Source organism: Pelodiscus sinensis, chromosome 13 (genome assembly GCF_049634645.1).
Source record: "Pelodiscus sinensis isolate JC-2024 chromosome 13, ASM4963464v1, whole genome shotgun sequence".
Lineage (NCBI taxonomy): Eukaryota > Metazoa > Chordata > Testudines > Trionychidae > Pelodiscus > Pelodiscus sinensis.
The window spans coordinates 21,660,388-21,931,301 of NC_134723.1; the positions used below are offsets into that span (position 1 = coordinate 21,660,388).

The 270,914-nt window shown below is 45.0% G+C and overlaps 1 protein-coding gene and 1 long non-coding RNA gene across 4 annotated transcripts; one reads left to right on the forward strand and one right to left on the reverse strand.

The window, feature by feature from the left end:
- Positions 1 to 10,858: 10,858 nt before the first annotated feature.
- On the reverse strand, positions 10,859 to 148,222 carry AR (androgen receptor). Its single transcript, XM_006125241.4, has 8 exons — positions 146,536 to 148,222; positions 77,065 to 77,216; positions 55,303 to 55,419; positions 33,981 to 34,268; positions 22,307 to 22,451; positions 19,427 to 19,557; positions 18,895 to 19,052; positions 10,859 to 17,899 (listed from the first exon to the last, which is right to left on the reverse strand). The coding sequence occupies exons 1-8, from the start codon at positions 147,750 to 147,752 to the stop codon at positions 17,744 to 17,746; spliced, it is 2,364 nt and encodes a 787-aa protein (XP_006125303.2). The 5' UTR covers positions 147,753 to 148,222; the 3' UTR covers positions 10,859 to 17,743.
- Positions 148,223 to 148,744: 522 nt separating this feature from the next.
- On the forward strand, positions 148,745 to 169,484 carry LOC106732167 (uncharacterized). 3 transcript variants are annotated; one of them, XR_012906879.1, is made up of 5 exons: positions 148,745 to 148,885; positions 152,169 to 152,324; positions 153,424 to 153,577; positions 164,079 to 164,212; positions 169,105 to 169,484. It is a non-coding gene; the product is annotated as an uncharacterized LOC106732167 (long non-coding RNA). The 3 variants fall into 3 exon arrangements; XR_012906880.1 differs by having other exon boundaries at positions 164,104 to 164,212; XR_003089780.2 differs by lacking the exon at positions 153,424 to 153,577 and having other exon boundaries at positions 169,105 to 169,480.
- The last annotated feature ends 101,430 nt before the right edge of the window (positions 169,485 to 270,914 follow it).

Sequence of the window (270,914 nt, forward strand, 5' to 3'; positions counted from 1 at the left end):
CCAAGTGCCACAGCGGGAGGCAACAGCGCCACTCAGAGGGAACAGCCAGCATTTCAGCGTTACAGAGTCACAGACATTGGGCTACTGTATATATGGTGGGAGAGCGAGAGCGCTGAGCACATGAGGGCTCTCCCCTGTGGTGTGGCCCGGTTGCTGCTGGCAAGTTTCAGGGGTGGATGGAACATGGGTGCCCTGGGATGGGCAGTGGGGAGCAGGGAGGACTGACCTGCTCCACCTGGGGTGCGGCTCTCTCTGGCGTGGAATCCCCACTCTGGTCTCCGACCTGTTTGGACTTGGGGACTTGAACTTGCCCATCTTCTTAGGCCTTTTGACCAGGAATGCAAATGAGGCACAGTGCTGGCTAGCTGACAGCACTGGGGGAGCTCCTTGCACTGAAGCTCTGGTACTTGGTGCCGAGTCCAAGCATTTGTCTTGTGGGGCTGACTCCATAAGTAAAGCCTTGAGGTGAATAACTGTCCTTTTCAATCTGGGCGTGGAAAGATCTACAAATCTAGCGCTACTCACTAATGTGAGACTATCTTAAGCACTGAAGGCAGTTGTCGAGTGGCTCAATGACTGGCATAGGCCTCCGGCAGCTAGCACACTCTTTAAAGCCTTGCTAAAGGCTAGATATACCACATCCACCACTTCTCCCTTATCCACCAGACTCGTTATCCTATCAAAGAAAGCTATCAGATTGGTTTGACATGATTTGTTCTTTGCAAATCCATACAAGTGTGAGTTGAAGTCTCTGGTTTCATAGATCTCACCCATAATTTTTGCTGGATGGAACTGGGTCACAATAAAAGGAATTTTAAAAAATAAGTAAAGGGGGAATTAACTAAGGCAAAGTGGGGTAGATAAAAAGGTAGAAGAGTCTTATATACATGTTAGTCAGAAGAAGTCTCAGAGGTGCTGTATTCCAACCTAAGCCTAAGGCAGTAGAGGAAGAACTGATGGAGAGTTGACGGCTCACAGTGGTTAACCACTCTGGGTATGTCTACACTACCCCGCTAGTTCGAACTAGGGGGGTAATGTAGGCATACCGCACTTGCAAATGAAGCCCGGGATTTGAATTTCCCGGGCTTCATTTGCATAAGCGGGGCGCCGCCATTTTTAAAACCCCGCTGGTTCGAACCCCGTTCCACGAGGAGTAACGGTAGTTCGAACTAGGAAGCCTAGTTCGAACTACCTAGTTCGTGCCCCGTGTAGCCGCGCTGCACGGGGTTCGAACCAGTGGGGTTTTAAAAATGGCGGCGCCCCGCTTATGCAAATGAAGCCCGGGAAATTCAAATCCTGGGCTTCATTTGCAAGTGCAGTATGCCTACATTACCCTCCTAGTTCGAACTAGCGGGGTAGTGTAGACATACCCTCTGAGATAGACACTGTGCATGCACCACCATCCAGTCTACAAATCTCTGCAGGGTGCTGACACACCTCATGGGGAACCCTCATTGGGATGCTCCTTGAAGAAGGATTTAGTTGGGGTTTGCCCTGCTTTGAGCACCAGGCTAGACTAGATCTCCTGAGGTCTCTTCCAACCCTAAGCTTCTATGATTTTATGATTCTGTGTCTGAGCATGTGAGAGTGCAATACACTATCTAGAAACCACTGCTGAACTTTCCCTATCAGGGGCTACTTAACCAAAGCAACCTGTACTACCTGTCAGACAAGGGGCAACTAGAATCCATTTATTCCTCAAAACAGAAACATCCATTGCAGCTGTGCCTGTAACTGTCCCATTTTAGAAACATTTGTTAACCAGAGAAGCTAGTGCTTATTTTGTGTCTGTCTTATTGGGAGCAAGGGAGGAATTCCCCAGGGCTGCAGATCTCCCTGAAACCATGCTGGTGTCAGATGGGAAAGGGATCCCTTCGTTTTCTTCATATATCTGGGGATACTTCAGTAGTGGATGCCCAGGAATGATCCCTGATCAGGCTCTGTTGGAGCAGCCTGAATAGACTGCAGTTGCGCATGGCTCTAGTCCAGCAGTATATTGGATGAATCTACAGACAGTGCAAGGGAGTGTGAGCTATTACTTACCTGGGGTATTTCTGCTGCCATCTGATTGGGCATAACACTTTGAAGGGATTGTTACAGCCTGTAGCCAGACATGAAGCCCCATTTTAACATCCATCTTTGTCTGCTTAAAACCATGCAGGGCACATAAGAGCAGGAAAACAGCATATTCTTTGAAAACCTTGGAGCAGGAGGTTTAGATATGCTGGCTCAGTGACCGTGACCAACTGTAAGCAGAGATAGGAGGGTGGTCAAACTAATTGTTGACCAAGAGGTTGTACATCGCGCCCTTGACTTAACCCATATTGATACGAACACATACCCATCCACGGGGGAAGGAATCTCCCGCCCAACAAGAACATCCGGCAGTCCTAATTTAGTTATCTTCCTCTCTTACAAGTGTAAATTAACTTGTAACCTGCTTGTAAGAACTGGCACCACAAAATGGACCAGTAAAATTTGGCCTCTTAAGATAAGAAAGAGAATACGGGCCCCCAGGGGTATAAAGATAGGTCCAGCAGCGCATTTTCTCTGAGTGTCAATCTACCATCTATCTGCTGGTCGGGTTTGGTGTTTGACCTCCCGAGGTTCCAGAGGGGACGCCCACCTCGTATTCGTCTTTCCAAGGAATTGAGAGACCGGCCCTGGCCTGACACGCTGGAGTCGAGAGGCACAGAAGGGGGTAAAAATTGTACCTGGATGTGGTCCTTTGTTTAAGTATATATACATAGTGTTAGAGCTCTTTAAAGATTAAGCTGTCATTTGGTACCATTATTTCTATTTTTCTATCTTTACCTTTTTCCTGTAACCATTTTAAGATCTATATTCTGCTAATAATTAAGAAATAGAGCAATAGCCATTGTAACCATATGATTTATAAGTTCCTTTAATAAACCTGTAACTGTTTAAGTTTTAACCTGACTCCTTCAGTTGCTGTAATAGAACCAAGCACAATTTAAAAGAACTTCAGCCGGTCATAAAGGGACAGACATAGGGAGAGCTTGGGCGTTTGGATCTGTGTCACTCCCAGGTGACAAGATCCGTTGGGGCACCTTTCCAGCCTTTCCCAGGCTGCCCGCTGCGAAGGAACTTTGTGTTCTAGCAGTTAAAATCTAAGGTGTAATAAGCTCTTCCTACACACTGGGGCGTCTGTTAGCCTGTTTGGCTACCCTCTGCGACGGGACCTTGGTCCTAGCAGTAAAGTCACGGACGTTAAACACTCGGGGCTCCTTTCAGCCTTCTGGGCTGCCCGCTGCGACGAGACTTCGTGTCTTAGCAGTTAAAGACTTAGGAGACATACCCACACACACTGCCCTGACCGTCGGCTGACAGCCCACAATCTGGATCAAGCCGGAATTGGCACTCAGCAGGTTTCTGTGAATGTGTGGAGCACTTGGAAGTGCTGTAGGAGGAAAAGTACTAGTGAAGTGTACATTAGATTTAGTCATAATTTTATGTGGTGCTAAGATTTCCTGGTTTATGATCCCTGGGCAGGCTGAACTGAAGATAAATATTGGCAAGTGACTGAGAAGCTCTGAGCCAACTTGGGGCTGACTCAGCTGGTATCTGGAGTTCCCAGAGAAGGCTCAAGCCTGATTCTTCTTTTATAGTCCCCATTATATTAGCAACACCTATTCCTTGCCTTGTGCTTTCAGATGACAACTGTGCTGCCAAAGGGGCTAGAACCGACTGCTGCTCAACCACGGTCTGTGGTTCTTAAGGCTTACGGAGGAGTGCAGGGCTCAGCTGCTGGAGTGGCCTCATTAGCCCATCCTAATATTTTGTATAAAAAGGCTGGTCAGCTGCTCCAGTGGAGAGAAACCTTTATAAAGTGCTATCAACCTTCAGACTTCAGGCTCCCTAAGAGGTTCGGAAGTAGCCTCCGCCATGGCCAGCCTAGGGCACGATCCGAAGCTGCTGAGCTCATAGGATCTCAGTCCATTGATGGCTTTGGTCTGGGCCATCTAGATCCACAAAGGGGCCTGGGTGCCTAACTGCCATGTAAGGTGGGTTAGTGTAACCACTGAGGTCCTCAGATGCCCGCCCCACACCTGACCCTACATATCCACCATTAGACATACACAAAATTGCTGAGTCCCAACATTGCTGAGCTGCTCCATTGCCCTAGGTCGTGTGGCTAAGCCCCTGAAGAATTCTAGGTATTCTCCACCAATCCCTCAGGCAGGGCCTGGTGTAGGGATGCTCAGAGCACATCCATCAGACTAGGCCTTACACACCAGCCAGGAATGAGCTCACTGGAAGCCACTGGGGCTGGCTGGCAGGTAGGTGTTATACCCGTGAGTCTGGAGAGCTCCCCTGGAATTGGGAGAACCCATCTGTGAATCCCTGCTCTGTCTAGTTTGCAGCTGGTACTTGGCCCCAGCTCCACCACACTCCAGGAAAGTGCCCTAGCAGCCGGCCATTGGCTACGAAGGGTGGGCAGATCTCTGGTTTGTTGTGAAAAAGGCTGACCTGCCATAGGCTGCAAACTCTAGGAGAGGCTCAGCCCTGAGAATGCTCAGGAGAGGAAGGTGCCTGCTTGCTTAAGGGATGGGGCTCATGCAATCGGATCTGCTCAGCATTTTCTACTGGCTAGTCAAGCCACTCCCCACTTAGCTTGCTGATTTCTGCAGCACACTTTGTACATAATTGTCTCGCATGGATACTGCATTCAAGAACAGATCAGTCATGGGGTCTCATCTGCCAAGGTGGCTCATCCCGTGTCTGCATTGCTCTGCATGGAGTTATGGAGCTGAATTGGCTACCTAATACTCAGCTGAAGGGCTTAGAAAATTATACACATTGGTGATGTGCAACTGCCCTTGCTCAAACAATTTTTGCCTATTTCAAGCTGCTTGAGGAAAGACACGAATTCACAGAAGGATCAAAGAGGAAGGGAATGTGCAGGCCTACCACATGTTGCTGTGCAGACTTGTGTTCTCTAATAATGAGCAGATATGAGGAAACACTGCCTGGAAACTGCGTATAGGATGCTCATATTTGGGCCCAGTTGACTAGAAACTCTCTCCCACAGAACATTACTTTTTGGTGCTGCAGCCATCTCTGTTTCTGTGTAGTTCACAATGGCCTCTGAGGAGATTTCTCAGAATTTGTTTTGGCTCTCCCGAACCCTAGGGAGTGTGACAGCTGATTGTTTCCACCTTGCATGGACAGCAGGACCACAGCAGTCACGACAGAGACTTCAAACAAAACTAAACCGTTGTTCCCGGAGGACCAAGAATAATAGAGATAATGCACATTTGATACATTTGTTCTTTGATTCTCTTGTTGTGCTGACATGGAACATCTTGGAGTTGGCTAAAAACGACACCTTGAAGTCTTGGGAGAGCTAGAAGAAAGGCAGAGATTTCACTAACCCTTTGTCAAGATAGGACAGAACTGCAAGCGCCAGGAGGTTGCTGGCCTTAAAACAAGGCCCAGGCTGAATACTGTGGTTTGAGGGAGTCTAACCTCCTGCTCCTGAGTCCGTGGTTGATTGTTTTCAATGTTGATTTTGGCTCCTTGCATTAGGTTTAAAACACAGCCTGTGTGGCTTGTAAATGGGAATTGGGAACTGCATCTTATACTGAACTTTAGATTGCATAAAACAGACAAGCTGTCTTCTGAAACGACTTTGCTACCCTTCCAAGTTTTTATGTTTTTAAAAGGAGTCTGTGTCACAATATTTCTTTTATATTTATTTTTTACAGTAACCGCTGCGAAGGATAAAACTTAACATTGCTTCAGAGGCACTTTAAACAGGCGTACTGGTTTGTGATCGAAGGGATGCTTGTGAGCCCTTGGACTGTAGCCACTGCTTGGTTAGTATGCTGCATGAACTGTTCTGTTCTATTTATTCAAATTCTTATACCATATTCACATCCCCCTACCACCTGAGCACTCACCGAGTTGCAGTAAGTGATGTGGATGACATATATCACATGATAAACCTTCTCCGTTTCTCTCTTGACAGGGAAAATGTTTGTGTAGATTTAACAAACAAAGCCTGTAAATATCAAGCTACACATTGGTCTGCCAATGTAGGTTTGATTAAGAGTGAGCCACTTGGTTTTGATTTAAAAATACCAAAGCAGAAAAGAGCAGCCTATAAACAATTGCATAGACTTTCCAAACGTACACAGGAAAAATAGAAGGTAGGCCAAATTTGGGACCTACAGCCTTGATCCAGAATCCCTGTAAGAACAGGGAGTTGGACAATCTTGCAATGATTAATATGGGACATTCTGCCTGCCAAATATGCAGTAATTGCATCTCGACAGTTCTGCTGCTGTTTGTTTTGGGGGGGAATTATTTCTGAATTTCATTATTTGGTGTAATCATTTTCTTTTTTAAAACCTCTCAATAGCAAATGGGACAATGTTTGGGGACATCTGCCCCTGACTCAAAAAAAAAAAAAAATCCAGGATCTTATAAGGCAGTAGTTCTGGAACCACACAGGAATCATATATATAGTAGCCCAATGTCTGTGAGGGTATGTCTACACTACCCCGCTAGTTCGAACTAGCGGGGTAATGTATGCATACCGAACGTGCAAATGAAGCCCGGGATTTGAATTTCCCGGGCTTCATTTGCATAAGCGGGGAGCCGCCATTTTTAAATCCCCGCTGGTTCGAACCCCGTGTAGCGCGGCTACACGGGGCTCGAACTAGGTAGTTCGGACTAGGATTCCTATTCCGAACTACCGGTACACCTCGTTCCACTACCAGGTGTACCGGTAGTTCGGAGTAGGAACCTAGTCCGAACTACCTAGTTCGAGCCCCGTGTAGCCGCGCTGCACGGGGTTCGAACCAGCGGGGATTTAAAAATGGCGGCGCCTCGCTTATGCAAATGAAGCCCGGGAAATTCAAATCCCGGGCTTCAGTTGCACGTTCAGTATGCATACATTACCCCGCTAGTTCGAACTAGCGGGGTAGTGTAGACATACCCTGATTCTGTAACACTGTAGCATTTGGTGTTGCCCCTGGGGGGGGGCGTTGTTGCCTCCCGCTGTGGCACTCGGCTGACTTCTGCGCTGCTCAGCCAGGCCACCGCACGGGAGCAAGCGGCACAACTGGCCGTTTGGGGTCCGTGCTCCCCATGCAGCACCCCCGTGCTGAATGGGGAGAGCGGGGCTCAAACGGCCACTTGCACTGCTTGCTCTTGCATGGCGGCCCGGCTGAGCAGCGCAGAAGTCAGCCGAGTGCCACAGCGGGAGGCGAAGGGGGGCGGGGCAGTGACATTCACAGCCAGAGGGCGGTGCCTGGAGCCGCTGTCACGCTGCACGTTACTGCCTCTTCCCCATTCACCTCCCACCATGACGCCTGGCTGACTTCTGCGCCACTCAGCTGGGCTTCCACAGGGGAGCCCAAACGGCCGCTTGCTCCCCCGTGGTGGCCCGGCTGAGTGGCGCAGAAGTCAGCTGAGCGCCATGGCGGGAAGCGAAGGGGGGCAGGGTGGTGATGTGCGGCATGACAGCGGCTCCAGGCCCTACCCCTGGCCGTGAACAGACCCTGGCTGGGGGCAGGGTGCAGGCACGAGGGGAAGGGGAGGTGGAGGACAACTGGGAGACTGCAGTACTGGGGTGAAGGGAAACAGTGCAGGGAGGCAGCTGGAGCTCATAGGCAGCCACTCAGCTGGGCTGCTGCGCGGGAGCAATTGGCACAAAAAGCTGTTTGGGTACTGTGCTCTCCATGCAGGAGGAGGGGACGAAGAGAAAGGGAGATGGAGAGAGAGGCAGGAGACGGAGGAGAGCTGAGAGAGAGAGAGGGGAAGGCAGTAGAAGGAGGGGAGAGAGAGAGAGAGAGAGATGGAGCAAGAGACCGGAGGCTCAGGAGAGAAGACCGAGATAGAAAGAGAATAGGACGTGGAGGAGAGATCTGAAAGTCCCATTTTATGACGGGCTAATTGGCTAGTCTTTTTATAAAGAATAAATCCTTGCCTTAATGTAACCCTGCCTGAATAGAGGTAGGAGCATGTGGCTGTCTTAGGACACCTCAAAAGAGAGAGTGTCTTGTTCCTGGCAGGTAGGTGGTAAGGAATATTGCATGGACGCATTTGCAATTCAAGTATGATTTCTGTGTAATTTTTCTTTAGTTAAGGCAAAACTAAATTTTCCTTTAGTTAAGGAAAGAGTGGTGGGGCGGAAGCAACAATAGAGCACAGTATTAATGGTGAGGTGAGCCTAAAAACAAACTAGTTCAAATAAAATAAGACCAGACCTACACATTTATTCAAACCCAAACCTTTGCAAATGTTCAAGAAAGCTCATCTGCATTTTGTACCATTTGTTATGCTTTTGCAGCTGGTGTGAACCTTGATTCTGCAACCAGGATGGGATAGGCCAAAAACCTGATGAGAGAGGCTGTTCTTGAAGTATTTCCAACTGGACTGGAGTCAGGAGCGTATGGAAATTGTTCTTACACCCTCAATACCCATTGCTTGTGAAATTTCCAACCCACATTTGTAAATCCAACTGGTTCAGATAGTTTGGACATGAAGGTGGCTAGCCATATGGAAGCTCAGAACCTGTGAGTCTGGCACTCTCCTAGGTGAGATGTGCAGGGCTGATGTTAACTGCAGCAGCAAAAGGAGAGCCTCCGTCCCCCAATGCACAGTATCCTGGGATGTGTTGTTGATAAGTGTGATTTTCCCCCCCCTTAATCTCTGTGGCTGCAGTGCGGATAGATGCTGCACGAAGGCTAATAAATTAGGTTCTGTCACTTAGGGATTTCCTTGGAAAGGTTACGTTGTAACTGAAAATGTGTAACTTTTGATTAATATGGTTGCTTTTCCCACATGGGCTGTTAAAAGCAAATGTGTGTTGCTGAGTAGGGAGGGATGACCACAGAAAAAGAAATAAAATAACACGAGGGTGAGAAATGTAGTTCTAGAGGCTCCCAGCAGGCTTGTCTTAGGCTTCACAGGCCCAGTAGGGCCTCAGAGCCCCATTAAGCCTTAGGCCCTTTTGGGGAATACGCTGAATGGCCTACTGGTTGAGCTCATAGCAAGACTGGGTTGGCTGTTGGGAGTGGGATGCCCTGTTATGCACCTGCTGTTTTTTGGAAAAGGTTGACATGGCAGTGGCTGAGGGCATGAATTTCACTATGGCACTAGTTACAGTAGTGGTGTTATATAGACAAGCAAGATGAAAGCTTCTGTAAACGCTTTCAGTGTGTTGCATGTCCAACTAGTCAAGCAGTCCCCTCCCAGCTCTGACAACAACCCTCATCCTCCGCCCCTCTGGGTGCCCTGAAAGATTGGTCGATTGGTCAATTAACTTCAAGCTTGATCTGCCACCCTGCCATGACCTGCCCTGCTGCTGTTCACGGCTCCCCGCAGTGCACTTCAATGCTAAGTGCAGCTTCTACTGCACTTTTCTAGGGTTGCCAGATGGTTTCAGCAAAAATACCGGACACATTTGACATTACATCACAATCAACATTACATCTTATTTAGAAAATACCCGACATTTATATTGTCTCAATTTGGATCCTGAACAGAAAGCTCAAATACTGGACTGTCCAGTTGAAAAACCGAACACCTGGCAACCCTACTTCCCTTCCCCACGTGGCTCTACCAACACACAATCCTGCCACTCTTGGGCTGCGTCTAGACTGGCATGATTTTGCGGAAATGCTTTTAACAGAAAAGTTTTCTGTTAAAAGCATGTGCGGAAAAGAGCATCTAAATTGGCACGGACGCTTTTCTGCAAAAGCACTTTTTGTGGAAAAGCGTCCATGCCAATCTAGATGTGCTTTTGCGCAAAAAAGCCCCGATCGCCATTTTTGCGATCGGGGCTTTTTTTCGGAAAATAAATCTGAGCCGTCTACACTGGCCCTTTTGCGCAAAAGCTTTGCACAAAAGGACTTTTGCCCAAATGGGAGCAGCATAGTATTTCCGCAAGAAGCACTGATTTCAGACAGTAGGAAGTCAGTGTTCTTGCGGAAATTCAAGCGGCCAGTATAGACAGCTGGCAAGTTTTTCCGCAAAAGCAGCTGCTTTTGCGGAAAAACTTGCCAGTCTAGACGCAGCCCTGGGATCTTGGCTTTACTACTTAGTGACAGCATAGGCTGCTAAGTCAGTATGGAAGTTGGAGTTAAAAGTTGAACCTAACAAACTCATTTGCAGCTGTGACTCAAGTGAAAGTTTAGAGTGCGACACTCAAGATGACTAAATCAATGCAATCCCATTGCTCCATGTTCACAGCCTTTTATTATTATTTTTTGCATTGTAAAAAGCCGTGAGTACACTTTGGTTTCCATTTTCAGGGCATCAGTACATATGTAATTACCATGTCGTTACAAATTAAACGTGTGGTTACTTGTTTAAAAATGGGTGGTTTTGTTCTTGAGCACTTTAGTCTGGCCAGTTTAAGACTAAACCATAGCAAAATGGCTGTCTGCTCTGTGAATGGAAAAATGGGCTGATAAACAGACTGTTTTGTATTACTTGGCAATCACAGGTCGAGTTGTCAATTTTATAATGAAGTCAGAGCAGACTGGCTTTACAGTTCCTGGTAAATAAACCACGACAGAACCAGAAAATAAGGACACTGACTTCAATAAATATATTAATAAAATAAAAGCCAATTTTAAAACATCCAGAGGCTGAGCTGAAAAGATTAGTTCATGTATAAATGAATTAATAATCAAGATAAGGGACTATTTGGCAATTTTCCAGTCAGCTTTTGTTATGAATAACCTAAGCATACAACTTTGACACTGGAAAACGGGGCAATTATTCATTTATTTGTTTTATTTTGGCAAGCCTAATAACAAATATTTTTAACACTGGATGACATTTTCCAAACTCATGTCTGAAATAAACAAATGACAAACACTAATTTTCCAACAAACAAGGTTTTGACTTTTATTAAATTCAGAGCAACAATAGATTCCAAGGTTACAAAAAAAGAGCTGAATGCTACTGCATGAAGTTTGTCCTGCTCTAGTATCGGCTGGGTGCCCCACACTGAACTTGAGAATGGACTAAAGAAGTCATAAGCAAAATTAATGTTTCTGTTTTTATTTTCCCTTGTACTAGGGTCAGTTGGTTGTTTTTTCCCTTAGTAGCAAAAATGCTTCTTTCTGGTTCGTTGCAAGCAAAAATAAATGAAGTCCACACTAGCATGGTAATTTCTTACTCAACAGCCCCTGTTGGGGAGGCATTTTCAGCCATATTTTGGTGGAATGAAGTATCGGGGTGTCAGTAAATATTAAGCTGCAATGAAAATTAATATTGCATGTCTTAGTTTTCCTTAATAATGCATTTAGGGCCCAATCCTGGCTCAGCTTAAACACAAAATTCCCACTTGGTTTCCACATGAACAGAAGTTGGGTCTTAGCAGCTATCAGTTTGGGGCACTATACCATTTTTTTATAAAGTTGACTGTCTGAGAGAAAGCCACAATTCTGCATATGTAATTAAAGACAATTATACATTTTACATAATCACAAACCTTGCAAGGACAATAAAGAGTTAACAAAAGCAGTATATGGGCCATGCTGTGACTGGGCTAAGAGCTGCATGGATTATTTGCCTCAGATGCCCAAAACCTAGCTATCACCTTTGAATCACAGAATGTAAAAACAAATCTAGTGAACCGGCCTCATTATTCTACCTGAAGTACCTGTCTGCAGATGGAGTGTCAAGGTTGCTGCTTCCTGGGCAAAAGCATTTGGTCAACCCTAACACAGTTCCTACATAAACTCAATTACCAATTTGCTTCCCCCATGCAATATCAGTTCTTAAGTGGAACCAAAATGTGACGGTGCAGAGGTATGAACAGATCTAGGCATAAATTTCTCTTGCTCTAGAGATCTACCTTGAAACATGGTGATGAAACACATACCAGTTTCCAGCATGCTACAGTTCTTTGCCTCAGATTGAAGAAAAGTGTTTTGCTGTCAAAAGGAGAGCAACCTGGTTTCTCTCTGCTGTCCTTCCAGTGCAAATATCTCTGAAATATACAGCTTCTCAGACCAATACTGGCACTGGAATACAGCATATATTCCATTTGAACAACACAAGGATGGACCTTTCAAAAACCTGGTCACTAGTACCAGAAAAAAAAATTAAAAGAAAGCTTCTACTAACACAAATAGACACTTAGGCTATGACTACACTACAGGATTTTTGCACAAAAACGGCGATTTTGCACAAAACCCATGGAGCATCCACACCTCAAGTGTGTTTTTGTGCAAGAAAATTTACAGTAGATTGGCAGAACAGAGGGCTTTTTGCGGTGAAGGTATACCTCTTTCTGTGAGGAATAACTCCTCTTTGCCCAAGAGTTCTTGCACAAAAAGGTGTGTGTGGATGCTCAACAGAGATTTTTTGCGCAAAAAGAACCTAGCAGAAAAAGCACAGGTGCTCTGATGGCCATTCTATTAATGGCCATCAGAGCTTTCTTGTGCAAGAGCATCCATGCATTATTTTGCGATGCGCATTTTGTAGTGTGGATGCGCTTTTGCAATGTGCTTTTGTAGTGTGGACGCACTTTTGCACAAGAAGTTTTTGCGGAAGATCTCTTCCGCCAAAAGCTTCTTGTGCAAAAAGCCTGCAGTGTAGACGTAGCCTTAAGGAGCCATTTTCTGAAGGAGATTTAATCTGTCTCAGCGTGAACCTCACAAAAATTGTTGTTTAAATCATTACTATATATAGACATCTTTGGTAATATAAAAGGATATATCACTTGTTCTTTTTAGTTTTGAACATGAAGGGAGAAATCAAAGTTTTCCGTTAAAAGCATTTGCGGAAAAGAGCGTCTGGATTGGCACGAACGCTTTTCCGCAAAAGCATTTTTTGTGGAAAAGCGTCCGTGCCAATCTAGACGCTCTTTTCTGCAAAAGAGCCCTGATCACCATTTTCGCGATCGGGGCTTTTTTGCGGAAAACAAATCTGAGCTGTCTACTCTGGCCCTTTTGCAAAAAAGGACTTTTGCCTGAACGGGAGCAGCATAGTATTTCCGCAAGAAGCACTGATTTCAGACAGTAGGAAGTCAGTGTTCTTGCGGAAATTCAAGTGGCCAGTGTAGACAGCTGGCAAGTTTTTCCGCAAAAGCAGCTTCTTTTGCGGAAAAACTTGCCAGTCTAGACACAGCCAGCGGGTGGAGTTTTCAAATGCACTTCAGCACTGGCCTAACTCTTGTTCCTTTTGAAGTCAGTAGTAAAACTTAGGCCAATATTGAACACTGATCACCCCACTATTTTTTTTCTTACCAACCATACTGCAGATTACATGGGTTTTACTCTCACTCCATGTAGCTCTTTAGAAATATGCAGAAGGGTGTAGTTCTGGCTCCTTGCCACATTACGAATTCTTCCTCCTTATGCCCATGACTCCAGGAGAAAATGCATTCTTGTATATGAGAGAAGAATAATCCTGTATAATTGGAGGGGTACTTGCAAGCTATTTACACTTGTATTCTGGAAAGCATTGCCAAACGGCTTAATGAGCCCTGAAGCAACATAAACACATAAGCTGAGCAAACTGTAGTATTATTAAAGACAATATCTACATTATCATATGGGTTGTGGGGTTCTCTTTGTTTTATTTAAGCACAAGTAGAAATAAAAATGCAAAATAAAATAAAAAGTACAGAGGAACATGTCAAATCAGCGCTTTGGCATTTCTCAAGCCTTTTTCCATTTTGCAGTAGCCACTGGAAGTAAACTGAAGAAGAAAGTATTTAAACCCCACAGTGAATACACATGCCAACAGATGTGTCACTGATCCTAGTTATTGTGAATGGATCCTTCAGTTATTCCTCTAACAATGCTGAACAAAGCCAGATTTTGAATTAAACAAAAAGTGATATTGAATAGCTTCCAAGCAAAAAATCTAACTTCCCATTACAGCTGATACCGCACAGAAAATACTGGGGAAGGTCAGTAAAGGTAACTTAGTTGTAATGTACAATATTGGCTGGGTGGATCATACTTCCAGTGAGTCACATGCCCCTTTCCTAAAGGATTTACACTTTGTATCATCTACAAAAATGTTTGCAACTTGTGCATATAGTGCCTGGCACAGACAGCATCCTCACTCTCTCACCCCCCCCCTTGTTCAGTATGTGGTTCTGTCCATCAAACGGGGGTGTGGGTAGGCAAGCAGTACATTTACTGTAGATCTCTGACCAGTCTTTCATTGACATTCTAGAAGGGTACCAAATAACCCAGCTCCATGAGTATACAAAGGTGAAATCTTGCATGTACTTGAACAAATGTGAAATACATGCATTCCTGCATACTCAAGATAGCCTCCCCTTTCATTGTGGAGTGAGCTGTGCTGTGCCAAACCAGCCTGTCATTGTATTCATCCGCTAACTAACTGGAAAACCACAGTGCAAAGAAGCAGGCTTTGGTATAAGCTGATCTTTTATCTGGTATATTTTCAAAGTCAGTGGAGCCTTACACCAGCTGGTTATAATCACACCAAAATGTCAATATTTTATAAGCCTTCAAAGAGGAAAAAAAAGATATTCATAATACCAGAATAACAACTGGCTGATATTAAAAGAGCTTATTCTAGTCCTCACAAGGAGGAACATAGGAACGCTGTGATCAGAGCCATGTCCTGCAGGGGAAGAAAACTCACTCACAACTGCTGAAAAGGTATTTTTCTGAAAAAATGCAACCCCTTAGGGAAATTGTGTGATCACTTTCTGCACTGAGAAGCACTCTGCACAGAAGCCCGAGTATGTCATCACAAAGCTTGGGAAGCTACTTCTGTTTCACTCTAAGGCTGATGGTGGTCCCCAACTCATGAAAGGCCCCCAATAGCAGCAGAAATGCCACACTTCTTTTGCCTGAGGGAGGAAGAGTTGGGGGGAGATTAAGGGTGTTAGGCTGGAAAAGCCTCACATACTTGAGGAGAGTAAACTGGTAAGGATCCACAGGCTGAAACCTCTGATTCTCGATGGCTGTGTCTACATTGGCCCCTATTCCGTAATAGGGATGCAAATGTAGCACTTTGGAATAGGCAAATCCGCGGGGGATTCCTTGAAAGTAGGAATAAGAGATCCACCGGAAAAGAGCTTATTTTCCGGAGGATCGCGTCCAGGCTGGCGCTTTTCTCCGGCTTATCTACAAGCCGGAAAAAAGCGGCAGCCATGTTAATGCAAATGCCGCGGGGGATATTTAAATCCCCCGCGGATTTGCCTATTCCAAAGCGCTACATTTGCATCCCTATTACGGAATAGGGGCCAATGTAGACACAGCCCTAGTGTATAAAGGAGGCATATGGCAAATTTAATCTTCTGGGGGATAGTGGGATGCCCTATTATGCAAGATACTCATATCTTCCGCTTCAAAACCTGGTTCACCAGCCAGTCCTGTCAACATGGCTCTTGTTGCTCTGTTGAGCTCACGATATGAGGGGAAGGTCTCAGGAGTGAGCACAGAACCACCAGGAGACACAGGGTCAGATTTCTGCATGTATAGTACCCACCCCTTCCCCAAATCTGAATAAAATTCCTAGGTGGGCCAATGTGTCCTTAGGAACTCCAGGGGGATGATTCAAGCCAACTTTAACCTGATTTGAAGAAACACACATTCCTCTTGGAAATACAGTAATTCCTCATTTAACACTATAGATGCGTTTCTGAACATGTTTGTGCTAAGCGAAAATGTGCTATGCGGGGGTCAATTTTCCTATTAAAAATAATGGAAAAGGTGGGGGTTGCATTTCGGGTGGTGGTGGCAAAGTCAATTTTTTGTTGGTACTGGGTCGTCAACATTAGATATCGAGCAACACGAGATATCTAGCAACTCAAGTCACTGCAGTTTGTCAGAACACAAAGATAAACACGTGAGTGAGCGGAGGAGCGCTGTGACCACGTGTATTCATCCGCTCATGTGTATTACCACTGTTTTCACCAACTTATGCTGCTGCATGAAGTAGTCTCCCACTTGATTATTTTCATGTTATTTCAGGGACAGTCATGTTATTTGAAAAACGTTCCCTAAAAAAAAATCATGCTTTTGCGAAAACGTGTTAAGCAGGCACGTGTTAAGTGAGTAATTACTGTACTCCTGACCCTGAAAGCTGCCAGTAAGTGAAAATGACAAACCTCTGATTGTTCTTGTTTTGAATGACAGTGTGTGTGCATGTTAGGCAGTGTTCTCCAGCTGGCATCTCAGTAGTCAGGCTGCAGTCTGATGACACACTGTCATCTCCATGGGGCTTGGGTCTGGGCTTTGCTTGGGTGCTGATTTTACAATATAGGGATTTTAGTGACATTGAGAGGGCTTGTTTTTTTTCCTTGGTGGACATCAATTACTAACATTAAGGGAAGCTATGGGCACCCCCAAGTAAGACAGCATGCTCATTCCCTGGGAACAGTCAAGCAACAAATCAGGAGACGGGGGGCACATGACCTTGCATGCTCCCCCACATACATCGCCTCTGATCTCAGGTCATGTACAACTGTTTCCAAAAGAATGCAAAAGATGCAGAATAATCCCAAAGTCACTATGCCTCATAGAGTCCGAAGAGCCAAAGTTCCCTCTGCTTTGCTTCTGGGATTCTTTTCAGTGTTGGCTTCTGAAAGACTGCAAAATTGCTGGATAAAGGGCAAATGAAAACACCACTGGAAAATCTAGACCTGCAGGCACCCATGGTGAGCTGAACAGATGATGGGATGAGACAAGTGGAGACTTCAGCTATCCAAAGGGTGCAGGCTAGAGGCAGAGATGAGAGGAGACTTCAGGCACTCATACTGCACAAGTGGTTTCCAGAGGGTAATTTCTTTGCTGGTGTGGAGGAAAAAAAATGTTCGAAATTGGAATGTGATCACTAGAGGTCTGGCCAGTCTTTGGACAGACTTAGATCCAATTTGACTCACAGTCCACAGGAAAAATAGCCTAGATGGAAGTTAGCCCTCTGTAGTCTTCATCTTCCAGAAGTCATAATCTTCATCAATGCTTTTTACTGACATGACAACACGCCAAAGATTATTGTGAACTGGGTATTTCTTTGGTGAGTAAATACGTAATGCTGCTTTTAGATGCTGAAAGGACGAGAGTGTATGGGCCTGGGTGCATGCTCAATGCAGTCTGGCATAAGGGTCAGCATGGTATGATATATGGGTCTACATGTATGAGCAAACTGGTGTGGTATAGGGGTCTACGTACATGACCAGAGTAGATGATAACAAGGATTTTCTCCACAAATGTACTGTCTGATTTTGAAGTGGTCTGTTTCTCTGTCCCTTTCCTGTCTCACCATTTTTAATTCACATGCCTCTTGAAGACATGATGCAAATAAAAAGGAAAATACCTCAGGTTAGTCAGAAAAATAACCCACATTCCCAACTTGCATGTTTAACCTACTTCTTGTTTTGTTTTAAAGAGCAAACAAATGGCGGAATTTCTCCCAAGCTGAAACTTCCTGTGGCACTGGGCTACCAAAAGTCACTGTGGAAAATACACAAGCAAAAGGGTATAAACAAGACCCACAAAGTCACCATGCCACAATGTTTATAGAAGTGCAGAGCCATCCAGACATAGGCAGAAGCCGTGGCGGGTAGTTCAGTTCAGAAGTACCCCAGAAAAATTGGAAATCAAAGAAGTCCCAGCAGGTTGCAGTTTGGCACTGTGCATCGTCACAGTATACCGCATCTTTAGAGGAGACGCCCCAAGGCACTGCAGTACAGTAGTGCAGAGAAAACAGGCAGGAGATGGCTGGAAGGGAGTGGAGGGGAAAGGAGATTGCCTCTGCGACATCACTGCATGTGGAAGTAGATGGGTTTGACTTTCCCAGACAAGATCTTGGGAACCTGGACGGAGATGATCTCAGCCATCATTTCGGGGAAGTCCACGCTGACCATGTGTGATTTAATTAAAAGGTCAAACGTAAATTGGTGCAGCTCCCTGGCAATCTAAGAAACAGAGAGAAAGTAGGAAGGTTAAACGAATGATATTGTTTATCCTGCTAACATTGCGGTGACTATACAGGAAATATCAGCAAGTACTATGTTACAGGATTGGCAGCTGTGCAATAAGACTCAATAGTTTCTGTTGCTCGGAAGCTACAAACTCTTCTGCATGTGGGAACAGCCAATACCTGCCAATTATTGATCCTGAGAAAGAGCAAGTGAGCAATCCAGTGCTATGGGACTCCTGTTCTTAGTTCAGCAGGCACCAGACTGTGGTTCTGCTCTGTTTAAGTGACTGTAAAAATGGCAGCTTACTCAAACTGAGACCAGCGCCTTGTGTATGTGCAAAGTCATGTCTGCTGGCTTTGTTGAGTAAAATCTAGTTTCTCTTATCATTTCCCTACAGAGATACAGCTGTGTGGAAGTGGATGGATTCTATACTTCCTTGTCTATCACCAACAGAACTGTTAACCAAGTGCTGACTGCAGAATAAATACATACACTTATTTTAGTCTTTCTACAGTATTCCATTGTATTTCCCTTTACTTACTGCCAGAAATACCTTCAAGACTGAAACTACTGAGGCTAGATAACTGCTAATCTGGTTTAATTATCTCAGACAACTGACAGGTTTGTGGGTACTGGTGTCTTAGATCATATTGTTTCCTGAAAGTTTTTCTCCCTTTTTCTTTATTATCAGTGACACTGGCATGGGAGCAGGATCTGTGTCAAGAGTTTGTCTGCCTCTGAGCTCTCACCTACAGAAATGCCAGTAAAAGAGAGAAGAATTAAAGAAATAACACCAGGTCAAAATCCTCCTTTTTGACATTTCAGCCACAACTTATGAAGCTGAGTCCTTATACTCCTTACATTTCTTGTTTGGATCTGCAAGATTCCTGTCCCACCACCTAAAAATCTCAGAATCCTAACTGAGACTGCTAGACCTCAGCTCAAGTTATTATTGTTTTCAGATTTCTGACCATTCAATCCCCTCTTACAGGCTGCACAGTGTCCAAGAGCTTGGTGAGCTGGTAGAAGCGCCGAGAGCAGGATGTGGGATTCTTTCTCTTGCAAGAGATGATACGATCAAGTTCCTTTATGTAATTCATTCGAAGTTCATCAAAGAACTTCTGATTCTTCAGGCCATCCACCGGAACTGGCATAGGAACAGGGAGAAGAAACAATCATAATGTGGAGAGAAAAGAAAACAAAAGGAACAGGAAGACTGAACCTCCCCTTGCCTCCCTCACACATCCCCAGACATTCCTCTCATCTTCACTTCCCCTGTGAATGATTGAGACTCGATGTCTAGGGTTGAGAAGTGAGGAAGGGGGATTGCACCTCAACAAATGCAGCCTTTGTTTGGGGCTGTGATTATTACAACACAAAGGTAGTTCCACCAAGGCATCTCATTTTATTCCTAAAGTCAACTCTCTGCCTCTCAGCACAATGGGGGGAGGAAACTACATACAGGGTCACACAAGACATATCAGCAATTAGTCTGCTCAGAGAAGGATGGCTGCCACTCACTAATACTGAAGAGGAGTAGAGCCTTCATGCAGAGAAACTCCTGGGGAGTGATCTGAAGCCACCCGAACTCTTGGGAAAGATGTCGCATCCTCACACACTGGCTGTACATTCTGGATTTGTGCATTCGGTACCTGGCAAGATGCATTGGTGAGAAGATTAAAGCATTGCTGGTCTGAAATGCAGGCTGACTGAAAAATTACCCAAAGACGCAACACCTTTGCATTTACCCGAAGCATATTCTATCAAGTCTCTATCTTTTGTGGGATCTCAACAGCAGCATGACTTAATTTAGGAAAGTTTTCCAAAACACCCTGTTGCATCTGCTTGATGGGGAATGGAGGATCATGTGGGATAATAAGGATCACCTGAGCTTCTCACTTGCAGAAAAATTAGGGCAACAATGTACCGTATTGAACAAACCACAAGGGGCATGTGTCCTTGTGTGAGTGCATGGAGGAAGAATCAGGATTTGTGTGGAGCACAGTGCTCAGTCTTTATGTCTGTGGTCTCAGGGATGACAATAGGGGAACGTCAAAATCCTCATAATTATTTTTTTTACGTAATTTAGCGGAGGAGCAATCAGACAGTAACATGGCAGGAATTTCCGATAGTCCGTTGCCATCATTCCATGCTGGTAAAGTAACAAAGCAATAGTTCTTAACAGGAAGCAGATTTTCTTGTCAAGTCTCTAATTCCCTCCTAATCCTCCCCCCCCCCCATACTACCCTATACTCTTTTGACCATTGTCTACATTTTCCATGGATTTCTTCACTGTATAAACACAGAGGTGAATCAGCTGCAAATGATCTATGACACAGAGAGGCCTGAGCTTCTAATACAGCAGTTTGAACCTGAAAATCAGGGGCTTCTGGAACATACATCAATGCACGAGCAGCTGAAGAGATCAGCAGCAGCTGAAGAAGCAAGTGAGGAGGGATCCAGAACACCAGCTGAAGTTAAGAGACTGCTATCAACCCTACAACACCCCCAAGACTCAGTAGTCAGGTGCTGGAGACAGCACCAGTGTATTGTGGAGATGGGGGAGCAGTCAGGCATATCATTCAAGCATGCCTAATGGTTACTGTTATTAGTCATGAGAGCAAGGGCTGCAAAAATGAGAAAGGAAGGTAAGAGGGAGAAAAAAAGGGAGACAAAATAATAAAGTATCAGAAGGAAGAAGGGAAGGAATTGTCTGGAGATTAAGACTGAGCCCTGCCTAATTCGGCATCAATACTGAGATATTTCCAGCCTCCTCAGGTTGCAATAAAACAAGGGCAATGAGCCAGGTCACCAACCCTCCTCTTTTTGGGGACTTGATAAAGAGGGACCAGATGCTGGGACTGGGGTCCCTGACATCACAGGACATTGGAGCCTCACTTGGCTGGAGTGCTGGATTTGGTGTTCAGGGGTTTCCAAACAACATGAAAGGGAATAGGGTAGTTCTGTGTGGAAAAGGTCACAGATGCCTCATGTTATAAAAATACTTGCAGTTGTCCCATTTCACGCCCCAGAACATGTATACAGCTGATTTATGACTTGGCATACTAATCCCTAGTATGTTACCAGGACAAGTCATTACTCATCTAGGCCATTTGCCACAATAATCTGTTCACTGTCAGCTATGCAAAGCTCCCCTTTATTGAAGTATCTTGCACTTTGTAGGGTGCTTTGTGCAAGTACTTCTGTTGCTATTGACTCTGCAGGGATTATCATACTGTCAGTAAAGCCAGTTAACAAGTTCATTATATCTTCATTTATAAAACTGTGCTGTGGGTCTGAGAAGGCAACAGGCCTGAAGGAGAAACCCATCGAACTCTTGATTTAATAGAGACCCCTTTTCAAGGAAGGCAAATCAGCTGAAGGCAAGTGTTTTGACTATGTATTGAATGAGGCGCTTGGACACACTGGCAGAGAGGGTAGTGTAAGAACTCAGACAAAGAAGACGACATTCAGACAGGCAAAGGAGAGAGTAGGTGGTTTCAGAATGAACCTTGTGGTACAGCGCTCTCTGAACCACCCTTTGAAAAGCCTCGTAAGAATAGTACGGTCTGGCTGATGGGCAAAACAGAAAGGTGTCATAAAAAAGCTGCTATTTTTAGTCTGGTTCATTAATTTATAGCAGTAGTGAGAATGTCTGCGAAAGAGCAACTGGAGTCTGAACACTGCCAGAGCATCTCCTGCCTCTCTCTGCATTTTAAGTCATGCTATATCTCTGATCATGCCATAGCAATGTCTCCTGACCCGCCCAGCAGCAAAAGTCGAGCCACACTGGCTCTCTGAAGCACAACAGGATCTCAGGGATCGATCTCTTAGGCTACGTCTAGACTGCAAGCCTCTTTCGAAAAAGAGCGTTTAGACTACAACCAGTACTTTCGAAAAAGCTAGCTAGGCAGTCTGGATGCTCTCTTTCAAAAAAGCACACTTTGTATTACATAGCGCCTTTTTTCAAAAGAGCACTTTTGAAAAAAGGCATTATTCCTCATAAAACGAGGCTTTCCGCCGTTGAAAAAACTGATGTACTTTCGAAAGAACGCAGCAGCAGTCTAGACGCAGGGGAAGTTTTTTCGAAAAAACCCTGTAGTCTAGACACACCCTAGAGGCAGCACCACCTTTTTCTGAATGAGGAAGCTATCTGAATGCAAACTCCAGGCCTGGTGATGAAGGACAGAAGAGGCTCTGGAGCCCCCCTTCAGCCTTTGGCAGACTAACACACAGAAAACCAGCAACATTCTTGAACTTTGAAATGTTGTGAGCCATGCTCGGAGTGAGGTTATCTGACCTATGCTTGTAGACAGCACATTAGATATTTGTCCTTCTTTTATTCTCTATTACAACATTTTCAACATGAACAATATCAAATTATTGCTATTTAACACTTACTCATTAAAGACCAAGTCGGGAGCAAAGTAAAGCATTCTGGAGTTAACATTGGTGAAAGATCTCCATCCCATGGCAAAAATCATTAGACCCATCCAGGAATACTGAATTAGTGCCATTTGGTCATCCACGTGCAGGTTACGGAATCCTACAAAAGGCCATAAACAGATTACAAGGTCAGTCTGGATTCAAACAATTCACCAAAACTTCTTTTTTTAATATAGTACTTTAATTCCCAATCTGTGCTCCTGGACTTCAGAAAGTTAAGAAACAGCAGTCCTCTCCATAAGTCCCAGGTTACCAATGTATTCAGCCACGAACCAGCACATATGGGATGTCTGCATACACAAAATAACTCATTCTCTTCTTCCAGGATTGTTGTAAGCATGACACAAGAAGTAGTTCTGCTCTATTCTGCACTGATTAGGCCTCAACTGGAGTACTGTGTCCTGTTCTGGGTGCCACATTTCAGGAAAGATGTGAACAAACTGGAGAAAGTCCAGAGAAGTACAACAAAACTGATTAAAGATCTCAAAAACATGACCTATGAGGGAAGATTGAAAATATAAACGGAGTTTGTTTTGTATAGAAAAGCGAAGCGTGAGAGGGGACAGGAGAACCATTTTCAAGTACATAAAAGGTTGTTAAAGGGAGGAGGGAGAAGAATTGTTCTTCTTAACCTCTAAGTATAGTACAAGAAGCAATTGGTTTAAATTGCAGAAAGGGAGGTTTAGGTTGGGCATTACACTAGGGAGCTATTTCAACCTAACCCCCCTTATTTCAAAACAAGTGGAGTGTCCATATCACTAAGATCATTATTTTGAAATAATGGGCTGGTTATTTAGAAATCTGTACTCCTGCTTTCCTTAGGGAATAATGCTTATTTTACTATTGTTCATTTGAAATAATGGTAGTGTGGATGCTCCACTGCTGCTATTTCGAAATAACTACTCCCCAGACTAAACTGAAGTAATTAGTCCCCAGTGCTTCCTGGGGCTATAAGTTGACGTAGCTCATCCACAATAACGGAGCCTGCCTCAGATGAATTTCAAGGCTTCCCCATAGTTGGGACACACTATTTTTATTTTGTTATATTGGGAGTTATTAAATCTATATTAGTTATTTTGAAATAGTTTCCTAGTGTAGACATGGCCAGGGTGGTTAAGCACTGGAATAAATTGCCTAGGGAGGCTGTGGAATCTCCATCACTGGAGGTTTTTAAGAAGAGGTTTGGCAAACATCTGTCAGGAATGGTCTACTCTAGACAATACGTAGTCCTGCTGGGAATGCTGGAGACTAGACTAAATTACCTCTTGAGGTCCCTTCTGGTCCTATAATTCTATCAGATGACAAAATTGCAACCTTGATGTATTTCAATGTGGGAGTCATGGCACTAGTATAATGTTAGTAAACTGGACCCCTCCAAGTGAGAAACTGCAATTGTGAGTTAGGTCGTGTCTAAACTACACCCCTCTGTTGGCAGAGGGATGTAAATTAGACATATCAAAAGTGCAAATGAAGCCAGGATTTAAATATCCTGCGCTTCATTTGCATAATGGCCACCACCGCTTTTTTTCCAAGCGAGGCTTTTCAGAAAAACCCTGGGGCTACGTCTACACTGGCATGATTTTCCGGAAATGCTTAAAACAGAACAGTTTTCCATTATAAGTATTTCCGGAAAAAGTGCGTCTACATTGGTAGGATGCTTTTCCGGAAAAGCACATTTTCCGGAAAAGCGTCCGTGCCAATGTAGATGCGCTTTTCCACAAAAAAGCCACGATCGTCATTTTCGCGATCGGGGCTTTTTTGCGGAAAAGAAATCTGTGCTGTCTACACTGGCCCTTTTCCGGAACAGTTTTCCGGAAAAGGACTTTTGCCCGAATGGGAGCAGCATAGTTTTTCCGGAAAAGCACTGGTTACAGTAGGAAGTCAGTGCTTTTCCGGAAATTCAAGGGGCCAGTGTAGACAGCTGGCAAGTTATTCCGGAAAAGCGGCTGATTTTCCGGAATAAGTGGCCAGTGTAGACACAGCCTAGCAGTTTAGATGGTGCATTTTTGACAGAAATGCCTTGTTTAGAAAGATCCCGTACTCCTCATTTTTTTAAGAGTACAGGATCTTTCAAAACAGGGCATTTCTGTTGAAAATTCCCTGTCTAAACTGCCGTGTTTTTTTGAAAAGCCCCATTTTGGAAAAAAGTGGTGGCTGCCATTATGTAAATGAAGAGCAGGATATTTAAATCCCGGCTTCATTTGCACTTTCGATACGTCTAATTTATATCCCTCTGCCAACAGAGGGGTATAGTTAGACATACCCTCAGTGAAGAAAGAAGAGAAAGAGATGTGAAAACATAAACACCTTGGGGGTGCTAAAAAAGGACACATGTTGACCTTACTGTGTATCTACATTGGACTGTTATTTCGAGATATCTGGTGTTATTTCAAAATAACAATGCGAGCGTCTACACAGCCATTCTGTTATTTAGAAATAATTTCAAAATAACAGACTGCTTATTCCGAAATCTGTAAACCGCATTCTATGAGGAATAACACCTATTTCAAAATAGCTATTTTGAAATAAGGTGTGTGTAGATGTTCCACTGCTGCTATTTTGAAATAGCCCCTCACCAGGGACATTTTAAGTTATTCCTCCCCAGTGCCTCCTGGAACTCTAAAATGAGATACCACGTCCACAACAGGAAAGCCTGCCTCGGACTTATTTTGAGGCTTTCCTGCAGTGTAGACGTGTTATTTTGAAACAAGCTATTTCATAATAACTATTCCGGAATAGCTTATTTCAAAATAGCTGTGCAGAACAGATTTATCCTTATATAGTATCATTCTCCAAGAGTCCCAAAGAACTTTCTAAATAATATTTAAGTCCCAAAAGTAGTTAATGAGATGGGTAAAGTGCCACTTAACTCTCTCTCTCTCTCTCTCAGCTTTACTCTGCTAAATGACAATTCCAAGGCCACACAACAACTCAGTGATAGAGAAGAGATCACAGAGCTCCTAGCTCCTAACCTTAGAGTCAATCTAGTCTGATTTACTCTATATATCTAGGCTGTGTCTACATTGGCACCCTTTTCCGGAAAAGGGATGCTAATGAGACAAAGATCCTTTACAAGAAATATTTCTTGATATCTTTTAGCCCAAAAGATTGATTTACTCTGTTTCAATTAAGATAGTGGCCTATATTTTGAAAAGTAGCTAATGATTGTGGTACCCAACAAGACAGCTGCAAGAGGCCTGGTTTTTCTGAAAATGAAGCTCCTTTAAATTGTCTCAAAATCTGGTGTTCCAAATTACCAGTCTTTTTGAAAATCTAGGCCTGTACATATTGTTAAATGTTTAAATAATGTTCAAGATATTGCCCCTTACTTTTAAAAGCATCAGATTTCCTCCTACATTTTAAAGCATATTTACACTAATACAATATGAGTGATACTTTGAGAATTTCTTTCTTCTGTTAAGATTAAGCTAGATTTATTCCCCAAATAGAGAACGTGAAGGACATATTGGCTACGTCTACACTGGCCCCTTTTCCAAAAGGGGCATGGTAATTTCAGAGATCGTAATAGGGAAATCCGCGGGGGATTTAAATATCCCCCGCGGCATTTAAATAAAAATGTCCGCCGCTTTTTTCCGGCTTTTAGAAAAGCCGGAAAAGAGCGTCTACACTGGCTCCGATCCTCCGGAAAAAGCGCCCTTTTCCGGAGGATCTTATTCCTACTTCAAAGGAGGGTTACTTCAAAGTAGGAATAAGATCCTCCGGAAAAGGGCGCTTTTTCCGGAGGATCGGGGCCAGTATAGACGCTCTTTTCCGGCTTTTCTAAAAGCTGGAAAAAAGCGGCGGACATTTTTATTTAAATCCCCCGCGGATTTCCCTATTACGATCTCTGAAATTACCATGCCCCTTTCGGAAAAGGGGCCAGTGTAGACGAGCCCATTTAGTATGATTTGGATTTAATTAAAAAAAAACCATTCTATTTATTTAAATTCTTGGCTCCTATTGATGTGCCACTTTTCCAAGAAGCTGCTTGAGAGAAAAGGGGAATCACTGCTCCTACATCTGAAATGGATGCTGTAACCAGCTTCCCCACAAAGCTGTTTTTTGCAAGCTCTCTGATAGGGGCAGATCCACTGGGCAATGTCTGAGCAGGCAGGCAAGTTTCATGGAGAAATGCCTTTATTCCTTCAGTCATGCATCACTCTGGGGCTTAGGATTCCAGATGCCTGATGTGGGGCAGCAGTGCTTACGCTCAGAGGCAGAGACTTAAGCATCTAGGGAACTTTTACTGAAAAAATGTAGGCACAAAATGAGTTTAGGTACATACCAGTTTTGTGGGCAGCTGAGCAGGAGTTTTGTGAATCCCAATGGGCCCTGAGTCTGAGATTCAGGGTTCTGAAATGACACTTCTGTACCTAAATCTTATTGTGATTCCAGCCCAACACCCCAAAAGTTAAATCTTAATAAGATTCAAGTCATTATTCATTTTAATTTTACAGAGTTAAAAGCCCAGATAGTTTCTTGCGATTAATATTAACATAATACATTTTTATGGAGGGATGCTTTTAGCTTCTCTTAATAAACATTTTTATTTGTCATCTAGACATTTTTATTTTTACAAGATTGGCAGCTTATGAGTTTGCTTAACAAAAAAAATTGGAAATATTAGTTCCTTCTAATCAAAATCAGTTATTTTAATTGATTAAATTTACTGTTTACATTCCATCACTGATTACTCACATGTTAGATTAAATTGAGGTTTCTAATATAACTGAATATCCGCTTTGTGTTCTGGAAGCTGTATTGTCTAGACAGTGGAAAACACTGTCTACTCAAAGTGGAAAACAAGGTTTATCTGGGCAATGGTAAACATTGCAGATGTTAGCTCTCTGTACAGTAAATGAATGACCTTGTATAAATACATGGTTAGATAAAAGATACCTAACAAATTCCAAAATAAACAAAAAACACTGGAGTAGCCATAGAACCTTAACTCAAAGGGCAAATGTACGGACATCTTGTACCACTTTAACATCTAAATATCTGTCTTTGAAACCATCAGTTGGACAGGTGTTTCTGATGTGGCTAGATGAACACTGAAGGTGGCATGCTCAAGCAATTCCCACCCTTGTACAAACAACAAGAAGTGCCTGAACCTGTCCCCTGTGCTGACACACAGGCAAAAGGTTTCAGGTTGGTTCTCTGACACAGCACATAATTCAATATTGTAGGGGGCTTTTTAGAGCAAATTTCCAAATAATTTACAGTATTTCCTGTGAAGGAATTAAGTGAAGCATTTTTTAATCATTGCCACTTATTGTAAACAAATCTGTTTGAAACAAAAACATTAAGCATTGTTTCAGTTCAACTGCAATTTCCTGGCTGAATTTATATATATGGTAATGGAGGAAAATGTACTTTCCCTTTCTCCTCAACTTCCTTGAAATGGGAAGAATTCCTGAGTTCAAAGGTCTCCTCTGACTGATTTTTGTGCTGAACCTTGAGCCCTGTCAGCTTGTGATTACTTAACCCTTCCTTTCCAGCTAGACTGCTGTTTAGATTTCTACAGCTTCATGTCCCAGGCACCCCTTTGACCTACGCAGTTTTCTTAGGACCGTTATATTGGTCTTTCTCTTGCAGAGGACCATTCAAATTAGTTCTGGCTCACACTGAGAACAGGCATATATCAGAATTGTTTTTCTCTGAGGCCTTTTTTTCTCTATTTACAGCGTCTAGCTACAGCCTTCTTGCGAAAAGAAGTGTAGCAATACCTTTTTCCATAGTAGTTAGCCTTTGTATTTATGGGGGGTTAAACATAAAGTGCAATGTAAATATTAACCTATTACCTTAGCATCATTCTAACTCTGGTTCTTTCACCCTGCACAAAGTGGCAGCTTCTTTGTTCTAGCAGATTAATTGATATTAACCCTTTCAGGCAAGGGTTTCTTGAAATCAGTTCCTTAAGACTATTTCCTTAGCCAAGTGTCATGCTCATGTGATTCACTTATACCCAATTAACCAAAGTTTGCCTACGATGTGCCTCATTAATGTCAAATCTGAGAGGTCTTAAATCTGCAATAGGGAGGACCCTGTGGGCTTTGTCTGACTGTCAAGATTTGACCCTGTGGAGGGCCACATACCTATTCCAGTAAGCTGTATTGGGAGGTTGGGTTTCTGGGCAGAGATGGGATGTCTGCTTCAGATGCCTGTAACAGGAAGAGCTAATGTGATTTGTCCTAAGTTTTAGAGGGTGACCGAACCTTTCCTGCATTTTGAGACTGGAAGGGACTAGAATTGCTACTCTGCCTTCTGATTTTTTTTCTCTGGGCTTGATGTACACAGTAACCTGAAGGAACAAGGTGAGCTAATAACTACTTCTGTAGTAATGAGTCAGGTCATGTGTACATGGGATGTTAAAACCTATGAAGTAATATATCAGACTGCATGCAGTAGGTCAAATCTTATTACAAGGGTCTAACATATAGCGGAAAACTCATTTTGCCCCAGCTGCTAAGGTTGATAATTTCATCCTGTCACACATGGTGGTCTCAATCTGTGGGTCCTGCTTCAGCATAGGACCTGGGTGTGGACTGTGGGCCCACCATCATGTTGCTTCATTTCTCGGGGCTGATGGAGGCTAATTTGGCTCCCACTGAAATTTAAAGCAGCCACAGGCTCATTTGTCTTTTCATTTAGAAGGCTGGCAATTCAAGCAATTTGCAGCGTTCAATTTGAATTCAGAACTCAAACTGGGGACTGCAGTATACACACAGCTCCAAGTGACTGCATTAAGTGTTCTGTGAATACAGAGGACAGTAACCTCAGGGATGTGCTAGCTTATGACATTTGGTAATGGTCCCCAATGCAAAGTTTTATTACCCTTATAAACTATACTAGATTTTTTTGAAGATTTTATATAAAAAAAATACAATCAGTTCTTTGTACAGCAATATACATTATTTAACTGTCACCTGCAAAGGAAAATAAATTGGGCTTTTGCATATTTCTTTTACTATTTTAAAATGTATAAATTTGAAAACCATAAAAGTCACTAGAAAGGTTTTCTAAAAAAAACATTTTTTTCCTACAGGAATTGAGGACCCTGAAAAACTCTCATGACTGAAGGACTTGCATATTTTAAAACAGCAATTTATGCCTTGTATTCATTCTGCCCAGGAGGATAAAACGGCTGTTTAAATCTTCAACTGCTATTTCAGAGCCCATTTATTTGAATTCTGAGGTGGTCTTACTTTCAGCAATTTGTACTGTTAATCAAGAGTTCTTATAATACATTTTAGTTGAGTTTGCCATGGAGAATTTCTGTTCACACTGGCTTTTCAACACATTAATTTGATGTTTTACCAGCTCTGAATATATCATAAAAACCTTTGCTCATTATCTGTCAAGTATGTTCATTAGTCATTTCTTATTTAAAATAAAAATACATTATTCTGAAACATTTGGTTATAGTTCCCTAGGAATAGAAATTCTTCTTACTGGCAACTTTCAGTAGCTCTGTGCTCAGAATGTTTTAAATACTTTCATAGCTTCATATAAGTTGCTCAAACCCAATCACTGCTTTTTCACATATAGTTTGATTTACTCAGAAAAAGCTTTTTGATTTCTTTTTATTAGTAATTTATGTATCATATCTAATAAACTTTCAGTTTTTCTAATATTAAAATGTCAGTGTTCTATTTATCATTTCCTAGGGGGGGAAACTAAGGGAAACTGCTCCTTCACAAATGTAGCAGGGATTTGTAGTTGATAGGGTACTTGTTTCTGAGCCTGAAAAGCATACCCTCTGTGAAACAGAGGTAACATTTTCCAGGTACTGTATCAGGGACTCAGGTCTACAGTCATAAACATAACAAGCCTATTATTTACCAATAATTCTTAATTCTCTTTTCCCATGTTATAGCAAGGAATAATGGACATTATAACTTAATCTACTACAAAGCAGGGAGGCAAAGCAATTCTGAGAGATATCTTGTGGGCCTCGGTCCCCTGCCCTCTCTATTAGATACTTCTGAAGCAGAAGAATAAAAAGAATATATAGAAAGGATGGAAAAAGCCATGCTCTTCCTCAAGGGGAATATGATGAGAGAACATAGGACTATGAGAAAAGGAATTTCTTGCAAGTAATACACCCCTCTTCTCCATCCTTCAGAGGGATAATAAGTAAAGCCCTGCAGGAATACAAAATGTATATCTGCAACTGCTCCACAAACGAATACTGTATTTGCAGATTTGCAGGGCTTTAATAATAAGCCAGTTGGCAAATGCAGCTAGCAGTGCCCACAGAGGAAGCTTACAGCTTCCACACCTACTGACCATACATACCAAAAGTGCACTTATAAATGTAGAGGTGCCTTACATACCTAAGTACTAGATACTACTGTCCAAGAAAAACAGGGATGGGGGGAGAGGGGGTTAACCATTGTGGAGATCCACAGAAAAAAAAGAAAATCAATGGAACATAGGAAACCCATAGGAACATAGGCAATCAGAGAGACTGTGGAGAGAATGAGAAGAGAATGAGGACAGGACAGGGTGAGAGGATATTGCCAGGTTTCTGCACAGAACTACTGCTTTAGACTAACAGCCTGCTGGCTTGTTTCCAAATGAGGAAATGGAACCTTCAAACCCTTTATCCCAGAGAACTGGCTTGGTGGTGAGTCATTGGTGGTGCTGTTCTAGAAATTCAAATTGAAGCAAAAGGACCTTTTCAGGCTCTAAGGGTGAAAGGATGACCCCAGGGGTCAGGCATCTTGAAGAAAATCTGTGGAGTAATGAAAGGTGGTCTAATTCCTTCACACACTGTTGAAGATAGTGACCTTAAACAGGTGATCTGCTGAGAACAAAAGAGAGGCCACACTGACTTCAGTATGGCTGTGTGATGATATGTGGGTGTTTAGAAGAGCAGAGAGATTTCTATCTGCAGGCTCAAACTCCGCCATAAAAGAAATGCAGCCTTTAAAACCCAGGATTACTTAGTGTGCAGACGGACAGTTAAAGGGATGACAAAAGGTTGGCTTTTTTTAAGGGGACACTTATGATTCTGGGACATGATGTGTTTGGTATTTGTGATGGTAAGGTACGGGCAAAGGGGTGAAGAAGTGCAGGGTATGTATGGTTACGAGGCCTAACTTTTGATTCCCTGGCTGTTGGTTTATGTTAGGCATGTTCTGTGTGTAGCAATCCTAACTGAAACACTCTCTGTTGTGAGATAAAATCTGACACCAAACTATAGCTCCTGAGAGAGAAGGTTTTATGGGCACCCAGGTCATATCCCGGTAAACAGGCCTTTCCAAAGCCAGTCAAGCACATTTGTGTCCACAGCATAAATCTTCAGTTATAATGTGAATTATCCAACATAAAAACCAAACAACTGTTTTACTGAAGCAGTTTTGTACAGATTCACCTCTCTATCCAGTGTGTGTACACAGATTTTTTTTTAAACAGACATGGGTCAATGATGAGAAGTAGGATTGTCGAGGCAAAATTCTACCTGAACCCAAATTCAAAGGATGCTTATTTAACGTCTATGAAAAGAAACAAAACAAAAACAACATAGAACATTCAAAGGGCAGAAAACCTACCCTGTGTGAAACTGGGACACATTGACTGGATACTTAGGAATGACAAAATAGGAATGATTGCCTCATTCTAAGCCCATTTTAGAATTCAACCCTAATTACAAAGTTACTCCACAATAAATACCACATCACATAGGTTTCACCACCAGTCAAGTCCTCTGCTCTGGGCACACAGGAATACCATCATTAACCATGAGGCTGCCAGCAGCAGTTGTGAACTTTAATCAAATGAATGAAACAGGTCAACTTTGGAAGCCAGCAGGGTAATGAAGTCAGAGAACATTTTTAAAAGGTAGGGATGCTTGCCACAGGATAACCATTTCAAATGCTCTCCTCTAGCTCTCTCCTGCTATAAACTGTGAAAGTGATAATTTGCTAATAACTTGTGCTAAATATTCCAAACTCCGGCCAATTATTGGCATACTTATATTTTTCTGGACAGATTTGTCCTTAGTTTTATGTGACAGAGAGACTATTACATTTAAAACTTTTTGACCAATTATATATTAAGATGAATTCCAGCACTTGGAGGAGGAGATAGAGAGTGAAACAGGCTGGAAGGACAAAGATTCTTTCATGCCAATGTGCTCTTTTCCCAGCTATTTTCAGACTAGTTTCCACCATTTTCCACCTCCTACATAAGGGCTACACGGCCCACAGCCTGTCTGTTTGCAGCCCACAGTTATATTCCTGGACTATTGTGAAGCCAAAACAAAAAAGGAGTCAATATAGTGGTCTTCTGTTTATATGCATTTTAGTAGTTAAATTCCTGGCCTGTCACTGCCCATTAAAAGTGCTGTCATATGGGTGGAAATTAGATAAATATTGCATTTTATTAATCTCAGCAGAACTAATTTAAATGGAGCCTGCGTGTTGTGTCATCTTGCCTTAATTTTTGTGTTCTTGCCCATCAGTGTGAAATAAACTATTTGCATATATATTTGCATGTATATGCAACCACACTTAAGTTGTGGCCCTTGGCATGTGCTGTATCATTGTGGCCTTCCAGGGCTTCCAAAGTTGAGTAGCCCTATCCTACATCATCAAACAGCAGAAGTGTGTCATGGTTTTGGTCCTTTGTTTTATGAAGGATGCTGCAGCTCCAGCTTAACCCTCACGTCTCCCTAAAGCAGACAGAGAACATTGCACAGAGAAAAACAGAGAAGCTTCTTTTCTTAAGCAACTTATCCCTGCAGTTCTAGAAAATATTTAGGGATTATATTTAGGGAAATATTTAGTTTTCTAAATATTTAGCCTTCTAATATTTTAGGCTTCTTTTGGAAGAAGCTTTTTTCAGAAGAGATCTTCTGAAAAAACTTCTTCCGAAAGAGAGTGTCCACACTGCAAAAGTGCATCGAAAAAACAATCTGCTTTTTCGAAAGAGAGCATCCAGACTGAATGGATGTAATGCTGTGGTTGCTATGGATGGAATGGTTACCAGGGCACCTGAGCTTTTTCCTCTTTCCTCTTCTTCCAAAAGAACTCCCTCTTCCCCGTCCACACATGCCTTTTTGCAAAAGAGCTCTTTACCAATGCCAGAAAAACGCTTCTGTTCTTTTGATTTTCTTGCAGAAGAATGCAATTGCAGGGTGGACGTTCCTTAAGTTTTGTTGGAAAAACGACCGTTTTTCTGACAAAACTGTGTAGTGTAGACATACCCTCAGATAAATGAAGAGCATAGTGCTCCAATTTGCAGAAGCTGTTCAATAACGGCCAAAACCATACCTGTGGTCCAACCATCGGCCAAGAGACAAAACCCAAGAGTTCTCAGCTAAAAGCACAAGCCTCTTTTGCTTGAGCTAGAGTAAATGTCTGCAGCTGTAGCAGACTCATTCATCTCTCATGGACCAGCCAGTAGGACAGCACAAAACTCACGGTATAGCAATATGAGTTGTACTCAGATTTCATAGATGTAATTTGTGTTCACAGAAGAAAACATTCTGCAAATATTGTGGATTTGGGGGCCCAAATTGTTTGGTTTTCTTATTGAAATGTGTCCCTGCTTCAATTTGAGTGTGAAGGGTTTTAGGGAGATGGGGAAATATGCTAGAATTTGCCATTTTCCTCCTCACCTGGTAAGGCCTTTGCCCACTTCACCACATGCACCAGCTGTCTCTCCCCAAGCTCATTCAGGCTGGTCAGTAGGGCAGCAAAGGAGTCGGGTTGATTGTTGTCATGGCCTGCACACACCACAATAGGCTCAATGGCTTCCAGAACGTTGAGGAAAATGGGCTGACACTCAAACCCGTCTATGCACGTCATCACCATCTTGGGGGTTTGCTCCTCTGTTGGGCTGGATGAGTTGGCTCCCTCACCATCCTCTTGCATCTTCAGGTTGCCCAGTTTCTTCAGCTTGCGGGCTGTGGAGAATGACACAACTTGGCTTGACATTAATACATAAACCAACCTTAAGGCTTCTTATACTTCCAGTCCCACCAACTACTATGAGAATGAAGCTGAAAGAGAATTGTGCCTTCACATTAAGTCTAGGCCCAGCTACAGCAACCAGGGTGATGTGAAAGAACAAGGATGGAGGTCTATTCTACAGAGAAATCCTTCAATTTATTAATTCATACACAGCAGGAGGTTACTTTCTGATAATTTATTTTGGAAGGATTGTCTGTGTATTTTGTGGAAAGAGTGTGGGAGTGAGGAGGGGTGTATTGATCCAAACAACTGTGCAAGTAAAAAACAAACAAACCGTAACACAACATATGACCCTGATGCTCAGAAACCAATCATCCTTTGGCACTACAATGTAGCATAATCTCTACATCATAGTTATTCTGCTGGAAATTTATATTACACCCATCAACCCATCTATGTGGTATCTAGGCACTAATGCTAGAGCCCTGCAAATCCGAGGATATCCACTTTATACCCACGGGTAACCATATCCATAGATGTGGATTCAGATATCTGTGTCTTATTTTTGTGGATACGGATGTGGATACAAATTTTGTATCTAGAACCTTCCACATTTGTGGATATCCACTTTATATACGCGGGTATCTTCACCCGTGGATGTGGATGCAGATCTCTGTGGCATATATGCGGATACAAATTCTGTATCTGCACAGGGCTCTAACAGTTGCCATGCAAATTATCGTGACAAAACAAATCCAATACTGTAACTTTATTACAAGAATAAGCAAAGGGAGAAAATAAACTGTGAACAGCAGGTCAAATCTAAGCCAATCACTGTAGGACACATGCATTGCTATTTGATGATTACTCTACAAATGGGTCAAGGAAATCAAAAGACTAGATGGCACCAGAGCTGCTACACCGCAGACATCTATGTCACTTCCTTCAAAACGTGCAACACTCAAGACAAGATGGCAATTAGTTAGAATCAAGTGGAGCTGTCACCTTGCAGATTAATGGTGTTAGAACACAGATGATAAACTGCAGTGCACATGAGCCATAATAAAGATGCTCTGGAAGCCCGCAGCTACACATTATAGAGATGGACATCACAGTTTAAACAGACAAATGCATTAGCTCAGGGCTCTCAACCATTTCAGAATACTGTATCCCTATTATCAAGAGTCTGATTTGCATTGTGCACCCTGCCCTCCATGTTACACCTCACTTAAAAACTACTTCCTTACAAAATCAGACATAAAAATACAAATGTCGCAGCATGCTATTATGGAAAAATTGCTCGATTTCTTATTTTTACCATATAATTATAAAATTAATCAACTGGAATATAAATATGGTACTTACATCTCAGTATGTAGTGTATAGAACAGTACAAACAAGCCATTCTCTATGAAATTTTAGTTTGTACTGACTTTGCTAGTGCTTTTCATGTACAGGCAGTCCCCGGGTTACGTACAAGATAGGGACTGTAGGTTTGTTCTTAAGTTGAATTTGTATGTAAGTCGGAACTGGCATCCAGATTCAGCTGCTGCTGAAACTGACCAGCGGCTGACTACAGGAAGCCCAAGACAGAGTTGCTCTGCCCTGGGCTTCCTGGAATCAGCCGCTGATCAGTTTCAACAGCGGCTGAATCTGGATGCCTAGGACAGAGCAGCTGGGACGCTGCCGGGTAGGTCCCCGCAGCGCTCAGGCGCTGCGGGAACCAACCCGGCAGCACCCTAGCAGCTCTACCCCAGGTGTCCCCAAGTCAGCCTTCTCCCAGCAGACCAGGGAGATGCGGAGCAAAGTCTCGGAGGACGTGGGCAGCGGGGCAGCCCAGACGCTCCGTGGTCCCGCTGCCCGGTCTGGGCTGTCCCACTGGGCTGTCCCTCTGGGCTGTCCCGGTCTGGGCTGTCCCACTGCCCGCGTCCTCCGCGGCTTTGCTCCGCATCTCCCTGCTCTGCTGGGGGGGAGGGTCCCCCAGCAGACCAGGGAGATGCGGAGCAAAGCCGCGGAGGACGCGGACAGCGGGACCGCGGCGTGTCTCGGCGGTCCTGCCACCCGCGTCTCCCTGGTCTGCTGGGTGGGAGGGCGCAGCTAGTGCCCCCCCCCCCAGCAGATCAGGCTTTTCTCGCCAACGCCTGGGGTAGAGCAGCTGAGGTGCTGCTGGGTTGGTCCAGTAGCGCCGAGGAGGACCAGGGAGACGCGGAGCACAGCCGCGGAGGACGCGGGCAGCGGCACGTCTGGGCTGTCCCGCTGCCCGCGTCCTCCAAGGCTTTACTCCGCGTCTCCCTGGTCTGCTGGGGGGTTTCCCCCAGCAGACCAGGGAGACGCGTAGAAAAGCCTCGGAGGACACGGGCAGCGGGACCGCGGCGTGTCTGGGCTGTCCCGCCACCCGCGTCCTCCGTGGCTTTGCTCCACGTCTCCCTGGTCTGCTGGGGACTTCCCTCCCAGCAGACCAGGGAAATGCGGAGCAGCTTTTCTCGCCCCGGAGGACGTGGGCGGCAGGACCGAGGGACCGCGGCGCGTTTGGGCGGTCCCGCGTCCTCCGGGGCGAGAAAAGCCCCGTTCGTAATTGTGGATCCGACATAAGTCGGATCCGCGTAAGTCGGGGACTGCCTGTACCTTGTTGTAACATTAGGCAAATATTTAAATGAGTTGATATATCCTTTTGAAGACTCTGGGTACATGCACTTCTGGTTGAGAACCACTATATTAGACAGATGGACAAATGACTAGATCTCACATATAAACTATACAGTCCATAAACAAAACACCTGCAACTTCATGTGTACAATTTTAGAAATGCTTTGAGATTGGATATTTAGTGTTCAGTTTAATTTATAATTTATAATGTACAGATGTTTACATCAGTGGCTGACTAGTTCATATGTATGAAAAATACTGAGCTGAGCATGTTATTCTAGATGATAAATCTTTTATTCCCCAACAGTCCCAAACAAAAATTAATCAATCACAATAAAAAACTGATTGCATAGTTCAAGCACAGAAACTAACACAAAACCTGTTGCCCTGGGGTTCTGGCTCCCACATTATATGATACTCATTTGAAATATCCTTTCAGCTGTAATTAGAAAAATAAGCCTCAAAACGTAAAAATGTCAAGTCAAAGTGCAGCTTTGTAAATCAATGAAAAAGCTGATCTTTAAATAATATGCTTTGGACGATCTACAGTAATAGCAATTAAGGGAGGCTGCTCTGAGAAAATGAGAACATGGCAATAAAAATCAGAGCAGTATGGAAAACAAGAACAAAGTGCAGCATGACATAATCCTGCAATTATTTGTGTGGGTCACAAGCAAAACAAAAAACTAAGATCACTCCTCCAGAACTCTGATGGCAGCCACACTATCAGGACTCAGAGTGATGTAGCTGGCGCTCCTTACTAACCTTGAGATACTTTCCATAAAAAAAAAATCTATCATCAGGGCAGAACATGAGAACTGTGCACTTTAAGTTAATAGGTGATTTGATTTTGGACAAACAAGGCGAGACATGAGGACAAAAAGACAATTCTAGGTTACTAAAAATCCCACCACAACCAGTAAAAAATCTGAAAGGCTGCAGGCATGATTGAGCAAGTCAATGTCATGGTGACATGCTGATGTTCTTTGTTCAATCCTATGTTGTAAAGTCTGTGTGCTTATAAGGAACAAGGTCCTTCCATTTTAATGATCGGAAGAAATTTAAAATCAGAAAAATCAGAGCTGAATAATCAAGACAAATAAATAAAGAAAAGTGGTATCCATTATAGGTCCTGCATATATAAAACATTGTCTGTTATTATATACTATAACATACATAGGCCTGGATCTGTTTATATGTGAGACCTACAGTAAGTGTTGTATTAATATTTTAAAAACTGAGTTATTGATAAAAAGAATGAACATAAAGAAGACAGCAAGTTGAAATAATCACTCTAACTCTTTCTTATGAGACTACATAGATAAGAAAAAATGGTATATTTCTGGCCAAAAGGTGTGTCAGTGATAGGATTAATTCCCATTTCCCAGAGAAGAATGATATAAGCATTTATGTTTATTTTTATTGCCAGGGATGGAAGTTTGATTCTTCCCATCAGCAAAGAAAATCTGATTTACTAGATCCAGAGGAACTTCAGATCTTTCCTCAGGGGAGCAATTATATTGTATTCAGCTTGAATACAATATAATTGTAAGCAGCTTTATCTAAGCTTTATCCATTCCATGACACTGGTGAGTACTTCTCTACAGCTATATATGCCACATCCCTTATGTTACCTCTTTACAATATTTTATTTTTTTAAAATCTAAAAACACAAGAGGTTGTTTCAGTGAGAGTACAGGTGAAACATTCAGACTTCTGGACAAAGACAGCATCCAGGAAAGGACCTTTTATATTCACTCCCTTCAAATCAGCACAACTCCTCTTGGCATAAAATTCCCACAGCTGGCAACAGTCACTCTGCACATGCATAGGAGCAAAAATAATTAGAGTCCAGATCTATTGGGAAGAAGAGAGATTTTCAGCTCCCCAGCCCCAATCTGTAAATAATGTGCTACCATCATTACAAACATGATGGAAACATAATTAGATGAATAACAATAGTGAAAAAAATATTAATTGCTTTTGCTCTTACCAGAAATATGAAAAATTTGGGAGCTTCACAATATACTGGGTTAAATACACTGGTCTTCCACTTACTGACCATAAATTACAAGTGAGATGAGTATTATATACTCCCTTTACTTTTTATTGAATACATATTTTTGCTGTGTTTTGGGGAAAAAGCCAGCTAATTTATGTTAGAATATATATTTGAGAGAGTTTGTCTGTGTGTCTATTTGTTCAAGAACTCCTCCTAAACAGTAAAGAGCTATGAGTACCAAATTCAATATACAGCTTCCTCTTATCATAACTCAAAGCAAGGTAAGAGCTTGGTTGTGCCAGGAAAATGGGATGTGCCTGGAATGGGATTACGGATCATAAAGCCACACAGAAAAGAGACAGAATCACCAGGCACATAAAAGGGCTATCTGGGGGTGCACCCTTCACCCTCTGTCTGAGACTGCTTCAGCCCCAAATCTCCACCCCCTCACGTGCCCTTTTGGGAAAGTGGGAGGGCTGAAGCTCTCCCCTTGATCTGTCTGGGAACTATACTGTCTGTTCCCCTTTGTCAGGGAGCAAGGGGAAAGTGCACAGTGTGCTGTATTACTCATTCTGGCTGGAGAACGCAGGGGGGCAGATTAATCTGGACATGCCCCAGCCAGGGGACAAGCATCCCTCCTCTGGCTGTGCCCGCTGGAGCTGCAGTGGCCATGAAGAGGCACTTCTCACCTGACCCCAAGCTGCTGTGTTGAGAGAGGAGTGTGGTTGTCCTCTCTTCCCAAGTAGCCTGTGTGACGGCGCGTTGGGGGTTCCCCGTCTCCTGCACCCCGAAATGGCACAAATAGACTCCACCAGCCAGTGGAATTGAGGATGGTTTATTGCTCCTCCAGCACAGCGCAGCACAGATGTAATCTGGTTTCAGGAACTGGGGCTAAGAGGCCTCAGTGCCCCCCCTTGAGGTAGGGGAGTCCCAGCCCCCTCCCCAGTTCCTTATTCCCTCCCTTCCAGCCAGGAACTAACTAACCCTCTTCCAGCCCTGCCCCCCAGCCAGGGCAGCATTCCACCTTCCTTTGTTCCTCTCCATGGGGGGTGTCTGGCCACTGGTTCAACAAGTTTGGCATTACCTTGGCCTAGTGAGGCTTTCCCTGCTGGGTCTTGCTCCAGACAGCAGGGGTCACCACAGCCCAGCAAGTACCCCCACTACGTCACAGCCTGCATACTGAACTAGGGATGTGAGTGAGTAGTTGACTATTTGACTACCCAATAAGCTTATGGAGTTCTCGAGTAATCGCTTCCCCCCTTTGCTGCCTCTGCTCAGTCCCAGCTCCAGCTGGCTCCCGCTGAGGCTCTGTGGAGGGCCCCGTTATTGACTAATTATATAGTTGATACAAAGTGATACAAATTGTATCAAGTACACGATTAACCAGATAATCTCAATTTAACATCCTTATACTGAACCCCTCTCCTCCATCCCCATCCCAGAGCAATGATACAAATGAAGCATATACATTTTCATTTTATTTTCCAAAAAACAAAAATTAATTGAGGTAAGGACCTGAGCAACACTGGGTAAATTTTCTAGTATGACGATAATGATGAAATACTTTCCATTCAAAATTAATGTTATGCAGCAGCTAGTAAAGTTAGGCATTTTTAAATCAGCAGATCTGGATAACTTGGTTCCAAGAGTTTTTAAAGAGTTTGCTGAGGAGCACTCTGGACCACTAATGTTAATTATTAATAAGTTTTGGAATGCTGAGGAAGTTCTAGAGGACCTGCCTGATTTCAAACATGGGCAAAATAATGGAATGGCTGAAAAAAGAAGGTAATACAAGTAATGAAATTGAACATCGGTTTATGAAAATACATCTTGTCAAACTACCAATGATATCATTTTTTTATAACAAATGTGGTTAGTAAAGGTAACAGTGGGGATGTCATGTGACTATATGTCATTTGACTTAGTACTGCATCACTTGGGCCGTGTCCAGACTCAGGGGTTTTTTTCGGGAAAAGTAGCCTTTTCCCGAAAAAACTTCCCCTGCGTCCAGACTCAAGCCGCGTTCTTTCGAAATTATTTCGAAAGAACGCGGCTTTTCTTTCAATGGCGGTAAACCTCAATTTAAGAGGAAGAACGCCTTCTTTCGAAAGTTCCTCTTTCGAAAGAAGGCGTTCTTCAATGTAAAGAGGCCGTCTTCGAAAGAGAGCATCCAGACTCACTGGGTGCTCTCTTTCGAAAAAGCGGATTTCTCTTTCGAAAGATCCGCCTGCAGTCTAGACGCGATCTTTCGAAAGAGCCTCTTTCGAAAGATGCTTTCCAAAGAGACTCTTTCGAAAGAAGCCTGCAGTCTAGACATAGCCATACCGATTAATAAAATACAATGATGCAAAATCTATATGATGGGTTAAAAACTGGCTTACTGATATGTTCCAAAGTTTAATTGTAAATAGGGAATCATCACTGTACTGGTGTGATACTAATGGGATCCTGCAGGGATTCGTTCTTGGCCCTACACCAGGGGCAGGCAAAATATCACCTTCGAATCTGATCCAGCCTGCCAAGCCACTGGATTTGGCCTGCTGCCCAGCGGGAGCCTCAGCCAGGCTCCTTGCCTGCCCGGTCCTGCCTGGTGCTCAGAGCAGCTGGCTGCAGGGGCAATGTGTACTTCTGTGAGCGCTGCAAGCCCAGGGAGAGACTTCATATGGTGCCCCCACCCCCAGCACAATCTTGCATCTCCCTTTGTTGGTTTCTGGCCAATGAGAGCTGTCTGTTTGCAGGAAGTACCCTTCCCTACTCCTGGGCACGCAACTTTCAGAGAAGCACACAGTCCCTGCAAACGGCTGCTCTGTGTGCTGTGCAGGGGCAGGACAGGCAGGGAGTCTGGCTGTAGAACCTGCTGGACTGCTGGCCAGGAGCTGCCCAGATGAGCATCTCCCAGCCAGAGCTAGCCTCTGGCTTCCCAGCCCCTCCCTCCCTTCCACCCTTTGCCCCCCCACTCCTGCACCTCTACCTCCTCCTAAACCTGGACCCCAACCCCCTGCATCCTCACTTGCATGCCTGCCCCAGGTCACAACCCCCTCCCAGGTCCTGTACTTCCTCTTATACCTCTCCTCCAGGTCAGAATGATCCCCTGCACACCCTCCTGCACCCCAATCCCCTGCTCTAGGTCACAATCCCCTCCTTCACCGAAACTCCTTCCCAGAATCCAACCCCCCTTCTGCACTCCACTCCCTTACCCCAAGCTCCCTTCTGCACCCAACCTCCAATCCAGACCCCGCATCTCCTCTTTTAATATCATGGAAGAGTGCGGCCCTTGACCACTTACCAAATTCTTTGAGTGGGCCCCACCATCAAAAATGATTGCCTGCCCCTGCCCTACACTATTAATTTTTTTTTAACGAATGACCTAGAAGAAAACACAAAATCATCATTGACAGAGTTTTCAGATGACACAAAGATTGGGGAAGTGGTAAACAATGAAGAGGACAAGTCACTGACACAGAAGGATCTAGATCCCTTGATAAACTTGCAGCAGCAAAATAATATGTTTCAGTATGGCCACATGTAAGGGGCATACATCTAGGAACAAAGTATATAGGCCAGGCTGACAGAGTGGGGAACTCTAACTCGGGAAGCAATGACTGACAAAGAATTGGATTCATGATGGATAATCAGCTGAACATGAGCTCCCAAGTGCCTTGCTGTGGCTAACAGGGCTAATATGATCCTTGTATGTATAAATGGGAACATCAAGTAGGAGGAGGGTGGTTATATTACCTCTGTCTTTGGCACTGTTGCAAATGCTACTGGAATACTGTGTCCAGCACTAGTGTCAACAATTCATGAAGGATGTTGAAAATTGAAGAGAGTTCGTGAATGAGTCACAGGAATTATTAAAAAGCATGTTTTTCAATCCTTTAATGAGAAATACAAGAAGTTCAATCTAATTAACTTAGGAAAGAGAAAGTTTAGGGGTGATTTGATCACAGTCTATAAATACTGATATGGAGAACAGAAATTTGATATGAGAGGGTTTTTCAATATGGAAGGCAAAGATATAACAAGATACAATACTGAAAGTGAAAACTAGATGAATTCTGATGACAAAAATATGCACGTTTTTTAACACACAGGGTAACTACACATTGAAACTGTTTACCCAGGGTGCGATGGAGTCTCTATCACTGGACATTTTTAAACCAAAACTGGATGTTTTTCTAAAAGATCTGCTTTATTTCAACCACAGTTATTGGACTTGTAACATAAATTAATTCAGGGAAGCCCTGTAGCCAGTTTTATTGCAGGAGGTCAGATTAGATTATCACAGTGGTTCTTTCTGGCTTTAACACGGTCTCTCATATTTCAGTCTGTGGTCAGAAGAAAATCCAGACAGGATAAGCAAGGAGAGCTGCAAATCAGGAATGAGGTGCATGGCCAAAACTGTGGCCTAGGAACCCAAGATCAGAATAGCAGTGGGTTCTACAGGATGTGACTACAGTCCACTGTCAGTATGTGTGTTGTCTATACGTGTGTATGATCTAAGACAGGTTTACATTGTATTGGAAGCTCCTATTCAGGCAATGCCCTAGACAGGAGTGTCAGAAAGTTTTGCAGGTCAGGACCAAAATGGATTGACAAAATGATCTATTTATATATGTATTTTAGAGTGCGTCTGTCTGTCTCTGAGTGCATTTGTCTGCAAGTCTGTTTGTTTAAGAACTCCTCCTAAATAGCAAGAGGTAGGACCACCAACTTTGGTATGCAGCTTCCTCTTATCATAATTTAAAGAAAGGTCAGGGTTTAGTTGTGCTAGGAAAATGGAAAGGCCCTGGAATGGGACTGCTTTCCATAACATGGAAAGGGAGGGGGCTGATCGGAAGGAGAGCTGTATGTAGAGTGATCACTAGGGGCAGTGAGTGCAGAGGAAAGCAATACTGCACTGTGACCATGTCTCATGTTGCCAGCCATTGGACCAGGTAAGAGGCCCCCCTGTCCCAAACAGTGCCAGATGGAGGGGGGATCTCCTCACCCATTGGCCCTGTGTCACAGCCCGCCCCTGGCACTACCCACAAGGCTGGGCAGTGCAGCCTGCCCACCGCAGAGGAGACACCCCCTCAGAGGAGAGGCTGGGAACTGCAGCCTGTTCTATGGCCAGCTGGAAGCTGAAGGATGGGGAGACAGCTGCAGGCCAGAGCTGGCTCCCAGAGTCATGCCCCTGTGGACAAGCTGGAGGCCCCCTAGAAGAAGCTGCCATCTGGGAAGTACTGCCTTGGCCCCCCAAGAAGAGCTGCCAGCCAGGGAGTGGAGCCCTGACTCCCTCAGGGGGAGCCACTGCTGGAGCAACGCCACCCTTAGTGCCAGAGACAGTCTCCAATAAGCTCCCCCGGGTCTCCCAGCCCTCTGCCCTGAGTCCTCTGCCCTGAGTACTGCACCTCCCTCCCCATGTCCTGATGCCCCTCACATACCAAACTCTGCCCTGAGTCCCTCACCCCCTGCGTGGACTCCAGGCCCCCCTCTCAAATCTCTGCCCTGACTTCTGCACTCCTCCCCCTGCTCTGAGCCCCCCTCCCATTAAGTCCCCCATCCCTGCCCTCACACAGTGTTCTTTACCCTCCCCAGCCCCTTGCTCTGACTTCTACACACCCACTTACTGCCCTGAGCACTCCACCCCCATGGCCTGACTCAAGGCACCTCCTGCCCTCTACCCATCCCCTGTCATCTACTCCCAGCCTCTGGCAGTCAGAAACTGGACCAATCAGAACATATGGGGTTGCATTGCTGACCATCCTGGCTAATAGCCATTGTTGAACCTATCTTCCATGAATTTATATAATTCCTTTTTGAACCCTGTTACACTTTTGGCATTCACAAAGTTCTTTAGTAATGAGTTCCATAGGCTGACTGTGTGTTGTGTGAAGAAATATCTTTATTCATTTTTGTTGCCCTTTTCTATATCCTTTAAAATTATAATAAATCTTTTTTTGAGATAGGGCAATCAGAACTGCATGCAGTATTTAAGGTGTGGGCATTTCATGGATTCATATAGAGCTATTATGATATTTTCCATTTTTATAATCTGTCCCTTTCCCAATGGTTCCTAATACTCTGTTTGCTTTTTGAACTGGCGCTGCACATTGAGCTGATATTTTCAGAGAACTATCCACTGTGACTCCAAGATCTATTTTTTGAATGGTAACAACTAATGTAGACCCCCTCATTTTGTATTTGCAGATGGGATTATCTTTTCCAGGGTGTACTACTTTGCAGTATTTATCAGCACTGAATTTCATGTGCCATTTTGTGATCCAGAAACCCAGTTTTGTGGAAATCCCTTTGTAACACTTTGCAGTCAGCTTTGGACTGAACTATCATAAGTAGTTTTGTATGGTCTGCAAATTTGGCCACCTGACTATTTGCCCCTTTTTGCAAATCATGCATGAATAAGTTGAACAGCCTTGGCCCCAGTACAGACAACAGGGCAACACCCCTATCAACTTCTCTCCATTCTGAAAACTGACCATTTATTTCTACCCTGTTTCTTGTCTTAAATCTTTTACTGATCCATGAGAGGATCTTCTCTCTCAGTCTATAACTGCCTACTTTGTTTAACAGTCTTTGATGATGAAGGCCCTTGTAAAGGCTTTCTGAAAATTCAAGCGCACTAAATCCACTTAATCACTCTTGTCCACATATTTATTGACATTATGAAAGAATTCTAATGTTTGGTGCATGGCCAAAACTGGTAGAAGGCTAGGTAAGGTGCATTACCAGAGCAGTTTGATTGCTTAGGAGTAGAACATCTGGGGTACTACATGTTAGGGATGTAAGCGAGTAATCGACTATTTGACTACCCGATAAGCTTATGGTTATCGGGTAGACAAATGGAGTTCTCCACTATTTGCTTCCTACTCCCACTGCCTCTGTCTCAGAAGCAGCAAGGGTGGGTACAAGAGCTAGTGCTGGGGAGAGCTGTCTTAAAAGCCGATTCCCCCCAGCATCGTCTTTGTGGTGCTGTCTGCTTCCCCCCCTCCCCATCAGAGGCAGCAGGAGCGGGAGATAGGGCAGTAGTAGTAAGAGCCACCAGGATACAGAGCTGCAAGGGACTCCAGAGCTACCACGAGCTGGGACAGCTCTGCACAGGGGCCCCTTGTGTAGTCAATACAAATTGTATCGAGTACATGATTAGCCAGATAATCATAATTTAACATCCTTACCACTGGTCAGTATTGAAATGCATCAGCAGAGCTCTATAGGTGTCCAGACTGCAGTAACAAGGGAGTCTCTAGGGTAGTGTGTTGCACTGGGATCCTCACTGAGAAGTTACAGACACTACCAAGTGCTATAACTACTTCACATCTTCCATTCCCCCTGCTTTTTTTTTTGGTTTGATGGTATGGGTCATGTGAAGATCCTGTTTAATGGATTTCAGCTCTCATGTCAGAGTGAACTAAATCAATAATGAAGGCTTCAAAACTGCTGTTCTACGCCAAAGCAGAGGGAGTTTTAAATAAGACATTTGCTTGGTCTCCTCCTTATAGCACTATAAATACTCCAAAGTGCAGGTTCATTGGTCACATAAAGCCCTTTACCCAGAAGTGACTCATGATTACTAAACAGTTAATACTAACTTTTTGAGCCTGGATGCATTCCTGAAAGCTTTGTCTTTTGACAATGGGGGAAATAGCTGTGTATGCGAATCCACAGCATACACGGCTTTAGAGCTACTTTTAAACCTGCATTAAAAACCAATGTAAAACAGATGAGGCAGAACCGGTCAGGCTGACCCAGTGAGTGAAAACTACGCCCAATCGTTAGCAGCATTAATTGTCGGTCTGTCCTGTGTGAGAATACAGCACTGATGTATTGCTGCTTTTATTCAAGGAAACTTCACTATGAATCTTCAAGTAAAAAGAAAAAGAGCTTAAAATAAATAAAGGCATGTTAGCTTTTGCAAACATAACAAAAGACTGTTTCGTTGGCCCAGGGCTTCGCGCTCTGCATTGCTGTGTGGGATATCCAAGTCTGATTCCTTGTCTTTGTCCTTCTCAGGCTGCCATGGGCTAGAAGTAATACTGTGCACTATTCAACAGCGACCCCCTCTGGCCAACCAAGGAAGTGTGGATCAGTTTCCAAGAAGTACTCCTTCAGCATTCCTCATTCTAAGGATCACTATGATGAGCCTCCAGGGGATACATATATTGATCCTGCACTCTTAAAATCAATGGGGATTTTGCCATTAACTTCAGTGATAGTGCCATAAGGTAGCATACCACTAACATCTCCAATGTGAGCCAAGGGAGTGTAATGGTGTCCCTCACACGCACATCTTTTACACGGGCAGTAGGAAACGCCACAAGACTGGAGGGTAGAAGCTGTGAACTTCCTCTCTCCCTCTATAACCAAGTGCCACAGAAATTTCAGCCCATCAGATGGTGAATTTATCCAAAATATCCTGCGTCTCATTATACATCTGGTTGGCCATGTGCAACAGTAAAAAAAAAAAAGTCCTGCTCAAATGTCACAACCATCAGTGGCTCGTAGGATTTTATTTCATGATGCTTTTCTGCTCTGAAACATGCCCCAAATGATATCTTCTTAGCTCCACCAATACATGGATTCAGTCATATTTGCTCACTTCGTTGACTAAATCTTTCTCTGGTTGGTTTTACTCCTGTTAGTCCTTCACATTCAACTGAACTCTGGAGATGCAAGCAGCATTCCATTCTGAACTGTGCACTATCAACAGAAATTGATAGTGGTGTTCTGATTACGAAAGGTTCTTTGTTGCCAATGAGTGAGCACAAAAAACTCAGTTTGACTCAAAAGCCCCAAAGGGTTGACAGATTAGTTAAAACAACCCTCTGTCTTCTACTTGTAAAAGAGGAAATTTGATCTCGAGTCACCGTGATGAAAAAGGGAGCCCCACTATTCCATTTTTACCATCACATTTTTGAGCAGAACTGAGATTTGAATGAAACATTCAAACCAGTTTAATGTTTTTAATAGCACATTCACTTTTGTACCCACTGAGGTATGTTTTCACCTTACAAGGACTGCTGGTTTCCTGACATTAGGTGAAGCAGAAACCATACATTTTTACTTCTTACACTTTTGGTCTCTCCTACATCTTGCACCCAGGCAGTGCTGCTTAGTTAAAAGAGGTTGTTTTTAGACCAGTGGTGGGTAACCTGCTGTCTGAGGGCTGAATGTGGCCCAGTGGGGTTCTATGTGTGGCTCATGCAACATTTCGTTTACCACTGCCCATGCACAGAGTTGGTAAATTCTACTGGTTTTCGTCTGCATAGTTTTTTTTCCCTAACGGTATTACAAAAGTGACGTGCACATAAAGCAAGGGCATGTGACGTGAGGTGTGTGCCGACTGCACACAAAATTGTGAGAGCTGTGCACTCCTTCTATATCCATTCAAAGTGCTGCTACACACTGGCACACACTATGCAAGCACAGTTAGCAAAACTACCCTGTCTTGGGAGGCCATCTTTGTTACGACACTCTTGCAGCCCACTGAGCTGAAGGAGGATCAAATGTGTGTCCCATTCACTAGCCTAGGTTGCCCCTCTCTGTTTTAGGTTATGCAACCTGCCTCTCCCCCACCCAGCACAGTGTGATTGAATAGCTAGCCAGACCTTGTGCACTAATGTAGCAGTGAGTGGGCATGAGAGTAAGGAATCATATTTACATTCAGTAATATATTTTCCCTACTTGTCTGGAAGGAATGGATGGTAGGGATTGGGCTGGCTGCTTGCCTCTGACCTTTCCTTCCCTTCTTTTACCTTCTCTGCTTTGTTACCACCATTCTTGCACACACACTACTTGTTGGTGTAAAAGCAGAAGAGGTGAGGCAGGCAGGGTATTAACTGCTCTACTGAGCATGTGTGCATGATGGGGAGGAGGGGAGGTAAGAATAATCTTGGAGATGGGAAAAAAACTGATCTAAATCATTGCTCCACAGAGATCAACAAAACTCAGCCTTTTCACTGATAAGTTCCTTGACTATTTCACAGCAGTCTAGCAATCCCCATCACATATTATCCAACTCAGCAATGGGAAACACTGTGAAATTAACATGCTTGTGTAGCTAACAATCACTAATGAAGGCTCCCACGCCTCAATTTGTGCTATGTTTAATGCTGCCAGTCTCTTTCATTTTCATTATACTATACTATACTATAAGTAACCCTAACTGGCAACTTCCTTGCTTCTGCCTGTTACATGTAACATCAGCCCTGTTTGGGGAGGAGGAGGGGGGTATTTTCTGCCCCATGCTCACTTCAAATAAACATCAGAAGTTTGCCACAAATTAGTTTGGGTTTGAGCTGGTTTTGACAAAGCTTCATCATATGTTTTTCATCTTTTATTCTTCTACGGTAGCTAAACTGGAGACCTGGCAAAAATAACTTACAAATCTTGCACAGCAGAGGCTTACATTTAGTCAAAAAATCAGGAGCAGATACTCATTTACACTAGGCCCTTTCACATTGGTCTGGCAGTGTAAAGTCACCAGAAAACGGGGAATGAGTGGGGGAAAGGCACTTTGGTGTATCTGAAAGTATGACCTTCACAGTTTTTACAAAATTTTCCTGGATTAACAAGAATTTAAATGAAGGGAAGGAATGTTTCTTACAATTCAAACAAAAGATTTATAAAACTCAGAACTTAATTTAATACATTCCAGATGTTTCATGAAACTCAACATCACTGGATTCTCACCAGGCCCACTTTCTGGATACCAACCGTAAACAGACTAGATTTACTGACTACGTGATCAACATTAGCTACTCCAGATATTGATGTTGACTCCCTACATGGCACTTTCAGAAAGAAACAGAAAATTAAGCGGCTAGTGCAACAACACACCCTGGAAGAATTATATTAACTATCGACTAGCAATCACAGCAGACAGGGGCAAACTGTGTTTAATGTGTCCTCCATATCACAGCAGAAGATAATGCACATTTTTGTCTCAAAAAACCTGTTGTCACGTGCTCCAGAACTTTCAGCAAAGGCAAAAGAACATGGGACTTAATTTCTCTCTCTTGCTGGTACAGTAGACTTCCGATAATCACCACCTTTGGGAGGTGGTGCCAGATTATCGGATATGCCGGAGTATCGGGAGGTACTCCGGTGGGGGGCTGCGCAGGGAATGGCGCGGCGAGGGGCGAACCCTCCGCCATTTTGCAGGAAGGTGGGGGGAGCCCCATGCCACCGCCAAGAGTTTCTGGGAGGGGAGCAGGCTCCCCACTTCTCAGACTGCAGTAGTTATCGCCGAGCATGGGGGTGAGGGGCGGCGCTGCGGGACCAACCCGGCAGCACCCCAGCTGCTCTGCTCCGCCGCTTCCCCAAGTCTGCTGCTTGTCAGTTTCAGCAACGGCAGTGGTGGACTTGGGGAAGCAGCGGAGCAGAGCAGCTGGGGTGCTGCCGGGTTGGTCCCACAGCGTCGCCCCTCACCCCCCTGCTCGGCGATAACTACTGCAATCTGTGGGGTGGGGAGCCCGCTCCCCTCCCGGAAACTCTCAGTGGCGGCACGGGGCTGAGCGCAGCCAGAACGGGGCAAGTTCGGGGACTTAGCTCTCATGGCTGTGCGAGACAAAACGGCAGAGGGTTCGCCCCTCGCCGTGCCGTTCCCCGCCCACCCCCTACCCTCCGGCTGGACGCAGTGCAGGTCCTGGCAGACCTGTCACAGGGGTATAATCTCCTTCCCCTCTTCTCCCATTCCCTTTCCTAGCCGCGAGCGCCCATGGGGCTCACAGCAGCACTTCCGAGTTCCAGTTGGTGCCAGACCATCGGGAGTGCCGGACCACTGGATGCCGGACAATTGGAGTTTTACTGTATTTACTGAACACCAGTAATACCTAGGTCCTGAGACGCTCTCTTCTTCCATGTTCACAGAAGTACGTTTATTTCAAGTTGCACACGTGTCTGAGCTTCAGATCTTTCAGATACTTTCATGATGGCTCCGGTGGATCTTTTCCTGGCATTCCTAGCTGCTTTCAGGGAATTTTAGGGCAATAACCTGAGGTGCAATGTCCTTGGAATTGCCCAATCAGATAATGAAAGTACCTTATACCTCAAGAAGCCACTGCCAGATAAGCCTTTATTAATATAGATAAAATGACATCAGAACTCAAATATAATGGGGAGCTTAGAACTGCCAACCAATCAGAAATCTACAGTTGCCGATCCAGTGAATGAGCAAGCTTGATTTTTTCCTTCCCATATAAACCCATTTATATGATACTCCTCAAGTGGTCAAAATGGCTGATTTGTTGGCCTCATGCCCTGAAACAGCACCCAACAGGGGCTAAGTTGACCCAGAACCGGCCTGTCTGTTGTGCTTCATTCTTTCCTTAAACGATAGCTGTTTGCACACTACAAAAGGAGCACAGTGACCTGGAAACTAGCCAACTGCAGCAACAGATGCCTTAGTATTTCCTGTGATGCACCTAAAATATTGTTCCCAGATAGCTATAGGGCATCAGCTAGTATTTTAAAAATATCTGCCTAATACAATATCTCCTCAGTGACATTCTCATGATATTTTTATGGGCCCTGTTGAGCTGCATATTTCAGTACACTGAGAAGTTTCTGTGGGAATTTGTAGTTATTGCTTTGCTGCTATGGCAAGTGACAGCTGGATCCAGCGTGACCCTCTCTGAAGTGGTAACAACCCAATGGAACAGCAGGATTGCCACGGTGACATACATAAGAACATAAAAACGGCCATATTGGGTCAGACCAAAGGTCCATCCAGCCCAGTATCCTGTCTGCCAACAGTGGCCAATGCCAGGTGCCCCAGAGGGAGTGAATCAAACAGATAATGATCAAGCAATCTCTCTCCTGCCATCCATCTCCACCCTCTGACAAACAGAGGCTAGGGACACTATTCCGTATCTATCCTGGCTAATAGCCATTAATGGACTTAACCTCCATGGATTTATCTAGCTCTTTTTTAAACCCTGTTATAGTCCTAGCCTTCACAACCTCCTCAGGCAAGCACAGGGGTGGAAAATAATTTTTGCCCAGGGGCCACTTCAAAATTTTTTGAAGTAGCCCTGGGCCACCCTGGAAGAGGTGGGGCCTAAAGAGGAAGGGGTGGGGGGAGCTCCTTTGCTCTCTACCCACTAGGCACCCATGCCCTGGAAGAGGCTTGGCACGCTCCCTCACCCCCAAAGCCTGGGGGTGGGGGAATGCGAGAAGCCTCCTCCCCACAGGGCTGGGGCAGGGTGAAGTGAGACCCTGATTGACGTGGGGCAGGGTAGTGTGCAAAGCGTCCTCCGCGCCCCCCCCCCCCCCCCCCGCAAGCAGCACATGGCGCTGCTCGTGGCAGGGCAGGAGGAGGCTTCGCGCATTCGCCCGCCCCCAGGCCCTAATTGGCCTGGGGGCGGGGGAGCAGCAGGGCCTCTGTGGGTCGGATCCACCTGCTTGGCAGGCCGGATTGGCCCATGGAGCCCCTTATGCCAACCCCTGGGCAAAGAGTTCAACAGGTTGACTGTGCGCTGTGTGAAGAACTTCTTTTTGTTTATTTCAAACCTGCTACCCATAATTTCATTTGGTGGCCCCTACTTCACCTAAATAACTTTTCCTTGTTCACTTTCTCCACACCACTCATGATTTTATATACCTCTGTCATATCCCCCCTTAGTCTCCTCTTTTCTAATGTGAAAAGTCCTAGTCTCTTTAATCTCTCTTCATATGGGACCCATTCCAAACCCCTAATCATTTTAGTTGCCCTTTTCTGAACTTTTTCTAATGCCAGTATATCTTTTTTGAGAGCAGTGAGAGTGAATTGCAACTGTTCTGACCCCCATTCTCGATCCATCAGCCCACACAGGGTAAATAAACAGGAAAGAGGCGCATTCTCAGCTTGAGTTAACTAACACCAAGTAAAATTCTAGTGAAGACAAGGCAGTCTGTCGCTTTCACAAAGGTCAGCAGGTCAAGTTAGGATACATTTGCCCAGAAAAAAAAGAAAAAGAAAAGAAAATCTAGCGGCTATGCATCTCAGTGCTTGGGTCAATGGACATAGCCCATGCTACAGAGCTAAAAATAGCAATGGAGATGTCCCTGCTCAGACTGTGTGTCAGCGCCTGGCTCCAGGCCAAGTGAGAACAGCTACACTGATACTATTAGTTCCATAAAAGTGAGATCAATGAGTCTTGAGTCACTGACCTGGGCTCTGAGACATGCTGCAATACAGACATGCCCTAAGAAACCACCATGACCAGCTAACTCAGCTGAAAGCTACAACTTGCCTTGTCTTCGCTAGATTTTTACCTTCTGTTAGCTAACTTGAGAGAAGACGCACCATTTTCCCCTAGTGAACACAAAACCTTAATGACCTGCAAACAAAACTGCTCTTGTGGACAGGAGAGCTCTATAGCCTGGTCACTTTAATTTCAAGGCCTTTTCACAAACGTTGGAGTGAAATGTGATACAGCCACAGTAGAAGTCAGGATTCCAGTTGCGTACTGAAAAACAAATGCTTGCTCTCCCCTTATTAACAAAGGGATGCTGTCCAGCCCGGATCAAGGAACCAGGAGCATGGGAGTTCTCAGCTAGCTCTGATTCTGATTTACTGGGGGACCCTTCACTTCTCTGTGTCTGTTTTTCTACATGTAAAATCAGAATGCTACTACTTCCATGGCCAGGGCACAGGATGATTTATGAGTTAGGGCTTGTCTTCATGTACAGCACTACAGCTGCACTGGTACAGCTGTGCTGCTTTAGTGAAGATGCTCCTAGGCTGACAGGAGAGCCTCTCTCAGCAACATAGTTAATCCACCTCTCCAAGAGACAGTCGCTATGTTGAGAGGAGAAACTCTACCACCAACATAGCACTGTGTACAGGTCAGGTAGTGTTAGGTCGGTACAACTACAACACTCAAGGATGTGGATTTTTCACATCCTTAAGGCATTGTATTTATAGTGATATAAGTCTATAGGATAGACCTGATGGATGTGTTTAAAAAGTACTCTGAAGATGAAAAGTACTAAACTTTAATGCTCTCTAGGTAGGATTAATCCACATCCACCATGTTCCAGAAAATAAACATCAACACACAATACATTTGACAGTTTAAGTGAAAGCATTAATGACACAATTGTGCAATATCTGAAGTCAGCACACACCAGCATGAATCAGCCTCAATGGGGTTAAGGAAAAGCCAATATTTTAGTGACTCATTCTTTTATTTTCCAAACTAATACATAACTAATAATAAGGTGCAAGCACCTCAATTACAGCTCAAACATAACTATAATCTCACCCGCATGGTTATTTTAAAACAGGAGGAAAGGTCACCAATTAGCTAGAGCTTCCCAGGACTCAAAGGGGGTGTTTTCGAAGGCACATTAGGGAGTCAGCAAAAGAGCTGGAGAATTATATGATTGCAAAGGGAGAGGTGTAAAATGAGAAAGAATTAAATTGAAGCCTAGAGTCCTTGCATATTTACTGCACCTTTTAAAGGATCAGCCCACTTTAAAGACCAGACCTTGAGGATCATAACCCATGCATGTCATGCCACTAAACACACAGACACAATAAAATGAAACATTCTGAATAGGTAAAAAGTGTTCTGCAATAGAAAACTTAAAACACAGTAAGGCAAAGTCCCTCCAAGAGAAGTCTCTGAAAATGGCTCCTGTTATTCAAAGGCAATAACAATACAACTACAACACAGGCTACTAAGGATGGGGGAAGGCCCTTTTTTGGGAGGATGGAAGTTGGTGAGTTAATGAGAACAAACTCAACAGAAAAACAAGAGGGAGATGTTTGCAATTACAAGCAGCAATAACAATATCTGACTCTGATAATACGTGAATCCTGTGATAACTTTTATAATTCACAAGTAAGCAGACTACAGAAATTTAGGGGCAAATAATGAAAACTCAGTGAGAGAAGATATTGCACTCATTTGTTAAAACTTTGCTGACAGGTGGGGAAAGAACTATTATATGGCTGAAACAGAGAGCGTGAGGATTACCAAAGTATGGGCTGAAGAGGTCCTCCTACTGCCTACTTTTACAAAAAAAGAGAGTCCTCTTAACCCGTTGCTGGCCATGACATGGGATTACTTGTTCTCTTTCAATGATAGGGTTGCATGGCACTCCCAATGGGCCAGATGGGCCGAGGTGGTGTCAGAAGCATGTATCCCACATATCAGAGGTCCTGCAAAGGTAACTGGAAGATGAGATCTGTAAACAGAGTGCAACGTGTCTCTTATACGCTTATCAATTAATTGCAAGAATTTAGCAAAAGGCAATGTACGGACCCTATGATGAGGGCTGCCAATAGATTAATGTAGGGAAAAATCTGAAAAAGCGCCGCAGGTGTGCATTCCATATATAAAACATATGGGTGCACATGAAAGCATCAAAGCACACTGCCAAACACACACTACCTCCCAGGGTCATCCCTGCTTCGTAGCACTTTCGCAGGCGACAAGAAGGGCAGTTTTTTCTTCTGAATTTATCGATGGTGCAGTCATTCCGGCTGGCACAAAGATATTTCTGTTTACCTAGAAACATTAAAGAAAAAGCAGATGGACAATGATTACTGCATGTTCACAGCTCAGGCAGAAGGTACAATCAGCACAAGCTCTCATGTTTTCCCATAGCATCACTGTATGGACCTGACATTGTTCCCACTGAAGTTAATGGAAGTTTTGAAAATTCACATTCCTAGTTTAATTTTGTCTTCTAGAAAGAGTCCCATATTCAGAGCACTGCAGCTCTGATTGCATGTTAAACAGAAAGGGCACCATTTTGACTCCTGGCACTGGCAGTTTCTGCAGGGCATTCCTGATTTGAAAGGATCTTTCCTGCATCTGGCTAGCAGATTGCAGGGGCTATTGTGGCAGCTGCCGTATTGTTGGGGGCTGGCCAATACAATATGACAAGCTCCAAATATGATATTGTCTTGATGAAACATCTCTGACCTGGAGAATGAAATCTGAAAGTAGCAGCCCAAGAGGGCAGTGCTATTAGCTCCCATCAGCCATCACAGCAGGGACTTGGGAACTTTGATCCTTCCTCCACAGAAAAGATGTGCGGTAAAGGCAAACACAACCCATATCTCCATCAGGACAGTGGCCAGATGGAGCTGCTTTCTGTGAGAGGTTAAGCAAAATTGGTGTACACCTCATCTCCTCCCAGTGGAGCAATGATGCTGTACGTTAACTAGCTATTGAGAAAATTAAACATGAGTCTTCACTTATTATATTAGCAATGTCTGTTGCAAGATATGGGAATTAACCACTGGCAATACAGTAAAAACTTTGTTTACTGGTATGTTAGGGACCCAGGGGGTGCTGATTAATAAAACATTCTGATTAAATAAGAGATACTTACCAATGGAATACCAATTTTCAAAGAAACAGAACGCAATAAAATGAATAAACTATAACATACTATACAGACAGACGTTCTCCAATCCAGTAGTAATACTGCACTACACAGAGCGGATAATTTCTTGAAGCACGTAGGTGTGTACAGGCTACGTTTTCTGGGTAGTGCAGGGCATACATCTAGATTGCTAAAAATACACTGAACACTTAAAACGATACTAAACATAATTTAATCTATCTTTGATATTCAGAAAGGCACTTCAGGATCTTGCGGTGCCTCAGGGTCATCATTATCAAGTATCGTTGTAGATGCAGAAGGTGTAATGACTCTTATGACATACCCTGGAAGCTGCTTTTTTTAATAAATCCCTGATATCAGCCTGCTTACTTATCGTCTACCTCTTTTGCACATAAGTAGAGTACAGAATGTGCAACTGCACAATGTCCTGAGCAGTTTACTAGTCCCGATCAGAGCCATTCCATCCATAAGACTATTTAGGGTGGTTGCCCTAGGCACTACACTTTGGGGGACCCCATATTTCAGGAGATACAGGCCCTGGGCAGCACAGGGGTTGCTGACAGCACAATTGGCCCCGCTCTGCTGTCTGCTGGTGTCACTTGGGAGAGGAGGGCTTTCGGAACAGGGCAGAATGAGGGTCAGGGTAGAGTGGGAGCAAGGCAGGGGCAGAGCAGTGGCAGGAGAAGGCGGTGGGGGAGGGAGGCTGTGCCAGGCCCTGCACTACTGTAGAGCCCTGGTCCTGGTTAACAGACTGAAGATTTGCACTGGGAGATATCAGAAATACCAGTCAATAGAGCGTTCTGGTTAGAAATGTGCCAGATCACACAGTTTTTACTGTACATATAAACTGATTTTGCTGGGCTCCATGGCTCCCTCCTTTGCGTGTTCCACCAAAAGCTACCTGATATCATATATCTGTCTAAAGGCCCACTTTAAAGACCATCTTCCAGCCTGTAGACTCTTTGAGTCACAGAGGGTCTATATTTTGTTTTCCACAGTACGTCATTAGCAATCAGCAAACAAATAAGAGTAAAAAAGAAAGGTACAAAGAAGATAACCACAGAACTGGGATAGAATGAGGCAATAGCCCTGCCTCGCTCACGATACTTCCTCAGCCTCTGTGAAATACTTTGGTCATGGGAAGGGGAAATGGTCTGACTGGATCTGCTCCTTGCAGTCTTTGGGTTAACAGTTATACCACATTCCTGTAGCTCCTCTGCACAAACATCAAACCAAACACTGGCCACATATTTCCATTAACTCTTTATTGATATGGGGCCGGGTGCATAAAAAGGCATGTAGCTGACTCATCCTGGATGTGTTGTGGGCCTGTTGATTTTCAGAGACAGAATTAATAGAATCGCCCACGTTGTAGACTTTGCATTTCAATAGCACATTTAAAGCCAGACTGAACAGAGCACTAAGCAACAGATTGTGGAGAACAAACCCGAGTTACCTGGGAGTGACCTGGATGTGATCGAATAGGTCTGTCTAGCTCTAATCACTGTGTGCCAAACTCTGCTTGAGTGAGAACTGAAGCATCTGGCTCAGATGGCATGTATATCAAGGCACAAGAAATAGGCAATCGTAAATGAACTGTAACCATGGCGATGCCTAGCAGGGTATAGGGCCCAGGTGGAGGGTCTAGGAAACCCCCTGCTGCAGGCCCAGTCCCCACATGCCTCTGCTCCACCCCTCCCGACCACACTCTTTTCCCCAAGCCCCACTCCTGTTTGGCTCCTGTCCAACTGCCTTGCACCCTCTCCCGAGCAACACAAGCCAGGGAATAACTAGGGTGTCTGGTGTGAGACAGCAGCAGGGGTTAGGCTCCCCACACACTCTCCACAGCCTGCTCTGCTCTTCCAGATGCCCCCTCCCACCCTGCTGGGCTCCACTTCTCTGCAGTAGTGGGAAAGCAGGGTGTCCTGGGGTGGAGTGTAGGGATGTAATAGTATAGTCGATTAACCCATTAACCCATTAACCAATAAGCAAAAGCTTATAGGTTAATGCTACAGACTACATGCATTTCTCTCCCTCCCCCCGCATATGGGTAAAGAGGTCCCTGGCAACATGTCAGGAAAGTAACTGCTCAGTGATGCAAAGTTCCCCCACATCCCAAGGGGCTGAATACGTTGTACATGCAGTATTCATAGCCTAGTGGAATATTTTTAACTGAAACTATCTTCTAACTGTCCTTGCTTAATGTGAGATTTCCTACGAAGCAGTGAATTTATGAATGCCAACAGAGAGCTGAGAGGCCATTATTTATCATAATTTATAGCTGACGTCTTAAAAGCACCATTCTTCAAGTTCACAGGGAAGGGAAGTACTTGTAAATGATAATATTTATCCTGCTTCTATCTTATCAACCTCCATGTCTCAGTCTTGAGACATACCAAGAATTAACTTTCTCTCAGTAGCAATGTGTTGTCTATTGCTTTACATTTTGCTCTCTTGTCAAGTCTGAGCTCATTTGGTAGATCAGATTTATCTGGTGCACTTCAGGCTCTGACCACCCAAACCTGGACTAATCTCAACAAATGAAGAAGCTGTACATCCAGTGTACTAAGCTGTTGTGGAGGCACAGAAAATTATGCCTGCCCAAATTTCACCAATCGTGGTTTACTCTGAAATCCCCCACACCTTGGCTTTCAATGCCACTTAAGGAACCCATCTTTTGATCCATCCAAGCATAGGTCTAATCTAGCAGCTTTATTAAAGGATTCACTTTTGTTGCAAAATCACATCAACAACCTGTAATCAAAGTGTCATGTAAGAATTATGAGGTTTTCTGTTATAATAATAATAATCTTCCTTATGAAGCCTGACGCGAGGCTGTAGCATAGGTCTGAGAACTACAATACTGTTAAACTCCATGTAACTGCCCTTATTAGCATCAGGTAGGTTATAGCACCCCAAGAGTATGGCTGCCAAGAATGGAAACATAATGGGGCTGGAATGCATTACCTACAGCAGGTGATATTTCACTCAATTCTTTTAACACCACAAACTCATCAGCTCTCTCTGGCTCCTCGCGCCTCTCTCTCTCTTATTGTCACCTTAAGGGACACAGAAAAAAAAAACCCCTTCAGAAGCACAGACCATGCAAAATCCCACAGAACTCCAATTCTAGCCTCTTTTTTAGCAATTAAACTGAAATGGCTGGATAATGTTCAGCCTCATTAGAATTGGGGTTATTTCATATTATTTGTGTGGGTGTGTGATGAGGAGCCAAGCACTGAGTTCATGCTCTCCCTGACAGATCTCCTTGCACGAGTAAATCAAACAAGAATGGATGCTCTGCTTCCCAAAGCATTGACGTGGGGAATAGCAGAATAGCTCGTGTGGACACTTTGCTCTCTTCCCCACAATTCCTTTCCTATGGTGAAGATGGACACAAACCCCGCCTTTGAACTCACCAATATTACCAGGGTCTGAAAACAAGATGGAACCGGGAGAAACAGGAATCACATGACACATATTCAGGGCCAACTCAGAACTTCCTACCTGTGTTTTTCAGAGGGGGCTCCAATACTGGTTCACCCCTTGGAAGGAGTTGCCCAAGGGCAGCTCTCTCTAAAGTACAATCTGGTTCTACCTCTTTGCAGTTTGGCTCCTGCTCCGCCCCTACCATTTCCCTAGTCTAAACTACAGTGTCTTTGCTAAAATAACAGCTAAAAACCTTAGGAAAGCCAAGTCTCTCTCCCCACAGGGACATTAGCAAAGAAATGCAACAAGATAACTACTCAAGACACACAAGGACGTTCCAGGGTCAGATACATCATTATCAGAACTTTCTCTCTGGCTAACTAGACACCAGCACAGCGCTAACCCCCCTCTTTAATCGAAACACATAACAGCTTCCGAGGCAGTTTTTTCTGTTACAAGTGTTCTCACTTTCCTCACTTAGCATCTATGGGGCTCTGCATGTATGTGTGAGGTAATACCACCAAGAGCAGTAGGAGGGCTCTGGGGATTGGTAGTGGAATACAGAGATTCTTAGTCAGGCCACCTGCAGTCTGATGTTTCAGTGGTCTACTTGGAATGAATCAGTGGCATCAACCTAATTCCTTAGGGGATTAGGTTCACTTCAAAACATATTAACATCACCGGCTGCTACTACTGGTCACTCTGTTGGGCAGACTCTTATCTAGCTAGATATATAATTACATACAACTGTGCATGCTTTAAAAAGCACCTGTACTAGATTCTGTTTCCTGCCAAGGGATTTAGGTAGACACTGGGCTCATCATTTCAAGTCAATTGTTGATTGAGTGGTCAGGACCTGCTATTCTCACTGGGACAGCTGGGTTCAATCCCCACTCACAGAAGATTCTCCCTTTTTTTACCTGGATTGCAAAGCTTTCTGTTATATGTGCGTGCACAAGGAGCTGCGGTTTCTAGTTTTTACCCTATACAAATAAAAGGGCTAACTGTTCACATACCTGTTACTTTTTCACAGGGACCTGCTTGTGTCATTTTGACCTGGAAGGCAGAGCATTTTTATTTTTTTAATTAACAGGGCACCCTAAACTTCTCACATCTGGGAGTGCCATGGGTTAACAGCTCAGATGGTGGGCAAGAAACCATGTTTCATGTCATCTGCTCGGCCTAGCTAAAAGCAAACCTGGCAGGTTCTAAACTGTCTCCTGTCCCCTCCTACTTGGATGGATGATGAACATAACTGAGGGTATGTCTACACTACCCCTCCTAGTTCGAACTAGGGGGGGTAATGTAGTCATACGGAGTTGCAAATGAAGCCCGGGATTTGAATTTCCCGGGCTTCATTTGCATAAAGCCGGACGGCGCCATTTTTAAATGCCGGCTAGTTTGGACCCCGTGCCACGCGGCTACATGCGGCACGGACTAGCTAGGAAGCCTAATCCGAACTAGCTAGTCTGTGCCGCATGTAGCCGCGCGGCACGGGGTCTGAACTAGCCGGCATTTAAAAATGGCGCCGTCCGGCTTTATGCAAATGAAGCCCGGGAAATTCAAAACCCGGGCTTCATTTGCAACTCCATATGACTACATTACCCCCCCTAGTTCGAACTAGGGGGGTAGTGTAGACATACCCTAAGATATTATGAATTTATGTGTGGATCTTATTAAGATGGATGCCAACTAGGGAATCTCCTGTATGTGTATTAGTAATGTTGTATCAGCACTTGTGTTTTCTCTAATCATCTCCGCAAGTATCAATGAGAACAAATATACAACAATTGACATAGAAATGAATCTCTGGATGTTGTTGTGTGATCATGGATCTCATATGTAGGACAGTAGTACAGTAGACCTTTGAATGAAAAAGCACAGGCAATAATGAATAGCGGTTAAAATACAAAAAGCATCTCACATATCTATGTGCCCTTTTCTGTATTATTTCTAACTCTTTTCAGGGTAATTCATTCTCTTTCCAGTTTCAGGAAAACTGACACATTTGCAGTCAATTAAAAACAAAAACAAAAACTGAAAATAGCTTAGTTTTTACTGCTCTTTTTTCCTATTTTCCATTGTTTATAAAACTTCTCAAGAACTTCAAGGCAGGGTTTAATTCTGGAATGGCTTTGTCTTTTTTCAATTTAGCAAATGATTATCTTCTTCCGTTTCTAAGCCATGGAACTTATGGCATTGTTTATCTTCTCAGTGGTGCAACTGCTTCACCAAGGGTGTCACCAAAAGCCTCTGAACAAAGAATTTCATTTAATAGCTATGTCTGCAGAGGGAATGCCTACCATTTTTTGTTATTCCCGTAACAGTAGCTGTTTAACATGTTACACATGCAGGTCCTACTGTAAGGGAATCTGAAACAAATTTGATATTTTTAACAGGAACAAGACACTGTACCAGGCAGCATGCATGCTAACATTATTCGGTACCCAAGTGTATTTCAACAGAATATGCACATACCGTATATAGCCTATACCCTTTTTCTGAGGCTGGATTTTACAGGTAATATAAGTCACAACACAATATTAACTGCAAGTACTGACAATAATCCCATATATGGATTTGGGGCAATCTCTCCCTCTAAAATGTAGATAATAATCCTTCTCAATCTAGGGAATTTAGTGATATTAAATGAATGTTTGTAAAGTGCTCTAAGATCTTTGGCTTGAAAGCTCTATGTCGAGTTAATTTATTGTTGCTATTATACATGTGGTAAGTAGATGTTAACTATTGTTTATTGTAATGCCTTGAAGTTCCAACCCAGACCTAGGGATGTTAAATTTAGATTAATTAACTAATCAAATAGGCGATGGGATTTCCATCAACTACTTGATTACTTGTTAAGGGCACCTCAGTCTTTGAACTGTAGCAAGAGTCCTATTGGGCTCTTGCTACAGTTCAAAAGTAGAAGCCCTTGCAGGGAGCGTGGGGTCAGCAGGACTCCCCCGCTGGCCCTGCACTCCCTGCAGCGCCTGACCCTTGGAAATGTACAAGAGCCCTGTCGGGACTCATGTACATTTCAAAAGCAGAATCACAGTAGAACTGGCACCAGGGGAGACTGCTTCAGTCACTGCTCATGCTGTTTCCCGCTGTGCCTCTACTTCCTGTGCCCTCAGCAGACACAGTGCTAGGAGTAACCAGCTTTTAAGCCAGCTCCCCGCAGCACCAGCTCCTGCTTCTCCCCCCCTGCCCTCCGCTGCCTCTCTCTGATAGAGGCAGCAAGGGGGGAAGCAACTAGTCACATCACTAGTCGACTATCCAATAAGCTTATGCTTATCGGTGGGGCTCGACAAATTATGGAAAACCCTACTCGCCAGACAAAAAAGGGACTCGCCACCCTCCCCCTCGCCCCCAAAAGTGTTTTTTTAACGGCATAAATTCCTAATAAGAATAAGAACAGTAATTACTAATACATTCTTAATAAATATCACACAAGTTATTAATAAATATCTTTTAAACTTCTACCTTTTCCCTCTGCTGCCATGTCTCCTCCTCTTGCTCCATCAGCTCCCCTGGTGCCTGCTGCCCCCCAACCCCTCACCCTCCTCTGCTGTCCAGACTCCTGCCCTTCTCGCTGCCCTCAGCCTTCCTGAGACCTGCCCCCCTCCACCAGCCCTTCTCTCCCCCCTGTGCCCACTCCTCCAGTAGTCCCACTCTGATCAAGTGAGCTACCCCTCCTCATCCCCTCTCCTAACACCTCCCTCTACACACCTGACCCGCCTCTCTCCTCTGAGGCTGGTCCCTCTCCTGCAGGTGTCTGCCCTTCTGCTTCACCCCCAGAATCTCCTGGCACCTGCACCCTCCTGGTTCCTCTCCCTTCCCTCACTGTCCCTGCCCCCTTTGCCCACTTTTTCCCTGATACCCACCCCCTCAGGACCCTCTGCCCCCATTCCTCTCATGCCCCTGTGCCCTCACATGTGCCTTGCTCCATCCCCACCTTCCTCGTGCCCATCCCTTCTTTCAAGGCTTCTCCCAGCACCTCCCGCTCCTCCCTCTAGCCCCCAGTGCCCTTACCCTCTCCTCTCCCAGCATCACCCTGTTTCCCCCTCCCACTGACACCTCCCCTCCTGCCCTTTTCCTCATTGTCTGCACCTGGCCCTCTGGGATTTGTCTCTCCTGAACCCCTGTCCCTTGGTGCCTTCCCCTTTCTTCTTCTTCTTCTCCTGACCTCCTTCCCTTCCCTCCCCTCAGCACAAGCCCCTTCCCCATATTTTTCCCCTCCCCTCTTCACAGCCCAACCCTGCCACTTCCCCTCCCCCAGGGCCAAGCAAAACATCCCCCCCTTTTTTTGTTGTCTTTTACACATTTGCATTTTGCAAAGAGTTTCTTTTGTTTTCATTTTTGTCCCAGCATTTTAGCCCTATAAATAGCAAATAGCATTTTCATTCATTTTTTTCCATAAAGGCAAAGGTGCTTCAAGTGAACTCCCCCTTTCACTCGCTGCTGGGTCTCAGCAGCCTTTTCCCTGCACTGTCCAGCCCCTCCCTATGGACAAGCACCCCTCACTCCCAACCCACAGGGGAAACAGGGTGCAGAGCCAGCACAGAGCCAGCGGGGTGCAGGGAACAGTGGGGGGGGGGCAGGGGTGGCGCGGGGAACAGGAGGCACAGGGGCAGAGGAATGCAGGGATGGGGGAAGCAGCGTGCAGGGTGCGATGGAGGGGGCGCAGGGAACAGGAGGGACAGAGGGATCGGTGTCTAGGGGCAGTGTAGGGAACAGGCAGCACAGAGCTGGGGGGGGAAGCAGGGATCGGGAGGAGCAGGGTGCGGGGTGCAAGGGCTGTGCATACCCAGAGGGAGAGCAGGGGATCCGAGGTGCAGGGGCGGCATGGTGAAAGGGTGGCAGGAGCCAGTTGGGGTGCGGGGTGGGCACGGAGAGCCAGGCGGTTGGCTGAGAGCAGTCTCTCACAAGCGAGGGGCTGGGGCCGTGGCAGGACTGGAGCCGGTGGGGTGAGGCCTGGCTCCGCCACGCGCTGCAGCCAGCTGCCGGGGACACGCAGCCAGAGCCGAGCTGCCACAGCCCTTTAAAATCAGCGTGGCCATGTCACGCCAGCGTCCTGGCATATGCCGGCACTCCATCTCCTCGCACCACAGCTGCACGCAGGCAGCCCGGCGCTCAGAATCACTGCAGTTCCCCCTCCCTGGCAGCACTCTGCTCCTCCGCCGGCTGGCGGATTGGATGGGGCTGCGCCGCCCGTAGTGAGGGCTTCGGCCAACCCGTTACAACGGCTCACCGGGCCAGTCCGCCCCTGCACTCGCCAGCTGGCAAAATCTACTCGCCACGGGCAAGTGGGCGTGTGTATTTGTCGATCCCTGCTTATCGGATAGTAGACTAGCCGCTTACATCCCTACTCAGATCAGGCCCGGTAGTGCTATATTCACATAGTAAGAGACCACCCCTTCCTTTAAGAACTCTAAATAACCAAAACTAACAAAATGGTAGTGAAGGGGAGGAAGAGGAAGTATTATCATCACAGTTTTATAATAGAGAACTGAGGTACAGAAGGATTAAATGATTTGCCTAAGGTTACACAGAAAGTCTAGGATTTTAACCCAGGTTGCCTGAGTCACATCTTACTGACTTCCCAAGACTACCTTTCTTCTCTGTAATACAAGTGAGTGTTTCCATACTCTCTGCTAAATGCTATTTCCTAATTTATTAAAGTAACACGTCTCTGATACCCTATAGCCCTGCACTTCTACATAAGAACATAAGAATGGCCATCCTGGGTGAGACCAAAGATCTATCTAGCCCAGTATCCTGTCTTCTGACAGTGGCCAATACCAGATGCTCTAGAGCGAATTAACAGAATAGATAATCATCAAGTGACCCCTCTCCTGTCATCCATTTTCTGCCTCTGATAAACAGTTGGTGACCCCTAGTTCTCATGGTATGGGAACAAGTAAATAATTTTTCCTTATTCACTTTTTTCACACCAGTCATGATTTTATAGACATCTATTGTAACCCCCCCTTAATTGCCTCTTTTCTAAGGTAAAAAGTCCTAGACTTTTTAATCTCTCTTCATATGGCACCCCTTCCAAAACCCTAATCATTTTTGTTACCTCTCTCCATTCTGAAAACTTACCATTTATTCCTACCCTTTGTTTCCTGTCTTTTAACTAGTTACCAATCCATGAGAGGACCTTCCCTCTCATCTCATGACAACTAACATTACTAAAGAGCCTTTGGTTAGGGACCTTATCAAAGGCTTTCTGGAAATCTAAGTACACTGTATCTATTGGATCCCTCTTGTCCACATGTTTGTTGACCCCTTCAAAGAACTCTAGTAGATCAGTAAGGCATAATTTCCCTTTACAGAAACCATGTTGACAAATTATGTTCATTTATGTGTCTGATAATTTTATTCTTTACTATAGTTTCAACTAATTTGCCCGGTAGCGACATTAGACTTACTGGTCTGTAATTGCCAGGATCACCTCTAGAGCACTTTTTAAATATTGGCATCACATTAGCTATCTTCCAGTCATTAGGTACAGAAGCTGATTTAAAGGATAGGTTACAAACCACAGTTAACAGAATTCAGATGTGAAATTATGGAACTTTCAGAACTCTTGGGTGAATGCCATCTGGTCCTGGTGACATGTTACTGTTAAGTTTATCAATTTGTTCCAAAACCTCCTCTAAATGACACCTCAATCTGGGACAATTCTTCAGATTTGTCACCTAAATGCAATCATCTCTCTCTCTCTCTCTTTCTCTCTCAAAATTCTTCCTGTCACGTGAAAGAATTAGGTCATCAGGCTCTCTGGTCACTAGAGAGGGGTGTTGGTGAGCATAGCGAGTAGTGGGCGCAACCCCCAGTACATTAGAAAGACTATTTTTCCATTTTGTTCCCTGACACAAAAACCTGTACTTTATTGTGATTCCAATCTTTTCTGCAATAATGCAATGCCAACAGACTTAAATGTAGACCCTGGAAAAGAAATTGACCAACACAGTTTGGTATTAGGTGTAGATAAGAAATAATCGGAACAGGACAACTCTTAGAATGCATTTATTGACTGTTTGGGTAAATTAAGCAATAAGGATGTCAGAAAAGGTAAGCTTCTCTTTTCCTAAGGCAACACCTATGCTACAGCAGAAAGCCACTTAAGCTATGCAATTCCAGCTATGTGAATAATGTAGCTGGAGTTGGCATACCTTAAATTGAGTTACCGTGGGCTCTACACCATCAGCAGGTCAATGGGCGAAACTCTCCTGTCGACTTCCCTTACTCTTCTCAACTGAAGTAGAGTAATAGGGCCGACCAGAAAGTAACCTGTAGTTGACTTGGTGGGTCTCCACTAGACCCAATAAATCGACCACCAGTGTTTCAATCTCAGAGCACTGATCTGAGCTGTAGTGTAGATGTACAGACAGTCCCCGGGTTACGTACAAGATAGGGACTGTAGGTTTGTTCTTAAGTTGAATCTGTATGTAAGTCGGAACTGGCGTCCAGATTCAGCCGCTGCTGAAACTGACCGCCAGTTCTGACTTACATACAGAATAAACTTAAGAACCCCAGGCGTCCCCAAGTCAGCTGCTGCTGAAACTGATCAGCAGCTGATTCCAGGAAGCCTGGGGCAGAGCAACTCTGCCTCGGGCTTCCTGTAGTCAGCGCTGGTCAGTTTCAGCAGAAGCTGACTTGGGGACGCCTGGGGCAGAGCAGCTGGGGTGCTGCTGGGTTGCTCCAGTAGCGCCGCTCCTCGGCGCTACTGGACCAACCCAGCAGCACCCCATCTGCTCTGCCCCAGGCGTCCTGATTCAGCCGCTGGTGAAACTGACCAGCAGCGGCTGAATCAGGACGCCTGGGGCAGAGCAGCTGGGGTGCTGCCGGGTTGGTCCAGTAGCGCCCAGAGCGGCGTTGCGGGACCAACCGGCAGCGCCCCAGCTGCTCTGCCACAGGCATCTGGAGAAAAGCCTAGTCTGCTGGAGGGGGGGGCGTACTAGCTGCGCCCCCCCACCCCAGCAGACCAGGAAGACGCGGGCGGCGGACCGAGACACACCGCGGTCCCGCCACCTGGGTCCTCCGCGGCTTTGCTCCCAGTCTCCCTGGTCTGTCCCGCTGCCCGAGCCCCCCCGCGGCTTTGCTCTGCGTCTTCCTGGTCTGCAGATCAGGGAGACGCGGAGAAAGCCCCAGAGTACATGGGCGGCAGGACCGCAAGGTCCCGCAGTCCGTGTCCTCCGGGGCAGCCCTGTTCGTAACTGCGGATCCGACATAAGTCGGATCCGCATAAGTTGGGGACTGCCTGTACCCTCTTGTGCAATGCATACTGTCCCTCTGGCCTTCCCTGCTGCCAGCAAGGGTATGACAACACAAGGCCATCCCCTACATGCTAGTGACATATTTCCTAGTGTGTTTTTTTCTGTATCACTTTATCATTCTCTCTGTGCCATTCTAATATAATTGTCACTATTAACGGAATTCTCTTGGCTCATTAGCTGAGATTACAATTAAAACAGAAGTGAAGGGCAAAGAGGGAGAAAAATTATCTAGCCTCATCTTAGAACAAAGATTAATGTCAGCTGGCTAGCCATGCAAGCAGCAGAAATTATTCAACTAAAAGCCTGTTGATCACCATTTACTGCTGACCCTGATGCTTTGATTCTGGAGGAAGCTGCTGCCATCTGTAAGTACATCTGGAATTGTCTTTATAATAGTATAAAAATGCTAAAAAACTATTAAAGTAGTTTTGGATAGAATATAAATCCTCTTCTTTCAAGGTATATATACCAATCTACAACTACCAGGAATTAGAAGAAAACTTTTCTTGGAGACCAGTTATCCTAGAGCTGCTTGCTACAGGGTTTCTCACTCTTTTCCCCTGAAAAATCCAATACTGGCCATTGTTAGAGACAAGATATTGCACTAAAAGAGACACCTAGTGTGATCTAGTCTGACAACTTCTGTGCCTCTGTGTTCCCAAACTATTATTACTCCCATTAAAAAGTCATCAGGAAGACATAACCAATTAGCTTTCAGGATCCAGTAATCTGTTAGTGGTAGTTGATTATCCTTGCAAAGTGACTTTGGTAACTGCTGTGTGTGCAGCATAATTTTAATGCAACTGATGGAAATGAAGGAACATCGTGTTTGAGACAAATATATCAGCAGTCTGGTAGAGCTAGAAAGGCAGCTTAGCTCAATCTGGGAGCGTGGATGTTGGGAGAATAAAAGGGGAATTATAAGAACTAAGAATGTTCCACCTCAGATACAAATTAGGGATGTGAAAGACTAGTCGACTAGTCATTCCTCCCACCCCAACCCCCTTGCTGCCTCTGTCAGAAAGAGGCAGCAAGGAGTGTGGGAAAAAGAGGAGGTGCTTCCAAGTGGCAGCGCCATGTGGAGCCGGGGGCCAGGCCCCGGGCTCCATGAGGCACAGCCGCTTTGAAACGCCTCGTGCAGCCGGGGGTCCCCTGCTGACCCTGAGCTCCATGCAGTGCTGCCACTTTGACAATTTCACGGGAAGCATGGGCCAGCAGAGGACTACTTGAGTCCCCTGCTGACCCCATGTTCCCTGCAGCACTTTTGCCTTTGATGTGTAGCAACAGCTATTGCTACACTTCAAAGGTGGAAGTGCCCTTATCAAGTAATCGATTGACTTGATTGCACTGACTATTTGATTAACCAAGTAATCAAAATGTTACATCCCTAATACAAACATCACCCATTATCACAATGTTTTCTTTAAACTTTTCCATGCACATGTGGAATCAATTTGTTATGTGCACCGAGGCATGTGCGAATGTGCACCACCAGAAGAAACAAAAAAACCTAGCTGCAGGTGCTCTACTAATCAGGTGGGTGGCATGTGAATCTCTCCTGAGCCATCATATGATATGGCTCCCACTCTAGGATGGCAAAGAGGAGAGCCAAGAAAAGTAATCGAAAATAAACTGCATTTATTTCCCTTCTGGAAAAATCATTAAGCCACGCTGAGTCAGACACACTGCCTGTGCCCAGAAATGGGGGTCAGTGGCTCGCAATGCATGTCACCCTAGTTCCAGCAGCAGGGAGGGGCCAAACAGGCTGCACACCAATCTTCAAAAGGACTCTGCCAAAAAGTTAACTCAGACTGCATTCACTTTTCCATTGAGCCTCTTCTGCACCATTAGGGCATGTCTACACAACAGGGCTGAAGCTGAAATCAGCTACGCAACTTGAGCTATATCAATTGTATAGTTTAAGCTGAAATAGATTATTCTGTCTTATGGCATGGTCTACACAGCAGGAAGTCCAAGAAAGAGCACTCTTCCTCCGACTTCTCTCACTCCTCATAAAATGAGGGTTACAGAAGTCCAAGTAAGAAGTCCTCCAGCTCGACATTATGTTGAAATAACTGCTTGTAGTGTAGACATGGATTATGTTATTTTGGAATAACATCAGTTATTCTGAAATAACGCTGCTGTGTAGACATTGCCTTAGAGACCTCTGAGAAAAGGATCCAGAGGCAATTGCAGGCAATGAAATTCTTGGCATTATGACTCCAGGACCCTTCTGCCAGGGAGCACTGGGTAGAGGGCACTATAACTGCCCTTCCCCATGGCCTCCAAGCACTGTTCCTTCTACGCTATGTGGCAGCATGGCTTCACAGGTGACTGACTGGGCAGGGCTGATTAATCACCTATGAAGTTGTGCTGCCCTGCAGCTTAGAGGGAACACTGCCCCCAAGCTTTCATGAGGTCTCAAGGAATCTGCATCTTTGGGGAGCAGAACACAGCAGGAGATGGAAGGGATTAAAACAGAATGGTTTGATATGAATTCCACGAAGGAAATCTGAGGGGTCATCCGCTCCCCCACCAGGGAATCTGACACATTCAGGCTCCTTTATGGGGCTTTTCTCTGGGAAAGAGAAATCAGGACTAGGAATATTCTTTCAGCAAATCATCCAATCGAATCCTATTCTGATCACTACCTCAGACAAGGTGTAAGAATCCTGCTGTGAAAAAGAAGGTCTGCAGCTCTAACTCAATGCCTGAATCTGCTCTGGTAAAATGAAAGCCTAAAACTCACTTAGATGGAAGGGTTTCTTGTGTTCATCCTCTCTGCACTTTTCACAGGGATTAATAGTCATGATTATTCTTTCTTTGGATGCAGAGAAAATGCCTGGTGGAATAGTTACAGCAGAACCTTCCACCAGGAAAGAGGAAAAATAAAAACTTGCCTGTCTGGATTCTCTAGCATACAGGAAGCAGAATGGGACCGCATTCTGAGTAAAAGAAATGCCAGATTTGATTTAAAAATAAATTAATCCCAGCCCATCCGGCTTGCAATGAGGAAGCCCAACTCAGGGCTAAAGAATCTGTGTGCACAAGTTTTGGAACAAGCCTGTATTTAACCTGGCCCTACATGTGCCTTAGAATGTCCATAAATGCAAACTGCTGATGGGCTAGTGAGGAGAAAAGATTTATTCCTTTTTTGCCACTGTTCCAGCATCTTGTGGTCAAGATTGCGAGTCTTGAGTGGAAAGAGTTAGTCAGGATTTTTATTAAGAAGAGAGTGAGCTTCTTTCCCTTCAAGCACAAAGTACCACACAGTCCAAACAGCCTTCTTTATAAAGGAGCGACAGTGCTAAGATAGTGGTCATTGTTCGTTGAAAAAACATCTTTTGTACTTCTGTATCTCCCATTTCAATGTATTTCTATGAAGTGTTCTGCCTCAACATCCCTCTTCACACCTGTGAAATCTTTGCAGGTATTTACAATACTTAATTGATATTCAGATACTGTGATGAGGGCCAAAGAAGTACCGAGATGCATAGGTGCCCCCACGTCACCAAACAGCCTGAATACATGGATCTTCAGAGCACACTAAACAGCCCATTTCTCGTCCATAGGTTTTGCAGAAGGAGGAATTTGCTGCAAGCTGCTGGCATAGATAAATGGTAAAAGGAGTGTATTTTCAGGTTTGTATAAACAGCTGTTGGTTTTGTTGGTCTGCATTTTTAGAGTATAGTAAGGTACCTCACTAGAGCTTTTCAGATACACACTTTTTATAGGACTATAGAAATCTGAAGTAGTAAAAAAGTATTGGATGGTGCAGAATCCCAGATTTCAAGTTTACATTTGTATAAGAAGCAAAGGGACTGTCTATGGAAAATTACTCAAAAGGAATATGAAAATTGTTACAAACATGGAATCAAGGATAGAAGTTGGTAAGAACCCTCATCTACTGCTCCCCTACCAAAACAAAGACACCCACAGATTATCCCGCTACCCTGCAAGGTAAAGCAAATCCACAAAGTTCTCTTTTTTGGTTCAATTATTCGTTAAATAAAATGTATTGCTATATGATTTATTTAAAAAGTGTCAATGGCAGATAACCACAGTGAATTCCTGCCCTACACTTTTACTTCTGATTATCTAGGTTAAAATCTGGATATAGGTGACCTAAATTGCCTCCCCCTGAATCCCTATGTAATTCATCCAGTCAAATCACTTTCTAGTTTTAAAATCTCCACCTACAAGAGAGCAGTAAGCATTGCAATACGTATAAACAAAGTCATGCAGAAGCCCTAGTCTATGGCCAGTTCTACAGTAAGTGCAAGTCTACACCACAGAGCTACAGCTGAATTAAGCTATGCAACTTCAGCAATATCAATTGCGTAGCTGAAGTTGAAATACCTCACTTTGGCTTTTGGTACTATCTACACAGCAGGAAGTCAAAGGAAGAACACTCTTCCTTCGATTTCCCTTACTCCTCCTGAAATGAGGGTTACCATGAGTCAGAGTAAGAAGTCTTCTGGCTTGACTTTATTTTGAAATAAAGGCTTGTACCGGAGATGCGCTTTTTGTTATTTCGGAATAATGTCAGTTATTTTGACATAACGCTGCTATGTAGGCATAGACTTAGGCTATGTTTAGACTGCACTGGTAAATCGGAAAAAGGTACGCAAATTGTATATCTTTTTCTGATTTACTTTCAAAAGAAGCTTTTCCAAAATTTGGCGTGTCTACACGGCACCAAATTTCGGGGAAAAGTGCTCTTTCGAGCCATCCCTTGTTTCTCATAGAACGAGGGTTCCAGAGATGGTGAAAGAGGATATCTGCTTTTTCAAAAAAAATTCCGAAAAAGCAGACTCATTCCTTGGACGCAGTGTTGCTTTTGCCTTTTCTCAGCACAGTGTGACAGGCAGCCAGTCTACACAGGGAGCTGGTTTTTAAACTCACTTCCCTTGCAGGCCATCTCCTGCCTGGCACCCACGCTGCTGACTCTGATACAGAGGCAGCAGCATGGAATGGCAGGAGGCTTCTTGGGGGTGAGGCGCACTGGCTGCCAGCCCTGCCCCCAAGGTCTACAGAATAGTTTACTTACAGATAAGAATTCATGAGGTTACTTGACTATTCAATTAACCAATATTTAATATCCCTAGAGCCCATATTAGATGTTACTAACTCCTGGGTGTAAAAGGAGCAGGGGTTTTAGTGGAAGAATGAGCAGGCTTTTAATTATGGCTGCAGTATTGATATTGCAGACAAAGTTTTGTCCTGCAAAGCAAAATGGATCAGAATCTGATAAAGCAAAAGAAAATTTTCAGTTTTACTCTCACTCTTTAAACATGAACTAACATTGCTGGGTAGCTGAAAATAGAACAACATATTAATGAGATTTTCCAGTTGGAAACCAGTGTGCCTTCCCATCTCCTCTGTCTTGCAATTTAGTGCATTAGGTAAACATGTTTTATTCTAATTAATCTGTCAAGGGAAAGGAAAGAATCTGTTGCTAGAAGAATTATGACCCTAGTAAATGTCATATGATCCTAATTTATAAGTAAAATAATAAAATATTTCTGACACTCCAAACACACCCTGAAGACTAGAACTTGAGACAAGAGTAAATCCCTTTTAAAGAATTCTGTGAATTTAGTCCATTAAGGAGGTGACAGCATTGTATATGACAAAGCATAGTGCAAATAGGCCAGGGTGTCAGCTTTGGCCAGCACCTCACTACTGATATACAGCACCCCCTGTTATTCCAGTCCTGGGTTCCCCAAGCAGCTCTGCCAATGTAACTCAATGCCAAGTTACAACATCCCTGCAATTTCAGTCTTGACTTTGGCAAACAAGTCCAACTGTGCAAACGTGCATGACGCTTTTGCAGTGACGATGTCTGCAGGTTAGACCTAGAAAGTCCTTGGATCCGAAGGAGGCTTTAATCACTTGACTTGTGGATGAAGCAAGCAGACTGGGATGCACTCCAGCAAGTTGTCAGTCACCCTTCATTATGGATGAAGATGCTGAATGGGGGTAGTCAGGGTGCCAACAGCCTCCATGGACCTCTGGCACAGTGGGGTGTGTGTGTCACTCTGCGCTCCAGGAAGGACCTCAAGCAGAATGGCCAAGGCCAGAAGCAGCCAGTCCTCTGCGCTGCCTGGAGTGTGCCACTCCCTTCCCCCAGCCTTCAGAGCTGCCCAAAGTGCGAGACATGGAACTCCGGGAGGCAATTTAAAGGCCCAGGGCTCCCACTACCACTGCTGCAGGAGCAGCAGTGACAGCAGCAGGGAGCCCTGGGGCCTCTTTGAATCACCAGGCCCCAGGGCAGCTGCTGCTTTTGCCCCCCTTTTGTCAGTGGGCCCAGGGACAGTGTCCATTAACCGATCATTTTAGTTCCATTTTACTTTAGCTGTTTCTCAAATGTTCTTTCAATTATAAAATATCCAGATGGAAGTTATACCTGATTAGGGGGGGGGAGGTGAGGGAAGAGGGCACGGAAGCGGAGGGGAGGGAAACTTCCACGTTGCTTTGAAATGTTAAACTATTTTGTGCCACACTATTGATTTGTTCTTTTTTGTTACATACCCTTAAGAGATAGCACTGGTGTGGACAGCACTTAGTGACAGTAACTTGCATCACCCGGCAGGATGTTGGATAGACTTACTGCAGTAGTTTATACCTGCACATTGTTTTTCATGTTCCTATTAGCCTACATGCAACAGACAATGTGACAATGCAAAGCAGGCTTCCATTTCACAGATGGGTAAAGTGAGGTACAGAGAAGCGAAAACCCAAGATCACAGTGAATGCAGCCAATGACAGAAGCCAGAGAGTGATTCCTCTGAGTCCTAATATCATGCACTATTAGCTGATAAAAAGCAATGCTTTCCTGCTACAATACTATTATAAAAAACATTTAGCTTATTAGTATTTGCAGCCGGTGCATTGAATAGGTATTAGCATTACGGAACAATCATGATCCATGTAGTTAAATGCTCTCCAGAAGTCAAACTTAACTATTCTGTAATTGACAGGAAAGCTTATGTTAAATATATGGGCCCGATCAACTAACAGCCTTGAACTGCTGGCAAATGAGCATGCTTTTGATCTGCTGTTTTAAAACCTTTGGCATTTCTCACCATCCAGCCTAAAACCCCTGTGTGATTAATGTCTTTTCATTCTGCATATAAAGTACAGTAGTGTGAAAATTCAGACAGTGAAGGCGAGCAGGTTTGGGCATGTTAGGTCCATGTTTAACACAGGAGGCTCATGCACTAAGGACTAGAACTCAAAGGTGGAGCTGGTTACAGAACCTTCAGCCTGGGAGGCATGGTAAAGGCACAGTGGATGGAGTATTACTCCTGATCTGACCTGTTATGGGTACCATGAAACGCTCTCATTCTCAGGAAGCTAATGGGAGTGTTAATGGGACAGTGCTGAGTGCATTTAAAGATGGAGGGGAGTATGAGGAAATGGGAAACTGGAAAGGGAATAGAAGGAAAATACTGGATTATGATATTTGGATTATGGACCAAAGATGGGTGGACAGAAATATGGTGACCCCTAGGCAGTGTGTAAAGCCAGATGGGTGAGAGAGATTCTGCTCCTTAGCCCAGTTGAACTCACTCCCAGCAGCAGGTGTCAGAAAGAACAGAGGGCTGGCCCAGGCTCTGGTTATGTCAGTATTATTTTTCTGTGACTGGTTCATAATGTGGAATGTGAAAGGTACAATAACGTGTATTGGTACCTTTCTGTGTCTGTAACCAGGGTGGGCAAAAGGGCCTCTGTGGGCTGGATCCAGCCTGTCAAGTGGGTTGATCTGGCCTGCGGAGGTCCTGCTGCTCCCCTGCCCCCAAAGCCAATCAGGGTCTGGGGACAGGGGAGCACGCAACACTTACAGTCAACCCTGGAAATTGACACAAGCACCGTGCGCTGGAGGGCAGGGAGCAAGAGACTGTGCTCTCCCTGCCCCCCGGCCAATCAGGGGAGCATACAAAGGGGGGAGCATACAAAGGGTACATCTAAACTACATCCCTTTTTCGATAAAGGGATGTAAATTAGATGTATCGAAATTGTAAATGAAGCTAGATTTGAATTTCCCATGCTTCATTTGCATAATGGCGGCTTTTTTTAAAAAAGCCGCTTTAAAAAAAAAATGTGGTCAAGATGGGGCTCTTTCAACAGATCTTTCGAAATGGGGCATTTCTGTCAAAAGAGCCCCGTCTTGACCGAGGTTTTTTTTCGAAAAGTGGCTTTTCAGAAAAAAAAAAGCCGCGTCTGCCGTTATGCAAATGAAGCGTGGGAAATTCAAATCCCGGCTTCATTTACAATTTCGATATGTCTAATTTACATCCCTTTATCGATAAAGGGATGTAGTTTAGATGTATCCAAAGTCTCCTCCTGCCCTGCAAGGGGCTTGGCATTTAGTTAACCGCTAGCTGCTGCTCAGCTGGAAGGTGACTCTAAGCACGGCGCTTCCTTGTAGGGCAGGGGCAGACTCCCTCCTCCCCCTGTTCCTGATTGACCTGGAAGCGGGGGGTGGGGGTGGAGGGGAGCGCACGAAGTATCCTCCCACTGACAGGGGTGCAGGCTCCTAGAGGGAATCACCAGCTGTTCAGAACAGCTGGCAGTTCTCTGTGGGGGGGAAGGAGAGGGCAGGTGCAAAGACTTCACGCACTCTTCCACCCACAGACCAATCAGGGTCTGTGAGTGGGGAAGCTAGGAAGTGTTGTGGTCCCACCCCTTCTGCCTGATGCCCCGCCCCTTCCGTGGCAGCCCAGGGACACATCAAAAATTTCTGAATTGGCCTCTAGTCAAAAATTACTGCCCACCCCTGCTGTAATTTGTACCTTTTTGTATTAAGTGACTTTAGGGTCCCTCCCTGCTTTCTGCCCAATCCTCAGGCCTCTGCTTCCTCTGCTCTATAGGCCCCTCAGAGCCAGCAGGAAAGCCCAGTTTCCTAAGAAGGTGTTAGACATTTAATGATTCTGCTAATGGCCATAGACATTTTATATAACTAATGCATTTGTTTCTAATGAGACGATGAAGTGCAAGGCCATTTCTAAGAAACCGGAGATGTCAGGGCTGGAGAGTTTGCTCTCTGGTGTCTGTGTGATCGGAACAGAGGTGCATTACCTTCAGCTGCTCTTTTGAAGAAGACTTTGCAGCTGCCACAGGTGAGAGCTCCGTAGTGGCACCCAGAAGCTTCATCGCCGCAAATCAGGCAGGTCTTCTGTGGTGGAAAGTAATAGTCAATGGGCAAAACGTGGTCCCTGCCAGCCTCCAACCTTTGGAGATAAATGATAAAGAGAGTCAACAAACACAGTGTAGATGAGCTGTGGGTAAGCTCAGCATGCAGCACTGAGACTGCTCACTTCAAAACAGCAGACCAGTAGACACATGATAGGTCACACACTTACACAGGTGGGAAACAATAGAGCTGAGGATGCACCCTGACAACACACACCCTGACATGGTCGCCCTGCTGACTTTGGGTGGCAGGGGGCGGCACCATGGAGGTATTGTTCTTTGCTTATAGTGGGAGTGAGAGCAGCAGCAGCCCCAGTGCTCAAATCCCTTCCAAGTAAGTCCCCTTGTCCCTCACCTGCGTAAGCCGCAGAGTGTGCAGCCCTACCACAGCTCTTCCCTTTGAATTAATTCCAACCACCCTTACCACTGCCAGTGGAAGAGCAGGACTCAATTATGAGCAGACATGCTGTGTGCTGACTGGTAAAACACTTGAGCTGACAGAAGCATTTCTTTTAAAGTCTGTGAACTAATGCAAAACTGTCTAACAGGTTATGGGGATGGGCCACCTTCCATCAGATATTACACTTGAACCTTTCCTCCTCCAAATTCCCTCATATCTCCAGAGCAGCTCAGGGATAATATCTTCCCCACCCCCAAATATCTCTATCCCATTTTGAACGCATGACGACCTTCAAAAACTTGCAACTGGCTGGAAAGACCTTTTGCATTCCGGGCTATCAATGATACTTATTAAATATCCAGGAAGATTGCACATTCCTGCCCCATGAGTGAGTATGCTGCTTTCCTCAGCAGCATGAGGATGCAACAGGACAGGACTGAGCAAGATGCGGCTTGGGGGCCGAATCTGGCCCACCTAACACTTTGATCCGGCCCGCAGACCGCATCTTACCACTTTGTATTCATATCCTACTGTCCATGCCACTGAATTTCCAGGTGGTGGCTCAGGCAGCAGGATCTTATTTAAATGGCTCACAGTCGCAGCGTTAGGGGCTGCGAGCCTTTTAAATATCCACAGCAACCCCAGGTGGCTGCCAGGCAATGTGGTAGTGGAGGAGATGGGAGCTGCAAGCCCTTTGCTTTGTTTTCACTTCAAAGCCTCCCCACCTTTCACTTCAAAGACAACTCTTGGGGGAGGCTAGTCCCCAGCCCTGCCCCTTCCGTAGGGTTGCCAGAAACAAAAACACCGAACACTCCCCCCCCCCCCCCCCAAAAAAAACACCGGGGAAAAATTCTGTTGAAGGGGGAAAAAAAGAGGAGAGCAAAGTTGTTGAGCCAAAAAATAAAAATAAAACAGCATTAAAACAGCATGTCTCCTTTTAGTGCAGGGATAGGAACAGGGAGGGGTTGAGTACTAAGACACAGGGGGAAGCATTGCTTCCCCTAGGTCTTTTGGCTGGCAGCCATTTTGTGCCGGCAGCCTTGGGGAACCAGGTAAGCATGGGGGCTGGGGTCAGGGGGCTGGGAGTGTTGGGGGTCGGGGGAGGGAGGAGGCCAGGCACTGAGTGTTTGTAGGGTTGCCAGGTGCCCGGCATTTTCGCCTCCTGGCCGGGAAAACATTCAGAAAATACCGGACATTTTTAGGTGTCTGCTATTCTCTGAATTTTTTTTTTACAGGACAGGAACTGAAAATACTGGACTGATTGGGTGAATACCGGACACCTGGCAACCCTACCCCAGGGAGGGGGTGGAGTTAGCCCATGACCAATAAATATCAAAATTCATTAATGGCCCCCCTGCAAAAATTATTGCCCACTCCTGCACTAGGATGATGTAGTGGCTGCTTCATTTGTTGTTAACAACTCTAACTGCCTGTTCTGCCGTGATCATTTTGGACTGATGGTTAAGGCAGGGGTCATGCCATTCTTCATTATGGGCTAGATTTTGCTGGCCCCCACTGAGTGCAATGGAGGGCATAAGAGCTTTCTCCTATTCATTGCACAGCTCACATGAATGCCATGCAGAAACCCAGAAATAAGGTGACATGGAGGAATGGGCAGGAGGTGGACTAATAGCTCAGTCTCTTCCAAATACACTGGCTAGCACAGCCAGCTGGCTGTGTGTGGTGAGGGGAACAGTCTATACCCTGAATAAAGAAGAATTAGCAGATGAGCTGCCCCTGTGTGCCATGGGGAAAGCATATTACCTCCTGCAAGACAGAATACCTCCTACTTCCCCCACGCACTGTAGCTCTGCACCACACTCCACCGTGGGCTATACCCAAATGGCACAATGTACAAATACCATATTTCATTCGAAAGAATCACTATACACTGTGAATATTTTTCTTTTTATCTAGCCATTTAATTGTCATCTTACACATATTAATCTCCATTCAGGACTTTTTCACTGACATGAAAACTTTTGCCTTTAACCTGTCCTCTGATATACACTCTGCATGGCTGTGTAGCTTACTAAATCACATATGTTCAGCAGCTGATTTTCAAAAAGACATGGCACGCAGACTGTGTATCGGAATTATCAGATAATGCATGTACTGGCAGAGACACTGGGAAGTTTGATCATATTTTATTGTTAGTTATTTTTTACGATTTGTTTGCAATAACACCTACAGACTGCTGGGCAAATAATGCTTAATAATCACGTAATATGGAAAGGGACACTAACATCTGTTTGGCTCAAATTTTAACCTGTCTTTTCTTCTTCTATCTGTTTGCAAAATCCATATAACCTCCTGATTTAATGTAACCCTGAAAATACTTTAGTAGGGGTGCATCTACTCAGCACCCTAACTCGAAATAAGATACTCAATTTGAGCTATACAAATTATGTATCTTATTTTGATGCTATTCTGAAATAGCTTATTTCATTATTTGACATAGACTATACTGTGCCAAATTTCGAAAAAAGCACTATTCTGAAATGTCCCTTACTCCTCGTAAAATGAGGTTTACAGGGACGTTGGAATAGCGAGCCTGAAATAACAGGCTTGCTGTGTAGATGCGGGATAGCTATTTTGGGATACTCAAGTATCCTGAAATAGTGTTGCAGTGTAGACATGCTCTAGATGTACTTCTAAAACTCAAATTATAGTAGGAGTGCAAAATCCCACAATAACAAATCCTGCAATTCTTATTCAGTTGAATAATCCTTACACATAAGAAGGAAATGTTTCAGGATTGCCCTCTTAACATGAATAAATGATGGAGAAAACCTAACAAAATTACAGAGGAAAAAGTCTGAAACTTCTAGGGCAGCCGTGGCCAACCTGCGGCTCATGAGCCGTACACGGCTCTTCCTCCTCCATGGTGCGGCTGGGGGCTCCTTTTAAAGGGGCAGTCCTTTTTTTTTTTTCTTTGCTCGACAACTCCCCTCCCCCCTCCGGTTCTTTGCGCTAGATTCACAACTATTTTGGCTCTTTGCTTGTAACGGGTTGGCCACCCCTATTCTAATAACTCCTTTGAGTTTCCTATTTTCACTGTCCAATGCTTATGTCATTTACACAGAACTCAGAGCATAGTGATGCGTCCTGGTGGTTCCTCATCGTCCCAACCACAACTGTAATCTATCGTGATTCAGTCTATATTTATCTGCCACTGGACTGGTTCCATTCAGCTTGTGCCCAGTATGCCTGTGTGCTCTGCAAGATCATAGGTATGTCTGCACTTTGGCATATGATTCATGAGGAAGCCTGTACACTCAGCAAGAGATGCCTGTGAAAATAAGGCTTAATTAAGCAAATGCTCATGAGTTATTTGCAGGTTCCAGTTCTCAGCTTTTCTAACTTGAGTTGCAAATATTTATTTCATAATGGGTTGATATTTTAGCTACTTCAAACTGATAATACTGTCACACATAACAGGAGTGCTGTCTATTGTCCTTTTTTATGAGAGCTTCACAATTAATTAAGCAAACCAGGTTATTCATATCTTTTAAATGTAAGATTAGGTCCTTCATCCCTAATCACAAGTAGTCCCAGTGAGATCAATAAGAATACTCATTTAAGTAAGGGCTGCAGAATCACACTCTATGGCCTTGTCTACATAGGAAAGATTTACCAGATGTTCCAATATAGTTATACCCACAAACTTCCCTTGTTCCAGACACACTTACTCTGGAATGAGTAGGATTTTTTTTAGCTTAACTTAAACCCCTTCCTTCCCAAGAGACATAAGCTAAATTGGAAAAGGCCACTCTTAGACCAGTATAAGAGTGTCCACTTCGAGGAGAGGTGCGTGGGCACTACTAATATAACTATATCAGTTTAAATCCACATATAAACTTTACTGAAAAACTGCCATGTAGACAAGGTCCAAGGGTTAACAGAATTTTGGGAACAATTCCTTCCCTTTCCCTTTTCTTCCTTCAAAATAAATGTTAAGTTATTACACTGGAAGTTTCCTTTAGAGAAAAGTTTGAGCCTAAACTCATTGTCCGTGTCCTTTCTGTTAAATAAGGAGTCACACTTCTGGGGATATTCCACTGTGCAGTCACAGGACACTGAACTCGCCTTCTCTGATGATCTCAATTTACAAGGCTGTAAATTTATGTTCTATTTTATTTGACAGGTAGATTAAATGGAAGGAGATATATGCTTACTGCAATATAACTGCCATATATTATGCATGCGTTACTGCCATAAACATTTTGTTACATTGTCCTCTGGCCCTTCCCCAACTTGTCTATTTTGTCCAGCCTTCGCATCCCAGCTGTTATGGAACTGGTGTACTCCAAGGCAGAGGATTGTCTTCTTTGGAGCATGTCTGTCCAGCACCTAACACAACAGGGCACACATCTTCAGCTAAGATTGCTAGACACAATTGAAATACAGATCTTAATAATAAATTACAGGTGGAACAAAAATAACAGTTTTGCCGCAAATGTACTCATATTGCAGGACTTGCTACAGTCCTAGACACACTACCCACCTCTTCTCTAATGGTCTGCCATATTTTTCTTATCCTTTTCCACCTGGCAAATGTTAAATTCTTCCTCTGCTTATCCTATCTATTTATTGTGGAAAAGAAGTAAATATGCTTCCCTATTGTTTACCTCTCATTTCTGCAGCAGCTGTTTTGGTGGTATCAGTATAAATGTGCAATCCTGGAATGAGAAATTTTTTGAGCTTTAATTGCTTAAAGATTCAAGGGAAGATTATAATAAATGCTTGTCAAGCACAATACTAACATGGCAGATTTTAAAATAATTCTCAGCAACAGAGTAGTGTGTCCAGGGTGTGTGTGTGTCTCTATCGGTAAAAGAGTCTCAATTCAGTCTCCAACTTTGCACTTCCAGTGTTGTACAAATATTAGTATTTAGATGCTTAACCGCTTGATTTGCAGTCAGAGTTAGATTTCCAACTGTAGATACAAAAGTAGAGGTCTTACCATACGTAGGATAGTAAAGCTCATTGGGCCAAATTCATCCCTGGTGTAACAGCACTGACTTTGGTGAATTTAGAACATGGAAGAATTTAGCCCCCACAGCTCCTCCCCGTAATATTTGTTTAGTTTAAAATGAAAACAGCCTCATTGCTATCAAATCCGCAAAGTCAAGACACTTTCACAAGACTATGTCCTGCACCTTCAACCAAACGGCTGAACAAATTCCTGTTCCAGGATCCTCACTGATGGAAGCCATTGCCAATGATATATGAAGCAAAATGAATGCTACTTAAATGTTCTGGTAAGCCCTTGATCTAAGAGCGATAGTGGTTGTTTGAAGATATTATAAAATGTACATGAATGAGTTAGTGAGACTGAAGTAGGCTAACAAAATGCTGCTTTTGAAGTGTCATTTTATATAGCAGTGCTATAGACAGTGTGTCTAATTGTGAGTCTAACATCAATGACAGCCTAATTCAGAAATGAGGCTGGCAAACTAACAAGACACATTTAACTCTGTAACTCCAGGGCAAAGGTGGAAATTGGTGTCATGCCTGCCAACTGGGGCCAGACCCTAGAATAGGTTTTATCAACCAGCCAAGACCACATCTAGTATCTAGGCATGGTGCATGTGTCTGTCAATGCATATGAACAAATGGACAGAGCCCTGTGCTTATAAAAAATTTACATCCACATTTGTATGCACAAGAATGAGCCATGGATATCTGCATTCACATCCACAGATGCGGATATAAAGTGGATAGCTGCACATTTCAGGGTTCTAGATACAAAATTTGTATCTGCATCTGTATCCACAAAAAATGAGCCATGAATATCTGCATCCACATCTGTGGAACATTCATATTACTGCACCAATGCTATAAACAGGCACTTGTGGTATGTAGGTAGCAATTCTTCTAGGTGTGCCAAGAGGGAGCCTCACCTTTGTGGGACTTTGGGATGCAACATGATGTGGTGCGCCCACATCTGCTAGAAATTGTTTTAAGAGGACCTACTCCTAGTAAGATCCTGAATAACTAATAGCATTTGTACTTCCTAAATCTCTGAAGCCAGCTCATGCTGTGTTACTTAAGACTTTCCCTCTATATAAATGGATGTTTCCCGTTCTTTAAAGTTCCCTGGTTTCACACACGGGATACTGCTGTCCATCTCCAGGTATAAACAAAGAGATCCTTGCTATGGAGTTTGAAAAAAATGTATGGCAAATGTCACAGTAACTTGCAAACTCAAAGAATAAAGATAGCGCTGTGCAAGCAGACACAACTTGTATAGTACTGACGTCGGACTGAGATTCCAGACTCAGTTCATGACTAGAAGGCCAAGGTCAGAACTGCTCACAAGGGAGCAAAACAGCTTTTAGAGGGGAATAAAAAACCAAAAAACAAACAAAAAAAAAACTCTCTTGCTTCTTGGCACAGAAGAAGAACTTTTAGTGCAGCACTGGCAAGGCTCTGTAGGAAGAGTAATACCCCAGGCTGTAGAGCAGTCGGTATATAGATAACTTTCTCAATTGAGAGCCATTTATCCTTAATAGAAAGCTTCTGTTTAGCAAGAGTTAATTTCTCCAAATAGTCTGACTTTAATTGTACACCCAAAAAGCTGAAAACTGTAGACAAGAAGAACATTCAAGCACTCTCCGATGGCTCGAGCTAAATTTTCCACCTGAGTAATAAAATGTATATCCTTTTCAAGAAGAGCCAAGGAACTATGCTCTGTGATTCATCTTATGTAACTTCAAAACTCCTCCTAGGCTGTCTCTCCCTCAGAATTTTATGATCATTAAGATAGGCCAGAAAAGAGCAGACTGGCTTCCCTACCATATCTGTGTGGCTCCTGAAGACCATTCCTTATTAGAAAATCTCATGACTGATCTACTGCTAGCACTTTGATCACTAAGCAGCCCACCATGCTAATTACATACTACACGTCAGTTACATGCTTTGTACCTTCCAGGACAATGATCAACTCAGCCACACTACAACCACCAACCCCAATAACTGTTCATGCGTCTTAAATGAGAAGTAATAAACGTGTACTGTCTCTCCCAATATTTCATCAGCCAAGCATTCCAAGTGTAATGTAGCATTTTTGAAACGTGCCTGTTGAAAGGTTAAGTCTTTCTGCACAACAGAGATCGTGTCAGTGGGAAAGCACACAGAGCCAGATTCTTAGCTGTGCCAACATAGAGTTGGTTAGCACTGCCTGAATCAGAGGTGCTCTACACTAGCTGGTTGCAATACCCATTGGGCCATCTACCAAACAGGGATCACTAGAGTGCAGTAACAATGTCATCATAGAGCTTCTCACCCAAATATGCCCCGCAACATGCAGGGAGAATTGCCTGCTTTCAGACCCATTGTGCAGCCACTTCTGAAAATCTGGCTGATTGTTTTGGATTAGCAACGAAGCCATGAACTGAAAATGCACTGATTCTCAAAGAGAGAGGACACAGTGCTCTTCTCACAGCTTAAGTACTGCTGAGTCTGAGGTACAATGTTGTGGTCACTAGTAATGAACCTTGGTTCTAAAACAGTACTCGCCATATATTACACTTTAACTAAATAGTACTTGAATAATCAGTGTCATGTCAGTGAAAGGTTCATGCATGGATAAAACAAGGCATGCAGGGATTAATGATTCAAGTCAAAATGCAAGGAACATGCCTAACTTTGAATACCCTTGCCTGTTCCATGCATGAGCTATACATCAAGCAAGAAAGATCTGTACACTTTTGTATTTTGATATTCAATTGACAATAAATCCTGCCTGCACTGGAAGTTTGGCATAGGACGTTCAAAGGCTCCCATTCTTTAAACTGCTTTGAGTAGCTTAATCTGTAAACACATGGTATTGTAGACTGCATTTTGTTTTCCTTTTTTAAAAAGCCTTGAGTCTGTTTCCAGACTGATCATCTCTTATTTTGATTTGTGGCTACAGGGGCAGAGGTGGAAGATAGCGACCTGTGAGAGCAATAAATATGGCAAACAGTAGGTGTATGTTTATGGTAAACAAAAAACAGAACTTGGTCTTCATTTTGATATTAATAAACATTAGCATGATGCTAAGGAAGCTCCAAACTGCTCTGGCAAGAAGACAGTGGACAAGCAGGTATAGCACAATTTCATAATGAAGGTCCTGTATGTAACAGTGGAAGCATCAGACTTTGCAGCTGACAAGGCAGCCATTTTTACACATGGTACACATTCTATCACTGGATTCAGAGCTCCCCCCTCCAACTAGTTTGGTCATGTATCTTTACAAAGCTTTCTGTAGGATGTAGCGGCATGCCCTAACTCAAGTATTGTTTTTATCCATAATACTCCACTTACATTTATTATCCAACCTGTATGGAATCCCATCCATTTGTAAGGACCCAACTAGCTACAAGAACTATCATAGTTCTCTGCCATGAGTAGGGGCATCTGGCGTTACACTACGTTCTGTTTTCATTACTGTGTGCAGATGGGAAAGCAAGGTTTTACACTCGCTTTCGGGGAGAACAATTTAGCTTAGAATGCCACCTAAATGTCTGTGTCATGGAGCATCCACCTCACACAGAAGTAGAAGGGATTAAGATGGCCAGGCTGGCCAATTAGGTCCTTAGGCTGCACCTGAAGGAAGAGCCAAGAAGCAGGGAATTAACTGATTGCAAGTAGACTCATCTGAGTTGCAGGAACAGGTCTGGGGCCTGTAAAACCAGGAAGATGGCTACAGACAGAGGGATGCAGGAAGGCAGGGATCTAAGTTGAAGACACTCCTTGAGTGGAAAGAGTTGGGAGGCTGACAAACCCAGGGAGAAGGGAAGCCAGATATGTAGGAAGAAAGTTGGAGGAAGACCAGGGGTAAGACCGTGCAGCAAGGGACAGAACCATGCAGAGACTGTCGCTGCTTGTTATAAGGTTCCTGGGCTGGAATCCACTGTAAAGGATGGGCTTAGGTTCCCCCACCAGCCACTGAGAGCAAGGGCATTGGAGATGCCAGTAAGACAACAGGTCTCCAAGGAATTTAATTCCCCAGGAAGGGAGGATGTTAGTGACTTGGCTAGAGAACCTACTTATGGAAGAGAATACTCCAGTCCCTGGAAAAAGAGGGGCTGCAAGAAGAAACAACATGGGGGTGCCATTGCTGTTGGGGAAGTGCAATGTCTGACACAGCTAATCCCCAGTGTGTCCAGCAGGAAGTGCTGCTTGTGGCGAGTGAAACCTGTGACAGTCTGTGCAATACCCATTTTTTGGACATTCTTTGCACATGTGCATGGAAACATTCTTAAACTGTTTCCTAGACCAGGGAGCCCTTTCCTGAAATATACTTTGAATAGACATAATTTGTAACAATGAGCAAACTAATGGGGAATTGCAGCAGCCTTATTTCATCTGTGATCAGTAATCATACTTCATCCAACTTTATAAAAATGGAGGAGAGAAACAAAGTTAAACAAGTGAAACAATAACAGAGGCCAATACTTTTTATACCTGGAATGATTTAGCTTGGCACGTATATACTGCAGCCTTTGCCATGTTTGTAAGTAACGGCTTGCAAGGGGCTTGGAAACAGAATTTGTGAGCTTCTGCAAAAATCCTCCCAGTGGCCCAACTTAAGCAGCATCAATAGTTCAGCCAGGAGAGGGAAAAGATGAAACACCTAAGTTCAGGTGATACAGAATCCATCCATTATTATAGTCAGGCACAAGCATGTTGCCATGTTACTTAATAATGGAATTCACCTGATTGCAAAGCATGAGAAAGCAAAACAAATAACAACCCATGCTGACAATCATAAGGCCATCACACCTGCACACTGTGACATCCTGGTGACTTGAAAATCAGCTGGAATTGCCAAGGTCAAGACCTTAGTGGTGTCCTTGGTGAGCCGCAGACGCTCACTAAGAGCTCAAACTAGTTCCCTAGGAAACAATCTATCCTGTGTAACATTTTCTAATTCCATTTAACCTGCACCATGATCTTCAATTCTATACACCATTCCCTATGGCAATGAAAAGAAAATGTGACTAAAAGAGATCAGAAGTAATGAAATAGTCTTGATACTTGTGTTCCATGGCCCCAGGAGACACTGCCAAAATGACTGAGCCAGTATTTGCTATAGATTGCACAAAAAACATTAACTGGGTGTTACTTTATTTTACATGCTGTCTCAAGTTTGTATTATTGTTTACCAGCATGCTATTCTTGTGAACAGGGAGATATTTAGTCTGCCCTATTAAATCATTAGGACTTTACTGAATACTTTTGAGCAGAGGATATGGACACTTTATACAGGCTAGGTATAAATATGAGACTTGATGTGAAACTCTACAATGACAAAAGTTACATGGGCCAGTTAATTCCAAAGCCATTACAAAAGCTGCATTCTAAGGCTGTGTCTAGACTACATGGCTCCATCGACGGAGCCATGTAGATGAGGGTTGTAGGCAAAGGGAAATGAAGCTGCGATTAAAATAATCGCCGCTTCATTTAAATTTACATGGCTGCCGCGCTGAGCCGACAAACAGCTGATCAGCTGTTTGTCCACTCAGCGCGCTAGTCTGGATGCTCCCCTGCTGACATCAAAGCCCTTTGTCGGCAGCCCCGTTATTCCTCGTGGGATGAGGTTTACCGGGGCTGCCGACAAAGGGCTTTGATGTTGGCAGGGGAGCGTCCAGACTAGCGCACTGAGCGGACAAACAGCTGATCAGCTGTTTGTCGGCTCAGCGCGGCAGCCATGTAAATTTAAATGAAGCCGCGATTATTTTAATCGCAGCTTCATTTCCCTTTTTCGAATACACAAATCTACATGCCTCCATTGACGGAGGCATGTAGTTTAGACGTACCCTAAGAGACAAATTTTGACTTCTGTTTTATCTCCACAGATCACATTATAGTGGCATGACTGGGAGCAAAATTTTACCCTGTGTCTCCAAACATATGGGAGGATTGCTCTATTTTCTTTTAAGCAAAAGTATGAGTCGGATTCATTCTTTTGCAGGATATGAATAATATGCATAGAGTTAAATAGGTGTTACTTGCATCTGGATAAGAGGGCCCCAAATTTCTACTGTCCTGTAACTTAAATCCACCACCATCACTTTGCCAGCCTCCCTGATCAGGCACTGCACAGAAAACAAATCTACAATGGAAGATGTGCACAGAAGAACCGGGGTTGAGGGAGGGAGAAGAAATTCAGAAAATCTGAAAGAAATGGAGCGCTGGAATTGGAATTCTGATTTGTACTCCAGACCAGAACAATTAGTATGTTACATTTATATAGAGTGCTTTCCAACTAGAGGTGTTATCAAGCTTTTGCAAATATCCACTGCCTTGCTGTGTCAACAACCGCCTTAGTTCCACTGTGGGAAGGATCTCTGTCTCATGCTGATGTGTGTGTGGAAATCAGCCTGTGACCAAAGCTTGTATCTGCACCTATATTCCACCTGCATGTAAATGTCTGCATATTCCACACCTACATACCTAGCTGGGTCTGGGAGCAGTCTGTGTCTCCTGGAAAGAGAGACCTGGACAAGCATCAGGAGGCCAAGGCTGGGGGTGGGCATGGGGCCAGGAGCAGAGCCAGAGCACGGGACCAGGAAGGACCAAAACCCTACTTGTGGAACCAGAAGCAAAGCACTGGCTGCAGGACTGATGGTTAGGACTGAGATCAAGGGGCTGAGAGTGGGGCCAGCACCCCAGAAGCACAGCTCTGGACACATGTCCCCAAACCAATATCACATAACACACAGTCAACCTGTGGAACTCCTTGCAGAGGAAGTTCTAAATACCAGGTCTTTAACAGGGATTCAAAAAAAACCTAGATAAATTCATGGAAGATAAGGCCATCAATGGCTATTAGCCAGAATGGGTAGGGATGATGTCCCTAGATTCAATTTATCAGAAGTTGGAAATGGATGACAGGAGAGGGGTCACTTGATTCCATATTCTGCTCATTCCCTCTGGGACACCTTGCATTGGCCACTGTTGGAGGACAAGATACTGGGCTAGATGAACTTTTGGTCTGACCCTCTAAGTTCTTATAAGCCCTAGGTGTAGAGTTGGGAAGTGGAGTCCTGGGCATGGAATCCCAGGCATGTGGCCACTGGCCAGGGATCTACATAAAACCTAGAGGTGCTGCAGCATCCCCATAATGCTTAATTCCCACACCTTTGGAACCATCTTTGCATTGATGTAGCTCGTACCCAAGCAGGGCAACAGTTACATGTGTAGAGTAGTAATAGGTGTGCTTCACATGGTAGCTAGAACTTTAGGTGATGGGCAAGTTTGCATCAGACACGTTCTCAAGTTAGTAGAGATAAGCTGGTTAGAGGAACCTCAGCTTCAGTGGAGCCAAAAAGCAAAACAGCCTCTGCCAGTAAGGTGGAAGTAAGATTCAAGCTAAAGGTGCAGGAATCTGCCAAACCCTTATCATGCTGCAAAGCAGACTGTGCCACTTGTGAACTATTGTTACTGTAGCGGGGCCTATTTGAAACCCTAAGGGTGGGCGGGCGTCAACCCACCCACTTCTCAAAGTCCCTTCCCCAGCCTTGTGGGAGGGTAGACTAGATCCAGGACCCTACTAATGTCGGGGGACAAATAATGACAAAACAGGGTCAAGGGATGCAGGTCACAGGTTTAAAACAAGGGAACCGGATGGGGACACCAAGCAGATAAGCCCGGACAGTGCCCACTGCTCCTCAAAGCTGTCAATGGAGTCAGTGGATGCTGCCCAAAGGAATTCTGCCTGGATGCATGACACTAGGGAGGAATGGAAGTAGGCCCCACAGTCGTAGAGAACCCGCTTGTCTAGCATCCTCCTCCTGGTATGTACATAGTGGCTTTCGCCAGGGCCAGGAGGAGGTTGACGAGGAGGTATCGCGCCTTTGTGGGGCCACAGACGGGGTGTACATAAATAAAAAGGTGTGAGGAAAAGTGCAGCCAGAACCTCAATAAGAGGTTCTGGAAGAGCCGGAATAGGGGCTGCAACCTGGCACATTTCAGGTATGTGTGTGCCAGGTTTTCCCTCATGCCGCAGAAAGGACAGGTATCTGGGATAGGGGTGAACTGCACCAGTGCTCACAACTCCGTGAAGGAGCTGCCAACTGATGTCCCCAATGGGCTGTGGAATTAAGGTGGAATACACGCTGGTCCATCGTAGTTCCCCATCTTCACCTGGTCGTAGGTGGTCCCGCCACTTGGTGTTGGGGTGGGACATGAGGGGGAGGAAATGTATCATATGGAGCATGAGTGTGTACAGATGGTCCCTAGATGTGGTTCAAAAACAGACAAGCTACAGATCTGGCAGCTGGCTAGGAGTCCAGGGGTGGAGAAGCTGGGGGGGCCTGCAGTACAGGGGCCCACGAAAAAGGGCCGGAGGGCTTGAAATGGTGGGGGAGGGGCAGGGCGTACCCTCTCACAGGGCTCGCTGCAGGATGACTGGTTGGGAGCCCAGGTATGCACAGAGAGGGAGAGAGGAAGTGGCCCAGGGAACAGTACTGACAGTTAAATGCCCGGGTCTGCATGTTTCGGGCTGGAGCCCCCACTGACCTAGCAGCAGGCTGTACTGCTGCTTCTAGGGCCGTGGGCTAGGACGCAGTGGAGTGGGCGGGCCTGCGTACCCCTGCCACCCACCTACCGTGTGAAATGAGGAGTAACGGTAGTTCGAACTGGGAAGCCTACTTCGAACTACCTAGTTCGTGCCCCGTGTAGCCGCGCTGCACGGGGTTCGAACCAGCGGGGTTTTAAAAATGGCGGCTCCCCACTTATGCAAATGAAGCCCGGGAAATTCAAATCCCGGGCTTCATTTGCGAGTGCGGTATGCCTACATTACCCTCCTAGTTCGAACTAGGAGGGTAGTGTAGACATACCCTGACTGTGTTGCTGCCCGCCCTGAACCAGAGTCGGGGCCCTGTAGTAACTGTGTGTGTTTTCTGCCCCACCTTGCATCAGGGCTGGCCTTCTATACTGACCGTTTTTGTCTATACTGACCCTACCCTGATCTAGGGCTCTGGACCTGTGTTTGTGTAACGGCCACCTGCCCTGAAGCAAGGCCAAGTTCCTAACTGTTTACCTGTCGCCCATCCTGAAGCAAGGCAGGGTTCGGAACTGTATGCCTCTCACCCTGCCCTGAACCTGGGCCAGGTCTACTGGACTATCGACTGGCCTCTTTGTTGTTGTTGCCCGAGACCCAGGCTTAGACTATTGACTTGGGGGGTTGTTTTAAGTGCAGTGGGGCGGAGTGGCTACTCACTGAACCAGAGGTTAGGGTTACCACATGCTTTCAACAAAAATACCGGACACACTTGACATTACATCACAATCTACATTACATCTTATTTAGAAAATACCAGACATGTATGTTTTCTCATTTATATTTTCTCAATGTTTCCCGAACAGAAAGCTCAAATACTGGACTGTCCAGTTCAAAACCAGACACCTGGCAACCCTACCGGAGGCGAAGGAACCCCTCCGGGAGGCCTAACCGGCTACAATTACATATGGTCATATTTTCCTATCAAAATCTTCCCAAGTGATAAGCAGAATCCTGATTGTGCTTAGTGATCATCTCTATTCTTTGCTGTTTAATCCAATAGTATGAATAGAAGAAACTCCTCTGATTCAAAACATTAAGGCTATGTCTACACTGGCGCGATCTTGCGCCAGAGATATGCAAATGAGGCTAAGTGTGGAATATCGCCAAGCCTCATTTGCGTATCTAATGAATCGCCATTTTTGCAGAAGAGGCTCTTGCTGCAGAAGGAGCGTCTACACTGCCCCTTCTTGCACAAGAAAAACCCTCTTGCGCAACGCCGTTATTCCTGAAAATAATCAGTGTAATGGCATTACACAAGAGGGTTTTTCTTGCGCAAGAAGGGGCAGTGTAGACAGCTCCTTCTGGCGCAAGAGCCTTTTCCGCAAAACTGGCGGCTCATTAGATATGCAAATGAGGCTCAGTGATATTCCACGCTTAGCCTCATTTGCATATCTCTGGCGCAAGATAGCGCCAGTGTAGACATAGGCTAAGTGTTGTTATAGACAACTAGCGGGTGAGGCCTGTTGTTGACTGGGCAAAGTCATTTTGTGTAGATTACACTTATAGGAAAGTTCAAGAAATTAAATATATGTAATAGAATTTGTTATTAATGTGCTTGCAAAAGGGAAGTAAAAGAACAGTTTTAAATTTGTAGGATTTCAACTTCAAACATTATTCATTTTATTGAATAATTACCATACATCGTAAATTTGAATCAAATGCATAAAGCTTCCAGTACTCTTTCCGTAACTAATTTGAATTATTTTGTGATTTTTAACAGTAAAAATGTTCTCTGCCCTAAAGTGACAGTTTAATAGGTGTCTCGATTTTAATTTTGTTAGCTAATTTTTTTTTTAACTCTAATCATAACAGTCATGACTTTTTTCTGACAAAAACAAAAAATAATTATTTAAACCTTTTACCCAGCATATTCCGATGTAAAAGTAGTGCATTCCGCTAATATAAGTGGCAGGATTTGTATGCAAAAGTTGGTATCTGTAGGTAAATCGCAAAGTATGACTTTATTTTGCACAAACAAATCCAAAAAAATTTTTTTTCAAAATATATAACAGATAATTTTACATGTCCGTCTGCTTTAGATATCTGTAAGATGGTTTTCACCATGTGACCTTTTCCATGTAGAAGAAACAGAAAGAAGCATTTAGCATTATACTGTAAATGTCATAGGTCAGATCCTGAGCTGATATAAACTGGTCTTATCTTATTGACCTCAATGGAGCAAGGTCAATTTACATCAGCTGACGATTGATAGTAGAAGTATATACACAACTCATTTTGCCAACCAGTGAAGTGCAGCCACCTCTTAGGTGGAATGCAACAGCTGTTTAAGAGAATCACAGAACTGATCCCCAATAGTTCAGAGTATGAAGTGAAGAAAAATGGTGTAAATACTGTACCCAATTTGGAACCAAAGGGGAAATGTGCTAACTCCTTTATTCTTGCAAGGAGTATGCCCTTTGCTAAATCATGACTCTTTCTTGCAACACAATATTAATGTGAAAATGATGGAGTCTAGTCAGTTCAATTTGGACTTCTAATACAATACATTAAAGACTTCCATCTTGAATGACAATCTGTAGAAAATGGATACCATCTTCTTATTAAATTGCTGTCAGGTTTGCCAAGGGGAAAAGAGCCCCTCCTATCCTATTCAAAACCTACGTGTAGAGAAAGCAAGACATTCTGATTTGGAAGAAGCAACAGACAAAATAGTCATATATTGTCTATGTAAAGGCTGCCCACGTTCTTTTGAGAGTTTAACCCTCTGTATTTCTCTCCTGAGATCACCTTTGGATAGATAAATATTTCCCTGTTGATTGCATCACTATTCAGAACATGTACTATTTAATGTTTACAAAGTTCTCTCTATTTCTCATATGGCTGGAAAACCAGCACAGGGAAAATCTGCTAGGGTTCTGTACAAAGAAAAAGAGAGAACATGGTAATGACAAGTCATGACTACAAGTTGAATTTCTCTAGTGTGGCACCCTTGGGACCTGACTGGTGCTGAACTAGAAAATTTGTTGAACAACAGGAGGTCAGCATTGTCTAGCAGCATTACCAGCATTTTCACTACTTGCTAGGCTCTTAGAAGACATTTGGGGGTAAATAAGAGCACAGAACACAATCCTTAAAAGGACACAGTCAACTTGAAAAATTATGTTTCCATATGAAAAGGTTGCACTACTGTAGTTACAAGTAACATCCAGGTGACTATGTTAGAAAAGTCACCCAAGTGATTACTAGTTAAAAAATTAGCAAAATAAAATCAAATACATCACCTTTTGTAATGTGTTACCTTTGTGCATTGGATGCATTTTGTGTGCTGTCAATTTTGCTCTTTCTTCTTTAAAGTCACTCAAGTCAGTTTCTTGCATGCGGAAAAAATCCTTACCATAATTTTTAAAAAAATCTTATAAAAATAGTAGAATGATTCTTAAACATTTTTCAGGAGATAGATTTAAAATGTGCTCACTCAGAAATTAAATGATTTTAAAAAATAAGTAAATTTAAATTGTTTGAGGTTAGCTCTGTCTTTTAAAATCTTATATATTCCAAAGATGTGCACAAAATAAACAATGTCCCAAATCATACCAAATTCATGGTCAATTTCAGGATTATAAGATTTGAAAAAAATCATAAATTTCATTACTTCAGTTGTTTAAATCTGAATTTTCACAGTGTTATAATTGTAGGGATCCTAGTCCAAAAATGAGTTGGGAGGCGGGGGGGAGGAATTTCAAGGTTGGTGCTGCAGTCCTGCTACCCTTACTTCTGTGCTGCTGTTGGCGGTGGCACTATCTTCAGAGCTGAGCAGCCAGAAAATGGCAGCTGCTGGCTGGGAGCTCTGTTCTGAAGGCAGTCTCCATCAGCAGCAGCTCAGAAGAAAGTACTGTCCAGTATGGTATTGGCATCTTTACTTCTGCACTGCTGCTGGTGCGGTTCTGCTTTCCAAACTGGTCAACAAAATAAGGGTGGCAATACTGCAACCCTCCCTAAATAATCTTGACACCCCCCCCTGTCAAGATCCCCTGTTTAAGAAACACCTGTCTCCCTCATGAAATTCTAGCTAATAGACATTGATGGACCTGTCTTCCACCAACTTTGCTAATTCTTTTTAAAAACCAATTTTGGCCTTCACAACATACCCTGGCAATAAGCACCACAAGTTGATTGCATTATATGAAAAAAAAACCACTTCCCTATGTTTGTTTAAGTCTGCTACCTATTAATTTCATTGGGTAATCCTTGGCTTTTATGTGATATAAAGGTTAAATAACACTTCTTTACTGACTTTCTCCACACCATTCATATTTTTATGGCCTTCTTTCATAACCACCTTTGTAGTCTCCTTTCCAAACCAAAAAGCCCTACTCTTCTTAATCTTTCCTCATATGAAAACTGTTTCATACCCTCATTATTTTTGTTGTACTTCTCAATACCTTTTCCAATTCTAATACATCTTTTTTGAGATTGGGCAATCAGAAACTCACACGGTATTTAAGGTATGGGCAGCCCATGGACTTATATAGCAGCACTGTAGTATTTTCTCTTATACTATAATATCTTATTAACTATTCCTTTCCTAATAGTTCCTAACATTGTTAGCTTTTTTGACTGCTGCTGAACATTCAGCAGATGTTTTCAGAGAACTAACCACAATGGCTCCAAGTTCTCTTTACTGAGTGGTAACAGCTAGTTTAGACCCCATCATTTTGTATGTATAGCTAGGATTATGTTATAAACTCATCAATGCTGAATTTAATTGACAGTTTTATTGCCCAGACACCCATTTTTTGAGCTCCCTTTGTAACTCTTGGCAACCAGCTTTGGACTTAACTATCTTAAATAATTTAGTAGTGTCTGCAAACTTTGCCACCTCACAGTTTACCCCCTTTTCCAGATTGTTTATGAATACAGGCAGTCCCCGGGTTACGTACAAGATAGGGACTGTAGGTTTGTTCTTAAGTTGAATTTGTATGTAAGTCGGAACTGGTACATATTGTAGGGGAAACTCTAGCCAAACGTTTCTCCAGAGCTCAGTTTTATTCTCCCACACCTCACTTCCCTCAGTCCTTTATTCTCAAGCTGAGGTGTCTGCTGAGAAAAGCCGCTCTGCGTCTCCCTGGTCTGCTAGGGGGGGCGCGCTAGCTTCGCATCTCCCTGGTCTGCTGGGGGGAAGCAGCTAGTGCGGGGTTGCCTCACCCCGTTTGTAAGTAGGGATCCGATGCAAGTCGGATCCATGTAACCCGGGGACTGCCTGTACAGTATATTGAATAGCACTAGTCCCAGTACAGATTCTTGTGGGACGCTGGTATTTATTTGTTTCCATTGTGAAATCTGACAGTTTAATCATACCCTTTGTTTCAAGCCTTCTAATCACTGCTAAAAAAATACTGTTCTAAATGCACCTTCCCTCTTATTCCATGACTGCTTACTATGCTTAGGAGTCTTTGATTAAGGAACTTGTCCAAGGCTTTCTGAAATTCCAGATACATTGGATCGTCCTGTTCGACATGTTTGTTAACACTGTCAAAGAATTCTAATTGGGGAAGTATAGCTTCCTTTCATAATAGCCAAATTGACTTTCCCCAACATATTGCATTCTTCTATGTGTCTGATAATTCTGTTCTTTTCTATAGTTTTCAGCCAGTTTGCCTGGTACTGAAGTTAGTCTTAGTGGCCTGTAAGAGGCTTCAGGGAGTAGCCGAGTTAGTCTGTACAGAAAAAAAACAACCAATGGTCTGACAGCACTTTATGGACTAACAAAACATGTAGATAGTATCATGAGCTTTTGTGGGCACAGCCCACTTCTTCAGATGACCGTCTGTGCCCACGAAAGCTCATGATACCATCTACATGTTTTGTTAGTCTATAAAGAGCTACCAGACCATTTGTTGTTGTTTTTTGGCCTGTAAATGTAAGGATCACTTCTGAAACCTTTTTCAAAAATTGGCATCACATTAGCTGTACTCCCATCATCTATGAGGGTATGTCTACACTACCACCCTAGTTCGAACTAGGGTGGTAATGTAGGCAACTGGAGTTGCAAATGAAGCCCGGGGATTTGAATTTCCCGGGCTTCATTTGCATCTCGCCGGGCGCCGCCATTTTTAAATGTCCACTAGTGCGGACTCCGTGCCGCGCGGCTACATGCGGCACGGACTAGGTAGTTTGGACTAGGCTTCCTAGTAACTACCGTTACTCCTCGTTTCAAATTCAAATCCCGGGCTTCATTTGCAACTCCGGTTGCCTACATACCCTTACAGAGGCTTAACTAAGTGATAAGTTACATGCCATAGTTAGGCCATATCTATACTATGCAGAAAATAAACACTGCTGCCGTTGATCTTCTCGGCTTTGAATTAGTGGGTCTTGTGAAGACCCACTAATTCAAACTGAGAGGGCTCCCCTGTTGGCGCTGGTAGTCCTGCTCCTCACGAGGAGCAAGGGAAGCCAACAGGAATGTTTGCTCCCATTCACCTCCTGCTGTGTGAACGGCATGAAAACGCAATTTAAGATACGTCAACTCCTGCTACGTAATGAACATAGCTGGAGCTGCATAACTTAAGTCCTTTAGTGTAGACCAGGCCTCAGCAATTTCATATGAGAGTTCCTTCAGAACTCTTGGGTGCATAGCAGCCGGTCCTGGTGACTCTTTAATTTATCAATTTGTTTTAAAACCTCTTCTATTAACACCTCAGTCTGGGACAATTCCCTCAGATCTGTTATATGGAAAGTATGGTTTGTATCAAATCTCCCTCACATCATCCACAGTGAAGACCAATGCAAAGAATTAATTCTGATTCTCTGAAACAGTCTTGTTTTCTTTTAGTACTCCTTTAGCACCTTAGTAGCGCCACTATTTGGCCAGCTTCCTGCTTTTTTTTCCTGTTAATTTTTGTTTCTTCTGTGAGTTTCTGTTCAAATTCATTTTTGGCTGCCTGTCATATTTTACACTTGACTTCCCAAAGTTTGTTCCTTTCTATTTTCCTCACTAGGATATGACTTCCAATTTTTAAAAGATACCTTTTTGCCTCCAACTGCCTTTTTTAGTTTGCTGTTTCATGATGGTAGCATTTTATTGGTTGTCTTACTTTTTTAAAAAATTGGGCATCAATTATGGTGTATTTAAAAAAGTTTCTATGCAGCTTGCAGGCATTTCACTCTTATAACTGTTCTGTTTAATTTCTGCTTAACTAGTTTCCTCATTTTTGCATAGTCCCCCTTTATGAAGTTAAAAGCTTCTGTGCTGTGTTTCTTCGGTATTTTCTTTCCCAACAAGATGTTACATTTAATTACATTATGGTCCCTATTACAAAGTGGTTCACCTATATTCACTCTGTGGACCAGATCTTGTCTTAAAAAATAATGTGTTAATTATATTTGTGAACTGGACTCCTTGGAGGAAAATTGTATGTCTCTTGCTGTGTGACTCACACATATTCTGCCATATATATTTCATGTTATACCAGTTTTGGCTGATGACCCAGCACATGTTCTTCATTTTAAGAACACTTTCACTGCTGACGTGATTTAACACAAAAAAGATACCAATGTGATATTTCTAAAGATAGTTAAGCCCAAGGTTTAAGAATCGGAAGTGCCTGCTACATAGGAAAAAGATGAGATGAGGAATATCTTATCAGAAGTCTTCAAAGAGCAACACTATAATGGATAAATTACAGAACCTGAATCACCAAAAAAAAAAAAAAAAAAAAAAAAAAAACCCAATCAGATTCAGATGATGAAAATAAACATGCCTCAGTCTCCACTGCTTTGCATTGCTATTGAGCAGACCCCATCATTAACATGGAAACATGTCCTCTGGAAAGGTGGCCGAAATATGAAGGGGCATAAGAATGTTTAACATATCTGACATGTAAATACCTTATAATGCCAGGTACAAAAGTGCCATGAGAATGTCTGTTCCCACTTTCAGATGACATTTTAAATAAGAATCTGTCAGAAATATACCCCATAGCTGTAAACAAACTTGTTTGTCTCCACAATTGGCTGAACAAGGTATAGGACTGAGTGGATTTGTAGGCTTTAAAGTGTTACATAGTGCAGTTATGTAACACACACAAAAATCTGCATTTGTAAATTGTGCTTTCACAATAAAGAGATTGCTCTACAACACTTGATGAAGTGAATTGAAAAATACAATATTATTTTTATTACAAATATTTGCATTGTAAAAACGATTAAAAAAAGTGAGCGCTGTATACTTTGTATTGTTTTGTAACTGAAATTTGGATGTAAAAAATCATCCAAAAATATTTACAATAAATGTCAATGAATATTAGAGACGTAAAAGGTAACCGGGATGCTTATTGGGTAACCAGTTCAATGGCACCCAGCCAGGCCAGAACAGTCCTCCACCCATCCACAGTGTGGTATTGGGGACCCTGCCCAGCCTAGCCAGGGACACTTCACTGTCCATGGGCAAGGGGCTGCTCCATCCCAGGTGGGCTCACCATGGCAGGAGGAGCCTCCCACTCGCAGCAGGCCGTGGCAGGCCAGATATCCAGTTAAGAATATAGTTTAACTGGTTAGAATTTTAAATGGGATTTTACACCTCTAATTGATATTTTATTATTGTTTAATACTGTGATTAAAACTGTGATTAATTACAATTAATTTTTTAAATAATTGACAGCCCTAGTTGAAACACGGAGTGAACTACCTAACAAGTGCACAAATCAGCATGAAATGGATGCCATGGAATGACTTACTGCTATTATGGATTTTATACACAGACAAGGAAAACAAATATGTACACCAACTATACAGACATGGTACAACTCAAGCAAACTGCTCAATTAGTATCCAGAGTGCTGGAGATTTAATTCCATGAATACATCATAACAGTGTGCTAAATGCTTGTACAGCATTTAAGTTAGCAATTATTGTATGCTAGAAAACACCAGTTGTTCAGTAACATTTACAAAATTCATAACTCCATGACAGATGGTATAGACTAGAGCTTGTTGCAGGTAATGATAGATTTTAATGACTGACACTTCTTTTTCATAGAGAAGGCCAAACCCTCCATCGAAGCCAATGAAGCTAGGTTAATTTACCTTGGCTGAGGGTACGATCCATTGTTTGAAATTTAGACTTTTATTGGGAGGGTTAACTGATCATTTTTTCCTTTCCTAATAGTGTCCTCTTCTCCATGTCGAACATTCTTGGAAATGGCAGAGGTGCTTAATGACATCTTTGTTTTGGTCTTCACCAAGAAGTCTGATAATGAAAGAATGCCTAACTTAGTGAATGCTAGTGGGAAGGAGGTAGGTTTAGAAGATAAAATTTAAAAAGAACAAGTTAAAAATTACTTAGAAAAGTTAGATGTCTGCAAGTCACCAGGGCCTGATGAAATGCATCCTAGAATACTCAAGGAGATGATAGAGGAGGTATTTGAGCCTTTAGCTATCATCTTTCAAAAATCATGGGAGACAGGAGAGATTCCAGAAGACTGGAAAAAGGCAAATATAGTGCCCATCTATAAAAAGGGAAATAAGAACAACCCAGGAAACTACAGACCAGTCAGTTTAACTTCTGTGCCAGGAAAGATAATTGAGCAAGTAATTAAGGAATTCATTTGCAAACACCTGGAATATAATAAGGTGATAGGTAACAGCCAGCATGGATTTGCAAAGAACAAATCATGTCAATCCAATCTGATAGCTTTCTTTGATAGGATAACGAATCTGGTGGATAAGGTTACATCTAGACTACATGCCTCTGTCGCTAGAGGCATGTAGATTAGGCTACCAGACATAGGAAAATGAAGCGGCAATTTAAATAATCGCCGCTTCATTTAAATTTACATGGCTGCAGCGCTGAGCCGACAAACAGCTGATCAGCTGTTTGTCGGCTCAGCGCGATAGTCTGGACGCGCGGGTGGCAACATCAAAGGTATTTGTCGACCACCCAGGTATGCCTCCTGGGATGAGGTATACCTGGGTGGTCGACAAATACCTTTGATGTCGCCACCCACGCGTCCAGACTATTGCGCTGAGCCGACAAACAGCTGATCAGCTGTTTGTCGGCTCAGCGCGGCAGCCATGTAAATTTAAATGAAGCCGCAATTATTTAAATCGCCGCTTCATTTTCCTATGTCTGGTAGCCTAATCTACATGCCTCTGGTGACAGAGGCATGTAGTCTAGACGTACCCTAAGGGAAAAGCAGTAGACATGGTATACCTAGACTTTAGTAAGGCATTTGATATGGTCTCGCATGATATTCTTATCAATAAACTAGGCAAATACAACTTAGATGGGTCTACTATAAGGTGGGTGCATAACTGGCTGGATAACTATTCTCAGAGAGTAGTTATTAACAGTTCACAATCCTGCTGGAAAGCATAACAAGTGGGGTTCTGCAGGGGTCAGTTTTGGGACCAGGTCTATGTGTGCCTCCCCTCCCCAGGACGGAAGCCCTAGTGCACGCTTCCCCCCGGGACTCTTCCCCCCCTCCCCGGTGCGTGGTTGCCCTTGGGACTCCTACCTCCTTCCCCGCAGAGGAGGGGAGCCCTGGTGTGTGCCTCTTCCCGCTCCCTCCCGGAAGCCCCAGTACACGTCTTCCTCTGGGACTTCTACCTCCTCCTGGCGCACCACAGACCCGGAAGTGGCATGCAGCTGCCAGACTTCCCTCCACCCCATGGGAAGCCAGCACTACCTGCATTTTCGGAGGTAGGTAGTGGGGCTTCTTGGGGGTGGGGAGTATTGGGGGGGGCCCCGAACACCTCGCAATCGACTGGTCGAGCCCTCCTGATCGACCAGTCGATTGCAATTGACAGGTTGGTGACCATGGGTCTAGACCATCCCTGATAGATATCTGTCTAACCTGATCTTAAATATCTCCTGAGATGGAGATTCCACAACCTCTCTAGGCAACTTATTCCAGTGTTTAACCGCCCTAACAGTTAGGAAGTTTTTCCTACTGTTCAACCTAAACCTCCCTTCCTGGGGGGCAGATTCACACCACCCCTCCACCTCAAAAATTCTCAGCTGGTCAGTTTCCGGAGAATCTGGCCTTAGACTCACAGTTCTCCAATATATAATTCAGATCTTCTCAGCATGAGTAAAGGCTACAGAAATGGGCCACTCAATGTCACACGCTACCCTAGGGCACATGCATATAAACGCCACAGAACAGAAAATGTGAACTTATAGCATGAGCTTGGAGGGCTTGTAAAGCTTTGAAGGGGTGCCAGACAGGATTTATACACAGACATGAATATTCTAAACTTGGAGGGGATTTCTGCATTTCAGAAGATCATTCAATAGTTGGGGAGGATATTGCCACAAAGTCAGCATGGTGATTACTGGATAAAGCACAAGATGAAACTGGACAGGCCAGAGCAGGAACAAAGCCTCTGTTTAAACACAGGTGTCATGAAAAGCTGAAGAAATGTGGTAAGAAATATCAGGGAAAACATTTGAAGCCTGAAGGACTGGAATTAAGGCAGGTCAAAGCTGGGAGTCAAAACCAAAAACAGTACAGCTACAAAGTAGTGAAGCTCCAAAAAAAAAAAAGGGGGGGGGGGACATGCTGGCTGTCATGGATTATTTCATTTACTTCAACCATAAGCAAAAGAAGGAAACAGAAAGCTGCCAAGAGCCTGTCAGTATTTTTTACTTGATTTACACTAGAAACATTTGCTGGTATAGTTATATTTCTTGGGGAAAGGGGTTACAACAGTTATATAATAGCAAAAGTTCTCTTCTAGATGCAATTATACCAACAAAAAGTTATTTTGCTCAAATGGTTTATTTTGAGAGCTGGCATAAATTATAGCCACAAAGTGTTCTTCTCTGTTATACACTGCATCTGCACTAAGAATGTCTGCCGGCATAGACAACTGAAACAGCACTAAGAACTCAGGCTCTTAAGGCAAAACATTCTTTGTGTTAAAACCCTCTTTTAGAAGTTATCAATTATAATGAGCACCTTTCATTACCTGTGGGCTTCTTTACACTTCAACGCAGCCCCAAACTCAGATATGGGTATAGCTGCATAGTTTCAAATATCCAAGTTACAAAGTTAATACCAACTTTTTTACTAGATAACTATTTGACTTACAGCTTTGTATAACTGTCTTTATCAACACACAATGATATGCATGAATATTTGTATGCCTCTAATGCACAGCTGTAAATGTCTACATGATTGCTATCAAAATTCTAACTCATTGTTGCGCTTGGAAAACCCATCAGAACAAATATGGCTTGGTAGATGCAAATTCTAATGCTTTGCTCATGCTCAAATATTGGAATAATAAATATAGGATACAGAAACACAACATGTGGTGTATAATTTTGCCTTTGATATTAGCACAATTTTACACCAGCATGAGCCAGATAGAGGCCCTGCTGAAAAGCAGACCCTAATTGTCAGATGTCTGAAAGTTCCTCTTCGAATACGATGGGACAAATGGGCTCTCACTAAGGCTAGTTTTATACTGGATTAACTCCATTGATCTCAATAGGCTCATTCCTGATTCACACTTGTGTGAAATGTAAATCAAGCCCTGTGTGTTTGAATACATACTGAAGTTCTGATACACCTCAGTTCTGCAGGGTAGCAACACTGCAGGAGACCAAGGGCTTTGGGTTCCACAGGCATCCCATCCCCCTAGTCTGTCTGTTTGCTTCCTTCTTATAAGCAGGCAGAGAACTGAAGCAGACAGAAACTGTTTTCTCTGAAGCCTGCCTGTAAACCAAAACACAGTTGCTAAGTCTAATTTTAGGCCTCTCAAATTCCCTTCATTCTCTATTAACACAGTAATAAGATAGACATCTTAGGACACACATGCTGAAAGTCTTGGATAAAAGCAGAATTAGGCAAAAAAGCCACAAAATTCACACTCTAATCAAAACCTCTTAAAACGCAGGTATAGATTCTGATTCTCTTTTGCAGCTTCTTTGCACCACATGACCAGTGGATTTTATGTGCAAGCCTGGCATAGCTGGTGCTTAAATGATCATCCTCACACAAGGGAAAACTGGCCCACTTCAACATTAAATTAAACTAGGGCTAAACTGCTAACCTCAGCCTTTATTTCTTAGAGCTGTTGGCAAATGGTCTCATCTAGAGCAGCCTGAAGGACCTGTCCTATACACAGCCAGCCCAGGATCAAGTGAGCTTTGCACCTCCTTATGAGCTGTGCCAGATGTCTCAGCTATAGCCAAAGATTAGGGCAACAGTTTTGGCTCAAATTCTTCTGTAAACAAGAGAGAGCAAATCCATATGCAGTACTTTTTTGGGGGAGGGAAGGGATCCAAACCTGTCCTTTTAAGAGGTTGTCATGGATTTTCTGGCAGCCAAGGAAATCCTGGTTTTCTTTGCAAGTATGAAATAAAATCGAGTAAGAGACTTTTCGCTTTTGTCCCTAGGGACATACAACAACAGTCATCAAGTGAAATATTGAAAACATATTTAAGTCAGTTCCAGCAGTGATTACAAAAAACAGACACATCCTTGTGATGCTATCCTATTCTCGCCCACTGTGGCAAAGCTCCAGCTATTCCCTTTGGGTCTTGCGCTACTGGTGGATAGTGTTAGCCACAGAGGCTTGCTGTGGCCCTCCACATGGCCTTTTTGTCTTTATTAGAGGCAGGAGCCACAGCCTACTGAGCCATACTCATCACAGGCTACTGCATACATTTGGGGTAAACTCCCCTCTGGAGTCCTGATCTCCCTTCTGGAGGCAGAGGTTGAGATGTTGTGGGGAGGCGGGGGGAACCCAGGCACGCCCACTACTCCAGGTTCCAGCCTAGGGACCACGGCAACAGGCAAGGTTACTGCCATTCTCAATCTGACAGCTTTTCCCTGGGCCACTTCCCCAAACGATCCCTCCCAGTACCTTTCTTTTGGTATTTGCTTGTCAGTCCTCTGCTCACACCTACACAGCACTTCCTCCTTCTTGTCCTTTACTCTTTTCCTCCCCCCTTCCTTGCTTGGGGGACCCCTTTTAAAACAGCACCACAGGCCTTAATTGGCTGCAGGTACTTAATTAGACTGTGGCTTCTATTGGGTAACCAGATGATTTAAAAAAATACTGGACACACTTGATCGGGGGGGGGGGGGGGGGAGGGGAGGGGGGGCGGCGGCGGCTGGCCAGGGGAGATTGGGCAGGGTTGCCAGGTGTCCGGTATTGACCGGTATTTTCGCCTCCTGTCTGATAAAAAAAAAATCCAGAAAATACTGGATTCTTTTCCCTCTGCCAGGAGGCAAAAATACCGGACACCTGGATACCTACACACACTCAGCAACCGGGCCCAGCCCCTGGGTTCCCCGCCCTGGGCACCCCCGCTTACCTGGTTCCGCAGGAAATCTGCCTTCTGGCTCTGAGCAAGAAAACAAGATGGCCACCAGCAAAAAGCCTAAAGACTTTTCTTAAAGGGGACATGCTGTTTTAATGCTGTTTTTTTTCCCCTCAACAACTTTGGTCTCCCCCCCCCCCTTTTTCCCCAACAGAATTTTTTTTGGGGGGAGGGGTTTCTTTTTAGTTAAACCATCTGGCAACCCTAAGATCGGGGGCAGGTGGTGGAACGGATGGTGGGAAGCAGGGTTGGCCGGGAGCGGGGCTGGTTGTGGGAGATCAAGGGGAAGGAACCGGCCGGCAGGAAGCAGGTCTAGCCAGGAGGAGGTCGGGGGAGGGGGAACCAGCTGGCGGGGAGTGGGGCTGGCCCAGGAGCACACAGATCTTGGGGTGCTGCCCATCCTGCGCGTGGTCCTGGTGAGGCGCACAGGTGAGTCCAGCTCCGGGGATTCCATAATGCCCTGGCCCCCACCATCCTCCTCTGTACTGCGTAGTTGCGTATTGCCTGGCTGGTAGACATGCTCATGCAGTGTGAGCGCATCTACCAGCCAGGCACTATGCAACTATGTCCTAATACTCATGATAATAATAAAACTTACTTAATTAGAACATACCAGACATTTATACGTCCGGTATTTTCTTAATTTGTTTCCCGGAAAGAAAGCTCAAAAACTGGACTGTCCGGTTCAAAATCGGACACCTGGCAACCCTAGGCTCCTAGCAAGTTCCAGCTGACCCCAGGTACCTGCCTGATTATGCTGGACTTTGGCTTTGGCCTGTTTTTTACTCAGGGAAGAGAAAGCTGTTTACCCAAGCTCCAGCATGTATTCCCTCCACCAGTGAATGGCAGATGGCTGTTCTGTCACACCATCTAAAGGGACAGTTAAAATACATAAGTGCTTTTTTTTTTTTTTTTTTTTAAAGAGTAGGGTTGGCTGGGGGTCTTGACCAACAAACATACCCTCTGAATGGAACACAGAGTCGAATATCAAAGGCTGCTTATGAACTGATGAAGAATGCAAAAGAAATCCCATGGTTACCCCCAGTGCTGATATCTAATTCATTGCATGCTAAGTGCTCAGAGATTCTCTGGAACAAATCTATAGGTGATATGTGAGATGGGGTAATGGGAGCCTCCCCTTTCAAATGGACTCCCTTAGACCTACCAACACTGAGGCTACATCCAGACTGCAAGCTTCTTTTGGAAGAAGCTTTTCCGGAAGAGATCTTCCAGGAAAGCTTATTTCGAAAGAGAGAGTCCACACGGCAAAAGCGCAATGAAAAAGCTTTTTCGAAAGATAGCGTCCACACTGATTGGACGCTATCTCACATTTAAGTTGTGAGTAGTCTGGACGGAGTGGCGACCAGGACACCTGTGTTATTTCCTGGAGGCCTCTTCTTTCAAAATAACTCCCTCTTCTGCATCCACACACGCCTTTTTCTAAAAAAGCTTTTTTGGAAAAAGGCTTCTTCCTCGTAGAAAGAAAACCCCTCCGTTCTTTTGACTTTCTGTCGAAAGAACTCAATGGCAGTGTGGACACAAGTATTGTTTTCCTGGAAAAACTGCTATTTTTCCAGAAAAATGCTGCAGTGTAGACACACTTTGAGTGACAGTCCAAAGTTAGGGCTAAGCAGTCTCAACTGGTGTAATTTACAGGTTGGAAGCAGGAAAAGGGGGCAAACTAAAGGGGGGGGGGGGTGGGATGCTTCAATTTATACTTCATTGCCCTCTCCTTGTAGCTGATCCTTTTGCTATGCTCCTTCCTTCTGGGCACTTGGCATATGTGTGAAGAGTCTCTGGGTCAAATTCACAGATCAGACACGAAAGGGGTGCAAATTACATGCTATTTAAAATGTCCAATAGAACAGTTTTGCATCAGAGAATGCAGTGTCACTGAAATCAAAACCATCCATAGGAACATGTCAATTTCAACCAATTAGTTAATGGGAGAAAGTGCTTTGACCTTCTAGTTTCATTTTAAAATATTTTGATTTAAAACATTTTCATTCATTTTGTTGTGACAGTAATTATTAATTTTTGTAAAACAACAAATGGACAACCGTTTTTTGTTTTTTAAGTTTATCCTGTACAGACTAACTCGGCTATCCCCTGAAGCTTCTGAACAATTAATTTTTGTGTTAAAGCTTATATATTTACATTATATTAGAATGTTTCAATACAAGCACCACCATCATCATCATCATCCAAAAAAGAACCTCAAAACCCTTTTCTATATCAAAAGGAAACCTTTTGATGCTTCTGACTCAAAATGTTTTGGAATTTCCATTCTGCAAGACATTTTGACTTTTCATTCTGGTTTGAAAATAAATTTCAAAATGCCAGAATTTCCCAACGGATGGAAATTCCATTTTTAGACCTGCTCTATTTGTTAACTAAGGAACTTCAAATAAGTCTATAGGATCTTTACTTGGTGTATGTACATGTCGAAGGGGCTGGAAAAAGGTGTATCACATTAGACAGCTCTAAACTATTTCAGACTTCCTTAAACTCAGGGCTAAATTTATAAAGTGTGCCATAAAACACAAAATGTGACAGAAATTATGATTACATGGCTTACTTGGATGCTAATTATAGCCTGGATTTCTGCCTCCTGATAAGGAACTAGGTATCATTTGCTTTTTTTAAAAGACCATAGTAACGAATGCATCATATGATATACAAGAAAACTGCAATACCCACGGCACGTTGATATAGGCCCACACATGCAAAGGTCCCAGCTGAGAACTCAGCTACCCTAGGAGCATGTATTGCCATGTGGAAAAATTGGTTTATTGTCAAGCCTTTGACAATTATCCGTGGGACACAGAAAATGCCTAGGACCTCCAAAGAAAGAAAGATGGTGACCAATCAATATATGGGACTCTGCCTCTAGAGAAAATGGTTTTTCTTTTAAACTGAAGGTAAGACAGTAGAGAGATGAATCAAGGAAGAAAATTGTTAAAAATACATCTTTTCCAAAGTCAATTCCCAAGGGACATGGTGAAAATACACACAGAGGGAAATGATCCAGCTTCCAGCACTGATAAATCCCTCCCAAGTGCAGCATACCTTATGGAACAGTAGCACATTTTACATAAACTTAATAAACTTTTTTTTTAACTCTGAATATACTTATTGGACAATACAGCAGTAAGGATAATGCTTTGTATTCATATAGCAGTTTATATTTTTTAATTGCTGTACAGATATTAAATAATTAATCCTACATATCCATCAACTGTGACTATGCAAGGACTGCATTCCCCCGAACTCGCTTATGCACCCCAATCTCCTAAAAGCAGGATAATATCAAATGCAAAAGACCAGTTTACAACAGACAATATCAGTGTGTCCTAGAAGAGACTCCCTTTTTTTCAAGATATAACCACCATATGTGGACCGGCAGCTGGGTTAATGTGTTGGATGGACATACATCAAGTCCACCAACTAGATGGCGGAGTGTTAATATTTTATGGCCTCCTCAGTGTCTGGCCCCATTGGGTACATCTGACATAGTCACCTTATGCTATGTAGGTATTTCACAGATTTTAAGGCCAGAAGGGATGATCTTGTTTGATCTCCTGGATAACACACCACAGACTTCAGTTAGGCTATGTCTAGACTACAACTTTTTTTTGGAAAAAGGTACACAAGATGCACTCCGCAATTTACGTACCCTTTTCTGCTTTTTTTCCCTGAAGAGGCTTTTCCAAAATTTGGGCCATTTATACTGGGCCGAATTTTGGGAAAAAACCCTCTTTCAGAAGATGCCTTCTTCCTCGTGGAATGAGGAAGACGGGGCTTCCAAAAGAACGCATCTGCTCTTCTGCAAAAAAAGCAGAAGAGCAAACGCATTCTCTGGACGCGGAGGAGTTTTTTCGGGATACCAAAAAACCCCTGCAATCTAGACGTGCCCGAAGTGATTTCATGCCTTACCCTTTGCGCTTCTCTGTCTTTCACTGATATCTGATTCAGAAATACTTAGATAATGTATGAGGAGGAATTTAGGGAGACTGTCTTTATTCCCGGAATGTCTACAGAAAGAACAGGGCTTAAAACCACTGTTTTAAGCCAATGTATTTACTCTGAATGAGGACACTATAGCTGCCTGCACAGCAGACAGTTAAAACCATCCTGTGAACAGACTGAACACACCAAAATACCTTAAAGAACATAACAGAGGCTCATCAAAAGCAGAAATTATAAAGTGCTACCGTGCTCTTAATAACAACAATTAATATTGACTATCCAAATGAATAGGAAGCACAATCGAAATGAATATGCCTTCTGACCTTCTCAAAAACTCTTATCCATTCCCATCAACCAGTTCCAGTGAATTCAAGAAGTGCTGCAGGAAGCTTTTGTGAGTTTATCTTTGGCTGAGTGGTGAATCTATTCTGTTGCTAAGAGAACTGTATAACTTCCGGAAACATTTACTGAAAAATTAGAGTCCTCTACAGTAACAATAAGGTACAATTTCCATTGTTCGGGTGGTACTTGGTTTGTGGATGATACAGAAGAGAGGAAGATAAATTGCTGTGTGTGAGGAGCTGGGGGAGGACTATACGAACTCGGCATAATGGGAAAGTGTCAATATATTGTCATGCCATCTGAAAGTTTACAAGATCTATCAATGCCCTTGTTCAGTGGACTTTCCTTTGTCATCTCTGCAGGGTTCGCCTACCCTTGGCTCCGTAATACTTACACCTTCCCACTGCTTTAATCCTGGCCCCCTAAAATCTTAGCTCTGCATCAGATTGTACCTCCAGCAAAATATGATTCTGTTTCAAAGTTCTAACTTCTACATGGATCTACCATTACACTTCAAGAACAAGTGTCCCATGGACTGTCTCCCCCATCACTTTAGCAGTCAGCAATTGAGAGAGTATAATTTATTTCCTTGGCAGTCAGACATTTACCAGATGTTGGGAGTGCAGGAAAGGAACATGCAGATGTGTACAAGTGTACTGCTTGCCCATGCACAAACACAACTCAAAAAATCACTGTAAATGGTTTGAGAAAACTCAGCAAACATGGTCACATTTCTCAACTTAATCCTTCCAAACATGTAGGCCAAAAGTAAGAAATTAACTTGAACAGTTTTAGAAAGTCTCTGTCTGTCTCTCTCTCTGGCAAAGTGAAATAAGAAAATAATTCAAACCCTCCTCAGCATCATTCTAAAAAGTGTGCCAATTCTAATGTTTCCTGTTCCCCATATACATGGTGGTGAAAGAGAGAAACGTACATGGTAAATTGCTGATACCAATAAATAAATAAATAAATAAATAAATAAATAAATAAAAATTCCTGTACTCTGTTCTCAGCACAAGTTCCAAGGTCACTGTGGTTTTTTTCTGGCATTAGGATCTAGCAAAGCAGCCAATGTAGCTAAAGTATGCAACGCCTGGCTCTTGAAGGGTTTGCAAGAAAACATCAGATAGCATTAAAATATAATCTCTAAAAAGACAATAGCAACTAAGGAAGAAGGTATTTCACGCTAACAAGGGAAAAAGAGAAAGTGAAAGGCTGATGATTGTCCTGGGAAGCTACTCTCCCCAGCCTCTTGTTCTATCTGTGAATTGCTCTGGCATTGTTTCGATAAGGTTCTGGCGATAACAGCCAATTTCAAGAAAATGTGACAGCATTGGTGGCCTGGCAGGTCAGGTGGGGGAGCTAATCCCAGAACTGAATTTACCCATAGAGTCTCTCAGTGCAAGCCCACTACACAGCCCCTAGCAATGGACTGTCTGTCTGTGGGGAAGGGAGAGTGCACCAGCAGAAGCCCTGCCATAATAGGGCTGCTGAAGTTGGCTGGCAGAGACCATACAGTTGGTGAGGCTGGCTCAGACAGGTAAAGGGATGCACAAGTACTTACAGGGCCCCAGACAGAATTTACACTGGAGCGTCACTAGTGGAGTCCATCTCACTTTCTCTGGGATGAATCTCCCTCTGGCATAGGCCAATGGTGGGATGATAGGAGTTACTATAGAGAACTTTTTCCTGGGTGTGTGACTGGTGAATCTTGCCCACATGCTCAGGGTTTAGCTGATCACCATATTTGGGGTCGGGAAGGAATTTTCCTCCAGGGTAGATTAGCTGAGGCCCTGGAGGTTTTTTGCCTTCCTCTGTAGCATGTGGCATGAATCATTTTCTGGAGGATTCTCTGCATCTTGAGGTCTTCAAACCATCATTTGAGGACTTCAACATCTAAGATATAGGTGAGAGGATTATTCCAGGAGTGGGTGGGTGAGATTCTGTGGCCTCCATTGTGCAGGGGTTCAGACTAAATTATCATAATGGTCCTTTCTGACCTTAAAGTCTATGAGATGCCCATGATTTAATAGATGGATGTAATTCCCAGTACTCTTATACAACATAAGAAGTGCACTAGGTGCTGTTCAGAGGATGAGAGGTGCAGCACCAATAACAGGACTCTGCACATTGTGTGGTGTAGTTTGGGCTCTGCTAGCTAATGTGTATTTAGAATACATTCTCATATCACGCTGGATATTTATCCAGCTGCAAGGGGCAAAGTCTTCCTTTGGGTAATTCTGACGAAGTCACTGGAGTTGCCTTACATTCACAAGTGTAAGCTGCCTGTCCTCCCTGGAACACCTGCAAGTGAGCTGAGCAGAAAGTCAGCAGAGGTGACCTCAGCATTTGTCTGGGATGATGCTCTGACACTTACTCCATTGGACTGTTTTTCTGGAACTTATTAATACAGAACCTTTGTTCCAATGCTGCCTCTTTATGATGCCATACAACATCTATCATCTCTCATATAGGGGCTGCTGTAGCTCCTAATATCACTGCTCTATGTAATCCCTCTTACTCGCTCCTGGCAGGTGAACAGTCAGTTTTGGGCACCTAATTGGGACACTCCTTATCCCGGTGTAATGCTGACAGGAGAAATCAAACTTGGAACCTCTGGAGCTAGTGCACGAGGGCACTTCTTTACTCACCATGCTGGAGATTTCTCTTCTGATATTCGATTTAGCAGGTCTAGCTAAGACCCATAAATCGATTGCTGAGGGCAGCTCCAGCCAGCACCTGTATGTCACATTACTGGATTTTAAGGGGCACAGCCAGATCACTGCTGCACCCATGGGGGGGGTGTTTTCCCCAAAAGTTGGTACAAAGGGGCCATGTGAGGTGTCAAACAAAAGCTTATGCTCTACTGATTTCTGTATATTCTATTCATGTACTTGTATAATATCTGTATGTGGAGGTATGAACATGTACCCTGTATGGATGCTGGAAAATTCTCTGTGGCTGAGCAATGAGCAAGGAATGCTCAGCCAATGGCTATGCTAATTAGCAAGGAGACAAGGGATCTCTAGGTGCCAATACACGCATCAGGAAGGTGACTGACTTGGGACACAAGGATAGGTCAATGGACCATGTGACCTTCTATGGCCAGGAGGATGCCAGGATGGCTATAAAATGCCATGTAGCAGACTCCATTTTGGTCTTCAGTTTTGCTCCAAATCCCAGATGCACCCTTGCAGGGAACAATGAGCCGGAAAGAACCGTGGACCCATCCTGACATAGGATGTACACCAGGGTATGTCTACATGACAAAGTTAATTCGAACTAACAGACGTTAGTTCGAATTAACTTTGATAGGCGCTACACATACAAACCGCTAGTTCGAACTTAATTCGAACTAGCAGAGCGCTTAATTCGAACTAGATAAACCTCATTCCACGAGGACTAACGCCTAGTTCAAATTAAGTAGTTCGAATTAAGGGATGTGTACCCACTTAATTCGAACTAGTGGGAGGGTAGCCCTCCCCAGCTTTCCCTGGTGGCCACTCTGGGCACCACCAGGGAAACTCTTCTGCCCCCCCCTCCCGGCCCCAGAGCCCTTAAAGGGGCACGGGATGGCTACGGTGCCCATGCCAGGTGCAACCCTGCCAGCACCCAGCCAGCAGACCCTGCACTTGGCACGGCTCGAGCCAGCCACCCGCTGCCACCCAGCCCTCCGCCTCTTCCTGGGATCAGGCTGGCGGCTCCCGGGAGCCTGCCCAGGTCCGCAAGAGGCGGGTGCCCACCTGGTCTAGTGCGGACATCGTGGACCTCATCCACGACCTCCGCACTAGGCACAGGAAAGTGGCCGTCTAGGGCAGGATAGCTGCCAGCCTGGCCACCCAGGAGCAGGTTTGCATGAAAATCAGGGTGGTCCACTGAGACCCCCGACCCTGAGCTTAGAACATAAAAACATAAGAACGGCCGTACTGGGTCAGACCAAAGGTCCATCTAGCCCAGTAGCCTGTCTGCCGACAGCGGCCCACACTAGGTAACCTGAAGGGGATGGACTGAAGACAATGACCAAGACATTTGTCTCGTGCCATCCATCTCCAGCCTTCCACAAACAGAGGCCAGAGACACCAATTCTACCCCCTGGCAAATACCACTCCATGGACCCAACCTCCATGAATTTATCTAACTTCTCTTAAACTCTGTTCTAGTTCTAGCCTTCACAGCCTCCTGCAGCAAGGAGTTCCACAGGTTGACTATTTGCTTTGTGAAGAAGAACTTTCTTTTATTAGTTAAAGCCTGCTACCCATTCATTTCATTTGGTGTCCTCTAGTCCTTCTATTATGGGAACTAATGAAGAACTTTTCTTTATGCACCCTCTCCACACCACTTATGCTTTTATAGACCTCTATCATATCCCCCCTCAGTCTCCTCTTTTCTAAGCTGAGAAGTCCCAGTCTCTTTAGCCTCTCTTCATATGGGACCTGTTCCAAACCCCTGATCATTTTAGTTGCCCTCTCCGCTCCCACCCTCTCTCTTCCCCTCTCTCACCTCCTTTTCCCAGTCTCCCCGAGTTTTGTTCAATAAAGAGAGTTTCTGTTTTTGAACACACATGTCCTTTATTTTGTACATCAGGAAGGGGGGCTAGGGAGGGGTAAGTGGAAGGAGGTGAGGGAGGAATGGGGTACGAGCCTCCAATGGGGAGGACTGGGGTGGCTCTGAGGGCTCCTCGGGGTGTAAGCTCTCCTGCAGCCCCCCAATTAACCTCCCCCGGATGGCAGCCTGCGGCAAGTGCAGCCGGGCTGATGGCCGAGTTCTGTGATGTGCCAAGTGTGGGCACTCAGGGCACTCCAAGCCAGGACTGCTTTGCTGTCCCTCATCGAGTTAGACAAGTGAGCGGGGAACCTCTGAGAACTGTCTGTCCGGGGTAGGGGTTGGGTCCCTTTAAGCACAGCCCTCGGCTAGCCTGAGGCAGCAGCTCCACGCTCTAAGACCTAATCTGATGCCCTGCCGGCACTGCTTCCGACCATCCTTAACCTCGGTTCAGGGTCCACTCAGTGTGGACATGCTAGTTCGAATTAGCAAAATGCTAATTCGAACTAGTTTTTAGGTCTAGATGCACTAGTTCAAATTAGCTTAGTTCGAATTAACTAATTCGAATTAAGTTAGTTCGAATTAGTGCTGTAGTGTAGACATACCCCCAGAGACTTTTAAGATAGCAGTTTATAACATCTCTGCTAAGAACCTGCATCGAGACCTGGGTGATTCGATGCATGTAATGTGTTATCCTTTAACAACCTTACTCTCATGCTTTTCTTTCTTTTAGTAATAAACCTTTAGATTTTAGATTCTAAAGGACTGGCTCAGTGTGATCTTGTGGGTAAGATCCAGAGTGTAAATTGACCTGGGATCTGTGGCTGGTTTCTTGGGACCAGGAAGAACTCATTCCAGGTAGATGAGATTGGTTTCTATAACCCCTCATCTGTGTGTAGGCCTGGGACTGATTGGGGCACAGGAAGAGCTGGGGTGCCAGAGGGGTTTTGCTCCTGAAGCTTCTCGCTGGCCAGGTAGGCAGCTGAAGTGTTCTATGAGACTGGTTTGTGGCCTATTTGGAAAGGGCCTCCAGTCAGGGGCAGTAGGGAGCCCTAAATTTGATCAATTTGCCCTGAGTGGACGCCCTCAGCTGTGCCCAGACCCGGCCAGGTCCGTCACACTGTACTGCTCAGTCAGGAGGAGTAAAGGAAGCTGACAGGAGTATTTGCTCCTGTCAGCCTCCCTCCGTGAAGATAGTGCCAATTTCAGGTTAAGGTAAGCCAACTCCAGCTATGAATTTTATGTAAGCGGAGTTGCATACCTTAACCCAACCTTCCAGGTCTAAAACCCAACCTTCCAGGTTTAAAACCTGGCCTGAGTCTCTACTGCATGAGCTCAAGCCAGCTGGCTCTCCATTAAGACTACAGAGCAGACTCATTATTCTCTCTGTAAGTCATCTCAGTGCCACTAGGTGGAACAGTGAACCACACCCAGAAGGTGTGTAGGTTACCCTGGAAGAATAGCTATAAACTAGATCCCTATCTTTCAGTCAGCAATCGGTACTCATTTATTATAGAGACCCAACTCTGCCCTTAGATGAGGACAGCACACAGAAATCACAGGGAACATAATGTTTAGGCACTGAAGCAGAATTTGGCCCTGTGGATTTATCTGGCAAGTGAGGAGCTAGATTGCGTGAGAACTATAGTTCTGATGGGACTGGTGCCTGTTGTGTGGGAGGGGAGATTGCTGGGTACCGTGGGGCGTTAACAATTAATAAATACCTACTATGATTCTTTTTTCTTTTGTTTTGGGGATTTTTTTTTTTTACACAAGAGGAATTACACATAAATGTTACTTCCATTCGGTTTGCTTTGTCTGGATGATTTATCTTTGCTGCTTATTAAGGATTTGTTCAAACTCTACCTGGCTGGCTCTCCTTATTTAACAATGTTTTCAAAGACAGAAAATTCAGTCAACTTTAATTGACACCAGAACTATATAGCTAATCCTGCTCTTAAAATTTCTTCTTATCAGGCTGAAATGTTGGGAATATTGAATGTTCCACATAATAGGAAACAGACTACGTGCTACACCTGGCAGATGGCACGGCCCCAGGGGGGAGAGAGGCAAAGGTGCTTTCAGACACAGCTTGGAGCCAATGAAGCACCCAGTGGAAATTGGCACACTCATTGGAACCAAAGTCCCCTTCTCAACCCCGACATTCCACTAGACATTGCAAGGACAAATCCTACGCTGGAGAAATTCTCCCACAGCTGGTTGTGGCATCTTTATATGCCCTGTACACTGCTAGAGTCGTGTGCAGGGGCTGGACAGTGTCCAGAACCGGTCCTGTAGCCTTTTCATTTCATGAATATCCTGTGTTGTGATTAACAAAGTAGAGCAAGTCTGGACATTTTTAAACATCTCAGTTATTTCTGGCAGGATTTTCAGGAGCAGGAGCATTGTGGGATTTTTTAACCTTTCAAATATGGGATTTTGACTCATTCTCAAGTCAGATCTGAAACAGTTTGTCTCATGAAAGGTGATTGGGAAGTGTTTGTGTAAGAGTGTGGGAAAGGCGCATACACTGGAGCAGAGAGTCATAATTCATGGGCTCTATTCCCAGCTCTACCATTGCCCCATCACATGGCTTCTGGCATTATAATTGCTATCATTTATTTTAAAGCACTCACAAGGTGCTTCATAAAAAATACAGGTCTCTTTACCCCAATATTGGGCAGTCTAAGAACTGATCCTGCAAAAATGCTTCATTTTCCACACTGTGAAGTTATGGGTGTAGGAGGCAACAGAAGGCAATGCCTTCCTTAGATCTTAGTGATCAACCCTCTCCCACTATCCTTATTCAGACCATTCCTGCAGGCTCCCACAGTGGGCAGCAAACTCAATTTACCTTAGCGCCTGTCCTCAAATTTTCCTAGCTGGCCAACAGGCACTCACCTCTGCCAGCAGCTCCGAGAGCAGAGGCATCCTCTGTGCATTCCCCTGCCCTCTGCATCTTCCAGCTGGCCCATGCGCCTCTCCTGCCCTGCATGTCCTTCAGCCACGTGGGCCTGATTAAAATAACTTTTTCAAAATATGTCCTTGGCACCCAAATTAGGGAAGTGCTCAGGCTGTAGACCGCCCCCAGGGATTTATCGAGACCCTTGATAAAGGTGAAAAGTCTTCCAGCTTGCCAGACCTATTAACATAACACTGAACCTGTTAAACAGTCACTAAGTGGTGGGTAAAGAAACCACTTAACCGGCATGTTGCAACCTGAGAGTATATACTGTCAATTTCTGAATTTACTGACCAAAAACAGTTGTGCATTAAAAATGAGGCATCCCCTGGCACCTGAAAGGCTAACAAATTTATTTGGGCATAAGCCTTTGTGGGTCCAAATAAATGTGAAACAGATCAACTGGGCTACCCTTCTGAAAGTTGTGCATTAGTGTCATATATCCTGTAGACATATTGCTTTAAACATTTGATTAGTTTGTTGCTGAAGATTAAATTACATCTCTAAAAAATCTTTGCATAGATGTTTAGATGCACTTTAGCTTTAAATGCTTGGATCTTCAGACATATATTTTTAAAAATAAATTCTTCAAAAGATCACCCTTATCTAAAACACACATTTTAAATTTAACTACTGTACTATAGTATAAATACTTACTTCCAAACTTTCCCTGTCCTTTTTGTCCATCTCTGTTGCTGTAATCTTTCTCCTGTTCAAGAAAGCCCTTAGAGGAACAACACCCTTTTTCTTCCAGATTGCTGGACAAATGAGTTTCTCTTTCTTTACTTTTGATTATTTCATGAACTCATTTTAAGAGAACCTTTCCCCAAAATCAGCAGCTTAATAAGATGTATATTCCTTTGTTATGACTAAAATATTTGGGAACATATTTTTAAACAAATATATGGTGAAATTTCATAAGCATGTCTGTTGTTATGGAGATCACACAAAATAAATTAGTGTTCCCTTTTCCTAAAAGCAATGAACTATGTTACGAACACACTAGCCACTCTGAGTGTAAGTCTACACAACAGGGCTAAAGTCAAATTAACCTATACAACTTCAGCTACGTCAATTGCTTAGCTGAAGTCTAAATAGCTTAATTCGGCTTTTGGTACTGTCTACACAGCAGGAAGTCAAAGGAAGAGTAATCTTCCTTTACTCTTCCTGAAATTAGGGTTACCAGGAGTAGGAGTAAGAAGTCCTCCAGCTCCACAGTATTTCAAAATAAAGGCTTCAGTTATTTTGAAATAAAGCTACTGTGTAGATGTACCGTGACTGATTAATTAAGATAATGTTTTTGATTCAGTGTATTATTCATATGTAGTAATCTGAAATGATTATTTTATGAAGACTTAAGAGTACATTTAAAATATAAAATCAGCTTAGAAATGCTGATCAAGAAAATGTAAAACAGAGAAGAGTTGCATCATGTATTCCATAATATTTAATGCATTCAGCAGAACAAATGTCTTGCCCACACTACAAAGTTCTTGTAAATAAATTTCTGACCAACTTCAGGGTATATCAAAAACACCTGTCACTGACATTTTTTATTCCCAAATTTGGTGTTTTTAAATAGGCACCTTCTGCATGTCCAGTTTTCACAATCAGGCATGCAGTGGAAAACATGCTCCATTTTCTTTAGAAAGCAATTTTAGAAGAGTGGTTTTTTTCCCAAATATAATTTGTAACTTTTGGGTTCAAGGATTTGGCTGGAAGAGGTGACCAGAGAGGGGGAGGGAAGAGAAGAGAGAGACAACGGGGAAGGGGCAGGATCTGTGTGGAGCAGAGGGAATATGGGCAGGACCACAGGTAGGGAGCTTGCCTCCCCAACTAGCAGTTTCATCCACCTGGGAAATGTAAGCAGCTTTGGGAAGGCTACCTACACTGCCCAGCCACCTGGGAAGGGCTGGGGCCACACCGTACTGCTCCTCAGCATCTGGGAAAGTCTGGGACCGTGCCATGCACCAGCCCTGGTCATTAGCTTGTGTTGAATGGGGCTTGGCTGGGGGGTACTGAAGTTGCATGGTCTCGGGGCAGGAAGGGGTGTGACTTCAAGCTGAAGGGACTGGGCTTCAGCTTGCCTTCCCCAGCTGGGCCTTCACGTACTGCCCATGCCCGCCACCCAGCAGATGTATAAGGATTGAGCTCTAAAGGATGAACTACACGACAGAAACAAGGGGAAAGTAGCCTACTCTCTGTAGCCTTCCATTTCCAAAACAGCAAAAGCTACTTTGCAGTGGTATTCTGAGTCTAAGTTCATGAATATCTGCAAAGTGTTTTGAGATCTTCAGAAGAAAAATGCTATATAAATACAAAATATTATTGCTATGCTTATTACAAGATGTGTTGAAACTGATACTTCATTTTAAAATGCAGACTATTTGCCAAAAGAAACTTGAGTTTATTTTTCAGTAGAACAAAATATAAATGAATTCTGCCTGCAGTTATAATTAACACTACCTTTATAGTTTCCTCCAACAGCTAGAGTCACTAGTGTCTTATGAAATGAGTAAAGTCGAGTCAAGTGGATCCTTAATGGCTTTCTTTCTCTTTTCTTTCACGCGTAACTGTCCCAAATCAAGAGCCCTTAAATGAGAGATGCTGGAGTACAGAATGAGCAAGTCACCCAGCAACAACCAGGCAAAAACAAGATGTTAAAGGCAAAAACAGAGGTAGCAGAGGGATAAAGTGAAATAAGATTTATATCAAGAATCCTTGAGAGAAGCCCTTTGCCAAAACAATCTTGTCAGATTCCTCCTATTTTATTGTGCTTAATCATTTCATTGTTAGAGCTAATACCTGCAATTAAGTTCCATAATATGTTCCTAACTGTTCAAGCCAAAGTCAATTATGGTTTTGACTTTCAACCTGAAATAATGTAATTTTCTTCTCAGATTAAAAGAAAACAATGTTGTTGCTGTAGTTTATCTGTCATTCAGTTATCAAATCCAGTAGATGTATGAGAGTGTTTTAACAAATATGTTTGAACTCTAGCATTCATGCAAATAAATAATAAAATTGTGTGGGACATCTAAAATAATCTCTTGCACATGAACACTTGCATATGACATATATACTATCATACAGAGTCACACATGGGCTGTGTCTACACTGGGCCACTTATTCCGGAAAATCAGCCGCTTTTCCGGAATAAGCTGCGAGCTGTATACACTGGCCCTTGAATTTCCGGAAAAGCAACGATGCTCTACTGTACAAAATCAGCCGCTATTCCGGAAAAACTATTCTGCTCCTGCTCGGGCATAAGTCCTTATTCCGGAACACTGTTCCGGAAAAGGGCCAGTGTAGACAGCCCAGTAGTCTTTTCCAGAAAAAAGCCCCGATTGCGAAAATGGCGATCGGGGCTCTTTTCCAGAAAAGCGCGTCTACATTGGCCACAGACGCTTTTCCGGAAAAAGGGCTTTTCTGGAAAAGCAGCCTGCCAATGTAGACGCTCCTTTTCCGGAAAAACTGAAAACGGAATAGTATTCCGTTTTAAGCATTTCTGGAAATTCATGCCAGTGTAGACACAGCCATGGAGTTATACCACAAAACAGACCAGATTAACTGACAAAGTAAGGAAGAGACATTTCTCACGTTTAACATTTCAATAAAGAATCAATCAGCTATTAATTTCACAGCTGTAAGATCCAACAGGGCCATGAATGGTATACTCTGTACAAAATCATTTGTTCATTGGGCTTACAAAAGGTGAAAGCCAGAGCAAGGTTTGGCCTAAAGAGACTGAGTACAAATATTAAGTTTGCAGAGGATACCACGATGGGACAGTTGCAAGTGCTTTGGAGGATTAAGTTGAAATTCAAAATGATCTGGACAAACTAGAGAAATGATCTGAGGTAAATAGGATGAAGTTTAATAAGGACAAATGCAAAGTGCTCCACTTAGGAAGGAACAATCAGTTTCACACATACAGAATGGGAAGTGATTTTCTAGGAAGGAGTACTGCAGAAAGGGATCTAGGGGTCATAGTGGACCACAATCTAAATATGAGTCAGCAGTGTGACACCATTGCAAAAAAAATCCAACGTGATTCTGGGATACATTAAGAGGAGTGTTGCGAGCAAGACATGAGAAGTCATTTTTCTGCTCTGCACTGCACTGATTAGGCCTCAGTTGGAGTACCGTGTCCGGTTCTGGGAAACACATTTCAAGAAAGATGTGGAGAAACTGGAGAACACCCAGAAAAGAGCAACAAAAATTATTAAAGGATTGGAAAATATGGCCTATGAGGGAAGACTGAAAGAATTGGGCTTCTTTAATTTGGAAAAGAGAAAACTGAGAGGGGACATGACAGTGGTTTTCAAGTATCTAAAAGGGTATTACAAGGAGGAGGGAGAAAAATTGTTCTCCTTGGCCTCTAAGGATAGGACAAGAAGCAATAGGCTTAAATTTCATTAAGGGAGGTTTAGGTTGGACATTAGGAAAAACTTCCTAATTGTCAGGGTGGTTAAATACTCGAATAAATTGCGGAAGGTGGTTGTGAAATCTCCATCTCTGGAGATATTTAAGAACAGGTTGGATAGACGTCTATCAGGGACCAACAGTACTTGGTCCAGCTATAAGGGCATGGGACTGGGACTTGATGATCTCTCAAGGTCCCTTCCAGTTCTAGGATTCTCTGATAGTATCCAGGAGTGCACTACTCCCCTTCTCCCCCCCCCCCCCCGCCATGACCCTACCAAAATTGTGATTGCTAAATGGGGTGCTCCCTCATGCCCCTTCCCTGTTCTTCTGGGTGGCCCTCCTACACCCTCTCCCCTTGCAGGCACCAGTTGCCTATATGGCTGGGCTACTGTAGGGTCCATTGTGCACCATGGCTGGGCTGCTGCAAGGTCCCCCTGCCCTCTCCCATCACCTGCTATGGCTGAGATGCTGAAGGGGATCCCCCAATGCGCACCATGTCAGGGGTGCTACAGGTAACACTGCTCTAGTCAGTCACAGGTGGGCTGCTGCGGGGCACTGCCCACCCACCACAGCTGGGCTGTTTGTGGAAGGGTCCTCCACTGCCACTAAGCTGCTAGCGGAGAAGGGCTCCTATTGTACTGCCCCCTCTGCTGCCAGTGGCTGGAGGCCTCTACCAGCATCAGATGAGAATGGCAGGGTTGCCTTCTGAGCGCAGTCCAAACCCAGCCTAGACCATGTCATTGGAAGTCTCCATGACATAATCGTAGCTTCATTTATAAAGCACAGTATTCTGTGAATCCCATTACCACTCTGAATAGCACAAAATCTGCTTCTGACAAAGCAGACCAGGAAAAACAGGCTGGCTTTCAAGAAGGTTAGTCATATTCACACCAAATTTTCACACTGGAAAGGCACATTGAGAAAGGCTTAGAATTAACAGCAGAAGACATGTTTTAACTTTGATCATTTTACAGAACAATTTGATAATCTGGCATAGGGGTCTCTATTGCTTACAAACATCTTGCACCTCTTACCTGACAAACCCACTATACCAAATCCATGTCTTACAGGTCAGTCATCCATAAACAGCAGCATGTAAAGTACCTACAGAAAATTCATCACTTGTCAAGATTCATAATCACTGTGAGATGCATGTGCAGATAATATCAAAGGAATGATATATTTTATTGAAAGCCTTCACTATGGACTTGGAATAGAAAGTAATAACCCAGGAGATAACCTGTCTTGGTGATGGCTCAGTCAGGCAAGGGAGTGTTGCCACTCCACTCAATTTGGCTCGTGATTTAATGAAATAGTTTAGCCTTATGCAATACAAAGATTTTGAATGGGAAGCCCTTGGAGATGACAAAATTGAAATTAAAAGAAAAAAAAGAAACTTTACAGCAAGGGGGTGGGGGAGCTAGCGCTGTCTGCGACATTCACCAAGCAAGCACCTTGTGGAACACAGAGGCTTTCAGGGCATGTTTTGGATCCTGGTTCTCCAAAACCAGTCAGCTCTGTAAGGGTATGCCTACACTACAGCATTATTTTGAAATATCTTATTTTGAAATAGTTATTTCAAAATAGCTATTTTGAAATAGCACGTCCACACTGATAGGACGCTGAATTGCACTTAATGCCAGCCAGAACCGGTTCTGGCAGGGCATCAGGTCAGGAGTTAGCCTCAGGCAGCAGCCACACAAGGTATCTGAGACCTGTGCTTAAAGGGACCACCCCCGGATAGCCAGTTCCAAGGTTTCCCTGCTTGCTTGCCTACCTCGCTGAGGGACAGCAAAGCATTTTTTTCTCTGCATGCTCTGGTTGCCCTCACTCAAGACACCACAGCACTCTGCAGCATGGAGCCAGAGCTACCCCTGGGCACTCTGGTACTTCTCCTGGACGTGTTGCTGCGAGCCTGGCAGCATGTTCTGCAGGCAGTAACAGTCTCCCTGGTGTGCCCCACTGGGGGCTTGTGCCTCATTCCTCCCTCACGTCCTTCCACTTACCCCTCTCTAACCCCCCTTCCTGCTGTACAATAAAATACACGTGTTCATTACAACAAAGCCTCTTTATTGAGCAAAACTGGGGTGGGGTGGGGGGATGAAACTGAGGTGAGACTGGGGAAAGAATGTTGGAGAGGGGAGGAGGGAGGGTGGGAGAGGGGCGGGGGAAACCTGGGAGGAGGGAGCTGGCAGGGGAAGGCAAGGAGAGGAAGGGGGAGGAGAAACTCAGGGCTCAGGGTTGGGAGTCTCACCGACCCAACTGTCTCCCAGCACTGTGAGTGCGGGGGCCTCGGCGTCCCTGTGGGTCTGAGAAGGGTGGGGTGGAAGAAGCAGGAAGGGGGAAAGGAGTGGGAGATGGAGCGGTAGCTGGAGAGGCAGCAGGGGCTGGAGCAGCGGGAGGTAGCAAGCTCTGCCCCAGGGTCGATGACCACGTGGGGGGCATGGACTGTCCTGCCCCCCCAGGATGTGGTCCATGGCATCAAAATAGGGGCAGCTCTCTGGGTCTGCCCCTGTTTAGGAGCTGCCCTCTATGGCTCTGGCATACGCCTGCCGCAGCTCCTTTATTTTCATGTGAACCTGCCCTTGAGTTCGCATGTGGCCTTTGGTAGCCAGGCTGGCAACCATCCGCCTGTAGACGGTTGCGTTCTTCCATTTAATGTGGAGATCATGGACATTGGAGGCATCCCCCCCAAACCTGAATTAGGTCGCTGATCTCTGCACTGGACCAGGCAGGTGCTCACCTTTTCCGGCCCCTGGCAGGCTCCTGGGAGCTGGCAGACTGCTCCTGGGGAGCGGTGGAGGGCTGGCTGGAACTGACTGTCTGGCTCATGCTGGGGCCACTGGGTCGGGTGCAGTGATTGCTGGTTCTGGGCTGGCAGGCTTGGAGTTGGCACAGGTACTGTGGCCAGAGTCGACCTCTTTAAGGGCTCCGAGGAGGGGAGGAGGAAGAGGAGTTTTCTTAGTTATGCCCAGAGTGGCCACTAGTGCACCCTGGGAAGGGCTAGCACAATGCTACACAATGCTTATTTCGAAATAGCAATTTCAAAATTGGTGCTTTTCCTTGTGGAATGAGGTTTACCAATTTTGAAATAAGCCCTCCGCTATTTTGATTTAATTTCGAAATAGCAGTTTGGCTGTGTAGATGCTGATAAAGTTGGATCATCTACACAGGTGGAGGAAAACTACTATATTAGCTAGGAAAGGTAAATACTGATAAATGTAGACCCAGAGTCATGTTTTATTATTTTGTTTTATATTGTTTTCACCATACTCTCATTTCTACTTAAATCATTATTCTTTCTTAAATATCTCTCCTTTTGTTTTATTATAAATGCTTACAAGTGCTGCGTAGTTTCAGAGGAGCAGTGATTAAATCTAAAACTGGGTACACAGAAATTTGGTGCAGAGGATCTGGCATTCCTGTGAGAAGCCAGGGTTAGGGGCTGGATGTCACAGGAGAAGAATTCAAAGAGGCTTGGGGATTGAGATACACTTGTTGCTAGCCTGCAAAGCAGAATTAGGGCGGCAGAGCTCAGCTGAGAGTGTCTGAGTGGCAGACACTTTTAACAAGGTGGAGCATCCACACTACCAAGTCTGTTATTTTGAAATAACAACTCTTGCTTGTGAAGAGGAATAAGCTTATTTCAAAATAATTATTTTGGGAGTTATTATTTCAAAATAACCTGGTAGAGTAGAATAGTGATAGAGATGTAGCCGTGTTAGTCTGGGGTAGCTGAAGCAAAATGCAGGACAATGTAGCACTTGAAAGACTAACAAGATGGTTTATTAGATGATGAGCTTTCGTGGGCCAGACCCACTTCCTCAGATCAAATAGTGGAAGAAAGTAGTCACAACCATATATACCAAAGGATACAATTAAAAAAAATGAACAAATATGAAAAGGACAAATCACATTGCAGAACAGGAGGAGGATGCACGGGGGGGGGGGGGGGGAGGAAGGAAGGTAAGTGTCTGTGAATTGATGATATTAGAGGTAGGGAGAGTGGGATGTTTGTGAGTTAATGGTATTAGAGGTGATAATTGGGGAAACTATCTTGGTAATGGGTGAGATTGTAATTCCGACAACAAACATTTGAACTATCTGGATTTCTATATACACAGCTTCTGCAACAACGCACAGACTGACATTATTCGCAAACGACAACAAGCGACACACAATCTTAGCCGCACTGAACACCATGCCATCCAGAGTCTCAAAAACAACCTGGACATTGTAATCAAACCAAAGGGGGTGCTGTGGTCATTATGAATAAGGCCGACTATAACCAGGAGGCAACCAGACAACTCTCGAACACCACATTTTACAAACCTCTCCCCTCTGATCCCACCTTGGAATACCAAAAAAAACTACACTGTCTCCTTAAAAGCCTCCCCACAGCTACTCGGGAACAAATCCACACAGAATCACCTTCTGACTCCCGACCAGGATTGTTCTATCTACTTCCCAAGATCCATAAACCTGGGCACCCCGGACGTCCCATCATCTCTGGTATTGGCACGCTCACTACTGGTCTATCCAGCTATGTAGACACTCTTCTCAAACCCTTCGTAACCAATACCCCCAGCTATCTCCGAGACACTACTGACTTCCTAAGGAAACTACAAAACATCGATAACCTCCCCAATAATACCATCCTTGCCACCATGGATGTAGAAGCTCTATATACCAACATCCCACATGAAGACGGATTACAAGCAATTAGAAACACTATCCCAGAGGACACTACTGCCAACCTGATAGCAGACCTATGTAACTTTGTTCTCACCCACAATTATTTCCAGTTTGAGAACAACTTATACCTCCAGATCAGCGGCACAGCCATGGGTACACGCATGGCCCCACAGTATGCTAACATCTTTATGGCTGACCTAGAACAACGTTTCCTCAACTCCCGTCCCCTTTCACCCCTCCTCTACCTATGGTACATCGATGACATCTTTATGATCTGGACGCATGGCCAAGAAACACTGGAGATATTCCACAGAGATTTCAACAACCTACACCCCACCATCAACCTCAGCCTGGACCATTCTACACGAGAGATCCACTTCCTGGACACCACCGTACAAATCAACAATGGAAAATTAGATACCACTCTCTACAGAAAACCCACCGACTCATACAGTTACCTACATGCTTCCAGCTCCCATCCAGAACACACCACACGATCCATCGTCTATAGCCAAGCCCTTCGATACAACCGCATCTGCTCTAATCCCACTGACAGAGACCAGAAGCTTCAGGATCTCTACCAAGCATTTATAAACCTCAACTACCCACCCAGAGAAATAAAAAAGCAAATTGAAAGAGCCAGACGAATACCTAGAAACCATCTACTTCAAGACAGACCCAAGAAAACCAACAATAGAACACCACTTGTCATCACCTACAACCCCCAACTTAAACCTGTCCAACACATTATCAATAAACTACAGCCTATATTGGAACAGGATACCATACTCAAAGAGGCTCTGGGAGACAGACCCATAGTCTCCTATAGACAACCACCTAACCTCAAGATGATTCTTACCAACCACCACAGGACATACCACACTAATACCAACCCTGGTACCTTCCCTTGCAACAAACCCCGTTGCCAGCTTTGTCCACATATTCATTCTGCTGATACCATTATTGGACCTAACCAAGTGAGTTATAAGATCAAGAACACATATTCCTGCGCATCCAGAAATATAATCTATGCTATCATGTGCCGAAAGTGTCCGTCTGCTATGTACATTGGACAAACATCTCAGACACTTCGCCAAAGGATTAATGCCCACAAAACAGATATCAGACAAGATCACAAAGAGAAAACAGTTTCTTGCCATTTTAACCAGAAAGGACACTCTCTCAATGACTTAACCACCTGCATTCTGCTACAAAGACCTTTTACATCTGCACTTGAAAGGGAATCCTCTGAACTGTCATTCATGTTAAAATTCGACACTTTCCAAAAAGGACTCAACAAACATTTGAACTATCTCACCTATTACCAAGATAGTTTCCCCAATTATCACCTCTAATACCATTAACTCACAAACATCCCACTCTCCCTACCTCTAATATCATCAATTCACAGACACTTACCTTCCTTCCTCCCCCCCCTGCATCCCCCTCCTGTTCTGCAATGTGATTTGTCCTTTTCATATTTGTTCATTTTTTTTAATTGTATCCTTTGGTATATATGGTTGTGACTACTTTCTTCCACTATTTGATCTGAGGAAGTGGGTCTGGCCCACGAAAGCTCATCATCTAATAAACCATCTTGTTAGTCTTTAAAGTGCTACATTGTCCTGCATTTTGCTTCTGGTAGAGTAGACATAGTCATGGGGAGTTTCAGTCCTGGGTGTCCTAAGACTCATTACAGAGATCACAGATAAACCCTTTGAAAGATCCTGAGATGCTGTCAATCTCCAGCAAAGACTGATAATATGATAAAAGCTCTGTACGATGAGTCTCCGTGCTGCATCAGGACAGGAAGCAGAGACACAGAATAGATTAAAACTATAACTAGAATAAGGCAGGCTGGAATACTATCCCTACTTCTTTATGCATCATCACAGACTCTGTGATGAGAAAGCAAGGAAGAGCAAGGGAGAATATGGGTTGCCTCAGGTGGCACTAAGTAGAGGTGACTTGATGTAAATTACAGGAAACCAGGAAAAATAGAACCTGGTAAAAACACTGGAGTAAAGTTATCCAAAGCCAATGATTAATTTGCATAATTGTGTCTCACTTTTTTGAGATACAGATTGGATTTACCTTAAGCCAACTGCAAGCTGAGTATGAATCCCGATATATTCTCAGTATCACTTTGCTATTCTTCCAACTGTCTCCGGTCTCTTGGGAAATCACCGAGATTCATTTGAGGTCATTAATTCAAAATGTTAATTTGTATTGTTTCTCAGCTGGTTCCCCAGCAAACAATTTTGCTAATCAGAAATCCTCACTAAACAGGCAGGGAATTGGACATCAGGACATACAGTTTTCCACTGAAGTAGAGTGGGGAATAAAAAGGGGAAAAAAATCAGTGGTGGCCTCCTCATTCTGCTTTCTATGCTAAAACACCATCAGAAGTTCATAAGGCCACTTCTTTCCCATGCTTCAGCTGGTCTGAGTAGTTATGACAATTATATTTAGCTCTTACACAGAGCTTTTCATCTGTAGAACTCAAAGTGTTTTACAAAGGAGGTCTCATTCCAGATGAGGAAACTGAGGCACAAAGCCAGGCATGACTCCATTAAGGTCCCCCAGCAAGCCAGTTGCAGAGGTGATAACAGAACTCAGCTCTCTAGAATCTTGGCGCTCTGTTCTAGCCAGTCAGCTACCCTCCATAACAGTTAAATGCTAACTAAACTGCAGCTAAAATGGTTATTAGAAAAAAACCCCCAAAACTGGTGATTTGCAACTTAAATCATGGGCTTTACCTCTCATACCAAATAGCAAAATGAATTTTTTCTGTGAATTATTCAGAATCATGACATTTTATTATATCTTTGCATCAATGTCTATGCAAAAGACATTAAACCACAAGATAACTATAAGCAAACACATGTACTTTTGTATACTAGATTAAATGACTTTGTATCCTATTACTTATTATACAAAGTTTACTCTTAAGTTACACTCTGTACTAACTGTAATTTAAATGTGATCCATGTTAAACAACAGCTACTGTTCCGCGTTAAGAACCCAGATCTGCATGCTGAGGGCTCATCCTTGATGATTTTGGTTAAGTAGTAAATTCCACACTGACTACACAGTAGGGGATTAATTATATTTGCTTTTGCCCACCACTTCAAGCAAAATGCCAGCATTCTGCTACTCCGATCCTTCACACAGCAATTATCTGCAGCAAACAGGATTCTCCAGGGCTTAACAGGAGTCATGGAAAGCAAGGATAAGGTATGTGTAATGTATCATTATAACTAACTGAGCTGCCATAGGGTACAAAATAAACATGGTGTTATGTATCTTTAGCAGTACAATCATCCCCTTATCTATTCAGGGATCAAAAAATCTACATTATCACTGACAAAAAGAATATTAGTAGTGCAGAGCTGAGGCTGCCCAGAGATTCTGGAACAATTTTTATAGTGGGAGTGCTCTGATCCATGGAATCAAACTGTAAATTCTATATATAATGGAACCACTTCAAGATAGAGGGTGCTGCAGCACAATACCCACCCCCACTCCACACTTCTAGTTTTAGCACTTACGTGCATATAGTGCCCTTCCAGGATGTTGAGTTAGTAAAACACAAATTTCTGAAAAACAGGGAAAGAAGAGTTAAATGACCTATCCATGCAACCAAGACTCTGCCCTCTGGGGCTGGCAACAGACACAGGAAGTTAGCAGTATGCACTCCTGCTATGACCATTGTTACGTGTCATGCCCTGAGTGATAGAAGGATAAGTTAGAGTAGCTTAGCAGAGATATTCTCTTGATATGAGGGAATGGGGGAAGGGGAGAAGATCTGAAAAGCTGTGGGTACGTCTAAATTACATGGCTCCGTCGACGGAGCCATGTAGATTTGTTGTTTTGGCAAAGGCAAATGAAGCCACGATTTAAATGATCGCGGCTTCATTTAAATTTACATGGCTGCCGCGCTGAGCCGACAAACAGCTGATCAGCTGTTTGTCCGCTCAGCGCGCTAGTCTGAATGCTCCCCTGCCAACATCAAAGCCCTTTGTCGGCAGCCCCGGTAAACCTCATCCCACGAGGAATAACGGATACAGAGTTTGGCTTGCTATAAAGCCAGGCTTTGTGTCGTCTCTGAGCTCTAACTTCAACCAGACTCTAATCCAGACTCTGATTCCTGCTTCTAGATGATACCACCGTTGATCTCTAACCTCTGTCTGTGACCCTGATTCAAGCCTATGAACTCTGACTATGACCCTGACCTTTGGGATTCCTCCCGCTGCTACTTGGAAATTACAAATCCTGATGAGCAGATTTCAGTCCAGCTGTGACCACTAGGCAACACTGCCTCTAAACTCCACTCCCTTACAATACTTAGCTTTTGCATAGTACTTTTAATGAGCACCATCATCTCAATTGTATAGATGGTAAAACTGAGGCACAGAGTTGAAGTGAGTTGGCCTGGGTAATCCAGCAGGCTAGTTGAAGAGTGAGGAAGATATAAAATCCTTAATAGAATAGAATTTCCAGTATCTCAAGCCATACCTGTCTCTTCCCCTGATCTCCCCAACACTCTTGCTTCCCCTAAACCGATCTCCATTTCATAGAAATAATATAATCCTAGAACTGGAAGGGACCTCGAGAGGTCATCGAGTTTAGTCCCCTGCCTTCACAGCAGGACACCAGGGCTACTCAACTTTGGAAGCCCCTGGGGCCATAATGACACTCACAGCACATGCCAAGGGCTGCAACTTAAGTGTGGTTGCATATACATGCAAATATATATGTAAATAGCTTCTTTCACACTGACGGGCATGTATACAAAGATTAAGACAAGACTACATAACATGCGGGTCCCATTTAAGACAGTTCTGCTGATATTTGTAAAATGCAATGTTTACCTGATTTCTACCCATATGACAGCACTTTTAATGAGCAATGACAGTCCAGGAATTGAACTACTAAAACACATATCAACAGAAAACCATTATATTGACTATGTTTTGTATTTTTGTTCCCACCCTCGGTTGCCATGTGTTGAGCCCCACGTAAACCCAAATCGCGCACCATGGGCCGCGAACAAATGGGCTGTATGTTGAGTAGCCCTGGTCTAGACCATCCCTGATAGATGTCTATCTAACCTGTTCTTAAATATCTCCAGAGACGGAGATTCCACAACTCCTTCGGCAATTTATTCCAGTGTTTAACCACCCTGTCAGGTAGGAAGTTTTTTCTAATGTCCAACCTAAACCTCCCTTGCTGCAATTTAAGCCCATTGCTTCTTGTCCTATCCTTAGAGGCCAAGGAGAATAATTTTTCTCCCTCCTCCTTGTAACATCCATTTAAATACAGGCAGTCCCCGAGTTACGCGGATCCGACTTATGGCGGATCCGCAGTTACGAACAGGGATTTTCTCGCCCGGGAGGACTGGAGCGGCGGGACGCCTGGTCCCGCCGCCCACCTCCTCCGGGGTGAGAAAAGCTGCTCCCCGTCTCCCTAGTCTGCTGGGGGAGCCGCAGACCAGGGAGACGGGGAGCAAAGCGGGGGAGGACCCGGGCCGGACCCGCAGCGCTTCCAGCTGATCTGCTGGAAGCGCCGCGGGTCCGGCCCCGGGTCCTCCGCCGCTTTGCTCAGCGTCTCCCTGGTCTGCAGACCAGGGAGACGCTGAGCAAAGCCGCGGAGGACCCGGGCCGGACCGCGGTGCTGATCCGGAAGCGCCGCGGTCCGGCCCGGGTCCTCCGCTTCTTTGCTCCGCGGCTCCCTGGTCTGCTGGGGGGGGACGCAGCTAGTGCCCCCCCCCCAGCAGACCAGGGAGAGGTGGAGCAAAGCCCGGGGCCTGCGGTAGAGCAGGTGGGGCGCTGCCGGTTGGTCCCGCAGCACCGCTCCTTTGCGCTACTGGACCAACCCGGCAGCACCCCAGCTGCTCTGCCCCAGGAGTCCTTATTCAGCCGCTGCTGATCAGTTTCAGCAGCGGCTGAATCAGGATGCCTGGGGCAGAGCAATTGGGGTGCTGCTGGGTTGGTCCAGTAGCGCCGAGGAGCGGCCGCGCTACTGGACCAACCCAGCAGCACCGGAGCTGCTCTGCCCCAGGCGTCCCCAAGTCAGCCGCTGCTGAAACTGACCAGCGGCTGACTACAGGAAGCCCGAGGCAGAGTTGCTCTGCCCCAGGCTTCGTGGAATCAGCTGCTGATCAGTTTCAGCAGCAGCTGACTTGGGGACGCCTGGGGTTCTTAAGTTGAATCTGTATGTAAGTCGGAACTGGTGTCCAGATTCAGCCGCTGTTGAAACTGATCAGTTCCAGCAGCGGCTGAATCTGGATGCCAATTCCGACTTACATACAGATTCAACTTAAGAACAAACCTACAGTCCCTATCTTGTACGTAACCCGGGGACTGCCTGTACTTGAAAACCGCTATCATGTCCCCTCTCACTCTTCTCTTTTCTAAACTAAAGAAGCCCAATTCTTTCAGTCTTCCCTCATAGTTCATGTTCTTTAGATCTTTAATAATGTTTGTTGCTCTTCTCTGGACCTTCTCCAATGTTTCCACATCTTTCTTGAAATGTGGTTCCCACATGTTGCTCCAGCAGGATAAGGACCAGAGATGCGGCCATAGAGAGGAGCCCCTGAAAGAGCAAGTCACAGATTGCCTAACCAAGCAGCCACAGAAAGTGTCCACTCTTCCAGTGCCCTTCCCAGATTGCTTCCGGGGGCTCTAAGTCTGAAGCAGGCTCCAATCAGTGTGGATGAGCTATTTCAAAATAATTCTGACTAATTTCGATGCTCCCTGTAGGGGACACACTATTTTGATTTTGTTATTTCAGGAATTACTTGGATTTTAATTATTTTGAAATCATTTCCTAGGGTAGACATGCCCTAATTTTGGAACAATAACCCTACCCCATGCCTGCATGAGGTACACCAAATTTCAAGGCCATTTAAGTAACCATATAGATTTTAGTGCCCAGCAGCAGCCCTCCCAGCCGCTGCCTTTAGCGCTGCCTGCAGTGATTTAAATCACAGCAATGGCGGTTGGAGCCCCGGGCCCCTTTGAATCACCAGGCCCTGATAGAGGCACAGGCGGAAGATGGAGAGTAGGAGAGGCTGTCGCACCTGGTCCAGCAGCTCCTGTCTGAGGCCAGCTCGAGCAGTCCTGGCTTGCACCGGTCTAGGACTACTGCACCTCTGCATTTTAGTGGCCCTTAATATATTTTAAATGCAGAGCTGCAGTGATCTGGAGCCAGTGCCATACAGGACTGCTCAGTCCCAGCTTGCGCCTGCTCCAGGAACTACCCCTTGCTGTGGCTCTGCAAAGCACCCCACCCCATTTATCGACTAATTGCGGAGTTGATACAAAGTGCATTGACTACACGATTAGCCAAATAACCGTTCCTTAACATCCTTACTCTCGGTCCTATTCATTAGCACAGTATGAAACACTGCAATTTGATTTGCATTCCAACAAATTGCTATGATTGCAAAATGAGAGATGCACACAATTATGGCACTCCTGCACAAGTCACTGAGTGCATAGAGACAATATGTTCACATGTTTCATAACTGTTTACTAGAAATAAATTTCTGTTGCAGTGCAAGACAATGTATCTGCCTTTCTTCTCACTTTGCACACTGCCTCCTCAGCTCCACTGGGGGAAAAACAGCAGGTATGTGACCAGCATTCTTGCAGCATACCTTTGCTTTGCAGCATTCACAGCCTATGTGTCCTAGAATAGCTGCAGGGCCACCACATTTGAAAGGAGACTGTTAGGAACAGAAAATTACATTTTATTTGATGGCAATGGACTATGGAATTCTTCATCTGAATTGGTGACAAATTCAGTGGTAGTCCAGGTAGGCGTTAATCAGAACCTGTCATCATCTGAAAGCTGTTAGGTGGGCAGCCTGGGAAGAGCTTGCCTCCATTCAGTTCTCAGATTGTAGATGTCCACATCGCAAAAACCAGCCTTACAAACTGGCCGTGATTTTCTTGGAAGCTTCAAGCTGAGGACTGAATGGGACAAAGGGACTAAACTTCTCTCGTTCTTTCCAAGTCAAAGCTGAGGCTTACTCATGGAGCAATAGGTGCTGAGGAAGGCTGCACAGCAGCTGCCTGTGCTTTAACTTCTTGGGCTGTCAATGTGGTATTTTCAACAGCATAAAACACATTTTACTGTTAAAATAATAGTTTATAGGTAAACTAAATCAAGGCAGGACAGATAGGGCTTCACAAATTTCTCAGCTGAGTTAATCTTCAAGGCTGCCTTCTCTGGTTGCATCCACACTTTTAGTTGGCAGTGTGATTTGCAGCTCAAAAAACATACATGCCTGTCCTAGCTCAGATCGAGCAAGCATGCTAAAAATGAAGTGTACCTTTGATCGTACAAGCAGCTGAAGAGGCTAGCTGCCTTGAGCATGATCCCTCACAAGACAGCAGGCATGTATGTACTCATGCTGAGTCACCCGGCCATCTGACAAATCAGGGTATCTGCTCCAGGCCCCATGCTTTGGGGGCCCCCGCCTCGGCCACCTCAATCATCTGTGGATGATGGGACCCAAAGCGGTATGGGACCAGGTGTGGGAAGGCAGCAGGGGTCACCCTTCCATACTCACTCACTCATGACAGTGGCCCAGCAGCCTGCTCCACTACACCCTGCCATGTTGCCCTCTCCTCGCTGGCTGTGCTCTGCTTCTCTGAGGCAGTGAGAAGTAGAGTGTCCAGCCCAAGAGCACTCCGCTTTCTGCTACTGTGGAGAAGCAGAGCACAGTGGGCTAGGAGAGTGGCAGGGCAGAATGGAACTGTATTTAGTATTGCCTTTGTGGGACAAAGTCTTTGTGTCATGATGCTGCAATGTTACATCACTTACAAAATACATTCAGAATTGTTAGCATCTTTAAACCTAATTTGCAGAAAGAGGGACAGATTCAGAGAAATCAGCACAGATGATAACTCCATTAGGACTGCACACCACCTTGTAATGTTCTAACATTAAAATTCTCCATGGGGAAATGTATCACATGAGCAGAGGTTATGCATACGGCTATAGGCTCTATTATTATTTATTATTTGTGCTGCAGGGACACCTAGGAGTCTCAGCCATAGACTAGGATACAAACACAGAACAAAAAGACAAAATGTTACAAGCTAAGTATAAAACTAGAGACAGAGACAAAAGGTGGATATGGAAAGATGCAAGGAAGGAGAGGAGACAAAACGAAACAATTAAACAATACTAGTTTGCGGTTATCATGGCAAATGTGACATTTAAGAAGGGAGACAAGGTGGCTTTGTGGATGTTTTGGGGGCATATACACCACTTTTGTGCCACTTAAGCCCATAGCCTTCGTGTAAATTTAACTCCTTATGCACATTTGCAATTTTGGTTGGTCACAATCATGCAGCTACTGAATAGTTCTCTGGGAGCTATCAGGATGGTTCTAAGGAACAAAGTTTTCACTAAAGTGGGATGAAAATTTTACAGTGGAATAGTTTGCTATGAGATTATACTGACTCAATTGCATAAAAAAAATTATTTTAGGTTATATTTTTACTACATACACTACAAAAGGGAATGATCGATTATCAGACCATTTACCAATTATAAAATGAATTGCATATGACCAATTAGAGTAGCAATTACAAATGAGCACACCAAGTCCCAATTACCAAAATAATGAAAACAGCAATTACCAACTAGAGTAACACCAATTATAACCCCAATCTCAAAGCCAATTACCAATTTATAAAAGAAAAATAGAAATATAAAATTGATATTAATTTTATTCTATAATTTATAACATAAAAATCCAAATGTTTTCCCTAAATTACATCATGTTGACTTTTATAAAATATAACATGAACCTTTACTCTATACATTCTAAATGAAGTATTTCAATCTTATCAAAATGAAATATTTTGATCTCATCAAAACAAAACATTTAAATTACTTGGACAAAAATGATTAATTTTTAAATAAAATTTTGAATCATATTCTGCAGGAAATCTCAGGATTTATGTTTTGCATCCTGATTTGGAGATATTCTTTTTTTTTTTTTTAATTTCAGAACTTCCTGCGGAACAGGAATTCTGTTCCAACCTGCTCCAGTTTTTACTACTTCACTCTATTGAACTAACCAGTTTTAATAGCTGGCGTAGTTCTCAGTGAAGTACTGGCTGTAAATAATATCATTCATCTTGGGTTACCACAAGGCAATTAAGAAGGAAGGCAGAAGTGAAGGATGTCCCACTATTTCCATGATTACCACAGTAACCACTGCCAAATATAAATCTTGAAATAAAAACTTCAAAAATTGTGGGTGTTCTCTCCTTTCTCTATGTAGCTACATCTACACTACATGTTTTTGCATCAGAAAATATGCTAATGAGTCCCTCATTAGGATAAGTTGCGACTTCATTAGCATATTTTCTGCCATTTCTTTTTGCGCAAAGGGTTTTTGCCTCTCCAGGACAGCATAAGGATCTTGCACAAAACAGGGGTTTTGCACAAAAAGAAATGGCAGAAAATATGCTAATGATGTTGCAATGTTCCTCATTAGCATATCTGCGGACACAAAAACGTGCAGTGTAGACGTAGCCTGTGTGTATTCAAGAATCCATAAACATCTCAGGATTTCTCCCCACATAATGTCTGTCTCTCTCTCTCCTCCCTTCGCCCCTGCCCCCCGTAACACCGGGAGTCACATGGAGACTTGTTGAATTGACCCCTATTCTCTCTGTCAGGTAATGTTAAATATGACAGTCCTCTTAGATCCTCCCCAGTTCAGGGGAGTCACAGGTACTGCCAGGGATGAAATGCCTCCTGTGTGACTGTAAAGTGAGCCCAAAAAGCTAGTATAAGTGGAGCTGATTACTTTTTGCTTTGCCTTTGATGAGTTGGTGACACAATCACAAGAAGGTGTTATTTTAATGACAGATACGTGTTTCCTTACAACTCCAGTGAACTGTCTTTTCTTTTGAAGTCTACCAATATAAAGTCACAATTTCTCTCTTCTGTTACAAAACATAGTCTGATTTTATTTAAAATGCATCTTTTGTGACATATCTCCCACTCTTGCGTTGCCCCTTTAAAGAGAATGTACTAGGGGCTCTCTAACCTTCAAACAAAAACAACAAATCCTTTGTATGTTTTCCAACTGTCTATATTTAATATCTCCCACACTTGTTGGAGTTTCCAATAATATGCAAATGGAAAGCATATGAAAAGGCAAAGACTAGTTGAATTGCAGTCCTTAGTTTTGTAGTAGAGAAACATGGTATGAATATCATAAACACAGATCACAAAAAGATGTAAAACTGTGCAGGTTTGGAAAAGCTGTCACAATCAATTGGTTTAATATTATCTATATAAAGATACCAGCTAATACAAGACATAATGCTCATACCCAATACTGCTGTACCTAAATGGATCCGAGTTCTTAAGAGCTATCATACATTATTTCTCTGATGCATTGGTGAATTCCCTCTGTCTTCTATCCACAATGCTTTGTGTATTGATTACCTTTTTGTTACATCTTGGGTTTAAGAGGAAATTCAAAACAGTGTGCTCATTTTATGTGTCAGGCATGAATGTTTAGAATATATTTGTTGAAGATGCCAGATCTCAGAAATTCAAAGGGTGGATGTTTTTCAGATACATCTGGTGAAACAGGTGTTTTGTTTTTAATTACACCACTAGATTCTAAGCACAGTAGGCAAGGAGATTCTAAATCTATGAATGAACAAAGCTCTACATAATATTGGCATGTGCCCTAAAGCATCTACCGTTCCTTGCCATACTAGCAAATTCAGAAGTAGCACATGGAAACAAAAACAAAGAAAAAAGAGAGAGAAAATATTTATCATTTCATGGTAAATATAATTATAAATATAAATTATAATGGTAACAACTGAAATCACACGACCAAACAAAAAATCATATGATGGAGAAAGGGAAGCAAAAATAAACACCAGAAGCACTTTTCCTTCCCTCATTACTACAGCCATGAGAGTCTTTTTAATAGCAGAGAAAAAAACCTACAAATGCAAATATTCCCAGTTCTATGACAATCCACTTAATTCTAACATCAGCCTTCTCTAAAAATCGTGAACAAGTTCATAAATAGAATAGGCATGAAATGATTTATGTTATTAATTTTATGGGTCCTGCTGCTGTAGCAACATAGCGATCCCATCCTGCAAAAGTCTGAGTGTCTCTTGCAAGCTCCAGAGTGCTTGCAGAATCTGGAGGTTAGTTTCCTGAATGGAAATGTTATATTTACACCTGATGTAAATCACATAAACCACTCTCAACTAGTGGCAGAATGAAAACAACTGCTACTTTATAACAGCTGCCACCTGGATTTAGGAGGCCAAATTTTAAAAAAGCACAAACTAATCTAAATTAATGTGAATAAAACAAATAGACACATCCAAAGCATAAAATAAAAGAAACACACAAAATGCAATTAACTGAAGTCAACCAACCCAGCAGAGAACTAAGTAAACAAACAGCCTTGCAGAATCCATGCTAACCCGTCAGACATGGGGCTAGGCAGTCTCACTATCAGCCCTACTAGACAGGCTCCATGCTCATGATGAGCTTATGGCTAAAAGTCATCCTAAAAGCTATAGGTTTAAACAACACTTTTAAAGTGGCACCTAGTTTAGTTCTCTACCCTACATGGTGACCAGATTAATTTAATAATTTATTAACTCATCCCTGATAGATGAGATGAGTGTCTAGCTAGCGACATGCCATTCACACATAAAATGGCTGAACGGTTCTTTAAGTGTTCATCAGGGCTGGGTTCTGCTCCTTCCATCTTGTGCTTAAAAAATTCTTTTCATGGCTATGAGTAGAAAACACATGAAAGCCCTTTTGCGCTTTTTAAATTATTATTACGTGCTAAGGAAAACTCAGTGCAGGGCGAGCATCAACCTCATTAAAAGGCGTGTGTGTATGTGTGTGTGTTTTTTTACTTGGTTTACAAGCACATAGCTTCAGGCACTAGATAGGAAAGGGTCTTGCCCAGGGCTCCAGAAGGTATGAGGATCTTAGCCAGGTTTAAGGACTGCCATAATTTTGCAGGGGCAAAGAGTATATTAGTCTGGCAACTCAGGACATAAAACTTAGCTGCAGAAGACTTTGCCATAGTGTTGTAAACACTACAATGCTACAAGCTTTGAACAAAGGGCCTGATCCAATCCCCAGTGAAGTCAATGTAAGTTTTTCCCATAACTCAAATGGGCTTTGGATCAGGCTCAAAGTGTTAAAGATAAAACAAACATCTGTCCAAGTATTATTCTACTTGAAAATGGACTAAATTCATCCATGGAATAACTCTACGGAGAATAACAGGTGAATTTCAATAGAGATTACTCTGACCTCATCTAATCAATAGATCAACTACCAAAACTTGTCTTTTGGTAACCCACTGGTCTATTATCCTGTCAAATGATTTGCTCAGGTATCCTTAGTAATATTTTTTAAAGAAGCAAACTATTGACAGAAAATAACAGACCCTACAGAACTAAATGATCAAAGCAAATCCCAGGAACTATCATTATCAGTAATGCAACGCTCACAGAAACCATTGTTTGTGAGCACTTGCCAGAACCAGGGATAATGCAAATAAACTCTGGGCAAGCTTCTTCTTATCCAAAAGCTATGTCAGCGCTAAAAATTGTTATAAGTATCCCGTTATTTAAGACCTTAGCCTGTCCTAAACAGAAACAGACAATGGCACAAAACTGGTCTTATGACGTGAAAAGGTGCATAAATTCCCCTGTGAACTAGGCTAGGACCATTAAACTCATTTGTCACTAGTGGTCTAGCCAAAAGAAAACCTCGGAATCAACCTTCGTGTGTGTTTGGGAAAATTTTGCAAACCTGCAATACTATATTTTTAAAGCTACAGAAGTGACTTTGAACACAGATCTATTAGCAAAAGACATCACTGAAAACACTTCGATGTTCTGAAAGGAGACGAAAAGTGATAATTAAGGACTGGATTCTGAGCATCTTAAATACCACATTTTTTTCTCTCAATAAAAACTGTCTTTGGAGTCAGTGGTCACCTGTCTAAGAAAGCATTAAGCAAAGACTTCTGGATCTGTCCCAAGGTTTAATCAAATAAACCAGATGTGTTGATAGTGCTGCAGGATAACAGCCTGCTTCCTTACAAGGACAAATTTGCTTCGCTTGTCCAGCTGTAGAAAAGGATAGAATCTGCCTCATCATTTTTAAACAAAAACAAAAGGGTTAAAAATGGGGGGATGAGGGTTATTTTTTTTTCCTGTAATGAGAGACAGGATTTAGTGCATCAATGATTTCCACAATTACCTGGAATTCACTGTACACTAAATCTCTTTTAATAACTGTGGGCTTTGAGCGCATATAAGAAAGCTGGCCGGGATGGCAGGTTTTAGAAACAGCATTCTTCCATGCGCCGCTTCCCTTCAAAAGAAATATTTACATAATATTGCCATTTGCTTGAGCAGAAAGGTCATATTAGAAAACCAGTGGGTTAATTGTGCTCCCATAAAAGTTGATAGGAACATCACTACTAACCAGGTGCAGGATTGGGCTCTTTGATTCTAAAATTAGCTTTCCTTAAGAGACTCATAAAACAAAAAGCGGCATACTGATTACTACTAACGGAAAAAAATCATCAGGTTCAATATGCTTACCTCTTTTTTGGTTGATCTTACCAACACCTTTCCAGTTTTATTAACAATTACCACAATCTCCTCCACTCATAACAATTACTATTATATTAATTATTTACTATTTGTATGACACTAGAACTACAAGCTCTATGTAAGATTACAATGTCATTATGCTAGATGCCAGACTAGTAAAAGAGTCTCTGCCCTGAACTGACTGCAATTGGGTGACAAGTGGGTATAACTCACAAGCAAATGGACAGGATGAGAAAACGAGCAAAGTGAGAATGATAAGAATGTGGTTACAAAGACTATCTCTATATGCACAACTAGATGTTTTTGAGTCAATTAACTCCTCAATTTACTTATAGCCTTTGTTTCCATCACCAGATTAGTGACTAATTCCAGGAGTTTATTATTTTTGTGTGAAATAAATCTGCCCAGAACCCTTACTTAGTCTTAATTTCTAATTTTCACGTCATGTCTTCTGGTGTGTGAACTTTCTGTCTTATTAATATTTTTTCTAGTAATCCCTTTCCTAATTTTGAAAACCTCTATTGTAACCTCAACCAATGCAAAGAATTCCTCAGTAAATGAAACATTGCTATGAGAAAAAAGCTATTAATTCACAGAATAGCAAATGTGCAGATACATTTGACACTCATAAGGAAATAACGCTGGAACATTTATGTGCGACATCTGAAAAGCCTCAAGAGCAATCCAAATTGTGTTAAAACATTTTGTTTTGCTTTTTAAATGTTTAAGTAAATGTGATGTACTATTGTGAGTCCAGCAAACTGAAATACTCTTGTTTATGGTCAGTGATACAGCCCCAGCAACGTTAATTGAAACCTGGAGGGACCAACCCCTCGTAGCGAGTACAATTGTTCACCTCTCTTTCCTATCCACTCCTTGCCCTGTCCCCAGAGACAGCCAATAAGCGGGACTAAGGGTGATGGCAGGTTTTATAGATGGACATCCCATTATCACAGGAATCAACTCACTTCACCAGAAGTGACTGCTCAGCCATCAGATGGTACCATTCAGTGTATTATATTCAAAATAATGACATGATGATGCACAGGAGAAAAACCCTGTGTCCCATCAGCAATCTTTTAAGCCATCTGAGCCTCCAAGATGTTTTAGAACTGAAATAACCTATTTTGGTATCAAAAATAAAATAAATTAAAAAGCATGAGCAGATAAGAGATAACAGAAATAAAACAACAAAAGGTCTGGTAGCACTTTATAGACTAACAAAACATGTAGATGGTATCAGGAGCTAACTCCAGTTATCTGAAGAAGTGGGCTGTGCCCACGAAAGCTCATGATCCCAGCTACATGTTTTGTTAGTCTATAAAGTGCTACCAGACCATTTGTTGTTTTTTCTGTACAGACTAACTCGGCTACCCCCTGAAGCTTTAGAAATAAAACTGTCACATGTTAAAAAACAAAAGGGAAAATATGCTAATGTTTTAATGTCACGTATGCATAAAAGGAGCAGAATAAAATATTCAAAATTAAAAAAAGAAGGCACCAGTCCAAAAGAACTGGGGACAAGAAGAGAGAAGCAGACCAGTAAAAGTTGAGAGAATGGATGAAGGTTCCAGTGCAGTGGTTCCCAACCTTTTCCAGATGGGGACCCATTTTGACAATTCAGGAAGACTTGGTGACCCAAAGCAATTCAAAAATGGGGGGTATAGAAGGGGCAGAGCCACCTGGGGAGACACTTGGCGACCCCTTTGAAGTGTAATGGAGACCCATATTTGGGTCCCAACCCATAGGTTGGGAAACCCTGGTCCAGTGTGATGCATGAGGCAGGATGGCTCAGGGGAAGAGGGTTGGTAGCAAAGCATTCAAAAATACTTATTACTACTCAATCCTCCCCAGCATCTGCCACTGACCACAGCATGAATGTCACAGGATATGGGGCTCTAACAATGTCCCAAAATGGACGATTTCTCTGTGGGGCTGCAGAACACTAGAAGGCACATTAGCTGAGTCCCTCACCTAGCACCTAAGAGAGAACTAAGTCCTGGTCTACACTAGGGAGTTATTTTGAAATAACTCCCCTTATTTGAAAATAATAACTCCTGCTTTCCATAAGGAATAACGCTTATCTTGAAACAGTTATTCCGAAATGGCAGAAGTGTGGATGCTCCACTGCTGCTATTTTGAAATAGCTACTCCCCAGATTCATTTAATGTCATTACAGTGCTTCCTGGGGCTCTAAGTTGAGGTAGCACATCCAGGCTACGTCTACACTGGCCCCTTTTTTGGAAGGGGCATGCTAATTTTGAAAGTGGGAATAGGGAAATACGCGGGGGATTTAAATATCCCCCGCGGATTTAAATAAACATGTCAGCCGCTTTTTTTCCGGCTTGGGGAAAAGCCGGAAAAAAAGCATCTAGACTGGCCCGATCCTCCGGAATAAAGCCCTATTCTGGAGGATCTCTTATTCCTACTTTGAAGGAGGATCGGGCCAGTCTAGACGCTTTTTTTCCGGCTTTTCCCCAAGCCGGAAAAAAAGCGGCGGACATGTTTATTTAAATCCGCGGGGGATATTTAAATCCCCCGCGGATTTCCCTATTCCCACTTTCAAAATTAGCATGCCCCTTCCGAAAAAGGGGCCAGTGTAGACGTAGCCCCACAGTAAAGAGGCCTCCCTTGGACTAATTTCAAGGCTTCCCTGTAGTGTGAACGCACTATTTTGAAATAGTTATTTTGGGAATTATTATTTCAAAATAATTTCCTAGTATAGATATGCCCTAAGAGAATATCTTGCCCTGACTTCAAGGTGAGGTAAGAGGCTCCTCTGCAATCCATTCTACAAAACACTGTGCAACCTCAGGCAAGTAGCTAGCCTAATTACCTAATCTAACCTTGCTTTGGAAATGTAATGTGCGGTCAAAGGTACCAAGTATGATCATTACAGGGGGACTTGTGCACAGGAGGGAGCTGAGGGAAAGAACGTTGATACAAAACCTCTGTAGTTCCTATGACTCTGTCATCACTCAGGTTATTGTCTAAGAAATGGTGTATAAATCACTGCCTCTGTCACAACAACGATTGTCCATTCATCTGTTATCTGTTCATATTCGGAAGTAAATTAAACTGCACAATGCAATCAATAGGCAGTAAGTTGTAATGGTAATAAAGAATCTCATCTAGATGATGAATAACTTTGGTAAGATTGAACTATACAATGTTAGCAGCACCACACAGAAGCCTCATTCCTCTTCACTTAAAGACGGTTAAATTAAAACTAAACACAAAGTGGCATAAAAATCCTGGTTAGTGTCATTCATGGTCAGAAAATTTTTTAGTAATCACATATACTATATGGTTCAAAGTAATATTACCTGAAGTAATTACATTTTAAAAACTCAGCCTAATTCTGCATACCTTAATGTAACTATTCTTTATTTACCTGTGCAGTTATATTGTGAGCAAGGACAACACACATTGAGTAAGAAGTCAGCACGACTGGGTCCTAGGACTTCAAAGTCACGCTATCAACTGACAAAAGCTATGACAAGTAAAAATATAAGGCCCTCATCAACTCCAATTACTTTCCACGGACTTCAGTGGGAGCGCTATTCTCTGTATGTCAGTCTCACCTCACTGGACTATCTGCTACACAGACTCACTTCCACACTCCCTTGCTTTTCCCCATTTTTGACATATCCTTATTTTTTATTTAAAATATTTTGATATATTTAGTGCTAACAATAGCTGCTGTATTGCCCAAGAAAATGAAGATATCTTCTTATCAACAAAAAAGTTTCAGCGCAAGCAGAGACAAGTATGCGTCTTCTGCAAAATGCTGATGTAAAAAGATTTCCTACCTGTTTGACTTGCCCATTTGAATCTTTGACTTCCTTACAGAGAATGTTAACAAAGGTGCCAACTAGGATGTGGAAACCCATCAGAAAGTCTTTGAACTGAGATCACTAACTCACTTTACACACTGTTTCAAATAGTAAGTGAACAGAGTTGGATCGTTTTAATGGGGTTGCCAGGACTAGCGTTAGACTTGATGGGGTTCGGGGTTAAAGTCAAAATTCAAGCCCCATTGCCAAGAGCTAAAGACCTCAAATTCTGCACTCCCTTCCCCGGGCAGCAGGGTTTGTGCTTTGCCCCCCCTCCCCCCTTCCTGGGTTGGTGGGGCTCAGCTTCAGTCCCCCTTCCTGCAGTCATATAATAATTTTAGAGGTCAGAAGGGGGTCACGATGCAATGAAATTTGAAAAACCTTGGTTTATAGTCTTAATTGAAGTGACAGCGTCAGGTAGTCTGAAATTATTTTATCATGACTAGTGCATTGATATGCTCATCGCTTCAATGTTATTTTTACCTACTTCAGACAAAAGTGGTTTACTTCCAACTTTGGGTGAGATTTAATAGAGCTAATGACAGAACCAAGGGAATTACCTTCTGTGAAATCCTTCTTGTAAAATATATAAAAACTCCCTTCTGATTTCTTTTGTTTGTTTGAAGAGGAGACCCATATAACTGGTTATTATTTACAAAGTACTCTAGCATGCAATCTTAGTAATTGCTCCCCCACCTGAATTAAAAACAGACTTTAAATCCAAAGGGACAATTATTATAAGAGCAAACTCACTTAGATTAACTTTTCCCAATGCTGTGATCAATCTCAGGTTCCACTCACAAAGAAGACTAGTGCTCAGACAATTTTTTTAAAATCTGAAATTCAGCAGGGGTCTATACTATAAATTCACTAACCTGAATTCCTTAAGTTTATTGCACCCTAGCCTGATAGTATTCTGGAAATAGATACATGCACCCTAGCCTGATAGTATTCTGGAAATAGATACATAACTAATTTACAGGTAAGTAATAAAATAAATCAGGGTGGTTATACTGTCTCACAGTGTTGTGACTTTCAGAACAGCAATGCAGGCAACAATTGAGGCTAATGAGTCACAAGGAGCAATGCTATAACATTAGAGTAAAACAAAAACAAAACCACAAAACTATTACTCAATTTAGGCAACCAAATCAAACTGTATTGAGATTATAAATTGTTCTGATCTTTGCAAACCATCACCTTTTACAGAACAAACTCTTCCATATACTTTCTTCTTGAATACTGAATCCACTTCACAATTCAAACTGAACAGCTGTAGCCCTCTTTCCTAAGAACCAGGTCTGGGTTTTTTAGAGGGACTCAGCACTTCACAAATGCAGGGGGAAAATGTCCACTAACTTTTATAATTACCCGCTTGCCAGGGCAATTTGCATATTATTTGCCCCTGCGTGCTGTTTATTTCCCCAGCAGTGCCCTTTGGAACAGTCGGATTGCTTACTGTCGCAGTAACCTATATTCACTAGCGCTTAGTACTATTTCAACGCACAAGGTAGTTTTGCTCAACTTTACTTTTCTGAGCAGATGCTGACAAGGCAGACCAGGGGATATTAAACCAAGCTAGTATTTGTGGGTTGAAAATGAGCTTGGAGAGTGTCAGGACAGGTCCTTATCTGCACATGCCGGTGGGTACTTACCGGATTTCCCCAAAAGCCCCAGCGTAGCCTTCCATCCAAGGAGTGAGTTCGCTTTTGATACAACCGGAGGCAGCAGCATAGGGCATCCTGCTCACCATCCCTCCTGGGTACCACATGTCGGATGGGAAGTCGCTTCCTTCTTGACCTGGTGGCCCCTGGTTTCGCCCACAGCTGAAAGGGCCAACAGCTGCCTCTGTACATGGGCTGTAGAGCTGTCCCTCATCAGTGAAAAATGAATGCCAGGCTGGGGCCGAGGAAGGGCAATGAGGCGCCAGGCTGGTCATGTCCCCCCCATACCTGCACTGGGCAGCCCAGGAGCTGCCGGGCCCATAGTCTAGGGGGTTCTCAAGCTTGATACGGGCATGAGGGGCGAGTGCTAGTTGGAAGTTGTAGTAATCACGACCCTGCAAAGCAACAGGCTCCTCCAGGCCTGGGGAGCTCTTATACAGGGACAGGGTAGGGGGCACTTCTACAGCCAGGGCATTCTCACCTGGCCCGTGGCTGCTGCCTGTGGCTGAGCGCCCTTTGAAAGAGGCTGGGCTAGTGCCCTGCTCTTCCAGGAGCACAGCCCCTGTTGAATTCTTGCTGTCCCCAAGCTGGGTGCCTGCTGCACCCCGGGAGTGCCCACTGGGCTGGGCGAACATGCAATCCTCCCGGGGCAGAAGCTCGCTGGGCGTCTCCAGCGCCTCCACCCCCAGACCCATGGAGGCAGACACGGCTTTGCACAGCTCCTTGGCGTTGTCCCCAAGAAAGTCCTCCTTGGTTGCAGATGCCTCGTCGCCACGGCTGCCCCTGGTCTGGGTCTCTGGCGGCAGGAGCTGCAGGGTGCCTGCTTCGCTCAGGATATCTTTGAAGTCCCCAGAACAGCCGTGGAAAGTGGAGCCCATCAGGGACAGGGTGGAGGAGGGGGGGACAGCTGGGCTCTCATCCTCAGGCTGCAACACCTTGGCCGCCGGGGCACACTGGCCTTGGGGATGCTCCTCCAGCGCCAGGTAAGTGGGGGAGCCTGGTTGCTGCTGATGCTGCAGGTGGGCACCGGGTGGGCACTGGACAGAGGAGGAAGGCTGAGGGTTGGTGCCCGGCTCCTCTCCCAGCAGGCCGGCCCCCGGGCTCTGGAAAGCCTCGCGGACGCTCTGGAACAAGGTCTGGAACGCTCCCCGGAAGGTTCTGCCCCCCGGCCGGGAATGCACGCTGTTGAGCCCAACTTGCACCTCCATCCCCGCAGGGAGCACGTGGGGCAGCCCGCCGGGCAGGCTACAACCGAGGGCAGGCGAACCGAGAGAAGGAGCCGTGCGCGGTGCTGCACCCTCGTCTGCCGCTCACTGGCTCGGCTCTAGCACGGGCTTTGGCCAGCCACTCTCATGCTATCCTGCCCTGCTCCGAGGACGCCCCGCACGCGGGCTGGGCTGGGCTGGGGAGGGAAGCCCTGGCTGTGCACTAGCAAGTGCCGCCTGGATCGGCCCCTCCGGATTGCCGGAGGTGGTGGCTGCTCTTTACTCTTTTGATCCGCAGCCCGGAGCGAGGCAGCCGAGGGGGCGGGGCGCGGGGGACCGGCCCACGCTGCAAAGCAGGTCCCGCGGTCTTGCAATGATTAAGCTGGTAACTTTCAGCAAGGAGCGCGGCGCGGGTTTAGAAAACGCCGCGGGTGCAGCTGACGTCTAGCGCAGCCAAAGGGAGGGAGCGAGCGAGCGCCGCCGCCGCGCAAACAGGATGACACGAGGTTAACGCCAACAGCACAGGCCACGGCAGCCGCTCCGGTCCCGAGCGGCCCTTGACCCTTCCCCCGAGGTCGGCGGGCGCCGCTTAGCGCTCAGCGGGATCACAGGCTACAAACAGTCTCCCGCCGGCTGCAAAAATACGGACTCGGCGAGGCTGCACCCGGAGCGGCGGGCGGGGAGAGGGCAGCAAATTCGGAGCGGCTGCGCTTGTCCCCGGGCCAGAGCCCAAACCGTCCGGGCTCCAAGGGGCTGCGGCAGAGCGAGGTCTCGGCGCGAAGCAACAAGTGCTGGGGGAAGCGTGGCCCTGGAGCCACCCCTTGCAGCAGCGTCTGCGCTCAGCGGATGGCTCCCGGCCGGGGCTCTTCAATGCAACTTCGGCTGGTTTCCCTTCGCCCTGTAGTGGAGCTGCTGCTCCGCCCAGCCGCGGCGCTCTGCTCCAGCAGAGCTGTTCTGCGGGGCGCTGGGAGTAGTGTGAGCCGCCAGTCGGAGCGAGCAGCTGCGCTCCGGGTTTCAGCCTCCTGAATCTGCCCGGCCAGTCGCTCTCTGTCTGGCTCCTCGAACAGCGGGTGGGGTGCGCCGTTGGCACAGAGCGCCAGGATGAAGAGAAGCAGGAGGGGCGTCAATCAAAAGCGGTTCGTAATAAAATCCACCGAACTATTTCCTAGTTATCACAACACAGCGGGGCTTTACCATGCTGGTGCGCACGTGTGTCATGCACATGCCTGTGGCTGGAGAACTCTTGCATTGCGCGCACGCACACACGCTGAAGGGCACGCGCTTGAATCATTTGTGCAATCGTGCACGGGGCGCGTTCATTGCACACGAACACACCAAAGCGCACACATTTCGTGTGCAAACGCGCGGTTCTACTTTCACCCAGTATAAATGCATGGCTTATACTAAACCACATGCGCAACACTTATGATCGTGTGTGTACAGTTTATATTTAATGGAGCGTGCTTGCTGGGTATAAAGATGTATGAAGTTACAGCACATTTGTGTGCACCTGTGGAGCTCTAACTATGCCTGTACAGAGAAATGCACACACATCTAGATAACTATACCTATGCACCCTGTTTACATGGCCTCAGAGATTTACGTCCATAAAATACAGCGTCCATGCTTCCTAACCTGTAGATAAATGCATTCTCCATATTACACGCAGGATTTCTCTGTCAACAGTGTATCAGAAAATGTGTACAAAAAAGGGGGGGCTTTATTTCTAGGGCATGATGGGGGAGAACAACAAAACCTACAAATAGGACTTAAGATCTGCATCAAATCTTCATCCTCACCCTGATATATTTTGCATTCTCACACTTGATTGATTCCTTTTCTCTGATCTGCTGACAAATAGTAAGGCAATAATTAGCAGAGCTGGATGGAAGGGGGGATGTTTATGAAAATCTTCATTTTTGTTTTTCACTGAAGATTTGTTTTCATTATCACCAGCTTTAATAATTAAGATGCCTTTCTACCTGGAGACTCTACCCACCTTTCAGTTTACAGCTAAGAAAACTGAGTATCATGATACCGTCTAACAAAGGAGTTTGCTTCTATCCGTTTTTCACAGTCTTGGCATCATCTGAAGAGTGCAGAGATATTTAGGTCCAGGCAATAAGCATGTCTTTTATAATCCACTACTCTGTATGTGAACTAACTCTCTGTCTCTCTCTGTCATGTACGCACAGGCACATGTGTACACACTATTTGTGTACATCATGAAAAAAGACTTGAGCCTCTGGTTTCTGATCACTTGCAGCTTCTCACTTCCTTGTAAGCACCATTGCCAAGTTCGTGCATCTCTCTGATTATATGATAAGTGAGAGGTGTTCAATGTAAGTGCATAAAAAGAGTCATGTTAATTTGAACTCCTCCAGAGATACAGGGAGTGAAGTGTCAAATACCAATGCATGCCAAACAGGCAGTGGGGAGAAGGAGATTGTAAGGAAAGAAGGGCATTCCTACTTTTGAAACCATACTGACAGGCAATAGAGGGTAACCATAAAATAGATACAAATAAAAGTTGGCGATGTCCTTTATAGGCCCTCAGTAGCTCTCTATAACATACAGTCAACAAGTGTCAGAGGGGTAGCCGTGTTGGTCTGTAACTTTAGCGTCCCTGCTGTGGTGAATGTGCACAGAGACATAGAATGGGGTGACTTAAATCTATACTCTTACTGCCCTGCTTCTATGTACTTCTAACAGTCAGCAGTTGTACACACATATGCGTGTCTCATTTCCCACTCCCAGGCCAGATTCTGCTGTATCCATCCATGTACTCCTGAGCCTTCAATGAGATTAGCAGGGTTACCTGCACAGGAAGGTGTTATGTAGCTGGAGAAAGGGGATATGACTCTTTTCCCCACAGTTTTCGTGGCCTGCTGCTGCATTCTGCTTAGGTCCCAGCGGCTGGCTGTGAACAATCCCGGGACCGACACAATACATCGATATACAGCAAGCATCAAACATAGTGTGAGGAGGGAAAAATGCTGCGTTTCCTGTTACTTTCATGTAATAGGGCTTGGTCAAGTTGTTACTCCTTGGTTTTACTGATCTTTTTCTTCATTATATCACCCTCCTCTATCCTTTATTTCACATCTGGCCAGTTCCCATTGGGACCCGCCATCTCTCTAGCATGGCTTCTGCTCCTTAACTATAATTATAAATGTCTTCTAAACTCTCTCATCATTCCTCTGGTGGACTCTGCAAGTCAACTATTCACCTGCCCTCCAATTCCTGTTCATCTCAGGCCAAAGTGCAGACACACAGGCAAAAAAAAAGCTTCACTTGCAGCAAAAAGGAACCACTAGCTGAGCAAAGGGGAGGCAGGCAAAGACGGGAAGAAGAAAAAGAAGACATTTTAAAAAGCACTATTAGGTTAAAAATAAAAGCAAGTCTAAGTTCCCTATTAACATACTAGATGATCAACAACCATGCAGGTTTTTTCTGGTGTAGTCTCAACTGCGATAAACTGTATTTTTGAAGCTGCAGTTACTAGAATCATGTGAATAGATGAGGCACTCAGCTTTCATTTTAAAAAATCTAGTCCACATAGTTGCTGAGAAAAGCTTGAAAAATGTGTCTCCAGTGAATCCTACATGCTGAAAACCAGAAGACAAATTACAAGAACTAAATTTTGTATTGTTATCAACTTAAATTTCAAACCAGCCTCATGAGTTTTGGAGGGATGACTCATGATTTTTTTAACATTTGTGGTCGGCAGTAAATCAAATGAAAAGTTTTAACTATTTTAAAACAAAAACATGTCAGTATGTACAATATTTTAACTCTTTAAATCTCTATTATATACAAATCTAAATTGTTGTCCTCAACTTCCCAAAGATATTGTTTTTGTTGTGTTTTGTTTTAATGGAATTTTAATTAGGCAGTAGCCATACAAGTGTGTTACTTCCTTGTATCAATTATCAAGCTTCAGATTAATAGCCAATAGTCAATTTGCAATTTAACAAAAGTCAATACTAGAATAGAAATATTTAGCTAAAATTGCTGCAGGGTCTGGTGATGTGAAGCTCTCTTTGAAGCTATGTCTACGTTATTGGGATTTTCCAGGATACCAGTATCCTGGAAAAACTCCACCATATCCAGAGGGTGCATCTGCTCTTCCACTTTTTTTTTGTGAGGAAGAAGGGCTCTTTCAAAAGAGGAGACTTTTCTGAAATTTGGCTCAGTGTAGATAGGCCAAATTTCAGAAAAGCCTCTTCCAAAAAAACTATCGGAAAAAGATATGCAAATTGCAGAGTGCAGTTTGCGTACCTTTTTCCAATAGATCATTGTAGTGTAGACATAGCCAGAGAGACAGATGTATTATTGATGCTGGGCTGATATCTAAAAGATGAGCCTTTATTTCTTGTTAATTGCTCTGTCACTGGAATCTATTTTATTCTATTCTAGTTATCAAATAAATCCATACTTCCTACTCTCTTATGTCTGATCCTGAATAAATGAAGTCATTTGGAGCATTTGCCATTGTCTTCAATAGCGACAAGAACAAACTCTTAGGATTGAAAGCTCTTATTCCAATCTTCCACCACTTTGAATCCTTGTAAAGTAAGTAATGCTGTATTTTGTGTTTGTTACACTTTCTATAAAGGCCACTTTTTATTGTTCTGGAACTACTGACAGTCCCTTCCAATCTCTAGAGGGAGCTCTAGAGCCGTGGTCCCCAACACGGTGCCCGCGGGCGCCATGGCGCCCGCAGGGGCATTTCCATGCACCCGCCAGGTGCTCGGGGCTGGCCTGGCTCCGGGCGCATGGCGGGGGGAGTGCTGGCTCCGGGCGCGTGGCGCATGGCGGGGGGAGCGTCGGCCCCGGGCGCGTGGCGCTGGCGGGGGGAGCGCCGGCCCCGGGAGCGAAGTGCATGGTGGGGGGGAGCACCAGCCCCAGGCGCGCGGCGCATGGCAGAGGGAGCGCCGGCCCCGGGCGTGCGGCGCATGGCAGGGGGAGCGCCGGCCCCGGGCATGCAGCTATGGGAGGGGGCCGCCCCAGGGCATGCGGCTATGGGGGGGCCGCCCCCGGGGCGCAAGTGTCCCCGCCCCCTGGCGCCCGGCGGGCGAACGGCCACACCCCCTGGCGCCCGACAACCTCGAAAGGTTGGGGACCACTGCTCTAGAGGGCCAGCCTGTTCAATAGCTAAGAGGAACTGTCAATAGTAAGGGGGAGTGGAGGGTAGACAGAGACCTGTACTGACATATCAGCCAGTATGACCTCTTGCTCTGGATTTGAGGGCTGTGTGTATCCCAAAATGTGATCAACCATCATGAATTAATAAAATAAGACACAATGTAGTACTGGGTTAATTTGAAAGCCAGCTTTTAGAGGCAATGCCAAAAGTAGATGGCAGTTTCTGCTAATTACAAATTTAAAAAATCAACAAATAAAAGTAAAAAAAATTAAGTAAACAAAAAGCTTTAAATATAAGGGCCTTTAATACACAAGTATTATAATTAAAATTATTAACATGTTTGCTAATAGTTTATTAAACATTTTAAAAATAATACTGTAATATGGGTCACTGTAACCTATGTGTTTGTAAAATTAGTCATAATAACTAAGGGTATGTCTACACTGTAGTGTTTTTCCAGAAAAATGACCATTTTTCTGGAAAAACTATACTTAAATCCACACTGATATTGTGTTCTTTCAACAGACAGTCGAAAGAACAGAGGGGTTTTCCCGACAGTGGTAAACCTCTTTCTACGAGGAAGAAGCCTTTCTCTGAAAAGGCTTTTTAGGAAAAATGCACATGTGGATGCAGAAGAGGGAGTTCTTTCGAAAGAAGAGGACTCCAGGAAATAACACAGGTGCCCTGGTGGCCGCTCTGTCCATACTAATCACAACTTAAATGTGAGATAGCATCCAATCAATGTGGACGCTATCTTTAAAAAAAGCACATTGCTTTTTCGATGCACTTTTGCTGTGTGGATGTTCTCTTTTGAAAAAAGATCTCTTCTGGAAAAGCTTCTTCCAAAAGAAGCATGCAGTCTAGACATAGCCTGATATAGTGTACTTTAAAGTAGTTCTCTGAAGCCATCCCAAGCAAAGTTTTTCCTGACTGAGCAGCTGCCACTGCATACCTGCTAATCGCTCAGTCCTGTATCAGATTTTAGGCAAACATTTGGAATGTTCTAAACCTATTGCTTATGGCTATGTGTGCTTACATCTAACCAATTTCCATATTAGATAAAGTACAGTTACATGCAGGGATGTCCTTAGGATTTATGGTGGTCTATGCAGTACAGGCAGTCCCCGGATTACGTACAAGATAGGGACTGTAGGTTTGTTCTTAAGTTGAATTTGTATGTAAGTCGGAACTGGTACATATTATAGGGGAAACTCTAGCCAAACATTTCTCCAGAGCTCAGTTTTATTCTCCCACGCCTCACTTCCCTCAGTCCTTTATTCTCAAGCTGAGGTGTCTGCTGGGAAAAGCCGCTCCGCGTCTCTTTGGTCTGCTGCGGGGGGGCGCTAGCTTCGTGTCTCCCTGGTCTGCTGGGGGGAAGCAGCTAGTGCGGGGTTGCCTCACCCCGTTTGTAAGTAGGGATCCGATGTAAGTCGGATCCATGTAACCCGGGGACTGCCTGTACTATTAAACAGGTGTCCCTATACCCAACAACAGCCAGGGGTGGGAGGAGATTGATGAAATATTTTAATAGATGTGGTTTTATAATCTCCAGCAACACTTCAATGAAATATTTTTAAAGTTTTAACGAAGGTCTTGTAGATTAACACAGTAAATTCAGAAAGTGGCAGTTTATATTTGAGGTTGGCAAATGCTTGTTAAATTGCTTCATTACCACTTGAATGACTCTTTCACTGTTCAATGTCTGCTAATAGGTCTGGCACAGTTTTTCACTTTTAAGTTAATTAGATCCTCTCTTGAGGAAGAAGAACCACAGAACAGAGGTAGGAAGAGGAAGGTGGGTAGAAATTAAGACCCACTGGTGCCCCAAATTCTTGGGTATCCGATGCAGTTGCAAATTCTGCATATGGGTAAGGATGGAGCTGATTACTTGCATTAATTTTCATCAGATAGAATTTAATGATTTAGTCATGGGAGATGGGTATAAGACAGGGGTGGGCAAAAGGGCCTCTGTGGTCTGGATCCGGCCTGCCAAGTGGGTGGACCCAGCTCGAGGAGGCCCTGCTCCTCCCCCGCCTGCAAGCCAATTAGGGCATGAGGGCATGGGAGACCCCGAAGCCGGACTAGGTAGTTTGAATTAAAGCTCCTAATTTGAATTACCATTAAACCTCCTTGCAAGAGGAATAACGGTAGTTCAAATTAGGAGCTTTAATTTGAACTACCTAGTCCGTGCCACGTGTATCCGCGGGCAGGTAGTTCGAACTATGGGCATTTAAAAATGGTGCCCGCCCGGGAACATGCAAATGAAACCCAGGATATTTAAATCCCGGGCTTCATTTTCAAGTTCGAATGCCTACATTAGCCACCCTAGTTCGAACTAGGGTGGCAGTGTAGACATACCCTCAGATATGTTCTTACCCTCTTCCAGTGTTGTGTCTATGCAGGTAGTAGGAACTTGAAGGCTGCTATCAAATCCCCCCTCACTCTTCGCTTCTGTAGACTAAACAGATCCAACTCCTTCAGCCTCTCCTCACAGGCCATATGCTCTAGCCCCCTAATCATTTTGGTCGCCCTCCACTGGACCCTCTCCAATGCATCCACAACCTTTTTGTAGTGGGGGGCCCAGAACTGGACACAGTACTCCAGATGTGGCCTCACATGAGCCAAATAAAGGGGAATATTCACATCCGTGGATCTGCTGGCAATGCTCCTCCTAATATGCCATTAACCTTCTTGGCTACAACTTAGTCCGTGGCTACACAGCAGGCAGTTATTTTGAAATAATGTTGAAATACTGTCAAGCTGGAGGACTTCTTACTCCAACTCCTGTAACCCTCATTGTATGTGGAGTAAGGGAAGTCAGAGGAAGAGTGCTCTGTTTCGAAATAAGTGCTATGTAGATCCTCCCAGCTATTTTGAAATAAGATACACAATTGATGTAGCTCCATTTGTGTAGCTTATTTCGAGTTAAGCTCTACTGTGTAGATGTACCCTTAGTGAATTACAAAGCCTTGTTAGGCCCATAGCATTTAGATTTTACACAATAATTTTCTAGATTAAATAGGTCTGGGTGTTGCTTCCTAGTAACAGTTTGCATCCTCATTTATACTGATTGCAAATTACAGTGCTTTAGTTTCTACACTAACATTATTTGGGACACCCTTTCTTGTCCTATCAACTATGCTTAATTACCCCCTTAGGTTTACCTCTTTATATGAATTGTGCCTGTTATAGTGTGATTTAGTAGTGGAATCTTAGCGTTTAAATACTACAGGGTCAGATTCTGATACTTTTACTCACAGTGCATGTCTACACTATGAAATTATTTCAAAATAACTACATTCATCTTAATAACTCTCAGTTTTACAAAATTGAAATAGCGTGTCCCCACTACAGGGAAGCCTCGAAATTAGTCTGAGGCAGGTTTTTTAATATGAACGTACTATCTCGACTAAGAGCCCCAGGGAGTACTGGTGAGTAATTCATTCAGATTGCTCTGGGGAGTAGTTATTTTGAAATAGAGGCACTAGAGTATCCACATAATGCTATTTTGAAACAACTATTTTGAAATTAGCATTGTTCCCCGAGGAAAACAGGAGTACAGATTTCGAAATAAGATGCCCATTATTTCAAAATAACAGGCTTGGTAGTGTGGATGCTCTGCATATAAATTTGACTTAAGGGGGGTTATTTCAAAATAACGCCCTAGTGTAGACTAGGATATACTGAATAATACCTCACTCCACAAGCAATCCCATTTTTTCCAAGGGAACCTCTTATCTTTGAGATACTAGTCAGAAAGAGCAGGGATTAAAATCTGTCTCTTAGGGTATGTCTACACTACAGCGCTAATTCGAACTAACTTAGTTCGAATTAGTTAATTCGAACTAAGCTAATTCGAACTAGCACATCCAGACTAAAAAACTAGTTCGAATTAGCGTTTTGCTAATTCGAACTAGTGCGTCCACACTGATTGGACGCAGGGGCTCATTTAAGGGCACCTGAAACTGGTTCTGGCAGGGCATCAGGTCAGTAGTTGCTTTGTGTGGCTGCTGTCTGAGGCTATCTGAGGCTCGTGCTTAAAGGGACCCCCCCTGGACAGCCGGTTCTCAGCTTTTCCGCTTGCTTTCCTACCTCGCCGAGGGACAGCAAAGCATTTGACTCTGTGCCCGTCTGTGTCGGTGCTTCCCTTTGGGGATGCCGCCGCAGGTGGCAACATGGAGCCAGAGCTTGCCCTGCACCTTCTGGTGCACTTTGTGGACTTGCTGCTGCAATCCTGCCAGCAATGGCTAGAGGCTGCCTGGCATCACCTGGTGCATGTCAGCCCCCTGCCTCTCCGCCTGGCCGCCCTGGGGGCCATGGAGGAGCTGCGGCGGCGCCCAGACGTCGGCGTGCCCCGCCGCATTGGCGTCTGGACACCAGCAGCGACTGGTGGGACCGCATCGTCCTGGAGCGGTGGGGAGACCAACAGTGGACCCAGAACTTTAGGATGAAGAGGGACACCTTCCTGGAGCTCTGCGAGTGGCTCGCCCCTGCTCTGCGCAGAAGAGACACTCGCAGGAAGCGTGTGGCACATCCCCCTCCAGAAGCGTGTGGCCATCGCCCTCTGGAAGCTCTCCACGCCGGACAGCTACCGATCCGTCGGGAACCAGTTCGGCGTGGGGAGATCCACCGTCGGAGCGGTGCTCATGGAGGTACGGCACTCGTCGGCCACTGGACCGGGGGGGAGGAGGGCTGCAAGAAGGTGATGGGCCGCCCCAGGGAAAACGGGGGGAGGGGGAGAAGGAGGCGAAAGTGCCCCGCACCGGAAGGGCCGGTCTCTCCCGGCCGTACTACTCGCCGCCCAGGGTGGTTCCTTCCGGGAGTGGGGCACGGGGCATTGCCAGGGCACGAACACTCCCAGCCACCCGGGCACCCCACTGATTTGCGCTTTGCTGTGTCTCTCCGCAGGTGGTCAAGGCCATCAACCGGGTGCTGCTCCGCAGAGTGGTCCGCCTCGCCGACCCGGACGCTGTCATCCGGGGTTTCAGCGCCCTGGGCTTCCCCAACTGCAGGGGGGCCATCGACGGGACGCACATACCCATCCGTGCCCCGGAACACCAAGCCTCCCGGTACATCAACCACAAGGGGTACTTCTCCGTGCTCCTGCAGGCCGTGTGTGACCACTGGAGACAGTTCACGGACATTAATGTGGGCTGGTCCGGTAAGGCACACGATGAACGTGTGTACCGCAACTCCTCCGTGTGCCAGCGGCTGCAGGACGGGACCTTCTTCCCCGACCGCCACATCAGGGTCGGGGATGTGGACATGCCTGTCTGCCTGGTGGGGGATGCGGCCTACGCCCTACAGCTGTGGCTGATGAAGCCCTACACGGGGCACCTCAATCCGTCCCGCCAGGCCTTCAATGCCAGGCTGACCAGGGCCCGCATCGTGGTGGAGGGGGCCTTCGGGCGACTGAAAGCCCGCTTTCGATGCCTCCTCACCCGTCTCGTCCTCGCCAAGCACAATATCCCTCCCGTGGTGGCAGCATGTTGTGTGCTCCACAATTTGTGTGAGAGAAAGGGGGAGGCTTTCCTGCCAGCCTGGATGGCTGAGGCTGACCGCATGGCTGGCCACTACGGTCAACCTCGCACCGCCGCCGTCTGGATCTGGGAAGCCCATCGGGGGGGGCCGTCTGGATCCGGGAAGCCCTGCGGGAGAGCTTCCTGGTGGAGGAGGAGGACTGAACTCTCCCTGCATGCCCCAATGGGGCCTTCTTCCACCCTCCCCCCCTTCCCCTTTTTCCTCCCTAGCCCCCCTTTCTAATGTCAAATAAAGACACCTGTTTTGCCAACAAAAATCTCTTTTTATTTAACATAAGTGGGGTGGAGGGAGGGAGGTAGGAGGGTGGGAGAGGGGAGGGGGGACACCTGGGAGGAGGGAGCTGGAAGGGGAGGAAAGGGAGGAAGGGAATGGAAAGCTCAGGGGTGGGGGTCAGTGTGCCTCTCCGGTCTTGCAGCACTGCGGGTGCGGGGGGAATGAGCGTGGAGGGTGGGGCAGGAGGGATGGGGGAGCAGGGGCAGGAGGAGGTGGGAACCAGTCGAGCAGGCCCTGGAGGTGGCCTCTGAGGGCATGGCCCTGCTCCTCCAGCGCCTCCAAGCTCCGCTGGCGCAGCCGCAGGTCCTTCTAGGCCCAGTGGTCCTGGGTGCGGAGTTGGTGGTCCATGAACTGGAGGTGCCGCCGCTGGTAGTCCTCCTGGTTTCTGGCTCTCCTGCTTGCCGGGCGCGGGCAGCTGTTGCAGGCGGGGTGGTGCGCCCTGCAGTCCCAGGTGCTGCGGCTGTGGTGAAACAAGAGCAGCAGTCAATTATCCCTGGGGCCCAGGTGGGTGAAACCCAGCCCCCCTCTGCAAGGCCAGGGCCCCTGCATGACACCCAGCTGCTGCTCTATGGTGGACAAGGGCCAGGCGCACGGTCCCTGGGCTCCCTCTCCCCCAAATCCCCCGTACACCTAAGGAGGGCATGATGGTACTCACATGTGGAGGCCTCCCTGGCCTCTGACGACACAGGCGATCGGCTCTTGGGGGTCCTGGGTCCTGGCAGGCTGCCGGCAGGCTCCTGGCTCTCGGCGTCCTCCTCCTCCTCCTCCGTGTCACTGAGTGGTCCTTCTGCCCCGGGGTCGATGACCACCCTGGAGGCAGGGACGGCGTGAGCCCCCAGAATGCGGTCCAGAGCCAGAAAGTGGGGGCAGGCCTGCGGGTCAGCCCCTGGCAGGCAGGCCCGGGAGTAGGACTGCCACAGGTCCTTTATTTTGCAGTGGACCTGCTCCCTGCTGCGGTGGTGGCCTCTGGCGGCCAGGCTGGCAGCCATGCGGCCGTAGATGGCCGCGTTCCTGTGGCTAGTGCGGAGATCGTGGACATTGGAGGCTTCCCCCCAAACCTGGATGAGGACCACGATCTGCGCACTAGACCACATGGGCGCCCGCCTCTTGCGGCCCCGGGCAGGCTCCTTGGAGCCGACAGGCTGGTCCCGAGAAGAGGGGGAGGGCTGGGGGCATCGGGTGGCTGGCTTATGGGGTGTCAGGTGCAGGGTCTGCTGGCACGGTGCTGGCAGGCTTGCAACTGGCACAAACACTGTAGCCAGCCCGTGCCCCTTTAAGGGGTCCGGGGCCGGGAGGGGGGCAGTAGAGTTTGCCTGGTGTTGGCCAGAGTGGCCAGCAGGGCAAGCTGGGAAGGGCTAGCCTCCCACTAGTTTGAACTAAAGTGCTACACAGCCCTTTAGTTCGAACTAGTAAGTTCGAACTAGGCGTTAGTCCTCGTGAAATGAGGTTTACCTAGTTCGAACTAAGCGCTCCGCTAGTTCGAATTAAGTTCGAACTAGCGGAGCGCTAGTGTAGCGCCTATCAAAGTTAATTCGAACTAACGTCCGTTAGTTCTAATTAACTTTGTAGTGTAGACATACCCTTAGTGATTTGTTCTATGGGTATGTCTACACTACAAAGTTAATTCGAACTAACGGACGTTTGTTCGAATTAACTTTGATAGGCGCTACACAAGCGCTCCGCTAGTTCGAACTTAATTCGAACTAGCGGAGCGCTTCGTTCGAACTAGTTAAACCTCATTCTACGAGGACTAAGTCTAGTTCGAACTTACTAGTTTGAATTAAGGGGTGTGTAGCCCCTTAATTCGAACTAGTGGGAGGCTAGCCCTCCCCAGGTTTCCCTGGTGGCCACTCTGGCCAACACCAGGGAAACTCTACTGCCCCCCGCCTGGCCCCAGACCCCTTAAAGGGGCACGGGCTGGCTACGATGCCCGTGCCAGGTGCAAGCCTGCCAGCACCCAGCCAGCAGACCCTGCACCTGGCACGGCTCGAGCCAGCCACCCGATGCCCCCCAGCCCTCCCCCTCTTCCCGGGACCAGGCTGGCAGCTCCTGGGAGCTTGCCCAGGACTGCAAGAGGCGGGCACCCGCCTGGTCTAGTGCGGACATCGTGGACCTCGTCCATGACCTCCGCACTAGGCACAGGAAAGTGGCCGTCTAGGGCAGGAGAGCTGCCAGCCTGGCCACCCAGGAACAGGTGTGCATGAAAATCAAGGTGGTCCACTGAGACCCCTGACCCTGAGCCCTGATCTTACAATGGCCGTACTGGGTCAGACCAAAGGTCCATCTAGCCCAGTAGCCTGTCTGCTGACAGTGGCGAACCCTAGGGACCCTGGAGGGGATGGACTGAAGACAGTGACCAAGCCATTTGTCTCGTTCCATCCCTCTCCAGCCTTCCACAAACTTTGGGCGGGGACACCACTCCTACCCCCTGGCTAATCGCACTCCATGGACCCAACCTCCATGACTTTATCTCACTTCTCTTTAAACTCTGTTCTAGTTGTAGCCTTCACAGCCTCCTGCAGCAAGGAGTTCCACAGGTTGACTCTTTGCTTTGTGAAGAACAACTTTCTGTTACTAGTTTGAAGACTGCTACCCATTCCTTTCCTTTGGTGTCCTCTAGTCCTTCTATTATGGGAACTAATGAAGAACTTTTCTGTATGCACCCTCTCCACCCCACTCATGCTTTTATAGACCTCTATCATATCCCCCCTCCATCTCCTCTTTTGTAAGCTGAAAAGTCCCAGTCTGTTTAGTCTCTCTTCATATGGGACCTGTTCCAAACCCCTCATCATTTTAGTTGCCCTCCCCTCTGCCACCCTCTCTCTTCCCCTCTCCCACCTCCTTTTCCCAGTCTCTCCCAGTTTTGTTCAATAAAGAGAGATTCTATTTTTGAACACAATTGTACTTTATTTTGTACATAATAGGAAGGGTAAGTGGAAGGAGGTGCTAGGGAAGGGTAAGTGAAAGGACGTGAGGGAGGAATGGGGTACGAGCCCCCGATGGGGAGGACTGGCTCTGCGGGCTTCTGGAGGTGGAAGCTCTCCTGCAGCCCCCCAGTTGCCCCTTCTCCCCAGATGGCAGCCTGCGGCAAGTGCAGCCGGTCTGATGGCCGAGTTCTGTGATGTGCCCAGTGTGGGTTCTCCGGGCAATCCAAGCCAGGACTGCTTTGCAAGCAGGGCACCCCTGAGAACTGTCTGTGGGGTGGGGGTCGGGTCCCTTTAAGCACAGCCCTCGGCTAGCCTGAGACAGCAGCTCCACGCTCTAAGTCCTCATCTGATGCCCTGCCGGCACTGCTTCCGGCCATCCTTAACCCCGGTTCAGGGTCCACTCTGTGTGGACATGCTAGTTCGAATTAGCTTAGTTCGAATTAACTAATTCGAACTAAGTTAGTTCGAATTAGCACTGTAGTGTAGACATACCCTCAGTAAATACCATAGGGAGATAGATATTAAAAAAAAAAAAAAACTATTTTGTCTGGGCTAAAGAATGACAGACAATAAATCTGGGTTGGTTACAGGCTCTTGAATGCAAATGCCATAGAAAATTATCAGACCTCTTGAGCTGACAGTCTTAACACAGACTGTAAATATTATTGCATACAATTGCAATGTCGTTTCAACATCTCACCCAACCGTCTGGACAACAGATTTTGCTTGCCTATTTCATATTAAAGTGCTATGTTTGTACAAACCTCTGCAAAACTTGTATTTGTCACTGTGGTTAGACTTTAAAATGTGCCTTCCTTTTCATGTTTTAGATTTTATTTTTGGGATTCCAGTAACTTATGATTACTGCATATAAAAAAATAAAAAAAGTCCACATTCTCCTCACTTGAACCTGAAACAACAAATCATATGCATATGCTTAATTTTAAACAGGTGAATGGATTATAGTTGCTTACATGCTTTACCCGACTGGGGCATAGGATATGTAAAGCCCATTGAAATCAGTAGAAAGGCTTCCATCAATTTCAGTAGGCTTTGAGGCTATGTCTACACTACAGACTTCTTGCGCAATAAGCTTTTTGAGCAAGAGATCTTCTGCAAAAACTTCTTGCTCAAAAGCGCGTCCACATGGCAAAAGCGCATTGAAAAAGTAATATGCTTTTGTGCAGGAGAGCATCCAGACTGCATGGACGCTCTCTCAAAAGGAAACTCTGATTGCTATTTACAGAATGGCCATCGAGGCACCTGTGCTTTTTTCGATTGCCTCTTTTTGCGCAAAAAAACCCTGTTCCCCGTCCACACACACACCTTTTTGCACAAGAACTCTTGCACAAAAAGAAGTTATTCCTCATAGAAAGAGGAATACCTATACTGGAAAAAACCCTCTGTTCTTTGGTTTTACTTGCGCAAAACCGCACTTAAGGTGTGGATTCTCTGCAGGTTTTTGCACAAAAACTCTGCAGTGTAGACCTCGCCAAGTCTGGTTGATCCCCACTGCACAAGCAAAGCAAAACAAAAAAAGAGTATTGGAAGCATGCATTGATATGGGTCTAAACTAAGTGCAGGTAGACAGACATGTGCTAGCTCTGCTTAAACTAGTGTGCTAAAAATAGCAGTGTGGCCACAGTGACATGTGGCAGCTTCTGCAAGAGGCCTCCATATATAGCTGAGTTGTTGGGCTGGACAGCACTTAGATGGCTAGCTTGAGATTTTTGGCCCATGCCACCACAGAGCTATTTTTTGCATGCTAGTTTGAGGAGAGCTAGTGTGTGTATCTATCACACTTAGAGCTGCTGTGGAGGCATACCCTAAGTGGGAGGAGAAGTAAACCAGTGAGTGTTGTTTTCGTTTTAAACTGAATCCTGCAGGAAGGGAGCTAAAACTTTCTTCCCTTAATGTGTATTCACCTATTGAAATTAAAGTGTACTCATTCAGGGTACCTCTATAATGCGGAGTTATTTTGGGATACTTGTAGCTCATTTGGCTTCCTGGTCTGCTCCTAGGATCCACTGCACCATACATGGAACTTGTAGCAAAGTCACAATTTCCTCATTACTGATCAATGGACTGTTTCAAAGCCCACTGTAGTCAACACAAATATTCATGTTTAAGTCCATGCACACAGTTTCAGGCCTCAAATTTATTACCTCCTATACAATTAAGGATTCAGTTTGATTAACAGGTTTGCAAAGACATTCTCAAATGTTAAGAAAATCTCTAAATAGTTCAGGAATATCTCAAACACAGTTAAGAAAAGTGTTCTGAATGCAGTACACATTCCAGAGATAATGTAGAAAGCACTGACATTATAAAAATGGAAAGATATATTAAAGGATGTTTCAGATTTGCAGTTCATTTTCCAACAATCTCAATTCACTAATTAAAGAACAGTCAAACACAAAATTTGTTGCTTTCCTATAGGAACATTCCATTCCCATTTTTTCAGATGGGAAAACTGAAGCACGGAATGGCAATGTGAGTTGCTAAAGATCACAGGACAAGGCACTGGCAGCGGTGGGAGTAGAATCTACCTCTCCTGACTCCAATCTTGTGTTGTAAGTATAAAGTTTTGCCAATTATGGGTATGTTAAAGTGGCTATGGTTGGAAAAAATAGTAGCAAAAATGTTATCAGACAATTTCATATTTCTTTGTCCTCAGTCAATTCTATAGCTAGCTTGCTCAGGATTTTTTTGATTACCTTGCCAGTTCAGATAGATAGAGAAAATTAAGCCATATTACCTCAACTTCATACACCATCCTCCAATATTACTGACAATATTGTCAATAATACATGAGGTAAAGGGGAACTCAGCTTTCTTTTCCACAGCTGTACTCGCTCCCTGGCTGCACTGAAAGCAGTAAATACTTGTGTTTGTCAGTAAAGTACATATGACTCAAAATACAAAGTGAACTGTCCCAAAAAGCTAATTTTACTGTCCTCTTTTCCTGATTCTGAATCCACTTTAAAGGCCATGAAATGTTTTGGATCTTAAAAGCATGCTGGCCACTTGAATATAATATTTTTAAAATCCAAGTATCTGATATAACAGCCTCTAATTAGTGTTTCCTGATTGCATATGTGTACATCCTTTTAAAAAAAGGGCCTTTTGGGATCCTTGATTGATGTTTATGATCAAGGATTTAATCGTGTGCCACTGATGTCTTTGGGAATTTTGCCACTGACTTCAGTGGGAGAATGATCAAACCCCAAGGGAGAACTAAGTAACTGTCTAATGTTTTGATTCTGAATCACTGAAACCAATTGGCATTTTGCCATTGATTTCAGTGGCTGTAGAATCAGATTATATGAAGCAAAAACACTGAAAAGTCCTGATCCAGAAAAGCACTTAAGCATGTGTTTAACTTTAAATATGTTAATAGTCCCATTGAAATATAGGAATGCCCAAATACTTAAAGTTAAGCGTATGCTTAAGTGCTTGATGGGATTAGGGCCAAAATGACTATTCATAAACTGATGTTAACTAGTGAAGAAACTGGAAAAAGAGAAAAATAGACTTTAGACTTTTTTTCTGCTAACTTCTTTCAGTTTAGAACATTCTGAGTGTTATTTGAAACTAGAGTAAGTGATTTTCAGGTTGATCATTAACATTTCATTTAGGATTACCCATCTAGCATTGACAATAAACTGGTGCTGCTTCAGTTTTTAGAAGAAATTCAGCACCATGTACTCTGTGAAAGTGCAAGTTCAATTAAGTCCACTTGGAGCTTGATTTTTACCATTATGCTGCAGGCTGATTCTATGTGGAACTTCACAGGGATCTGTTTCTGAGAGGTAGCCATGTTAGCCTGTTTCAGCAAAAACAAGGAGTCTGGTGATGGCTTCACCTTAAAGACTAACAATTTAATTGTGGCATAAGCCACAGATGTGTGAAGTGAAAGAAAAAGAAACAGATAGTAGGTTTAGAGATGGGAGTGTTACATCAGAGCTAATTCAATCAGGGAAGATGTGGCTAAGAAGGTAAGAATATTACAAGCGGAAAAGACCCTTCAAAAACAGACTGCAACATGAAGCTGCTGAATGGGAATTCATATACAAATTTAACACCAACAAAATGGGTCTGAATAGGGACTGGAAATGGCTTTCTCATTTCAATAATTAAGTTTCCTCTTTAGGCATTTTCACCTTCTTAGCTGCGCCCTCCTTGATTGAATTAGCTCTGATGTAACACTCCCATCTCTGCTATCTGTTTCTTTTTCTTTTGCTTCATGCATCTGAGCAAGTGAGTTGCAACTCATGAAAGCTTATACCATAATACAATAATTAGCCTTTCAAGTGCTACCACCACCAAACTCCTTGCTTTCACAGGGATAAAATCCCAAACTGCTTGCTCCCAAAACAGGTCCTTGCCACTTATGCTGAAGAATCTCCATGAACTGCTCTTAGAAAAGGGTTCATGATATACAGTTTAGCAGTTCTGATTCCATCCATGAGAGGCCTGTGGTACACATCAACAACACATCGACCAGTTGACCATAATATTATTTGGGTTGTATTAATTCCCCAATGCACTGTGCAGCTGCTTGTGATGCAGCTGCAGAAGTGATGAAGAATTTCCTTTCTGACATTCCATAATGTTCAGATTAATAAGCCTTTTACAGTGCAAGAAGGAATCCTTCCAAAGGTGCACGTAAAACAATTCCCAGTTTTCAAACAGAATCTAGAGCACAGACATCTCACACTGTCTGGTGCACATACAGTTTAACGAACCAGAGGCATTTTTCTTTTTTTAATGAGTCAGACATTCCTAGACTGCTTTGTGCTGCACAGAACTAATGATTCCCCAAGATTTTGAAAAGTTGGACAATTTGTAGCAGTATGTGAACTTTTACTACTCCTGCCTCATGAGATATTAATGTGTTGCTCTCATAGATGGGTGAAGATGCTTTTAAAACTTGCCTCTCTAAACAGATGTTTTAAAACATTTTCATTTTATCTATTTTAATTCTTGAAAATAGAATTTTCATGCTTTGTTTTTTATTTTTATTTTTTGCTCAGTATGTTATCTTTCTTCTGTTTTAGGATTATAGGCTATTGTATTTTCTCTTGTCTTCCATTCAGTTGTGTTCCCCTGCTCATCCCCTTACTATTCCTCTCTCAAATATGTCCTTACCCTCTTCCAGTCTTGTGTCTATGCAAATAGTAGGAACTTAAAAAGGCTACGGTCTTGTGTATACTAGAAAATGTTAGCAAAAATACTCTCCCTTTCCCTTGCTGGGAGTAGCACGAAGGGGAATGATCCAATATGAGACCTTAGGTACATACTTAGGCTTCTAGCTTCCCATAATTCCTGCCACCATGGCCAGACTTCTATTTTTAGCATCCTAGCAATCAGAGCTAGTGTAGATATGTCTGCCTTCTAGTCTTAGTGTAGACGTATTTAGTGTAGACAAGGCTTTCACAATTTTTATCACCCTGCATATTACATTAGTGCGGGAGATAGAATCTAAGGTCTAAAAGAGTGAACAGTGGAAGAAGGAAAAGGTCCTAAATAGGTTTAATTGACCAGATAATAAGAATGCCAGGAGCCTACAGAACATGCTCTACAACTACATTAATGCTTCCAGCAAATACAGCTAGCAATTCAGCAAGAGTGGTGGTACATCCGTGCAAATTTTGTTAAAAATTTCCTTTTGTAGACACAGCTTTAAGGGTCAACCCAGGCATTTGTCTGCAGCCCCATCACATCTGAAGCACAGGGCGGCCTATGCCAGTTGGTTTTTATTCACTATTCCACACTTGGTTGTTGAAGGTTCTTTCATCAGCTCCTCACAGGCCAAGTGCAGAAGCTACACAATCACTTTTTGCCCAGCTTTTCACTTACAGCTTGATCCAAAGTGCACTGTCATCAATGTCAGACTTGCCATTGACTTCCGTGAGCACTGGTCAAGTCTAGGGAGTTGGATGCTGAAAGACTTCTACCTTAGGGTTACCATATTTGAACTTTCCAAAAAGAGGACACTCCTGAGAGAGAGAGTATCTGTATCAGTATCTACCAACTTATGTTGTATTCATGTGTTATATAGTATAACTCTATTCTATTCCTCAATGACCCACAAGAACTTTTTCCACATAAGGAGAGGGAATTAATTCAGGGTCATCTCACTCTGGCTGACATTGGCAGAGCACTTTGACAGTGGTTAGTTTGCTCTACACCAGAAGTAGGGTTTCCAACCCTCCAAGACTGGCCCGGAGTCTCCAGGAATGAAAAAATGATTTTTAATTAAAATGTATATCATGTGATAAAATCTCCCAAAGAACATCCAACCAAAATTGGCAATCCTAACCTGAATTGTCGGGAGAGTCAGGGGCCACATGGCCTTTGCCAAGTACCAACAGACAGGGCAACTACTTGGTTGCCTAGCAACCAAGTGCAGTCTTTCAGCCGGGAAAAAAAGCAGAGTGTTATTGTCTTTTAAACTCCTTTATTAGCACATTTTGAAACAAATGTTCATCTTTTAGCCAAACACTAAATGTAGCAGCTGTGTTTGGTAAATTTTCCTGGAATAGATACAACCGCTTGAAATTCTCTTTCTTCTTTTTTTCTTCCCCTTTAAATTTAATTCTGTCATCTCCACAGAACTGTCAATGTATTTTATTTCCTGTTTAATTTCAGACCAGATTTCCAAAAGAACTCAGTATAGCCATCTAAAATGAGCTGAACACTTTTGAAAATTTGGCCACTTCATTAACAATGGGGGCTGTTGGAGGCTGAGCACTTGAGACAAATCGGCCTTTCATTTTTGATGAAACCTACATATCTGTCATTTAGAGTGCTTGCCGCAGCCACATGTTCAGTAGAACATTGAGTGTTGGAGAAATGGAATATGGAGACTGTCACTTTTAAGTCATCATTTACATCTGATACAAGCCAGTAGTAACATCGGATACTTTTTACCATCTGATGGCTGTTCCATGACCTGTGTAAAATAGGTTTTATATTATTTCAGTTTCTGGACAGCACAATTGTCCACATACTGTTGGCAGTTGATGGCCTAATGGGGAGTAATGTTAGCAGAGAGACCAAAGATTGAGGTTGAAATACAGGCTCTACTGAAGTCAATGGAACTTTTGCTCATGAGTATGGAGACTGAACCATTGTCTGACATGGCGACCCCATAGGACTGCATGAAGCACATCAGAGGGGAAAAGAAAGGATTGCTGTGAGAAAGTTTGTATGGCTATTGCTTGTTGATATTCACACAAAGAAGCAGCATAACTGCCTTTTAAACTGCCTTTATTGATGTTGCCAACAGTAGCCTCATTTTGGTTGGTTTCACTCTCCTTTAATATGCATCAGAGGATGGATTAAAATCTTGATTCTGCTACTGTTTGGAGATTTTTCAACATTTATAAAGGGAATTTCCTCCTGATGAAAGGTACAGGCTTGGCAGATGCCCTGAATGAATCTTTTTATTTTTCCACAGAACAAGCATGCAACAGGCAGTGCCAGGACAAGCTTCTGTTACACCATCCTGCCAATGTGCTTCAAGCTAGACCTGGATTGACCACCCCTTTCTTTTCCCGCAAAAAACAAACAAACAAAAAAAAAACCGTAAAGCAGACGCATTCCCTGGATACGGCAGAGTTTGAAAAACCCCATAGTCTAGACATAGCCATGGCCATATACTGGGAACCTGTGATAAGGATTTTACCTTGAACCAAGTCTACCTGGTTACGTTTCAATTTGTTTTTTTCTTTCTCTTGTACCCATTTCTTCCTTTATCCCTGATATTTGATGTCATCTAACATCATGTCTTCTATTGTTAATAAAATTTTATATTTTTAATCTGAACCAATCCAGTACTGTGCTTAAACTAAAGTGTTTGATAACTCTAGTTAAAGCAGCTAATAGTTAAATATTGACTCTTCTCAGGTGCAATGGATCTTTAATCTCTGAACTTCCCAGGATAGGGCTGGACAATGGAGAACACACATTTTGGAGAAAATCTGGAACTGGGAGAGTGTTGGGATCACCTTGCAAATTGTAACCACAACTGGTGGAATCCAGAGTGTCCCTAGGAGGCACAGAGCCTGGGACAACCTACCCCCTGCCTTATGTCAGGCCCTACCTCTGCTTCATGCACCAAGCCCCCCTCTACATCATACCTGACCTTCCTCTTCATACCCCTGCTCTGCCCCCCAACCCCATTACACCCATTCCCTCAAACTGCTTCCCAGAGTAATGCAACCCCAGGGTTTAATGGAGGGCCTGATGCCATCAGTAGGGATCAGACCCCCCAGCACTCACCACAGCGGTGGGAAGTAGAGTGACCTGGTCTCAGTCATCTGCACTCCTCCAAGTCTGGCTCCACGTTGCTCTGCTTTCCTCCACCACAATGAAGCAGAGTGATCTGACTGGGTGATGCAGGAGCAGAGTGGCCCAGGGATGTGAGTGTAAGGGCGGGTCCTGCCCCTGCTGCCCTCAGTTCTCTAGGGTTCCACAGAGCACAGAGTGTCTGCTCCAAACCATCCAATGGACAGAGTGGCTCTGGCTACTGAGATCAGAGTTGCTGAAACAGTGCTTTGGCTATACACAGACATTCAGGGTGTGATGTGCATTTTGGTAGGTTGTGAGTGGCCCAGTTTGGGAGCTATATCAGTAAAGCATTGTGAGACTCCCCAATGTGTGGAGCAGGTGGTGACACAACCTCTCATTGGTCTGGATTGCACCTTAAAATGTGACAGAACCACCAAACTCATGTCATGTAAGCCCCTGTACAGGCAATGTATGTGATTCTTGGTCACTAGCAACCTAGGCAGGAATCATACCAGTAAATTAGAGGAGAAAGACTTGCCTGTTTACTTTGTAAATGTGTCTTCAGACTAGCTGGACATAAAAAGTCCTTTCTATCAGAAATCAAACAGAGTGCCACTGAAACTATATGTTCTTCTTTTTTACTAAAATTTAATGTAACCCTTCTGCCAGGTAGTGCTGGCAACAGCCAGGGCCAGGTTCAATATCTTGGGGTCCCTTTTCATCCATCTTGCACAGAACTGGCTCGAGCCCCCACCCAGTGGCCTGGGAAAATCACACACCCCGGGTGCCTCTGAGAGACAATGCTTCCCCACTCACAAGCACAGAGACTGAGGGTGGAAAATAAACTTTTAATGAAAGAGAAAGAGAAGTAGAGTGGCATTAACTTGGAAAAATACCATAACCAGAGTTCATAACCAACCCATGAGTAGCCGTCCCAGCTCAAATGGATTGAGCGATGTCCATTGCCTCTCAGACTCACTAGTCCAACAATGTAACGGTCACATTCACCTACCCAAACTTTCTCGATATCCCACTTCAAACACTCTACTTACAGCTCTGTCCAGTCAGTATGGACCCAGATATATCAGCCTGATGACTCCAATCATAGAGCCTGAGGTCATGCCACCATTATGCTGTTCTTGTGGTCCACTTGCTCCTACCAGCCACTCTGCTGGCCACCTGCCGCTTCTCCTACTGGCTGCCCACTGGTCGCAATGGGTCTGGCTCCAGGCCAAACCAATGACATCAGCTTTTAGTGATTGCAACTCTTAGCCACCACCTAGGCTGGCCAAAAGATTCCAGCTTCCATAGGAATAACAAAGCGACTCCTTATGGAGTCTGCTTTAGGTCTAGCCTTAGAACAGGTGGGGGAAGGGGAGAAAGGAGACAGGTTGAACCAGTCTAACAGCTCACACCTGGCAGGCATGGAGTTGGCTGGCTCAAGGCCTTTCCCACCTACCCCCAACTCAGCTCACTCCAATCTGGAAGAGGGAGGCTTGTTCATCTGAGACCCTGTATAGTGATGATGTCTCTCCTGCATGCACTGGTTTCATATTTTGCAGTTCTACATTTAGGGGTAGCATGGTTTGTGACCCTACAACAGCCAAATTAGTTACAATACACAACATTCCATTCTAACAACTGATCCTCCATCAGTCCTGGCTGAATTGGATTTACATAACCGCACCCCGGATTCCTTCCCGATTCCAGCATGAGTGGTATTTACATATCAACAGAATTATCTTGTAGGGCTAAACAATTTGAATGAGCATACCCACACCCACGGCTGCTCTCTCCTTTCAGCTGGCTGCATTGCAAGCAGTCGTACAGACCCTGCTTACATTAATATGGGGACAGGAGTATTATTCTGTCCTAATGAATTTACCAGCCACAAAAACATGGGATAACAAAGGCAATGCACTGGTGTATTGGCAGCAACATCCTGTTCAGCAAAGCTCAAGATAAGGGCTGGGCAAAATATGATCTGTGGGCCGGATCTGGCTTGCAAAAGCCTCAGCCAGCTCCCTGCCTGCCCCACCCCAAATCGACACTCAGAAAAGCCAGCTGTAGAGCCATGTGCTTCTGTGAATGCTGAGAACCTGGGAGAGGGTGCAAAGGCTTCTCTCACTGCTCCCACCCCCAGTAGCTCCCATTGGCAAGTTTCTGGCCAATAGCAGCTGCCTGTTTGCAGGACAGGCAGCATGTGAAGTGCCCTCCCCCCATCCCCTGGCCTCACAGTGCTTGCAGCAGCAAACATGGACCTTGTAGCTGCTGTGAGCAGTACAGGGACATGGAAGGCAGGGACCCTGGTTAAGGAACCTGCTGGGCTGTGGCTGGGAGCCACCCAAGGAAAGTCTCACAGCCAGTGCCTGCCTCTGGCACCCCAGCCCCTTCTTCCCTCAATCCTCTGCCTCCATTCTGCACCTCTCCCCGATGTAGCCCAAATCTTCTGCACAGACACCGCATGTCCTATGCCCCTCCTCAGGATACAGCTCCCTCTCAGACCTTGTACCCCAATTCGCTATCCCTGGTCACAGCCCAAATCCCTGAATCCCCTCCTGCACTCCTGCCCTAGGTTACAACCCCCTCCCAGACCTTGTACTCCCTCCTCCTGCACCCCTCCCCCAGGCCAGAATTATCTCCTGCACCCATATCCCTCCCAGAGCCTGTACCCCATCCCCCATCCCAGGTCACAACCCAAACCCCTGTGCCCCTACCCTAGGTCACATTGCCCTCTCAGACCCTGCACTCCCAACTGTACCCCAGTTCGCTGCCCCAGGTCACAATCCCCTTCTTCACTCATACTCCCTCCCAAATTCCATACCCCAATCCCTTACCCCAAGCTCCTTTCTGCACCCAACTTCCATCCCAGACCCCTCACCTCCTTCATTAATACAATGGAAGAGTGCAGCCCTCGACCACTTACCAATTTTTGGAGTGCCCCCCCAAAATTATTGCCCACCTTTGTTCTAGAATCTAGATCATTATTGGACAATCCCGAAAAGGGTTTGAAGGGGTGAACAGATACATACATCTCTGTGCTGCAAAATTTAGCATTAAGAAACAGCTGGCCCAATATATGACTGGGAAACCTACCAAATACTATAATAATTTATTTCAATTATGTCTCTGAGGTGCCTCTCAAAGGAAACAAATCCTGCCCAAAAAATCTGCAATGCAAAAATCAATAGGTCAGATAATGCAGAGTCCTGTTGTTCAGTATTTTATTAATTAGCAAATACCTTTCCCATTCAGTTTTTTGCACGCAAATAGACAGTAGCAAAGTCTGTCAAATATGCATAATCTCCAAACCAGTTTTCCACTTGTTTTTCACATATTCTCCTGCAGCATTAATTCTATCTATTACACCCCAGTTACCCTTATTCCCTGTGTTCATTCCCCAACTTCCAAACTGCACATAATTGCCTTTATACAGAAACTGATGTAATCTTTTACAGAAAACCACTCATAAATTATAGAGCCACTCATAATTAAAGAGAAAAAAGTTCTGAAGCAATGTGAGGGGTGTACCAACCCTGCATTGGATCTGCAAGAGTTAAGCAGGGTTCCCTGGCCAAGAGAGGCTTCCTTGCCCCCACAGTCCTGACTAGATATAAAGACCAGCAGAGGAGCTCAGTTTGGGCTAACTGCTGCTCAGGAAGGAGGTACTGCCAGAGCTCTGGAGAAAGAGCTGTGGATGGACTGCACCGCAGAAGCCAGTCAGTGGAGAATGGCTGGAGAAGCCCCCAGTCCATAGGAAACTGGCAAAGAAGATGGCTTTGGTGAGTCTGGTAGGAGGTAGCCCAGGGCAGGGAGTTAGACCCCTGAGAGCTCTCTGCTGAGCTACTGTGGACCACCCCACCACGAACAGGGCCCTGGGCTGGGATGCTACAAGTGTGGTTAGTGACTCAGGCTAACAGGCCACACTGCCCAGAGTGGAGAGGTTTTATTTTTGACTTTGGGACTCACGCCACTGGGCCTTACTGCCCTGAAGGAAGGGAATATTGTTAGGGGTTGTGACCATTAGGTCGGACTGCCTCATTGGGGATGAGGTGTAGTAACTGGCCCTGAGCAATAGGGATTGAAATGCACATGGGATGGAGCACTCTTTGAGAGGCCTTAGAGCCAGGGTGGGGAATCTCAGGCCCCCAGCTTGCCTGGATCCGGCTCCTGAAGCTCAGAGCTCTCCCTACCCCCAGCATTGGGAAGTCTGTGCTGGTGCTCCAGCCCCCTCCCACCCTACTGTGGGGCCGAAGCACACAAAATCTACTAGGTTGACCCCATCCCCACCCCCACAGCTCTGGTGTGTGTGGGAAATGTGTTTCTCCTCAGTCAGGGGCCACATTGGTGAGGGTGGGTTTTTGTTGTTTTTTTGTTTTGCTTCTCACTTGTGTGCAGCCCCTGACTAATTTTTTTTTCTGTGCGTCAGTAGCCCTGACACAAAAATGGTTCTCCAGCCCTGCCTTAGAGGTCTAATGCCCTGTCTCTGAGGGGGCGGAGTGTACCTACCATACCCACCCTGTGACAACAAGACACAACCCCCTCTGCCTGTCTTTTCCTCTGCTGTGTATTCTTATGACCCTAATATGTGTCTGTGTGTATACTGCTTGTGTACTATTTCTGAGGAAAAGCACACTCTGGGAAAATGAAGAAAGATGTGTGAGGAAAACCAAGTCATTTCATCACTAGGGCAAAAGAGATGAAAAGTCTTTTCAAGTCTAAACTTCACTGGGATGAGAGGTGGAAGTGAAGATTGTAAATAATAAAATGAGCAGTGGCACATGTGTAGGGAAGCTCTATTTTTAAAAAGTCAGAATATTTCATGGCAGAGAAAAATGCCCTATGGACAGTAGCAGAGACTGATACTCTTTGTCCACCCACAACACTGATACAGCTCGGCAACAGCTGGACAAGTTGTGTGCCATATTACTCATGCCATGGGGGTGAGACCGGAATTGAAGCTCTACAGTCAATACTAGGAATGCCTGATAATTAGGACTAAGTGGTGTGATGTGGGCATCTGTCCATCAGGACTATGATCAGCAAACATTTTTTACACAAATTATGAAAGAATCATCAGCAATGCTCTCTCTAATCTTTTCCATCCATGTGCAGAATAAATTTTATGTTCATGAAGGCATGTGCAAATGTGCACTACAAGTTGAAACAAAACCTACCTGTGGGTGCTCTGCTATTCAGCTGGATGGCATTGCAATCTCTCCTGAGTGGCTGTATAAGTGCACAGCTTACAGAGAGCACTGGCCATGTGTCTCTACTGGCCTAGGCTAGCTTGGAATGAGCATCCTAGTGAGAAATGTTGCTCTTACAGCTAGGCTGTGTCTACACTGGCACCCTTTTCCGTAAAAGGGATGATAATGAGACACTTCGGAATTGCAAATTCCACGGGGGATTTAAGTACCAGTTCCGCGGGGGATTTTTCTGACTCGGGGTTTTGCCAGAGAAAAGTGCCAGTCTAGACGGGATCTTGCGGACAATAAAGCCTTTTCCGGAAGATCCCTTATTCCTACTTTCAAGGCTTTATTTTCTGCAAGATCCCGTCTAGACTGGCGCTTTTCTCCAGCAAAACCCCGAGCCAGAAAAAAGCGGCAGCCATGTTCATGCAAATGCCGCGGGGGATACTTAACTCCCCCGCGGAATTTGCAATTCCGAAGTGTCTCATTAGCATCCCTTTTACGGAAAAAGGTGCCAGTGTAGACACAGCCCCCTAATGTATTAGCCCAGATTCAAATGAAAGAAGCATATGCAGTGTGCAAATGCAAAAAGGAAAATCCTTTCTGCAGAGCTTAGTTGACAGTGTGATGGTTGATTGATTCTATAAGTTTTTACAGAAGGCTGCCTGGAAAGTTGTGCAAGTTGTATTTTATAGAGAGTCAGAGAAGTTAAAAGATGGGAAAAACCAATTATATCTTCTAATCTATTCCTCTCCCCTAGCCTGATGTAAGATTATTCCCTAATGTGCATTTTTTCATTGTTTTCTCCAGTTCTGTTTTTAGACCTTGATTTAGGAAAAACATTTAAGCATGCACTTAATTTTAATCATGTGCTCCTACATTGGAGGACTTAGGCCCGTGCTTTAAAGTGGCCTAGACATGATTTGCTAGGATTGGTCTCTGGAGGACGTCAGATGCTTTATTTACCTGAGAGTATGTCTACACTGGGGAGTTATTTCAAAATAACTCCCCTTACTTTGAAATAACAAGGCGAGCATCCACACAGTGAGCCAAATTATTTTGGAATAATAGGCTTGTTATTTCGAAATAATAACTTCTGCTTCTGACGAGGAATACCACCTATTTCAAAATTGTTATTTCAGGAGTTATTATTTTGAAGTAAATAATCTTATAGTGTAGACATAGCCTGAGTGTTCACAGGTATGGCTGCTCACAGCTCCCGCTGATTCCTGGACAATGGCAGTTGTGGAAAGCATTGGCCTAGTCTGTGCCACTTCCTGGCCAAGAATAGCAAACTCTGGCCAGTGAGAGCTGCAGAGCTCCATTCCTGAGGATGCTGAGGTAAACAAACCAACTGGCAGCCCATCATGAAGTGATCCTGGCACATCGCATCCTTATTGCCCACCCTTGCTTTTTTAAAGTAAATCTCAAGTTTGAGTCCTTCCTAAAGAAGACCATTTTTCTGGGACAAGGCCTATATGATGCAAACGACCAGGTTTTGACCACTTCTATGGGGGAAACTCTTCTCCACATGGAAGTCTTACAATTAGGACATTTTTCCTGATACAGCCTCTCCCCAAGTTACGAACGAGTTACGGACCAAACACTTGGCCGTAACTCGGGGATTGTCTTTATGACCGCTCCATGGGAGCTTTGGTCATAAGTGCGAACGGTCGTAACTCGACTGTTCGCAACTCAGGAAGCGACTGTATTTAATTTTATTTTCACCCGATTAATCCTAATTACAACCACTTAGACCACTATAGACAATTCAGATGGTGCTTGGTCCTACTGGGAGTGCAGAAGAATGAACTTGATGGCCTCTGGAGGTCCCTTCCAGTCCTATGGTTCCCTTCCATGGTGTTACATTCAGGGCTCAATTCTTCTTTTATATTCACTTCACATTCGTATCAGTATATTGACTTGAGGCTACAGGTCCTTGCATAAGCTGTTGAAGTAATTTTATACTAGGAAACCTGTTGTGTTTGTGAATTGCAGGGAGATGTCTTGTTCTGAAACATCATGAGACTGGCAAATTTGCCTGTTAAAAAATACCAGGTCTCATTTTCCTCTACACCAACAAGGCATAACATCACCTAACAAAAATCCTTTGCATTTGCATTTTTGTTTCTTATTTTTTTTCAAGTTGTCCCAGAGGAAACTGACATTTTGAAATCTGAATTCCATTTCCAATGTAGCAACTGGAAACTTGTCCTGTGGCCCATCACGTTTTCAAATGCTAGCTAGATCCCTATCAATATTCAATTTGCGAGAACTTCCTCAACCATAAGGCTGAACTTTCCAAGTCTATGTTTCTCCCCCATGAGCTTGCTCCTTAGCCAGTATTATACTGTGGTTCCATCTCTGTGGCCAGACGGTTGTGGGTTTGAAATGCTCCTTCCCTGTAGATGCAGCAAGCTGCTGAGCTTTTGAGGCACAGCGGGGGACCTGGTGATCATTGCTTTTCAATCTCTTGTATTTGGAAACCAACCAAACAGAATTCATGGAGGTATCATCTCTACTTTCTCCCTCTAATTCCTCCCTTTTCTCTCTCCACTCCAAAGCCTGAAGCCTGTGCCACCGTTGCATGGAACCAGTATGCTGAATGAGCTCTTACCTACTGGTTCCATCAGTTTCTGCAAAATTTAAGTGTTGCTTAAAAATAATGAATAATGAACAAATGAAAGTAATGAAGTTTTCTTCTTTCTATTCCTTATGACTGCAGTTATGACCTCTTAAATGTAAACTTGTGTAGTGCTGTATCCCAGGCTGTGGATAGATATCCTGAAACACTAGTTCTTAGGGCATGTTTCTTCAAAATGATGCTATGAACACAGGGTAACTAAGAACATAAAAATGTTGTGTTGCTTTCCTGGTAGTAGTTCAGTGCACACACATAGCATGCTGTTCTTGTGTACGCGCACAGAGCATTCTTTACAACCATATACCACTACGTTCTCTGACTCCTGAAGCATATTCTACAGTTCAGGGGTAGGGAACCCAAGCTCCGGGGGATGAATGCAGCCCCCTGGCTTCCCTAGATCCAGCTGTTAATGCTCAGGGCTCTCCCAAGCTTTGGGGAGCTGGTGCTGGTGCTCCAGCCCTCCCCCCTCCACTATGGGACTGAGCACACAATCTACTAGCCTGGGCCTCCCTAGGCTTTGGTGTGTAAGGAGAATGTGGGGACTATTTTTCTTCTTCTCAGGCCACATCAATGAGGGTTTGTTTGCGTGTTTTTAGTTTCTGACTTGTGTGCAGTCCCCAACTGACTTTTCTTTGGGTCAGCAGCCCCTGACCCAAAAAAGGTTCCCCATCTCTGCTACAGTGCAAAACAGACTTTTCAGTATTTTCCAAATGTGAACCACACTGCATGGTCTCAGGAGGGTTGGTTTATGAGGGGATGAGTACTGTTTCTTTAAATCTCTAGCAGAGAATGAGGGGGAACAGGGGTGTTTTAGGTAGCAGGTTGCAGACGGAAGTGCCTAAAATGAAAACTGGTTTCCCCAGGCACTATGTCTTCATGTGCACAATTTATTTCTTTATTTATACTGTTTTTCACAGAATACTCAATACTCACTACTTTTTTGCAGCCACTGCTCACATAAGATAAATGAGGATCTGTCCTATTAGAGGACACGTTTCTTATTTAGCCTATAACAAAAACATAAATTAAAAAAATAATTGGAAATCCCTTTCAGTCTGGTCTCATTGTTAGAAGCTAGTCTTGTAGCTATACTTTGGATGTTTGAAGTCAATAGTGAATCTTTAGGCCCTTGGCAATGGATGTATCTAAAAGGAGTTGTATGGGGGAGGGGAAGAAAGGGGAAACTTTCTGCTTTAAAACGTAGCTGTCTTGGAAATACAAAATTTGGATAGTTCCAAAGGTGTCTACTCTCTGTAAAGCAGTAAAGCTAACTTGATTATAGCAGTCTCTAGTCCACTGATGACTCTGTACCACAAGAACAGAGGAAAGGCAAATGCAGAGCAGGCATTTCAATGCATCCTTTCTGGAGGCTGGAGAATAAGCAGATAAACTATCTGATTGTTCTCTCTCACTTTCTCTTTTTTAATCATGGCTAGTCTTTCCCCTCCTTTTTGGATCATCTTACAGTTCAGCACCAGAGCTGTACTCCTTTGATGGCCTTGGTGCCTTCAGGGCATGGCACTCTGCTTTAGACAAAACATCTATACATTGTTATCCTGGTGTGTGCATTCAGTCCAGCTGCTGTCCTTGTACTTTTCACACCATGCACATTTGTCAGATGCTTTCTTCTCGCTGGCATATACTGAAGTATAATGGTCCTGCTGAGTGTGTGCCCAAATTTATTGTCTCCTCAGGCCCAAAACATAGGTCTGTAAAATAAACCATATCCTACTATGAAAAGAAATGATCAGAAAATCTGTAGGACAAAGTGTAGATGGTTTTGAGTGTAAACAATCTCAACAGTACTGGAAACTTGAACACAGCTAGCAAATTGTGTGCGTTCAGGTCTGAGGGAGCCATTTGTGTCTCTGCATGCTATGTGCCCCTTGAGGGAGAGGGACCCTCCACATGCTGCTTTTGCTGCAACCTTGTCCCAGGAAGCTTCTGTTGGCTGGTTTACAGCCAAAGGGAGCTGCAAGATTGTACTGGCCATGGGTACAGTGTGTAAAGCCCAGTGCACACAGTGCACAAAGATGCACATGGCTTCTGCAGTTAGTTGCTTTGAGCGGTGTCCAGGTAGGCAGGGAGCCTGTCTGAGGCTCCCATTGGGTTGTATGATGGTGTCAGGCCAGATCCAGCAGTTGTAGGCTGGGTCTGGCCCATGAGCTGTATTTTGTCTTCTCTTGCCTTGGATTGATACTATGCTTCAGCTTGCTTTTGGGCAACAACAGATGTCCATAAAGTAAATCACAGGGGACTGATTCATTGCCCATCACAGAAACAAGCATTTTGTGCTGGGAGGCTTTTCTCTTAGTATCTATTGCTGACAGCTTAAAGGATAGACTCTGATAAATTAAATTACTTGGCCACCATAACCTCCACTTACTTACACTACATCTCTGGTGACCTTCCTTCGATATTTGTTGGGTCTGTGTAGAAGGCTCCCATCTCTTGAGTGCCTTTAGCAATCCTGGGGCTTGGCATTATATGACATTAGCCAGAAGCAGAAAGTGAGAGCAATATCCTAACTGAATCTGTTTTGGGAAGATTGTCAGCATGAAATCTGAATTAACTCTGTAAAAGCAGGCTCTTTTCTGGCCAGGTTTCGTGCGCATAGCCTTCCTTGCCTAAGGCCATCCTCCCCTCAGACCAGGGCGGCCTGTCCATATAGGCAAGCTAGGCGGTCGCTTAGGGTGCCAAGCTAAATGGGACGTCAAATGGGGGTGCAATATCATTGAGGAGTTTGTAGGTGGGGGCACTGATTGCATGGTTCGCCACGGGCACCAGTTGCTGGCAGCTAGTCTAGGGCTGCCTCTGCCTCAGACATGTAAGGGTCATGAAAAGTTTGCACCATCTCATCCCCCTCCCTTCCCCCTCAGTCCTGTCACTAGGCAGACAGAATCTATTAAGCCTATCACAACGAAGCGTGGGAAAGCTCTTGCTCTCTCTATAAAACAGCTTCACCTCCTGCATAAAGTTGAGGGTTCCCAAAAATTTGGAAGGCTGAACATGAGCCAGGTTCCGAGGGCTGATCACCCGAGGGCCCCCTCCCGCTCACCGAATCAAATAAATCTTCTGCAGAGCGTAACAAATAACGAATATACTACTGTCTCTGTTGTCCCTTGTGTGTCTGATAAGTGTGAGTACTGCTGTCTGAAGTTAGTTAGAGGTTTGTTAAATAATAGTGTTAGGAGTAAGTTAGTTAGAGGGTTGTAAATAGTACTGTTAGGTGTTTAGATAGATGCTAAACCTTATGAGTGAAATTAATGTAAATATAACTGTTAAAAATCCCTGGGTTGTTGTTGATAATTACTGGGATTTGGAAAGACCTCAAGGAATTTTCCTTTATTGCACTGTATTTTGTTTACTGTTCCTGTTAATAGTTATTTGGCGCCCATGCCTGTAAAACTGTTACATAAAAAGCCATAGTTAAAAGCATTTTTAATACAAGTTTAAAAGATATTCAGTATAAGATTGCCTGTTTCTGCACCTCCCCGGGGCTGGCCACATTCTCGAACCTTCCACTTTATATTGACAAATCCAACCCTTTTCTGGCTTGCAGACAGCATATAATTCTGCCTACTTGGCCTCACCCTTCTGACCAAGCAGAGCTCTCCTCACTGCTCAATGTCTTAATTGATTCAGTTTCTTAATTTAGTGGGAGACATTCTGAAGGTATTGTGAAGATACAAATCGTGTCCATTATTTATTCCTATTTAAGATGCAAGATTTATCAGCATTACCAGGAATATTTTTCCTGATTATTTTTTCTCTTCCACCATCACTATTAATATTTTTAGTATATTTATCTGGTTTATTTACGCATCTTTTCATGATAAAGATGGGCTGCATGCTTCTAACTGAGGGAGGCAGTTTCCCCATTCAAAGAAGCGTTGCCTGCTGCTTGTTTTTGTGTTCCACATTCTCAGACTCTGAGGTCGGGAATCCCTTCACTTGTGTGCATGTGATTCCTTTTCCAGATTCTCTTTTGTTCTTACTGTAAATATCCTGTGGCCAGTATTTCTCTCAGCAAGCTTTATTCTGACCCAGCTCCTGGACTTCTCATAGGAAAGCCAAATAGCTCATGGGAGATTTCCAGCTGGAAATACTTGTTTTTGGATAAGTGATCTCTTTGCCACTGGCCCTAGATATTAGTAGATACTATTTATTTGCATAATCATAGAGCCTAAGAGCCTCAGTTATGGATCAGGGCCCCATTGTATAAGGAATAGTACAGGATAAAAGAGTGAATGCCGGTCTCTTATTTTTGCTGTATCTGGGCAAATATTACACTGTTTGTGGCAAGTTTATCATTTTTTTCATGGTCCAGCTGAGGAAAACTCGATGGGAATCCTTTCAGAATCTGTCTATGATGCTCCTAAACTGGCAAGAATGTTCATTATTGAGTATCCTGGTCTTTACTTCCATTATCCCTCCAGGGGCTAAGCATACTGTCTTTGCATGATCCTCAACAGCCCAATGAGTGAGAGCGGAGCAGAACAGGAAAAAAATGACCCAGAGTTTCTTGTGTGTCAAGCTCTGTCCATGGTGCCACTGGATCAGGCCCAGGTCTTCAGGCTTAAATATATTTTTCTTATGTAGTAACTGGAATAAGTAGTAACTTTAGATCTTCATGTGGGTTGGGAGGGCCGCTCAAAGTGTCATGTCCACTAGCACTGAAGCAAAGCTGATTTCATTGTCCTCAAACTTTCCCTAAGAAACAGATGTCTACTCTAGTTTTAACTTTTCAGGATTTTTTTCCCTTGGAATTTAGTTCTGGGATGAGGTTTACCGGGGCTGCCGACAAAGGGCTTTGATGTCGGCAAGGGAGCGTCCAGACTAGTGCACTGAGCTGACAAACAGCTGATCAGCTGTTTGTCGGCTCAGCGCGGCAGCCATGTAAATTTAAATGAAGCCGTGATCATTTAAATCGCGGCTTCATTTGACTTTGCCAAAACAACAAATCTACATGGCTCCGTTGATGGAGCCATGTAGTTTAGATGTACCCTAGGATTTGACTTCCACTTTTTAAAATATGCCTTTTTATCTCTCACTGCTTCTTTTACATGGTTGTTAAGCCATGGTGGGTCTTTTTAGTTCTTTTACTGTTTTTTTTTAAATTTGGGGTATACATTTAAGTTGGGCCTCTTAGTAATGGAAAACAATCTTTTGTGCCATTTTTTCCCTTTTTATCCATGCAGACACCATAGCAGGGTAAGCATGGAACCTGTTCAGCTGCAAAGTACTATGGTAATCATAACAGCATCTTGTGCCTTATGCTGCAGTATGTCCAGAGCCTAGCCAGGGCCCACCAGACTGAGAGAGAATCTGAGGAGGCCATAAACAGACTCTTGTGTGAAGCACTTGAGGGAAGCGATTGGCAGCTGGTGCGGCATTCGATCCTTTTGACATGGTGGAATGCTGGTTCTTGTGCCATGAAACAAGCACAGACTGGCGGGACTGCATAGTTTTGCAGCTAAGGTTCGATCAGCTGTGGCTCCAAAACTTTTGCATTTATAAGACCACTTTCATGGAAATTTGTATATTGCTTTCCCCTGCCCTGAGGCATAGCCGTAGGCCATAGGCGTGAGCACGGGGTGTGTTGGGTGTGCCCAGGCACACCCTAATGTTTTGGGTAAGCTAGAAGGGGATTTGTGATGGGGCATCATAGCCCCTTATTTTAAATTGCCCCACAGTGCCATGTAGATGGCCACGGGGAGAGAGAGAGCGCATGCACAGCATCCTCAAACTTTGCGCAACAGGTGAGAGGGGTGACTTCACATCCGGGACTTTAAAACCATGCTGCCCCGCTCCAGAGGCAGCTGTGGCCCAACTAAACATGCCATCCTGAGCCATTTTTGCGGCCCGGACCCCCGCCCCACCCCAGCAGCAGCACCGCACAGCCCCCCTGGGTGCCCTCGTCCAGCCCGGAAGCACCATGTGGCCCTCCTGCCTGGCCCGGCAGCACTGTGTGGCCCCCATGAGGTGCCCCTGCCCAGCCCGACAGCACCAAGCGGCCCCCCCGAGGTGCCCCTGCCCAGCACGGTAGCACTGCACAGCACCCCTGAGGCGCCCCGGGCTATGGCCTGGCCGGCCTGTAGTTTGGGCCGACTCTGACTCCAGCCCCGCAAGCTGGAAGGCAGAAGCGTAAGGTAAGGTAAGGGAGGGGAGGGAGGGAAAAATAAGAGGAAGGAGTGGGAGAGGGAGGAGGCCAGGTCAGGAGATGAAAGGGGAAGGCACCAAGGGACAGGGTAGAGGAGACACAAATGCCAGGAGGCCAAGTGGAGACAATGAGGAAAAGGGCAGGAGGGGAGGTGTCAGTGGGAGGGGGACAGGGTGATGCTGGGAGAGGAGAGAGTAAGGGCATTGGGGGTTAGAGGGGAGAGGAGGAGGTTCTGGGAGAAGGCTTGAAAGAAGGGATGGGCATGAGGAAGGCAGGGATGGAGCAAGTCATGTGTGAGGGCACAGGGGCATGAGGGGACTGGGGGCAGAGGGTGGTGAGGGGGAGGGCACCAGGGAAAAAGAAGGCAAAGGGGGCACGGATAGTGTGGGAAGGGGAGGCACCAGGAGGGTGCAGGGCTAAGGGAAGGTGCAGGTGCCAGGGGATTCTGGGGGTGAAGCAGAAGGTCAGACACCTGCAGGGGAGGGACGAGCAACAGAGGAGAGCGTCAGGGCGGGTGTGTAGAGGGAGGTGTTAGGAGAGAGGATGAGGAGGGGTAGCTCATATGATCAGAGTGGGGCTACTGGAGGAGTGGGCACAGGGGGGAGAGAAGGGCTGGTGGAGGGGGGCAGGTCTCAGGAAGGCTGAGGGCAGTAAGAAGGGCAGGAGTCAGGACTGCAGAGGAGGGTGAGGAGTTGGGGGGCAGCAGGCACCAGGGGAGCTGATGGAGTAAGGGGAGGAGACATGGCAGCAGAGGGAAAAGGTAGAGATTTGAGATATTTATTAATAACTTGGGTGCCACAGTGGCACATCCAAACAAGCCACATTAACTCAGTACTTGTGCACAACACAAAATTCATTCTGCTCATGGGAGGAAACTCTCAGAGGAAACACTTCCCCCAGACTCTCCGCCCCCGAGTTAATGTCACACACGTTGGGTTAATGCAATTGCAGGATAGTTGCATGAGGGGGGTTTGATGGGGGGCCAAATTAATCCCTATTGGTAGGAGGATGGTGGGAAAAGTCCAGGGGGGGTGTCACATGACATCTTTTACTTCTGGTCATGTGTCCATCTTGCCCTGAGAATGTTATCTCCAGAGGTGTGGCCAATGGGGCTCAGGGGTGTGGCCAATGGGGGTCAAAGTGCATTTAAAAAAATTCTTTGGGTGCACACCCTAATGAAATGTGCTGCACACACCTATGGGCACAGCAATATCAGGATGAGAGCTGCTGTGAAAGTAAAGAAGTGAGTGGCAATAGCCCTGTGGAAGCTTGCAATGCCAGACAGCTATTGGTGAACTGGGAATCAATTTGGAGTGGGAAAATCTGCAGTGAGGGCTGCTGAGATCCAAGTAGTCAAGGCAATCAGTACCTTTCTGATAGCAAAGACAGTGATACTGGAAAACATGCAGAACATTGTGGATGGCTTTGCCACGATGGCATTTCCTAACTGTGGTGCAGCAATAGAACACACATCCCTATCCTGGCACCTAACTACCTTGCCAAAGAGTACATAAACCACAAGGAGTACCTCTTGATGGTGTTGCAGGTGCTGGTGGCTCACAAGAGCCATTTCACTGATATGAATGTGGGATAATAGGGAAAGATACACTAAAAGTGCATCTTTAGGAACTCTGGTCTCTTCAGAAAGCAGCAAGATGGAATTTTCCTCCCAGACTGGAAAATTGCCATCAGAAGCATTGAAATGCCAATAGTAATCCTTAGAGACCCAGCCTATCCCTTGCTCCTATGGCTCATGAAGCTGTACATAGGCAGCCAGGACCCAGGAAGGAGTAATTCAACTACAGGTCATGTGAGTGGAGAATGGTGATAGAATGTGCTTTTGGATGTTGAAAGGGAAGGTTCTGCAGTTCATTGATTAGGTTAGACCTTAGTGAAAGCAACATTCTCATTGTTGAGGTAGCTTGCTGTGTGGAAAATTTTATGCTAAGGTGGGTGGCCAAGGCACAGTGCCCAGCCACTGATTATGGGGTGAGCACAGGTGAACCTGCCTTAGCCCCACTGCACCACCACCCAGGAGTAAGCAGGGCCCAGGGGCGCAGGGCCCAGTGGTGCCCACATCCCAAAACTCTACCCCAGGTATGAACCCCCTCCTGCACCCAGACTCCTGCCCTAGCCCCGAGCACCCTTGCATCCAAACACCCTCCCAGAGCCTGCACCTAGAACCCCCTCTGGTACCCCAACTGCCGGCCGCAAGCTCAGCTCAGTCTCTTCACACTCCAAATCCCTTAATCGAAGACCAGAGCCTGCACCCCAACCCGCTGCCTCTGCCTGATCAAAGTGAGGGAATATAGGGGAGGGATGGAGGATGGAGTGAGAAGGAGCACAAAGGAGGCGGGGCAAGGGTATTTGGGTTTGAGGTAGATCGTGGATTGCACTTAAGCACAAGATCACTTTTGCATTTAAAAAGTTTGGAGACGTCTGCTCTAGCCATACAAGAAATTAAATTCAAATTTTCCCAGGATTTTTCATGAGCAGCTGGAGAGCAGCAGAGTTGAAAGTCCTGGCCAGAGTGGTCACAGGGGGGCACCGTGGGACACCTCCCAGAGACCAAGAACATCACATTTCATAGTGCTGCAGCAGCACAACTCTAAAGTTGATCATGCAAAGTTGAATTTATCATTATTCCTTATGAAAAGCGGGAGTACTGAAATAAACTTTAGTGGCCTTTAAAGTCAATGAAATGGGCTTTGTGGTGTGGACTCACTGTTTAGAAAGTTGACCTCATGTGATTAAGTTTGACCTCACTTTCTTGTGTAGTCCTGGCCTCAAATGTACATGACTCTCTCAAGAGGCATTCAGTGTCAGAATTAGTATTAGAGCTCAGAAGCCCTTGATTCCCATTACAGTGCTTTGGCCTTGTCTCTTGCAAAACCACAAATCACACAAACTGCACTCCTTTCGTGCCTTCACACACACCACTGGAGAATTCACCACCATTGGGATTTCTTCATCAAGGAAAACCATGCAGGCTACCAATGGTGGACACAGATAGTTATGCCTAAGTGGATGGGTGTTTTCCTTTAAAGTCAAAAGATGGCTTTTTGGATTAGAATGAAATGTCCTTGTTTAACTTTAAATGCTCTGGAGACAGAGTGGGCATCTCTCTTTGCACTAAAGAGTTGGTGTAATTCAATTATTCTCACTGTAAACTAAAAGTTTTTAATACACTGAAGGGAATTTACTTAACTTGGGCAATGGCAGATTTATAGTTTTTAAATGGAATGCTAGAAGGCTGTTGGCACTTAGGGACTCCTGGTTTGTTATTTCGTAATCACTTATTTATGGTTCCCACAGCATATTGTTTTTATCTTGTAGTTCATTTATTTCAGGTCTATTAAGCTGTCGCTGCTTAACTTCAAGGCATTGCACTGTAGTTTTATCCATAGACTTGATTGTACTATAGTAATGCTAGGACCCCATTTTGATGGTGGTCATCATCATTCCGTGTGTGACTGTATAGGGAGCTTGTTCTGCTTATAAAATAGCAATGGAAAGAACAGAGTGTGAATAGGCTGTTGTCTGAACAATATGAGGTGAGTCTATTTAGAACAGGGCCTAGGACCGGTATTGGTTCTGTGAGTTCACTTCCTAATTGGACAGAAGCCTACATCTCAGAATCAACCCACACTATTAGTTGCCAGCTCTGTTGGTACTCTCAACATAAATGCAAACATTTCAATAGGTCATGGATACTTGCTCCTCTGGAGAAAAATATGCTCTTTGGAAGCCTCTGAATTTTTCTCAGTAGCATTTTTTTTTTTAGGCCAGGATGTCGCAGCCTTTTTTATGTTGAAGTCTTAACTATTGGGAGCCTCATGACCTCTTTTCCTTACTGGGTGCTAGGATTCTTAATATAGTTTTACGGGCTGTTTTACAGATTTTGACTTGAATGGTATTCTAGTTGTTTCTAGAAAGCAAAAGAAAACGAAAGTCACATGCAGGCCTGATTGTTGCTGTCATAAATGGAAGCTGCAGAGGAGAGTCTAACTTACCCGTAGAGTGATGAGAGGATTAAGCTAACCTTAAAGCTCTGCTTTGGGCATTGGTCAACGAAATGCAGCAAAAAACCTTCAAACTGAAGAGAGCAATCTCCGTCTATCTCAAACAAAAGAATCTTCTCCCCCCAAAGCAGGTCCCTTGGATTCATCAGAATGTGCAAGTTTAGGTTTTCCATGAGGCTTATTCTCTTTTAACTGTTCACCTGTTTATCCACAAAGTAAATCTGTCAGTCAAAGATAAAGATTTTGTAACATAACTGAACTGCCCTTTAACTGGGGTGGTAGGGGACTGAAAACCTGGAGCGGGGAGGAGGCTCAGGAAGGCTGCTGCTTCCGTGATCGCAGGGTCCTGCCACCTTCCTGCAGCCTGGCATGTTGAGTGAGAGCCAGTCCTAGCCTGGGCAGGAGGTGGGGGGTAGGGAGGCAGCTGTTGGGCCTGTGAGGGCTTGGGAGCAGGAGGGGCTGGGGAGGAAGGGAGGGCTGGAGGAACAGTGGGGGCTGGAGGAGCAATGCCCGTGACAGGGGCAGGCAAGGCAAAGACCTCCCACATTGTGGCACAAATGTCAGTGCGCTGCTGGACCAGCTCGTCCAGCAGCCTGGTGCGCCACTTGGCCTCTGCCTCCATCCTCTGCTGGAGGGTCCTGTTGAGGTCCTGCAGGGCCACTACATGCTCCCTCAGCAGATCTGTGTAGACCTACCAGTGCCTGCAGGTGCCACGGGTCCGGGACGGTGGTGGGGCGGGTGTGGTGCTCCCCTATTGGGTAGAGGGTTCGGCTGTGGAGTAAAAGAAGGGGATACAATCAATGTCTGTGTGTACCTCTGCTGTCCCCGAGGGCATGCCATGGCTGTCAGGGGCTCTCCTTTGGACAGGAGACTCAGGGGTGTTACATGAGACACTGTGTGTGAGTTGGGCAGTGGCCTGAAAGCCTCACAGGGGCCCCACAGTGGCAAAGGGATTAGATGCCCCCCCACACTGCCAAACCACCCGTGCATTGTGACCCCTCAAAGCACTCACTTGATGTTCCCTCTCCGATGTCCATGGACGCCTAGGAGGCCTCTGGGGTCTGGGTCTCTGCTGCCTCCTCTTCCTCTTCCTCCTTCTCCGGATGCAGCTCTCCTGCCTGGTCTTCCTCCCTCAGGAAGGGTCAGTCCATGATGTGGCGGGATAACCTGGAAGCAAGCAAAGCATCTGGGGAGCTGGGAGTGTGGAGCAGACTGCAGCCGGGTCGCTCTGCTTCCCTCCACCGCAGTGAGTGTGGGGACTGGCCTGATGGCCCACTATTTCTCTGAGCCACCCTGGGCCCCTAGGAGCTTCCAAAATGTGGGGTTTGTCCAATGAATAGGCTGACTCTGCACAGTTGGCTGCTTGCTCCTTGCCTCTCTTCCCATTGCATTTAGACTCACGTGACCCTTCATGCCCCTCTCCCCACATCACTCCTTGCCCTACAAAGAATGCCTATTAACTCCAGATGATCTATTATGACACATTGTAGGATACAAAACGCTGCTTCCCTCCCCATCCAGGTAAAGGAGAGATGTATGTGAATTCCTCCCACCGGCTGAGTTTGCAATTTGAAGGAGAGAGGGGTAAAGAATAAAAGCCCTCTCTTTATGCTACTTGTACTCTGAAGAGGAAGGATTAATAAGCATAAGCAACAAATCCCTAGTGCTTATGCTGGGGTAGCCCAGTTCTTTCTGAAGACACACTCACACCCAGTCATCTTTCCAATGCTGACCTCCACTGCAGTGCAATGCACCCTGCCTTCTTGACAGACTTTGTTGTCTTTAATTATGCTGCATTAATAATAATAATAATTAATAATAAATAAGGAAATAACAGAATGTGTGTAATGCCAAATAGGGGAAAATACATTTGTATTTCTTCTATGAAGTGCCCTTACCCTCAAGTCCTATTCTCCTAAAATACTTTGACTAGAAGTTGGGAGATTCCAATAAATGTAGATCATGATGAGACACTCGCTGAGGGTATGTTTACACTACAGCGTTATTTCAAAAAATATCTAATTTTGAAATAGTTATTTAGAAATATCTCATTTCTAAATAATGCGTCTACACACAAAATGCATTTTGAAATAGTGTTTTGCTATTTCGAAATAGCGTGTCCACACTGAGTGGACGCTGAATCGCATTTAAGGCCGGCTGGAACTGGTTTCGGCAGGGCATCCGGTCAGGAGTTACCTTGTGTGGCTGCTGCCTGAGGCTATCTGAGGCTTGTGCTTAAAGGAACCCCCCCTGGACAGCAGGGGTATGTCTAGACTACAGAGTTTTGTCGACATAAGTTTTGTCGACAGAATCTGTCGACAAAACTTATGTCGACATAGAGCGTCCAGACTACATCGCTTTGTCGACATAAGAGCGTCCAGACTGCAGGACGCTCTGTCGACAGAAGAAGGCACCCGGAAGTGCTTCTGAAAGGTCACAGGGGCAGCCATAAAGCCCTGGCACTGCTGCATGCTCTCTGCAGAGACGCGTGCTTAAAGGGATACTCCTGGAAAGCTGTTCCTCTGCTCCTGCTTCTAGCTTGCCAACCTTTACAGGGAAAGCAAAGCTGCTCAGTTTTCCTGGCTCTGGTTGCCTTGCTTTGTCGGACACCACAGCTGTGTATTATCTGGTTTGTCTGTTTGTCTGTTTGTTTGTGTGTTTGCTTCTGTGTGTGTTTGCTTGTTTGTTTGCTTGGATTTTGACTTTTTTGGTTTTTTGTTTCTTTGTTTGTATTTTTGTTCGTGTGTGTGTGTGTGTGTGTTTGTTTTGTTCTTTTGTTTGTGTGTTATTTTGGCTTTTTTGGCCATGGAGCCTGAGCTGCCCCTGGGCAGGCGATGGCCCCACACCGTGCTGCTGGAAGCTCTGCTGCATGCTCAGGAGAGCATGATGACCTTGGCAGCAGAGCTGGATCCTGAGCCCAGCTTTGAGCCCCTCGCTCAGGCTGCAGCCCTGCTGCCCTTGCCCCCCAACTTTTTCCTGGAGAGGCGGGTTTGGAGGCTGGACACCAGTTCGGACTGGTGGGACCGGCTAGTGCTGCAGCAGTGGGATGACGATCAGTGGCTCAGAATCTTCCGGATGCGGAAGGCCATCTTCCGGGAGCTCTGTACGTGGCTCGCCCCTGCCCTGCAATGCCAGGACACCCACTTGCGGCCTGCCATCCCTGTGGAGAAGCGCATCGCCATTGCGCTCTGTAAGCTGGCCACCCCCGACAGCTACTGCTCTGTGGGCCATCAGTTTGGTGCGGGGAAGTCGACCTTCGGGGCTGTCTTGATGGAGGTAAGTCACTCTCAGGGGACAGTCCAGAGGGGCAGTCAGGACCAGGCACAGGGAATTGGGGATAGGGTGGCAGAGGTAGAAGCCCTCTCAGCCTCATCCTGCCATGGTGCAGGGTCAGGGAAGGGATTGTCTGAGGGACATAGGGGGGAGCACTTCTCATCAGATGAGCCAATCCCTCTAAAGTCCTGTGATGTGTGTTTCTATTTGTCCCATTCTGCAGGTGGTGATGGCCATCAATGCGGAGCTGCTCCACAGGACCTTTCTCCTTGGAGACCTGCAGACCATCCTGGCCGGATTTGCAGGGCTTGGGTTCCCAAACTGCGGTGGAGCACTGGACGGGACCCACATCCCCATCCATGCCCCGCCCCATCGAACGGCACAGTATAATAGGAAGGGCTACTTCTCTATGGTGCTGCAGGCTCTGGTCGACTACAGGGGACAGTTCACGGATGTTTGTGTCAGGTGGTCAGGCCGGGCACATGATGCCCGTGTGTTCAGGAACTCATACCTGTACCGCAGGCTGCAGACCGGGGCATTCTTCCCAGAGAGGAACCTGGCAGTCGGGGATGTGCAGATGCCTACGTGCATTGTGGCCGATGCGGCCTATTCTCTCATGCCCTGGCTCATGAAGCTCTAAACTAGCCACCTGGACGCGAGCAGGGAACTGTTCAACTCCCGCCTCAATAGGGCTCGCTTTCAGGTAGAGTGCGCCTTCAGCCGTCTGAAGGGCAGGTTTAGGTGCCTGCTGACGCGGCTGGACATGGGGGAACGCAGCATCCCTGATGTGGTTGCAGCATACTGTGTGCTGCACAACCTCGTAGAGAGGAGAGGAGAGCAAAGCCGCGGAGCACACGGGCAGCGGGACAGCCCAGACGCGCCGTGGCTGTCCTGCTGCCGGCATCCTCAGAGGCTTTTCTCCCCGTCTCCCTGGTCTGCTGGTCTCCAGCAGACCAGGGAGACGCGGAGCAAACCCCGTTCGTAACTGCGGATCCGACATAAGTCGGATCCACGTAACTCGGGGACTGCCTGTATTCTTCCTAATATCTAATCTAAATCTCCCTTGCTGAAGATTATGCCCATTATTTCTTATCCAACTTTCAGTGGAAAAGAATAGCTAATCATCTCCTTCTTTATAACAGTCCTTATCATATTTGAAAACTTATCAGGCTCTCTTCCTACTCTTCTTTTCTCAAGATTAAATATTCCCATTTCTTTTAATGGAGTAATATAGGGTGACAGGCAGTGTTCCGTTCCGCAAAGCACCATTTCTTCCAAATTAAATGAGCCTGGAATATTTGACTAATTTGAACTGTCCTCAATACTTTGTAACTTTCATTTTCCTTTCCCAGAACCAATATAATTCATTTTTTGTCAAGTGTATAAAATTCTGCCTGAACATTAGGAATATCAGCTTGACAGTGAGGCTGATTAAGCTATGGCAGAGTTTCCCAAAGGAAGCTGTAGACTGGAGAAAGCCTTAGAATATTCACTGAAGGCCACAGCTCCTCAGCACACCTGCAGGACGTGGATTTGAGTCATTTCCAACTCCTCAGAGCTCACAGTCTCCTAATTATTAATACACTGAACATCAGTCATATTGAAGATGACCAACTGATGTATCCATCCACAAAATGTACAAGTACATCAGCTGGGCAGTATGAATGTTGTAGGCATCTTTCATTTTACTATTTTGGCATTCTTTGAAAAACTCAACATTTTGATAAACTATTCATGCCAATTTTAACATCTCACTACTCTTTGGGAATGTTTGTTTTGCAATTTAGTAAAGCAGAACACCTGAATATCAGAAAACACTTTCAGCTCATCTATCTATAGTGAAATGCTAGAAAAATGAGAGAAGCATGAAACCATTAATATCCCTGTCTCTATCAAGAGTCACACTGGCACTTATATTGTGATAGTTATGTAATTTATAGCCTTTCAGTAAATGTTTCCTTCCTTCACAAGTAGCTGGTTGCCCTTTGCATTGATTAAACCACAGGCTTTTATTTTTATTGATTTGCAGCAGAAACATTCCTGAAGAGGAATACATTTCTCTATAGAGAAATTATATACCCACCAAGATGAATTCATTAACATTAATGGTATCTCATTGTGGCAATTCCAGCTCCCAATCTGCTCCCACACTGCAGGCTCCTTGCTCCAATCAGCTCCCTTCTCTCTTTCCATTTTGACTCTTGTCCCTTCTGAATCAGGCAGCTTCCTCTTCCTGAAGGAAATCCAGAAGGGGGGCCATTCAGGCTATGTCTAGACTACAAACTTCTTTCGGAAGAAGCTTTTCCAACAGAGAGTGTCCACACTGCAAAAGCGCATCAAAAAAGCAATCTGCTTTTTTGAAAGATAGCTTCCACACTGAATGGATGCTATCTCACATTTAAACTGTGATTACTATGGATAGAGTAGCCACCAGGGCACCTGTGCTTTTTCCCCTCTTTCCTCATTTTTCGAAAGAACTCGCTCTGCCCCATCCACACACGCCTTTTTCCAAAAGATCTCTTTTGGAAAAAGGCTTCTTCCTTGTAGAAAGAGGATTGCCAATGTCGGAAAAAACTCTCTGTTCTTTTGCTTTTCTTTCAGAAGTACATGATTGCAGAGTGGACGTAATTGAAGTTTTTTTCAGAAAAATGGCTGTTTTTCTGAAAAAACTGTAGAGCAAACATACCCTCAGAGCACAGAAGAGATTGTCTGCTCTTAATTCTGCTGCAGTAGCTGCAGCAGCCAGGAACAGCAATTACAGTGAAAAATCCCAGTGAGATCCTATACTGCAGATTTTTAAAATGTAGCTGCTGAACACTAACAGGTTTTCTACTGAATATGTGCAATCCATGTCTTTTCATGGGCTTATAACACTGGGTTTATAACACTTATTACATGGGCTTACAATACTTATTACACTGTTAAGTCTGGGCAGTTTTTGTTACGAGAAAAGCAAAAGGCACATGCCTAACATTGGGGAGACTGCCCTGAGGCACATCCCTGATCACAGGGCAATAACCTTGTCACATTTTAAGCCCCTGCTCCAGATCATAGAGGCCCTATATCTTCTCAATGGAATGGCTGTAAGAATTTGTTTCATAAGGGCCAATCGGTGTATTTTCCCCATTTCTCATTCTTCAAAATGGTTAAACCACTTTTGCTGAAACCGTAAAAAATATATATATATTTAAGGCAGACCGCTAGCAAGGGAAATTTCAGCACAAATATCTAATGTTTGGCAAACTTGTACACAATTGCATACAGGGTCTGCCAGCTCTGCCTATAATAAACACCAGTGTCAGGAACAGTAAGTTGTCTGATTTGTATACATATATCAACACCTATGAGAAATGAAGAAAACATGATTCAATATTTATTTTTCCACATCACAAGAGTCACAATCACTCACACTTATTGCACAGGTTGCAAGCTCTTGTACATCTGAGTTTAATCACAGGAAGTGTGAAAACAGAACAACATTTTATAAGCAGGGGTGTGTGCCAATATTTATCATGAAATTGCATTTGACTTCTAATGAAATTTGTGAGAAGGGGAAAATTGTGGAGAACTATATTCACTTCCCTGTTAAGACTGGGATTGAAAAGAGAGTTGCTTACTTTCAATTACACACCATCAGCACAAGCAAAAGTGCCAGATACCTCGATGATTTACTCCACGAGTGGGGAACCTTTTTCAGGTTGGGGGCCACTGATCCATAGGAAAATCAGTCAGGTGGGGTGCCACGGGGGCTCTGCACTCCTCATGGATCCACTGGGGAACATAAAGGGGAGATTCCTTTGCAGCAAATGCCACTTCCTCACCCAAGACAGCTGTATCTGCAGCACGGCACAGAGAGCTGAACATTTTCACAAGCAGAGACAGACGTTGCATATGGGGCTGGCCTGATCACTTCAATTTTTTTGCTATTCCTTCCCAACAAAGTGTGCTTCTTTGGTCCACCATGTTCACTTCTACACCCAGGACCAAATGGAGAAGTTACGAGGTGGCAAGGAGGCTCTCTGGGATAATTCGTTGGGACATATCTAAAGCGTGACAAGCTCACAAAAAAGTGTGTATGTGCATGCAGACAGGAATGTTGCTCGGCAGATTGTTAATTCCACCCTTTGGACTGGTTTTCATCAATTCACTTCACTTTGTTTTCAAGACCCCTCACAAGGAAGTGGACTAGAGACTTAACTTTTTTAAGAAACACAGAAAGCAAAGATTCTTCATCATAAGACCCCACCCCCAGGCTGCACTGTTAAATAAGCATTGGCACAATCCCATACCAACTTAGTCAAGTTCTTGACTACCCGGCTGTAATTGGAATTTTGGTAGAATGCATCCATGAACAGCGTTTTCCTGACTTGGACAAGCACACACACATACCTTCCTGGCAAAAGGGCAAGTGTCTTGGCTTGGGCTTAAAATAATTTTGGATCATATTTTTATGAGTAAATTTCTGGGCATTTATCTCTGGGGAAGAGTTTATCTAAGGAACAAATATTTGTTGCCAGATTTTTTTTCCCCATTCCACTTGGCTTTAGTCATGCTATATTTATCACAGGCTGTTTCTCTAGTAAACAGCGCCCATGGGTTATTTCACAAAAGTAGCTGTCAATTCTTCTGTAACCCTTTTTTGGAATTCCTGGGTCAACACAGTGTAATCAGTCTTGTTCCTAAAAGGTGGAAAATACTATTATCCCACATCACTCTGTCTGGGAGAAGACATGGACTGCTAGACTTTATGAAGAGTGTATTTTGAACCAGTAACCCATCTCTCAGATAGTATCAGCAGGAGGGAGTGAACTTCAATCACACCTTGCTTTTTATACTGTGCTTGAATTTTACATACTTGGGGTGATACAAGTGAAGTTGCCCTGACCTACAAACCAATGTACTGGAAAACACTGATGATTTTACAGTGATACTTTCCACGCAATATAGGGCTGCCTGCAATTATGCCAACACCATATTATGTTAAAGTACATAGAAGACTGGAGGGACTTACATCTACAAATGCTCACCCTAAACTTGATCTTGTGGACATGTTCACTTGATTCTAATATAGCGGGAAGAGACATTTGGAATTCTAGGCTGCAAACAAGCAGATAATGAACTGCAATAACTACTAGCTTCTTCTATCTTATGGGTGGGGAATCTAAGACCCAGGGGCTGGATGTGGTCCCGGCTTGCCTGGATCTAATCCCTGAGGCTCAGCCCCCCCTCCCCTCTCCAGGATTGGGGAGCCTGCCCTGGCACTCTGGTACCCAGCCATTCAGGAGTGGCGCAAGGCCAGGGCAGATGTGAACCTGCATTAGCCTCACTGTGTCACCACCTGGGGGACTCCTGGGGTAAGCGGTGCCTGGCCAGAAGCTGCATCCTGTTCCCTTGCCCTGGCACCAAAACTCCCTCCTTGAGCTTGCACCGTGAACCCCCTCCCACATACTGAAGCCCTGGCTGAAGGCCAGAGCCTGCATCCCCTACACCTCAGTCCCTTAGCCCAGTCTGGTGAAAGTAAATGAGGATGGGGGAAAGAGAAGGGATGGAGTGAGCAGGGTAGGGTCTCAGAGAAGGGACAAGAGAGGGGGCAGGGTAAAATTATTTGGGTTTGAGGTAGATCCTGGATTGCACTTGAATTCAAAAAATGATCTTATGCTTAAAAAGTTTAGAAACCTCTGAGCAAAAGTGATACTTTCAAATTGGTAACTAATTTTATCTAGGAACATAAGAATATAAGCCCAGTATCATCTAGCCCAGTATTCTGTCTGCCAACAGTGGCCAGTGCCAGATGCCCCAGAGGGGGTGGACCGAAGACAATGATCAAGCAATTTGTCTCCTGCCGTCCTTCTCCAGCCTCTGACAAACAGAGGCCAGGGCACCATTCCTTACCCCCTGGCTAATAGCCTTTTATGGACCTAACCTCCATGAATTTATCTAGCTCTTTTTAAAACGCTGTTATAGTCCTAGCCTTCACAGCCTCTTCTGGCAAGGAGTTCCACAGGTTGATTCTGCACTGTGTGAAGAAGAACTTTCTTTTATTAGTTTTAAACCTGCTACCCATTCATTTCATTTGGTGTCCTCTAGTTCTTGTATTATTGGAACAAGTAAATAATTTTCTTTATTCACCCTCTCCACACCACTCATGATTTTATATACCTCTATCATATCCCCCCTCAGTCTCCTCCTTTCTAAACTGAAAAGTTCCAATCTCTTTAGCCTCTCTTCATATAGAACCCATTCCAAACTCCTAATCATTTTAGTTGCTCTTTTCTGAACCTTTTCTAATGCCAAAGTATCTTTTTTGAGGTGAGGAGACCACACCTGTGCACAGTCTTCAAGATGTGGGCGTACTATAATTTTATATAGGGGCAGTAAGATATTTTTTGTCTTATTTTCTATCCTTTTTTTAATAATTCCTAGCATCCTATTTGCTTTTTTGACCGCCGCTGCACACTGCGTGGACATTTTCAGAGAACTATCCATGATAACTCCAAGATTTCTTTCCTGATTAGTTGTAGCTAAATTAGCCCCATCATATTGTATGTATAGTTGGGGTTATTTTTTTCCAATGTGCATTACTTTACACTTATCCACATTACATTTCATTTGCCAATTTGTTGCCCAATCACTCAGTTTGGTGAGATATTTATGAAGTTCTTCACAGTCTACTTTGGTTTTGACTATCTTGAACAGTTTAGTATTGTCCGCAAACTTAGCCACCTCACTACTCACCCCTTTCTCTAGATCATTTATGAATAAGTTGAATAGGATTGGTCCTAGAACTGACCCTTGGGGAACGCCACTAGTTATACCTCTACATTTTGAATATTTACCATTTATTCCTACCCTTTGTTTCCTGTCTTTTAATCAGTTCCCAATCCATGAAAGGATCTTTTCTCTTATCCCATGACAACCTAATTTACACAAGAGCCTTTGGTGAGGGATCTTTCTGGAAATCTAAGTATAATATATCTACTGGATCCCCCTTGTCCACATGCTTGTTAATCCCCTCAAAGAACTCTAAGGGTATGTCTACACTAGCCCCCTAGTTTGAACGAGGCAGGCTAATGTAGGCATTCGAAGTTGCAAATGAAGCCCGGGATTTAAATATCCCGGGCTTTATTTGCATCTTCCCATCCAGCCGCCATTTTTAAATTCCACTAGTCCGAAGTAACTGCCCGTGGCTACACGAGGCAGTGAAACGGCAATTCGAATTAAGTCCTTAATTCGAATTAACTGTTACCCCTCATTCCATGCCAATCTAGACACTCTTTTGAGGAAATACTTTTAACGGAAAAACTTTTCTGTTAAAAGTATTTCCACAAAATCATGCCAGTCTAGACGCAGGCAGAGAGAACACTGCTGGGCAGCACTGAGAGGCCCCACCCCTTTCACTCAAGGCTCCGCCTCTTCCAGGAGTTCAGAGGCAAGACTCCCCTCATCCGTTGCCCAGGAGCCAGTGAGTCTGTTGGCTCACCTGCCTCTCAAAGGTGGGCACTGCACCAAGGACCTTCCTTTTGGTCAAGCTTCTCAGGCTTTTACTTATCACTCATTTGATTTTAACCTCCTCCTTTCTCTCAATACTGCTCCAGGCTCACTAACTATCCTCCCATGATCTGCCAGGGATCTATACTGTGCATAATAGTTTCTTTTGTCTCTCCCTCTGGGTTGCCTAATAGACTTTGAGGCCTGGTCTACAGTTCATCACTGTTACCTGAGAGCACCGGGAAGTAACTTCATTTAGGAGCAATATAGCAGTATAGAAGTCTAAAAGACAACAGCACCATTCTTGGCACAGGGAAAAATTGAGACTTTATATTTATCCGAGTTTTTTAAATGCAAAGGACCATATATGAAGTAGAACAGTACAGAGGACTAGAAGGCTCTGGATGGGTCAAATCCTGGACACAGAAGGCACAGAGATGGGCCAGTGCAAGCAAATAGATTGAGAGACTGAGAGGACTTGGACAGGATTCTTAAAGGATAGAGAGAACGTGTGTTGGATGCTGAAAGAAAGGATGCTAGATTGCTAGTGTGTGTTTTCCTGGCTGCAATGGCTGGAATTGTGTTAAAGTAGTGACTATTTTTCCATAAAAATGAGCATAGAAATGTTCAGCACTCTATTCTAAGACTTTCCATGACTTTCCATTTCACAGCAAAAACATTACATTCAAAATTTTGCCTATTTTCAAGGCAACTGCTTTCCATCTGTAAGAATTTTTGAAAATATTCTTGCTTAAAAATAGGCCCATGTGAGTGATAAATGTACTAAAGTAATGTTTTTGAAACATATGTAATTATTTTCTGAAATCTGAAATGAAAGGTGAAAACCACAGTTTTGACATTTTTTCACTTTTATTTTTAAATGTTATGCATCTTTCACCAGGGTGTTTCTACACTGTTGACCATATTACTTGTCTGTTATGTATTTCCATAAGCAAAGAGCAAACATATACTTTCCATCTGAATGGCTTTTATTTTATGTTAGGGTTGTGTCTAGACTATAGGGTTTTTTCGAAAAAAAATGGCCTTTTTTCGAAAAAACTTCCCATACGTCTAGACTGTTGCTGTGTTCTTTTGAAAGTAAATCGACGAAAGCGGCCATTTTTTCAACCGTGGAAAACCTCGTTTTATGAGGAAGACTGCCTTTTTTCGAAAGTGCTCTTTTGAAAAAAGGCGCTATGTAATGCAAACTGTGCTTTTTCGAAAGAGAGCACCTAGACTGCCTGGGTGCTCTCTTTTGAAAAAGAGGCTTGCTTTTTTGAAAGTACTGGTTGTAGTCTAGATGCTCTTTTTTGAAAGAGACTTGCAGTCTAAACGTAGCCTAGGTGTGTAACCCTTCTGGCAGGTGGAGCCAGCAGCAGCTAGGGCCAAGTTCAATGAGGCTCCTTTTCATCCATCCAACGTAGAACTGGCTCTAGCCCACACCAGTAACCTGGGAAATTCACACCGTATCCCGAGGCCCCTCTGAGAGGCAATGCTTTCTCGCTCAGAAGCACAGAGACTGAGTGTAGAAAAGAGATTTTTGATAAAAAGGGAGGGAAGTAACTTGGCATCAGTTTGGGAAAATACCACGGAGTTCATCAACAAAACCATGTGTAAAAGTCCCATCCCAAGTGGGTTGGGCAGTATGCTCTTCCTCTCAGGTTCTTAAGCAATCTGAATGTCCCCTTCACATGCCCAACCCTTCTCTGCACCCCACGCACAGCTGCTGCCCTTGGTCAGAGCAGACCCAGAGTTCAGAGGTGCATCTGCGTAGTTCACCCGCCATCCTGAGTGGGGACCAGGTAAAGAAGCATCTTACTCACGCTGCAGACCAGTCACCATCTACCTGCTCACTGCTGTCTGCAGCTGCCCTCCTGACCACTCATTATGCCTCAAGCAGCTGCTGCTCTGCTGGCTGCTCATCACATCTCTCCACAGCCACTTTGCTGGCTGTCAGTCACCATCTGCTGCCACCCACTTCTTGGCTGTGACTTCTGCCCATGATTTCAGCTCCCAGCGATTTTAATTCTTAGCAATCAGGGTAGAAGAAACATAACTCCACTACAATTAACATAAGAAAAGAGACACTTAATGATGCCTATTTAGCTCTGTTCTTTGAACAGAATGTGGGTGCGTGGGTGGGCACAGCTTAAACCAACCCAGCCAGGGGAAGCTATATAGCCTCCTGACCAGAATAACCTTATCCAGGGGCAGATGATGATTTTGCAGGGCCCAGGGCAGCACAATTTCACAGGGCCCACCTTTGACATGGTGCATGCGCAGGGCTTCTTGAAGTGCAGGGCCTGGGGTGGCCGCTCCACTCGCCCTGCCCTATATCCGTCCCTGACCTTATCTCACTCCTTAGCCCCTCATAGCGCTCTGAAAGTCAAGCCCCTGCATTTGCATGGTTCCTTCTGCTAACTGTGAGCCCTTTCATTTGGAACACTTTAGTCCTACTTTTCTGTATTCCCACCAAATTACAAACATTGGTAACTATATTTTAGCTATCCCTGCATTTAATACAAACACAGCTGGTGTTGGGCCACAAAATGGCCTCTTGCCTCTGTAGAAGGAGTCTTTAGACATTTAAAGCTACAGTATATTAAAAATAATCCTACCTGTGATTTAAATTGTGGTTTAATTCTCGTTATGTAACTCCTGATGGGTCGCTCATACTTACAGATTGTGAGGTTCGTTCTGCTGTAGCACTCTCTTAACCAAATTTATATTTAATTTTCCTTTCTTAAAAAAAACTTTTTGGAGAATGACTTGTATGATTTCTGAGAGCTTGAAGGGACACTGCCAATGTGATTTTTTAAAAACAAACTTTTTTTTAAAACAAGTCCCAAACTCTCTAAAAGAAAGCACAAGGTAATCATTGTCTCTTAATTTAAAGTAATTTTATATTTAGATTTTTAAAATAAGGATTTTTCTGCTCCCTTTGTTGATATTTGTAAGGGTCTTTTAAGAACAAGAAAAACTGGTCAAGCGATTCAGTGTACAGGAGAAACAATCAAAACTGACTATACAAAAAATGCTGTCTCAAACGCAGAAAAAAAATGGAGAAGCTCTTTTTATTTTATTTTTGCTAACTTCTTTCATTTATAGTAATCTTACCAGTTACTTGTAACTATAAAGTTTCCCAACAGAAACGTGATTTTCAAATTGATAAAATTCCTTTACAAAAGTATCTGCTTATCCTTAGTCTTTTTCATATAAAGAAAAGTGGTTAGGAGCAGATGTGAAAGAGACGGATTATTGTCACTAAGATTTTTTTATTGCACTGAGTAATTACTTGTAAAATGAAGTGTTTTTGGTTTCAAATATTTTTATTAGCTCTGTGACATGGCCAGCTAAAAAATATCAGTGTTGATACAATGGCTGCCAGTACTGTTTTCCAAGAAATTGTGGTTTAATTCCTTTTCTTTTTATTGAAGAACTTTCTTTGCTTTGTGAAATGAGGAATTTTGAAAAGCTCCATGGATAAAGTTTCAAAACTACCTAACTGTCTTAAATATTACCCTATATGACTTTATAGCTTAATGGAAATTGAGCTCATAGATAGGTTTGGATGAACCCATAGGAGTCATCACTGGATTAGAGGGAGTTTTTTTCAGGGCTTCTTTTTGGCTTAACTGAGAGACCCTGAGACATTTCCAGAAACACCTTTATATGGTGTGAGGCCAAACGTCCATTAATGTAGGAAAGAGAGAGGCAGCCCCAGCCTTGTTCAGAGTACTTTTTGGCAAACTGGGGGCTATGAAGGCTGTCTGATAAATAAAAGGGTCTTGAAAAAATGGGAGAAAATAGTAAAATCACTTGTGATGGAGTGAGTCAATTGCCATAAAAAGCTGTATGCAAGTGTCTTTTTCTTAGAAACCTCTAGCCTATTGAAATGAGAGGAGAGCACTGACCCTGAACTCCATTGAAGCACAGGATGTTTAAGCTGTTTTGCATCCTCTTTGCTCCCATTAAGGCTCTTTGTGCTTCGAAAAGATCAGGACCCTAACATAGGCAGGGTAATACAACTCCATTTTATCTGGTGTCCTTCAGATAAAAGTACATCACAGCATTAACTGTGATGGGGCAGTGACCTCTCCTCAGGCTCAGTTTAATTATAGCAAAGAGTTTTGTACGTTATATGGTGAAATATGAAAGCATTCAGCCCATGTTTTTGCCGGCGAGTGCTTTCTGCCTTCTGGTTTCATTGTGTGTTCTATATGTGCTCCTACTGGTGGCTAGCTACCCTGCGTCTACACAAGCTGCCCATTATTTCAAAATATTTTTCGAAATAATGGGTGCGCTATTTTACCATCCTCGTAAACCTCATTGCATGAGGGATAAGGTTCAAAATAGAGCATTATTTTGACATTTCAAGCTGTGTAGATGAGCCAAATTTCAAAAGAAGCTATTTTAAAATAGATTAGAAATAATTTGTGTAGTGCAAATTGCATATCTTATTGCGAGTTTAGGGTGCTGTGTAGATGCACCCTTATTTTTTTCAGTGGACGCTTGAGCCCTAGAATGCCCATGGGGTTGATACCTACAATTCAGTCTCTGGATGCACAACCAAAGGGGAGAGAAATAAAACAGCACAGAGAAGAGTCTAGACATATGCATTTAAAAATAGAATTTAGTAGGAGCTGGAAAAGCAACAGAGATGAGGTTGTGGGGGGATGGAAAGGAGGACCAACAGTTAGATATGTGGAGACAGCAGGGAAGAGGATAGAGGAAAAGAATATCCAAAGATAAACCAGAGCTATACCACATAGGGTTTCAGAAACAAGGACAGATTTCAAGTTGATCCTGAAATGTACAGGGAATTGATGGAGTGTATATATATTGGGGTGTATATGAAAGTGCAAAGAACAGAAATCTGTCCAATCTGGAATTTGGGGAAGTCATAGAAAAGGCAGCTGTAATGGTCAAGATGAGAGCAACAACAGTGGAGAATTCTAGCCAGGGGAGTACATAAAGGGTATGTCTACACTACAAAGTTAATTTGAACTAACAGCCGTTAGTTTGAATTAACTTTAATAGCGGCTATACATGCAAATCGCTATTTCGAATTTAAATAGCGGAGTGCTTCGAACTTGGTAAACCTCATTCTGCGAGGAGTAACGCCAAGTTTGAATTAAGTAGTTTGAATTAAGGGCTGTGTAGCCACTTAATTTGAACTTGCTGGAAGAAAGCCCTTCCCAGGTTGCCCTGGTGGCCACTCTGGGCCAAACCAGGAAAACTCTTCTGCCCCCCTCCCAGCCCCGAGCCCTTAAAGGGGCATGGTCTGGCTACGGTTCTTGTGCTGGCTAGCACCTAGCCAGCAGACCCTGCACTTGGCACGCCATGAGCCAGCCACCCGCTGCCACCCAGACCTCTGCCTCTTCCCAGGACCAGTCTGGCGGCTCTCATGAGCCTGCCCGGGGCTGCAAAAGGCGGGTGCCCGCTTGGTCTAATGTGGAGATGGTGGACCTCATCAAGGTTTGCGGGGAGGCCTCCAGTGTCCACGATCTCTGCAGTAGGAATGCAGCCATCCACAGCCGCATGGCAGCCAGCCTGGCCACCAGAGGCCATATGCGGACCCAGGAGCAGGTCCGCTGCAAAATTAAGGACCTGCAGCAGGCCTACTCCAGGGCCTTCCAACCAGGGGCTGACCCAGAGACCTGCCCCTACTTTGAGGCCCTGGACCACATCCTGGGGGCTCACACAGTCCATGCCCCCTGGGTGGTGGTCGACCCCGGTGCAGAAATGGAGGAAGAGAAGAATGCCGAGAGCCAGGAGCTGCAGGAGCCTGCAGGGAGCCTGCCCAGGACCCAGGACCCCAGAGTCTTCCCACAGAGCACATCGGCTGGGTTGTCTGAGGCCAGGGAGGACTCCACATGTGAATGCCATCATGCTCCCCTTATGTGTATGGAGGGGGACCGGTGGAGAGAGAGCCCAGGGACCATGCGCCTGGGCCTTGCCCACCATGGAGCAGCAGCTGGGTGTCATGCAGGGGCCCTGGCCCGTTCTCCACTCACCAACCTCACCTTGCAGAGGGGGCTGGGTTTCACCCACTGTGTTCCCAGAGAGAACTGACCATGGCTCTTGTTTCACCACAGACGCAGCACCTGCGAGTGCAAGATGCACCATCCTGCCTGGAACAGCCACCCGCACCCGGGCCAGCAGGCGCACCAAGAACCATGAGGAGTACCAGTGGCAGCACCTGCGGCTACTGGGGCAGCAGCTCCGCAACCAGGAGCACTGGGTCCACGAGGACCTGCGGCTATGGCAGCAGAGCTTGCAGGTGCTGGAGGAGCAGGGCTGGGCCCTCAGAGGTCACCTCCAGACCCTGGGGGACAGGTTCCTACCTCCTCCTGCTCCAGCCCCTGCGGCCACCCCAGCTCTCGCGCCTCCTCCCATCTCTGCTCCCCCTCCCACTTCCTCTGCCCCCCCGTCCCTCCTACCCCACCCTCCGCACCCACTCCCCCCCGACGCTCCCGCACCCGCTGTGCTGTGAGACGGGAGAGCCTGCAAGACCCCAAACCCTGAGCTTTCCCTTCCCTTCCTCCCCTTCCTTCCCCTTTCAGCTCCCTCCTCCCAGGTTTCCCAATCTGACTCTCATTCCTACCCTCCCCCCACGCCAGTCATGTAAAATAAAAGAGATTTTTGTTGGCAAAACAGGTGTTTTTGTTTTACATTAAGAAGGGGGGTTAGGGAGGGGAAAGGGGAAGGAGGTGAGGGTGGAAGAAGGCCTCAGTGGGGCATGAGGGAGAGTGGAGGGGAATGGCGGGCTTCATGCGAGTGTCCTGTTGCCACAGAGCAGGAGTGAGCCACTCAAAGAGCTCGAGGAAGGTGTCCTCCTTCATCCTGAAGTGCTGGGTCCACTGTCTGTCTCCCCAGCGCTCCAGGACGATGCGGTCCCACCAGTCACTGCTGGTGTCCAGACACGGTGGGGTGCGCTGGTGTCCGGGTGCTGCTACAGCTCCACCGTGGCCCCCAGAGAGGCCAGGGGGAAGGCCAGGGGGATGATGTGCACCAGATGGTGCCATGCAGCCTCCAGCCATTGGTGCCAGGCTTGCAGCAACAAGTCCAAAAACTGGAGCAGAATACCCAGGGCCAGGGGCGGATATAGGGCAGGGCGAACGGGGCGGCCGCCCCAGGCCCCACACTGAAAAAAGCCCCGCGCATGCGCCGTGGCAAAGGGGGGGCCCTGCAGAGTTATGCTGCCCGGGGCCCCGCAAAACAGTCATCTGCCCCTGCCCAGAGCAAGCTCTGGCTGCATGGTGCCAACTGCTGTGGCGTCCCCAATGAGAACCACCAACACAGGCAGGTGGAGAGGAAAACGCTTTGCTGTCCCTTGGCGAGGTAGCCAAGCAAGTGGGAAAGCTGAGAACCGGCTCTCCAGGGGGGTCCCTTTAAGCACGAGCCTCAGATAGCCTCAGACAGCAGCCACACAAAGCAACTACTGACCTGATGCCCTGCCAGAACTGGTTTCAGCTGGCCTTAAATGTGACCCAGCGTCCAATCAGTGTGGACGTGCTATTTCAAATTAGAAAAACGCTAATTCAAATTAGTTTTTGGGTCTAGATGCGTTATTTCAAATTAGTTTATTCTGAATTAACTAATTTGAAATAAGTTCATTCAAAATAGCGCTGTAGTGTAGACATAGCCTTTGTGAGTCTGCCCGATTGCCATCATTTAATCCTGAAAGACCATGTGAGACATGCAAAGGAAAACAGTGTCTGGGCACGGGGGCCACTCAGGCCCAGGGAAAGGCCAGATACAACAGTTCTGTTGAAACGGGGGTGAGGAGTGATTTAAATGCTGAAAGTTTTGGGCTTTCTAAACTTGAATACTGGGGCAGTTATGCATCTGGAGCTGGGGTTGAACGTTGAGGGACTGCAGGCTGACAAATCCTAGTTGGGGAACTTATATTTTGTCTTTGAAGGCTTTGTGTATGTGTGCATGTGTGTGTGCATGTTTTTGGAATGTTTGGGTTCATGTCCTTTCCTGGCTCAGAGCTAGACAGATAACACTTCTATTTCACTTTTGAGAGAGACAGACAACCAAAGAGAGCAAGCAAGCACTTGTGACTTTTGTTTTATGAAAGCCACATTCACAGTGCCAGGCTGTGTTGTAGGGTGACCGTATTCCTCTTTACTGAATATGGGATACCTGGTAAAATTACATGTATTCAAGTGAGGTCAACAGCAATCAATGATAGAAACATTCACTTTAACATCCAGTTGTCTGAGCCCCTATTAAAAAGAAATATTGTGTAGCTGAATTCTTTTCATTTACCTTATATTATGGCTTTAGGTGTACACAGAGAGGGTGGCACATCCACACCCACCCTCCCACGCACACAGGGCGAGGTCCCGCACCCCTCTATACATCTCTATCCCATGGGATGGCATGTGTGTGTGACTGACTGACATAACCCTCTCTGCCCAGCTATCTCTACCCTCCATGCCTGGCTGGGCACAGAGAATGGACCCGCCTCTCCTAGTACCTGACATTGCATCTTCTCAAGACAACATATGCAGGGGGCACACAGGGCCACATGCCCACTCACCCCAGATTTCCACCAAGGTTCACACTAGAATGTGGCCAGGAGCAGCCTTTTGGCACTGTGCAGGAGGGCAGGGGTGGGAGCTGCTTTCCACTAGTCCAGAGCTTAGCTGAGGGGCAGAGAGGCTTCCACATGCCAGCACTGTGCAGGGCTTTGGCATATGCAGGGCTTGACTGCTCTTGGCCAGTGCCTCAGGCCAGAGAGTCTTGGGCTTTCCTCATGCACCAGCCTAGCCAGAGCAGTGGGGGTGGGAAGGAGCTTGCTGGCCAGGCTGTTGGTGAGCTGAGTGCCCCGACCAGAGGTTGGCTCTCTACTAAGTGCTGGGAGTCAGTGCCTTGCTGGGGGGATATGGAGGAGCCACAGGGATGATGGGGATGGAGGAGGGACAAAGCAGGGGGAGAATGACAAGAGAGGGAACACATAAAGGGCTGATGGATGGGCAGCAAAGGGGTCACATGACTGTCATGTGGCATCTGACCACGCTCACCAGCCACTGTAGCTCACAGCCATGTCAGCCATAAACGGGACAGGGAGTGGATCCCTGGTGGTCAAGTCAACACATAGTAGGAACTGCACTGAGGGTATGTCTACACTACAGCGCTAATTTGAACTAACTTACCGATCTGTCGGGAACCAGTTCGGCATGGGGAGATCCACCGTCGGAGCGGTGCTCATGCAGGTACGGCACTCATCGGCCACTGCGCCGGGGGGGGGGGGGCTGCAAGGAGGGGATGAGCTGCCCCAGGGAAAAAGGGGGGGGGAGGGAGGAGGCAAAAGTGCCCTGCACCGGTCTCTCCTGGCCATACTACACGCTGCCTGGGGGGGTTGCTTCCGGGAGTGGGGCGCGGGGCACTGCCAGGGCACGAACACTCCCAGCCACCTGGGCGCCCCACTGATTCGCGCTTTGCTGTGTCTCTCTCCGCGGGTGGTCAGGGCCATCAACCGGGTGCTGCTCCGCAGGGTGGTCCACCTCGCCGACCCGGATGCCATCATCCAGGGCTTCGGCGCCCTGGGCTTCCCCAACTGCGGGGGGGCCATCGACGGGACGCACATCCCCATCCATGCCCCGGAACATCAGGCCTCCCGGTACATCAACCACAAGGGGTACTTCTCCGTGATCCTGCAGGCCGTGTGTGACCACCGGGGACAGTTCACGGATATTAATGTGGGCTGGTCCGGCAAGGCACACGACGCACGGGTGTACCGCAACTCCTCCGTGTGCCAGAGGCTGCTGGCCGGGACCTTCTTCCCCAACCGCCACATCAGGGTCGGGGACGTGGACATGCCCGTCTGCCTGGTGGGGGATGCCGCCTACCCTCTACAGCCGTGGCTGATGAAGTCCTACACGGGGCACCTCAATCCCTCCCACCAGGCCTTCAATGCCAGGTTCACCAGGGCCCGCATCATGGTGGAGGGGGCCTTTGGGGGACTGAAAGCCCGCTTTCGATGCCTCCTCACCCGTCTGGACCTCGCCGAGCATAATATACCTCCTGTAGTGGCAGCATGTTCTGTGCTGCACAATTTGTGTGAGAGAAAGGGGGAGGCTTTCCTGCCAGCCTGGATGGCTGAGGCTGACCGCATGGCTGGTCACTATGCTCAGCCCCGCACCGCTGCTGTCCAGGAAGCCCACCGGGGGGCCGTCCGGATCCGGGAAGCCCTGCGGGAGAGCTTCCTGGTGGAGGAGGAGGAGGAGGAGGAGGAGGAGGACTGAACTCTCCCTGCATGCCCCTCTGGGGCCTTCTTCCACCCTCCGCCCCTTCCCCTTTCCCCTTCCTAACCACCCTTCCTAATGTCAAATAAAGACACCTGATTTGGCAAACAACATCTCTTTTTATTTAACATAAGTGGGGTGGGGGGACGGAGGAGTGAGAGTGGGAGAGGGGAAGGGGAAACCTGGGAGGAGGGAGCTGGAAGGGGAGGGAAGGGAGGAAGGGAATGGAAAGCTCAGGGGTGGGGGTCAGCGTGCCTTTCCCGTTTTGCAGCACTGCGGGTGCGGGGGCCTCAGGGGGGAATGAATGTGGAGGTTGGGGCAGGAGGGACGGGGGCAGCGGAGGAAGCAGGAGCAGGGGGAGCAGGAGCAGGAGCAGGAGCAGGAGGAAGCGGGAACCCATCGAGGAGGCTCTGGAGGTGGCCTCTGAGGGCATGGCCCTGCTCCTCCAGCGCCTCCAAGCTCCGCTGGTGCAGCCGAAGGTCCTCCTGGACCCAGTGGTCCTGGGTGCGGAGCTGGTGATCCAGGAAGCGGAGGTGCCGCCGCTGGTACTCCTCCTGGTTCCTGGCTCTCCTGCTGGCCCGGGCGCGGGCGGCTGCTGCAGGCAGGGTGGTGCGCCCTGCAGGCCCAGGTGCTGTGGCTGTGGTGAAACAAAAGCAGCGGTCATTTCTCCCTGGGGCCCAGGTGGGTGAAACCCAGCCCCCCTCTGCAAGGCCAGGGCCCCTGCATGACACCCAGCTGCTGCTCCGTGGTGGGCAAGGCCCAGGCGCACGGTCCCTGGCCCCTCTCTCCTCAGCCCCCCGTACACATAAGGGGAGCATGATGGTACTCACATGTGGAGGCCTCCCCGGCCTTGGACGACACAGGCGAGCGGCTCAGTGGGGTGCCTCGGGGGTCCTGGGCGTTGGGCAGGCTGCTGCCAGGCTCCTGGCTCTCGGTGTCCTCCTCCTCGGTGTCAGGGAGTGGTCCCTCTGCCCCGGGGTCAATCACCACCCGGGGGGCAGGGACGGCATGAGCCCCCAGGATGCGGTCCAGAGCCAGTAAGTGGGGGCAGGCCTCCGGGTCGGCCCCTGGCAGGCAGGCCCGGGAGTAGGACTGCTGCAGGTCCTTAATCTTGCAGCGGACCTGCTCCCTGCTGCGGTGGTGGCCTCTGGCGGCCAGGCTGGCAGCTATGCGGCCGTAGACTGCCGCGTTCCTGTGGCCAGTGCGGAGATCGTGGACATTGGAGGCTTCCCCCCAAACCTGGATGAAGTCCACAATCTCCGCACTAGACCACGCAGACGCCCGCCTCTTGAGTCCCCGGGCAGGCTCCTGGGAGCCGCCAGGCTGGTCTCAGAAAGAGGGGGAGGGCTGGGGGGCATTGGGTGGCTGGCTCATGGGGTGTCAGGTGCAGGGTCTGCTGGCATGGTGCTGGCAGCCTTGCAACTGGCACAAACACTGTAGCCAGCCCGTGGCCCTTTAAGGGGTCCGGGGCTGGGAGGGGGGCAGTAGAGTTTGCCTGGTGTTGGCCAGAGTGGCCAGCAGGGCAAGCTGGGAAGGGCTAGCCTCCCACTAGTTCGAACTAAAGGGCTACACAGCCCTTAGTTCAAACTAGTAAGTCCTCGTGAAATGAGGTTTACCTCGTTCGAACTAAGCGCTCCGCTAGTTCGAATTAAGTTCGAACTAGCGGAGCACTAGTGTAGCACCTATCAAAGTTAATTCGAACTAACGTCTGTTAGTTCGAATTAACTTTGTAGTATAGACATACCCTGACAGACCAGCAGGAGGAGTGGCCAACCGCCATGCACGACATCATGCCTCGCCACAAGCTTTGCACACCCATTCCCATGACTTGGGTCAGCTCCAAGGCAGAAGGCAGGAGCAGCACAGTGGTGCTTAGAGGGGGAGATCATGTGCCAGCACTTGACAGTCTCCTGGACAAACCTGTCAAAGGCTCCAAGATCTACCAGTAGATCCAAACCTACTGGTTGGTGATCTCTGATCTAAGCCCCCAACCATTCATTTCATATAGCTACACTCAAAGGCTCAAGACCTGAGTTAGGTGCACTAAGGGAGACCAGAAAGGGAACAGGAGTGCAATCAGCCTTCTAGCCATGACAACTCCCTTGTGGGTAGGCTCAACCATTTGTCAAAGAATTAATAGTCCAGGGAAGTTGAACTACTTCTCTCAGTTGTAGGTGTAGTCTCTTAAAGTATGTTAGCAGAGGGCAGGATAGGGGGAAAACTTATACTACAGTGCATGTGCTGCACCAGGGCTGTGGAAGAAGATACAATCTGTTAGACACTAAGCCTGTCTATCCAGCACTTTTCACCAGCCCTCAACCCATTTAAAAAACAAATGAAAATATAACAAAACATAAATTGAGGTTTCCCCCCAAAAAACAAGTTTATCTTTGGAGATTTATGTATATATAAAACGTTTTTCCTGCTGGATGACAGAATGTTCCTGCTGGGCAACAGAATAATGTCATCACATCATCAGCGTCAACAGACTCTCAGTGAACTAAAAGTGTCCAGATAAAGGGGGGTAGGTGAGCGTAGCGAGCAGTGGGCGCAGCCCCTTAATATTTTTCTAATGTACCTTTGGTGAAAGTATCTGCCAGGGTTTGGATTCTACAATAAAGTCCCTTTGAAATTTCAAGCATCTTTGGAATCTTTTTAGAGTTAGTGATCTTTCCTTGTAGCTGAAGTTCTGCTCATGATTCCTTCCCATTCAGAGAATAACCTGGAGACATGATATTTTAATTTTACCTTTATTGCCTCAGAAAAAATAAAGTTAATGGATAACCCAGAACTCTACAGCTCTTCAGCCAGGTTAAAAAAACCCAACAACAATAAAAATCAAAAGAGCTCTAGCAGTAATTGAAGCTAGCAACTTACAGACAAGCACCAGAAAAAAACACACTTAAGTACTGCAGTGAATCAACTCATAAGAAGTTATCAGAGTTAGTGAAAATATCAGGACAATGAGCTATGACTATGACAAGGTGAAAATTATAAAAGAAAAATCAGAAACCAAGCAGCATCCAGGTTAAGAAAATAAAATCTCTTCAAAAGTTTCAAACTCAAATTTATTTTGACAGTCTCGAGTATCAGTCTGAAAAACCTGAAGAGGTTTTTTTCCCCCTTGACTTAGTAATATTCGGAGAAATTCCATCAGAGGTTATTGAAAGTTTTATCAGCACGGATTAACCCTCACAACAATGCTGTGAAGTAATGAATATTTTCCCCCTTTTACTAAGGCAGACAAAGATTAAGTGACTGGCCTAAGGCAACAGAGGGAGGAAGTGTCAGAACTTAGGGAACACACCACACTATGGTAGTTTCTAGATGGCTGCAGCAACTGCTAGGTCACATTTGCTCTACATTTGTTATGTATAATGAGTTGCTTTTTGGTTTTTCAGTTAGTGTTCTCTGAAGCCCGCGAAAGATTACTTTTATTATTCAAGCATCTTCCTCTAAGAGGCTTTAGTACTCTTTTCTGGTGTCTGAGGGAACTGGTGTGCATGCATAAAAAGAAAAAGAAAGGAATCCATTAATGTATGTGAAAAGGTTAATAAAAAAGTACTTTTCTGTCTGAAAAATGAATAGCTGCAATTGAAATTCTGCCCAAGAATCCCATTAGCTGAAGAAAATGGTGAATATCATGTTTGCACAAAGTAAGGGTGATGATTTCTTTTTGAGTGTTTTGCATTTACCAGGATGAGCTTTTACTTTGTATTTGAAGTTTGTATCCACTCTAGAAATTTCCTGCTTTCCCTGCCAGGATTGGCCTTTCTAGAAAGACTTACTATTGCTAGCAAATCAACTTTCCTGGTGAAACTCTTCATTGTTTCTAGCTCTTATCAACACAGGATTGGTATTTTTTCTGACTTTTGGTACTAGGCAAGGAACATATCTTCAGATATTCCCAGCATGGGTGAAGGGATTTCCCAGTAAATGCCAGGTCAGTTCTGACTCTTCTTGATACAGACTTGAACAGATCCCTCCTTTCTCAACACAAACTGGGTCTATTCTGGCTCATGCTAGCATGGACTAGGTTTGCACAGGCATTTCTTTGTGTAGGACCCTGCTATATTTCCTCTCATAACATGCTGCTGTGCATGCTCTGCTGCTATTTCTAATTCCATTCACAGCTGTTAGTGCTGTGATCTTTGCTAGCAGCAGCACATTATCAAACACAGAGAGGCAACTGCTAGTAGTGATCTTAGGATCCCATAACCTCCTCCTCTTCCCACTCTATGGTCAGCTAAATGTAATGTTTTTGAAACCAGCCTTGAGTTCATATTTATTGTTCTGTTTTATGATGGCTGTCTGGGAGAAGGGTTTAACTATGAACTCAGTACTGTACTGTGGTTGACGGATGAATTCCCTATGGCATTCATAGAATCATAGGGTTGGAAGAGATTTCAGGAGGTCATTGAGTCCAACCCCCTGCCCAAAGCAGGACAACCCCAACAAAATCATCCCAGCCAGGGCTTTGTCAAGCTGGGACTTAAAAACCTCTAGGGATGGAGATTCTACCACTGCCCCAGGTAACCCATTCCAGTGCTTCACTACCCTCTTAGTGAAATAGTTTTTCCTAATATCCAACCTAGACCTTTCCCACTGTAACTTGAGACCATTGCTCCTTGTTCTGCTATATCTTCATTATTGAGAACAGCCTCTCTCCATCCTCTTTGGAACCTCATTTCAGGTAGTTAAAGGCTGCTATCAAATCCCCCCCACTCTTCTCTAGACTAAACAAGCCGAAATCCCTCAGTCTCTCCTCCTCATAAGTCATGTGCTCCAGCCACCTAATCATATTGGTTGTCCTCTGCTGAACTTTCTCCAATGTGTTCATGTTTTTTCCTGTAATGGGGGTGAGGGTGGGGGAGCAGAATTGGATGCAGTACTCCAGATGTGGCCTCACCAGTGCTGAATAAAGGGGAATAATCACTTCTCTAAATCTGCTGGCAATGCTCCTTGTAATGCAGCCTAATATGCCATTAGTCTTCTTGGCTACAAGGGCACAGTGATGACTCATATCCAGCTTCTCATCCACTTTAATCCCCAGGTCTTTGTCTGTTGAACTACTGCTTAGCCAGTCAGCTCCCAGCCTATAACAATGCTTGGGATTTGTCCACCCCAAGTACAGGATTCTGCACTTGTCCTTGTTGAACCTCATCAGATTTCTTGTGGCCCAATTCTCCAATTTGTCTAGGTCACTCTGGACCCTATCTCTGCCTTCCAGCATATCTACCTCTTCCCCTAGCTTAGTGTCATCTGCAAACTTGCTAAGGGTGCAATTCATCCCTTCATCTAGGTCATTAATAAAGATGTTCAATAAAACTGGCCATAGAATCAATCCTTGGGGCACTCCGCTTGATACTGGCTGCCAACTAGACATCGAGGCATCAATCACTGCCCACTAAGCCTGACAATCTAGCCAGCTTTCTATCCACCTTACAGTCCGTTTATCCAATCCGTACTTCCTTAACTTGCTGGTAAGAGTACTGTGTGAGACAGTTTCAAAAGCTTTGCTAAAGTCAAGGTATATCACATTCACTGACATCCCCATGTCCACAGAGCCAGTTACCTTGTCATAGAAGACAATCAGGTTGGTCAGGCATGACTTGCCTTTAGTGAATCCATGTTGACTATTCCTGGTCACTTTCTTCTCATCCAAATGCTTCAAAGTGGATTCCTTGAGGATCCCATCCATGATTTTTCCAGGGACTGAGGTGAGGCTGACTGGTCTATAGTTCGCTGGATTGTTCTTCTTCCCTTTTTAAAAGATGAGCACTATATATGCCTTTTTCCAGTTGTCCAGGACCTCCCCCAATTGTTACAACTTTTCAAACACAATGGCCAATGGCTCTGCAATCACAACAGCCAACTCTCTCAGCATCCTTGGATACATTGGATCTGGCCCCATGGATTTGTGTATGACTAGATTTTTCTAAATAGTTCTTAATCTGTTCTTTCTCCACTGAGGACTGCCCACCTCCTTCCCATACTGCATTGCCTAGTGTGGTAGTCTGGGAATTGACCTTGTCTGAGAAGCATTGAGTACTTCAGTTTTTCCCACATTATGTGTCACTAGGTTACCTCCTTCATCCGGTTAAGGTCCCACTCCTTCCCCGACCACCCTCATATGGCTAACATGCGTGTAGAAACCTTTCCTGTTACTCTTCACATCCCTTGCTAGCTGCAATTCCAATTGTGCTTTGGCTTTCCTGATTATACCCCTGCATGCTGAAGCAATATATTTATGCTCCTCTCTAGTCATCTGTCCAAGTTTCCCTGTTAAGCCAAGCTGGTCGCCTACCATATTTGCTTTTCTTACTGTGCATCAGGATGGTTTGTTCCTGAGCCTTCAATAAGGCTTCTTTAAAATACTTCCAGCTGTCCTGGATTCCTTTCCGCTTCATGTTAGCAACCCAGGGGATCCTGCCCATCAGTTCCGTGAGGGAGTCAAAGTCTGCTTTTCTGAAGTCTGGGGTCTGTATTCTGCTGCTCTCCTTTCTTCCTTTGGTCAGGATCCTAAACTCAACCATCTCATAATCACTGCTTCCTAGCTTGCCACCCACATCTACTTCCCCTATTAGTTCCTCCCTGTTTGTGAGCAGTAGGTCATGCTGCACATGGCCGTGGTCAGTTCCTTCAGCACTTGTACCACTTTGTACATTGTCCAAAACCTTCCTGGATTGTCTGTGTACTACTGTATTGCTCTCCCAACAGATGTCAGGGTGATTAAAATCCCCCATGAGAACCAGGGCTTGTGATCTGGAAGCTTCTCTTAGTTGTCTGAAGAAAACCTCATCAACCTCATCTACCTGATCTGATTGCCTATAGCAGACACCAACCACAACATCACCCTTGGTACTCCTACAGCTAAACTTAACCCAAAGACTCCTGCTTTATAATGGAACTCTGAGAAATCATACTGATCTCTTACATATAGTGCAACTCCTCCTCCTTTTCTCCTGTCTGTCCTTCCTGAAGAGTTTATATCCTTCCATGACAGTGCTCCAGTCATGTGAGTGGTCCCATCAAGTCTCCAGTATTCCAATCAAATAATAGTTCTTTGACTGTGCCAGGGCTTCTAATTCTTCCTGCTTGTTTCCCAGGCTTCTTGCAGTTGTGCACAGACACCTTAGATAACTAGCTGATTGCTCTACCCTCTCTGTACAAATCAGGGGTCCTCCTCTGTTGCACCTTCTTCCTTGTGTTTCTTTGTCATATCCCATTTCCCCATTTACCTCAGGGCTTAGGTCACCATTCCCCAACAAATCTACTTGAAAGCCCTCCTCACTAGGTTTGCAAGCCTGCCTGTGAAGGTGCTCTTCCCTCTCTTCGTAAGGTGGATCCCATCTCTTCCTAGCAACCCTTGTGCCCGGAACAGTATTTCATGGTCAAAAAATCCAAAGCCCTGTCTCCGACACCACCTGTACAGCTTTGCATTTACTTGCAGAATGTGACAATCCTTACCTGGACCTTTCCTTCAACAGAGAGGATGGACAAGAACACCACTTGCATCTCAAACTCCTTGATCCTTCTTCCCAGCACTACATAATCTTCAGTGACCCACTCAAGGTCATTCTTGGTAGTATCATTAGTTCTCAGTCACATCCTGAATTCTAGCTCCAGGTAAGCAGCACACTTCCTGAGATTCCCAGTCTGGATAGCAGATGGATGACTCTGTCCCTCTTAGGAGGGAGTCCCCAACCACCACTACCCATCTCCTTCTCTTGGGAGTGGTGGTCATGGAACCCACATCCATAGAACTATGCATCCCATGCCTTCTGGTCGATAAGATCTGTCATCAGATCCCTTTCCTCAGCGAAACATACATTAATATACCTGAACACCTTCTTGATTGGCTCCTTTGAACAACAAACCCAAATGTTGAACATGTGTAGACTACTACAGTTCCTGAGGGACAACCTATCCTAAATTCTCAATTATGGAGAGATAAACTACACTCATTGCTATCCACACTTTCCATAAGCTAGTCTGAGTATAATCTTTTTTGAGTGACATACTTGAATATTTGGATGCTAACATGTTAACTGTATCATTCAATTTATTAATCTTAACTTGAGATATAGCAGGTTATGTACCATATGTATTTTATGACTTTTAAGCCAAAGTTCATACTTCTGGACAATTTAAGCAGTATATCCGATGTATAGACTCTCTTTCCTTAATCTTTGCATGAGATTATTGTAACATTAGCTTTAATACTGGCAGACAGTACTTATCCACAGCTATGTACTTTCATATAGCTGTGTGGGCCAGGTGATGTTTTGGAAGCCAGAGTTCCTTTTGTAGATCACATTTCCTTTCCCTTTTAAATCTGATTTAATAATATGCTCAGCAAATGTATTACAATGGATTTTTGCCAAATTACAATGAATTATAGATTCACTAGCCAATTAGCCCGTCATAAGACGGGATTTTCAGGTCTCTCCTCCACATCGGATTTCTCTCCTGAGCCTCCGGTCTCTCTCTCTCTCTCCTCCTCCTACCTCCCCCTCTCTTTTTCTCAGCTCTCCTCTGCCTCTTGCCTCTCTCTCCGTCTCTCTTTCTCTTCTCCTCCCCCTCCTGCCTCTCACTTGGGGGATCGCGGAGTCCAAACGGTCACTTGCACCATGTGTTGCCATGTGGCGGCCTGGCTGAGTGGTGCAGAAGTCAACTGAGTGCCACGGCGAGAGGTGAAGGGGGGCAGTGACATTCACGGCCAGGGGGTGGGGCCTGGAGCCGCTGTCACACCACACATCACCGCCCCGCCCCCCTTCGCCTCCCGCCGTGGCACTCGGCTGACTTCTGCTCCACTCAGCCGGGCCGCCGCGGGGCAGCAAGCAGCCGTTTGGGCCTCTCCATGGCAGCCCGGCTGAGCGGCACAGAAGTCAGCCGAGCGCCACTGCAGGAGGTGAAGGGGGGCAAGGCGGTAACGTACATGGCCAGGCCCTGCCCTTTGGGCATGTACGTCACCACCTCGCCTCCCTTCCCCATCCGCTGTGGCACTCGGTTGACTTCTGTGCTGCTCAGCTGGGCCGCCACAGGGGAGCAAGAGGCGCAAGCGGCTGTTTGGGCCCCGCACTCCCCAAGCAGCACGGGCCGCCCAGAGGGAACAGCCAGCATATGAGCGTTACAAACTCTCAGACACTGGGCTACTATATATATGATATCATGTTTTAGGCAGAAGAGGCAACCACCAAGAGACCTATATGGTTCTAAAGGAGGTAAGAGCTTTGTTGGCATCGGTAACCCATTGTAACTACAATAATACTGCAAACAGTAGAGTAGCACTGATAATCAGCACTATTTACAGCAGTGAGACCTACAGGTTTAACTTTTTCAATGTTTTCCAGTGAACCAGGGCCCTTCAGCTCAAGAAAAATATGGGCTATGAGCTGCAACGTCTGGTTTTGCTTTCACAGCCCTGATCATCCAAGAAGTCTGTCAGAAATACTTTTAAACAAGAATATATACTGTTGGCATACGTAGCCACTGTGAATAGTGAGTTTCATTAAGGGAAGGAAAATGTTTCATAAAGTCTTAAACACTTTGGCAGCATCCCATATTAAAGAAAAAGCCCTTAAAATGTTTCAAAACCTCAGACATCACAGGGCTCTCCCTTCCTGAAGGGTTTTGTCCGCCACGCCATACTGTAAAGCAAGAGGATTTGAACAAGAAGTATAAGGAACAAGCCAGAACATAAATAAATCTCTGACTGCAGCCTGTCATGCCTTTGATGTTCAGGATGGTGGCTGGAGGGTTGGAGGCCAGGCTAAATTGCATCAATGGCTGTCAACCGCCTGACTGAACATAAGCAAACACCACTGGCCTGCTCTTACTCATCCAGCTCCGCTCCCTCACCCATCCTCTCTCCCTTACTCATTTTCACCTGGCTGGGGAGGGTCCCTTTTCAATTGAGTGTTCGGTCAAAAAATAGACACCTGGTCACCCTACTTGTGCCTGCTTAATTCGTGGCACATGGCTGTTGGTTTCTGTTTTCGAGAATGGCACCCTCTTGATTGTGGAAACATGGCAGAGCTTGTCTGAAGTTCTTCACAGCAGAAAGAAGCTGCTTTTGTTATTAGTGCTGGGGAAGAAAGATTATTAATCTAACAGTCCTGATGACTGGAAACACGGGCAGCCACAACACCAGCTTCATTCATGTGCTAACCCTGTCAACTTGCTCAGTTGCTGACTTAGAGGGATAATTCTGACAGCCATTTCTGACAATTTTCCGTCTCCTCAGAATCAGGCTGCATGAAATAACCATCAGGGGTTAACAAACTATACTCACTCCCAGCCTCTTGAATTTGCACCAGTGACCTCCTAGACCACAGCGCTCCAAATCCCATTCCCAAATTTTCAAACTCTCCTCAACAGAATGGCTAAGGACAGAGTTGGTGCATCTTGGTGGACAAAGGTAGTGAGCCTGACACCTACTATTTAGTATTCCATTTGAAGTGCAGTTTTGCCTAGAAATCCCAATCAGGATCAGGATACAGTTCTGGATGCTCTTTAAACACAGATTTCAGGACAGCTCTTGTCCTGAACTGGTTATAGGCTACATCTAGACTACAGGCTTCTTTTGGAAGAAGCTTTTTTCAGAAGAGATCTTCTGAAAAAACTTCTTCCAAAAGAGAGCATCCACACTGCAAAAGTGCATTGAAAAAGCGATCTGCTTTTTCAAAAGAGAGCGTCCAGACTCAATAGACGCATTTAAGCTGTGGTTGCTATGGATGGAATGGCCACCAGGGCACTTGTGCTTTTTCCTCTTTCCTCTTCTTCCGAAAGATCTCCCTCTTTCCCGTCCACACACGCCTTTTTGTGAAAGAGCTCCTTTGCAAAAAGGCTTCTTTCTCGGGCTAGGTCTAGACTGCAAGCTCTTTCTGCTTTTCTTAATGGAAGAGGCTTTTCCGCCATTTGACCCTGTCCAGACCACAATAGGGTAAAAGTTTTCTGTGAGGTGACAGACACATGTCTTATAAGTCCCATTCCCCTACCATCCTCAGGAGACAAGCAACACAAGGTGAGGGAGAGGATGCAATCAAAATATGTATTATTTTAATGCTCACTTAAATAAGCAGCTCATTAACTGATCAGTGTTACCTCATGACTCCCTCAGACTACCTTCAGCCATTACTAGTTGGCTAATTCATTGCAGGTGTCCTCTTCCTTTTCTCCATTTTCCAGGATTGTCAGCATGAAGCCCTTCACCAGCCAACCACAAAAGGAGATGAAATAAAATCTAGAGAGATGCTTTTCAAGCTTAGGAAGAGATCATGAACCCCTACACTTGAGACCCTGCTCCCAAGTATGTGCTGCAGGCCTCAAGGCAAAGTGGGATGCAGGAGAACCTTCTTCTGTGGGGAATATTGTTCAGAAATGAGGCTTTCTGTGATTTCATTGACCTTTTAAAAAGTCTCGTATTTTAATTTAAACTCCCACATACGTTTCACTCTGTTTTCATGTTAGAGCACAAAGCAAGTAAATTCTGTTTGCTCTTTTCACAAATTGCCAGCTTGGAGGATATGAAGCCATACCCTCCTCCTCCCCAGCTTTTAGATTCTGGAGGTCATGGAAAATTCCTGAAGGTTGTCAGATTCAGGATTCCAAATGCGAGGTGTTGACCTGTGAAACAGATGCTAAAGTGCTGTACATCATTGATTGTCTTTTAAACCTCTCCTTTTTAACCTTCAGGATGTTTAAATATTTCAGACTGTTTCCAGATGGATTGATGTTGAATGGGGACTAAGTTTAGAGGAGAGCAAGGGGAAAGGATGAAATTCACCAGTATGTATAGATCCAGAAAAAGGCCTATGTACCACTTAAGTCTCATTTAAGCGCAAGCAAATAAAGAATTTAAAGGGGAAATCACCTGCATAATTATGCTTGTCACTTGGCTGGAGTAGTTCATGCTTTGAATTTTATATGCCGCCAGGAAAATTATGTATTTAAATGGAGACAATGGTTCTTTGAGTTATTGTCACTGAATGGACTACATAATGGCTATGCACTTAATGGATTATGGAATTACCTGAGCTGAATTGAAGTGGGTTCATACAGACACACAGACGCTCCATGGATGGGTATTTATTAGGGCTCTCAAGAAATTAAAAGTTGATTTTGACTAATTGTGTGATTAATTGCAAGATTAATGATGCTGTTAAACAATAATCAGATGTGCCCAGTTGCCTCTGTGGGTCCCTAGGCACGGTGGAGAGGATGTGTCTGTGCCCCCAGAAGGCGTGGAAGGGGCAGGGCTTGGACAGACAGCACTCCACACTGCCTGGAGTGTGGCACGGGCTCCTTTTCCCCCTGTCCCGGGCACCTCCCCACCAGCCCAGACAAATATATTGATTTCTATTACAACACAGACTACAGTGCTCACTTTCCTTTTATTTTGACTACAAATATTTGTTCTGTAAAAACAAGAGAGTATTTTTCAGCTCACCTAATACAATTACTGTAGTGCAGTCTCTTTATCGGGGTGGGCAATAATTTTGGAAGGGGGGGTCACTTCACAAATTTTGGAAGTGGCGGAGGGCCGACTCGGAAGGGCCACAGGCAGAAGGGGCGGGGTTGAGAACTACACTGCTGGGTACGGTGACTTTATTTTCTGAGCCAGCTGCAGCTAGTAAGAACAGTTTAATTTAAATTATGAAACAGATTAAGCATTTTAACTTTCTCATGTTAGTTTATCAAACTACATTTTAAGTAAAATATTATGTCCAACACAAAAGGTTTCAATTTTTTCTTTATTTATGGGAAGGGTGGGGAATCGCTTTTGGGTCTAGGGTCACTGATCACAAAATAATCAGTTGGAGACCATACAGGTGAGAAGCAAAAAAACCTCCCAAACCCCACAACTCTCACTGATGTGGCCCCAATGAAGACACCTCACTCCTCTGATGCCCCAGCCTCAAGGGGGAGGGGAGGGGAAGGGAAGAGAAGGGAAGGGGGAAACTGAGGTTCAGGGCTTCCCATAGACCAGATTTACTTTTCTGGGATCCTGGAGTTAGTGGATTTTATGGACCTCCTTAGACTCTAGGAGAGGAACAAAAATGAGGGGTACAGTGTGTGAGACAGGGCTGCCAGCAAGAAAGATAGGGATGGGGTGCAGGATCTGGGACAGAGCTGGGGTGCAGAAGCAGGTTGGGAGTAGGGTGTCTGGCCAGGTGGAGGGAGCAGGAACAAGGGAGAGTGAAGTGTATGACCAGAAGAGAGGGTGCAAGAAAAAGGGAGGGTGTTGGAGCAAGCTGGGGTTGCTAGGTCTTGGTGGCGGGGAGGAAAGTGATGGGATTGGAGTGGGGATCGGGGTCTGGGCATGAGGGGGAAACCTTATCAGGCTTTATGCTCCCCTGCAGCAATGGCTGCAGCCACACTGTCCCGACTGCTCTAAAGGGAGGCCCTGCTGCCATGGCCATGCAGTCGCAGAGGCTGGAGACGCTGCTGCTGCAGCCATGCGGTCTGGGGCTGGCCCCAGAGGCACCACTACCATGGCCACATGGCCTAGGGCTGGCCCCGGAGGCTGGAGATCATGTGGACATGGAAGCAGCACCTCCAGGGCCAGCCCTAGGCTGGGTGGCTGCGGTAGCGGTGCCTCTGGGGCTGGCCCTGTTGATAAGCCTCAGCCCCAGTGCTGCCTCCTCTCCAGTGGTTGCCTGTAGGGTGGAGCGGTGGGTCTAAGCTCCTCCCTCCTCCTTCTTGTGCACGCCTGTTAGGGGGTGGAGCTTGTAATTGCCTCACGGGCCGGATCAAAGCCCAAGGCGGGTTTGATTCAGCCCGCTGAGAAGCTTTCATCTACCCCTGTTCTTTATAATGAAAGTTGAACTTGCAAATATAAAATTAAGTACAAAAATAACTGCATGCAAAAATAAAACAATTTAAACCTTACGGGCAGGGGGTGGCAACCTTTTCAAACCAAAGAGCCGAAATACAACACAATTCAGAACAAGCGGTCAACAAAGAGCCGTATAAGAATGCCCATTTGCATGGCTGAAAATATGTAATTTAATATTATTGATAACTGACATAAAGATTAATAATAGAATAAATGAAACATTGCGCTCACAGACTTTATTTAATGGGACTTCTGCTGCTGCATCTTTTCATACATTTCTTTGAAGTTTACATTGTAACTGGTTAAATCCAACCTCACGCAGGCATTCAGGCTGTCTTCTGTCAATCTTATGGCAGGGGGTTGGGAATGTGGGGGTACAGGAATCTGGTTTGGGGTGTCTGAGGGGCTCAGGGCAGGGGGTTGGAGTCTGTGTGGAGTGCAGGAGTGTTATGGCAGGGTATGTGGGTGCGGGAGTCTGGAAATGTGGAAGTATAAGAGACTCAGGGCATGGGGTTCAGATGTATGATGGGCTCAGGGTTGGTGTGTATTTGTGGGAGGGGCAGGAGTGTTATGACGCTGCGGCCAGATTCTTGTTGACTTGGCTTCATTTTTAAATAAAGTAAAATATTATATCCAACACAAAAGGTTTCAACATTGTCTTTATTTATGACAGGGGTGGGGAACCTTTTTGGGTTGGGGGCCACTGAGTTTGGGTGTAGGAGGCAATTGTGACTCAAGGCACAGGATTGGGGTGCAGGAGTTTGGATTGTGACCTATGGCAGGAGGGGATTCTAATCTGGGGCAGGGGATTGGAGTGTAGGGTCTGGGAGGCGGTATGGGCTCAGGAGGGGGGGCAGAGGGTTTGAATTATGTGTGGTAGGGGGGCAGAGGTCTGGGGAGGAAAGAGGGGCTTGGATGTGCCAGAGTCAGGCTCTGGCTAGGAGACTTACCAGCGAGACTCCAGCCCAGAAGTCCAGCATGTTTCTCAGGAGTCTACCCTGCCCCCCACAAAGGCCATGTGCATTGGTGACTAAGAGCCTGAGGGGAGGGGAGATTGATGCTTTGAGTGCTGCCTGTTCTTGAAACAGGCAGCTTCTATTGGCCAGAAACTGGCCAATGGGATTGTGCTGAAGGTGGGAGCAGCCATGAAGCACCACTCCCCTCCCTTCCCGGCTCAGTTTATGGAAAACAAATGGCCTCGTGGCTGCTTTTCTGATGGCATGTGGGGGTAGGGCAAGCAAAGGAGTTTGCCTGGGGACTCCCTGCTGTGTCCGTGGCCCGGCGTAGAACTAATGTGTGCTCCCTGCTGCGGGGAGAGCAAAAGGGGGATGGGCTTGATCTTTAAAAGAGCCTTATTTGGCTCACAAGCCATAGTTGCCAACCCCTGCTTTAGAGCCTAAAGTCCACTCAGTCCTATTTTTGGTTTAGCTACTTGCTCAAGCAAGTTTGGTTACAATTTACATCTTCCAAGTCTGCTGTAATATGGAATATATGGCAGAATGCAGATAAAACAACAGGAGACATACATGTCTCCCCCAAAGAGTTTAATCACAAATGTAATTAATGCATTATTTTTAATGAGCATCATCAGCATGGAAGCATGTCCTCTAGAATGGTGGCCGAAGCATAGGGGCATAGGACTGTTTAGCATATCTGGCATGTAAATATCTTGCAACTCTGCTACAAAAGTGTCATGCAAACACTTCCTCTCACTTTCAGGTGATATAGTAAATAAGATGTGCACAACATTAGCTCTCATAGATGTAAATAAACTTGTTTTTCTAAGTGATTCCCTGAACAAGAAGTAAGACTGAGTGGACTTGTAGGCTCTAAAGTTTTACATTGTTTTGTATTTGAGTGCATTTACATTACAAAATAAATCTACATTTGTAAGTTATGCTTTCAGAATAAAGAGATTTTTGCTATAGTACTTGTATGGGGTGAATTGAAAAATACTATTTCTTTAATCATTTTTACAGTGCAATTATTTATAATAAAATAAGATAAAGTGAGCACTGTACATGTTATATTCTGTGTTGTAACAGAAATTAATATATTTGAAAATATAGAAAACATCCAAAATATGCAATACATTTCAATTTGTATTCTATTGTTTAGCAGTGCAATTAATTATGATTAATTTTTAAATTGCTATTAATTTTTCTAATTGATTGCATGAGTTTATCACAAATTCCATCAGAAGGCAGGAGGGGTTGTTGGTGGATAGATTCTACTTGATAGGCTAAATAGAGTGCTAGGATTTCTCTTCAGAAGTGCAGACTTGTGGGGATACTGCAAATTTTGACTTAAAAAATGTGCAAACCGTGGACAGTCAGGTGGCTGTTAGAAAGTGTGATGTTTGGTTGACTGAATGATTTAAAGCACCCACTGATTAACCACTGACTGTTATGTCTGAGGCCTCCATTTCCAATCTCTGTGGGGCTTTGTCTACACTGCAGGGTTTTTGTGAAAGAAGCTTTTTGCTGAAAAGATCTGCAAACACTTGCACAAAAGCGCGTCCACATCTCAAAAACGCATTTCAAGAGTGATGTGATTTTGTGCAAGAGAGCATCCACATTTCTCTTGAGCAAGAAAGCTTTGATGGCCATTCGCAGAATAGCCATCAGAGCACTTGTGCTTTTTCTGATAGGCTCTTTTTGCGCAAGAAACCCCTGCGGAGCGTCCACACATGACTTTTTGCACAAGAGCTGTAGTGCAAAAAGGAGTTATTCCTCATGGGGAGAGGAATAACTCTACTGGCAAAAGCCCTCTGTCCTGTCGATTTACTGTTGTTGTTTTTTTGCACAAAAATGCGCTTGAGGTATGGACACTCTGCCGTTTTTTGCGCAAAAACCTTGTAGTGTAGACATAGCCTGGGAGAACAGAGTGAGCAACTGAGAGGGGTTGCTTGGAAGCAGAGAAATCAAGGAGGGATGATGGCTTTTTTGACAGAAACTAGCTAAAACACTCCCCAACTACACTATCTTGTGGCTTTAAATGAAGTATTTGTTTATCAAGCACATTTCTATGGAGGTCTCTAAAATTATGAAACATTAATCTCAGCTCTCCTGTGTTAGGCTGTAAATCATAAGCTCATATAGCTCATATAAGCTAAGATCCTCACAAAAAAGGAATTTTAAAATTCATTTCATGACTCAGAACCTAGGTTGAGATTTGGTACATGATAAAAACATTAAAAAGTGTTTAGAATTTGATTATAGGAAAAACGGATTAAGCATTGCCATATTATAGATATAAACTGCAGTACTCTATGGGGGTAATGCACTAGAATAGGATGCAGAAAACCTGGGGCTTATTGCTGCTGTGACCTCGTGCATATCATTTCATCTTCCTGTTGCCTCTCCAGCCTTTTGTCTTTGTTGTCCAATCAGACATTGAGCTCTTCAGTGCTGACACTGTCTGTTACTTTGTGTTTGTACAGCGCCCAGCACAATGGAATGCTCGAGTTAACTGGGGCCCCCAGGCTGTACTGGAATAAAAGTAATTACATCTATGAGTCTTTGTTCACATCACATGAAAAGTTAACACTTCATCAGAAAGGCACGGCTACCGTAATCTGATATAGTATAAAAAGAAGTTGAGTTCAGGTCAGGTCTTCCAGGTCTGCCCTTTCTTTGCGAAGAGAGAGGGGGTCTGTGTGTGTGTGCTACATTATTGCCCTACATAGAGCTCTGGATAGAGACAAGGGTAGCTCTAGATCCAGAGTTATATTTAGGACATGAATATAAACTCCCTTTTGCTTTGTAAAGTCTGATTACCTGTAAAATTCTGAGAGAAGAAACACCCTAATATTCCCAGTATATTCTTCTAGTGTATGAAATGCAGCTCATAGAACAAACCTTTTCCCACTCCTCATAGGAGAATTTAGAAAGCAGAAGCCTTGTCTAAATCACGAGGACCTTGGCAAAGCACATATTTCCAGCTAGTGATTTCAGTCAAGGCAGCTTGTGGTTATAACAAGGCCATGCTGCAGGACTGGAGGGCAAGGAGGCAACAGGGACATTTATGTGAAACAAACAAGTGAGAGACAAGCCAGCCTGTAATGTTAGACAGTCTGAGTGTGTTTGTGCACATGCTGGTCAAAAGAAATTGCACTCATCTGATTCAGGCAGGGCTTTGCTAGATTTGAGCTGGGTGCCACAGGTCCTCTCCCTAGCTAAATTAATTCAGTTAGAAAAGAACAGTGATTTCATTTAACACATAGGCCTGTCTAATCACAAACAACTATTATACATACATATTCACATATGTACACACACACAGCCTAAGGCCTGGTCTACACTGTAAAGTTTTGCTGGTATGCCTATGTTGTTTGGGATCGTGGAAGAACATCACAAATCCTAGCTGTTCTAGCTGTGCCAGCAAGACACCTGACAGAGATGCAACTATGATGGCAGAAGAATGTTTTTGTCAGTTTAGTTAACATCATTGGTGCGGGTGTGTGTGTGCAGCTAACAGGTCAGAAGAACTGGATCTGCTGTCTCACTCTGCACCTGCACAAGGGAGCTCTGCTGGCCTAGCTATGCCATATACCAGCCAAGGCTCCATACAATAGACAAGCCTGATGTTCCTTTACTACTCTAAATCAGTACCTTGGAAAGCAGCACCTTGATTTGACAACTTTAGCGCTGCATAATATACCATTTATGTCTGGCGAAATGAACTTCCAGTGCTGTGCCGGCCCAAGTTCTTCCCTGGGGAAATATTAAACATTCTGTTGAACATGGGCGGTCAAAGGACTCCTTTGATTGCAAAGTTCATAGCAAACTGGCAGCAAAATGACCTGAGGTGCTGCCTTTGCATCACTTCTGTTTTAGCAAGGTTCAAATTCTGTCAAGCAACAGAAGTTCTAGCCCTAGCCTGTCTCCTGGCCCATGCCTCTTTAGAGCCCAGGTCACTCATGTCTGAGTTTCAGCAATGTAAGAATGGCCATTACACTTGAGGGTGAGAGATGATGTGATGATTTTGGGAATCCGTCTTTGTTCAGCTTATGAGTTCTGGTTATAAAATTGTTCAGCCATAGAAGGCTTCAGTGTATGTGGCAGCTACCATTTGCTATCAGACCGATACCATGTTTCTTCCAGAGAAGGGACAACAGTTGGTCCTTAACCCTTAATGGCTGCCTATTTAGGTGGAAACATCTCGGGTCAGTGGATTGGGTGAAGGTAGGAGACTAGTTCCTCCACTTTCTTTGCATTGAAGGGAAAGTAGAGACTAAAAAATCTCCAATAGCTGAACAAAATAATCTAATATTGTTGGTGGAACACACAAATTCAAGGGTTTCACAGGAAGCTTGTGCAGGGGAGACGGGTGTGTTTTTGTAGCCTGAGTGTCTTGTTTAACTGCTACCTGATTTAGAGACAGAAACTCACGCTATGGTTATCAAGAGAAACCAGGATCATCAGGAGAAAGACCCTGGACATCCTAAAAGGCTCTGCCCCGAGTCCAAAGAACTCTCCAGGAACCTAAGCTAGGAAAACACATGAGAGTGTGTTTACTATTTTCTTGAGATCTATGTATCCCTCTTCTAAAGTAAAGAAGAATCATGTTTATAAGCCGGTGCAAAATCTGCCTGTTTTCTTTCACTGTTGAGTACCTTGGAAGAGTTAAACTTTAAACCTGGGGTACCCACAGGGCTAGAGATTGGAAGAAAGTGTGTTTAAGCCACAAAGGAGTCTGAGGGAACAACACTGGTTGGACCACAGCATTTCAGCTTTCATAAAGCTAGATGCTAAATAGAAGATTTACTCCCTGAACCTGGCTCCATCTACACTACATGCTTCTTGCACAAGAAGCCTTTTGTGCAAGAGTTTTTGCGCAAAAACTTCTTGCACAAGCGCACGTTCACACCTCAAAGCACATCGCAAAAGCGATGCGCTTTTGCGCAAGAGAGCGTCCACACTGCATGGATGCTCTTGCGCAAGAAAGCTTTGATGGTCATTCACAGAATTGCCATCAGAGCACCCGTACTTTTTCTGATAGGCTCTTTTTGCACAAGAAACCCCTGCGAAGCGTCCACACATGACTTTTTGCACAAGAGCTGTAGCACAAAAAAGAGTTATGCCTCATAAAAGGAGGTTTACCAGAAAAAAGGAGGGCCGGAAAAATCCCTCTCTTTTGATATTTTACTGTTGATTTACTTGCACAAAAGCGCATTTGAGGTGTGGATGCTACACAGGTTTTTGCACAAAAAGAGCTCTTTTTGCGCAAAAACCTTGTAGTCTGGACGTAGCCTCTGTGTCTAGAAACCCTAGCCAGAAGCAGTGACTGGACTCTTTTCAGACTCTGGAAGCTTAAAATCCATGGCACCTGGAGCGGTGCACCTCAAACACAAGAATCAGATGAGTGTCAAGCTAGACAGAGCTCTGCCAGGGCTAGATGTGGAACAGTTGTGAAGTTCACAGCCGAATCTAGCACCAGAATGGTTACTGAGCTGAACTGTTGTCTTTGTATATTGCTAGGAGGCATGGAGTGAAGGCAATGGAAGCAGTGTGAGTGGCGAAAATGTAGGACTCAGATTGGTCACTCCACGATTCCTGCAGGAAATCAGAAGGGTTCTTCCAACAATGGAGCTTCCCCCATGCATGTGGAGGAAGGGAATGCATGGAGAAGAATGATGGGGAGGAGAGACTTTACGCAGACTGTGGAAGGGATTAGATTAAAACACCTCCTGCAAAAGTAAAGCAGACCAGCTCTGCTAGCCAGCCTGGGTCAAGTAACAGGAGATCCTAATTAGCAGCAGGCAGTTCAGAAAGGAGGCAAGCATTTGAATCCACTGGGGAGTGAGTTGCAGGACAGAGACAGCTGAAACACAAGGAATCTTGGGGAACCTTTTCCCTCTGGGACCAGGCACACATGAATGCACTTTTGATGTTTATGTTGGTTTTGTCTGACAGATGCTCTGATCAGTCTGAGTTCAGTTCTCAAGGAGATACGACATTCTTTACCTTTCTTTCGAACACTCCCCCCACTGCCACACTCACATACCATCACACATGCACACAGTTGTTTAAACCTCCCCCCAGCTTGGCCACAGTCACTCAATAACTACTCTGTCATGTGCAGCCTAAAGCTAAAAGATGAAAATAAAGGCAATAGGCTACGTTATAAATAAATGTTTTTATTTTCATCTGACTGAAGGCCTGGGAGGGACCCCAGGACCCCATAAACCTCATTGGTATTAGATGTTCTGAGATGCATTTTAAGAATTTCCCTTCATCTCTGACTATTCTGATAAATCAGTTATGGAAACAGCCTAATTACAAAATCCTCTCTGAAAGAGCTCTATAAAATCTTATGAACACATAATATCCTGTTCTCATGCTGACAGTCTGCAGACTGCAATTGCACTTTCCCGAGCGGTCAGTCATGCCCTGCCTGAGGCGATGAGACAGCTTTAAGGTTTTCATCTCGCTCTTTCTCAAATTGGGACATAATGTTCTGAGAGTGGGATTGTCCTGCACTTTATTTGGGATGAGATCCTGGGGGGGTGGAGAATTGTATTTAAGGCCAGCAAGACCATTAGATCATCTAGTCAAACCTCCTGTGTATCACAGGCATAAGAACACAAGAACCGCCATCCTGGGTTGGACCAAAGGTCCATTCAGCCCAGCAGCTTTTCTTCAGACAGCAGCCAAAGCCAGGTGACCCAGAGGGAACCAACAGAGCAGGCAATCAACAAACGATACACTCCCCATCACTCATTCCTAGCCTCTGGAAAACAGGCTATGGATAACATCCCTGTCTACGTTGGCTAAGAGCCATTGGTGGACGTATCCTCCATAACCCTGTTATAGTTTTGCCCTTCACAACAACCTCTGGCAAAGAGTTCAACAGCTTGACTGCACTGTGTGAAGAAAAACTTCCTTTTGTTTGTTTAAAACTTGCTGTCTATTCATTTCATTTGATGACTCCTAGTTCTTTCAGTATGTGAAAGAGTAAACAGCAGTTCCTTATTTATTTTCTCCACACCAGTCATGATTTTTTCTTGGCAGGTGGGAAATGCCACCATGTATGTAGAGAAAGGATTAAACTATATGGATTTTAATACTTCATTTTACACTGCCCATGATCAAACTGCTAAAAGAAAAGATGGAAAGAAGGAAAAAATCTGCACAAGCTCTGGAATGAAGAGAAAATAAATGAATACTGTAAGACATCCAGGCTGCTGTCAATACAAAATGATCACTGAAATCAATGGGAAATATTTAATTTCATTTGGAGTTTTGGAACTGCCTGCTGCTGGCAGCAGCTATCATCTTGCTGAGAAGAGGTTGATTCATTTGTAAACTATGTGGTGTGGGGGAAGGGAGGGGAAGCCACATGAAGGTCTTGAAGCTGTGGACCAAAACAAACAGCAGGTCATAAATTTAGCAAATGATAATGCAAGCCACAGGGAAAAAAATGAGGACTGAAGAGGAAGCATACACTCACTGCCTGCAAAGTTATGGAAGGGTTACAACTATGAAAACAGATCCACTAGTTATAGGGGGAAAATATGTCTTTCCCTGATGTATACAGTAAATCATGTCAAGACAATCATTTATGACACTGGCCCCAGGCAGAGTCTTTGCACTGGAGAGAAGCCCAAACCAAAACCCCAGATCCAAATGCCTCTGAACTTTGGAGAAGTTTCAAATCTGGATTCTAGTCGTAACCAAAACTGAAATAATCAGATGCAGCACTGGTGCTGTGATCCACCAATGTCAGCCCCCATTCTGCTCTGAAGCTGGCATAGTAATTAGAGGAATGAAAGTTACTAGTTACCCACAAAATGTTTATGCTTTAAGCATCAATAATTTTTGTCTGATAGATTAGCTAGCACAGATGCTGGAAATAGGCTGGTTTCCATTGTCTCATCTTGGAGTCAACTGACACTGCCAGGGATATGAATGATGTTACTTTTCAGTCAGCAAGATGACTACTGACATCAGCATGAAGTTCCAACTAAAACAATTTATTGCAAAACTATCAGCATTTTATTGAATCTTTTTGCATGTAATTCCTGGTGATCTGCACCTCTCCCTATGGAAAGATTTGCTCTTACTTGAGTCAATATTGTCTGGAATAGCAATTCTTGCATGTGCTTGCCGTTAGTTTTTGGAAGGCTAATTGGCCTAAATGTATAGGAGTGGTGTCAAAACTTTGTTGACTGCAAAAGCATTTGCATCTACTAGTGCCCTGAGAGAGCTGTAGACAGTTATAGCCTTGTAAGCTTGCAAGTTAGTACAGGCAGTCCCTGGGTTACGTACAAGATAGGGACTGTAGGTTTGTTCTTAAGTTGAATTTGTAAGTCGGAACTGGCGTCCAGATTCAGCCGCTGCTGAAACTGACCAGCGGCTAACTACAGGAAGCCCGAGGCAGAGTTTCTCTGCTCCGGGCTTCCTGGAATCAGCCGCTGATCAGTTTCAACAGCGGCTGAATCTGGACGCCTGGAACAGAGCAGCTGGGGCGCTGCCGGGTAAGTCCCCGCAGCGCCGCACCTTGGCGCTGCGGGGACCAACCTGGCAGCGTCCCAGCTGCTCTACCACAGGCGTCCGCGAGAAAAGCCTGGTCTGCTGGGGGGTGGGGAGGAGAACAGCAGACCAGGGAGACGCAGGCGGCGGGACTGCCCAGACGCGCCGCGGTCCCGCCGCCCGCATCCTCCGTGGCTTTTCTCGCCCCGGGGGATGCAGGCAGCGGGACCATGGTGCGTCTGGGCGGTCCCACTGCCCGCGTCCTCCGGGGCGAGAAAAGCCCCGTTCATAAGTACGGATCCGATGTAAGTCGGATCCGCGTAACTTGGGGACTGCCTGTATACAGAAGGGCAGAGCATGCTTATGACTTAATATGCCACTACACCTCTAGAGCAAGTCAAAACATTTCCAACAAAACATTTGTGCACTGGAAAATGGGGTTTCATCGAAATCAGTTTTTTTCATGGGAAAGGATTGATCTTAGTGGAGTTGTCTATTGGGAAAATTGGTTTTGACAGCCATCAGGCCATGAAAACAAAATGAAATGTTTTGATTCAATCAGAAGTGTCTAAATCTTCCATCTCAACATTTTCAAATCAATTATTTATGGAACTTCTCACTTGCAAATGTTTAGCTGTTCTGACTTTTCATCCCAACTGAGGATGAAAATAAATGTTGAAATATCAGAATTTCAATCTGGATGGATTTTCTGTTTTTTGGTCAGATCTCTACACCATTACTGCCTACCGTTTTGCTGTAGATATTTTTATAAATGAGCACCGGACTATGTACTTATTAGTATTTAACTCTGTGAATAGATTGAGTCTCTACCAGGAATGGTTGCAAACACATTAAAAGTGGGGGAGGGGGGGAGAGGAGGGTGTCACCAGTACATGACCCATGGTGCCACCCCTAACCCTTGAGGCCCCAACCTCATGTCTCCCTTTCCTCTCCCAGTTTTAAAAATGATGGGATCTTAGCACCTTTTCCTCAGGGGAGCCACTTCCCCATCCCTCATGCCCAGCTGTAGTTAGAAGATGGCCTGTGAAGGGACATGCCCTCCCATTGGCTGGGAGGAGGCTAATGAATTCTTCTAGGCCTGTGCTGTGCTAACAAGGCACACCTTCATGGTTGTTGAGCCTGGAAGGGGGGGGCTAACAGGAGAAGTTTAGCATAGGAAAATGGTGGTGACCAGGAAGATGGCTGCTCCATGCAGAGACTGTCAGTAACAGAAGCAGGCCAGTAAAGGAACAGATGGCCATGAACTCACCATGCTGAGCCATCATGGCTGACAGCCAAACCACATGCCCCAGGAAGAGGAGTAGGAGGTAATATGCATGTAGAGACAATAGATTTTGACAGTCTGACCATTGTTCCAGCCAGACTCTCCTCTCCTACAAGGGGAAGAAGGAAAAACTACCAGCCCTCTTCCAAAGTACAATTGCTTCAGAGAATTCTCCTAAGAGCAGTCACTGGGGAAGTAAAGAGGGTAAATGATGGAGAGTGGGACCTAGGGGAGATCTAGGGCAGGTGGACCAGAATGTGGGCACATTATGCCTGTTAAGAAGCAAAAAAGGCCTTAGAAAGAATAGGGCCCCGCTGCCCCACTCAAGATGGGACCAGAGCAGCAGTATAAGTGGGTGGCAGAGATGCAGCAGAATGACTCAGAAGAGGCAGAGGATCGCAAGCTAGTGGAGTCTGCCATCTTGGACTATTTGGATATTTTGGAGGAGGCCTACCATCAGTGGCTTAGGGATGAGAGATACCCCAGCTAGACCCTGAATGGTCGCACAGTGACTGAAGGGACATTGCAGGAAGTGGCTCTACCTGGAGGAGTACTCAGGGGCCTAAGTAGCCAAGGCCATTGTGCCAGAGAGGATATTCAAAGAGGTCAGGTTAATGGAGGACTTTGTAGAAGACGAAGAGCCACTGAAGGCAGGGTCACCTGCAACTTCATCAGGGCAAGGAGACCAAGGGAGTGAGCCAGACGTCATAACAGCCTCAAAGAGGCCCTTCCAAATGAGTCGACTACCCATGAGGCTTCAGGCAGCACTAGGGGGACAAAAAGTCTGAGAACAAAGACCACACTGCCCATGGAAATGCCAGGGATCTCAGATGACCAAAGGAGCACGCACAGATGTAGGTCCAGTCAATCCTTTGCGGGGCTCCCCCCACTCTAGGAAAGAGGCTGCCGAACTTTGCCCATTAACATGCTATCCTTGTGGGCAGATGGGGGCACATAAAGAGATAGTGCCTGGTGATGGAATGCAAGTATGCTCAGTGCTGCATGGGGGAAACCTTGGCATGGAAAAAAACTCTCCCTAAGCTAGTGGTGGTACAAGGGAAGCTGGTTCAAGGATTGTTGGGCTCAGGCTTCATCCAGACAGTGGTCCAGGTCTTCATAGGAGGGGAGTGACACCACTCCCAAGAATAGGATTCACCAGTGTGTATCCACAGCAATGTCAAAACCTACCCCCACCAGCGGTGACCATTGATGGTAGAGGACCACACTGCAATGTTAAAAAAAAAATTAAAATGAATGGAGATTGCTTATCTCCTAGAACTGGAAAGAAAGGTCATCAAATCCAGTCCCCTGCCTTCACAGAAGGACCTAGTACCATCCCTGACAAATATTTGCCCTAAACAACCTCCACAAGGATTGAACTCACAGGGTTGGGTTTAGTAGGCCAGGGCTCAAAGCACTGAGCTATCCCTCCCATGGGAGAACCATAGTCCTGGCATAAAAGTCTACCCAGTAATCAAAGGTCCGGCTCAGTGTTCTCTGATATCTGTGCACTCACATGCTTCTCAGGAGAGATTTAAATGCCATCCTGCTGATTCGTAGAGCATCCACAGCCAGGTTTTTTGTTTCCACTGATGGTGCACATATGCACATGCTTTGGTGCACATACATTTTTTTTCTGTGCGTGGGTAGATAAGATTAGAGGGAACATTGGTCAGGATGGCTTTTTGTTTGTCTGTTTGTTTGCTTGGTGGGTTGTTTTTTTTTTTTTTTGTGAATCCATGCCCAGGCCCAGACAACAAGTAAGACCAAGTAAGAACCCCAGTTCCTGGGAATGTGGTAAGCCTTGAGGAAACTAATGACCTCAGGGGAGGGATGTCCCAAGCAACACAGCTACAGCCTCTCAACAGGGGAGGAAGAGACGGGCTGCTGAGATCCAGAAGCCCTCTTATGGGTGGGAATTTCATCCTAGAATAGAAAAATGGCCCTATGTAGAATCAAGCATCCAGGGCCCAAACATAATTTTTTGGCCCAGTACAAACTTATACTATAAGGCCCCTCCCACACACATACCACAATTTGCAGCCTGGGCTGGGCCCCCAAGGGCCTCTGGCCTTGGGTAAAGTATACCTTTCCTCCTCACACACCTCCCCAGGTAGAGGCCCTGCAAACATACAAGCAGCTGGCCACCATAGGGGAAGAAGTAGTGGAGTCTGAGATGCCGACCCTTGTCCAGTCAGACTCTCCCCTCCTGCAGGGGGAAGGCAGGAAGAAGAACCAAACTTCTTCCAGGCTGTGATTACCCCACAGAACTCTCATAAGTGCAGCCACTGGGGGAGTAGAAGGGGTGACCAATGGACAAGGGGAACTGAGAGTTTAGGGAGTCCCATCCCTTCCTACACTGGCTCTTCTGCAACAAGTTAGGGAAAGTTTGGCAGCTTAATGTTGGATTCTAATTCCTGCTAGCAGGCTGGGTGGCCACAAGAACACAGCTCAATTTCTGAGCATTTAATCATATCTGAATTTACTCAATCTCCTCTATGCCCCCCAGCTCCATTTTATATGATACATATCTGATTTGAACAACTGAAAAAGATCAAATGTTTCACTACCAGACTGTTCTCGAATGGAATTGAAAAAGTGCAATTCTAAAGCCCAGCATTTCACATGGCTGAGGCTACGTCTACACTACAAGTTTTCTTGGAAAAGAACATGATAATGAGGAACTCATTTGCTGGGGTTGTGATCTCATTTGCATATTTTTTGCGCAAAAACAAGCAGCGCGGATGCTTTCTTTTTGTGCAAAAACCCCTTCTTCCACAAGTTTTTGAACAAAAAGAAAATGTCCATGCTGCTTGTTTTTGTGCAAAAACCCCAGCGCAAAAATGGATCGACAGAAAATATGCAAATGAGATCACAATTCAGGCAAACGAGTCCCTCGTTAACATATTTTTTGACGAGAAAACTCGTAGTGTAGACGTAGCCTGAATGAAAGGATATCTTCAGGTCGAGAGACACATTGGCCTCTGCACTAAGTTCCAACTCTGTTCCTTGGGTTACTGTCTAATATGCCATAGCTGCCTCTCTACTGACACTGATAACAAAGGTGCCATCCATGGTGATGCTTATTATGCAGGTTCATTTATCCATAAGAAATTTGGCTGAAACCATTTATTTATTTCCATGCAACCATCAGTTAGTCACATGAAAGATGCATAGAAAAAAAAGTAGGAATTCTCATATTTTGACCAACCCTTTACCTGCTTGGAAAAAGTTCAATAACTTTGAAAATTTTTACTGAAAACTTGAGATTGCCTTCCCCTCATTAAAAATTGAACTTTCAACACATACTTTTATTAATAACTCAACATTCAGGAAACTTTGACCATCTCACACAGACTTTTAGCTCAGGAGGGACCCTCACAACCACCTAGTTCAATGGTTTCGAACTTAGTTTACCTTAGGGCCAGTGCCAGTCGTCAGATTTTTCTTGCAGGCCAGTAGGCTTCCCCTTCTGGCAGAATCTTGGAAGAGGGCCTCTGTGTATTCCCCGCCTGTGTCTCCCAGCTGGCCTACAACTGCCCCTCTAACCCCCCCTCCCCCCGCATGTCCTCTGGCCACACCTGCCGCTCCCAGGCAATTAAAAACCTGCTGGTGGGCCCTGCCCTGCCACCAGCAAACCAGTGGGGCTAGAATGGCTTCCAGCTGCTGGCTTCACACTGCCAGCCCATCCCTGTGGCTGGGGAAAGGTGTATGCAGAGCTGTCCCAGCCATAGGTGTCAGCTCTGAAACTATTTACCCATTTTGTGGAATTGACTAGATGTCTGCGATGCCACCTCTCCTAATTTGATCACAAGCCTCCCGATAATTACAGCTTTTTTTTTCTGCAAACCCCAGCCATGTCCTGATTCTAGGTTCCCCTGCCCCCAGCTGGGGTATCCGAAGTTAAAACACACAGGTCCTGGTCCACCAGCTGCAGAAATATATCAGCTTGGGCATTTCAGCAGCCAGCCTGGTTCTCATTGTGGTGGAGGCAGCCAACATGGCTTCCTGGATCAAGCAGCACCCTCTGTCACAGGGACTATATGGGCACTGGGGTTCTGGCTGCTGCTGGGAGCTGTGTGTGCAGGTGAGGCCCCACACACCACCCTCCTCTCGCTCTTCTGGGCCGGCAGCTGCACAAGCCTGATTAAATAACCTTTTCAAAATATTTCATGGGCCGAATTGGTGAAGTGCTTGGGCCATAGAGGCTTCCGGTCTAGTCTGACCTCCTGCACATTGCAGGCCACAACTAGGTATTTCCTTTTGATTCATACTTACCTGATCTGACTTTGAACCTAGAGAAGTATCTTGTTACTGGTATTCTCTCTAATTTTCTCCATCTATGTGCGGAATAAGTTTTGTTATGTGCATCAAGGCATGTGTTGAAGTGCACCACCAGTAGAAAAACATGCAGCTGGCTGTGACTGGTTGCGGGCACTCTGCTAATCAGCTGGGTGGCATTTGAATCTCTCCTGGGTGGCTGCCCAAAGCTCTCAGCTTACAGGGAACACTGCTTGTTACTCAAACTCTGAGTGTAGTCCTTTTCCTGACACATCTTGTAATGTAATTACTGCTCCTCTAAGGACTGGCTTTTGAAATTCAGTAATGATATTAATGTTTTGCTTTACTGTAGCTTCTTCCACGTAAGGCTAAATGAAATTTAAAATGCTATTGATTTCAGTTTTGCAGCGCCTTTGAGCACAGTGCGATTTCATTTGCTGGCAGGGAAGTTGAGGCATAGAAAGATGATTTATTCAAGGTTTCATAGGGGAGAGTTGTGGAATATGGCATCGAATCTGTAACCCCAAAATAACATTCTTGTGCTTTAAGCAGGAGAGCACACTTCTTTCCCAGATAGGTATTATGCCTGTCATTTCTCACTGGGAAGGAGGAAACAGGCAATTTTACTGTGATGATTGCATTGAAACTCCTAAGCCTTTGTCTTTCAGAGTATTTGTTTAACTAAACACAGTGTGTGCTGTCTACCAGTAAGATTTATTCTGAAAGAAACTAAACTTTCCCAGTTTCTCCTCCTTGATCTTCAACTAAGAAAAGTCTTTGTTTTCCCTCCAAAGTACTGTTCATAAATAATGCTTTTGAAGTGTGGCAAGCTTCTGAACTCACGCATTGTTTGGTGTGTCCCTCTCTCTGTTTCTCCCATGCCATCTAATATTTTATCTCTGCATCACACCATTTTGGGGCCAGACCTGTGAATTAAGTGTTTGTCGATTTGTATTCCCCACCAGAATGCACCATGTGAAATTCTGGTTTATAGTGGTAATAACAATGTCAGGCAACTATTAATAAGGAAAATGAGAAAGCCATTGTTCATTGACTAGAGCACAGAAGTGGGAGTCAGGGGAGCTGAAGGTTGTGTTCCTAGCTCTGGCTAGCTGTCACATTCTCTCTCTGTAGATCAGTTTCCCCTTCAGTAAGGGAAACACTGGGGCTACTTCTACACTGGCATGATTTTCCGCAAATGCTTTTAACGGAAAAGTTTTCTGTTAAAAGCATTTGCGGAAAAGAGCGTCTAGATTGGCATGGATGCTTTTCCGCAAAAGCACTTTTTGCGGAAAAGCGTCTGTGCCAATCTAGACGTGCTTTTGCACAAAAAAGCCCCGATCACCATTTTCATGATCGGGGCTTTTTTGCGCAAAACAAAACTGAGCTGTCTACACTGGCCCTTTTGTGCAAAAGCTTTTGCGCAAAAGGACTTTTGCCCGAATGGGAGCAGCATAGTATTTCCGCAAGAAGCACTGATTTCTTACATGAGATCATCAGTGTTCTTGCGGAAATTCAAGCGACCAGTGTAGACAAAAGCACTTGCCGTATTGATACCGTATTGATACCACCTAGCTCCCATATGAAACATTAATTGGGTACTCTCAAAACATTTTGCAAGGGGGGGGGGGGAAGAGGCTCTACAAATGTGGAAAACTGAGGTACAGAGAAGGTGATATGATATATCCAAGGTTACTGTGTGATAGAGCCAGGAATAGAACCTGTGGTCCCAGAGTCCCCACACTACCCACTAAGCCACACTGCCTCTCTCTTGCTAGTATAGGTTCTGAATACTATTATTTCATTATCTTATTATTTCATCATCAACTGTCCCTTACTCCTCATAGAATGAGGTTTACAGGGACGTCGGAATAGTGAGCCTGAAAGAACAGGCTTGCTGTGAAGATGCGGGATAGCTATTTCAGGATACTCCAGTATTCTGAAATAGCATTGCAGTGTAGATGTACCCTTACATGGCCGAGCTCTTTTAGTGGTGAACCCAGAACATCTGAAGTAGAGTCAGAGGAAGGATATAGTGCAGCTAGAACACTGTATCTTTGCTTGAAGCTATGACTGACCCTTCAGATGTGAGTCTCACCAAGCCAATACAGGAGCTGCAAATTATAGGAGGGCTGAAAAACAGCAGCAAGAGTTATGTAGATTGGAGAAGGTGAATGACTGGTTACAGTCCTACTCCCAGCTTTGTCACGGTTAGCCCGGGGCTGTGAGCAACTACCAGCACTGCAAATGCTCATGAGCAGGGGCCTACCGAAGGCCTGCTCTTCCTTCCACACTAAGGAGACCCTGGTTTGTGGGAGATTTAGAATGTTCTGAGATGCTGGTAATTTACACACCTGGAGTTGTTTACTCCTGAAAGCATTTCCTCACATTGCCTGTTTCTGTGAGGCTCTGTAGCTATGCTGGAGGCGTTCCTTCAAACAGATACTGACACTCATCTGAAAATGCAGGAGGCTTGTCTTTGTAAAATGAAGTCTGCCTGAGCCTGACTTGAAGTATTAATTTATCTCCACCATGCTTCTTGTCTATGGGAAATGTGTCAGACACTCATAGGGCCAGAGTGTGGCTGGCTGCTCCACAAGCGACATCTCAGTGCAGTTGCTGAGCATAATGACAGTCTCTGCCCTTCAGCTGGTGCACGGATTGTGCTCTAGCTGGGCTTGCTGTAAGCCTCTTCCCCCCAAAGGAAACAGGTAAAGACAAGGAGGAAGTGCAGCCATATGGTACTCTGCACGGCCAGTGAAGTTGCTAGGCACACAGGAGGCAGTGTGCTGTGGTCTGTGAAGGTTTATCTACCTCCCAGTCCAGGCAAAATGTTTACTAAAGTACAGCTGAAAGACTAGGACATGTGCTGTAGTGATAGAAATGCAGCCATGTTAGCCTGGTGTAGCTGAAACAAAAAACAGGACTGTGTAGCACTTTAAAGACTAACAAGATGGTTTAATAGGTGATGAGCTTTCGTGGGCCAGACCCACTTCCTCAGATCAAATACAGGCAGTCCCCGGGTTACATGGATCCGACTTACATCAGATCCCTACTTACAAACGGGGTGAGGCAGCCCCGCACTAGCTGTTTTCCCCCAGCAGACCACGGAGATGCGAAGCTAGCACGCCCCCTAGCAGACCAGGGAGACGCAGAGCGGCTTTTCTCAGCAGACACCTCAGCTTGAGAATAAAGGACTGAGGGAAGTGAGGTGTGGGAGAATAAAACTGAGCTCTGGAGAAATGTTTGGCTAGAGTTTCCCCTACAATATGTACCAGTTCCGACTTACATACAAATTCAACTTAAGAACAAACCTACAGTCCCTATCTTGTACGTAACCCAGGGACTGCCTGTAGTGGAAGAAAACTGGCACAACCATATAGACTAAAGGATACAATCAAAAAAATGAACACATATGAAAATGACAAATCAAATGTCCTAGTGTGGTTACCATGCAGTGGCACATAGACCACAGCAACAGTTAAGCCCAAGAGCCCTCTACAGCATGGGCTGGGAGCCAGCTGGCTTTTAGCTCAGAGGGTAGAGGCTCCTATATTCCGCTTCAGAGGTCCAATTCAAATCCACCTGGTGGTGATTACATCTACATGGCACTTATTTCAAAATAAAGCCCTCTTCCTCTGACTTCTCCTAGTCCTCGTACAATGAGGGCTACAGGAGTCAGAGTAAGTCCTCCAGCTTGACAGTATTTTGACACGATTTCAAAATAACTGCCTGTTGTGTAGATGTGGGCTAAATTATTTTGGAATAATGCTAGTTATTTCACATAGTGTTGCAGTGTAGCCGTACCCTTCTTTGTATTAGAGAAGGTGATCACTTGGCTATTGAACCAGAAACTTGTGAGGTTTGTGATGATCCTTAATTGTGGTGGGAGTTTATAACTTGATAAAAGCAACATCCCTTACTCACCATTACCCCCACACCTATTCACAAGGACTGATTGGACTTTGCAAGTTCAAGATACACAGGTATTAAGGCACTGTCCAAAGCCTTGTCCTTAGATGGGAAAAGCTTTTGTTTAGAGTCAAATAGCCTTATCTAGTATCTATCACTCAGAAACTCATCTCTGGCCCAACATTTCTAAGCGGAACTGATGTTCTTTATGACTCTTCTTGGGGTTATAATGTGATCAATGGAGCCACTTGATTGACTTTTCAACCTTTCCCTGGCACCACTGCAGCAAATCCATAGCATGTAGGAGTGAAGCAGTTGCTCTGAGCTAGAGAGAATACTGCATTTAGCCTGTATATGGACATTTCTGCATGATTACTGTTTGGGAAGTTCAGCTCGCTTGGTGCTTAGGAGGATGACAGTTGGCGAAAGAAAGGAGAACAAATCCCCTTCCAGAACATCTGATGTCAGTAATGCCGCAGGATCTGGGCTGAGCGTTGTTTAAAATGCTACATTTTTTGTGTTTGTTGTGCTGCCGGCAAATTTCAGAACTTCCCCGTTGTGTCTGAGGAGATGGCTGGACAGCAGAAGCAGAACTAGGCTTTCCAAGCCCATCTGGATGCTTGTGGCCACTGTGGTTTTCATGGGCTTTGTAAGGCATGGATTCAACACAACCTGTCCTAGGGCTCAATCAAATTGCATTTTCTGAATCTCTCTCCCTCGCTCAGAGTGGGCGGATTTGCCCACTCTTTTCTAACACCACATTAGTCACTGGGATGGGTATGTTCTGTTAGGAGGGGATGTAGACGATGCAGGAGCATCTAGAGAATCGTGTGGAAGCCTCAGGACAGGACTAATAGTGGAGAGTTACTGGCAGAGCTGCCTGAGGGAAGGTTTGACAATGGTTACTTGCTTCACACCTGATTTTAACTGGTTCTTTTAACCCCGGAGACTCACAGGTATTGTGAAGAAATGTTTCAATGACAGTAAAGTAATCATATGTTTGAGTGTTTGGAGGCCTCTCAGATGAAAGGAGCTATATAAAAGTCAGTTGTTATTAGAAGGTGATGTTTCATGCCTGACACTCCTGTTGTGAATGTTTTATTGAATGCACGATGTTAAAAATTACATAGAAAGACGGTTTTAATGTGCAGAATGAAGAAAAACAAACGTCTTTGACACTGAATTTTAAAGAAGCCCATCAGGTGTTGTTTGGAGCTAAATAAATGGCAGTCTGGGACTCCTTCCAGATGATCCAAACAGGAATTCAGACTCTTGTCTGCCGAGACTTCTCAGTAAATCAGTACCAGGCTATAAAACTATGATTTTTTTTTCTGCTTGCAAATTTATATTTTCCATTTGGATCTCACAAGCTTTCTCTGGCTCATGCAGGATTAGAGAGAGATGTTCTCATATGGGGTTTAACAAATATACTCTGCTATATATTTTCCACTGACAGGTACTTGTAATGTTACACATTTGCCGTTTAAAACAAATTTGATGGCCCTTACCAAAAGTGCCAAGCTGTATGGAAAGCTTTTTGCTTAGCTTTAAATTAGAGGTGAAAAATTCCTGTAACTCTCTCTTCCCACTCACAGTGACCCCCCCCAACACACTTCACAACAGAATAGCATATGGCTTCGTAGGAATGGAAGTCAAATAGCACGTGTGTGTATTTGTAGGTAGCACGTGCGTGTTTGTATAAAGACTCCCGAGCAAAGTCTTGGGCCTGAGTCCAATGTGAGATGATGTTTTGTTCTTGTTTCCTTCATGCTATAACATGCAAAGGAAATAGCAAAGGGAAAAGTATAGAGCTAGGGGCAAAAAGAAAGTTCACAAATATATGAAGAGGGAGGGTGCAATTAATTATAGCAAAGGAGGGCTAAAAAGGAACTTCCCCCATTCTCATACTCAGCCAGGGATTAGAGACCATTCTTTAAAAATATTTGTCTAGCCTGCTCTTCAAAACTTCCCAAGCACTCCAAAACACTAGCTAGATAACAAGGACAGCAGCCACTTCCTTCCAGTGAGCACTAATTGGAGCAGAGGGAAGGAGGGTAGGCAAAAAGGGATAACACTTATATAGACGTACTTGTTAGGGAATCAAGTTACAGTGTATTTCCTCCACTACAATTAAGCAAAACAGTACCCCCATCACGGAATAGCTAAGTGCGCACTAAAGACAGAAATAATATATTGGCAGTGATTGGAGGTCTAATAAGTAGGTGCAGTTGGCACCAGATCGTCCACTGCCAACTACAAAAGATTTTCTTAGATTCATAGCTCTTAAGGCCAGAAGGGACTATTATGATAATCTAGTCTGATTTCCTGTACGGCCCAGGCCCAAGAAACTCACCCAATAAATTCTGCATTGAGCCTATATCTGCTGGGATGATGAGTCTCAGATGAGCTCATGCTATGGAGAACATTGTTTCGTAGGCTGACACTAAGGGCTGTCGTATTTTCAGAGTTGCAGATTTTAAACTCTGCATTTGGAAATGGGAGCGGGGGACAGGGATAGAAATGTACAAGAGGACAGAGGATTTGAATTTTGAAGTTGCTTGCTCATTGCAAGTGGATTATTTTGTATTGTAAGGTTTATTTTGGATTATTTTGTATTGAACTCAAAATGTATTTTTAAATGATTGACAATGAACACAATTAGATAATCCCTTGATTTCCATTGGGTAGAAGTGGTTAACCAATAGAAGCAGCTGTAATAACCAACTAACCACGACCCTGTTCTTTTAAGGAAGGTTCAGCCAGCCACAAATCAGATCTTCACTGAACCCTGTGTGTCTCCTGGCTTACACTTCCATAGCTAGGAACACTAACTACTCAAATTAGCTTGTGATACTAAATCTCAGCCTTGGGGACTTGCCAGCTCGTGACAGCTATGGGACATGGCAGATGTTTGTGAAACAAGAAAAGCATTGCTTGGGTGGACAGAGAAATGGGTCTGGATGTCTGGTGCAGTGGGAGGGAGGATTCTTTGCAGTTTAGACTCCTAAGGGTCTCAAAGGCTGGTTTGCTGCATCCCCTTTCTGTTTTCCCCTCCCTTGATATTAGGCTTCTTCTTCTGTATCAGCTTGGGATAGAAGTCAAGAATCAGAATCTCTTTGGTCACAACTGAATGGCTCAACCAAAATCCAAATGCCAGAGACCCACCAGACCCCAGCATTCCCTCCAACAGTTTTCCAAGGCCCCCGAGCATCGCCTTGGAAGCGAGAATGCCTGAGTACTAAGCACAGCTCTGCCACACACCCTTTGGTCTTGGATCAGCCACTTGACCTCTCATTGAAACATACTCAAGCCTGTTGTGAAGATGAATTAGTGCTATATAAATGTTAAGCATGATAATAATTCTCAAAGTACAGGACCTTTAGCTGGAATAGAGTAATCATTCCTAACTTGCTGCCCATTTTCATAAATCTTGAACCTGCAGAGTCAATTAAAATTAATTCGTAAATTAACTTCTTATAAATAAGTATTCTTTTGCAGGAAAGGTTATCAATATCCCTTTGAGTATTTAATGAAGAGTCAACAAGTACATTTTTGTTGGTTTCCTTTTGAGGTTTGGAGAAAAGAATATTAAAAGGAAGAGAAAATAGATTTTATTAAAAGCTAAAGGCAATATTTGTTCTCTACCCAGAATCTGAGTCTGCATATTTTCCCAAATGCACTTATATATTAGGTATAATAAAATGGAGGGCACTGGGAAATTTTCACATCTCACAGTCCTTGCTATAATTAAATCCAATGTCTAAAATGTGATAGGTACATTCAATAAATGCAACAATAAATAATCAGACAAAACTCCCAATGAATGTGAATTATTCTTGCTTCCATACCAAGAAGCTCAAAGCAGTTAGTGGTAACATCTAGCACTTACCCTCAGTTTGTCAGTGCTTTACAGAGATGAATTAACTATGCATTATTACAACCCTTTGACAAAGATCCAAAGGAGTTAATGGAAGCATGGAGAGGTCAGGTGATTTGTCAAAGGTTACACAGTAGAACAGTCGTACGGCTGGGAATAAAATCCAAACTGGAGTTATAGTTGCATCTACCTAGTGTAAGGCAGCAGTAAATTGGGGGCAAACACTACTTCAGAAAGGAAACAATCTCTGAGTTCCCCCAAATAACACTGTCGGGACCTTGAGGTCGTAATCCAGGAAAGGTGCCCTATTCAGAAGTATCGCATAAATGCATGCATACAGTTGTATGTTTAAATCCCAGTAAAGGCAATGGGAATTAAACATACCTTGAAAATTAAGCATTTCATGCTTCGTAGTTTTGCTTGACTGGGGGCCTAAAATTCATTAATCTCTGTGATGAACCAGGAGGTGCCTTCTAACCCAGTGTTCTGGTTTGTAGATCACCTATGCAGTGCACTATAGTTATAATACAGCAAACTAATGATCCCCCTCCCTCCAAAAATACTCTTGTGATTTCATGTGGCCATTTCTTTTCATGATCTGTAACTTTCCCAGTGCTTAGGAAATCAAAAATAACTTAGTGAGCTGAAATAGCTCTTGATCGTGCCTGCAGTACCTGTCCCAGCCTACTCCACCTCTACTGCTTTTGGCTTGGTCTTCATCTCCTCTTTGTTCTGTCCAGCTGCTATCGAGCATTTTTATTTATTGAGAGATGGGACAAGTTCCAGTACCAAAAAGCAAATAAACCATTAATGTTGCTTGTACCAAATTAGAGAGATTGTAATCTTTCTACTTCTATCTTTATTTATTCTTTTCTTAATTTCATGCCTGGAACAAGTCTAAATATAAACAAAGCTTTCCTCCAGCTGTCCATCCACACATGCCAGCTACAAGGCTTCAAGGAAATGTGCCGACATCACTAAAGAAAATTTAGAATACAGAAATTCACTGGTTCTTAATCTCTCTCATAATAGCATATCCTGAGCTGAGAAGTAGTCTGGAGCCTGTCTCCCATTTAGCAATATGGGAAGGGAAGGGTGTTCATGGTTCTCTGACAATTTAACACAGTTTCCCTGAGGATTGTGACCCCCCCCAGCCTGAAAGCGCATGTAAAATTTCAAAATTTTTCTCTTGTTTATAGATTAAGTGAAATGGGTGAATCTGATTCCATGAAAGAACTGCCTGGGATGGGCCCACACAGCAGCATTATAGCTTGAGGGTCAGGCTTGAAGCCATTTCTCCTTACCTGCTGTAAAGAACCTTTAAGCTCTGGACAAATTTTGTAATGCTGAAGATTTTTAGCCTGTGGAATTATCACTTGAGGAAAGGGACTGGCTCCTCTGTTCGTGAACTATTTAAAAAGAGAACTTAATAAAGGTCTGTAAGGAGGTATTGCAGGAGCTGGATGAAAAAGTTCTGAGTCATTTCCATTCTGCTTTCTATTATTTCCTTACTTTTGCTCCCTGATTGCAGCATTAACCAGACAGCACTCCATTCCAAAAGGTGAATACTACAGGAGACGTATCAAGGTAAGAGTACTTAACGACACTGCATTGGCAGTACTTACTGACAAATATGGGCCCAATTATTTATACTCATAGGAAGCACCATATCAGTTCTGACTCTTGATCTATCTAATCTGGCAACCTTCTTCACAGACTGATTTATACCCTATTTTCCCTGACTCCAAAATGCACATGGTCACTTACATATTGTGTGGGACAAAGAGGGCTTTCATTCTCCCGCAAAGTGTCAGCTTAATCTCTGATGGGACTGTCCCTGATTTCCTTCACTTTGGAACTGAATTTTATATACATGCTCAGGCAGATATTTCAAACCCCATTATCTCTTTTCCAGATAACTTTCTGACTTTGTGTGCTGATTGACTATTCACTGCATAATGTGTCTTTGGTCTTCTTTTCAATTCTTTTTGCTTGTTTGTTTGTTTGTTTGTTTGTTTGTTTGCCTTTTACTTCCACTGAGTGTCCCCTCAGTCTTGTATCTGGGACCAGACTGTCTCTAAACCAGAAGGGATCCCTGTGATCACCTAGGGCAGTGGTCTCCAACCTTTTTACACCCAATATCACTTTTTAAATGACAGAACAAGCCAAGATCTACCGCCCCGCCCTTTCCTTGAAGCCCCGCCCTCTCTGTTCTCCTCTCCATCACTTGCTATCCCCAACCCTTACACTGCTGCTTCCCTCCCCCCCTCCCCCCCCCAATTCTTCTGTAGGAAGAAGTTTTTCCAACATTTGGCCTGTCTAGACTTGACCAAATGTCAGAAAAACCCCTTCTTTTGGAAGCCCCCTTATTCCTCATGGCAAGAGGAATATAGGGGTGACCAAAAGATCATGTTCACTCTTCCACTAAAAGAAGTGGAAGAACAAGCACATCCCTGGATGCAGAAGAGTTTTTCTGGGGTATCTCCGGAATCCTGAAAAACTCCTGCAGTCTAGACGTACCCTCGCTGGGTTGAGACAGGATGTGTAGGCTCCGGGGTGGGAATGGGTGAGAGGTACAAGCTCTGGGAGGAAATCTGGATGCAGGAGGAAGTGGATAAAGGAATGCTGGCTTGGGGAGGGAGTTCCAGGCCCCACAGTTTTGGGGGTCAGATGTAGGGTTAGGGTACTAAGTAAGCCACAGATTTCTGGATGTGAGGGTTCAGGAATTTGGGTTGGGGTATGTGAGGGGCTCAGAGCAGGGGGTTCCAGTGCATCATAGCCTGAGATCTAGGGTCTGGGGGAAAGGGGAGTGTAGGAGTGTCATGATGCTGTGGTCAGATGGGGGCTTGGTCCCAATTGGGGGTTTGTTGGCCAGGCTTCATTTTCAAATAAAATACTATGTCAAACACAAAAAGTTTCTGCGTTGTCTTTATTTCTGAGAAGGGCAGGGAATCTGTTTGGACAGGGTGCCAGTGGGGACAGGTTTCTGAGGTTGGGGAGTGGGGAGAGAGAACAGGGGGCTGGGAAGAGGGGAGTGGGGGCAGAGAGTCCCCTGCTATCGCCTCTTCCCAGGATTCTCCCCCCCCATGCCCACCCCCCGAGGGAAGTTGGCGCATGCCTCCTGCAGTGCTTCTCTTATACCTCCTGCAAGGAGTTCCTAAGTACTTACTGTTTCACTGCGGCGTGTAGCCGCGGGCAGTTACTAGTGGAATTTAAAAATGGCGACCGGATGGGAACATGCAAATAAAGCCCGGGATATTTAAATCCCGGGCTTCATTTGCAACTTTGAATGCCTACATTAGCCTCCCTAGTTCGAACTAGGGGGCTAGTGTAGACATACCCTTAGTGCCCTAACCAGTGGACAATCCTATTGCAGCAACCACTTACCCTTTCAACAGATCTGTTTCTGTAACAGGACTAAGTCCCATGGCTCCAGTCCCAATTTTCTTTAGGTCTGTCTCTGGCTCCAGAGTCAGTTAATTCTTTAGCTCCAGTTCCACAGTTGTGTGGACTATACTTTGATATACAAAATGTATCTTCACTAGATACATTTTTCCTTTCATCTAGTTCATTTTCTAGAGCAGTGTTGCTTATACTTTTTGAGACCACGGAACACCAAACAATAATATTTTTTATGCAGAACACCTATGAAAATTTTCTTCAAAAAAATTGTTGTCAGACAAAAGAAGACAAAAACTAAGAAGTAACAAAAACAAAGAAGAGGTCGCGGCACACCTGGGAGTTATTCACAGAACACCAGTGTTTCGCAGAACATAGTTTAAGAAACACTGTTCTGGAGAACAGTCTTTCCTAAGGCCCTGGAAGATGACACTGTAAAAAGTTCATTCAAAACTGGTAGGAATCTCTGTGTTGGTGTGTGTTTGTGTGGTGAAGGAAAGATGTGGGTTGGAAGGAAAAAAGGAATTATTTTCTCCTTTTGTCTGTTACACTTGAATACCCACTTGCATTCCTATGTCTCTAGCCTCCAAATCTTTTTAAAATGTCTTATTTTTTTACAGTACTTATTTGTATGAGCACATCTCCTGTTGCTGACATTGCTATTTAACTGTTTTTTAATTTTGGGTTGTATTATTTGGACCTTGAATCCTTTATCTCACCAGCTGGTTCCTGGTCCTTAAATTAGTTCCAAAGGAGGCAGTACAGCTGGGGTATGTCTACGCTACAGAATTATTTTGAAATAACAAGGTGAGTGTCCACACAGCAAGCATGATATTTTTAAATTAATCCAAAATAATGGGCTTGCTATAGTGAAATAATAACCCCTCATTCTACGAGGAATAACGCCTATTTAAAAATTGCAATTGCAAAATAGGGTGAGTGTGGACGCTCTGGTTTTGCATTGGACTTCCACTTTGCCTTAGCATGGGCTTCTCTCTTCGTCTTGCAAGTTATATCATTCTGCCAACACAAAATGCCATTCTCTTCTCATTGATGAGCTGCTCGATTTCAACATCATTCTCATCAAACCAGTCCTGATGTTGTCTGGTGTGGTAGCCAATGGTTTCCTCACAGGTATTGATGATTACTGCTTTCAGCTGCCTCCAATGTTCCTGAGTTTCTTCTGGAAACTGATGGAAACTTTTCTTCTAAGACTTCTTGAAAGTGGTTATGCTTAATGGGGTCCTTCAGATCTCGAACCTTCAACTTGTGCCTGATCTGTTTCTTTTGCAGCCTCCATTTGGGGGTGAACTTAATTTTCATTGTGGATCAAACGAGGGGATGATCAGTCAGGCAGTCATCAGCACTCGTCATTGCTCTTGTGAGAAGTACGTCACTACAATCTCAAGTACGAGCTATGACCTAGTCCAGAAGATGTCAGGGCTTTGAACGTGGGTGTGTCCAAGATGTTTTGAACATGTCATTTTGTCGAAAAAGAGTGTTCATGATGATAAACTCATCTTCAGCACAGTTGGTCACAAGCAGGATTCCATTTGAGTTGCTTTTTCCAACTCCTTTCTTGATTGTTCCTTTCCACAGGTCTGAGTCTTGTCCAATGTGTGCATTGAAATCTCTCAGAAGAATGATCTTATCTTCCTTAAGGGTGTCCCATAAAATGGTTTCCAGCTGAGAGTAGAAATCTTCTTTTACATCCTCATTGGCGTCCATTGTTGGTGCATAGGCATTCACAATAGTTACCTGTTGGTTTTTGGTGTGCTTCAATTGAAGTTCCATAAGCCACTCATTGATGCCTACTGGCAGCTCAGAGAGGCACCTTACGAGCTTGTTCTTAATAACAAAGCCTACACCATACAGTTGAGCTTCATGTAAAGATTTTCCCTTTCAGAAGTAGGTGTATCCTCCTTTCTCCAACCTCGCCTGTCCTTCATCCGCTCTTCTAGTTTCGGACAAGCCAGCAATATCGATGTTAAACTGATTCAATTAATGAGCAATGATAGCTGTATGTCACTCTGGTTGGTCACTGTGAATTGTCCATCAGGGTACAAATATTCCAAGCTCCGAAGTTGACAGGTTTCTTACATTTTGACAGCTGAGGTGGTGATTCTGAGGGATGTGGCTATCCACCCAGGAGGAAAAGCGGCAAGACTATTTTTAGGGCACTTTTTCTAACCCTCTCCCCATGTGGGGTGAGCAGAATGGGTCCTAAAGAGGACTGCTCAGTCATGGGTGTAGCAGCCAATATGCTTGACCCACCTCAGTCCTCGAGCAAGATGACTGAATCACACACCCACTACCAGTGTGTCGATCTGTGACTAGGTACTTCTGGATCTCACTGTCCTCTTCCTGTTGCCACTCACCTATCACCACCAGACTTTTGACTTGTGCAGGGGTTGTTTTCCCAAAAACTGGAAGATGCCTGTGCAGGACTTCTTTTAAAGTGGAGAGATTGGGGCACAACAGTCAGCTCACTGTCCTTGACAGATGGAGGGCTTGAAACCAATGGCATGGACACCAAGATGATTGGAGATCCTCTATCTCAAGGGTGGGGAACCTCAGGCCTGGGGCTGGATGCGGCCCCTGACTTGACTGGATGCGGCCCCCAAGACTCAAGGTTCCCCTCCTAGCATTGGGAAGCCTGTGCCTACTGAGGGACCGGAGCACACTAAATCTATTAGCCTGAGCCCCATTAGGCTCTGGTGTATGAGGGGAATGTGGAGAGAGTCTTTATCTTTCTCAGTCAAGGGCCATGTCAGTGAGTGCTTGGGGTTTTTTTTTTTTTGGCTACTCACTTGTGTGTGGCCCCCAACTGATTTTTCCATCGGTCAGTGACCCCCAACCCCAAAACATTTCCCCGCCTCTACTCTATCTGCGGCAGTCTTCATCTGCCTTCACAGCCACTGTAACATTACACAACATTTTTAACTCCATTGTGCAGTTATCCTCCGTCTGCTCTGCTATTGGGGACTTCGTGGAACACACTTTCTCTGGAACCTCACCCTTGACCTTTCCGCCATGGGTGACCCTAAGGGAGTACATGACTCCAGGCAGCATCGCTCTTGGGGATCATTGGAACATGCAAGCCTCTCCACCACTATAAGGGGATGATGTATGGAGAGGATCCAAGGTGATGATCCATGGCATCCTGGGGGGGGGGGGGGATGTTTGTTGCCTCCCCCCCCATTGTGGACTCTGGCCTGGACATGCCTGTTGTCAGCCTCCCTCCCAGGAAGGCAGGGCTGTGGACCAGGACAATGAGTATGAGGAGGAAGAAGAAGAGCCATGCTCACCAATCAGGAGGTTGTCATCAGTTTGGAGCTGGTACCCCCCCCCCCCCCCCCCCCAGGATGTCTCCCACAGCTCACACGAAGCCAGGGAAGGCACTTCAGGTGAGTTCCATAACGTTCCCTATCTACTCGTGGGGGGAGGCAGCGGGCTGCAAGGGGCTGTGTGCTCCTCGCTCAACCTTCTTAGCCTGGGGATTGCACAACAGCCTGTGCATGTGGGTGCACATGGAGTGGCAGTCCGGAGCATCCAGCTCCATAGGGCTGTCACGTAGGAACCCGTTGCTCGTTCTCACAAGGTTTCTGGAGAGGCCAGCCTTACTCCCTACTCCATGGTGGGACACTTTCCCACGACAAGCCACCATTAAGGAGGATGTGGTCTTGGAAACATACAGCAGTGCCACACATGGCACAAGGTCATGCCCACACTCTCGGGCAGTATCCGCTCCTGATCAAGTGCAGTGAGGCAGAGGAGACTGACCCCCTGCATGGGAGGCTGCCAGGGGAAAGAAGAGGAGGGAACCACAGTACCACCCTTCCTGGCAAGCACCGTCTGCCCCCAACACTCCTCCCTCCTCCAGTGAGCAGGGATAGAAGATCTCTCTTTCTGCAGGATGCCACAAATGTCAGACCCAGTGTGTGTGAAGGTGAGTCATCCTTTCCATACCTCCCGCCCACGGGCTCCTGGTCTGGCTAACACCTTCCCATGCCTGGTTGTTCCTGGGACATGGAGGTAGCAAAGCTCCCCTGGGACATCCATGCCCCTGCAGGAAAGTGCCCACTGTCTAGGCAACAGATGGCCTTGCAAGAAGCACATCCCCCGAACTGAACTTGGTGAACATTCCATGGGTGAACATTCTCCAAGCCAAAACCAGAGTGTCACAGAAGGTACGTCTACACAGCAGTGTTATTTCAGAATAACTGATGTTATTCCAAAATAACGAAGAGTGCATCTACACAGCAAGCCATTATTTTGAAATAATGGCGAGCTGAAGAATTTCTTACTCCTACTCCTGTAATTCTCATCTGATGAGGAGTAAGGGAAGTCGAAGGAAGTACTTTCTTCCTTCAACTTCCTGCTGTGTAGACAGCACCAGACAGAACAGGTTATCTGGCAATCCAGCAGAAAGTACCAATATTTACACATGAAGCATTTTCTTGCACAAAGTCCTGGTGACTCTGTGGCAGCCAGGTTTTGCCACAGTGGAACCAACCAACAGTACAGTAGCAGGTAAGAGAGGATAGTAGTGGCAGACTTTGACACCCTGGTAAGGCGATGACTCAGAAATCCGATATTATTACACCGGAATAATTGCTGAATATTCCTGGTGAAAAGCATAAACACAATGGTACCACAGCATCAAGATTTCACACTCACTTTCATCTTCCTACTACTATCCCAATATTACACACAGTAGTATATAAAAAGAGCTGGAACAAATCCACTCTGGAACCATTATTATTATTAATAATGATTTATAGTATGGCAGGACCAAAAGGCTTCACTCAGGTCGGGCCCAATTGTCCTACCTCCTGCTAGACATGTAATAAATGCCAGCCACTGCCCCAAAGACCTTTCCATCTAGACAGGACATGCAGACTGACATCTCTAGTAACCCCAGTTCCATGACAACCATACTGAAGCAATGCTTTTGTGGTGTTCGGTTCATTCTTATTCCAGAGTGACTGAGAAATTAAGCGTATGCCATAAACAAGGGTTTCCCCCCTTTAAACAATTATTCCTCCCTTTTTAATATGCTAATATCCATCCATTTCCTCCTCCTTAGCTATTTGTGTTGGAGCGTTATCGGTTCCCATCAGACCTCACACAAACAGATCTGTGCGGTTCGTAGGTTGTAACGTTGCTCTCCACTGAGGACACAGTGACAAACAATGGCTTTGATCAATTAACCGTTGCAAGCCTTTTATTTATTTATTTATTTACTTTTCACATAGCAGACATGATTTTGCGATCAAGGGTCATTCAAACAGAACAATTTGGCCCATGCCCAGTGCAATAATGTTTGCCAGAGTACACTGTGTTCTACTGTATCTGGCACTAAAAGAACTTAGTCTATATCTATTTTTTATTGTTTATATTTTTGGTTACATTGTATTTTAGGCAAACCATTTGAGTGGAACTCAATTATTTTCCAACCAAAAAGTTTGAGAGGATGCATCTTTGCACGGTTATTGTTTTAGTGTTCAGTGGTATTTTTCTTTTATTATGTGGTTTAATATTGGCTCTGTGAGGCAGATAACTGGGAATCCTGGAAGCCATGTTGACTAAGTCATCCTGCCTCAATGAGGGATAATGGTTCCACAAGCGTCTACTCCAACTAGTACCACAGGACAAGAGCTGTCTTATTGCCAGCATGAAAAGCCTTGTCAACTTCCTAACACCCCTGCCCTTCTCTTATTTTTATTTCTTTTCATTTTCTCTTTACTCTTTAGGTTTCAGTTGTGCTCTGAAAATCTATTGTGTAAAAATGTTACCTTCTCAAGCTCTCTGTGAATGTTCAGAGTCCAATCTGCTCACTTGAATGATAAACCAACCTAATTTTCTGATTTTTTTTAAAACTATATCAGTCAGGATTGTAGCAGAATCCACACCTCTGAGTGTGTTGTTAAAGCTGACCTAAATCTGTGTAAACAGTTCAAAGGTGACAGAAGAATTGGGGAGGAGGATTAGTGTTTTAAGAATGGAGAAGTCCAAAGTGTTCAGAAGCTTTCCCTCCAGTTATCTCTGCAGGCCAGCACTGCAATTAGTGTTTTGGGGTTCATTCTATCCTATTCATCGTCTGTCGAACTGAGCATAAAATTCCAGCCAGATACGCCCATCTAATTCCACAGAAATCAATGAGGTTGCAGAGAGGTTGCAGAAGCGATAATTGGAGGACATTGACATTGAATGAGTGTAATTGGGATTATAATTTGACCTGCAAAACCTGTCTCACTGGTGATGTGAAGTGAGGAGGAAAGAGCCCAATTTGACCCTCAGAAGCCAGGCTGAGTTTGTGTGGCTGGTAGAAAAACAACATCCTTTCACTTGCTGGCTGAGCAGATTTGAGAGGGAAATAACTGAAAGACAATGAACATAAGACTCCCTAGTGCCATTCCTACAGACACTTTGCAAACAGAATTGCTCTCTAAAGAGTTTTGTTGTTAAAAGAATTAAACACTAGTCATTCCACAGCATCTCTCTCTGCAGGCCTTATACCTGCAGATGTCCTTCTTGATACCTTCAATACTTGCTGCCTTCTATGCTTGCTGGAGATGTGTGAGAGCTTTTTTAACTTGATAAGACAGTTTGGGACTGAGGAAAGTCAGAGACTTGGTGATTTTGATAAACAGGCATTGTACAGTCAAGGACCGTAAAACCTCTCCAAACAGGTCTGCCAGAGTACTTCAGTCCAGATGGAGAGCACTATTCCAGCCCTCTTTTAACAGATTTCTCTTTTAACAGAAACTACCTGTCATATCAAATTATGTGGCAACTCTGATGGTTATAGTTAGTAGATGTTGAGTCAGTCACACAGTAGGAGAAAGGAGCTGAAGGGTGATTATGGTGGAAGTGCTGCTTTCTTACTCAACCTTTTATGTGTTCTGACTCACATCTCTTTTGTTCACTGCTAAGAAGTGTGTAGTATCGTTTACTCTTGTTAGCTTTACAGCGCCGATATGTGTATATATGTACACATAATTGCATAGGCTTTTTGTAGGGCACTTATTACTGTTGCCTCAAAGGACCGCACAAACATCAATTAATGTTTCCATATGTCCTGTAAAACAGAGAAGCACTATTATCCAGTTATACAAATTGGAAGCTAAGGCACAATGTGATTTCCTATTTCACCAGGAGGGTGGTGAAGCACTGGAATGGGTTACCTAGGGAGGTGGTGGAATCTCCATCCCTAGAGCTTTTTAAGTCTCGACTTGATAAAGCTCTGGCTGGGATGATTTAGCTGATGTTGGTCCTGCTTTGGGTTGGAGGTTGGACTCGATGACCTTCTGAGGTCTCTTCCAATGCTATGATTCTATTTAAGCAACTTGCTCACCAGCATAGCAAGTGGTAATTTTAGCAATAGAACCTAAATTTCTGGAATCCAGGCTGAAGGTCTTAACCATGAAACCTTTTTTTCCAATTTTGCAGAATAAGATGGATTTTATACTGGTCTGTACACTGAAGAGAAATACAGGTGACATATACCCATGGAGTTCCTTGTTATTCCCCAACCACCTCTGGAATCTACCATACTTACCTGATAATGGGGACCATGTGTCTGAACACCTTGCAATTATTAACATATTTGTCCCCTCAAACTCCCTATGAGGCAGGGAACTAATGATTCCATCTTTGGATCATCATTTTGTCATGGAAGTGGATACTTTGACATGTAAATTATTTCTATGGGCCTGATTCTGCTCTTCATACTCAGGGAAAATGTCTCTTGAGGTTAAAGGGCAATTTATCTGTTTAAAGACTAAAGACTGTAACATCAGGCCCTTTGTACAAACATCTTTAGCAATAAAAAGGGAGAAAAGAGAAATGTAGTAAAATATTGGCAATAGAAGCAGAACTTTTTGTGAGTAGAATGTTTTCCAGTGCTTGCCAGAAAGCAACAGCTGCTCAAATAACTCTAAATTTAATAGACAGAAAATCAGTGGGGCCAAATTCATCCCCCATTCCCTAGTAATGACACTTATGCTTGTTAAAGCCACTGAGGTAATTGAACTTTACACCAGAGATAAATTTGTTCTATTTTTTAAAACTACCAACAGCCTAGTAATTGTTAGAAACATGTATTTACAAAAGGAGAACAACTGTGTAAGTGTAAGGTATCAGTTATGTTGCAGAGAAGCTGTGGGGAATATGTCTTTCTGAGGATTTTTAATTATTACAGTGTTCTTTTCAGAAATCAAATTAACATAGTTACTGATATCCAGAGCTAGGGATAAAAGAACGGACTTTGCCAACTTTAGAATCCACTCAGAAATTATGGTGTTTGGATTTGGAGCTGAACTCAGAACTGTTGGCAGGTTTATTCTATTTGGCTCTGGCAAGTTCTGGGATGCTTCATGTTTGGGTTTTAAAAATAAAAAAATGTCTCGCAGTTTCCCAAGAAGCCATGGTTTCCAAACATGAATTTTCAAACACGATTGTTTTCAAACACAAATTTTACTGTGTGAAGTTCCTGCAATAGGTGTTTTAGAAACAGGGACTTATTATTTATATTTAGTACTAATTTTGAATATTTCTTTATTGTTGAATTTGTTTATTGTGATATGTTGTGTATAAGAGAAATAGGAACTGAACCCTTAAGAATAAGGCATTGTGGGGCTGGAAGTGAACCCTTGTTGAGCTAGTGAGTTTGGTGCATGTGTAGCAGCTGCAAGAGCAGACCTATTAAGAACTGTGCTCTGTGGAGTTCTCAGTTTGCAAGAAACTCTTTAAGAAAAAGGTGTGGATTCCTAAAACAAACACAGTTTTTCTCTGAGAGCTGAGTCTTGTGACTGAGGATGTAACAAATTTGAAGCTCCCACTGAGATATTATTTGTTCAGGGCTATTCTAAAGGATTGCAGTTGAGCTGGCCACAAAATGACAAAGATTGCAAACTTGTGTCTGAAAGCTGCCTGTGCTTCTAAGCAGAGCTGGATTTCCTGTCTATGTGGGTGCATCTACACAGCAGGGGTTAACTCGCAGTAAGCTAAGCAAATTTAGACATCAATTGCATAGCTTATTTCAAAATAGTTTATTTCGAAATTGGGAGCGTCTACACAGCACTTATTTCGAAATAGAGCACTCTTCCTCTGACCTCCCTTACTCCTCGTACAATGAGGGTTACAGGAGTTGGAGTAATAAGTCATCCAGCTTGACAGTATTTCAACATTATTTCGAAATAACTGCCTGCTGCATAGACGCGGACTAAGTTATTTCAAAATAACGCTAGTTATTTTGAAATAATGTTGCTGTATAGACCTACCCTGAATGAATGGCTGAAAATTGCAGAGGATGTGCAAACAAATATAAGTGACAAAGCCACAGAGGTTTGATCTAGTATATTCTGAAGCTGCAGCATTTAGCAACTGAATCTGTTAGCTCAATGGAGGATGAGTGAATGTCCAGAATACTCCATCTGGATGAAGAAATGGAGGGTCTCATTTATAAACAGAAAGGTATACCACACCCAGAAAGGGCTAAATGGAAAATTCCCACTCAGATGTGGCAAGCAGCTTTATCAGTTTGTCAGAACACGGACTAGGTACTGTAGCAGCAACTAAAGACAATAGAGCAATTTAGAGCTAAGTTGATGAGAAGTGAATCAGTGCAGTCTATTGAAAATGACAATAATAAGGGAACACAGAGCCATCAAAACCTGCTATCAGCATGTAGGGACGATTTCAGAATAACAAAACAGATTGGTGATTTCACACAAGGACTCGTTAAGTTTTAGTAGTCTGGAACACCAATCTGAAACAAGATTAAAAAGGTATAGTCCAGAGACAGAAATTATAGAAGGTTCATGCATGAAATTATAGAGGATGCATGCATACAGCCAGACAAAGGTTTTTTTATAGGATAAAGAGTGAGCCCACATTGCCCAAACCAAGGCAGACACTACAACCACATTATTCTGAAAAAACAATGCCACTGATCTCTATAAAAAATTAACCATAGCAGTTCAAGAACTGCAAAAGATTCCTCTGGATTTTCTAGTGTGTACAAAAAATTGTTTTTGCATCAGGAAAGGCAGAGTCTACACTAAAATATCTGTCTAAGTTGGTTGAAAGTCAGTTTCTGCAGTCTAGTTTGACTGTATTACACTGCGAGACCATGAGGGAGTGTCTACACTGCACCCTTACCTCAAAATAAACCATGCAATTTGCGCTATGCAAATTCAAGGTAATTTCAAAATAGCTTATTTCAAAATTTGGTGCTGTCTATACAGCGCTAAATTTAAAAATAAAGTGCTATTCTGACAATTCTCTTAACCCTCATGAAATGAGGATTATAGGGACACTGTAATAGTGTGCCCCTGTCATTTCAAAATATATTTAGAAATAATGGATACATTTAAAGATGCAGAATAGCTATTTCAGGATACTTTTGGTATCCCAAAATAGCTCCACTGTCTAGATGTAGCTCTAACCCACATTTGCAGGATTTAAAAGTAGCTAATGATCTTTTGTTGGAAAAACTGAATACTGCCTTCAGCTTTGAAATGGAGTGCCACCAACTGTTAAAAACATCAGGGTAAATAAGAAAATTAAAATAAATTAATTCAACTTGTTTTGAAAGAAGGAGAAACTAAAACTCTGATTGCTGTTACAGAACAAAAATATCAAAGTAAAATTCATTAGCTACTAGGATGGAACAGAACAAGGAAGCTATCTAGCAAATGGAACGGTTTCTCTTATAATAACTGTGTCTTCAGGAATTACCAAGAATAATTCCCCAAATTATACTGAAACCAGAAAAGACAAATGCAAAGACACTACCAGAGATTATGTTGATGCTACAATAGGAAAACTCCATTAAAAGATGTGGTCATTGCTACAAGTGTGGTAGCAATGCACAGTGAGCAACAAGATGTTAGATATGATGTTGATATCACTGATTGGGAAATAAGAGCCACAACCAGGAGGAAAGGCAGTGATCAACCCAAAATGGAAATTCATGTATACTTGTTCCTATTGCCAAAAAATGAACTGAGGAATGGTTTACACAGGGTTCAAGATCTCTTCAGGAAATGTATTTGTGATGGCTTTGGTCACAGAGATCCTTTTGAGACTGTCACCTGATGGATCATATTACTGACCTTGCCTACCTGCCGTCGGGGGTGCCCCGCCACACTGTGCTGCTGAATCAGCTCTCTGGTCTCGCCCAGTGAAGGCACAGAGTTGGAGTCAGTGTCAGGGGTAAAAATAATTTAAATTTCTTATGCGTACTGTCCTATCACAATCTGCTCCCCCCCTTCGGGGGGCATTAACGATGTGGGGGGGGGGAGGGAGACAGGGGCGGGGCTGACCATATAATAGTACTTGTATGAAATTTAAGTGCAGGGTGGAACGCAGGAGGCTCAGGGCAGAAGGTTCAGGTGTGGGGGATGCAGGAGTTAGGGCAGAGGACAGGGATGTAGGAGTCATGGTTGGGGTGTACAAGGGGGTCAGGGCAGAGGTTTCGGGTGTGTGGGGGTTCAGGAGTTAGGGCTGGGGATGAGGGAGTCAAGGTTGGGGTGTATGAGGAGGAGGCTCAGGGTGACATTTCTGGGGCGAAGCATGGCTCTAACTGACTAGAGCCATACTTACCTGGGTTGCTGAGTAGGTTCTTTTTTTTTTTCATTTTTGCTGACTAGGGAGCGAGGCAAAATACACAGCCTGTGAGCCTTCCTCCTCTGCCCTCCCCTGGGTAGCTGGGAGTGAACTTTACCCTTCCTCCCTAGTCAAGAAAACACTCAGTGACCAGGGTAAGTGCAGCTGCAGCCCCCCTCTCTCACCAAAATGATGATGGGGGCGGGGGGTGCAAGCTCCAGGCTTCGCCAGTTCCAGATGTGCTGCTCCCTTACCCAGTCCTTCTAACCTCCCAGACTGCCTTCTTTTAGTATCGCAGCCTGCAAGAAGCCCAGGGAACCTGGCTAGAAGCGCCGTGCCTCTCCCCCTGCAGCTAAGTGCCCCAACTGACCAGTTTCTTGCTGGGGCACTGCGGTGGGTTGCACCAGCTTACTTTCATCTCTGGTCACAGCCCACAGCAGAGCAACACAGACACTGGGAGCAGCTGACTTCTGGGAAGGCTCAGCCAAAGCAACTTGATACAGCACCCAGATGTATGGCCCAGTGGGATTAAAGCCCCAAATAAATCCATCTCGCTAGGCATAAAGTTTACACAGAAGGAGTTCATAAGTTGTTTGCACCCTTTTTCAATGAAAGAGAGGTATGCACAGTTGTTGTCTCCCCAGGTAACAATTATTTACACTGGGTTTAATAATAAACAAAAGTGATTTTATTAAGTATAACAAAGTAGGATTTAAGTGGTTGCAAGTGATAGCAGACGGATCAAAGTAAGTTACTAAGCAAAATAAAACAAAACATGCCAGCTAAGCTTAAGATTCTGGTGGTACGTCTACACAGTGGTGTTATTTTGGAGTAACTGACATTATTCCAAAATAACATAGTCTATGTCTACACAACAAGTAGTTATTTCAACATAATGTCAAAATAATGTCGAGCTGGAGGACTTCTTATTGTGACTCCTGTAACCCTCATTTTACGAGGACTAAGGGAAGTTGGAGGAAGAATGTTCTGCCTCAGACTTCCTGCTATGTAGACAGTGCCAAAAGCCAAAATAAGCCATTTTGACTTAAGTTGTGTAGCTTATTTCAGCTTTAGCCCTGCTGTGTAGACGGGCCCTAAGAAACTTGTTAAGTGAAATTCCTTACCCTAACATTAGTTCTAATAATCTTTTCTCACAAGCTAGGAAGCCTCCTGATCCTTTCCCCTGTTCAATCTTACAAGTTTTGAGCAGTCATCTGGGTGATAAGCAAGGGGCCTCTTGGTGTCCTACAACTGCCCCTATTGTTTGGTTTCATGCCTTTTTATATAGTTTGCTCAAGGAGGTATCCTTTGTGTTTAGATCAAACTTTTCTCACCCTGAATGGAAAAATAGAGCATCCCAAAGGGTATGTCTACACTACCCTCCTAGTTCGAACTAGGAGGGTAATGTAGGCATACCGCACTTGCAAAGGAAGCCCGGGATTTGAATTTCCCGGGCTTCATTTGCATAAGTGGGGAGCCGCCATTTTTAAAACCCCGCTGGTTCGAACCCCGTGCAGCACGGCTACACGGGGCTCGAACTAGGTAGTTCGGACTAGGATTCCTATTCCGAACTACCGGTGCACCTCGTTCCACGAACTACCGGTACACCTCGTTCCTCATTCCACGAGGTGTACCGGTAGTTCGGAATAGGAATCCTAGTCTGAACTACCTAGTTCGAGCCCCGTGTAGCCACGCTGCACGGGGTTCGAACCAGCGGGGTTTTAAAAATGGTGGCTCCCCGCTTATGCAAATGAAGCCTGGGAAATTCAAATCCCGGGCTTCATTTGCAAGTGCGGTATGCCTACATTACCCCGCTAGTTCGAACTAGCGGGGTAGTGTAGACATACCCAAAATGATTTCCAGAATCAGGTGGCTTGGTCACATGCCTTTGTAGGCCCAACCATAATCCAGGCTCACAGGAGAAGCAAAACTATTCACAACTCATTGTCCCAAATACTGGACCATTAAGTTCCTTAAGTAGCACTAACAGCCCTCACCTAGCAAATCTAGATCAATAAACAGGCGTATACTTCATATTTTAACTTCAGATACAGAAATGATACATGCGCACAAATATACTAGCCACATTCAGTACACTACAAGCTTTCTAATGATAGGTAATGTGCAGTATTTTGCATAAGGTATATTTGAGTTAGGCATATTAATAGGCATGTTTCTATAAAGAATATGGGGGTAAAATGCCACATGATTGCTAAAGGGTATTGACAAATGCAGCCCTGAAAAAAAAACACCTGGCAAGGCTCCACAGAGAACAGTAATAATTTATCTAGTTCTGTGGTTGATTGAAATTTTAATCTAGGTGCTCCTAAACTGCAAATAAATGATTATTATGTTGTTATCCCTGTAACAGGAAAGTAAAAGCATTACAGGACACAGGTACTCAATTATCAATCACTGATTAAACAAACTGAAAGAAGACCATGTCCCAGAGCATAAGACAAATTGTTAAATATTGAAAGGAAACAAGATGTAAGTTCCTGTTGAAGGAATTAACTTAAGAAAATCACTTGGCATTGGGTCCTGTTTGGTGAAGGACTGTTGGGCTGTGTCTAGACTACATGCCTCTGTCGGCAGAGGCATGTAGATTAGACACATAGGCAAAGGCAAATGAAGCCACGATTTAAATGATCGCGGCTTCATTTACATTTACATGGCTGCCGCGCTGAGCCGACAAACAACTGATCAGCTGTTTGTCGGCTCGCGCGCTAGTCTGGACGTTCCCCTTGTCGACATCAAAGCCCTTTGTCGGCAGCCCCGTTATTCCTCGTGGAATGAGGTTTACCGGGGCTACCGACAAAGGGCTTTGATGTCGACAGGGGGAATGTCCAGACTAGCGTGCGAGCCGACAAACAGCTGATCAGCTGTTTGTCAGCTCAGCACGGCAGCCATGTACATGTAAATGAAGCCGCGATCATTTAAATCGCGGCTTCATTTGCCTTTGCCAAAAAAACAAATCTACATGCCTCTGCCGACAGAGGCATGTAGTTTAGACGTACCCATGATGTAATCAGTCCCAGTGTACATGTCTGTAGTGCCCATTATCTATACTTCTCAAAGCCTGGTATAAAAGTAGGAAGGTATCATGGGCCCCATTTGACAGCTGGGATAGCTGTGGCAGACAGGCCAGGTGACTTGCTCAAGCACAGTCGTTGGTAGAGTTAGGTGTAGAGTCCACGCCTCATGACTCCGGGTGTTCATAGAAATGTAAAGCTGAGAGAGACTTGGAAAGATTTGCTTGTCCAACCCTCTGTGCTGAGGACTGACCAGCATCCCTGACAAGTGTCTGCTTAGCCCATTAAAAACCTCCACTGACCCAGAGTCTATAGCCTCCCTTGGCAATCTACTACAGTGTTAACTGTCCTTAGAGTTAGACAGTTTTTCCAAATATCTACTAACCCACATCTATCTTGCTGCCATTTAAGCCCATTACTTCCTGTCCCACTGTCAGTGGACATGGCGAACTATAGATCACCATCCTTTTTATAATAGTCCTTAACATATTTGAATATTGTTAGCAGATCTCCCCTCAGTCTTCTCTTCTCAAGACTAAACTTGTCCTTTTTTGTAAACTTTCTTCATAGGTCCGGTTTTCTAAACATTTTATTATTTTTGTTGCTTTGACCTCTGCAATTCACCCACATAGCGCTTGAAATGTGACACCCAGAGCTGGACTTAGCTGAGACCTCACCAGTGCTGCATCCAGCAGGACCATGTCTTACACTTAGGTTAATAAACTCCAGAGTGATATTAGCCATGGGTGGTGGGTACTGTAGACAGAGGGAGGCTTTGCCTTTCCCATGCTCCTCCTCTAGCCTCACCCATGCTCCTCCTCTAGCCGAGGCCCCTGCTGTTCCCAGTGCAAGTCTGCTCTGGCTGACCCAGGCTTGCTGGGGTTGGCCGGCCTGCCTCTCCCAGGGAGTCAGGGCAGCTGGTGCTGGGACAGCGCTGCCCACCTGGCGCTCAGACTATGCCACCTGGGGTGGGGGTTGGGAATGACAACCATGCTGTCAACTGCCCAGAGCTGGAGTAACTGTGCTGCCGGCCACCCGGAGTACCAGAGTTGGTGGGAAGGACATGATGATCACCGGCCTGCCCTCATGGAATCCCATCGTTGTGGGGGGAGGGAAGGGTGGTCACCATACCACCCAGAGGTTGGGGATGTTGAGGCTGAATCACCCAGTACGCTGGGGCTGGAGCCTCTTCCCTTGGCCACTCAGCACGGGTCTAGGGGCTTCAGTGGGGTTCTCTGTGCTCTTGGGTAGAAGGGGAAGGGACAGGGCCTTGGGCACAATGAGGGCAGAGGGCTGGGGACTAGCCTCCCCAGGTGACCAGATCATCTGCCACCCTGTGACAGAGTGTATTAACCCTGCACTGGGGCTGGAAGGGTTAAACCTGGTTACCTGGCTGAGAAGACATTGCCCCCACAGCATTGCTGGGCATGCTCCTGTGGGAGGCCTGATATAAAGGCCTGTAGACCAGCTCAGTCTGGGCTGATGGCCACCGGAGAGGAGGTGCTGCTGCTGGAGCTCCTTAGGAGGAGCTGCAGATGGATCAAGATGAGGTGGCAAATCAGTGAGGAACTGCAGAAATCCCTAGGCTGGAGGGAAAAGCCAAGGCCTGCCTGGAGAGACTGGTAGGAAGTAGCCCAGGGTGGGAACCTGTACTCCAGGAGCCTGGCGAGTTGCAGTGGGATTCTCCTGAGTTAGTAGTGGTCCACTTCGCCTCTGACAGGGCCCTGGACTGGGACCCAGTGGAGAAGGTGAGCTGGGGTCTCCCTACTCCATTCCCATCAACCCAATACACCCATTGCTGTTGATTCTGGCTGCTAGCCCATCCTACAATGCAGAAAGGGTATGTTGCTATGGACTCTGGCCATAGGCCTGACTGCCCTATGGAAAAAGGGTTGGTGTTTATTCTGTGACTGTGGCCATTAAGCTCCACTGCCCTGTGAGAAGAGGGTGTTGCTATTGACTCTGGCTGATACGCCATGCTGCCCTGTGGGAAGGGAGCATTTTTATGGACTCTGGTTGCTAGGCCATGTTGCCCTGCATGAAGAGGGCAGGGCTATTGATTCTGGCCATTGGGCCACACTGCCTTCCAGAAGAAGAGCTTTGTTATTAATTCTGGCTGCTGGGTCGAACTGCCCTGAGGAGAAGGGGTGTTGTTATTGACGCTGACTGTGGCAATGAGGACCCACTGCCATTCTAGAAAGGGGTGTGGCTAGTGACTCTGGCTGCTAGGGAAAAGCCTTGCTATTGACTCTGGCCACTAGGCCTAACTGCCCTGCAGAAGGAGGGCATTAGTGACTGAAGTTGCAGATCCTACTGCCTGGAACAAGTCATGGGTATAGTCAGGAGGGGAGGAACAGCACCTTCTTGCCCAAACTGGTACACATGAAGGGTTGAACACCTCCTTAGGGGCCTCTGAGGCACAGTGACACACCACGATATTAGCCTTTTTACAATTGCATCATATTGTTGGCTCACATTTATTTTGCGATCCACTAGAATCCACAGATCCTTTTTCAGCGCTTACCTAGCTTAGTTATCACATAGCCAGTTATTCCCCATTTTGGAGCCGTTCATTTGATTTTTCCTTCCTATGTGTAATACTTTGCACTTGTCTTTATTTAATTTCATCTTGTTGATTTCCGACCAGTTGTCCAATTTATCAAAGTCCTTCTTCTAGTCATGTCCTCCTAACCACTAGCAACTCCTCCCAGATTGGTTTCATCCACACATTTTATAAGTGTAGTCTCCACTCCATTAGCCAAGTCATTAGTGAAAATAATGAGTAGTACTGGATCCAGGACAGAATAATCCCGGAGGTCCCCACTAGATAGATTCCCCCCCACCCCAATTTGACAGCAAACCATTGGTAACTTCTTTCTGAGTAAGATCTTTCAAACTGTTTTGCACCCACCTTATAGTAGTTTCATCTAGACCACGTTTCCCTAACGTGCTTATGAGAATAATGTTTGCGACCGTGTGAAAACCTTACTACAATCAAGATATATCATTATGTATATAATTAAGAGCATAACTGCTTATTTAGTTCAAAAGACAACTGCGATCCAGTGCCTATTTTGCTTCTGGCTGGCAACTAGATCAAATCTCTCAATAGCAGTCAGCACACAAATTGCTGCATTTAGCTATGCAATTGTCTATAACTACACTTTAGATTTGCACAGGATAAAAAGCTCAGCACTTACAATTTTTTTAAAAAACTTGACTTGTTCAGATGTACGTGGCTGATTAGGATGGGGGGAAGACCCACCTTCTACACAAGGAAAAATATATCCAGCCCAATTCGTGTTGTTCTGTGGGGTGACTGTTTCCTGACCAGAGGGGGAAGAGCTGGGTGATGGCCTGTTGGTCACCCAGCCGTTATGTGCAGATTTAGGAAGCTCAGTAAGAGGTTATTGTGGAGAAGGCAGGACTCTCATAAGACCCCTGTAAGAGCAGGGTGGGTCCCTATGGAGAGGAGCCCTGAGACAGGGATAAGAAGGAGCAGGAAGATCTATAGGTATGTCTACACCTCAAAGTTAATTTGAAATAACGGCCGTCATTTCAAATGAACTTTAATAGCATCTATACATGCAAACCACTATTTCGAAATGAATTTGAAATAGTCAGGTGCTTATTTCAAATTTGGTAAACCTCATTCTATGAGGAGCAATGTCAAATTCGAAATAGCTAATTCGAAATAAGTGCTGTGTAGACACTTAATTCAAAATAGGGGGCATCCAGCCCTTCCCAGGGAGCCCTGGTGGCTACTCTGGGCACAAGCAGGAAAACTTACTCTCCTCTCCCCCAGCCCTGGAGCCATTAAAGGGGTAGAGTCTGGCCACAGTGCCTGTGCCAGCTCCAAGCCTGCCAGCCCAGAGCCGGACAGTGGCCACCGGGGCCCCAACGCAGTGGCCTCAAAACATGAGCCAGCAAGCCACTGGCAGCCAGCCCTCCTCCACTCCCCAGGTGCAGTCTGACAGCTCCCAGGAGCCTGCCAGGGCTTGGAGAAGGCGGGCGCCTTCCTGGTCTAGGGTGGAGATCAGGGTGGACCTTACTTAGGTTTGGGGGGGATGTCCCCAATGTCCCCAATGATCTCCGCACTAGATGGAGGAACGTCGCCATCTATGGCAGGATAGCTGCCAGCCTGGCCACCAAAGGTCACATGTGAACCCAGGAGCAGGTTTGCATGAAAATCATGTTGGTCTGGTGAGACCCCCAATCCTGGGCCCTGAGCTTTCCCTCCCCTTCTTCCCCTTGCTTCCCCCTTCCAGCTCCCTCCTCCCAGGTTTCTCCCTCCCCTCTCCCACCTTCTCTCTTCTCCTCTCCCACCTCCTTTCTCCAGTCTCCCCAGAGGTTCATCCACGCCCCCCCGAGTTTTGTTCAATAAACCCAGTTTCTATTTTTGAACATACGTGTCTTTTATTTGACATCAGGAAAGGGGGCTAGGGAGGGGTAAGTGGAAGGACGTAAGGGAGGAATGGGGCATGAGCCCCTGGTGGGGAGGACCAGGGTGTCTCTGAGGGCTCCTCGGGGTGGACGCTCTCCCGTAGGGTCTCCTGGATCCTGACAGCCTCCCGATGGACCCTCCAGATGGAAGCCTGCACCAAGTGCAGTTGGGCTGATGGCAACGACCCCACGAGATGCACCGGTGTGCCCAGAGGCAGCTCTGGCTCCATGTGGCCGAGTTCTGTGGTGTCCTGAGTGTGGGCACTCAGGGCACTCCAAGGCAGGACTGCTTTGTTGTCCCTCATCGAGGTAGACAAGCAAGCGGGGAACCCTGAGAACTGTCTGTCCGGGGTTGGGGTAGGGTCCTTTTAAGTACGGAGCTCAGTTAGCCTCAGGCAGCAGCCCCACTCACTATGTCCTACCCTGATGCCCTGCTGGCACTGGTTCCGGACAGCCTTAACTTTGGTTCAGAGTCCACTCAGTATGGACAAGCTATTTCAAAATAGCAAAACGTTATTTCAAAATAGTTTTTGTGTGTAGATGCGTTAATTCGAATTAGCTTAATTTGAATGAACTATTTCGAATTAAGTTAATTTGAAATAGCACTGTAGTGTAGACATACCCTTAGCGAAGCTGCCAGCGTCCCTGTGGAGGGGAGGCAGTGAGTGACTATCCTCTTACAAGAAGTAACGGGGGAGGAACTCTGCAGGAGCAGGGTGGACTCCTCTGGTGGGGAAGCCCTGAGGAGGGCCAGTAAGAACATTTCAGTGAAGCCCAAGGAAGAAAACTTATTAGTTTAGAGGTTTATTTGGATTTAGACTTTATTACCCTGGAAAGGGTTTAGAACTCTTCTGTGACTTGGCTGCAGCACCAGACCAAAGAAGACTCTAGAGGTGAGTGATAGCCAAAGGCAGCCTGCAGGGGTGGTGGAGACAAAAATGTTGCGACATCAAGCCTGACACAAGGAGGTTCACTGAGGACAAGTACACTACATGACACTGATCCTGAGCCACAGGGGAACATCGGGAGGCTCAAAGAGTCTGTTTTCAGAAGCATCCAGACTCACATCCCTAATTTATTAGAAACACTTTGGGCTGAGGCACTGCTGTGATTTGTCAGGCTTTGTCTTGGCACTTCCAGCCTTTCATGGTTACAGCCAAGCCAGTAATACCAGAACAGCCACTCTTGGGATATGTTGGCACTCTTGCTTCCAACCAAAACAAGGAACTAGAGACATGAATCAAAATGAAGGTGGGTGGTGAGGAGGGAGTGATTCAACTGGTTCCAAACTTTCCAAAAGTTTCTGGCTGGAGGGTATGGGAGAAGGTATTAGATGCTGCTTGTTTTACCCAGGCTTGTTTTCCGACCCACCTTGATATGCTCTGGGAAACGGTGCCTGCAGCCTGTCAGTTTTCCCATTTGCACGGGTATCAATCAAAATGGTCCCAGCTAACTTAGCACCAGTTCAGCTGTTCGTGTCCTTGTCTACACACATTGTCGCTTCTACTTCCTCACACAGAGAGGTAAGATGCAGTTCTACCAAAGCAGGTAAGGATTCTCCAGGTTGCAACACACAAAAGGGTTTCACCTGAGGTGAATTTGGCACCCTCTCAAGAACAGAGTTACATGTTTTCCTTTAACCTTTCCCATTTTTAACACCTCTCTCTCTATATAATTTCTTTTCCTGTGGGATGACAGAGTGAGCTAGGGCTGCCTGTGACCCCAGTCCTCTCCTCCCCTACCTTGCCCAGCAGCCAGGGAGAGAGCTGTAGCTGCCGTGGTCGCAGCCTCAGCCCAGCCGTCCCTGCTGGCAATGGGGGAAGAGATAGGGCAGGCATGGCCCAGCCCCTCCTGGTGACCACTGGGTAGCTGGGCCTGGCACGGCTTTGGCCCAGCCCCTCCCAGTGGCTGTGAGGAGAGCTGGCCCTGGTGTGACCTCTCCCTGGCCTGCTGCCCCGGCAGCCGGTGGTGGGAAAAGAGCTGCGGCGTCCTCGATTTCTGGGACAGGGAAGAGCCAGGGACAGGGGGGCCAAGAGGTGGAGCTGGCCAGGGGATCAAGAGCCAGGGCTAGCTGGAGGTGGGGGCAAAGAGCCAGGGATGGCTTGGAGGGGGCAAAGGTTGTGTTGGCCTCGGCCTCTCGGGGAGAGGGGAAGAGCTGAGGCCAGGGCAGCCTCAGACCCTGCCTAGCAGCTGGGGCTGGGGCGGCCTCAGCCTTGGGTCCTCCACAGACAAGAGGGGGCACCCCAGCAGCAGGAGGAAGAGAGCCAGGCCTGCCACAGCCTTGGCCCAACCTCCCAGCTGCTGGAGGGAGGAAGCCGGGGCAGGCCAGGGCTGCTATGCCTTGGCCTGGCCCTCCCCAGTGGCCGGGGAGAGGAAGAGCCGGGGCAGCCTACCACCAGATGGAGGGAGGCTGGTGAGCATAGCGAGCAGGGGACACAGCCTCCTAGTTCTTTCTTTAAATTGATTGCTGTTCAATCCATTTTATTTGCTTAGCACTCTATGTAATGATCAGTGGGTCAGGGAAGCATCCAGTGCAGTGAGAACACCCCAGAGTGGGGACCTCATAGCCCCAACCCTAGGTGATCACAGTAAGGTGGAAGGTTGAGTCCCCCAGGAATCATGGGCTTAGCTTTGCCAGGGTTGCCAGGACTCTGCCACATAGGAGCGTGGAAGGGGTGTCCTAGAGGTCAGGGGGCCTCTGGGTAAAGGAAGCAGGAAGAGGGACTCACCAGGGCAATATAGAAGCTGGGAAGGTTTCCCTCAATAATG

Bases quoted from the DNA above. Each gene is read 5' to 3' on its own strand.
- AR (XM_006125241.4), bottom strand. From the start codon at position 147,752: ATGGAGGTGCAAGTTGGGCTCAACAGCGTGCATTCCCGGCCGGGGGGC. The intron at 34,269-55,302 runs GTAGTGTGTGTT...CATTCTCCACAG, and splicing joins AGCAGGGATGACCCTGGGAG to CCCGCAAGCTGAAGAAACTG. The intron at 22,452-33,980 runs GTGAGGAGGAAA...GGCCTTTTGTAG, and splicing joins GTGGGCAAAGGCCTTACCAG to GATTCCGTAACCTGCACGTG.